Source organism: Vidua chalybeata, chromosome 5 (genome assembly GCF_026979565.1).
Source record: "Vidua chalybeata isolate OUT-0048 chromosome 5, bVidCha1 merged haplotype, whole genome shotgun sequence".
In the NCBI taxonomy this organism is placed as follows: domain Eukaryota; kingdom Metazoa; phylum Chordata; class Aves; order Passeriformes; family Viduidae; genus Vidua; species Vidua chalybeata.
The window spans coordinates 23709535-23997892 of NC_071534.1; the positions used below are offsets into that span (position 1 = coordinate 23709535).

The window sequence follows — 288358 nt, forward strand, 5'->3', positions numbered from 1 at the left end:
AGTTTGTGTGCAAGGGCTGTGTCACTCGAAATGCAGCTGCAGCTAGAACATTTGCAGCAGCACAGTTAGGAGCACTATATACCATTTCTACTCTCTGCACCCTGTGGGAAGACAGTCCAGCACAGGAGAGCCCATGTCTCAACACTGTCAGGAGCAGCATGACACAGATAAAGGATGCTGGGATGCACAGGTTTGTTTTTGCACTGTCCAACTCCTCCTTAGCCCCAGCCAGGAAATCCAAACCCACCAGACACCTGAGCTCCCTGTGCAGTGTAACATCCTGGGAAAAGCAACCTGGTGAACTGGCAGATGCCAGGAGCCAGCTGACAGGAAAATCTAAGCACTGAGGGAGAAGGGGAAGGATCTGAAATCTCACCTCCAGCCAGCTGGAGAGCATTTCTGCTACAAGGAAACAGGCTCCAGCACTGTGAGATGAGAACGTGGAGACTGCAGAGCCTGGGGAGGGCTGCAGCAGAGGACGAGTCTGCTCTCACTCTATCCAAAACCACAAGCAACAGCCACATTTTACAAGCCAAGCAGCTGAAACTCATCCAAAATGTTTCTGGAGTAGATACAGTGGGATGAAGTTCTGTACACGCAAGAAGAAGAAATATTGACAAAAACTGGCCATTTTGTGTTGTCTGACTTGACAGCTCTCATGTTGCTTCAGATGGCTGAAATATAAGTAGCTGAAACCTCAAGCTGTTAGATTGATTTCAGGTTTTCTTTTTCAAGACAGTAATTTCAAAGAGTTGCTCCCAGACTCTAAACACTTTCCTTCTGGAGCAGGCAGCATTTAAAGCGAACATATAAGGTCTCTTTCCTACTCAGGCAAAATACAGTGAGGAAATAATTAGGTAACTGCTGCTAAAAAGAAGAGTTTGGGATATTTGTAAATACTACTTAAAGATACAAGATAACTGCTTGTACCTAATAACTTTTTGTTAAAAGAGACTTACCAGCACTGCATGCAAGAGTGATGGTTACTTTAAAAGGCAGTTAAGAATCCCTGGCAATAAATGAGTGAATGGAAACAACAACAACAAAAGGATTCAAAGTAAACCAACATTTTGGACCTTCTAAAAGGTTTTGAACCTTCTAAAATGGCATATAGCCAGTTGCCTCTTTCAAGAATCGCTTTGAAATAACTATATTGATAACTTCCATGTGTGGATAACAGTATTTTATAATTTCAACAGATACAGAAATAACTCTCTGAACACTAGGACACACTGAAATGCTTAGTCTCTTTTTCTCTTCGAAGATACCACATCCAAGCCTAAGTTTTCATTTTAAGGAGCTGCTGTACCAACTTAGCAATTACATCAGATATTAAAAGCAGATGCTTGTTAGAGGCAAGAATCCCCTCAGAAAAGAAAAGCAAAAAGCAATGACAGCAAACCATGCCCAGTCCCAATCTGAGAGATATTTTTGTTGTTCCTGTCAGGACTGCAAACCCAACAAATACATTAAATACTTCAGGCTTTTGAAGGATGTAGGGAACTAATCCAGTTGAAATTGACCACATTTATGGATGCCAGATTTTCACCACCTAACATGAGGCACGTATAAGGAGGGAGTAAGACCAAGGGGTTGAGTAGCTCACACAGATCTCTTGGGCCTTCCTGCCATCCTAACTCCCCTTCCAGGGGCTGCAGGTGCTAGACATTGTCTGGCTGAGCCCCACCACCATTCATTCATGCTGGGATCCAGCTGGGTGCCTACCCTACCCACATCACGGTGATTTCCTCTCTCTGGGGGAAGTGCTGGAGGTGCAGTATCCTAAAGACTATATGGATCAAGAGGATTTATTTTAAGCTCATCTTCCTGACACTTTAAGCTGACTTGTTGAAATTCTAATAAAAGAGATCTCCACTTCCAGACCAATGGCAAACACCTCAAAATGAAGATTTCACTACTATTAACAAGGAGGAACACAGTGCCCAGAGAGTGCCAGCAGTCAGTGTTCCACCCCTGTCCTGGGAGTCTGGAAATGCTTCAGTGTCAGAACTGGAAGCCTCAAAATAAAAGCCCTGATGTTTAGCTCACTAGAAATATTATAAAAATGCCCTAGGGACCAGATAATGCTATAAGGAAAAAATAAATAAATCTGAGTTGTTTTTAAGATAAATTCGTACAGCAAATTCAAATTTGCCTTCAAGAGAAAATAACTCCTAGACTTAAAATCTTATTAACACAAAGAAAACAACACAAGAGGATTCTTCACTGATGTTTTAGGCTTTCCAATTTGTTTTCCACTAATGCAAGCATCACAACAAGACAACAACCATTATTACAATAGCTAGGAATACAAAGAAGGAATCAATCTGGAGCAGACAGCTTTTAGCAGTTTCTCATGTGAAGTCTCTTAAGGAGGTCTAGAAACAATCCAGTAGACCTTTCAGTTCGCTTGCTCCTCTCTGCTCCCCTGCTTCTTGCAACACATACTGCTTATTCCCACAAGAGTTCCCCATAGTCAGCTGCCACAAAAGACGGTGTCATTTTGAGCAGAGCTGGATGTGAACACAATTCAAATCCTTAGTAGGAGCCTTCTGAGCAGACTAAATGCTCAGAACATCTTTTTAACAAACTGCAACAAAGCAACACCAAACTCTTTGTCACTCATTATCAACAATAGCAATATGACCCCTGTATAGACAAGGGAAGTAATGTCAAAATTTCAGTTCAGAGGCTACAGCCTGCGAGGCACAAAGGCATGGAAGGGGCATGGTGAGTGCACAGCAACTGCAGAAGGTGGGGCAGGGATATTGGAGAACCTCAACTAGGGAAAAAGCTTATGAGGTAACTTAGGAGACAATATTTATGGAAGAGCAATTGTAGTATGACAGTGCTTATCATTAAACCCTCTTCCCCAATTTGAGAAATTTACTCACTCTCTGCATCAGAAATTCTGAGTTTGTACACGTACACCTCTGAAAAAACAGACACACTTCAGTATTTACAATGCGTTTGATAGGACAACCACTTTATTACAAAGAACAAACAATACTTCAAAATAAGACTAATCAACTTGTATTGTACAAAATGTCAGTTTCCTTGTAGAGGTCATTAAGTAACAGGCTGTAAGATTAAGTTCACGTCAAATTGGCTATCCTGAAATAATCAGATAACAACAGTAATACTTACTATATCTTCAGAGTTTATGGCATGATCATGTGCTCTACTCCAAACTACATTCAAAAGATATTGCTATAATTACTTTGAAAACACAAAGTGTAGGCTATTGTTCACTTCATTTCCACTTTCACAAGAACATTCTGAAGATGAAGCTGTAGCAGTGGCTGCCATAACGGGCACGACTGTCCTATGCTTACACAGTCACAACCTCCCTAAGGAGTTCAGTAAAACTAGACATTTCTACAATATGGATATGGTAATCTGCTAGATTTCAGCTTCTGTTACATGTCCTTTAGCAGTATCTGAAATAAATGAATAACATGGAGTCTCAAAGAGCTGGTGTCAACAGTCTTCTAAACTTTAAAATCGAACAATCAATATTTGTCTGATATCTAGTTGATAGGCAAACAGGTGGGATTTAGACATTATAAATACAGTTCTAAAAACAGACCACAAAGTGTATTTTACAGTGTGTACCACAATTTCAGTTTAAAGTAAAACTGTGAGCAACTGAAGAGTTGCATATGATCACTATTCAACGTTACCCAACTTGGACAAAAAAGAGAAAGTGACATCTTATGTCAAGTCAGCTGAAGAAAGCACACTCAGAAGAAAATTATACTTTCATTGAAAACGCCACAGTTTTACCCTTTGGTAGTCGTGACACACACACTGAAAAAAGAAATTGTGCAAAGCATGTGAAACCAAGTGCAAAAAAACTCCACCCAGACACACCCAACAGGTTTTATTCTTAAATAACAACTCTACAATCACAACTATCAACCAACAAAATCAAAGCCACAAGTGTTTTCTCTAAAGGCTTCTTTCACAGTACTAATAAGAAAAACCAAGTTCTATTCTTCTAATTGACAATTCATGTGTATGGACTTTAGTTATCAGACAGTATTGGTAGTGAGATCCTACCTGATGAAATGGACCATTAAAATACAAATATCTTAAAGCCAGTTAACTTCAGGAAAAGTCCTATACATTCATACTATAAACACTGTTTAAAGTGAAACTGGGATATCTGTCATTGTCATAAAAACATGATTCTTCTCTGGAGTCAAACCATGTGTTACTCCTGTGCCACAATTAACACTATTATAGCCATTTATGGTCCCCAGCACTTTCTAGATGCTATTGGAGCATGTGATGCATTGCAATAATTAAGGCTGTACCAGCACTTTGTTATAACCCTGACTCTCAGGGTAGCCAAGACTTGGCTGTTAAATCTGCTCTGGGAGACTTGAGCTGCTAAATCTCTACTATTTTAGTGATACTTCTCCCACCAAACCAGGCACATCATTGATTTTAGTTTATATATTTACAAACGCTCTTAAGACAAATTTTACTGGAAGAGGCAAGAAATTCTACCTTGATGTATAATCTTTTGGCATTTGGGGCAAAATTAAAGTGCAAAGTATAAACTTCATTGCACAGTAAATAATTTAGATTTTATTTTAAAATAAATCTTATTTAGGTGCCTCAATCTATTTACCTAGTGACCTTGTCCAACTCAGCCATTTTCCTCTACACTTTGGCAAACATAGTTTTATATATAGGTACATAAATAGCATTTAAAATGTTTACCTTTATTTCACTACTGTGAACAATTTTTTTCTTTTCGCATAGGAATGGATCAACCTATTCCTAGAAGTAATGCTTGTTGATTTTATCAGCTAGCTAGTTAATGTAAAATGATGCATAGTAAAAGGGAGATACTGAACTTGATTGGTAGAATATATTGGTAAAGCAAACAAGCACTTAAGAAGATTAACTGGAATAAATATGTTGAAAGTTGCCATATCATATGTGCAAAATTGCTTACCATGTATTCTAAACTTTGGTTAAAATTTTCAGATTGAAGTTTTACAGAAACATTATGGAAGCAACACAAGTGATTACTAACACAGGAATGAGGTAAGTTATTATTAGTGCAAAAAGCAAGCATATGCTAAAAGCAAAGCATATGGATTAAAAAAAAAATAGAATGAATCTCATGGAAGTTTTAATACAAGACCAGAAAGGTCTCTTGTAAACATTGGTATTTACAAGTTTAAGATTTGTACAACTACAAAAGGATAATTTTAAGTAATAGTAGTGCATTTACAATGAATTTACGTTTTCTGTAATAAGAGCAATGGATAAGTTTATATTTTTCCTTTTAAATTTTCAGGGGATATCTCTCAAGATTAAGATATTTGTTACAAATAGTAGAAAAAATCATTTCTTTACAAAAAAAGTATATATTAAAATATTTATACATTTTAAGTTACTATATAATAACTGGAATTTTTTGCCTTGTACTCAGGCACCACAATGAAGAATGTGGTATAGGGAACTGAAACCAAACAGAATTTGCTTATATCCCAAATCTTATGGATTATTTTTGCAAAATCTGTAGCAATCCCAGGGACTCTACCTCAAATACTACTACTTGTGCCAATTCCTTTATTCATTTTTGATTTGAAACTTTGTGTTCTTTACATTTTAACTTATCACTACCAAAAAGAGCTGCTGGATAGAGCGTGATTCTCTACTCCACCATCTCTGATATATTTTCTATATGATACTCACACCTGAGCAAGGCTCTACAATGTTGATGTGTCAAACGTAAAAAAGGTTATATATTTTTAAGATAAAAACAATGCAAAAATAAAATATTTGTAGCATTTACAAATAGTACAAGAGTTACATTAAACACTACATTCGAAACTTGAGATTAAAGTAATTTCTACTTTGAGCCTGATGTTTTCATATCTGCAAAACAAAGGAGACATTGTTAAATGTTTCATCATTTCATATTTGAGTGTACGCACTCAAACATTTTCAAACAAACACTGTTTCAGAGTTCTAGGTTATAGATCATGGTCAAAATCCCTGCCAATTAAAGGGTTAAAACGGCATTGAAATACTGAACATCACAGAAGACAACTTCTTTGTTGTTATTCCCCATCTTAGAAAAGCACATATTAGAAACCAAGCAGTGGAGCATTCAACAGGTGGATCCCAGCCGAGGAGTTGAGGTCAGCTACCCCCACACCACAGTTCCCTGCTGCCCAAAGGGGTGGGCACTCTGCCCTTCCCACCTTCCTCTGTGCCCACAGCACCTCTTGCTGAGCAAAGCCAGCTCCCAACAAAGCTAAGCCAGAAATGGGAAGGAGCAGCATGAGAAGCTGGCAAAACTTGAAACGCCAGACTGGCTTACTTATAAGGCAAGCCAGAACTGACCAGGCTAACACTAATTTTATTTTCAGTGGATCCATTCCCATCCCCAAATCATCATGAACCTGTACAAATTCAAGCCCAGGGACAAGATGACAAAACCTCTTCTGGCTGTAACACAGATTTTAAAGTGTATATGCATCACAAAAATGCACCTTATATCACCTGATGGAATTTTTTTTCCATTTAGGAGGGTGAAAAGACTGAAAAAAACCCCCGATTACACTGTGTGTCATCTACGTGATGCATATAACTGGATCACTTCTTATTAGACTGAAAAACTTCTGAGCTGAAGTGAATTCTAGAGAAGTGAGAAGCAACAAAACTAGAATTGCATAAAACTCCCATAAGGAACAAAACAACATTTCAAGAAGTTCCCATGCAGTGCTGTGTTGGTTCTGGGAGAAATGCACAGCGCCTGCTCTGCTCAAATGCTGTGTGTGACAGTGACTTTACCTTGGAGCCACCGAACCTGTGTGGCCGGGCCGTAGCCTCTCTCATTCTTGGCTGAAATCCTGAACACTATGGCAGGCCTGGAGGTGTAATCCACATGGGCATTGGAAAGCTGGGCAGCAGTCACTATGCAGGAGGTTTTAAGACCACAGTATATCCTCATAAATACAAGTTGACTTGGATTTTCCTGTAATTGCGTGGAACGGATGGCTAAGTAGGCAGAATATTCTAAAATATTTCCAGAGGGTGAAGCAGGAGGCTCCCAAGAAAGATGAATACAGTCTACACTCTGAAGAAAGAGAGAAAAATATGATAGTATGTAGCTAACCAGAAATATATAAACAATATTAAAAAACCCCAAATTATAAAGATTACCTGAAAATTCTAACCTATCATCACCACTCTGGAGATAAGGATGTTTTTTGACTTTTACTTAAGAAGTGTGGTAAACCCTTAGAGATGTAACGATGCAAGACTAGAAAATCATGGGGAAACTATCATTAACTCTTAAAGTAATTCTTTTTAGCAAATTTCTTAAACAATATTATATTGAGCAGAGTTAACCGAGTAAGCATTGGACACTATTTTATATGACAATTTTCACTTAAAAAAAAAGCCAACTAGAACCAAGAGTTCTGAGATTACACCGGTAGCCAGAATTACCTATATTTCTCACCTTGGTGATTTTGACTGTTGAAGGAGCTCCAGGAAAACCTGGAATGCACGTCTTGAATTCACTGATTTTACTGAAAGGCCCAACACCACAGCCATTAATTGCAGCAACTCTGAACCTGTATACTGTGCCGGGAAACAGATCCTGTTTCTTAAGTAATCTGTAGTCTGGTACATCTGCACCTTCCGTCTGAAAATAAAGCAACACTTGTGGTATTTTAAAAAATATTATAAACACAATTAGCCTAAAAATATTATAAATACAATTAGTCTAGTTAGGCTGAGATTAATTAAGTTTAAATGAAACTGAAATCTATTTAATACTGTTGTACTTACATCAGAATTTATGAAAAGGTTCTGACTGACACAGTATCTCACCTCAAAACAGCTGATCTAAGATGCAATGTGAGACTACATCTCTAGACCAAAAGATATCCCATTTTCTGTCATTTAAATTAAACTGCACCTTGTGGTTATTTTTACTTGGGAAAGTTCAAACAAAGTAGCATTTACAATTACATAAGTTATGGTTTATTTAACATAATCTTCTGTCCTAAAAAGTATTTTTATTTCAAAAGCAGTTATTCCTAACATTAGGAGTGACAGTTTGGAAATCAAAATGTTTTTAAGGAAAAGCACAATAAGTTAGTAACAAACAGCTTTCTGAAACATGATGTGCTACCATACTTCCATTATTAAAATATGCACTGCTGCATCACTCATCCTTACAGTGGAACTATTTTCCTACTGAATAATGTGAAAGAACCACAATCAATGTAAACACTGTACAATGTACTGTGCTCTTTAAAACTAAGACATAGACTATTTATAGTGAAGTGCTTTCAAAGAAAGGCTTCTGTTACTTTGTTTCTGTCTTCTTGAGACACAATTTTTGTTTCTAGTTAACGAGGATATCACTAATTTACACTTTTACGATCAAAACTGTTACACTTTTGCAAGTTTCACACTCATAATTTTCAGGTATCCTCTTACATGTACCAAATATTAAGTTAGAAAGATCTAATACAAAAGCCACTACAGCTTCAGATCTAGTCTTTTTAAACAGCTTAGCCTATGTCTTACTAGTATCTTTAACAGCTTTTATGCAAAGATTCTAGGAACAGAGAAGACACTGAAACATTTCAATGCTGGACTGAAATAAAATATTAAGAAATTGTGGGGGGTTCAGTTTTTAAGAATTTTACTGCCTTGAAGAATTATTAGTTTAAAATTGTTTTCTAAGGCAAAAAATAAGAAAAGAATTAGCAATAGCAAAATAAGATATTTTGTATTATCATACATAAAAAAAGAAAATTCATCTAGTTTAGGAAATAGTAAGAAGAGGTGAGAAAAATACATGAGGAACTACTGGTCATAAAATACAAAACTCCTACAAGCACCAGATTCTGCTGCAGTATCAGAAAATCCCACATTTTGTTGTGAACTATATAAGCAACAGACTCTGAAATAGGTACGTGCAAGTTTCATCAGAGAAGCAGCAGCTACCTTGCTATTGATGTTCAGTGTTTCCTCTGGCAGCAAGTAGAACTGGCTCACCACAGCACTGTTGTTCTTAAAAATTCCCACATCATACCACCGGCGGTCCCTGGTTTTCACCGGCGGCCTCTGGGGAGCTCTCTAGTGTTTGAAGAACACGTCATGTAGATTACCCACACTTCAATGCCATGGAAAAAAATGTCAAGGCTCTAGTATATGTAAGAGACAACCCCCTTTTACACCAGTGTTTCTTTCTTATGCTTCAAATGAATATGCATGTATTATTAAAATACTGTGCAAAACCAACTGGTTCTTATACATTTACTCAGACACAGTCTGTCATTTAAAAGCAACAGCTGGGATGTCACATCTGATATTCTGAACGGGGAGGGGAGGAAGAAGCTTAAAGCTATAGAACTAGATGTCTGTTAGCAGCATGTAGTTGTGAGTTAATTTCTCTCAGAGGTCAAGAAGTTTCCCAAGGTGGTCCAACATCAGCAGCTCCCCCTGGGGCTTAGCTGTACCTCAGACCCACACGTGCTCTTTGCCAGGCACTGCAGAACTTGCCTGCAGCTGAGAACAGCCCTCTGCTGTGGTGTGGGGCCATGGGGATGGAGGGTGTGCAAACTGCTCCTGACTGACCCAGAAACACACATAGGCTTTCTTGTTGGTCTCCAGGCACCAGGGAGGGCACTTGCACAGTCAGGTGCCCAGCACAGACAGGCCATGATCCTGCTGGCAGGGAAATGGGGCAGGAGCTGCAGCTGCTCTTGGCAAAAGCACCCAACACTTTGGCAGCAGCTGCTTCTCCCCATCTTTTGGTTCCTCACTTTTGGTGGCAACAGTGGCACCTTGGGTTTGTGTATTAAGTTGTAAGCAGGTGAAATAGGAAGCATTTACTTTTTCAGGCAGTATTTACAGCTTGCATAGTCAGTCCCCATCTCCTCTAGGGAAAAACATCAAGATGTCAGTTAAGTTACGTTTCAAATCTATAGAATCAGCAGCTAGCACTAATCTGATCTAGTACATACTTCATTTTAAATTCAGTTGTGCATACAGAAAAACTTTTTACATTTGCACATCATGCAGCAGAGACCATTCCACTGTGCCAGTTGATAAAAACGATTCAACAGCTGAAACATGTACTTGGATCTCCTCCCAACTACACAACTGCTACTTAGACTCACATCTAACCCACACAATGCAATTAGTTTTACAAAAGAAATGTTTACCCCTGTATTATTCACTCCAAGCTCAAAATAAACACTGCTTTGCTTTCAAAAATACAATTAAAGGAAAACAGAAGAGCCCTGACAACTAATCAACAGAACAATAGGTAAAGCAATTTGATAACACTTTTTTGGACTTACAGAAGAGTGTGAATCATTTGTCTGTCCAGTATTGACCCTTGTTGAAGGCATGACATAAGCAGTTTCAGCAGCTAAAAACAAAACATTAAATTTTAAAAATGTAAGCAATAGAAAAAATAATTTAATACAAAACCCACAGAGCATGAAGTTGACCTCAATAGCCATTTACAAGTATTTATTGCACAAGAACGTCTCAGACTTCTTTTGCATGCAGTTCTATTTATAACACAAACTAATTTTGGCTTCTATCAAATTCACAGAACAATTCTGAGAGTCTGGCATTGGAGGCTGCTACTGATAATACAAACAGAAGGCAGGACTCGGAAAATCCTAAGAAGTGACAGCATTATGAAATCGATATAAAATATTTGTGAACAAATAATCTAAATACCAGATTGAGGCACATACTGGGGACATTGAATAGTCTAAGTGTGAATTCTTATTTTGATTGCATTGTTTCTGACACCAATACAGTCTGAATTCTGAACATAAGCAGTTAAACTGTAAACAACCTTAGCAAATGGGAACAGAGCATTAATTAATTTTAAAATGGAATCTTAAAAGAAAAAAAAAAGTTTAAGCACATGAGTAACACACAGGACTATTAGTATTCTATGCTTATGTTCCTGGGTTTTGCTTTTAAAATACAATATTGATTGGTAAAAATCACACTATACACACAACATCAATATGAGAATACAGTTCTTTAGTTAACACTCAAAACAATAACAAGCACAGCCTGTTGATATTTGTCAAAAACAAAACTTGAAAAACTACCAGTTTATGTTCTGCATTTGCTGCTTATTTTGGATATTTCCAGCAGACCGTGAAGAGGCCAGCACATTAGACCAGCAGTGAGCTGGCCACATTAACTGGCCATATTTATTACAGAGGTCAGTTGCTTAAAATCAAAATCATCCAAGGTTACTATTTTAGTCTTTTGCTGACTAAATAGATGAGCACTGAATGAAAGCAAATGTGCAAAGAGCACCACTGATATTTACAAAATGGACCTCTGCATAAATGAAGATTTTTCACTTACAGGAAACATGGTGATTTACAAATGCATAGAAGGAATAACCTGATTTTAAAAGATGCATAAATCCTAGCAGAGATCATCCAGGCTGCACAAGGTCTTCAATGCCCAAAGCCCTATCTACATCCCAGGTACTACTCAAGAAGGGAATCCCACCACACTAGAGGAACTCTGATGGCCTTAGAAATATATGGCTCAAAATACAGTATGTGAAACACATTTCAAACCTTCAGATTTTGAATTGAATGTTGTTAGTGAAGTTTCATCTTTAACAACTGCCCCATTTGTACTTGATGATTCAGTTTTAACAGCCTGCTGGGTTACCATAGTTTGTGCGCTGGAGACAGTACTGGATACAGAAGCATCAGGATTTACACTTTTTTTGTCCAAGTCATGTAATTCACCTACATTTGCTGATGTCTGAGCACCTTAAAAAAGAAGAAAATATTAGCAAGAATTCAATATTGATAACACACCAAATCTCAACTTGGTCTAATGGATTTAGTTTCATAAAAAGCCTGAGTTTAGCTCAGAATTAGGTTAGAACAGATCTGATTATATTGATTGCTAATGCTTACTTCAGGTTTATAGCTGAACAGGAGTCTGTCTCCACATTCATAAATAGGTGTATTTAAACAGTTATTTTAAGCTTGCTGTTTTTTATGTATTTGGTCACAAAAAAATTAATTTGGGAAAAAAACCCTACTAAAATAAAGTATCCACACAAATCAGTATCACAGATTAGTAACAATCAACTTAAGATTAACCCCTGTAAAAGTCTGTTTGTCACTTAGCAATAAGAACCAAAATTTCCACAACAAATTAAATTACACAGTGAATAAAATAAAAATCCAACTACCTATAAAATACATTGAGATCAAATATAAACAAATCAGGTGATTAAGCCTGGATTCACTACACTGAACTTAAGGCACTTCAGTGAAATGCATAAATCAGAGCCTTGTCATCTTTTACCTCCTCTACAGTCAGAGAGAAACATGCTTGTCTCTACATTGCCTGAAATTTTACATCAGCCAATAGCTTTTCACTGCTAACAGACAGACACAGTGTCAGTTTGGAGTTACTATCACCATAATGTTGTAAAATGTCATCTGTTCCTTTTTACTTGATGCTAAAAATGGCTATTTATGTTTAAATAGACAGATTTTCCATCATAATAATGAATATATTGAGAATTTCATGTACCTTGCAACACTTCAAACAAGTTAAGATTTCAATTTTCTTTGTATCTTCTAAAAATACATTTGGTAATAACTAACACAAGTTGGGTTTCATAAACTACAAAGGACTTGTATAATTTTAAACTACAAGACAAAAACAATCTTATTTTGTGTTTTTGAGATGAATTTTAACTCTCACTTTTTTTTTTCCTCTATTTTTTTCTATAGTCATCTTACTTGAGGTACAAACAGGCAAAACAGAAGGGGCATTTGATTCTTTGAATCCTGTAGCATCTGTGTGGTTTTTCATAGTCTCCTGTGTAACCTTGTTTTCAGGTGCTGCAACCTTTTCTTTTCCTTCTACTTTTGAGCTGGATGGAAGGGCAACTTGGACCTAACCAAAACAACACATTTGTTAATGTTAAACTGCAAAGTTCAGAAATTTCAATTGCAAACATGGTGTGAAAATGCTTGCTCATAAACAACAATATAAACTCCTCCAACAAGTCCCCCTGGTACTTTAAATTAGACCAAGAAATCAATCTCTCAATCCTTACCTTAGTCATTATAAAACAAAGACTCAAACACTGAGTTGACTTGGAAGAGTCATACTAAATTTTATCATTACATGGCATTTCATTGCTGTGTATATTTAGTCTACTGGGGGGACTTTGGGTGATGGGGAAAATCACAATTACATAGGCTTTCAACCTTTGCTTTCCTGACATGTATTTGAGATATTTCTACTCTTAGTGAAATTTAAGATATTTCTACATGTGTTTCCTCCAGGAACACATGATGGATCCCATATAGATCTCAGACTTTACACAACTAAGAAATGGTCCAAAGTTCTAAAAATGGGATCCTTTAGCCAGAGTTTGTCCTCACTATTTCTGTTAAATTGGTGAAACAGAGGAACGTGTACAACTGCACGCCACAGACAATAACTGGATTTAACCTACTGTAGGAACTTAAAAATAAGCAGACTAGCATAAAACTAAATTAGACTAAGAAAGAAGGAATACATCTTATTCTTTTTGCTGCCCACATTAATGTCACCAACATTCTGAGGATGAATAGTATTCCTATTGGCGTCAGGCTCCCAGTTGGCATTGTGGAAGAAAATACACTTGCAATTCTCTTCTGCATTAACAAGAAGAGTACTTGAAAGATTGTGTCTCCAGCATAAAATGAAAACGTATGTAAGGAAACAGACAACTACTTCAGCAGGTGTCTGTCTTTTTGTTTTATTTGAGTTTTTTTTTTTTTTTCCTAAGACCTAAAAAGTATGCAAGGAGTTTTAAAAACTCCTGAGAAATGTTCTGGCAGTTCACTACCTTCCCACACTGTTTTGACACTGAAGCATTTTTCAGCTTACACTTACATTATTAGGAATGAGATTATTTGCTTGGCTGGGATGATCCACCTTCATTTCTGGATAAGGGATGCTAGGCAATGAATGTGGACTCTGATGGAGAGAACAGCCACCTTGCAAGTAAAAAAAAGCAAATTCCCATCAGTTATGTAAAACTTAATATTATGATGGTTTTAACCTATTTCAGTAAGAAAGAGGGAGGCCAAAGTTGCCTGAAGGAAAACTTCATTGTAAGTCTGAAATGAAACTGCATGGCCAAACAGTCAAATAAAATCCCTTCCTCACTGTTTCCTTTCTCAATTTGTGCCCAGCATTCTACAGATATCTTCATAATTCAGATAGCTGGCCAAAACCAACAGAAACAAGTGAAAGGGGAGTTTTCCATAATTATGATGCAGGTACTTGGAGAATAACCAAAGAAACAGGGTCTCTCTCTCACAGAATGGTTCTTTAAAAAACAAACTCTCATTTATTACTTATGCAACCCTCCAGTCTGCTTGTGCACAAACGTTAGTGTAATGTGATCTGACTGCTACCTTGTGAACTCAGCACTGCTGTCTCAGGAACGCCAGTACCAGGAATTCCAGCCACTGGTGGCACTGGTGAGTCAGCATGTAATTGAAGAAGATATCCTTCAACTGTAGGTACTTCATCCCACTTCAACTGAAAAGAGTTGGTTGTAGCTCTGATCAGCTGTACCTGTGATGGTGCTAGAGGTCTCTCTACAGGAAACCAGTAAAACACAGATGGCACGTTAGAAATTGCTCTCCCTTACCAGTTGATTAAATAGCTGCATATTGCAAGTAAAATCAGTCACTCCTTTTTTACTGAGGTACAATATACCAGATTCAACAAGAAACCACTGCCAAAGGGGGCAAGTCAAGTCAGAGAATTACAGAGTGTCTTTTCAAAGTGTTCAAAAATGCTCCAGTTTTAATGCTCTGTTTTTAATGGTTCTGCTGTTGCCAGTAGGCCTTTGGGTTGTAGCTACATCACTGTAGGGATTACAGAGACAGGAGATCCTTGCGCTTTCCTGAAATGCTGCAGGTAGCTCTTTGGCTCCTAAAGCTTTACATATTCCTCTAATTCACAATTATTCCTCTTCCTTTTTGCTTGCTCTGTGTAGCTCAAGTGAGCTTTTGCTCTAACTTCTTCTGCACAGTCTGAAGCCTGGACGTGACTAAGGCCAATGGCTTGCTCCTCTCATGTGCCTCTATGCCTGACCAGGCTGCAATCTTAAGCACACCCCTCCCCTGCTACTCTTTTTCAATTTCTGAGGGAAAACTGAAATAGGGAAAAAAAAAGTTCTATTCTAATTCCCTCTCTCCCAACACCATCTCAGTGTCCTGCTATCAATGCAGCTACTAATGAGTGATTAGTGTCCAGAATTCCCTCATCTCCAGGAACAATTTGGTCCTTTCTTAGATTGAAGAGTATCTTTTTGCAGTCCAAGAGATACGGAAGCAGAAGCAGCAGCAATGATCCCAACAGTAGAAGGGATATGGTGAAAAAAGTAAGTAGTAGCAGAAAAAAGCAGTAGTAGCACTAAAAAGAGAGGACAGGAACCCTGAGTTTAGGCAAAACAGCCTTTAGCATCTTGTATCAACTGACTATGGCATGCAGTGCAGAATTTAACACAAAATTTTTTCAGAGGCTTTAAACAAGCCTTCCTAATTTTCTTCATTTTAAGTAATAGCCTTTAAACAACCAGCAGTGAAGCACAATTTAAAAACAATTTTTAAAATGTAAATACTCTTCGAGTTTGCTACAGCTTTAATGTTCTGATCATCAATCATACAAGCTTTCCATATGTCAATAAAACACAGAACATAGTACAAGTCTCTTATTTATTTCTGACTCACCAGTATCAAGGTACCAAAGATCTTTGCAGCAAACTTGATTGTTCCAAGCTTTTCTGTAACCATCTCTACCACTCCAGATATACAGACGAGTGCCAACAGCTACAGCACAGTGTCCTGCTCTTGGCCCTGGTAACAAGTTACTTTTGTCCTCCTGGCAATCTGAGATCAGACCTATCCATTCTGTGGTATCTAGTAAATGAAACTCAAAGCATTTAGTTTCTAGATGTTTTCCAAAACAATAAATAAAGATGTTAACACACTTAACTGCTCAGAAAAAAAAAGAAAATAAATCACCTCTCTTTTTATAGACAACTGCATTTAAAATGGAAATATTATGAAGAGAAGGTCACTTTCCAATTAGCATGCAAGATAAAAAAGATAAAATCAATTCATACAGGCTGAATTTTCTGACCTCTGATTATCTCTCTCAGGAAAATAGATCAGAAGTTGAGAATTCAGGGATAGTACTACCATGCTTAGAAAAACCTCATTTCAGAATCTGTTTCCTGTGTTCTACAAATGAAGAAGGAGTATTTACATTACTTAACATTAAAGTTGTATTAACAAAGATTTGAAGAAGCAAACCTGCTGAATCTTCAAAGAAAAATAATAATTAAAAAAATTTTTTTCAAGTAACATGCAAAAAACTGGCAACTTCTTTAGTGAGCCAGGATTACAACTATGTATCCTAAACTTTATTCAAGGTCTTCAAAATAGTTACTCTACTCTGTTAAGAAAATACTAATTCAAAATATGCACTCCCAGAAAGGCAGAAACACTAACCCAAATTAAGGTAAGAAAAGGAACCGGTGCATTTCCATTCACCATCAGGAGCAGAAATTTCACCTCCTGCTGACTGTGGAACCCATCCACCAAAAACATACATTCTGAAATACAGGAAAAGAGGGAAGAGGGAAAAAGAAAAGAAAGGCCAATTAACATCTAGATGTGTTGCATGTGCTCTCTCAAACTAGGACAAAAAAGAAAATGTCCAGGGTGTTACAGTTTTGGTTCACAGCACATTTTATTTGTATCTACTGTCTTTATGATGTACTGTTGCAGACTTCTACCTTCTGAAATTTTTGAGTAAACTGACTGATTGAAAAGCCCAACCACACAAAAAAAGTCACAGAAATTCCTCAACTTCCTAGAAACAGCAGTTAATACTGTAACATTTAGCAAACCATCAAACTGCTAATGCTCTCCAAAAATCCCACATGTACAACAGAATTTCTACAATTCTTTACTGCAGAGCCCTCAGTAAGTCATGCTAAAATAATATGACTGGCATCTAACTCAGATATTAAAATTTAAAAATATAATGCGGGCTACAAACTACTAACATTTTAAGTAAATATCAAAAAGCTAAGCTGCTGGATCAGAAGATAGAAAGCTTTCATACTTCTTTACTCTCTTGCCTCTTTCTCCTCATGCCAACTTGTAAATTGATACAAAATGGACTGAAACCCATGTTTAAAAATCCATTTTATCAATGCTACCTGCCAAAACAAACCATATTGGCGAGAAGCAGTGTAATGAGGGTCAGACTACAGAAAAAGTGGGGAATAGTTTTGCCTGGAACTAGTTTTACTCTTTGATCAGTTTCTTTGGATAGCTACCTCATCTGTGTCACACACACAGAGGCACTGAAGCTCGCTCCTGACAGAGCTCAGGCCCAACTGAGGTTGTCCCAGAATGCACCAAGGTGCTCCAAGAAGCCCAGAAAGGTGCTGGTGGCTTGGGCAGACTGTCCTGCTGGATAGAAACACTGACAGCCAGCTACCCTTGAGTTAACAGTGGCACTGAAATAGCAGCAGAAAACTACTCTACAGGGCTGCTGTTTATACTGAGCAGTAGTGGATAAGCATCATCATTCTCCTACTTGGTGTACCTTTCTAGAGTTGAGCTTTTAACAACAGACATACTTGTTTCCTATTACATTGGCCGTATGGAGACTGCGAGGAAGTGGTACTGTCCCTTTGGTTTCTGGTCTTGACCAGGTCATGGTTTCTAAAATAAAGAAAATCAAATTCTCAAACAACAAAAAAAAATTATCTTGTTGCTACATATTTCATTATCTGGATTTTAGAAGGGAACATACCTCTAATTCAGCAAAATTCAGCAAAGCTAAATTTCACCTTTTTAAGATGGCGACTTTTAGAAAAAGGGTGCAATAACAAGCACTTGGAACTTGTTTTAGAAAAAAATCACAGGAAATACTGACGAACTAAGTGTTTATCAAAAACATAAATTATGGTTTCATTATGGTTAGTCAACTTTGTTTCTTTAGAGTGCTTTAAAGACTATGATATCTATCTCATGGAGTACCTATAATCAGTGAGGATAAAACATGCAAACAATACTGTATCTATTTAATTCCAAATATTACAAAAGGTTAACATTATGGTGTCAGTCTCAATAATATCTACACCACAGCATGCCATTAACTATTCTATATTATAATACTTCCCCTCAGCCAGTAAGCACTGACTTCTACTGACAAACCAACTCACCTATGTCAAGTTCCCAGAGATCATTAAGCCGACAGCCACACATGCCTCCAAAAATATACATCTTTGGGCTTCCCACATCTTTTCTGCAGTACACTATGGCTGTGTGAGATTCTCGGGGAGATGGCAAGATTCCTTTGGTCACAGGAATACTCCAGCCGACCACACCAGACCCATGTTGCAGCTCCAGTTCATAGAAATCATTTAAATATCTAGAGTGTTATTGTCAAAGTATGAAAAATTCACTTACAAGCATGATGACAAGTGTACTTTAAACCCTGACCACTTCCAGGTACTACATACGTCTGTCTTGGGAGGGTGCAGAGTTTTAAACTCTGTTTAAATGTTTAAAAAACATTTGATGCATTGTGGGCAGTACCAAATCTGGATTTAAAATGGATTTCAAACAACAAAAAAATAACAGTTATAACTTGTTGCCTCTGAGAAAACATGCTCTCTTATTTGCTACACTGTATTACATGAAAGAAACATGAAAACAACATTTCTTGCAAAAATTGCTACATACAGACACACAATAAACTGCAAAGCTGTGGGAAACATATGATGACAAGAGATATTAGAGAGAAATTTCTGCAACTCTTAAGGCAACCAAGGTGACAAGAAGTTGTTTGTTTCCTTGTGTCTTCAGGCTGGCCAATGCACAATTAACCATTTGTTGCTGAATCTATCAGCAAGTTATTTTTAGATAATGGTCTTTGAATCTTGGCATTCACACCAGATACCTTTTGTTTACCGAGCTTGAAATTGCCAGTTTATAGTTCAGTGGCTATAAGTGCTCTGAACTGCAGGTGAATGTGGATATAAAACTTCAGCATTATAGCACAGTTTGCTGACAATAATGGCAACTTCAGCTGTTATTGTAAAAAATTTCCAGATGAATTGATAACTGTTTTTCACAGCAATACAGAAAAACCATCCATCATGAATTCCCTGATGACTCATGAGACTCTGCTGATTGAGGTAATTCTAACAAACAAGCCATTCTTAAAAACATCACCCAAAATACCAGGAGAAATACAAAAGCCTACTCAGGTTTCCCTACAAAAGTGTCAGAGCTGTCACTCAGTGCTCCATATTGTGGGATTAGCAGAAGGAATACCTAATCTTCTTCACCATGTAACCCCTTCACTGCACAAATCATCCAACTTTGAGCACTTGGTGTGCAGGACAGCCTGCCTAGAATGTCCCTTTTCAAAGCTGTCAAATCATTTGTTTTTAAAGCCATTAAATTCAAAGACAAATCAGCATACCTGGGAACATTATTATTTGAATCTTCACTTTCATTTGCCAGGCCACCAAATAAATAGCACTTGTTACCATACAAAGAAAAACTGTGGCCAAGCCGAGGACAGGGGGGTGATCCATTTGAAGGAGCTTGAGGTTTTACTTTTTTCCAGAGCCATCGACTTGCCTTGAAGACAAGAAAAAATTATTTAGAAATAATTCCATTGATAGTCTGTCATAACAAATAGAATTCATATAATATTAACATTTGTATATTTTCTGAATTACTTTTAATTCAGAAAATATACAAATGCTGTGCTTTTCTTAGGACATTCAGTAAAAGGGATATGTAAGAGTTAACCTTAATAAAATATTAAATATATTATACTGTATTTAAACTAGGTGAAAGTCTCTATTTCAAAGCTATTTAGAATAAACTTCAGATTCTTAAGATGGAAAAATCTTCTGAAGAAGAGCAAAGATCATCTAACTTTTCTCTGCAGTTGGTAAAATAAAATGTGTTTCTTCATAAACAGATAAATAAAGTAGTCCTGAAAATCAAAACATATTCATATATTTCCTACCTGCAATTCATATAAATCATTGCTGTATCTTCCATATTCAACCATTCCTCCAAAAACTAATATTCTAGTACCATCACAAACAAATCCATGTGCTGCACAGCCTGGAGGAATATCTCCCCTTACAGCAGGAAGGAACCATTGATTCGTAACTATAGTAGGAAATAAAAAAACAAAAACCAGAAAAATAGATTAGAAAAATATTTCAAACACTGAAACATGTCTTTTTAAACACCTCTGCTTTCTGAAAAATTACCTTTGAACTGCAGATAACTATGGCTATTTGCTTCACAGTAAGTTTTCTTGAAGGAATTCTTATTTTCTTTAATAACAAGAAAAGCAAACACTTCTATCAAACCAAAATTACTCAGTATATGAATGAGCCCATGAGGTCACTGTAACTAAGTCAGTCATGAAGGATCATCCAGCAATTTAATAGACTTGCCAAGAATAGAGGCAACACAAGAATGAGGAACACAAGTGCAGTTCCACACAAAAGAGATAACCACCCTAACTCAGAGGGAGCTAGCCCTAGAAACAGAATTATTAGAGCTACAGCAGCATGGCACTGTGCCTGGACTTAATAGCCCTATTCAAAAACTAATTACACTGTTCTGGGACCCATTTTAATATCCACAGAGTGGGAGAGGAGAGGCACAGAGTCAAGAAAAAGCAACTAAGACTGTCTGATCCAGCAGCATAGTGGTGCCTAAACTGTTCTGGAATTTAAGAATTACAGGGGACAATGTCTTCTTTTTCCTACACTTTTTTTATAAGCACAAAGAGGAGAAGTAGGAAATTAGAAGCTTCCAGCGAGCGTTGCGGCAGGGGATTAAGATGCTCTTACTGTGTGCCAGCTCCTCGAAAATCATCACATGAATAGCAAGGGCCATGGATGGCATCCCACACTCGGGCAGCTCAGGTCATAACCCTGCATCTTAAACCCCAGAATAAAAAAGGTCAGTTTGGGCCAAGCACTCATCCAGAAACTGGAACAACTAAGTCATGATGCTTTTTGTCACTGCTGCAAATGGGAAACACCTTAAGCAGAAAGTCTGGGAAGAAAAAAACCAAGTCATGACAAGACTCACTCAAAAGGCACCCGTCCAGAACCTCTGTTCTGATAGCATAACTATGTTAAGAGTTTTCTTTGGATTACTTGTCAGAACAGAAAGATTAAGAGACTTTTTTTCCTTCTCCCGTCAGAAATGTGATTTAAGCATAGTAGATCTTTAAGCTATCCGAGAAAAATCTGCCTGGAAAAACCTCAAGCAGCCAACACTGACTGAGAAGCACAGATCAGTCACTGAACTCCCCCGTCTCGGCCCAAGCCCTGAAATTACACGCAAGTTTTCCAGCCTCATCCAGCATTCCGTACAGTAACTATTTAGTCGTCTGATCTTTCACAAATAAAATCCGTCTTGGGCAGCTTCCTGTTTGGAAAGGCTCCCGATACCAACATGTTAGCTTTTCCAAACAAAATTCCCATTCCAACGCGTTCGGCTTTCGTGAGCTGCCGCCACCAGAGGGAAGGAGGGGGATCCGGACACTCGTAGGGACTAATCCCGCCTGCCGCCATTCAGCCGCGACCCGCCCGGGGACAGAGGCTCCGCAGCCCTGCGCGACAGCGCGGACAGCAGAACAGCCGCGACACGCACCGGGCGATCCTCCCGGTCGCTGTTCCCCAGCAAGGAGCACCAAGCCCGCAGCACCAGCCAGGGCGCAGCACTACCCCAGGAAAGACCCCTGGCCCAGGCGTATTTCCCGCCCCGCCATTTCGGCTCCGGGCAGCTCCTCAGCCCGCCCGCCGCCCCCTCGGCCGAGCCCCCCGCGGGCAGTGCCGGGGGAGGGCGGGACACCCAGGGGGGGATCCCCGGCGCCGTGCGGAGCCCGGTGCCACCGGCGGTCGCAGACGGGACAGCCCCGCCGCTGTCCCCCCGCTCCGCCCGCCCCGCGGCGCGGCCCCGCCCCGCGCACCCGTGTTGTAGACGTGCAGCTCGTCGGCGATGCCCTCGTTGCCGCCGCCGAAGATGATGAGCAGCTCTCGGATGGCGACCGCACGGTGCCCGTGGCGGGAGCGCGGCACCGGCCCCGTGAAGGAGGACACCCGCCTCCAGCTCAGCCCGGCGGCGGCCGCCGCCATCTCAGCGCCGCTCCCACAACGCACCGCGCGGCCGGGGCAGCCCGCCGGGGAAGGGGGAGCGCTGACGTGAGGGCGGCGGGTCCGTGTCCCGCCCCGCGGCCGCCTCCGCCGCAGCCCCGGCTCGGCACGGCCCCCTCCGCTCCTGCGGCGCCCCCGGGCCCGGCCGTGCTCCGGCGGGAGCCCTGTGGAGGGGCTCTGTGCCTGCAGCGCACGCCGCCCGAGGGGTGCTCGGGCACCGCGGAGGCGGCGTGGGCTCCTCTGCTGGGGGCACCCGCTCTGCCGCCGAGCCCTTAGAAACGTGTAGCACGTTCCCTTTTTTTTTTTTTTTTTTTTTTTTTCTTTTTTTTTCTTTTTTGTTTTTTCTTTTTTTTAAACTGGCTATTGGTAGGCGAGGCAATGCTGCTGCATGCGAGGTGTGCGGCGAGAAAGAAATGAGTTGCTGTTTAAACACTGAAGGTTAAGATTAGCAACCGAGGTTTCGGTTCTACAGCTGGCAGCTGTAGAAACGGAGTGATCTGAGTGAATTCGAAGGTCTCGTCCTGCAGGAGAGAAGCGGCTCTTTCCTGTGTGAGGGGGGTGTTGTGTGAGAATATAAATGTGTGAGGCTGAGGGGAATCCAAAAAAGGGGTATCTGATGCTAAAAGTCTCTTCTCATTGTTGAGTTCTACACGGTAAATGATGTTGCTGAGATGTGTAATTGAGGTTGGACATTAAGAGGAATTTCTTCATAGAAAGGGTGATTAGACATTGGAATGGGCTGCCCAGGGATGTGGCGGAGGTGTATAAGGAAAGATTGGATGTTGCACTTACTGCCATGGTCTAGTGGACAAGGTGGTGCTTGGTCATAGGTTGGGCTCGATGGTTTCAGAGTGCTTTTCCAACCTGATTCTGTGAAGGTGTTACTGCATTGCCAATAATCCCGAAGGTTCTGCCAAGTGAAGGAGCCAGTCCCAGTTCTGCAGGCTCATATGACTGTGTGCTGCTTAGATCTGTTCAGATTCACATAGAAATGGAAAGGAAGGTGAAAAAAACATGGGTGGATTTTGATGAACATGAGCTTAATACAACTTAAATATCATAGCACAGCAAAATACTAATAGTTGTGGCCATCTGCACAAAGCATATAATTGTATGTATAACTCTTAATTTTTGTTCAAGCAGAAGATGTATTCCTGTGCAAAATCAGACACAGATAGTACAGTTTGGGCATGTTTGAGGCACATAGTTGAAATCCCACATTTTTGGCTCCTGCAAATGGAACGGCAATCTTCATTTTAAACATTTAAAATTTTTAAGACCTTTATTGACTACTACTCATAAATTTGGCACTGCTTCATGATAAAAATATGAAAAATAGTTTAGAGTTGAAGATGTTTATTGTTATTCCTTTCAGTACTCATGAAAGTACTGTTTTTGTGACAAAACAGTGGTTTGTCATTTAGAAAGTTCATTCCTAGAAGAGAGGGACAGAAGTCAAATAAAAGAAGTGCTGTAGAAAGAAAACTGCAAAAGCATTCCAGAAGAGCTTAGGAGGCAGGGTATCACCATGTGCTGGCTACCTTGATCCAAGCTCCTTTTGAATCTAAACCAAACCTGTGGATTAAATGCTCAAAGATTAGGAAATGAGATGATTCAAGTCAAAATGCATGTTCAGAGTTGACTTTTGCAAGTTTCCCTTAGTTTTTGACTCTCAAGAACTCTGCCAACAGACACTGGAAAAACTTTGGCTTTCTGTTAGACTTTGGCATGTTGTAGTTTGGCTCTTGCACACTAGTTACCTGTTCACATTTACCGTAAATAATGACTAAAAACATAACTTGTAGCTAGATTTTGGAAGTAACTTCTGGAAGGGTTGGTTTCCTTCCCTTTCCCCCACCCCTTTACGACTTTTTGTCTTATGGGATTTGTTTGCAATCTGCTAGCTGAAGCTCTGAGGCGAGTTTGCCAGATCTGGGGCTGCATCATCCCTCTGCACATCTGGAAGTGGTTTATGTGCTCTCATTCCTCCAGCGCAGCGTCTGGGCTCTGCACTATTTCTCAGCAGCAGAGAAAGGAAAGAAAACCAGCACAACTCCAAAGTAAACTTTGAAGAGTTCGAAAAAGGAATTGAATTGTAAAACTGTTACTGTGCCCTATAAGGCCCTTGTGTGGGTGACTTCAAAGGAGGATGGTGGTCAAGGACGCTTTGGCAAGAGCGCTTACAGCTGTGGGCTATCTAGGATCCGAGTAAATAGCTCCACAGCGCTTCAGGAGAGAGAAGTCCCGAATACTGTGCTGCTTTGAAGAGGTAAAAAGACTAATTAAGCAGGAAATATCTGAGCAGTAATGTCACTGGATTTGAGCTTTCCCTTCTGCAGCCCCTCGTTTTGTTACAGGATTTGGCAGCTGAGTTAGGGACTGCCAGGTTCCAGGAAATAAAGTCTACAGTAAATGAGTAAATATTTGCAGGGGAACAAATATACCTCTCTTTCCTTAAAAATCAGTAGGTAATCAGTTGGTGTTTCAGAGGTTTAGGAATGCTGTAGTTGTAGAACTCAGACTTGTGTGAGAGTCTGTCTTTGGATTTTAAAGTTTAAAACATGGTTCAGTTCATGTGGATTTAATAATTTCTGGAGATAACATGAAGCTGTGGCTGTGCAGCTTTCATCTTGCAGCGATCATCAGGATTGTTTGTGGCAATTGTTACAAATGCCAATTCAAAGATAGTGGGCAGCTCTGTGGAAATCAGGGGAAGATTGTGAACAGCTATCACAATCTGGTTACAAAATTAGTCCAAGAGTGTAGCAGGTTCTGTTGTCTCTCTGCCTACTTAAATGAGTAAAGTTTTTAAGTGTAAAATAAAGTAATAGTTCTGTGTAATATATGAGAGAAAGTCTTTCTCAGCTGTGGTATTTTCTGACATATAAGCTTGATTTCCTCTGTGTAAATTAATGCCACATGAAGAGAATGGTCTGCTGGAATGTAGCTAAGTAGTGCAGATGTGGAAGAACTTCCAGAGTACTCCTTTCTCACTGCAATTTAGTAATTACCTGGGACTTAAACACATTTGAATATAAGTGGTGTGTAAACAAGGCCACATCTTAGATTTTGTATATGTATATATTTTTGTTGTTGCCATTTAACTTGTTGGTCAAAGTAGAGACTAATTTAGTATTCTGCCTGAACTTGAGCACTAACCAATGAGAGGTGGTCAGTTCTGTGACTCAGATTTCAAGAATTTTTGCTGGTCTGTCTGATTTGTCAAGGAGCTGGAACAAACTTCATTTTTATGTGCGCACAGAACCCATCTTATATCTTTATCTATGTTGTAATGTGTCCATATCTGTAGGTGTGGAAGCAGGAAAAATAGTTTTCTACATAGTATAAAGGTTAGATCACACAGTTGGATTTTTCTCCCCCCTCCAACTTCTGGTGCTGTTTTTTGCTGTTGGTTGTTGTTGTTTTGGTTATGTGGTTTGTGTTTTCTTTCATAAACAGTAGTTTTGGGTCCAGAATTCAAATGAATGTTGTATTTCTCATAATCCTGTACTTTAGGGATTATGTTCTGTCTTCTCAGACATGGCTCCTCTCAGGCCTGGACTAGAAATACAGTTTTAGGGAAGGCTGCCTTCTTTTCTTCAGCATCACAAAAAATGTGCATGAATACAAGCCACACTACACCCACTGGAAGAATATGGGTGTAAGAAAGTATTTTCACTATTGCTCTGAAATTTTCTGAAGGTCTAGAAAACCCTGTCCTGGTATAAGATTCCCATACGTTTGGGAATGCATACTCCAGCAAGACATTAGTATTTGCTATAGTTACTATGTTTGAGATGAACTCAGAGATAATTATATTTATAAATTGCATTAATGGATATTTTAATACTTCTTTGCACAGTATCTTCAAATGTACTAAAAATCGCCTACTGGTGTAAATGATCAGATGGGATTTATGAAAATGTTTTTCATAACCTATTAATTGCTTAAATTATTTATAAAAATATTCCAAACCCATAATATTAGTATTTGTTCAAAAACAAAAAGGTATTTACAGAGATTAATTGCAGTTTTACTTTTACCAGTTCAGCAGTAAAATTTGATAATCCAAAACCTATACCTTTATATAACAAACTAGGATTCACTTCTGGCATTAACGATATTTCTCTTTTTTATTTTTTTTCCTTTTAATTATTTTTTATTTTAGTTTACCACAGATCACAGTTCTCATCCAACAGGACACATGGCTCTTTTAAAGAAAAGTAAGAGAGATTAAAAACATTTGAAAGATGTATTTTTTAAAAGAGGACAGAAATGTCAAATCCAATTTCTTATGCAACTGTTGTCACAGTTGCGTACAAATTTATAGTTCTAGTATTGCTAAATTATGCTAAACTTTAAGTATGCAAATAAGTATTTTCCTGTTAACTGTGTCAGATAAGTACCACATTAATTTAAAATTACTTACTGCTTTACTTCATGAGACTGGAGATTGTGAAATTTCCCACCAAAACTGCAAGTAGCTGCTGTTTCATGTGAATTGTGCCCAGGGCACTGAAGCTGAATTTTACAGATCTCTGCACATTAATGCTGTTCATGCTCAATATTGAGGTGTAGCCCCAAGAATTTTGAATCTTTCATCAGCTGTAAGGGTCAGTGACTGAAAATGAACTTTTGCATTTACTTATGTGCCCAAAATTTCTCAGAATTCAATGGGATTTTTCCTCAGCTAGTTTAAATTAGAGGTTTACCAATTTCAATCTAGTCTCATGCCCAGTTGTGGCCAGTTGGCCATTTTGATTAAAGTAGATCAAAACTCTGTTCACTTTGCTCTTTTGATCACCTTAAATACATTTTATGGTGGTGCAAAAGTAACAAATTAGTCTGAAATGAAGAATACCCATGTTGATGAGGGCAATGTATTCCTTCCCTATTGTGCTTGGTGAACTGTCCCAACACCTGCACATGCTTGGTTTGTGTTGAATGACTTAAATTTGTACAAGACAGTCTTCTAGGAACTATAAATCAGAATATACAGTCAGGTCTTTGCCTTGCTTTGACTTTACTGATTTAAATTACCCTGTTGAAATAAGTATTTCCAAGTATTTTGAAACATTCCTGGTTTCAGTAGCATGTGGGTTTAGTTTTTTAGAATTTTTAGGGTTTTGCTCAGATCCTTCAGGATCTGAACACTGAAATAGATATCAAATTCTCCTGTGTCTGAAGTTTCATCATGGAAGCATAACAGAATGGAAGAGCTACATAAAAATACTTAACTCATTAAGTGAGTGTAAACAGAAAACAGACTAGCCAGGAAAAAAAAAAAACAACTTTCTAAGCTCCTGGTAAAATTCAGAAACATGTGAATTTTCTAGTTTGGATAACCCATATATATTGGGAATATTATGATTTAGTGAGAAAATTAACAATGAAAAATCAGATAGTTGGGGATTACTTTAATAAGAGAGAGTTATTGTTGTGTTTCTAATGGAAAATTTTTAGCTTGATCAAATTACATGGGAAAAACACAACAGATACAGGTTATCAAATTTTTTATCACCTGTACTGGTTGCAAATTGGATTTTTTTCTTAATCAGATACTTGGGAATTAGCTGTTATATTGATTGTTAACACATTCTCCCTCTTGTTTCAGTTAACCAGATCTTACTGTTACTTCTTGTCTTAACCGTGTGTGCTATTCTGTATAACAAAGTTCATCAAGTGCCCTTGGCATTGAGAAATGAAACAGGTAAGTGACTCTCACTTCAGTTTCATTGATGTTCCTCTTTTGTATTCCTCATGTCTTAACTTGAGCAGCACTTTTCACCTTACTGAATGTCCTGCAGTAGATGAGCTACTCACACTGTTGTGTATAGTCTGGGATGAAAAGCATTTTGCTTCTCAATTACTTGAATAAAATTATAGGAGATTGATAGTGATGACTAAGAGTTGTAATTCTGATTAAGTTTTTATCCAGATGTCACTGATGTAGATGGGTGCTGGAGTATATCCTTACTTGAGCTGAACAGATTGGAGTTGTCAAGTGGTAATAAACCTTGATCACAATTGCCTCCTTGGGAATGTTCTTGGCTTGATTATTCATTTCAGATAGACCATCAAATCTTCATATTTACAGCAGATTTTTTCCTGGAATTTTTATAGTGACAGGAACCTGCTATGGTTAATAAGGTTGGACTAGTATTAAATATCTATATAAATAGCTTACTCACTGCTACCAAGGTAAACAAAATCTATCTTGATACAAGTAATTTATTTTCAGTATATTTTTATTGGGGTTGTTATGACTGTAGTTGTTATGTTTTAACCAGTATAGATATATCTGTTTAAGTTCTGTAAGTTAATCAGTGCTAATCAGGGATAAAAATCTTTAGCAGGAGTGTGACCTGATTTAGTGTAGTTTAGGATTTTTTTCCCTTCAATCATTAGCAACTTCCTGCTGGTATAAATTTTTGCACTCTTCCTTTCAAGCCAGCTTACCAAAGAAGTGCAGCTCATGCAATTGCCCTGTCTCTTTGACTTACCTCCTTCCTTTGATAATTTTGGAACCTATTGTTCAATTTGTACTAAATATAACTGAGAATTAGAAGTCTCAAAGGTATTCAAGCCTCTCCGATTTCATATGAATAAGCAGCTACATGAAGAGCAGGCTGCCCCTGCTGAGTAGAAGATGCTGAGAACTCTCTTATTTATGCTGTTTGGAGGCATCCAACAGTCCAGTCAACCTGCAAGTGGTTCTGGATTAGCAACAGCTCAAGCTGTGTGCCTTGCGAGATGGGGATGTGTGTAGGACGTGGTAAGGAAAAATGGAGTGCTGATAAAATGATTCCACTGCTTATGGTAGTTCTTACTCATTTTTGTGACCCAGATCTGATGTAAAATGGGTTTGTTCCTTGTAGTGGATCTGGAGAGCCCTGAGGAAGTGAAGGAAGAAATCCCAGTGGTGATCTGTGCTGCTGCGGGCAGGATGGGTGCGGCTGTAGCAGCGATCAGCAGCATCTACAGCAACACAGAGGCCAATGTTTTGTTCTACATCATCGGGCTGAAGACAACCATCCCACACATTCGGTACCCGCCAGCCTTGCTTTGTTCTGGGCTGTAGTTAGAGCCACGTTGTTGCCCTAGCACAGGCATAACCACTTCTGGACTTCAGAGGATTTTCAGGGAAATGTTGTGGTTTTGGGAGCAATCCCCAGGATTCTGTACATGATGGAAAAAGGACTTCTGTCCTCTACAAGGCACTGACACTGCAAAGGGGTGTCAAATAGCCAGGCTATGCCATATCCGTTCTTAGGTTTTTGTAGATAGGCTGCAGAAGAGTCTGTAGTAAGGTGAGGATACACCGCCTGCTTGTCACAGTGTGTCCTCCTCCACAGGGTATCCTGTATGTCACAGTGTATTTGTGGCACTGCACTTACCTCTCTTCTGGTGCTGGGTCTTCAGCTTCAGAGTAGAAAAATCTTGCTGTTTAAAGCTAATTTCAGTTGACAATGTATTAAAGTTATAAAAAGAGGCCCAAAAAGTATCATGATTACTTTCCTTTCTTTCCATTTCACTTAGTTCCTTAATTTCTCATTTCATTTCCTATTATGAAATGAGAATCCTTCATTTCATGACAGGAAATGAAATCTCAGGATTTCAATAAATATTCATCTCATTACATTTCAGTTCATTTCACAGTACTTCATTCCATTCAATTTAATTGTTTTCACTTCATTTCAGAAGTTTCTTCTTCTCAATTTCACTGCATTATATTTTCCTTTCCTTTCTATCCTTTTTGCTTCAATCCTTCATTTCTCATTTTATTTCCCTTCCTGAAATGAAAATTCCTCATTCATGAAAAGGAAATGAAATCTCAAGATTTCAATGAATATAATTTCTTAAGGTTTCATCTCATTTCAATGCACTTAATTTCATTCTATTCCCTTTTTCTAGTTTCAGTTCATTACATACTTTTATCTTTTTTTTTGTTTCATTTTATTTCATGTCTCTTCAATTCACTTCATTCCTTCATTTGTTATTTAATTTGCTTTCATGAAATTAGAATTCTTCATTTCATGAAAGGAAATAATATCCTGACATTTCAATGAATGTAATTTCATGAAGATTCAGTTCATTATATTTCAGTGTTCAAATTTGCAAACATTGTCTTGAAGAGGCTTTTGAGTTGTGAATGCAAACTAAAACATTTCTTAGCAGTTCTCACCTCTGGCTACTTCACTTCTGTAGCCTTTGTACCTGCAATTTGTGTCAGGACAGAAAATAAACAGCGATGATAAAAAAAATCTGACAAAAATATGAAAAGAAAATTAGCTTAGTCTAAAGAAAACATAATTAGGATGTGATGTAGAAGTCATCTGGAAGAACATAAAGCTGTGAAAGGGAGAAGACTAACCTCAGCTTTGAAAGCACTGTAGATAGAGTAAGAAATAATAATCTTTAATTATAAACTTATAATATAGTTTATTGGAAGTAATGGTGAAAGATTAGTTGTTTGGGCTACACATGCAGTCTCTGGTTTTGGGAGTGATGTGGTGTGTTTGTTTTATTAAGGTTTTGTGGGGGATTTTTGTATTTTAAGAATAAGTTTAACAAAGGTCTGTGTGCAATAGCTGTAGACATAAGTGGTTCTGTCTTGGGATAGAATAGATCAAGTGAGCTTTCAAGGTCTCTTATTATTCTCCTAAGTGTCTGTGAATTTCATGCTGGAAGTACTTGCCACGCATTTGATATTTCTTGTATCACTTCTTTTCTTTCCATCACAGAAAATGGATTGAAAATTCTAAACTGAAAGAAATAAAATTTAAGGTTGTGGAATTCAATCCTATGGTGCTAAAAGGAAAAATCAGACAAGATGCATCACGTCCTGAGCTACTGCAGCCTGTGAGTTAATGAAGGCCACATAATAAATTATTGAGATTTTTAATACTTATTATGGGCTTTAAAATGTCCTAGATCTGTTCCATTTCATGCAGCGGGTGTGTATATATGTCTCTTCCAATGCAAGAGCCAATGACCATGAGATGAAATTAGTCAGAGCGACAGCATAAACAAGAGATGTTGCACACTTTCATGCAATGAATACTGCATCTCTAGAATCCCTTGCTGAAAGGTCTTGTGAATGTAAAAATGTACAGGGGTTCAGTTAGGATTGAAGTTCATACTTAAATCACATCTAGATCAGAAAATCCCTTGAGCTGAAAATAGCTGGAAGCTAGGAGAATGCATGGAGCAACTGTTCTGGATGCTTGCTCTATTTTTATTTTTCACTGAGCATCTGGTTAGGACCAGTCTGAAGGCAGGGGCTGGATAAAATGGTCTGAATTCTTATGGTTGTTCTTACATTCTCAGTCCCCTTTCTTTCTGCTCTGTTCTTCATTGCTGTTGTAGAAATTATCCCATGTCTGTGCCACGAGTCAGATCATTCCTTTAGAGTGGATTGATGATACTATTACATATTGAAATGTTTGGTGTGATGTATGCTGTAAAAATGCACTAGGAAGAGCATTGGCAGCAGGTCCAGAAAGGTGCTCCTTCCTCTCTGATCTGCTTTGGTGAGGCTGCATCTGAAGTGCTGTGTCCAGTTCTCAGCCCACCAGTACAACAAGAAAGATATGGGCTTACTGGGGCATGTCCAACATGGGCTGCAAAAATGATGAAGAGGCTGAAGCATCTTTCATGTGAGCGGCTGTTGAGGCTGTTTCTGTCTGGAGAAGACAAAATTCGGGAAGGTCTTATCAATGTATGTAAATGCTTGAGGGGAGCAACAAGAGACAATGGGCACAAATAACATGAAATTCCCTCTGAGCTAAAGAAAAGGCTTTTTAAAGCATGAATTTAAAAGTCTCAGATTGCCCAGAGAGACTGTTGGGTCTCCATCTGTGGACATATTCAGAACCCAACTGGATATGGTCCCTGTCAGCCTGCTCAAGTGGACTCTGCTGCAGCTGGGGGATTGAACAAGAGGATCTCAAAAGGCCCCTTGCAGCCTAAAGGATTCTGTGAGGAAGCAACAGATTTGGGCTGCATGGTTAGGATCATAGTGGATAAATAATAATAGCAATATTAGTAATAATATTGGATTTGAGATAGTAGTAAAGCTGTGGGGGAGGAAGCAAATGGTCACTGATTAGCGCTCAATAAAGAGAGAAATTCCAACTGACTAAATAGAGACAGAAGCCTGAGACTGCTGCATTAAACAGCTTTACCATTTAGTCTTTACCTTTTCTTTCTCTTTAACAGCTGAACTTCGTTCGATTTTATCTTCCTTTGCTTATCCAGAAACATGAGAAAGTAATATATTTGGATGATGATGTCATTGTTCAAGGTAAGCTGTTGTCTAAAAAGCAGTTTCTAACAGAATTACAATCCAAGTTACTGAAGCTTTTACAGCCATTTGGAAATATGAGATAGAAACTGAGGCAACTGCTAGGAGTGTTGAACTTAGGGAAACTACAAATAATCTGTTTGTTTAAATGATAGTTGAGGAAGAACTTACCTGCATATATTTTGAATAATTGTGATCAAAATTTAAGTGGGTTTCAATTAAATTGGTTCTGGTCAATTGCTGAAAGATACCATGGTTTTCACTCAGATGCTGCAAGGTTTATTAAGTGTGTGACACACATTTCCTGCTAGTATTTGAATTCCCACAAATGCTACCAATTCCTTATCCAGAATTGCTGTTCTTGAGAGCAAGAGGAATTTACTCAAATAATAGGATGAAAGCTCCAAACACTCAAAATATGGTTTTGAGCATCTTCAGCTCAGAATGTAAAGCAATATGCAGAATCACGAAGATTTCGGAGTTCCTAGTCAAGTGGGATCTCTTAGAAGACATTCAAATCCTGAAAAAATATTTTATTTTTTTCTTATCCTCGAAGTGATCTCTTTTGAAGACCAATTGTTTTTTAAAGATTAATTTCTTGTGAGTTTTTTTCTGTTCTGTTTCCAAGTTGTTGGGTTTTTTTTCTCTGTAGAGCTGTTGTCTTCATATTTGTTTTATCATATTTTCTTGTTACTTTAAAGCACTTTTTAGCCAGAGTGTTGCGCTTTAACCCTGGTGGGCAACTAAACAAAATTTCCTTTGGAAGGACTGAGTATAACTACAAAAATTTTTTTAATTAGACCTAAATTAGTCTTTGCTGTAAGAACATTAAGACCAGTGAATATGCACGTGACAAAAGCATAATTCTCCACTGCTTTTCTGCACCTTTTTATAGTTTTGTCTCTACAAAGGCAGATTTCAGACCAGCTGCACTTAAAGGGGTCACTATTTGCTGCTTTGTAAAAGACAACGAATCTGTTCTGTCTCACTTTAATTTGTCATAGAATTTCTATCGCAGTTCTCCAACACGGGTGTTTCCAATGGCAATCTCTGCTTTTTGGTTTTATTGTTCTGTCTGTTATCAATGTGCAGCAGCAATGTTTAACTCTTTGGAAGGTTCCAGGTCTTTGTTTAGACTCCAGTTTCACGAGCAGCTTAAGCTGAGCCTGCCAGTCCCCCGTCACCCCTCCCTGCACCTGTGTTCACTAGCGCTGGGCTCCCTCTTCCCCCGGGGGTGTCAGCTGATGGTGATTGTGGAGCTGCAGGATAAAGGTGCAGTTTCACATCGCCCCTCACGGTGGGCTGCTGCTGACCAAGTGGCCTCTCCTGTCCCTAGGCAGCTCCTCTTAACGTGTGTAAGCTGCAGTTGTGCAGCTGCAGAAGCAGCTGGTTCAGCTATTTGACCTGGCAGAAGACCGGCAGTACAAAAAGTAAAAGAGATGAAAGCAAAAGAAAAACTGGAAGCTGTAAGGGGCTTGGGATGCAGGCTCGCTTGATTGCTGTGGCAGTGATCTGCTTCCCACCTGCCCTGAAACTGTTCTGGCACATCTTGGTCAGGTGATGAGTGAGGTGCCAGGCATTACACTGTTTCTCTCCAACAAGAAGGAGCTGGGTGGGCTGTGAAGCTAGCAGGGATGGTCAAGTGACAGGCAAATTTCAATCAGCCATTGCTGAGAATCCAAGTATCTTCCTAGGAGATAAATATGCCACAACAACAGGAAAAACCTCATCTGTGCAAGACATTGAAGTGGAACTTTTGTGGGACTTGAACAGGCTCAGAAAAATTGCCTGTGCCCTCCCTCTCCATAGAAGCTCTATGACTGCACAAGTTTGTAACCAGGCTTTTTAACAGTCCTGTTAAAACAGTCCTGTTTTATTGGCTTCTGCTGTAGCTGATTTTGGACAACCAGAATATGAATGTATTGAATACCAATGATAATATCTAAATATAGACCTTAGGCATCCAGGTACAAATTTGAAAATGGTCCTATATTACAAAATTCAATAGGGGCTATCCTTCAAAACTGGTGTGTTTATAAGTAAGACGTGAGAGCTGACATTATCCTATCAGCTCTGTAGCAGTGCAGTGGGTGTTGTCTGATGCTTGTGACCTTTCTGTAATCAGGTGACATCCAGGAACTCTACAATACTAAGTTAGCTCCTGGACATGCAGCAGCTTTTTCAGATGATTGTGATCTGCCTTCTACACATGAAATGGTTAGAAGTGTAGGGATGCAGGTAAGATGCCATTCTGGAATTCTAATAATGAATGTGTTTGCCCATAAATGTAAGATGATTTTATATGTTTTCCCCAAAGTGAAAGTTTTATGTGTGTATATATATATATATAGCTTTGTAATAGTTGTTCAGGTAATTAAAGACTTTTTGTAGTGGTACAATTGTGATGCTGCATGATTTAGTGTGGGCTACCAAAAGACAAGCATAGCAAGGGAAAAGCCTTATCAAACTTCCATGGTACAATGTTGTGGAAAAAGTAATATCTGGAGGTATCCTGCCTTACAGCCTTGTCATACAGAACTCATGATAAGTAACCACCATCTAGAAACTCATCTTTGGGAGAGCATATTTAGTCTCCTTCTCAGTGAGAGTGAGGTGCATTTACATGTATCTTTACAGAGATTCATAGGGGATGCACATACTTTTTTTTTATTTCTTAGAACACATACATGGGATTCCTGGACTACAGAAAGCAAGCCATTAGAGATCTTGGCATCAGCCCCAGCACCTGCTCCTTTAATCCTGGAGTAATTGTTGCTAACATGACTGAATGGAAACATCAGCGGATTACAAAGCAGTTGGAAAAGTGGATGCAAAGAAATGTAGAGTATGTGTAGAAATCTAGCTTTGCACTTTACTTTTAATACTTGTTTTACTTTCCATTTAAAAGCTCTTACAGGTTTTTTTAACTCCAAGCAGTCTTTCTTTTGAGATTTTGTCAGGTAAAGTAACTCATGTTTCCAGCATTTCCATCTGTTTAAATCTGACCAATTATGAACCAGGAAATGGCCACTTGGAATTTTAGTCTTGTGTTCAATCACAAACCACACTTAATCCTGAGGGACATTGTGAACATGTGGTTCTCATTTTGGGTGACCAACTTAGCCTGGGATGAAGCCACTGAATGATCTTCCCTTCCTGAGGCTAGCTTAAAGAAGCAGGAGTATTTCTTTCTTGTCAGATACTTATTTTGAATCTTCTGCCTTTTGTACTAAAGATTCCTTGGGGTTTTAAACATATTTATTTTTCCTTTTGCAGGGAAAACCTCTATAGCAGCACCCTTGGGGGAGGTGTGGCAACCTCCCCAATGCTGATTGTATTTCATGGAAAATATTCCTCTATTAACCCTATGTGGCACATAAGGCATCTTGGTAAGTTTAATTTCTCATTGTTTGCAAGTTGGAATTAAGGTGAGCTTGTGAGATTCCACTGCAAGACCTTAGGTGACTTTTCCTCATGTATACCACTTACATGGAAAGAATATATGAAATATTTTAATATAGTGAGAGACTGGAAAAACTCAGTCTCTTTCTACATGCAGTGGAAGAAAAGGGAAGGTCTGGCCATGTTTGTTGTCAACATTTTGGAGGATGTAGTTACCTTTCACCTGAGAGTGATGAATTATCCTATGAAAAACATAATGGCTTAGCTGGTATGGTAAAATGAATAGATTTTACTTTGTTTTTAATCCCAGCTATGCCAAGATGTTAAAAGTGTTGAGAGAGGAAACTTGCTGATATTTTTTGCTGATGCAGCCTAAGAGGGTATCAAGCTGCAAAAATCTGCTTATCATACAACTAGTTGTAAATTAGCATGAAAACATACAAATCAGACTTCTGAAAAAAGTCACCTGAATTTAACCCACTCTACAGTGTCTTCCATCATCAAAAACTGCACTTTTCAGATTTTTTTTTTTTTAAACTACCCATGCAGGTTGGAGTCCTGATGCCCGTTACTCAGAGCAATTTCTTCAAGAAGCTAAATTACTTCACTGGAATGGGAGATACAAACCTTGGGACTACCCCAGTGTCCACACTGATCTCTGGGAAAACTGGTTTATTCCTGACCCTTCAGGGAAGTTCAAATTAACTCGTCCTGATAGCTGATACTGAAATACTGCATAACGTAGTGTATGGGATGCATTTAATAGTTTGAAATGTAACATGTTGTATGATTAACTGATTTTAGAAAACAAAGTATTTGTTAAAAATATGAATAACTGACCATCAGTTTTCTGTGCTTATGGCAAGTGAGGGAGGCTGGAGTGACCAGTACACAGTTCAGATTATCTTTACTTTCATGTAAGGTGACAAAACAAGTTTACTTGACAATGAAGTATTTTCATTAAACACTTACAGAGGTGAAATTCAGTGCCAGACAGAGTGCTTTAATTTAAGGTCTCTCTAAGTAAGATTCCAATGTCTTCCAGCAGGAAAAAATCTACACAGGAGATAGCTGCAGTGTTATATACAAGAAGTGTTTAGTTATCTAACCCACATTAAACATCCTGAATTGAAAACCTGGGCATGTTACTGAGTTCTGTTGTGTAATGACTGTTTGTGGCATCTCTGTGTATAATACATCCTGTAGTGCACTTAGCAAGATGCAAAATACATTCCAATACACTGCAGTACAATTCCTGATTTTATTGTGAAACATTGATAGATTTAAGACAGATTAAGAACTTCTGTATCACTGTTAACAAAAAGAGCACCAGTTTTGAGGGAGGACACAGAATTGCAGTATCTAGTGGAATGGTCATTGTACAGTCCACTGTATTCTATAACCAAGTGAGTGATTCCATTAAGGAAGAGACCTTTCCCTTCCAAGCAAACAGGATAGCCTTTCAGGAGTTACATCCTACTGTGCTACATACTCAGCAGTACTAATTTCATGCTTCTAATTTGGTTGAAAATAAAACTGAATTGTAACAAATCCCTGATGCGAGATACTTTGAGCACCTGCAGGAAAACACCCATGTAAACAGCAATACATGATACAATACACTTTAAATAACAGACAAGTCCTATACCTTTCTGACAATATGTGGAACAGCTTTATGCTGCAGCTAATAAATACAATCAGAATCATAATGCACACTCACTCAATTGAAGATTCTCAGAATTAAGCCACCTAATTTGGGAAGAAACTGTAAACATCACGCCTGCCTCACAACAGGTTGACAGTGTGTGATCTCTGTAAGAGGTGTTACAGCAGAATTAGAACCTACACTAACCAGTTACACACAACTGACAACTGTCACTGGCTGTGAAGAGAGGAGAAATCACACTGGTACAGGAATCTCTGACCAGCATGGAGTGTGGAGATACTGTTTGTGTCCGTTTTCAAGTATGTGAAGCACCAAATGTCATAAGATCATCAAAACTTTAGTGTTTTGATCAGCTTATTGCTTTTACTTAATCTTTTCCTCACATGATAAAAGAGGAAAAGAAAGTGAGAGTTAGGCACCAGGATGAAATTCTTTGTTTTTCTCAGTCACTAATATTGGCCAAAAATGTGTATCATTTAGGCAAGTTCCTCAGAAGAGTTATAGTTTCTACAGACAACTTCGTATTCATAAAACAGCTGTCCCTGTATTCAACTCAGTGTTTTTAACTTTTAAGTGGAATAAAGGGAATACCCTCTAAGGTACTAAAGACTGAAGAGAGCTTACTGTTAAAAACTGCTAAACTGCAAATCTTTTTCACCCTGTGCTAATTGTAGGTGATGTAAATAACATAGCTGTACATGACTTTTAAAGAGAATGCAGTCTTTCAATTCTCTGTCTCTTTCAAAGGGGTTATCTCCTGCTAAAGGTCAGGTGAAGGGACTAACTTCATGGAAATACCACAGAATTCAAGAACTACCACTACTGTTTGGTTTTGCTTTTTTTAAAAGCCATTCCAGTTCCTTACATTGAAATTTTAGGGGGAAAGAGATGGAGTAGTAGAGAAACCTTATCCTAAGAGAGCTCAGCTAGAATATTGAAGCCCTGTTCTGTGTGACACAAGTTTTCCTCCCCAGTGTTGTGATGTGAGATGATGTCTTCACTCCCTTTATCCTCAGTTATGTTACACTCACTGAACAGACAGCTCTCCCGTCCCACCTGGAAGACAGCACTCACAGCTGCAAAACACAACTTTCTACACTTTTTAAGACAGTGAAAGGCAGGTTTAAAAAGCACCATATCCTTAACTGTGCATGATTAAAAACACCACTTCATACCAGGTAAGGGTACATTTTCCCCTCTGGATATAAAAGTATGAAGAGATATCCAAATATTGAGGCATCAGTAAAAAGTATACTGCTGCTGTTCCCACCATGTTGCCATTTATGGAATAAAATTAACACCCCAAAGAAATCTTCACAAATGAGAAAGCAATTTGTCAAAAACTGCAAGAAATGGTATACATTAAATATAAAACTCATATACAAAAAAGGGCTAACTTTTTTTAAAAAGTTTGAATAGTTCCTTAAAATTACCTAGTTCATTGATTTCAGCCTACCACACACTTACTTTGGACTATAATAAAATAACTAGGGGAGATAAAATACTATTCAGATGCTTCAGTTGGAGAACTGAGGTACCAATCTTGATCACTGCATTAAAACTGCAGCATGTGTGCATAGCTGAGAAGGAGCAGCTCCTACATGCTGCTTCCCTCCTCTTCCCGTGTCATGCCAGCATTGAACTCTGGAATCTGGTCTGCAAAGGACTGTGTCATCCACTGTCCGTTAGGAACCTCACCGAAGGACGACCCTTCGCAATACTGAGGATTGCTTCCTGCTGAACAAACAAAAAGCACACTGTTTTTAAAGGTTTTAAAGGCAGGTGACATCCCAGGCTCTTTGTTCCCCAGCCATGGCTGCAGACTGAACGCCCCAAGCACTTTACCAGTTTCATTTGAAGACAAACTGCACTGGTCAGTGTCATATGGTGCACGGTCACAGTAAGCTCCTCCATATGCTGCTTCATAGCCTGGGTCATACTTTTCTTCTTTGACAGCCATCTTTTTAGCATCCTCTGCAGAAACAGAACAGCTCAAGCATTAATATTTAGAATAAAAATTATCAAAGAGCACTTTTATCAGAAAACATTTGAAAAATGGCCACAAATTATAGATGATAATCCCTGCTCCCCTTAAAAAATTTAGGCTGTACTAAAGAGAATGGAATCTGTAATTCTGTACCACACAATTTAGAGCATCACATCTCCTCCTCTCCCATTAAAAAACTCTTTATTTCCTTCTGCTTGGGAAACTGCTAGTATTGTACATTTCATTACATTTTAATTAAGTGTTAACAAAATAACAACAATACCTTGTGCAAGTTGCAAGTCAAACGTGTACTGCACCTCCTGGACCTCTGTGTTGGGTGCAATGCCTTTCAGTTGATCCCTTAAGTCTTTCAGCTTAATGTAATAATGAACTTTATCTTGGGCCCGAGGAAACTGAGCACATCTTGCGCTGGACGATGGCATAACGTAGCAGAGCTTGAGACAAAGAACAAGAGAAATAGCATCACTGATCCCTGAGCTATGAGTTAATAGGCATTCAGAACAACAGTTCTTAACAGTTAACCTCACTGTTTTAACTGTTTGTACAAACTTCAACTAATGCCACAGGTGGTTGTGGAATGGGTTATAATGAGTTTTCATTTTTCTTGCCCTGAAGAGAGGGGCTGATTGCCAGCTGCTAAGTGAGCACAGTTTTCACCAGTTATTTATGTGCTGCAGGAAAAGCAGTACTCATGTGTGTTACAAGAGAGCAGAGCACACTCCAGAGCTCCCTGAACAAGCAGAGCTCTGAGCCAGGGCACAGAGGAGTATGTGACAGCATACAAATGGCCCAAACCAGTGAGGGAGGCAGCACAGGTTAATTAGCCTGGCTTACTGGCCAAGTGCATCTGCATGACGCATGCCAGGCTGTTGTTAGTGTGGCTGGAGCCAGCTTCAGTGTTTCTATCTTTGTCAACAGCCCTAACTAAAGCTACCAAGTTTGTTCAGGAAAAACAAACTGTATTCAATACTTCTATTACCATGGAGTCTTTATGAACAAGTAACAGTAAAGGGAATTATTTTTTTTATAAATACATTTACTGTAGAAGTCCTTAAGAGCTACATAAGGAGCAAATACTTCATCCAATGATTCTTCAGGCTCTAATGCAACACTTCCACCTTTAGAGAAAGGCAGCTGAAACTTGCAGCACTAGTAATTGAGGATAGAAATAAGAAGAAAAACAATCCAAACTTTTGAACTGACAAGGTAATGAAGCTTTAGAATAAGCTACCTTGGCAAGTAGCTTAATTGCCTTTGCTTTAACTTGTTTATAAGAACACATTAAACAAATCAATTTCTAATGATACATAGCTGGTCTCTTGAGATATTTTCCAGCACTAGAGTTCTATGACTAATGCACTCTTCATCACATTTATCTTAAGCATCCAATTTAACTTCAAACTGCAGATCAGCTTAAGGAGACAGCTCAGTCTGACAGAAGCGCTGGGGCATGCCCAGATCCAGCAATGCTGAAGGGTCGTATGCACTGGCACAAAGATGGACTTGCTGTTCTTTCTCCCCCACTGTGGCACTGCATGGTCATGGTCAGTATCAAAATCCAGTAATACAAATACCCAGGGAATTGGACACAGGGGATCAGGTGAAAATTATCATAAAAGCAGGCATGTGTTACTTGTATTTCACATAGTCCTTAGAGAATGCACCAACCTACTAACCGTAACATACCATTTCTCAAAAGAAGTCTGCAAGTCTGAAGAAGCTGCATTAAAGATGTGTCCAAAAACTGCACTCATCCCCTTTCTCTATCTAAGTGAAAACCTTTCACACCTCTTGTACTCCAGTCAAACTGGTGTTAACCTAAGTGTGTGCAAGGCCTGAGGTTTCATTAGTTTTTAAATAATCAAAATGGAGTGCCCTAGTTTTGCTTCTCAATCTCAATACTTACAGTTTCTGTATCTGGCACTTTGTGTGGCTGCAGCCCAAATTCCAAGTTCTTAACTTTAATTCCAAAAACTTCTTTACTAAAAATTTCATAAATACCTAAAATGAAAATACAGGGTAAGTGGAAAAAAAAAAAGCTACTGGCAGAAAAAAAATCATTTAAAAGTAAAACTTCTCACATTTTCCATTAAAAGCTGCTATACGAGGTTTATACTTTTGTAGCTTCTGCATCAGAATTCGCCCTCCTTCCCGAAACTCTTTGCTAAAAGACAAAGTACTCAAAATTATTATCACAACTATTAATTCATTAAAAAGCCTGATATTTCCCTTTATTGTCTTACCTGGAGAGGTCTTTGCTTCCAGGTGTTGTCCTTTCAACCATGTTTGTAAATCCAATCCCATATTTATGTGGCAAGGTGTGGTCATCCATGTGGTTCAGCTGTTCATTACTTAGACCAGACATGAACAGACACTTCCCTGTGAAGTAGGAAGACAGATATGCATTTGCCTTTTTCCAAGGAAAAGAAAACAGAACCAAAAAATTCCACTCAACTATTGGAGTACTGGAATGCTAAAGGAAGAATCTATTTTAACAAAGTATCAGTTAGTTTGGGAAGACTACTGCCCTATCCAGAAGGTTTTAAAATAGCCAATATTACTTTACCTCCTCCAAGAGGGCAGAAAGGCCCTAGTGAACAGGAATTCCTTATCACTATCCTGCAAACCAGTCTTTTATTCTAAAAGCTCAGTACAGAGCTTTAGATTTTGTGATTAATTTAAGCAGTGATCAATATGGATTTGGGAGGAAAGAATGTGGCAAATACAATGTGTCAGCTTTTTTTGACAATCTTGCCATTCTTCTTCTTGCTCTGGGCCTCTCTGACAGAACTCACTGTCTTGAACTCATATTTAGCATATAAAAATCCCTTTCTGAAAAAAAAAAATTCAAAAGCCAACCAACCAAAACCCAGGAGAAAAACAAAAACCAAACTAGTTTAATTAAACCGCCACAAGTTCTAACAAAGTTCTGCAAATGCTAGAAGAAGAAAGGAAAACAAAAACGTACAAAAATGGTTTCCAGGTCCCGGATAATGATGTCCTTTGTAAGCTGCCATCAGGCCAGGGTTTATGCCAATCTACAAAGATACCAGTCCATTTTAACAATGACAACATGGCTTGCTAGTCAAGAATTTAATCAAGTTACAATAAGGATGCTTATTCAATTCTCTCTAAGTTACTGTTAATAAACAAAAATGTATTAATGGCACCTTCCATCATTATTTTCAAAAAACTGACAATTTTGCAGAGGTGCCTCATTTAGATGTGCAAGGTCAAAAAAGCAGCTCAGAGGGTGCAGAGCTTCCAGGAAATAAAGCACTGAGTCATGGGCTCTCATGAATCTGTACTAAACATGAGCCTTACATTTCTCAGAAATTAGGACTAAGTTACTATGGCTTTAACAGAAAATGCAAAGCAGCTCTACACACAGGAAACAGTTTATGTACTTCATGTTGCAAGATCTTGCCGTATAAGCAATATAGATGAGTAAGCAGAAAGAATGTAAATCGTAACAAGTAAATACAAGATTTTTCTACCTAATCTTGTAACTGAATTACTCACTATCACAATGTCCAGATCAAAGGTCAAAATATCAGGCAAAGTCTTGGTCAGAAGTTCAGCTTCAGATACACCATTAAAACGGTCCACTTTTCTTTTGACTTTAAAAGTATCTGTGATCTTTTCTTGTTTGCCTTTTGACTTGGCTGGTTTTTCTTTTTTAGCAGCAGGCTTTTTGGGTTGCTTTGGCTCAGTTGCTTTGACTTTTCTTTTCCTTCCCCCTTTTTTAACTTCTGAAACACACAACAAATATTCTTTTCGTACATTTCCAATGTTGCAGTGTGGATATTCAAATAGACTCAGCTAAATGTATGGACACAGAGAGAAATCAAAGAGGTAAATTTACCTTCAAAATTCATTAATTTAAGCAACACACCTGAAGCTTCCTCATCTTCTGGCTCTCAAAAGTTTAGAGATTCAGGCAGCACAGGCACTGGCCATGACATAACCACCCAGAGATTGCTCTCTCTCTCTCTCTCTCTCTCTTAATGTTCATTAATAACGTTGAGCTGTAGAACAGTGTCACTTGCCAACAGTTAGTATTTGTTTAAATAAGCCACACTAAACGAAATAATTCTTAGTAACCAATTCCCTAATTGTGATTACTACAAAAACTAAGCAACCATTCAAACAAAAATATTTCAAATAAATTATATTGTACTTCTCTTGCAGAAAGTTTAAAAAATTAGGTATTTTGAAGCCAGAATCTTAAAAAAACTTTCTCTAACACAGTATTAAAACCCAGCTAAAATACTGCATTTACTTATTGAAAAAAAATCTGCTTTTCTTGGAACAAGATAATTATGTTAGACTGAACAAGGTGCATACATTCACATGAGGTTACTTCCTGTCTTTTTAATTGTCTGTTAGAACACGTTTCTTAAAGAATACAATTAATCAATACTTCTGCCGTGAGCATCAAGAAAAGGAAATCCAATCGGTCCAAGGAAGCAGTTTAAGACCAATATTTTTTTCCCAATTAATCACTCTCGCTTAGCTCACTAGCACAGCCCAGTCAAGCTACCTTTTGGAGGCTCCTGAGCAATGTTTGGCTCTGGAATGCCCTCTAGAGTCGGCTGCTCGGTCATCATTTCCATGCTGGGCACCGCAGTCATCATCTGATGGAATGGAAACGAGTAAAATGCTTGAGCTTGCTGAAGATATGCGTAGTATCTTAGAGAAGGAGAAAGAGAGAAATAATTTATCAACAATTTAGAAACTTACTGATGTACCAAACAGAATGTAAACATCAAACTTTATCAAGGCTGGCATGTACTGCACTTACATTCTCTGATGACTCTGTTAACAAGGCACTAAATTATCCACACCTTTAAAACAGTCTGGCTGCTTAGCTGGTGTCATTTAACCCCAACATTAACAGCACAGTTCTCTTGCGATTGCTGTGATGTGGAATTAACGCAGTATTTATAAGGGAACAGTAGAGCTTTTATTTTTTTTTTTTTTTGTAAAATAACTGTAGCACACTTTTCCAAAGCAAACTGTCTATCAAACAGACCAACAATTTACAACACATGTTGAGCTAAAGCTCTATGGACTTCCACAAGTTTCCTAAATTTTAGATCTTTTTTATGTGGTGTCAGCTGCTTAATCTGGTAAGATATAGAATGGATGAATCATTCAGGGCTATAAAGCATTAAGAATATACATAGCATTTGTTACTGTGCAGACTATTAAACAGCTTTAATAAATTGTGCAGCAGATGTTGTCCTGCTATCACACACTGGATCCCAACGCAAGTATTGCACTTATTCTACATGGAAGTGTTCCCACACACAGAGATCCTATGCATAAAGACATTTTTCCATAGACAGCTCTCTCCCTCCACACATTTATTAGTCATCTACAGCCCTCACACGCATTTCTGCTTTATTCTGTCACTCCCTTCTACCTACGCAGCCACCTTCTTGTCCATACCTTCTACTGCCTCACAAATACATAGCAAGGACTTGGTGAACAGTAGATTTTCAGGAAATAATTTTATCATCTCAGAGATATAATTAAAACACCAAATAAATGTTAGGTATAGAGATATTTGTCCAAGAAGGCTAATGGCATCCTGTATTGGCAATAGTGTAGCCAGCAGGACCAGGGCAGGGATTGTCCCCCTGGACTTGGCACTGCTGAGGCCACACCTTGAGCCCTGTGTTCAGTTTTGGGCCTTTCACTACAGGAAGGTGCTGGAGCATGTCCAGAGAAGGGCAACAGATCTGGGGAAAGCTCTGGAGCAGCTGAGGGAGCTGGGGGTGTTTACCCTGGAGAAAAGGAAGCTCAGGGGTGACCTTATCACTCTCTACAACCACCTGAAAAGTGGTTGAAGCTGATCTTGTTACTCAAGCAACAAGAAAATGGGAAATGACCTCATGTTGTGCCAGGGGAGGTTTAGATTGGATATTAGGACAAATTTCTACATGGAAAGGGTTTTTAACTATTGGAATAGCTTGCCCAGGGAATTGCCCGAGTTACCACCCTGGAGTGTAGATGTGTAAATTTATGGACAGGGTTAAGTGGTGGGCTGGGCAGTGCTGGGTTAATGGCTGGATTCGATGATCTTAGAGGTCTTATCCAACCTAAATGATTCTGATTTTAAATTTCTCAAAAGAAGGGACCATTCTCTACTACACACTGGGTTTTTAAGAAATCCGCTGTAAATCAGTCTTATGCAAGAAGAACCCACAGTCTTGTGATCAAGACACTAATTTTAACCCACATCTCCTGAAACAAGGACAATAAATATGAACATAGGTCTGTCAGATTCCCAGGGAAGTTGCCTAACAAAGCTATAGGAGATTTTCTGAGTACAGGGAACACCTTAAACCTTCTGCTGGAAGAGTTCTAGTTATATAAAATACTTGTGCAGTTAATGAACCAAACAAAACTGATTTTCAGATTTGTATTAAGAAACACATGAGAAACTGAGACACGCAGAATCCAGTTCATAATGTAATAAAAGCTTAATCATACAGACCAGAACAGAGTGAGTAAGAAAAAAGTGAAAGCATCTAACCTAAGACCAGCTATCTTTTTGTAATACAGACCTTCTTATTTTATGTGTACATAAAGTCTCCTTCTAGCAAAGAGAATAAAATTCCCTTTGAACAGAGAAAAAATTTACACCATACCACAAAAAAGTCCTCAAACCACTTGCTACTGAGATGAAAGTGAAGTTTTACCCCTACCTCTAAGTTTCCCATATATTTTAGGCCAGATTTCTTGCGTGGGTTCAGAAATATTTTTTTTTCTTTTTGTTATTGATGTTTATATATTACAGAACATTTAAATAAGTACTTTCAGTAGCACGAGGAAAAGGTAGTGATTTGTTCCTCTCCCTTTCATTATTTTTTCCTCTCCCGCCCCCCCATCCATTCATGCTAAAAACAAAGGGGAAAAAAAGGAAAAAGGTAAAGAAAAATACATGTTCACTGGAACAAAACCAGTAAAATTAAGTAATTTTCAAATGCCCTCGTGACAGAGACGCGATCGCGCCCCTTGCTGCCTAGGGTCGCCGAGCTCCCCCCGCCCCGGGCCCGGAAGCCTCAGAGCCCCAGGAGCACCTTCCCTCCCTCTTTGTGCCCACGGGAAGGGAAGGGAGGCGGCCGCCACAGCGCGGCCCCGGCTTCCCGTGGGACGCGGGGAAGGAGGAGAAGGACAACGGGCGATCCCCAGCGCGAGGCCCGAGCGCAGCTGCGGCCGGCCGCCGGTACCTGCCCAGCTCCGGGCCCTCCATGCCGGCGCGCCCGCCGGGGCCGTCGCTGTCGCCGCTCTTGTCGCCGCCGGGCGCCCCCGCGCCCCCACCGACCCGCCGGGCGCCCCGCTCACGTGACCGCGCCGGCCAATGGGGGCGCAGGGCGGGGCCGCGGCCGCCCCGGGCGGGGGGCGTGAGGGGGCGGCCGGGCCGAGGTGCGGGCGCTGTGTCGCGACTCACCCCGCCTGGCGCGATGCTCCCCGGTGAGGGCGGGCCTCCGTACCCTCTTCCCTCTTCCCTTTTCCCTTCCCCCTCCCGGCGGCGGCGGGGATGACGCACGTCCGGCGCGGTCCGTGCACAGGGCCCGCCCCCCCGCCATGCCCGCCGGCGTGCCCTGGCCCACCTACCTGCGGGCGCTGGCGGCCAGCATGCTGGCCATGTTCGCGGGGGCCGAGGTCGTGCACAGGTACTACAGGCCTGACCTTGTAAGTGCTCGGAGGGTCCCGGTCGCTGGTAGCGTGTGTGCGGGTTGGAGGGTCTGCTGGAGAGGCTGTGCCTCGGAAGGGTCTCTGGCCTGGCGGTGGAGAGAGATCAGCCTCTACAGAGGCATTGGCCAGGCCGCCGGGACTTCACTGTGTCCGGTTCTGGGCTCCTCAGTACAAGAAAGACAAGGAGCTACTGGAGGGGGTCCAGTGAAGGGTATGAAGACCCTGCGTCTCTTGGGAGAGACGACTGAGAGGGGGGTCTCATTAATGCTGATAAATACCTTAGAGGTGGGTGCAAAGAGGATGGTGCCAGACTGTTTTCAGTGGCGCCCAGCGACAGGATGAGATGCAAAGGCCATGAACTAAATCACAAGAAGTTTCACCTTAATATGAGGAAGAACTTCTTTCCACTGAGGATGGCAGAACACTGGAACAGTCTGCCCAGGGAGGTCATGGAGTTTCCATCTCTGGACACATTCCAACCCACCTGAACACGTTAGTGCGTGATCTGCTCTAGGTGACCCTGCTTGAAAGGGGGCTTGGACTGGAGGTCCCTTCCAACTCCAACAATTCTGTGATTCTGTGACTCCTCTGGGGAGTCACCTCCACTCTGGACATAGTACCATGTGTCGAGAAGGGGTCTCTGCTGTGGGAGGCTGGGATTTGAAAAGAGTGTGCAAAAGTGGCAAGAAGGGGCTGCATTGGTTTTAAATAGACTTTATTTCCTCCAGTAATGGAAATGAAGGTGACCAAAAGTTGACATTAGAAATTATGACAGACAAGGCTGTCAAAATTAACAGTCACAGAACTAAAGTCTAAATGAGACTATCCACTAGGGATAATGATGGTTTGGTTTAGCCTCTTGGAGGTCTGACTTGGAAGCTTTCTCTCATCCTCCTGCTCATGTATAGTTCATGGGTTTTTTAATTCTCTGGGCTACTTTCAAATGGGAAATAAGTTTTAAAAAATTAACATTGCTTTAGCTGTCAGCTCAAAATTTAAGCAATGATGCTTCAGTCATTGATAAATACATTAGAATTTATGTATTTTAGTAGTCTGGACTGTAGTCTTCATTACAGGCAAATTGACATATTTATTCAGAGTGATCAAATGATCTATATCTCCTAAGTAGCATGAATTTTGAGGAGGTGCAGTTCTTGAAATGTCATGTTATCTGGTGCCTTTTTAAATTTTTATCTCCAGTTTCAGTGCCTTATTTCTAAATCAGGGCAGTAGAAGCATCACCAAGAGTATGTGCAGAAACTTCAACTGTGCTAGAACATCTCTACCAAACTCACTGTAATGGCAAAAAGAAGCTTTGCTCCTTGAAAACATGCTGTCTGTTCTTCCTTTCATCTTGAGGGTTTTTTTTTTTTTTCAAATTGTATTTTGCTGCTTTAAAATAAGTCAAATTACAAAAAGGTAATAATTCTTAAGGTGTTTTGCATGTAGGAATTATATTCTGCTCAGAAAAGAGGGTGGTAAAATCACAGTTTAGCTGTCATGCTCTTCCAGAGTAAGCTCATTTACTGTTTTGGGAGTTTAGTTTTTCCTCTGTCACAACACTGATTTCTTTCTCTGTTTTTAATAGAGCATACCTGAAATACCTCCTAAGCCTGGAGAACTGAGAACAGAGCTGTTGGGTCTAAAAGAAAGATCAAGCGAAATTCAGACTTCACAAGAGTGACCAGAGTTTATTTTCATTGTGAAAACTAGAACTGATAAAATATCGATCCAACTGTTTCAGTTGCAGAAATACATATGTGAAATACTGTGCTCCTGTAATGTGTCTTTGCTTTCCTTTGAGCCGAGTTGCAGACAGCATTAAAAACGAACATAGGTAAAAGTCCCATCAGTGTGTGGCAAAATGCTTGTGCATTCTCAAATCTGGATTACATTTTAAGTATCCTTCAGAATAAGGCATCAAACCATGACACAGATGTATCAGTGACAGGAAATCTGCTTTGGTCAACTGTAAGGCTGGAATCTTACATCTTGGTCATCTCAGTTAAAATGGGACAAATATGTACAGATTACACTGAAATCAGATTTGTTTGTGTTCCATTTGAGCATCTGCATCTGTCTATGGCTGCTTTTGATAGCTGTAAATACACAGAACTCTGAAATAAAAAATGTGGGTTTACCTTTCAGTCTGCAAATAGAATCACCACAACACTCTTGCACCAGGAACTTGAAGATTCAGTCATCGTCCTGTGAAGGTGGCTCAACAACCCAGTTTTGAATGGTACAGTATAGAGCTTGGGAAGGTTGGGATTGTTTTACTTGAGAAAGATGCCAGGACAAAGCACAGGCTTCAGTTGTCAATCCTCAGTTGTCACTTAGGTTGAACTTGTGAAAACACAGTCTGACACATTACCCAGTATAGCAGTCAGAGGCCCTGCAAGGCCTCCATGGCGGTCACTAGCCTAAGATAAGAAATGCAGAGTCATGATGAGTGGAACAGAGCTGCCCCTCTTCTGCACATCAGACCCCTGTTATCTCTCTGTAAGGCTATAGGTCATATTCTCCTCGACCTCAGCCATAGGACAAATCCTGATCCCTCAATACCCTATATAAACCCATACCATTGCCCAGTTCGGACGGAAGAGCTGTCACTGGAACCCTTTGCAGAAGCTGCCAATAAAGACATCTCCGCAGAACTCCACACAGTCTTCACCTCTCTCCTTCCCTGCGTCTGCTGAGGCACTTTGTGAGCACAGAGCTGAAATCACTGAGAGCTGAAATCACTCCACAAGTGCTCGCAAGGTAGCCAGCGGATCGGAGCTAGCCGGAGGGCCCAGCCCAGACAGGCTGTGCCTCATCAGCAGAGTGCTATCCGGGACACCTACGGCGGCTGCTGCCCCCGGGGCCAGATGGACCCCCAGGGACCACCAAGCCATAATAACCCAGTAAGGAAACAAAAAGCTCCCCAATTCCTACTGCTGAAGTACTTGGAAGCCTTGTAAGAGCAGAGGGATCCATAAATGATCACAGTAAGTGCTACATTTACATCAGTTCTGGCTATGAAGCTATTATTTTATTTATGCCTCCATAAGCTGGAGTGCTTTTCCTAGGAAGCAGGGTTTATAGTTCTTATGCATGTGTATGTGTCTGCTCTCACCAAGTTTTACAGCTGTTGGTGGGATGAGCTCCTCTCCAGCTCTTGTGTGCTCATGTGTGCACATTTTATATAACTAGAACACATCCTCTCTCTCAGGCACCTTTGTTAATGACAGCAGGCAGAGGCTCTAGTAAAACACAGATGTTAAGCCCAAACAAAATCTATCAATGAAAAAGTCTTAATAGATTGACTTCTGGTGAAAAGACTTTTTCCTTTACTGCGCCTAAACAAAGCTGAGATTGGCAACCTTCTACTTCAGCAGAAGATAAAATTTATTGAAGAGAAAATGAGACAGTTCAGCAGTATTTTGTTTCTGTTCTAACTGGGGCATGAACAGCAGTGTTTTGATGATCCCTTTAACAAGCCAGCATTCACCAGCTCTTGCACTGTTACTCACACTTTGTCAGATTATCAGTTCTTATGTTGTTGATTTCTGACATGAAAGATGCATTTCTTTCTATTTTCTAAAGGTTTTTCAGATCTAAAGGCTGCAGAGGGACATTTCTACTACTTAGGCTTAGATTTCTAATGCGTCCTGCTGCTACTGGAAACTGAGCAACAGGGAGCTCTGCCTTTTCTAGCACTGAGGGAAATATCCTCATTAGTGCCCATCTAGGAATAGCAAAGCTGACAATGCACCTAGTTTTAACAGCAGAGGTGACAGCCCCAGAATCAGCATAACTGCAGCACTGAAAGAAACAGTGCTGACTGAGAGACACTTCCACTACTGACACCATTTTGCTTCAAAGCTGACAAAAAAAAAGAAAAAAAGGTAAACTTAAAAGTGCATTTTGTGCTTATTAATAGCAAACACTTGTCACAGCAGGGTGTAGAGAAAGCAGCTGGACCACAGCGGTGTTGCACATGATGCTCTCAGCTGAAGTGTATGAAGAAGCACAAAGCTTAACTCTCAAGTATGCTCTTTATTATTTCTGAAATGTAATCAGTTTTGTCACCCTCAAACCAACCAAAGCAATGAGAACTTCAGCTATACAACAGAACTAAGTTTGCTTAAATCCACAAATAATTTACAGATTAGGAGTACTGGGAGGCCACCCTTCCCCTTTAGTTTGTTAGGCAAACAAACTTAACTTCCGAACCATACAGGAGGTGGGAGCAACCTTTGCTACTCAGAGGTCAAAGAGAGAGGTGTGGATAGTAATGATACATTTCTGAGTGGATCACTGAAAGTAAGTGATACTTTAGGAGGTTGACGGCAACAGAGCACCAAGTCTCACTGCTAGAGTAAGGGGATATGCTCTTTCTGCCCTGTTCAGTAGCTGAGTGCCAAAGGCTGTTTCTAAAGCCTTCTAAAGCAGGGCCGGCTGCTGAAACTCATGTTAGACCACTCAGCCTGGGCCAGTAACAAAAGGCTCTTCTCTAGGATACCACTGCAGTGAGCAGAAACTAGAGCCCCCCCCCAGACTCCCTTGAGAACCCCCCAAACTAAGCTTCCTTTCCTTGAGATCTCAAACTTCAACTCTAAACCTCTACCACAACAATTGCACTCATACATGGCAAAATTTGGGCAATATAGAAGCCTAGTAAATGGAAAGCAAGTCCTTCTGGTCAGCGTTAAGTGCCCTCACCTAATAAAGAAAGCTTATTTTGCTTCAGACTGCAGAAACTTGTAACTTCACAGAAGTTCTGTTAATAAAACAGAAAAGTTTAGTTCTTAAGTAGAATCACTGTGCAGAAGCACTGCTCCTATGTCCTTCTTCCACAGGGGAAGGTAAAAAAAAAAAGCCCAAGTCTTCACTGTAAATATTTTCTACCAAGTCTGTGAAGATGTTTTCAAGTGGAGACACTAGTAAGAAAATGTAGTGCTTCATCCAATCACTACATAAAGCTAACAAAGAATGGAAGCTCAGCATGTCTAAAACTAACCAGGTTTAGCTTCAGTCACGTTAACTATCTACAGTGCTTTGCCATAAGAGACCTAGAACAAGAGTGAAAATGTTTAGGAGTAACAGCATTAAGGATATGTGAAAAGAACTTCCACCTTTAAAAACAGTGTAGAAAACAGAACTGCTATAGCTACACAAGTCAAAGGCAGGGTTTCCAAGTGCCATGGAGGATGGTACCAGTTCACAGGTAGTAAGATAGTTCTGGTGGTAGTTGCCCACACAGTGAAAAAGGAAATGCTTTTCCCCCTCATCTGTAAAGCTTCTGTTGCCTAGCCTATGGAGTCAAATCACAAGGTCTAGAGCACAAGCTGCTGGATTCACTTCCAATGCCATTTTTTAACACCCCATCTCCTCTTTCTCCAGCTTGCAGGAGATACTAACTCAGTCTTATTTCAATTAGCAAGTTCAGGCTCTCAGCTACCAGGTGTATCTGGCCAAGCTGGACAGCAGGTTTGTAAATGTAAATCCCAGCCACAGGCAGATGCTACAAGTAGGTGTGGCTGTGCCAGCATGGGAAGGCCCAAGGATTGCCAACAAAGAGCCTGTTTCCACAGTGGACCTGAACACCCAGGACCATCATTTCTTTCTGCCAGCCCACAAGATGAGCTTGCTATGTATAAATTTAGAGTTGGTGGTGTTTGGGAGCATTTTATTTTGTACATGACAAGATTTTACACCAAGTCAGTTAAATAATACAAATTTACATTCATGAGGAATGTTTTTAGAAAAGTGAACTTAAAAAAAAAGCCTCCTTTACCCTTAAGACCCCATACCATCCCTCAACATTTTACAGTGGAAAAAACCAAAACAATCTAATTCACATTCCCTCTTAACCCCCCAATGCAGGACAGTAGTTGAGTGCAGTTTACAGTTCATCTTTCACATCTGTGGATTCCTGTGAAGACAAAAATAGAATATTACTTTTGGAAAGTAGAAAAAGGTTACAAGAACTGTCCCAGAAGAACAGAAATTTATATTACTGTCATTGCACATTATATTATACTGCTGTGCAAACATAACAGCAATGGCATCAAAATTAAGTAGGTATAGCACAATAAATACCATTTCTCAAATTTATTCTTACCTAATCTGACATTTAACAGTAGAAAATTACATTGCTATAAGCTATGTATTTGCACTGGTCACAGGATATCATCTTGCAGGTCTCTTCTAAAAGCAAGCCAAGAAATCAGGACCAGCTGGGACCTCACAACAGCTTTACAAAATAGTATTATCAAGAAGCTATGGTATTAGAAGAGTTCAGCATATCCATCAAGACATAATTAAACTGCAGACGTGAGCTAAGTGAAGGCTGACTTCATATAACAGGTGAACTGTTCAGAAGCAATGGTGTTGTCTGGAGTGTTATTCCAAACATGTATTGTAAGCATTTAAAATGACACAATTACAAATAATTGTTCATGTTTTTGCCCACAAGCTATCGAAATACCATGGATAATTATCTTCACTAGAGGATTTGCTGCCATTTTCTTGCCACAGGGCACTGTTACAATCTCTAAAGCTTAGCTCAGCTCCAGCTTTCAACATACCTCAGTGTCATCTTTTCACAATACAGTTTAATAAATCTGTACTGCATTTTTTTTCCCCTCCAAGAAAATCCTGGAACACCTGATACTAAAATCTAATGTCATGAAAGGCAAAGTGAACTTTATTGCCAGGTAGCACCCACAGATGAAGTTGCACATAAATACCGACAAGAAAGCATCAAACTTGTGACTCTACCTTCTGTGTTTCACTGTCCTCAGCATCAGCATCCACTTCCTCTTCATCCTGCTCTGCCTCCTCAGCTGCATCTTCAGGCTCTTCAGGTTCCTCATCCACCTGTACACAAATGTCACAAGCAATTTGCTTTACTTGCTTAGGTTGTTTAACTAGCTGTGCACTAGCAAAATACATGCTATGGAAGTATTCACTATTATTTCCTAACATTTGCCACCAGCCACCTGTTTATCACTAACCCACTCCAGCAAAACAGCCAGCAGAAGTTCTTGCACAGCGTTATGAGAACCTGTATTACTTGTACCCACTTAGGAATTTCTCCATTAGAGAGACAGGGGCCAAAGGCCTGTGTGCCCAGTTTACTCCTGTAGAGCCAGCACTTAATTAAGGACAGGAATATACTTGAGAAGCATAATGAAATAGAATCTCAAGCAACTACAAAGAAGAGCAAGGAAAAGAGAACATGAGTTGGATAAATTTCATTTTATGCACGTGAATAAAGCAGCTGTGCTTTTTAAGATGGAGCAACAGTAGGTCAATTATCAGTCCAAGTGGAAGACAAACTAACCTTTGCATCCAGGTCAATGTTTAAACTCAAACGAAGCATCCTTTCTATTCTGTCTCCGTATTCCTTAGTGTCTGGCAACATATATCCTGATCTCAGAGTTGCAGTTTCAAACAATACCACTGCAAGATCTGAAACAGTTTTGTCATCTTCATTTTCCTAACATGGAAGAACACCAGAAAATCAAGAGACCTGTTGAAGCAGGTTGTATGCAGCCAAGTCAGTCAATGTTTCACTACTGTTATTTATTTACCTTGACTCTCCTCAGCATGTCCTTGATCAGTGGATGCCTGGGGTTTATTTCAAATGTCTTCTTTTGGCTGGCATAGTAACTGAGAAGAGAAATTACAACACTAAGTTTCAAAGTACAGGACCCAATGATATGTTTGAATCTATATACATTGGTTACAGTCACAGTAACAACTGTAATCCCCCCCTCCTTTAATACCGGTGTAACTAAGTTCATCTTCTCTTGCCAACAAATGGCAGATACCAAAAGCCACTGATGAGTCTTGCTCACCAGGCAGTTTTACATATTGGGCTTGAAAATAACAATTAAAGGCTATATTAGAGACTAACTTGGTTGTAAAACGACCTTAAAACGCCCAGGATCATCTAAACTAGGTGGAAGCTTGTTATGGGCACACCAAGCAAGGGAGGCTGTCAACTGCATTTCATGTCTGCTGCTACAGAACTGGAAGCTTACTTTGTAGATATATCCTTCCCAGTCTGGTAAGCTTGAGCCTTCATGATCCTTTCCATGTTACCAGACCATCCATACTGACTAGCCACAAGAGCACATGGAGATTGGGTTAAACGCTGAGATAGCACAGCTTTCTCAATCTGTAGGAAAAAAAACCCTAATGTTAGTTCACAGAGCTAACAGCTTAATAAAGTAAATAACTCTGCACTTCCCTGTCAATTCAAGAATCTCTGAAAAATGTCTAAGATGACATTCTAACTCATTATCTTCCCAAATAAAGATGTTATCCATATAAGTTCACCCATGAAGACAGAGAAGCTACTGTCAAGCCTGTGCTCAAATCATCTACAAGGTATGTTGCAGCAAGTTTGACAAATAAAAATAATCACTACATATAACAATATTTTACCTTGTCTTTGAGAGCTTTGTCTTTCATCCAGTTTAAGAGGGGCTCAAATTCCTTTTCCAAGGCTTCCCGACTCTCTTTAGACTTTTCACTTTCTTCAAACTTAACTCCTTCTTTTGCTACATTCTGAAACCTCTTGCCATCAAATTCTGGCAAAGCCTGAATACAGTATTCATCTACAGGTTCAGTCAGGTAGATCACTTCATAGCCCTTTTTCAGCAGACGCTCAACAAATGGCGAGGACTCAGCCTAGGATGAAAACATTTAAGATGTTAGTTTAATTGCATTTGTAGCAGCAGCTACCAAAACCTGTACAACTATCTGGCAAATACTGGTACCAGAAAAACTGAACTGCAGAAGTAACATAAGCATGGAGTCTCCACATTTACAGTAAATACACAATTCACAATATCTATGGTACTAAACCTACAAGCTATAACACTGTACTCCTTTCCTCTTTCTTGCACTCTTACACACACCTCCTTTCTGCTGGCACCAGCCATGAAATAGATTTTGTCTTGCTTCTCTTTCATTCTTTCCACATACTGATCAAGGCTTGTGAGGTTACTTTCATGATGAGAAGACTGGAAGCGCAGAAGTTTAGCGAGCCGGGTACGATTGGAGTGATCCTCAATAACACCAAGCTTCACGTTAGTACCAAACTCTTTCCAGAATGTGTCGTTGTATTTTTCCTCTGCAATTTTCTTGATCATATCAAGAGTTTTGCGAACAAGTTTCTTTCTGATCACCTAAGAAAAAGCAGCAATACTGAGTTACAGCAATAAAGATTTTGAATAGCCCTCAATGCAACCTCACTTAAAGACAAATTCCACTTTGTATTCCTGATTTGAAGTAGACAAGTCATCTGGAAACAGCAATTACTGAGTTTCCTTTACATTAATTTCAGAGTCATGTAACAAAATTCATCAAGCTAATTAGGTTTCCTAAACCTTGCTGCTGTTGTGTGCTTACAATTAAGGAATTTAAAACCAATTACCTTACCTTTAACAATTTATGCTGCTGAAGTGTTTCACGGGATACATTCAAAGGAAGATCATCAGAATCCACCTAATTGAGAAACAAAGTTTTAAGTCTATCTGGCAGTATTTGAAGCTAAAAAATAAAGTAATATTTATAATACTTACAACACCCTTAACGAAGTTAAGATACTTGGGCATCATGTCATGGAAGTCATCAGTGATGAACACTCTTCGAACATACAGCTGAATTTCAAGAGCAGAGAACACCCAAGTTACTTTAGGGCATTTTTTTCTTTTCCACAGAACCATACCCACACACTTTTCTGTCCTACCTTAATGAAATCGCTTTTCTTGGATCCATATTCATCAAACAGTCCACGTGGAGCAGAATTAGGAACAAACAAGATGGATTTGAAAGTTACTTCCCCTTCAGCAGTGAAGTGGATGTATGCCATTGGGTCATCGTGTTCCTGTGAAGAGAGAACACTTTCAGTTGACATGGGGAAAATACCAGTGAGTTAATACATTTCCAATAATAGCGAATTTGGCAAATAAGTGCAATTATTTTACAACTAATCCAGGTAGCCATGCTTTGCTAGAGTCTATCCTGGAGACAAAACTTTAAGTTGCAAGAGCAGAGTTACTCATGTAGAAATAACTTTCCTAAGTAACCTTCCTGGAGACCTCCCAAATTTTGCTGAATTTTTACAAGCCAGTCACTAAAAAGTTACCAACAGGACAATAACCAATAGAGTTATCATCACTCCACAATTAAGATACTTTCGAGTAAAACATATCAGTACACTGTACTGATACAAAGACAACACTTCTAGGAAACTGTCTCCCTCTTTCTTCCACCACATGCAACAAACACCACAACCCTCAGACTACATACAAATTTCCCTTTATTATTTAAACACATCAGTAAGCTCCACATGAGCTGCAACATAATACTTCCCAAATGTAGACTAATCAACACTTGGATGGCAAAGTGCTCTGGAAAAAAGATTAATTCCTGACTGAGATGTTCTACCTTCCAGGCTCTCTGCAGTTCCATCTACTGACAACAATTAATTAATTCTTCTGAAATAGCCCATCCTATAAGCACTCAGTTTTATTTACATAGCAAGAGATATTATAGCAAGCCTCTTGCTTTGGAATTATCTTGAGGCCCAGAGCTTACCTTGGAAAAGGTTTTGTAAAAAGCTTTGTATTCATCTTCCTCAACTTCTTTAGATGGTCTCTGCCAGATTGGTTTTATGTCATTCATGAGCTCCCAATCCCAGACAGTCTTTTCAACCTAAGTAAATAAACACAATAGTATAGAAAAGACTCATTCTTTACTTCAGGTTAGGTCCATTAAAGGCACTCCACTGAAGCCAAAACAAAATACCACGTCAAAATCCCAAACATGCTCTCATTTACAAAGTTATGCAATGACCTAGATGTTCTCATTTTAAGTATACACACTAGTGCAACACATGGGAACAAAACTTTAGTCTACAATATAGTGTGTTCCATGTACATTTAACACATTCACTAAGCACCAGTATTTCTGTTCTAATCCTACTCTGGAAAAATCTTCCCAGCAGAGTGTATTAAATTTAAACTTGTCAACAGTCTTAGATTACAGAATTCCACTACCATTTCTAGTTGTTCATGCAAGTACTTATAATTAGCTGTGACCACAGCTTCACAAGGCTACTGCCAATCATCTGCCTGACTTCTACCTAGTCTGTTTCATCAAACTCTTCTCTCCTACCATCTCACTTTAAAAGGATTTGCTTCTTGAAAGCACACACTACTGAAATGCACGTCTGCAGGACTACCTAGGAAAATTACTATCTGACATGAGTTACAGGACCCAAAGGCTAACAAAGCTTACCTTTTTAGTTTTTGGTTTCTTTTCTTCCTCCTCTTCTTCAACTGCTGCTTCATCATCCATTTCTTCTTCTTTCTCCTTTGCTTCCTCCTCTTCAATGGGTTCTTCAACAGTCTCTGTCTAAAGAGACAACCACAGGTTGGGGGGGATTTGAACACCTAGACTTCCTACCAGGTATGTTGTAGTATTCTCTCAAACAGTTAAATCTTTCACAGCACTAGGCTGACTTCTGCTATTTGTCTATTGCAACTTCTCTATGGGTAGTATTCTTCAGTTACTTTTTCATTAATAAATACTTTCCTTCAATACACTAGGATCACCCCACTCAAATTTAAGTTTTTCAATACTTTACACATAATGCTTATCAGAGACTTGGTGGATTTTAAGTTGGTGCTACACCAAGAAAACATCACAACAGGCCTAAAATCTAGGACACTGCCCTGTTTTTTAAGAAGGGTATCTAGCCACAGCTTTGCTTGAAAACTTAACAGAGCTTCCACCTACCAAAGCCAGTGGAACAAAGATCCTTATTAGGAATTAGCAGTGTTTTTCCTTTGGTAAAGTTCTTTGAATCAGAATGAAACCAAGTTCCTTTAAAGTTTGTGATTTTAGCAACAGACCAGCATTTGGAAAAAAAAAACCCAAACTAGTAAAACAGTAGCCGAAAGAATCAGGAACAGAAGAATTTTAGAAATTAGACAAGAAGCAGCTCGATGTCAGGCCTCAGCCTTCATGAAAGATCTGGCCAGACAGCTATCATAACCAAAGCTTATTCTGGACAACACTCAGTTAAATACAGTTACCTTGCTGCTCCACACATATATGGGGAAGTTTATGAACTGGGAGTATTTCTTCACTAGATTTTTAACAGTGTCCAGCTCAAGGTAATCAGATGCTTCCTCCTTCAAGACAAGGCTAAAGAAAAAAAAAAAAAAGCAAACCAAACCTTTTTAAGGGCTGGACAAGTATTTGACAGTTTTATAGCAGAATATACATTTCTTATGCCTCTGAGATCAATTGAGCCAGAGCATGGTGCTAATAACCAAGAGTGAGGGTTGATCCCCATATGGGATCATTCACTTAAGAGCTGGACTTGATCTTTGTGGGTCTCAACTCAGAACAACCTGTGATTTTTGCTGCAGCTGTAGCAATTCAGATTTATGCAAGTCAGCTTTGTAATTAGTTCAGCTCCAAGTATCTCCTAAAAAATACAATTCTTACTCAACCAGCAATTGTTCTTACTGGCTGAGGCAGAACACAATATTCAAAAGTTTAAATGAAAACATCAAGTCATATTGATACTTATGAGGATCTTGATGCACCCTCATGGGCTTCACTTCAAACTAGAGCACCAAGACCAACTTTTTTACATTGAGTGCCTCCTCCAGAAAGACCTCCTCTAAATCCAGACCAAATAAATTTACCTGCTCATAAAAGCAATGAGAATAGACTAGCAAATTACCTCCAGTCTGAAATTTGCATCAGACCACCCTCACTGATATATAAACAGCAGCCAGATTCCAAGCAAAGCTCTACAGCCCCTGTATAGGTTTTGCCAGGCCAGAATTGTGTTGAGTGACTGAATGCGCTTGAAGGCAGCTGAACTGTCTGGAATTACTTGCTGATAGTTGTCAAGCTTTGTTAGCTCATGTAACAGAACATGAACTACATTTATTTTTGGATGCAGTTTGTATTTTGCATGTTTCTATTAAACTGGATAAAGCTGTATTAAAAGAAGTAAATCAGTCACAAAGCTAAAGTCACTCACATATTCCAATAAACAAAATGTACCCACACAACCTTTTTTATTTTAAGACTAAAGAAACTTAATACTTACGTTATGGTTGTGCCACGTCCTAAGGTGTTCCCTCTTGGGTCACTAATCACAGAGAATTCATTTGAATCTGACTCCCAGATATGCTGAGTATCATTGTTGTGTTTTGATGTGACAATAACTCTGTCTGCTACCAAGAAAGCAGAATAAAAGCCAACACCAAACTGGCCAATTAACTCAGATGTTGACTGGCTATCATCCTGCATTTCAGTCATCTTGTTTAAGAATTCACTTGTACCAGACTTTGCAATGGTACCCAGGTTTTTAACTAACTCTTCCTTTGTCATGCCAATACCCGTGTCTGTAACATGAAGCATGTTCTTCTCTTTATCACACTGAAAAAAATAAAAGACAAAAATGCAGTCTGACTTCACTGTGAATCTTAATACACACCAAAGAGAAGTGGTACATATAGCTATTTGAATTCAAACATGCTTAGCAACAAGAAACTGAATCTGCAGTAACTACAGAAATGAGGAAGACCTTCCTTCAAAGTAGTCCAATACTTCAGTTGCTCTTTTTAAAACCAGAAACATGTTTTTACCATTAAAAGAGTAGTCTTTGATAGAGTTAATTACAAAGGTCCTCATGTAGTCCTAGTTTGTATTTACATCAGCATTAAGCCAAAAATAGAGATTTAATGATGTAGTGTATTTTTACATTCCTCCACCACTTCTTTGAAAGATACATTTGCATCTCATCCTTCTTACCTTGATTTTGACTGTAAGTTCCTCATTGCCAGCAAGAGCATTTTCATCAGTTAATGATATCAACCGTATCTTATCCAAAGCATCTGACGCATTTGAAATAAGTTCCCGCAGGAAAATCTGAAATAGAAACCAGTAGTCAGGAATGCCAGGAGAGAAATAGACACATACCTCCCAAAATTCAAACATGATATGCGGATGAAGGCACTAACCTCTTTATTTTTATATAAAGAATTGATAATTAGCTTCATCATTCTGTTCACTTCTGCTTGAAATGCAAACTTCTCAGATTTTTCTCTGATTTCTTTGATCTGGGATGCATTTAGGCCATCTAGTTGGATAGCTTCTTCCTCTCTGTTAGGACAGTGAAAAACCTATCAAGGAGTCTCATCCACAAACAGCAAGACTAATTTAATTTTATCACAAAGCAGCAGCAATAACACTAAATCAATGATGCAGCATAAAATTACATGATCACATGAGTCAAGTGCAAGAGCAGCAATCCACAACTACATTCCCATAATCAAAAAACTTGAGTGAAAAGTCATGCTTGCAAGTGAGACTTTTCTAATAAAAAATACAGGGAATAATACAGGTAGTCTTAAAGCTACTGCAATCCTCAGCGTGTGGTGCACCTCACGGGGGTGAGGCATTTCATGGGCATAGAGCTATTTCACCCACAGGCACTGACACCATTTCTGACGTGCATGAGTAAACCCAAATTAACAGTCATTGATATTCGATAAAAACAAGTTGAACTTTTCTGAATCCAAGGTCTCAAGCTCGTTTTTACTTAGAAGGAATCAGTCTTCTACAGGACCTCTCTTCTGAACAGTGCTCTGCCCTTACTTCTGAGGCACTACTGGTGCCCAAATTGACCCTTCCAAAAGCAGAGCGTCCCAGGTACCAACCTCTGAACAACTTCATCATCCGTTCGAGACCCTTCTCTGCTTTTGCCCAAGTCATCTTCCACGGTCCCATCAACATCCACCTCATCGGCTCTGACCGACACTGGGAAAACAAGGAAACCAGCACTCTGAGCTCGATCCCCGCACTGCCCAACTTTTTCACTTACCCCTCCCCACGCCTTGCTCAGCGCTGCCCCTCGAATCCCCCTCCCCAGGGGAGCTCAGCCCAACCGGAGACACGGGAGATGGGCAGGGGGAGGCCCCCTCCCACCCTCCGCCCCCGCCCGTGACGGCGCATGAGCCGCGCGGCCCCCTCCCCCCGCCGCCCCATCCCCGGAGAGAACCAGGCCCGGGCAGGGCAGGCGAGGGCCCGAGCACCGCTTCCCCTCCCCGCGGGGCAGGCTGAGGGGTCCCGCCGGAGACCCCACCTCCCGTCGGCGGCCTCCGTCCCCCTCACCCCAGCACACGGCCGGGGAAGGCGGGTGGGCGGAGGCCTGTTGGCCGGGACCCTGACACCCCTCCGCCAGAACCTTCTAGAAACCCGCAGGCGCTCACCGGCCAGAAGCAGCACACACGCCAGAGCGAGCCCCCAGACCGACTTCATGGCGGCCGCAGTGACAAGAGAAGAGCCCCCGGCGCCTCCGCCCCGCGCTCCCGAGCCCGTCCCGCGTCGCCGCCGATCCCGCTGGAGCGGCCGCGGCCCTCCCCCTCCGCCTTATCAACCCCAGGGTGGGGGGGGCCGCTCCACTCGGCCCAATAGCGGCGCACCACGCCAAACACTCAGCCAATGGAGAGCTTGGGAAGGCGGGGCCTGCAGCCGTCGCCGCCAATCGTGACTTTCCATGTGCGGTTTCCTGCGGTCGGAGCGTGGCCGGCGCCCATTGGCGGGCGGAGCGGCGCTCGGCCAATGGCGTGCGCGGGGGGGCGTGGCCAGCGCGGCCCCGGGCGGCGCTGCAATGAATGATGCGCGGGGTTTAACGGCGGCACCACGTGGGGCGCGGCCGCGGGAACGACAGGGACCATCTCCGCACGGAACACCGGCTCCGACCGCTTCCGGGGACACCCGGGATGCTCATCTCGGGGAGACGAGGTGCTATGGCAACGGGCACTTCCGGTCTCGGCGGCACTCCCGATTTCCGAGAAGACCGAAAAGTCATTATTAGAGCCATAACGAGCTGGGCCGAGCGGCGGAAGCAGCGCCAGGCCTGGACCGTCACAGCCGCCGGCAGGGGCAGGGCGACGCTGGCGGGTCCCGCTGTCCGCCCCAGCGACTGGGGGCCGGAACGCGGGGAGCCGCATGCGCCGTTCTGCGCGTTGCATGCCGGGAGCTGTAGTTCGCGCCGTCGGTGCCCCGTGGCGCCCCGCGCCATGGCTGGGTCCTCCCCGCCAGCTGCTCGGGGCCTCCCGGCCCCGCTGTTGTCCCTGTGCTCTTGGCCTTGGCGCTCGGCTCCTCTCTGTGCATCTAGTGCCTCACACCGCCATGAGAGAAACCGGCTGGCCTCTGCCGAGCCTCTCTGGGGACTCTCGGTGCTGGTGGAGGAAAAATCAAGCCGGATGGTTGGGAGGTCTCCGTCTTCTGGTTGCCAGCGCTTTTCAGGGCGACCATTCTCCCGGGAGCTCGTTAGCGCTCCTCAGCGTGCCCTGGGGCCTTTGTTTATCCACCCGCAGCCCGCCCTTCCCCCGGGGAGTGGCGGCTCCAGCAGCTGCCTCCGGTGTGAGGGGACACGGACCTGCCGCCCCAGTGCCACCCTGCCGGGCAGGGTCAGCGTGAGGGCAGCTGCGATCTGTGGCACACTGAAAGGGAGCTCTGCTGCTCCAGATATGAGCACACTAAACGGGAGCCCTGCCGCGCTAGAGATGAGACCTTTCCCGTGCATTTCCAGTGTCCCTGCAGGGGTTGAAGCTTGGGACATAAAATGCAGCCTGTGCAACTTCTGCAGTGCGCCGCTGTTAACAGCTTATGCTAATAAGCTACTTGAAATAACTTAGAACCCCCCTCCCATCCTGAAAAGGTCTGTCCAGGCTTGCATGTGCCAGTCACCTGTTTCATCTTACACGTTTAACTCTAGACTGGGGAAAAAAACCCCACCGAATACCAAAAACCAAACTTGAAAGCAATGATTTAATGGACTTTGTACTTGGAGAGGAATGTATTTGAAATAAATTGATTGGCGATGTTGAACACAAAAATAAAAGCCCTCACTGTGTTTACAATTTCACAAACATGGCTTAGTTTATCAGTAGCTGAAAGTCTTCACAAAAATACGTCTATCATCTTTAGTTATACAATGGGCCAGGTAGTTTTTTTTTTAACTTTAAAACTCAGTGTTGTACCTTTCTGCCCTCCTGATAACTAATATTTATGGAACTGAAGGAGCCTTTATATTGGAGTAAAGAATGGTTATATTTGGGTTCTTCTTAATGAAGTGTCATGCTTTAACCCTGACACCCCTCGGCCAGGGGTGTCACCTTTGTTGCCCCACCTGGCAACAAAGCTCTGTGCAGCCACTTCCTCACTCCTCCCCTTGGGCTGGGGGAGAGAATCAGAAGAGTAAAAGTGGGAAAACTCGTGGGCTGAGATAAAGACAGTTTAACAGGTAAAACAAAAGCCACACACACAGCAAAGCAGAAAAGGGAATTAATTCACCCTTTCCCATGGGCCTGCAGGTGTTCAGCCATCCCCAGGACAGCAGGGCCCCAGCACACACAGCAGTGCCTTGGGAAGACAAGGCACTCCCAACATCCTCCCTTTCTTCCTCCTTCCCCCAGCTCTACACACTGAGCATGGCACCCTGTGTCATGGAACGTTCTTGGGTCAGTTGGGCTCAGCTGTCCTGGCTGTGTCCCCTCCCAGCTTCTTGTGCACCTCCAACCTCTTGATGCTGGGCTGGTGTGAGGGGCAGAAAAGGCCTTGACTCTGTGCAAGCACTACTCAGCAATAATCAAAACATCCCTGAGTTATCAACACTGTTTCCATCCCAAATCCACAACAGAGCCCTGTGCCAGCTACTGTGAAGAAAATTAACTCTAGCCCAGCCAATACCAGCACAAGAAGGCAAAATTCAATTGTGATGTCTTTAAAGGACTCATGAAGCTTTTCTGTATGATTAGCAGTTTTAATAGGTGTTCCTCATGAATCACACATTATACAAGAAATAAAAAGGATAGTTACTCTTCCAACACATATATGAGAATGACTGTGAAAAATAAATATGAGAGGTCAGTGTCAGGGTTGTAAGTAAAAAAAAATCTGTCAGGTTTTTGTGAAGATTTGTGTGAAGTTGAATAATTATTTTCCGAAGAGTAGTCTTCCTTCTTTGAAAATACAATTTAATTATTCAGGAGTCTAAGCACAGAAAGTTTATCTTTTTCTAAGACTCACCTACAAGCAGTTCAGGATTTGATTTCCTAATTGTGCCTCTATGATTCCCAGAGTGAGATATGTTGCTTTATGACTGTGAATAGGCATTTGAAGGACATGTAGATAAACAGAGTAGTTATCTCTGTCTTGTAGAATTCTTACATTAGAAGATTTTTCTGGCATTTCTGTTTTAGTAGTCATTTTACTGGCAGCAGGAAAATTTAATGCTTTGTGACAATCATTTAGAACATTGGTAGCTGGAGTAGTAAGAATGCAAACCAATTCTGTTATTGACTGTGCTAAACCAACACAGATTTTAGATTGTTTTGTGGAATTCAAATTTTATTGGTTACTTTGCCCTTATGATTATACAGTGTAGACTGTTGCTTTTGAAGGAAATACAAAACCAGATAAATCTGTGTTTGTCTGTTGAATTGAAAGGCTAGACTAGTAAGAACTGTAATGAGTTTACCAGCATTGATTGCTTGATGTAGATTATACTGTTTGCTTTCATGAATGCCAATTTGGATTACCCAGGACAAAACTTATAGGCAAGAATGAGGCAGCTGAGTACTTATGCTCTCAGAAAGAAAGTTTATTCTCTTTACAAGGAGGCTGTAAATTGGAGAAAATTTCAGCTTAATTTCTGCTTAAAAAACTTAAGGGAGCTTTTAAGCTCTTAGTTGCAGTGACTACTGCTGCCATTCAAAAGAAGTGTGAGTAGCACCTTTCAGGAATTAATACCAAAGGGGAAATGTAACTATCAAGTGGTGATAGTCCTTCAGCAGCTTAGCTGCATTACAGAGGTCTATAAAGCAATTAGATATGTTTTGATAATTGTGTGCATAATGATTGAAATAGTCTACTTTAGCGCTGTGCTTTTCTGTTAAGTAAAAATTCAGGGTCATGTGGTGATAAGAGGAATGGAATACAGGCAGCATCTCCTCCCATGCAAACAGCAGAGCCAGCCCCTTTCCAGTCTGCTGAGTGCCGCTTTATCAGGTCATCCCCATGTCCATGTGGAAGTCACCTCTCTGAAGCAGGCCACAGGATTCCAACTCAATGTTGGAACTAGCAAGAAGCATAACCTTGACAGAAATAGCTGTGGAGATAAACTGAGAGGAGTTCATAAGACCTGACTGTGGGTATTGGACTTAACCAGCTAAATTAGCCAGCTAATATTCCTGGGCTCCAACTGTAACAGTGAGCCAGTCCTCCTTTCACTGCCTTGCTTTGGCTCTGTCAGATTTTTCCTGAGCTGATTTAACTCTCTAGCTCAGCAAAATACTTGGTAGTTAAATCATCTTATATATAAGAGAAGGTGATATTCTGGTTTTTGAGATGGTGAGCTGAACCTAGGATGTGAATTACATAGGACAAAGATATTGTACATAGGTGCAAACATAAGGAAGCCATAAAACTAAACGATGAGTTTGCAATGTCAGAATATCACCTCTTAGTACACAGTTTAATTGAAATCTGCAACTAATGCAAGTTACATTTTTGTTCATGGATAAGTAAATGCTTTAATTCATGTCGCTGCTAATCAGCCATTTATGACCCATATTGTATTTGAAAAATATATGTAGGTGATTTTATGTGAGAATAATTAATACAGTCTGAAGTTTGTACCACCAAATTGAGCCCTGTCTTTCTTACATGATAATGCATTGGAAATATGGAAAACTACTTATCTGCATTCTCTATGATTAAAACTTCAGTGGTATCTTTTAAAACAATACATTGAGAGTTTATATTCCCTTCCTCTGCAGTGTCTGCATCAGGGACTAAATACTGTGTGTACAGCATGAACTGAAGACATGGCCACTTACATAAGATGTTCTGCAACATCTGCGACTGAGTGTGAATATGAAACAACAACAAAAAAAATTGCTGCCAGTATCTGATTATCCAAATATTAGAAAATTTTAACAGTGACTACATATAAGCAGGATTAAAATACTAATGTTTGAAGTTTAGAGGAAAGTGTTTGTTCTTCAGGTATGATTTGGCTTTTTTTTGGCTCCATTTCTCTGGAGGCTGAAGATTGCACTGCAGCTGGCACTGTTGAAAAGTCTGTAATCTGTAGTGTGTCCCCCTCATCAAATATTTTTGAAATTTGCAAGGTGTTAATTGAAGTTTAATGCTCTGTATCTTTATAGTAGAAGAATTCACAGAAGAGAATGGATTTTAAGGAGCCTACCACTAAAGGGCAAAAAAAGTTAAAGTGAATATTTGTATGTAGAAGAATCTTTGAACAGATAAAACAACCATGTTTTGATCATTATAAAACTCTCATTGAGTCTTCAAATACTGAAACCTCTGTAAGTTTCAGTATCACTAGAACAGTGGTCACTAGAACTGCATCTGCAGCAACATATTTCTGTGGCTAATACAATTTCTGCCCACTGGCACTCGTTTTGCTCAAGAACAGAGGCATGAAGGCATAAAAGGTTTCGAAGAGAAGACATTAAGCTTCAAAAAGCGTGTTTTCTTTTTTGCCCTCCCCTGCCTGACAGCACGGGAGGAGGGAAGAACCAGAGTGGTGGAGCTGCAGGGCTGGGGCTGGATTTGCTGGGCGAGAGCTCGCCCTGGTGGTCTGTCGAGAGATCGGCCCTGCCAGGGCACACGGCTGCGTTGGATTTGTTGTTCCTCCTCCTTTTAGGAAATATTTCATCATCGTATTCTCCTTTTGGCACTGCCTTTATATGTTTATCCCCTTATAGAGACATTACGCCCGGAAAGAGGCATTTCTCAAATATTTCAGCTATTCTTTGCACATATGTATTTATGCATGTATTTAAAACATTTCTCTCTTTAATAGAATTTTTTTTGGTGGTTACACAAACTGCCATCTTCTTGAAAATGTATCATGATTTCTCTCTTCTCGTGTCCCAGAAAGGCTCTTTGCAGCACTGCTAGAGAAAGTTAATAGACAACCTTTCAGCAGCACCCATTTATGTCAGGAAAAAACAGCCTTTATTCCTCCATTCAGAGGAGTAAGCTGCAGTAGCCTGGGAACTCTAGACCTGTTAACTGTACAGAAAGGAACACCAGGATCTCTGTGAATAGCTGGAGGTGTACTTTAGTTATGTCTGGGTTTTGTTGCTTATATGTTAGGTCAAATGTAATGTACCTGGAAAAGAAATACTAGAAAAGTGTTGATTAGGAAAAAAAAATATTTTCTAAATAATTTTGTGAAATCCATTTTTATATCAATGAAAAAACTGAGTGCTCGTTTTATGTCCAAATTTACTTAAAAAGAAGGATGAATCTTATTTTGGGATTGTGAAATGAATATTAAGGATAACACCACCATTTTTTTTTCCTTACTAGACTAGTCTATATTGACCAGGTGCAGATGAGTCTAGTCAGGACGTCACCTTGACCAAGCCAGGTATGCCAGAGGGCATAGCCTAGAAGCAAACTAAGGCCCAATCCTGACTTTAACTGCAGCTTGGGAACCAAAGAGCAGGAGGTGTGTGGGTGAAGCACAGACAAGGCCTCTCCCAGCTGTTCTCACAGGATCCTGCTCCAGGTTACACAGCTGTGCTGCACCAGAGCATGGCTTGAAAGCTGACAGCTGAAGCCTCAGAGGAGGGAGGGTGGGTGATGATGATTACAAAGGTTTTGTAGGGAAGAAAGATTGCAGGCTCCTCAAAGTAGTTACAGCTTTTTTGTGGGCCTGGGATTTTGGTTCTGAAATATTTCCTTTTTTAAGTTAGGAGACTAGAAATGAAGGGCAGATTAGAAAGTAAGGTTCTTCATGTGGGATGAATTATCATTGATTTAAGAGTGATGCTGTTTCCTAAGAGGCTCATTTAAAAAATGTTTGTAGTGTGTAATTCATGCAAGATAGACACCAGGACCTTGCCAGGTGGCACAGTGCCACACTGGATGGCTATAATGTTACTTTTCTTCTGTGTACAATTCTTATCAGTAAGAAGTTTCCAGAATAAACAGGATGATTAGCTTTATGGTGCTCGTTCTTTAGAATATTGAGACTTCTTGGATGGGCATCTGCTGCTTAAAATATAAAAAAAAAAGGACAAAAGCAAACATGTATTTAATTTTATATCAAAATGTAAAGAACATGAAAACTGTTATAAATTAACTGTCTATTTACTCTATATGAAATGAAATAGTCTGTGCCTTTCTTCTGATAAAACTAATTACAGGATTCAGAAATTACTCAAGACTGCAGACTGAAGCTGTACCAATTTTATCTGAGACATCACTCTAATTGCAGCAGTGAAGTGCCTGCAAATTCGTGTTGCTTAGTAACATTATGGACAAAGTTATGGGGATGGAGCCATCCTTTTACAGGCTTCTCTGCTGGAATGTCATTCACAACTTGCCATCACTATTTTAGCATTATGCCCTAGCAAGACAGTTTGCAAGTCCTGTGTTCTTGGAGCTTGTGCCTATGAAGACCCACCTCAGGGAATGACTTTGTGCAGTGAGGAGCTAAAACTTCAAGGAGATTCCCAAGTCAAGTGTATTCATAAATCTTTGCAGGCTCCAGACATGATGTAATTATGCTAAACTTAGTTACAACCATGGTGCAATGGAATGGAATGGATTTTTAGTAATTTTCTAGTAATTAATTTCTTGCCATAGTTGTATTTTTTTAAAATTACTTTCTTTTATTTTCAGTTTTTTTGGGGTGAAGGATATTCCCCTTTTTGTTTCTATGCAAGCTACATTTTGCATAGCAGGATGAATCCTTTATTTGGAGGTCAAGTACAGCTGGCAGAGTTTTCAAGTCATCCCAAGAAAAGTCAGGGCTATATATAACGTATTGAGTAATAAGTGACATATTATACGATCACGTCACCTAAATTTGTTTGTAAAGAAAATTATGGGTTTTGATACCTTTGAAACCTTGATCTGTGACCTGGTGTAAATGCTGAATTCCATTTTTTTTTTTTTTTTTTTTTTTGCATTCTGCCAATTGGGGATGAATTGTTGGACACATACTGAACCTGGGGCTAGAAAACCCTCTGTTCTGGTGTAAGGCATGATGAAATCGTGTCCTGACTCCTATGAATGTGATACCTACATTTTGGGACTGCCTTGTCCAAGTCAGGGGAATACCTACATTTCTTTGTCCTGGTACTTGATGTGCTAAAAAAATTCAAAAATTTTGAATTACATGTAGTTAACAGTACCTGGTGGACTTGGTTTAGTCTAGGATATTTTTTATGAGGGTTGAACAAGCTTGTCCAAGAGCTAATGGGAGTGGTTGAGGATGCTGACAGGTGTTTAGGATGTGCTCCATCTTCCAGACAGTGTGATGGTCTCTGTAGTGTGTTTGCATTTCCTGTCCACTGTGAATTTAAGTAAAGACACATTTGACTGTGCCTGCTTTGCCAGCATTTTTGTTTTGAGATTTGGTGTAAAATAATTCAGGGTTGCTTATTTTTTACCTTACAGACTCAGACTCTCCTTTGGACCAGATGCTAGCTAAGTGTCACCTGTCACATAACAGGTAGCTTGTGCTGTACTGGATGGTATTAACATAGAATAATGATGGGCTTCTAACTCCTCTGCTAAGTTTGCTTCTAATAGTTTAAAGCATCTCTCATGTGAAAAGAATAAGTGATGTGTTTTGTTTGGTTTTTAATTGCCATTTAATCTTCTCAATACACTCTTAGGCTGCAAAGGTAGGAAGTTGGGCAAAAACAGTTACAAAACTTGCATCCCTATTTAGGACTCCTTGATATTGGTCCCTGCATGGGCCCTTCACTTAAGAGATGGATTTGATGATCCTTTTTGAGTACCTTTCAACTCAGATTTTTCTGTGTTATTACTGGATCTGTCTGTTGTTTGAGGTTTGTTTTTGGTTTTTTTTGTTTGTTTGTTTTTTTTAAAGTCTGTACAAACTGTGTGCTATTTGAAATTGTATTAAAACATTGAGAGTTTTGGCAAGTTTTTAGTATGTCTGATGTAGTGGATGGAATAATGTACAAGAATTCACACTCCAGGGTGCCTGGGTAGTAAAATTGTGCCACTTCAGTTACCAGGAAATCTCCTAACTTGTTTGGATTACACATTTTCTTCGGGGAGGAGGGACCGCACACAAATGTTCACCAGGCAGGACTAAACAGTCAGAATCTTCTCTACCCAGCTGTGTTGTGGAAGTGTAACACTGCAAGTATGCAGATCTGCTTTATATTGAAGTTTGTGAAGAACAACGCAGGCACCAATGTTTCTGATTTCAGTTGCTTTATTTCTCTGCTCTCATTTTAACCATGTATTAATATGCTTGGCTATTGTGCACTTACAGTCTCTCTTTTCTACATCAGATATGGCAAATTAATTTCAAATGGTGTCTTATTATTCTTGAAATAGAAGCAAAGGAAGGAAGTAAGTAGCTCAGGCAGAAAAGGCTTTTTCTCTAAAGATTTAGATGCTTTTACCAAATAGGTGCACATGAACACAATTGCACTTGTTGTTAAGTATCAATACCAAAATGAAAAGCATACCAGGATAAAAACACAGACAACATTTGTTAGTGGGAGAGGTACTTTGGCTAAAGGGACTATAAAAGGGTATGGTTTCCAAGAAGAATTGGGTCAATAGCATCTGATGGTTCTGTAAAAAAGCAAAATAATTTTTGCAAACACATTTAGGGAAACTTACATAAGCAGGAAATATAATAAAAATAAGGAAAATAACATTCCTCAGAATCTTTTAAGATGATAAGACACTGTTCTTTCTTTCTTTCTTCTTTCACAGGAGGTTGTTTCTGTGCTGCCTTTGCCCATTCTCTGTCAGTCCAAGGTCATTCACCTCTGTGATAAACAACTGTCTGACAGAATCTGTCAAATGGTTTTATTGCTTACGAAGCCGTTCTGTTTGGAATGCTGCACCACAGAAGCTGCAGTAAGACATTGTCAGCTTTCCTAGCACTGCATTTTAATTTCATTTAATGGTGCTTTAATGAATTGCAGTATCTCTTAGCCTAGTCAGAGGCTTTAGTTGGAAGCTGATTAGAAATACATCCGTCAGTGACTTAAGAACAGGAATATCTTTATTGGCCAAATGGTTTCTGAGGTGTTGAGTGCTCTCAGTGATCTCAGATGTGGGAAGGAGATGACAGGGCTGAGCAGGCTGCAGGGAGGTTTGTGTGTTTTCCCTGTGTCAACAAAGCTTTCAAACCCGAGAAATTAGATGTAGTGTCTGACCTGTCATCTGCAATACACACAAAACACTTGACAGGTTCTCAGGGTGTTTTATGTGTGCACATGCAGAGATCACATGGCATCTGTGCCCTGAGCCTCAGCAGTGCTAAAAGAGCTTGTGTTTGTGAATGAGGATACTGTGTAGCCTCTCTCTGAATTACTCCTGGTCACAAAATTCAATCAAAAGTGAAACAGTTCAAAAGTATTCTCTTTAGCTTGAAAGAAATCATGTTTATTACCCTCATGCAAGTCCTAGTTAATTCTACAGGCCATAAATAATAGTGCGATGCCAGATATAATTCAGCTTATGTGGTATGTACGTAACAAAACTCATGCCATTTTTGTTTTAGGCCTATGCTCTTTCTTGTTCTGTAAAAGCCCTCTGAGGTTCTTTGGAGGGTAATTCTTCTGTGAAACTCTTCATGCTGGGTATGGGGTTTTCTTTTTGTCTTTTTATTTTTTTAATTGTCAGAGATACCTAAACGCCTTTCAGTTTGCACCAAATATCATAGGTGTGGTCAATGCTGGCAATAAAATGAAAGTCTGGTTCTTTTGTGCATTGTGTCATCACAGTCATCTCTAGGATCACTTAAACTGATCTGATTAAGAGGTATTTAATGTTACATTAGCCTGCAGGATCATATTTCATGTTAAGTGTCATTTTAGAAAAAATTGAAGTTGACATCCTCTACTTCTGCAGGTTCTCTAGTGCTTAAATAAAAGCTTATTCAAGTATTGGAAGAAGAGATGTGGACTCCAAATAAAGACAAATTAATTTCCACATGTGCTCCTTCATACCAGTTTATATTATCACATATTTTCCAATATTTGAGTCATTACTTGGAGTCCAGCAGACACAGGAAAGAACAGAGTTGTCTGAAGTTGAGTTGTTTAACGACTTATTTTTAAACACCATTACCTCATGTTTTAGTTCTGTCTCTAGTCTCACTGCTAACACTCAGGGATTAGTTTGATTTGTGAGAATAACTTGCTGGCCAAACACCCCATGGAAGTTGTCTTAGCTAACAGAACTACACATAGAAAACAACTTTTTTCTATTTGTATTGCATACATCAAGCATTAGAAAAACATGCTGTCTGATATGTAGGGAGAATGATCTTTTTATTGGTTAGTCCTGGTTATCTGGGGACCTAAACTGTCTGCAGCAAAGATGGGATTTCTACCACCAATAATAGTTTGCACATCCAAGGTTCTGTCTTGCATGTCCTTGCAGAAGAAATAGAAGTATTAGCATTCTAGTCTGATAATATAAAAAAGAAATTAATGTGAAGATTTAAAGCCTTGAGATTTCAAGGGAAGACTGGGTGCTACAGAACACTGTACTATCTTTTTCCAGATTTCTATAAGACATTTCTAACTTTAATGCTGGTGTCACAGTGAGGGAACATAAATCCCTGTCTCTGCAGTATTCTCTTACTGCTTATGGCACAACAAACAACACCTGTGTCAACACATTGACTGCTGGAAATATCTTCTTCATTACTCCTCCTTCTTGTATTATTCAGAGGAGTTCTTGTAATTCTTCCTTGAGAATGCCTCACCTACCAAAGTGGTTATTGTTCACAATGTTTATAGTTTTAGGACTTGGAGCACAGGCTAAGCTGTGCTCAGGAGAAGAACAATGAGACTTCTCCTATTATTTTTAACTGAATTGCATGTAAGATTAATTAACACATAGGCTGGATTAAAAAAGCTGTCCAGTTATTATACATTTTTGTTTTGTTGAAGGCGATGAAGAGTTGGGCTGAGAAGTATACCTACAATATTCTAGAACTATGCCATCAATTAGAAATTACTTTTACCAAGTCTTATAATTTCATAGATGACTTAATTTTTTTTTTTGTAGTTTTACATGGAAAATCTGATGCTGAAAGTTACATGGGAGTTTTCATTTTGTCTATTGCAGGGTTCTGCAAAAATATTCTCAGACTAGGAACATCAAAGAAGGCAAGATTAGTAATTCTCTAGGATGTTGCTTTTCATCTCACCTTCTCCATTTTCTAAATATTGAGGAACTTGTTCTTTCCTTGTTCCCAGAATTTATTGTGATGGATTTGTAGTGATACTTAGCAGAATCACATATTGAAATGACAATGCAATTAACATAAAGGATAATGTAGGAACTTTGAAAGCTGTGTCTGGTCTCCACAATAACTAAGCCTGGGAAATCCTTAGCATATCAGACTTTTGGCAGTCTCAATTGTAATAATTGTACTGTCGGTCAAAAACTTAGCCTTGGTTGGAAGTACAGAACACATAGCTACTGACAGACACTTTGAAATCCAAAGTTCATTATTTTTCTTTCAGTTTGTTGTGGTTTTGCCTGTAAAAACAAGGTGAGAGTCATTCTTTGTTAAAAAAAAAAAAAAAGGTAGTATTTTGTCTGAAATCCTTCAGTTTTGTATAGGATTGGGTTTTTTTTTTTTGAGATGGATGGGGATAATGGCTGAGTAACTTCCAGACATAAGTGAGAATGGGTTATGTAGATCTCCTTGAAATAAGAACAAGTTGTATTCAATGTTTACTGTACTGTAAAAAGAATACGTTCCTTTTGTTGTAAAAAGTTTCTGAGCACATCAGGACTTCTGTGTGTGGAGTTGTAACCAGTTCTCTGTGGCAGCAGTCTGGTCTGGTTCTTCTTCATCCAAGCATCGTCTAACTTTTTCTCCAAGTACAATAGATATGGCTCAGATTCTTAGACTGCCAGGGTCTACAGCTATCAGTCGCTAGTGCTTCACAGGGAAATGAGGGCCTCAAAACAGTAGTAGAACGTCTGTCTATTTTACTTACCCCTTGTGTTTTGAGCTTATTTTGTTACAGATATAAGCAGGTGTATATAGTATTTCGGAAGTGCAAGCGGGCAGGAGAAGTAAATATTTGCTGTTGATGTGATGTTTATGGTGAAGGAATCCCAGGCAGCTCCGAGCACAGCAGAGACCTGAGGAGCAGCAGAGCCATGAGGTCAGGGTATGTTCCCCAGGCAGCTCCCCTTGACCTTGCTCAGCAGCGCAGATTAAACGCTGCCGGCGGTGACGGTGGATGGAGGGACGCTGCTTTCCCTCCTCGGGACGGCGGATGGGAGACGCGGGGCCGCACCGGCTGCGCTCCGCTCCTCACGCACCGCTTCTGGGCGCAGCCGAGCCCGCCCAGCCCAGGGGTCCGGTCAAGCCCTGCCTCCCGCCGCTACCTGCGGGGCCGGGCCCGCCTCCCGGCCCGGGGCGGGGCCCGAGGAAGTGACTTCAGCCGGCGGCGGCGGCGGAGCGGCTCGGCGGGGCTGAGAGCGGAGCATGGCAGCGGTGGCGGCGCGGGCGCTGCTGGCGGCGGGCAGAGCGGGCGCGGGCGGGCGGCGGGGCCGCGTCCTGCCCGCCGCGGGCGCCGCTCCTCTCTGCACCGTGGCCCCGCAGCAGCAGCAGCAGCCGTCGCCCGACATGAAGAGCTACCTGTGGTCGCGCTACAAGGAGGCCAAGAGGGTCACCAAGGGTGAGCGGCTCCCCCTCAGCGGGCCCGAGCGCCGCCGCTCAGGAGGGAGCGGACCCGTGGTGGCGGCTGGGAGCGGAGCAAGGGCGAAGCCTGTGAGGGAGCGGGAAGGGTCCGGGGGCCGAGGCGCGGCTCCGTCCCGCAGCGGCTCCCGCGTCCCTGTGCTCTGCGCTACCGTGGTGTGCCCAGGGCCGGAGCGGCAGCGCGGGGAGATCCTCACGCGCTGAGTCCCGGGGGCCGGACAGCGGAGACATGGGCTGTGGGGGCGGCTGCCCCTTCATCCTCCCCTCGGAGGGGTTCTGAGCCCCTCACACCATCGCCCGGCCGCGGCTGTTCGGAGCGCCTTTGGTGCAGAGCAGCTTGGGCCGGGCAAAGTGGCAGGTTTTGGGGGTGTGTTGTGTGTAGAAAAGCAAATGTAGAAAGAAAATCTAGAATCTGGTAATGTCATCTCATTGATGACTGTTGTATATATGCACAACTATTCTGAAATAGGCTGCTCTTCCCAAAAGTTAAAATGCTGTGAAGTTTTGGATGACTTTTCATTTTGTGTACGGTTCCATCATAGCACACTGTGTGAGGCATTATAAAATGCTCGTGGTACATACATGACCCTGGGCAGCTCTGTTCTTCAGCCCAGCCAGGCAGAAAGCTAGGGAAGAAACGCTTGTTTCTGCCCTTGCTCCAACGGGAAGAGAATTACCAAGATAATTGTTTGAAAATGTGGTCTTTTCTGAAAGCTGGAAGAAAAAGAGGCAGGGTGTCTTCTATAATGCTATGGGGAAGAGCATGTCCTGTAGTGGCAATGGATAATGCTTTAGCTTGCATTTTCTACCTATAAAGAAGGAAATTATTGTTTTCCTGCACTTAGGAGTCTTGAATGTGAACTGGGACTTCACAGCACTGGGTGCAAGCAAAGCATTTATGAATGTAAAATCGCATCAGCACTTAAGAAGTGAAATTAAAAGCCATGTTAGCGATCTCAAGAGAAGTCTGTGGGCTTTGGAGGGTGAGAGAAGGGATAGGGAGAAGGGACGTGCATTTTATTTTGAATCTATTTTTTCTTTTCCTGTTTTTGGAATTAACTTTCTCTTGTTCTAAACCACAGCCATGTAATACTTAAGAGGTAAGAGCTGAGGTAGGGTAATGTGATAAAGTAAGTTGGTCAGTGGGTGTGAGTTGGCGAAAGATGAGGCAACTGCTTCTAGAATATTTCAGGCTATTACATTACAACTAAGTCACCCAATGGCTTCAAGTATATGATATTTCAGTTAGTTATGATGTTGAGATGACAAAGTTACAAGGCTCTCCTGTTTTTTGACCCAAGGTTTATAGCACTTGTGATGCTGCCTGCTGGCCAGAATGTCTAATAGCTGCCAATTGTTTATACTGTCTCTTTTCAGACAGCCACCAGTCAAGCTAGTTTTCAGCTGAAGTGTCTTTTTATCTATATATAGATGCAAAAATATCTTTATTTTTAAAACAAGTGTTGACTCACCAAGCTGCACAATTGATATTTGGAAAAAAACTTTATAATGCAGAAACGGGTGTTGTAACATGATTTTGGAAGTTGATTAAAAACTGTGCTTATGACTTTAAGTTAATTGAATGCTCCATGGCCCTTTCTATAGAGTAGGAATATTTGCCTTAATTGTAGCATGTCAAATTACGTTTGATTTGGTTGCTGGGCTTTATTTGAAGTTTGGAATTAAACTCAATGAACTTGCTTTTCCCCCCTCTCTTAAAAATTAGAAGACTTGGATGTCTGCATATGAAGTCCCCACACCTACCTGCCGTGTTGAGATGTTTTCAATGGTGAAGCATGTAGGGATCTGTCCTCAGAGCTGAAGGTTTTGAGAGAAGCTTGGTTAATTCCTTTTAGACCTATACGGAAAGTAACCAAACAAAGCATATTCCCTTTAAACTCACCTTTCCAAGCACAGATTTAAGATGAATGTTCCCCGTTTTTTTCCACTGGTAGGGAAGTCTGGAGTATAAAGACAGTATATGAGGAACGAACGAAAACATGCTCATGTTTTATGCTGCCAGAAGAGTAGCTTAACCTCCTAATGTTGCTCTTTCAAGTTTTGTAAACAAGAAATATAAACACTCTCAATGTTTAGTACTGACATTGGTGTTGGTCCTAAAGTTATTTATTATATCATGGTTTTAATTTCTCAGTCAGTATACTTTTTCCATCAAATATCAACAGAAACATACCCTTAAAAATGGAAGTGATTTGCACACTCTGTGAGTGTGTAGAAAATAAGCAGAATATTTTTGGTTTTCTGATTATCTAGGAGGTAAATAAGCCTAACAATGTGTATGTAATAGTTGTTATGTACACAGTCACATATAGTTTATTCGTGTGAGCTGAAATTGATTAATGTGATAACCTTGAAATGGTGAAGCAAAAATTAAAGCAATTAGAACAATGTCAGTTCTGCTTCAGGGGCAGGAGCTGGACCAAGTAATGGGAGGAGAAGACAAGGCTCCTAGACTAGCAGTAATAATAATATAATAATATTCTTCAACTCCAAATCAGTTTTCAAAAACATTAATAAATGTGTTAATGGAGTTAGCAAAAAAATATGTCTGGTGTTCTCTGATAAGCAAGATGCCAAAATACATTTTTTTCTTCAAACTTGGACTGCAGAGAAAAATGTACTTGGAATAAAAACCACAGATCACCAAGACAAATTAGGGACAGCATATTCAATAGCATCATATTGTTAAGGATTAGCTGGTTAGTGCGAATTAGTTTGATCGTTTCTACCATCATTTCTCTATATTTAGCAGTTGCTAATAGAATTCTATGTCTTTACTTAAATAATGCTACAAGGCTGGTATAACTTTTTTTCCTCTCCTCTGTTCACAGAGTTGGTTCCTTCAATTATGAGTAACATGCTGAATCCAGATGCTATTTTTTCAAACAATGAAATGAGCCTGTCAGACATTGAAATTTATGGGTTTGATTATGACTACACCTTGGTCTTTTATTCTAAACATCTGCACACGCTTATATTCAATGCTGCTCGAGATCTTCTTATTAATGAGCATCGGGTAAGTAAAATTAATGGAATAACAATACACTTATGAATAAAGGGTATAATAAATAATTTTTGACTGAGAGGCATAAATCATCTTTTCATGTCTCAGTCCTAGCTTGGCTCCCTTATAGCACATTTTGTACAGCACCTACATATGCACAACAGAAGCCCTGTTTTATTCTCAGCTGCAGTTTTGAGCAGAGAACAGTCTGTTAAGGAATACAGTTATATTTGTCTTATCTTTTAATGTGGGCATGTGGTTTGTTGTTTGTTCCTGATTGTCATTTATTGGAATCACATTAATAAATAAGAAGCTTAAAAGTTACCATTACTATGTTTCATCCCTTGCTGTGAGTGCAGTGATTAATTTCCTTATGAAATATTTTTAGCTGGACTTCACAGCAGGGCTTTGATGGCAGTGAGTGCTTGCGAGGTGCTCTGTGTGTACCTGGCATTTCGGCTGACTTGACTGAAGGGGCAGCATGTGCAGTGATCAGAGCCTGGATACAGGGAAGCGTTCAGCTCAGAGCACTGCCCTCCTGCCTCTCCAAGCAGTGTTCTCTCATTGGTGACCACTTGACATCCAGGCAGTTTGGAGCTGCTTGTTGTCTAGTTTGGGGATGGGAAAAGTGTGTCAGGAAGTGGAGGGGGAGATGGGTGGCTTGGGAAACTGAAGGTACTAGTGGGATAAAGGCTGGAAAAAATCCGTGGACTAAAAGAAGCAAAATTAATTAAACTGTTGGACTTGCAGGAAAGGAAAAGACAAAAAGTCCATGGAGTATGTTAATAAAGCTGCTTGTGTATTTTTATACAACCTAAATCTGAATGCGTGGTGTTATTCTACTTTCGTATTTGAATCTAAAGGTTAGGAGCTATTTATAAACACCTATAAATATCCTTGGAAGAGCAAACACAACTTCATGGGTGCTACAAGCATACACAGCTTTATCCCCCTGCAATTTTGGCATGTCTTGATAGCAATTTCTGTGGGATGTGTAAATATACTTTAATAAAGCTACATGGTTCTTGGGAAAAATCCATGTTACTGTAGCAATCAAGATTAATTCTTGTAGACAAAAATTCTAATGGTGTTTGGCCTTTACTATTTGAATGGATTTGGGTAGCAATAGCTTTCCAGTTTGTCTTGCTTAAAATCTCCTGAGTTCTACTAAACAAAGCTGTAATTACTTTTTCAGACAGCTTATTAAAATTGTCTCCTTTTGGAATTTATCTGCTTATACTGTTAATATATGTTTTTACCTTTACCATTAGAAAAAGACCCTCTAGATGGTGTCCATTATGACTGTCACAGTCAACATAAAAGATGGCAAATTTTGCTCATGGCAGTGAGAGGTAATATATCAAAAATTGCAAAATGCAGTGTAGGAAGCAAGGAATTGTCCAAGAGAATAAACATCAATTCAATGCTGATCATAGAGGTGGCAGCAGGTGTTCTATGTAAGCTCTTGTTCCTGGGTTCATTTATTTCCTGATGCACAGGCCTTGTGCCTTTTTATCAGGACTGCTGTTTCAGTCCAGTTATATTTGTCCCTACCAAAAGTGGGGTAAGCAAACAGTACCATTTTTATGATTTCTTTGTTTGGTTTGCAAGGAAGCTTTGATTTATGTGCCAGGGTAAGCTCATACGTACTGGCATGTATCTGAAAAGACAACTTTCTAGTAGAATAAATTAAAGTAGCAAGTCAAGCATATAGAAATTTGATAAAGTCAGAAATAAATGATTGTACATTTATTGTACATTGTACGTGCTTGATGTGGTTGCTTTGGGGCACGTGCAGTGCGTGGTAGTTTTTAGTTGATCGCATTCTGTATTGTTCCCTGATGATTTCCCTTGTGCTTCTGCTTCGTGTTCCCTGACCAAACCTACACCTCTTCCAAGCTGTCTGTAGGCTTTTTATGCTGTTCTTCATACAGATCAGTAGCATGCCCCAAGTTTTCTAGATGTGTTAGTGTAGAGATGATAGGACTGTTTTCTTTAACTGCAGATGCCTGTATTCAGTACAAATGCAATCTACAGCAGTTGCAGAGCAAGTCCTCTTCAGCAAGATAAGAGCTTTAGGGGGGAAATGACAGTTTGTTTCTTATAAAGTAGCTAGAGGCTCTGTTGAAGCTGCATAATGCACTTTTCCCCCTGGAGGCTTGTAAATTAGCCATATATGTATGGAGACTGTTGTAGAGAAGGTGAAAAATAATGTCAGGTTCTAAGGCTGCTGTAACCTGTGGGAGGACAATGAAAGATTGCCTTTTAGTGTCTTAAAGAAATTACAGTTTTCTCATGCCTTGTGGAAACTACTGAAGTATTTCACCCTTTTAAAACAAGTGAACAAAAGCCTTAGTCCAACACATGCACCTAACATTTCTTTTCATGGCAACCTGTGTTTAAAGCAGGACAAAATTACAGTTGACTGATAATGGGCTTGTACTGAAAAATGTTAGATTACGCCTCACACCATATAGTGGTGTGAGCTCCCTACACTGTATATAAAGAACCTGAGGGAAGAGTACATGACAGACATTGAGTTCATGTGCATCTCTAAATGAACTTTTTAAAATGTATTAAGAATATATTAAATTAACTTTTTTGAACAAGAGGCTAATGTTCAAAGGTAATTACTACAGACTACCTGGATGTCCAATTTCAGGTACCAGGATGCCCTTAGATTTAAAGCAATGGCCTTGGATTTTGGAAAAATATTTGACTTATCTTGCAGATATGTTCCTGCAAATCTCACCAGCCTGTGAAAAATTCTCCTAAATGATTACAGCAAATGAGAAGCACAGAAAACGTAGACTTTTAAAATTCTGCAGAAAAAAAATTTATTGTTTTGCTTATGTTTTTAAAATAAAATCATTGCTCTCTTTTCTTAGTATCCTGCAGAAATAAGAAAATATGATTATGATCCCAATTTTGCCATCAGAGGTCTTCATTATGATGTGCACCGGGTATGTATAAATAACTTTGTGATGAATTATGTAGTGCTGAGAACATAGCCAAAGAAAATAAAGAGAGCTTTTAAGCCTTTCAACTTTTCACTCTGAATTGGTGTGTAAGGATTTTTTTTCATGTTTTTCTCTTTAATAGCAATCTTTATTATTACTATTACTGTTATTATTACTAACATCATCAATAAGAATAATATTTTTAAAAATGGCTCTTAAGTTGAACATGTTATGGGCATTTTGTCGTTATGGTGGGTGGGGCAAGCCAACTTAGGGTGCAACAGGACAAAACTAGGTAAAAGTCATTGATAAAAGTATTTTGGAAGCTGTGAAGTAAGTTTCAAGGAGAGTGCTCAGGTGTTCTTGAGGCAGAATGGTTGTAGATAAAATTGCTTTGACTTTTGTAATTTCATGTCAAATAGTTGGAAGTGATAAAAACTGTTCCTTTTTTTTTTGGCTTGCAAGGCATTATTAATGAAGATCGATGCTTTTCATTATATTCAGCTGGGAACAGTTTACAGGTGGGTAAAGTTATTTTTTTCTTTGTAATAGCAATACATGCTTTTACTTTTTTTGTCTTTTAACTGCATTTATTAGTATACAGCTTGGATTCTTACTAGGACCTGTGCCCTGGTGACCACAGACATGAATGAGCGTTGCAACCATGCTTTAAGGGGTTTTCTTTGCATCTATCTCTGTGTGTACACACAGATGTGTACACATCCACTGCCTGATCCAGCACAGCTGATTCCCCAGATCAGCCCTGGGAGAATTGGCAGGCTGGTTGATCACATAGTGCTGACTCACTTTGTTTCCGGCTGTTAAATTGTGCTGAAAGACATCTAAAAATACCCTGATGACTTCTCTGCTGTTGCTTTCTATGTAAATAATTGTCACAGGGTACCTGATAACGTGACTTTGGTGTGGTTGTGGAGACACTTGAGAGGTCCTGCTGTGTTTGCATAGAGCCTTTAAGTTTGGACCAAATCAACCAAATCAAACTTGCACCACACTAGGTACCAGACTTTGAATTACACAAGAAGCCAGGCCACCTTTCTTAAAGTCATTGGACAAAAAGACTTTTACCCAGGTTTATTCTGTTGCGCTCTTAGTTGTGTTCCACCACCCACCATGAGGACAAAACACCCAAAATTGGGTCCAAAAGAGGGTGTGACCTGGAAATGATGGTTTGCATCAGACCTTCATGCTGTTTCCTCAAACACCTGTACAGGGATGAGGGGAAGAAAAGAAAGGCTGGAAGGCTGTGAGAGCTGATGTCAAGATGATGTGTGGTTATAGAGCTGCACTGTGAACTGTCAGGACTGTGAGGCTTATAGTAGAAGTAATCTACAGCTTTACCTGGGCAGTCATCTCTCCACTGTGGTTTTCACATTGTCCTCTGTTGATCTATGCTTAAGTAGCTGCTGATGCACAAGTGTTTTCTCTAGCAGTATTCAAATAGCACCTGGCACAGCTCTCTGCAGACCAGAAGGTACCTCCTCAATTCTGATGGTGTTACTTGGTATCTGGTTTATATTTTGGTTGCATTTCTTTGTGCTTGCTGCTGTGGAGGGAGTGATGCTGAACTCTGTATGTTACAAACCCCAAGTATTATCTGCCCTGTTGGTGCACAAGACTGACTTGAATGCTGGAGTTCTGCCAGCAACAGCTCAGAGCTGTGTCCCAATTGGGGTGTGGACAGAAGTGCAGTAAAGGAGCTGGTTAATGTGGGATTCTGCCACCAGAGAATCCCTGAGGAAGTTCATGTATCATGCCTTTCCACTGCAAAGCTGGTGTGGACTCTAAGCACTGAAAGCACTAGGCATGTGAATTAATTTATTTTTATTTTAGTGCCTGGCAACTCTTCTTGGTCAGACCAAGGAAGGGAGGCACTGAAATAATTGTCTGTTTTAAAAGGCTGCAAAACACCATAAGTAGGTTTGGAAAAAAGGAGACCAGGTGATCTATTTTGCATTAGTGTTTTTTTTTAATCCTGAGTACAATATCAATACTTCTGTGGCCTCTGGTGAGGATGTTTGCATGCCTGCAGTCATTTAGATGCTTTAGTGCAAGATGCTTGATGCTGCAAACATTCAAAACCAAACTAAAGCCTGTACTCTCTTAATAGTTGATAAACTCTGGGGAAATGTTATCTCCTTGTTGTTTTATTTGAATGTTTTAATTATCAACCATCCTTCAAGTAGTTTTAAATTTTGGGAAACTGAGCTGTTCATACAGTTAAAAATAAATTCTTATTTAGTTAAAGGTTGTGTATATTTTTCACTCTCTTAAATCTTCAAGGTCATGCTGCAAAATAATCTGATTTAAACACTATCATATAATCAGTGCTGTATAAAAGAAAAGGCAGCATGAGGAATTACTTTGTGTTAAGAAACTGGAAGTTCTAACCACTTCTTAAAAAAAACCCTTGAGGCATAGCTTTAATGGACACTAATAAATTCTTTTCCCATAAGAAAGTAGAAAGGACTTAAAATTGAAATGTGTTTTGTGTGCATGAGCCTGTTAAAATGTTACTTGTTTGGTAAGGAAATATGATGTTTTAACTTAAAACCAAAAATGTTCCTCTGACATTATTAGGGTTTTAATAAGATCCAGATCTAAGTGTTAATCTGTCAGGGTTTGGTGATTACTTGAAAATTTTAATCTGACTTTTGAACTAAAGCTAGTGTTTTTTTCCAGAGGCCTCAGTGTTGTCCCAGATGAAGAAGTCATTGCAATGTATGATGGTTCCCATGTCCCTTTAGAGCAGATGAGTGACTTTTATGGAAAGGTAAAACCACAAATCGGTCTTTAAAACTGAGTGAGGGTTTTTTGGCATGAGGGTAGTGGTGTTTAAATTTTGTTCTCATTATATAACTAGCAGTTATATTTTCTCACTATATTATTGACTTTAGTGCTATATGTGAAGTTTGCCATCTAAAGTGACAAATTACTTTTCTCTCTCCTGCTCGGTGTAGTTTATTCTCTGACTGTTCCCTTACCAAGTCATACAGACAGAGTGGTGGAACACAGAAAATCAAGTGACATGCTCAGTGTTGCACACAGAATCTGATAAAGGCTGGCAAATGAACCATATCTGGTTCATGTACTTTACTTTTTCCTGGTGGTCTGATGGCTTAGCTAGGTCTGATGGTATAGCAGCAAGTAAATATATGGTGGCAACTCCTGCATGCAAACTGGCAGAGTCAAAGTAAGAGGATTTGACAAAAGATGAGTGATAAAAGATGAAACTTCTTGCTTGAGCAGGGGGCTTGGACAAGATGATTTCCAGCAGTCCCTTGCAACCTCTGCTCTTTGTTACTCTGGTCCTGAGCTTCTTGCTTTACTTCCCTTCTTACTGAGAGGTATTTGGGCTGTATTTGCTGTTATATAATGAGATTCTCTACTTCTGTGAAACATGACTATTGTTACAGCTTTTGCAGACTAGAAATCTCTTCCTCTGTTTCTGTGCTAGTTATTGTAGATCCTTACATCTTTTTATGATCTCATTTCAAGGAGGTAAATTGTTTTGCAATCCTAATTAGTATTCCAGTTACTAAAGAACCCACCAAGCTAAGAAAACCTCCATCCCTCATCAATGCCTCTTGTTTGCAGATGTGCAGACTTATAGTGAAGGCCTTCTCTTGACTTTTAACTGAGCACTGTCCTGTTTTTATGAATTAAAATACCACTCTTAAGAGTAATGATTTGGATTCATTTGAAGAACTAATCACAACACTTTTGTTGGAGATAACTTTATTGAAGGTGTTAGTTGAAAAACAATCTTTAGCCATGTGAAGAGGGATGGCAAAAGCTGAATATCTGCAACTAAGCTGAAGTGTCTAATCTGGGAAATGCCTGACTTTGTTTTTTCTTTTCTTTTCTTTTCTTCCCATCTCTGTAGAGCTCACAAGGAAATACAATGAAGCAATTCATGGATATATTCTCCTTGCCAGAAATGACACTCCTTTCTTGTGTGAATGAATATTTTCTGAAAAACAACATAGACTATGAACCTGTTCATCTGTACAAAGATGTCAAGGTAGATGTCAATCTTTGAAGATTTAGATAAACTTGTATATTTTTGTGTGTCTTCTCTGTGAGCACTTCAGGAAGCTTTCATCTGTTGTGCTAGCCTCAGTGAAATACCTCACTTTAGTTTTTTATGGAGTAATTATGGGTATACAACTGTAAAACGTAAGTAAAATTAAGGTAGAGCTTGGAAAATAATAAACTGAAATTGAAATTTGGAAGCTGACATTCTAAGCCTTTTGCTCTTTCTAGGTTTGAGGGGTGAGTAGGGGGAAAGTCAAGATCATCTTGTAAGGTGATAAAAGTTCTTTTGATTGTTGTTGAACGTATCTTTTTTTCTCACTATCAGGGGTTAGCTAGGTTATAGGGAATGTAAGAGGCTATAGGGAATTCCAGTTTAGAGCTTTCATTTTGGCTAGTGTACAATCATTTGCTATCTCATACTTTTGAGCTATCTATTTTCCCTGTTTCCTCCTTCAGATAAGCTCTAGTACCAGTCTATAGTAATTTGACCCTCTCGATTCCTCAGCATGTGCCCTGCAGAGGAGATAATTATATGTCATGGTTATGTAACATAGAGAAGGCCAATTCTTGTGGTTTCTCTGAAGCATGTAGAGAAATTTCTGTACTATTCAACATGACAAGCATTTTGGAAACCCTGTAGTAGTAATTCTTGAGAATTTTGAAGACATACCCTGTGTAAGCACCAAAATGGCACTATCACTGTTCTAAACACAGCTGTCTCGTGCAGAGCTGGCTCAGGAGAGCAGTCAAATGCCTCCAGAGCGCCTTATAAGTACTTTGTTCGAACACTTAACTTCTTTCATCTATTCATAAATTTCTTATGTAAATAATCAGGGCATTTGTCAGTGATTGTAATCTATAATCTGTCAGATGTACAACTTCTTTTTTTGTAAGGGGAAAGGAATGTGCTCTGCTCCAAAGGTCACTGGAAATCTGTGATGACTCTGTTCTGCAGAGGGCTTTCACCCCACTTCACCCTCCTGAGCAACCTTTCACAGTTATGTAAAAGAGCCTCTCTGCTATATAGTTTTGTACTTGCCAAAATTATGAAGTTAATTTCTCAGAATACAAGCTTAGTCTTTATCTAGTGGTGACACCATATATATACACATATATACATACACATACATACACACATACGTATATATACACATACATACATATATATAATTATATTGAACATTACATGGCATTTCTGTAAAATTGGAAGTGTTAAGAAAGGAGCTGTTTTAAAAACAAATTACTACTGTTATTTGGTGAACACTTGAAAAGATGAAGTTCTTTACTACTCACTGCTTTCCTCACAGGATTCAATCAGGGATGTTCACATCAAAGGAATAATGTACAGAGCAATTGAAGCAGATATTGGTAAGTACTAATGGCGTAATCTATCAAAGCTTTTCTTACTGATAGTATATGATTTTTCTGGCTTCCATATTTAAAGATTACAAATTCTGAATTTTTAAAGTTTGAAAGACATTCCCACTTGTCAAAGTAGTATTTAAGTATAACTTTGTGTTCTGACCTCTTGGTTGAATGCATACAAACTTTTTCATGAGAATTTTCTCAATTAATGCTGTGTTTTCCTAATCCTCACAGAGAAATACATCTGCTATGCTGAACAAACTCGTGCAGTGTTAGCAAAGCTGGCTGATCATGGCAAGAAGATGTTTCTCATCACAAACAGTCCCAGCAGCTTTGTGTAAGTGAGCAGCTGTTTGCTGTTTAACTGTGCATTCTTAGAGGATGGGGAAAATGAGGTTCTCTAGTACAATTCATTTTATTGCACAGGCAACTGCACTTTGCTACACTTCATTGTTAATATCCCTCTGTCCTTTTTAGGGACAAAGGCATGAAATTTATCGTTGGCAAGGACTGGAGGGATCTCTTTGATGTGGTCATTGTCCAGGCTGAAAAACCAAACTTTTTCAACGATAAGCGAAGGTGGGTGTTTAGTCAGTAAAGAATGATTCAAGCAGCTCTTCCATATAAGGCTACAGAGTGTGTTAGGAAATATTTTCGTTTGGCTGCAATGTTAAATGAAATCATATTTGATGAAATCCTGGGTAAGGTCATTACAAAATGCAGCAACACCCAATGCTGAAGTCTAAATATTTACCCTTTCTTGCCTAAGAAAGTTCTAGGAGCTGTCACAGGTGTACTGGAGTGACTTAGGGCCACAGAAGCAGTTTTTAACTGCTTATTTGCATGTTGGTGAAGTGTGCTTCTTTCCTAACAAACCTGAGAAATCTCGATGCCTTTCAAATCAGACCCTTATCTGGAAATGTCTTCCATTGCTTCTGTTTTTTTTTTTTTTTTTTTTTTTTTTTTCATTGCACATGATATTTAAAAGACATCTGGCTGGCTGACAGACTGGAATATTTGGACTAGTTGTGATTAAGTAAACACATCTCTAATGTGTATGCCCTACTTTTACCCTTGAAAAAGACCTGTTCCTTTATGTGTGCTTGTGATTTGAAAGTGAGATAGAGAGAGGTGGGATTATTTTCCCTTTACTTTTTGCATTTAATTTTAAAAAGATCATTAGGTATATGTCTTGGCCCCAGTCTTGTGCTCTCTCATCTTCAGTTGTCCGGGTGTGCAAACTGAGGGATTGGGCAAGATTCTTACACCTCTGTTTTTTTGTGTTCTCTCCTCCTTAGTGGCAGACAGCTCATGCTGTTTCTTCCCTTCTGCCTGGGGTCCCTGCCTTACTTCTCAGCAGTTGTTCTCAAACTGTGTTTATAAATGTCATAGATATTCTGGAAAGTTACATTGCTTTTCACTGGTTAAAGTGGAAGTTTTGGAGTTTTGCTTTTTCTCTTACAAAATTCAGATGCTAGAGGTATTTTTTTTCTTTTTGAGAGATGAATATTTTTAATGCTAATACTTTAATTTCCTAAGAAGTGTCAAGATTCCTACAGCAACACAACAATTGCATATCTATTCTAGACCATTTCGGAAGGTGAATGAAAGGGGAGTCTTGCTCTGGGACAAGATTCACAAGCTGCAGAAAGGCCAGATTTACAAACAGGTATGCTTTCAATAGACTCTTTCTGTTGAAATTTTGTACCTATTTCCTAGAATTCCAAGCTTCTTTGGATATAAAGGTTTCTAAAATGGAGATGCATTCTTTAAGAGAGTTATTTTAATGTCTGAAGTTGCACAAATTCTTTGTTGATACTGTATGTCCTTGTCTCTTGAAGTGCTACTGTCACTGAAATCACCTGTAAAATTTGGGATTCATAGTGTATAAACTGAGGACAAGATTCATGATATGAAATATCTTTAGTGGTGTACTAAGTTCCTTTTTTGTGCCTGTGAAGGTGTAAGTCACATGCTGCTATGATGTCCATGTCATTATTTCTGCAGGGTAACTTGTATGAATTTTTGAAGCTTACTGGCTGGAGGGGCTCTAAGGTTCTCTACTTTGGTGACCACATATACAGTGACTTGGCAGTAAGTTGTTTGCTTTCCTAAAATCAGAGAAAAGATGAGGCTTTCTGTTAGTTTTCCTCTCTTCCTCCCCAGTTTTTCAATGTAGCATACTTTCATTTGAGATTTTAAAATACAACAAAATTTGGTAGTTAAGCCATGTTGCTTTTTTTTTTTTTTTTTCAGCAAAGAGCCTTGGTGCTGTAAAATGCCAACCATATTTTCCACCTGACTTGTAGCATTTAAGTTGTTTACTAACTGTGGTCAGGAATGTGTGAGGTTGTATTCCTGATCCAGATACTGATTGTGTCAGATGTACTAGAGAGTAAACACAGATATCCAAATGTACAGGATATGCCTGACTTGGATGACAGCTGAATGAACTTCTGTTTTGAATGCAGGAGGCAATCTTCCTGTCACTAATTGTGAATGTTCTTCCCAAGATCTTGCTCTGATTTGTATCCCCACTCTCCAGGATTTATTTTTTTTCTGCCACTGTATGAGCAAATGCTCTGTTAATTGTTACTTTAGGGTAGGTGACCACCACTTGGCTCTTTTGTAATTGATTCCTTACGAATGCCTGGATGTGACTTTTCCACTCCAAGCTTTTGTAACATGTTTCAGCAGCAGCAGATGTTAACATTGTTCCCTCCGTCTGCTTTTAAAAAGAACAATAACATTGGGTGCTTCAGAAGACTGAGGGCCAAGAGGAGGATGCAGCTCTGTTCCACTGTGGCACAATGGAAACAAGAGCACAGGTGGCAGCTGCCTTGTGTTGTACCTGTCAGGAGCAGCTTGAATAGCTGGGGCTCCTGGTTGTAGCCTTCTGTCAGCTGGGTGTGTGGGTAAACAGCACAAATCTCAAATACCTCTACAGAGGCATTTCCTGCTGTTTGTTTTAAACCTAATGAATTAGTGTTTATTTGCAAGTGCTTATGTGTTCTTCATGTCTCTTAAAAAATGTAGGATTTGATGCTTAATCTAAATTCTATTTTCCATTGGCACAGTATGTCCCACTGTTTAATACTTCTGTTTGTACATAAAAACCAATTAAATTAGTGCTGCTTTGGGATAAACAATAGTCAGATTCTTTTAAGTAGTTCTTTTTAAAACTAATATCTGTATTTTGTAATTCTTGGTAAACAGGACTTGACCCTGAAGCATGGCTGGCGCACTGGTGCGATTATTCCAGAGTTACGATCGGAGATTAAAATCATGAACACAGAGAAGTACATTCAAACCATGACCTGGCTGCAAACCTTGACAGGATTATTGGAACACATGCAGGTTTGTGCTCTGTGTGTGTGTGCAGTCAGCACTGGAGAGCCAGAGGGATCCAGCCAAGTTTCTAAAGGCTGGACATTGATGTTTGCAAGTGCTTTCAGGCTCGCTGAGGTGTTGGGCTGCAGATAAATGCAATTATTTGTGTGGTTAGTTAATAGGAGTTTTCTCAACATCTTGTCCCCTTTCTCCATTGGTCAGCCTTGATCAATTCCTGCTTTTGGTTGTTTAAAATGGATAACGTGGATAAGTTCTGTATACTGATCTCTGAATTATTGCTCATGTCCTGTTAGCTGATAAGGGTTTATTAATATAAATGTTTATTTACAGAGTTATCCTTAGTTACAAGTTATCCATACTTTGTTTTAGGTTCACCGTGATCCTGATTCCCAAATGATTTTAGAAGAATGGAAGAAGGAAAGAAAGGAAATGAGGTAAGACACAGGGCATGAAGACTTTGCAGTATGCTTTGCTAGCCCTAGCCAAGGGTTCTAAGCAGTATCTTCCATAGGTTTCTTTGCAATTTCTTTGCATCTCTGGTTTATATCCCCTGGTAGTTACAGATATTATAAAATATTTTTGGAGCTATATTCTACTTGTCTATTATGCAGCTCTTCTTCCCTCTGACACTTTGTACATATGGACCCTTTTGCCTGTTCCCTGTCTTTAGAACGGATGTGACTTTTCTGTGTGAAAAGGTAACATTACATCAAATCTATTTCCCTCTCATTTTGATTCTTCTGTCCCTCTGTGTTCAGCTGTCACTGTTGATTACACAGCTTCTGCATGAATAAAAACTGTATTTCTTTGGCAAGGCTTAGGTCACTTTTCCAGGTTTTTTACATGATTTCTGCAGATTGTGTGTAACACATCTTAGAATACACAGAAACTGAGCTCTGTGCTAGGTTGGATTTAGCATGGATTTATCATGAAGTTAGGTAATAGGGCTAGAAGTCTTAATAATCTGTTATCATGAAGGAGAAATCCCTGAATGCAGGGGGTGTGAAGTGCACAGTTTTCAAGGTCAGTACTACCAGCAGCCTTCTCCAGAAATGTGGGAATAAATGAAATGGGAATGATACTTGGCAGTGACTTATTTCCCAGAACTTAATTCCAAAACGTGTTTAAGCTTTTTGTTTATATTAAGCCAAATCTTTGCCTTTTCTTAAGAAGTCTTTTATCTTTGGAACATTGGATGTCATTAATATTTAGATAAAGGCAAAAATATTCTTTCACAATTCCTAGAAAAGAAGGAATTGAGATGTCATGTTTCTGATGTCAGAAGCAACATATCTCTAGTGGGAGATGTGCGAAGCTCTTCACAGCTGTGATTTCTAGACCTGGCTTTTATATGTGCAAGAGGTGAAAAACTTCTGTGGCGTATTTTAATGTTTTGAAGAACAATGGCAAGAGAATAATGCATAGAACAGGTTTTAGGATCTGCTTGCTTCAGGTTATGGATGCCAGCTGGTGAAGAGATGTGTGCAGGTCTGTTCACTTCGTTGTCTTTGTTTTCTCTTTTTGGGGGACAGGGAGATGAACAGGAACTTCTTCAATGCCCAGTTTGGAAGCATATTCAGAACTGATGAGAATCCAACTTACTTCCTGAGACGGCTCTCTAGATTTGCAGATATCTACATGGCATCCCTGAGCTGTCTCTTGAACTACGAACCTGACTATACATTTTATCCAAGAAGGACTCCTTTGCAGCATGAACTTCCTGGCTGGTCAGACCAGCTGTGCACTGGTACATTCAGAATACCTTTCCTACAAGAGACAGTTCAGATCAAATGAACTCTTGGTGGCTTCTCTCCAAAATGGACAAATATCTGTTGGTTTTCTTGAATGTACCTGTATTTTAAGTCACTTAAATCTGTTACCTTGGTTTATATGTATTTCATACTTTATTCTCATAAGCTTTGTACCTGTTTTTCTCTTCTCCTGCTCAGTCATATGAAAACTCCTCTTACACACAGAAGAGATGATGGACTGCCAAACTAGTAGTGGGCCAGGAGGGAGGGCACATCTGAGAGTGAGGACTGCTGCTCTTCTGGGGTGGTTGTTTTAGCTTGTTCATTGAAAACTTTGATCTGCAGCCTTGTGGTTTACAAAGAAAAATACCAGGACTCACTCTTCTGGCCCTTCTCTGCACTCCAGCTGGAGCCTGTAATGGATCTTGTCACGGAAGAGCTTAAATCCAGTATTAGTAATTCAGTGATACAAGTTAGTAACCAGCTCAGGGTGCGGCTGAGAGGGATGATCACACTTTTTACCCTTCCTTGCTGCTACAGACGGAGCCTTACCTGTGAGATGCCAAGGGCTGGAGTGTCCTGGCTCTGCTGCACTGGATCTTTCTCCTGTCTGTGCAGTTTCTGTTCTTGCCATGTCTCTGCTTGGCTGCAGGTGGACTGAGCCTAAAACTGAAAGTAGCTTGGGCTGCTTCAGCTTCCTTCTCTTACCTTTTAGGTACCTTTTTTTGTTGAGTTTCAGAACACTTCAAGTATCCACTCTCCAATAATAGTAGTTTCAAGAGGTTTTGCATTTTGAAGTGCAGACAGATCTCTATCAAGCTTTAGTTTGATCCTAAATGCTGCTTTTAAAGATTTTAACAGTGTCTTATTCCAGTGGTATGCATTGTGGCTTTGCTGTTCCCTAGGAGAGAATATATTTCATATAGCCTTCGGTAATGGACTTCTGGAGTCAAAAGTAAACACGCACAATGGGAAAAGGACTTAGAGGAAGAATTAAGAAATGAGAAGCCCAGAGTTTTCTGATGACATGTTTGTAGCTCAAGCCCTGAAAGCTAAATTAGGAGTGGTACACATTTTGAATAAAGAAAAATAGTTTTTGTATAGATTAGTTTTATTGAATTACTGATATTGAAAGTAATGCATGAACACAAACTCTGGGTAGCATATGTGTTTCAAAGATTTGAGCTGAAAAATGTCTATTTTGCACAAGGAAAACATCTGTTGATGTATTTCCTCAAAGAGGCACTTTATAGAACTGCTATATAGTTGTTTTTAAATAAGAATTGTTTCCTTTCTCTGAATCCAAAGGAAATGTTTGTTTTTTAAAGTGGTGCTTCCCACCCCAGCCACTTTAGAAGGCATAATATAATTAATAATTTCAAATTTTAGTTATTAAAGGCTTGGTTTTTAAAAGCATGTGATTAACAAAACATATAGCATTTGGTATTCATTTTGGGATATCACTTGCTTTCTATTATGATTGCAGGCAAACAAACTTTTGTTGACCAAAAGTTTTCTGGTTTGGTTTGTTTGTTTTTTAACCTGTCTGTATGTGCAAGTACCTGGATTGAATTTCATATACGGTATATTTCATGTTTTTAAAAGCATGTTTGCAAAGTAAAGAATGTACTGTAATTTAGCTTGCACAGTTTTGTAAGTAGTTTTCCTGTATGCTTGAAATCAGTATGAAGTTCTCAGAGGTGGTTTAGATTTTATGATTTTCCTATAGTCCTATTTCAAACTTGACTGAAGTGTGTGATTTAAACACCCCTGTGTTTAAACAGATGAATATACTTGAAATGAGTAAGTTCATCTAACTGTCCTGATGGTTTTGCTGGAATAAAAAGATAACATGTTGCAGGAAGTTAGTTTGACTGCATCAGGAGTTGACTTGGTGGGGCTGTGCAAGAAATATTTAGCATAAATTGATAATTAAATACAAAGATGGAAATATCCTAATTTGCCTTCAGTTCTTTATCCTGATGCTCAGCTTCAACTGAACTTGGTGATATGTGTGTGTAGCACCTCTCATGCTCCAGAGATTTCAATGCACTCTATCAAAAAAGACCCACCCAAACCACTGTACTTTCATCCTGTGTTAAGCAGGAACAGTTTAATTGGCTTGGATGGTTATATTATGCACAAAATGCATGTTTTGTTTCAAAATTTTCTTCTCTCACCCTTCCTTTGTCTTAAGTTAGAAATCAAACTTCTCTACCAAGCTGTGTTGCAACAGCCAGCTGAAGTAAAATATTGTTTATATTGCATGACTTGTTGAAATAGACAGTGTTGCATGAAAAAAGTTAGTTATTGAAGGATTGTATTTCTTTAAAATAACTATATATAATATAAATTTAAGTGAGAATATTCAAATGTATTATTTATTTTTCAGTGCTAAAGTGCTGCTTTGTAACTTTTAAAAATGTCTTGCATTTTTTTAATGATTTCACCTTGACACTCTCTGCATTGCTCATTTTAACCTTATGCTACTGATTTCAAAGAGATTTTTAGGCATGTTTAATGGGCAGTGTCTCTGTACTAATTTTGGGAGTATGGTTCATTTGAACACCAAAGCAAGAAAAAGTTTTTGTTCTGGTCTATCAAAAACACAGAGCTCAATAGCCTATCAGTAAAAAAAAGAGATTAATGAATTGTGGAGCTTTTTTTTTTTTTTTTGGTGATAAAAATATTTAATGATTATTACAAAAAATAAATGCTTGGACTTTATCTTCTTGTCTCTATGAGCCTTAATATTTTGATTGACTGGGGAGAAGGAAAGAACATGAGTTCTATGGATTGCAAAATTCTGTGGGGAAAACTCTTGAATGTGTGTGTTTCAGTGTGTTTGTGTTCTAAATTTTCTGAAGTCTGTGAAAACTAGCAGGCTTGTGTAGGGGGACAGGGGAAGGAAATTGACTGTCTGTTTGTTTCATTCAGATGAATGTGTATTTACATGTTATATTCCCTTCATTGTTCTTGATAGCTTCATCAACAACACTGGATTTGCCCCCTGCCTTCTTTTGAGAGAATGCCTCCTGGAGTAGTTCCCAGAGGTAACTAAAGTTTTCCTGCACTTCCCTCCTGCCCCTATAGACTGGGGGGATGTTACTGCTGCCAGAAAAAAAACCTTTCTTTCTTGCTGTTTTGTGGTTTCTTTCATATTCTCATGTTGCCATTATGATATTTAATATTTTGATGGAAGGAGGTGACACTGAATCAAACTCAAGTTTGAGCCATCTCTAATGGTGTGTGGTGACAGTGGCAGCTGTTGCTGCTGTGCTTGGTAAAAACACAGTGTGTGAAGGAGCAGCTGCTGCTGCTCCTCTCAGACCTGAAAAACTGAATGTAGACATTGCATGGCAGGGGGATGTTCATAGTCCACTTTTCCCAAAAATAGTTCATTTGGATGCTTTCATATCAGCTGCATTTCTTACTAAAGCTGCTTCAGTTACTGCTTCCCTTTGGACAGTGAGGTGAGATGTAAAGCAAACACCAAGCCAAGGTCGAGGAAAGACAGAGAAGCTAGAGCAGGCAAGGGGGACAGTCAGGATGGCTGTGTTTCCTGCTGCTTACTATCTAACAGGAAAGTATACCAGCCAAAAAATCCCCTCAGTTTAAAAATAGAAGTTTATCACATGTTCCATTTCACACTTGCCTGTTCTAATTGTAACTGAGCCAAAATGAAAGCACAGGCCTGGAGTACTAGAAAATTTAGGATATTTGCCAAGTTAGCAGCCCTGTGTGTTTGTAGCCATTTTAGTCTGTGAAGAAAAATAAAAGCAGTTAAATAGCAGGTGGGTGAAAATCAACTGCTTTTCCCAGAGAGGTGTCTGCTTCTGGGTAGGTTAGTTGAGACTCAGTTTTGATTTTAGCACTCATAGTTGGTACTGCTCAGATTCAGCCAACACTTCTGAAGCTGGTATCTCTGTGAGCTATATAGAAGGCATCTTAAACAAAGCTGTGCTCTTTTGGGTTTTAATTTGTAACAAGATTTTATTCCCTGTAATGTAGGTGGTCTTTATTTCACAGTAAATGTAAATAAAAAATGTTTATTAGATGACTAATACCAAATTCAGTTTTTAATTCTGATCATAAGGACCACTCATCACAAGCTGCTGGTCATCTGAATCCTATAAAATAGAATAAAAAGAAAATCAGACTTGAACACTGCATTAAGAAACAAAAGTAACATTTTGGCAAATTTGTCCATACAGATGTCAGAGTTGGCACCTGACATTTTTGCACCAAACAAGTCCTTTTACTGGATGCAAAATGGTGCATTTTGATTTTAGACTCTGCATGTACATGAGGGTGCAATCTTTCCTTCCCTGGATTCCCAGCCCCCTCCCTGCTGGGTTTCAGATTCTTTAGAGTGCTAGCATGGCTCTCAGCTGCATTTGTACCAAGGAGACATGAAGACAAAATTAGAAGTTTTTATGGATGTGTCACTGTCATCCAGCGTAATTTGAAGTCCAGTTTAATTCAGCTGTCTTTGAAGATGGCCTTGAGACCACAGCTTCAATTTTACTACAGGTGAGGCAAACCAGTTTAGAGCAGAGGGGAGACAGGGAAGCCAGGAACTCAAATGCTGGTTTCTTGAATTAATTTTTCTTTTCCAACTTGAAATTTTTCTTTTATAAAGCAATTCCCTTTTACCATTATATTAGTAGTGTCTCAATCTCAAATCAAAAAAGGTGAACTTACTGAGAAAAGATCATAAGCAGGTTCTGGTGAAGTCAGTGTTGAAGAACTTTCATATGAGGGGTTGGTGATATTTGAAGGCTGTGACTTGTCCAGTGATGTTATGTCAGTGTCATCCTTTGACTGCACAAAAGCACACAAACTTGCTTAAATTTCTTCCTCTTCCCCCAGTGCATTAAGTGGGACACTTGAGCCTCTCTACCAGCTGGTGCAGTGTTGTGATTCAACTGGCTTTATTGTCTAAATCTGTCTCTGGGCATGAACTGTGGTTTTGGTTGTTTTTTTATCTCAGGTCACTTAACACTGGTATCTCTTTTCCCCTCCCTTCTTATTTTTAAGCCTCAGCAAAGAATGGGAGAGTAAGGGTGGCCCTGAAATAGTGCTTGGGGTAAAAAGTACTTGGTTAGTCCTGAGGGCTCTCTTTTAAACTGTTTAAAAATATAAGTGTTTCCTCTGGCTCTTGGCTACTGTGTTTTGTTTCTACAAGATTATTCACATTACATGCAGGGACTAGAACAGGAAGGGTTTTCTGTTCACTTCTAGGTAGACTTTCTTTTGGGTATGTTTTTGTGTATCTTGTAACATTTTTTTCCTCATCCCTCATCTCTGTAGCTTAGTTGTTGCTGACTGGTCTTGCATCTTTGTGTTGCTAGCAAAATTAGTTAAGAGAAATCAAGCATGAAAGTGCATCAGTATGAAAGCCTGCACTTTTCAATCCTACAGGCATTTCAGTTTGTTTGTCTGTTGGATCTGGCCTTTTTCCTATGAAATGTTTCAACCTCCAGAACAACAAAATTGATAGTAATGCAGGAGGAGAACAGGTGCCTTTTCAGTGGTTGTAATTCCTCGCTTCCCTAAGGGTGAGCTTTCTGGGGAGGCAAGGACTTCTGCACTGCTGTGGTGCAGTTAAATCAGCTTTGGGCCAGTCCTCAGTGTTGCAAGTGTCTGTGTGAGCAGACACTTGGGTGGAGAGGTCTGGGGCAAATGTAAACTCATGTCCAAGGCAAGCATGTGAGCCTTCCCCACTTTGTCTGTGTCTCAGTCTGAACAGCTCAAGTGAAGTGATCAGGAATGTTTCTAGCTTAACCAAATGTATGGAGAAACTGCAAGTCATGAATTTGGGAAGTGCAGTTGTCCCCCCCTGCTTTGTGTTCCAACCAGCAACCTACCTTGAAGTGCTGGAAGCCAATGTCTTTCTTCCTGAACCTGAGGTAAGAATATCCAATAAGAGCCACAATTCCAGTAACTAGACAGATGCCAAAGAATATTCCTGTCCCAGTGCTGGCATGGAGAGGAGCCTGGAAGCAAGGGAGAGGGTGAGTGAGCTATGGGTGGGCACTGGTCAGCTTACAGCACCCAAGCACGTGCAGTGTCCCTTTGAGATGTGCTCTGGTCCTGAGCTGTTCTTGTGCTTGTGTTTCCTGGTGAGTGTTCCCTAGAGACATTTGAATGTGGCCTTTTGATATGATCACAGAACAGTTTATGCTGCAATAAATGATTGAGTCCAGTTGTTCACCCAGCACTGCCAAGCCCATTACTAAACCTTGTGGACCAAGGAGGCAACTGGATAACTGGGAAATTTGCAGGAATTCATGCAGGCAAAAGATACCTCTTTTCAAAATATAGTTTTGGATAGGAATGAATGCCAAGGCAAGAGTAAACAAGGTGCCTTAAAAGCTTGAAAGTGGAAGAACTAAAATGGAGCTTTTAAAAATCTCTGTTACGGACATGAGCTCCATTATTTCATATAAAGAAAACATATTTATAACTGTGGGAAGAAATTGCTCAGACAAATTTTTGGTATCTTGTATCTTGTAATTTTGGTACCTTGTTTTCAACTTCTAATTCTCTTTGAAAGTAACCTTTTAAGCTGAAAGCTGCATATATGTTAGGGAAACTGGGAATATATGAATGTCAGCAATGAGTTAGAGTAAGATAAGTCAGTTACCTCTCACCACCCCAGAAACCTAAATCACTATGCACTTACAGGTTCTGATGGAGCCTTTAAAGGCTCTGAAATGATGTGGATTATGCCATTGGAAGCAATTATATCCCACTCAACAATAGCACTTCTGTCCACATATCGGATCTCGCTCTGCCAGGAAAAGAAGCAATGAGAGCTGATCTTTGACCCTTCTCCCTTTGGTACAGAAACTGACAATAAGATGGTTTCCCCACCTCACTTGCTGACACCCAGAGAGAAAAAACACGTGTCAAAAAAGTTACACTGCTGCCTCCCTGGACATCAGCCTGGTCACAGTTCTCCTGTGCATGGAGTAGCCATCATCATTACCTGAATGTTGTCTTTATGTTGCTGTGTCCTTTTTTTTTTTTTTTTTTTTCTTTCTTTCTAACTGAAGGGTTTTGTGATCTTTGTGAAGCTGCAAAGCTCTGCCTACAAGTGCAGTCATTCCTGAGTGCCAGGCAGCCACTTTCACTGTGGAGGATGCCACTTGCCACTCGAGTAGCTGGCTGGAGTTTGCTTGCTGTGAGCAAGGCTCTGTTGGTGTCTCCTGCCTCTCCCAGAAAGTTACCCTTACAAATGCCAACATCCTTTTTTAATGATAAGCTGCTGCTTTCATCTCTTCACCTATCATATAGCCATCTCCCATCATCCTACCATATTTCCATTCCTGAAAACCACTTCAACAGCTTCCTTTGAGTTTTGCAGGTAAGAGATGTCCATTTGCAAGCTGGTAAATTTTCAGCTTGCCATCTGCTATCTTGCAGTCTTTGGACAGGAAAGAACCTTCTGAATTCAATCTCTCATTGCTGCCCACTCTAACCTTATCAAAATGCCCTCCAGAACGGTGTGGCACTTGATTACAGGGTATAGCATAAGAGGAGGAAAAGCACAAAGATGGGAAATTTATTACAGAGGTACCTGGTCAGCAGTGGGGACTCGATGTTCCTGGCCCCCAGTGTTTGTAATGAGGAGTTTTTTCCCTAGACGAGTGAGAAGGGTGGTTCCATTGGTCAAGTCCTCATAAAACATTATATTGGCATTAGATAAATGATACTCGATGTCTCTTCCAGAAAGTGTCTGCAAATGAGGGCAAAATACAAGGAGTGTTAATGGATCTCATTAATCTTTTGGATTTACTAGTAAGCTATGTGCCTGTGACCTTTTTTCCCCCTCTGCTATTAATGCTGCAGCAAGCGCAGCAGCATTAGAGGTTTTTGGGAAATCTGCATGGGAATAGTGGGACATTCTGTCCCTGCTGGCCACTGATGGCAGGACTTTAATTCCAGTGGGACAAAGGATTGTACTCCTCTGTAGGATGACCTGAAATTATGAGACTCACCACGGATATTCCAAACAGCTTGAAGATGTGAACCAATGTATAAACCCTTGTGAATTGTTTGAAAGTGTTTGATTGAAGGAAGGAAAGAAATAATAAAAAGGGGAAAGCATAGAAATGAAGCTAGAAATTGATGCTTTTAATGTATTTGTGGGAAATACCAAAGCTGTATGCTGCTTTCTTCAAATAACTGTGCTCCATGCTAATGAGCCAGAACAGACTTCATCTCAGGCAGACTCCTTCATACCAGGGTAACTAAAATCCCTGATGGAAAAGTCTCTGTAGTGACTTGAACCCTCAATAACCTTGCACCCCCTAACCATGGAAGGGAAATGGAAACAATGAATTCATGTCTTTTGTGAGCACAGTATAAATTCTATAGGGTTAAGCAGAAGTCACATCATACTGAGATTATTTTTCTAAGCTTAAATTTCAATGGGATGCAGAAACCCATAATAGCTGCTTAAGAACTGTTATTAGAACAAGGAAGGGAAAAAAAGAGAAAAACCCCGACCTCATTTTCCTTTAACCCACTATCGTTGGGAGCAAAGAGGGTGGCGTGCACTGACAGGTCTGTGAGGTACTGCAGGAACTCTCTCCCTTTTCTGGAGGTGTTGGAGTAAGCCATGATGTCCTAGGCAGAAACAAAATCCAGCTTTACTAGACAGCAATTGTTCACTCCTGTGTGGAGAGCAGAAAAGATGACACTATACAAATGACAACAAGGCAACTCTGGTTTTAGCCATGAAGCAGCTCTGGAGTGTCTTTCGAAAGAAAGTTTGTATTCGAAACCCAGCTCCAGCTGCTAATTTGATTAGTACATATTAAACTGATTTGCAGACATTGGGCCTCTGTTATGTTTGAGGCTGCTGATACATATAGTGCCTTTCCGAGTAGTGACAAGAAAAGAACTCTTAACATTTTGTCTTTTCCCAGTAGCAGTTCAATGAAATTCCAAAGCATAGTGTCTCTTGTGATGCTTAAAAAGTTGTGCAGAGAGTCTCCTTTAAGCCAAAGCTGCACCAAGCTTTTAATTCCAACTGAATTTTAGAACCCAGAAATCTCTTTGGAGCAAGTAATGAAATAAGTAGTTACTAAGTTCTGGTTTGGATTTAGACCATATAGGTGCAGATTTAGACCACTCTGCCTTGCTTCACTAGTGTGTTTGCTGGGCTACTAAAACAAACCCTGGACACAACACTCAGGTCCTGCTTTGCTCCACTCCTGCCCCAGCCTTTGTTCCTACCGAGAGGAAGTTTGTCAGTGTTGGGAAGGACATCAGCACTTGCAGCAAGTTCCCACTACAGGAGATGCCATCTCCCACATAGCCTGGCTTGCAGGTGCAGTTCACCTCTGAAAGGTACAAACAGAGAGAGCTGTATGGGCAAACACCCTTTCCAAGAAAGCTTTAGGCTGCCCTGTGCCTGAAAAACTACTTGTAAGCAATAGGTTAGTGTTTTTTTTAAGTTAAAAAATAGGCAAAATCTCTTGCAGTGTTATCTACCAGACTGTGGCTGATGGAAGGAACCAAAATCTGGGCTGCTGCTCTCATTTTCACAGAGGGACGAGGCAAAGGCCCCTCTTACCTTTCTCTCTGTAGCAGAAAACATCCCAGGTTTCGCTCAGGTTGACTCTTCTCCCGTAGTCCACGATGCCGACGTATCCGGAGCCGCAGTTAGGGGAGGAGAAGGCGGTGGGGTAGCCCACCCTCTCACCAGCCAGCCAGCCAGCAGAGCACAGGTGGTACCTTGCCTGTGGTCAGCACAGCCATAAGGGAAAAATTCAGGGGAAAAGCTGGGTGGTGGGGCTGGGGAACTGCACGTGGAATGAACAGAGCTCCCGGGGCACTCAGGCAGCACCTGCCCTGCCAGCACAGGTCCAGCCTCACATTTTGCTAAAGGTGCCTCTCTAAGCAGTGAGTGTCTTTCTTCCTTCCAGAGTTGGAAGGAGCCAGAAAGAGACAGTCAGTCTGACCCACTCTCCTAAAACAAGTTTTGCAAACCCAAGTTGAGATGCTCATCACACTGACATCAGCTATGTGTTGTCTACAACGTGCTCAAGGGAGGCAATATGGAAATGGGTCTGTTAACAGCATTTGAGAAAAAGATTCCTGGAGACTTACTTTAAAGAAATAAATTAAGCATAACTCTGAAGTGCACATTTCTTTAAGAAGTGTTAATAATTAAAATCCCCTTGAAAACACTCTGAAAGTCTGACTACCTCTCACCCCAGCATCACTAGAAACAAGAAATTGGCAAATGATTTCAGTGCTGTGAGAACATGGGTGAAACCAATAAAAAGTCTGAAAACTGCTCCCAGCCAAACATACCCTGGGACATGGGCGAAGGAAAGGAGGGAAAATGATGCTTATTATCACAGATCAGCCCCTTTGCTCCTCCCTCTCCATTTACTCTGTGTCTTGGTCCTATTTGAATCTCCTCCCTCCGAGAGGCCTCCTCAGTAGGAGCCTGAACGGTGTTACAGCAGTCCAAGGTTGTGGGTGACAGAGCCTGTGCTTACAGCTGTCAGCTCCAGCTACAGACAAGTCTGAAGACCCTTTAATTTTGGTTACAATGCATTATATACTTTTCTTTGCTGAGCATCTTAATACAGAAGAACCAATCTATACCTTGACTTTTACCTATAGCCTATCATAACTACTATAATTACCATCTTCATGTTACTGTTCTCCAATCACAAAAAGTTAGTATGTTACAGTTTAAGCTAGAAGTTGTTTTTCAGTTTTCTTGCAGTGGAAAATTCTGAGACCTTTTTTCTACTTGTAACATTGGCAATCTTGTTTGCCAGTGGTATCTTTCTGCTTGGTAAAAGCATCTTCTTGTTTGAGGTGGGTTTATCCTTTGCTCTAAGCCATAGAAACCCCTTCTAACCAACATACCCTTTTTGCCTTCTTAGTTATCCAGTAAGACTGGCTCAGCAATTCTTTTCTTCTATATCAAAGCTTGCTTTCATTTCTATTCCTTCTTCAGATTCTACATTCAAAAATCTTTCTGTCAAGCATGCATATCTGTGAGATTTTCTTGTCAAACTTTCATCCTTTCCAACACTCCTCACCTTCTGTGCATACAGCAGCTGGTTGTAGGTAGCGATGGTGGCCGACTCATTGGCACAGGCCTCCTTGGCCTGCTCGTAAGTCATTCTGTACTGCCCCACAGGGGACTGCAGGTGGAACACCCCGACCGTGGTGTCTGCAAAGAGAGACAAGGACCAGCTCCTCCTGAAGGGGCTTCCACGGTGCAGAGTCAGCTGTGCTGTATGAATACCCGTGGACTTTGTGAATTGTAATTAGAGCAGATTGATTCCTCAGGGATAGCATTCCTACCTGGATTGCCCTCACACATTGCTTCATGATAAGTTCACATTCCAACTGTAATCTCACTGTTTCATGGGGACATTAAGTAGAGGCCTGAGTGAGTTTACAGCTCCTGATCACTGGCCCCAGGGCACAGGGCTGGTGGTGCGCAGGGTGTGTCCTCCTCACCTTGGAAATGCAGGTCGGCGCAGTCGGCATCGGGGTGGCACTGCCCGTTGTCCTGCAGGCAGCGGTCAAGGGGCAGCTGCATCACCGAGCAGTTCAGCCCATCACCAATGAAGTTGTTTTTGCATTCACACTTACGTCTGCCCTGCTCAGGGAGAGAAGGAAAAAGGCATTTAGCTGACATGACACTGGTGTTTCAGGCAACATTCTGAACTGTTGGGGAAATTTCACTTGATATAAGCAGGAATGGACAAACAGAAAAGTTGCTACTAACAAGTAAGCCAAATATTTACACATGTACTTGGGTACTTTGCTGAATTAACACCAAAGCATAATTTCATCCACGAAGTTAATAACATATAACTGGAGGGTTATATGACACATAATTCACAAAAACGGATGGCAAACACATCAAAATGATATTTAAATGACTGGGCATGGGAGCAAGCATGGAATTTAACAGCCCACTGCTAGTAATAAATGAGAACTATAAACCGAGCAGGAATTGGTGATATCCAGGGATTGCGATGGTTGACAGCTGGAATGGATTTTCAGCAAGATTTTTCTAGATCAGTCCTGGAAGGCAGCTCAGGCAAGACACCAAAATGGAATGGAGAAGTGATCCTGCAAGCACCAGGATCAAGTCACCTGCACAAGTTTTCCCTAACCACATTGACTGTGTGGGTCATGGAATTTGTATCATGTGGCTGCAGAGCTTTTTAAGCTGAGTTTAAGCAATCAATAAGTGACACTATTCTTCCAGCTGTCCCTTTGTTTATCTTCCAAAATATAATTAATTTTAGTCCAAGAAATTTGTCTTGCAGATAAGGATAGGCAGGGAGAGCTAAGATTGGGACAGAAAGACTACATACGCAAAACATCCCAGCTTCTGTGTTACCCCATTCCCCAGAGCAAAGATGTCAAAATATTTCTCAGCCTTAAGCTGAGGCATACCAGACTGATGTGGAAAGTTGGTTGGAACTAAGTAAAGGCTGTTTTGGAAAATGGAGATTTGGAGAGGTACAGGGCATGATCCAGCCAGAGGAGACTTCTACTGGCACCAGGAAGAAACTCCTCAGACTTCCCTGCTGGGGACTGAAATCATTCGACTTACAGGTCCTGTGACAATGCAGATGGCATGCTCGTGGCAGCCTCCGTTGAACCCATCAGCACAAGGGTTTATTGGAAGGCAGGTGAACCCATCTCCCTTGTAGCCCTTCTGGCAGCTACAGAAGACTTTCACCCCGTGCTGTGTGCATTCGGCTGCCTTATGGCACCCACCATTGTTCTGTTTGCAAAGTTCTGCAGCTGCAGGGGAAAAAAACTAAATGAGTAAAGTCTGCTTTTAAAGAGGATGTTCTTCATAAAAACAAACCATCACCAGTCCTTTCACACTAAAAATACTAGAATACTTATTGGGGAACAAAAAGCTGTTTCCGTTTCCTGAGGCATTACTGAATTTCTGTAAGTCTATCCCTTAGGGCTCTGACAGCCTTGTCACAATGTTCTTGATTCAGGAGACATGGTATCAACCCTCAGATTTCTGGCCAGGTTGACTTTGGAAGATGTAAGACACCTGTCTGAGAAAGAGCAACTCCTTCTGTAGCAGTGTTACCGGGGAACTGCCTTGCCTATGGGCATTAAAAAAAAAAAAATCATCATATCCTTTTTGTTGGAAAAGCCTTTTGATATCTTTACCTCTGAGAGAAACCTTGCTGTCTTCAAAACTTGACTGAAGTGCACTTCCTGCCCATGCTCCTGCTTGGTAAAGTCTGGAGAAGTCTTATTTAGAAAAACCTGAACTCTGTATATCCTAAATTTGTCTCACCCACTGAACAGTGAAAGTTTTTAGGTTGGGCAGGCAACATTTCATGGTGGGCAGTAGCTGCATTGCTGTGTGTGTGCAAGAGGGAAGAACCTGCCTTCTGACCCTGAGTGGGGGTGGGAGCTCACCTGTGCACGTGATCCCGTCCCCGTCGTACAAGGGCTTGCACTGGCACGTGTTGTTCTCCGTGCAGATGGCGTTGGCTGAGCAGCTGGGGGAGCACACTGGTGGCAGAGCTGCAGGAAAGGCAGGACAGCTGGAATCAAACAGCTCTGGCACCACAATGCCCTCATTTCATGCAGAAGGAGAACCCTTAGTACCAGTCTGGCTAGCTGGAAAATTTGTAATAATTTTATTTTTTGACTGCCAAGGCCCAAAGCCTCTCCACATGGGAGGTAGGAACTCATATTGCCAAATCACAAAAGAGGAGACAGTGGGGTCCTCAGTCCAGCGCAGAGTCCCTAAGTGCTCTTAGATGGCTTCTGACATTTATTAACCATTTCTGTCTTATCTGTAGAAACCTTCTGTTAAACTGCAAGTAGTTTGAGCCCACAGCTCCATGGACAGACTGCTGGGAGCAAGCAGAGACCTAGCTTGGTTTCACACAGCTGGCCAGTCCATCCTGTTTCACAGAAACATCGTCCTGTCCCTGAGTAGCCTTCATCACACTGCCCGTTGTTCTTGCATTCACAAGCTGGAAAAGAAACACAGAGGTCACTTGCAGAGTGGGAAAGTCTTTCTCTAGAGAAATGTCAGCATGTCAGTTTAGATACAGTATTATCCAGAAATAATTCAGATAAGTCTAACTTCATGGTATTTCACCATGAGGCCAGTCAAGCAGAGGACCAGACTTTCCAGAGTGGTCGAGCAATTGTCATCCTTGGAGGCTTTCAAGTGCTGACAGGATAAGTCCTGAACAACATGAGCTCAGAACTGACCCTGTTTTGAGAAGGAGTTGGGCTAGAGACCTTCTGAAACCCCTACCAATCTGAGTTAACCTGTGGTCCTGTGATTTTATAATTGGCATTAGTTCAGTGTGCCTCTGAAAATGACCATTGATCTGCACATTGCAGTGGAGCAGGAAACTGCATGGAGAACTCTGGCAGGAAAGAGTTAAGGGCTGAACTGAAGACCCAGACAAATCAGTCCTAATGAGCAGCAGCTGTTAATTGTGGGGAGGCCAGAGAAAAACAAGGTGTGTAGAGGGACAGTTCTTGGCTGCTGTGTGGGAGAAGGTCCAGCTGAGTAAGGAAGCCAGATATGCGGTTGGTGAGCTTTGCTGTAAAATGTAGACAAGTTACCTGTAATTTCTTTTTTTAGGTTTCAGAAATTTTCATGACTAAAAGCTTTTGGATTCTTTCAGTTCCTTTTATTGATGAGGTTTTGCTGCTTCTGCCTTCCAACCTGAGTCTGTTTAATCTATAGGTGATGTTTTTTCATCTCCTTTTTAGGTCCTGCAATAGCTTATGTGCTAAATACTTCCTAAATAATGATTCATGGCTCTCTGTTTTATAATGTCATGCTGCAGCATTTTTTTATGGCCTTATCCTTCTTCTTGAAGTATTGTTGTTTAGAGAAGAAAGTTATGTGGGATTTGTGGAACTGATTTTTTGAATACCTGTCCTGCTGAAAAGGAGCTTCACTTACTGGCTTTTTTAATTTCGTCTGTTAATTTTTGTCTGACTTAAATCAAAAGGAAGGGGTTATAAACCTTTTTTTCTCTTAAATTTCATGGTCTGGTTTCAAGGTAATAGCTCATACATTTTATGTTCTGGTGTGCTGTTAAAGTGGATGAATTGTAGGTAGGCATAATCCTGAGGATCTGTGTTCAAGCCTGTTCTCTTGCCTATACCTCCTGTCCTACATGCCTCAGGAGCAGTACAGGTGCACTGGTTTAGGATGGAAGCATTAATGTTGTAACTTCTTATCTGAAAGGCTTTATGTCAGGAAAATATTTAAGTTTAAAGGGAGATATTGATCCTGCTCCCACCTAGTTTACATTTAAAGCCACAGAGAGGTGGATTTTGTGAGCAGTTGCTTCACTGTCCCTCTTCACAAACAGCTGTCACCCCTGGTGTCCTTTTTCTTCTCTGCAGAAGTAGTGCATGGCCTCAGCCTCCTGCATTCCTTGGGGAGCCATGTTGTTAAAATCCTATCTTAAGCTTTATGGGGATGGAGGAGAAAGCTGTGCTGTAGCTAAAACCACTTGTTGCTGGAGGCCCTGCTTCTGTTTAATCTGTTGCTGATGTGCTGTGTAAGAGTAGGAGGTTCTGTGCAGGCGCAGCCATGCAGCCTCTGCACGCCCTCTTCTCCTCCTCCTCCCTTCTGAGACCTTGTGCCATCCCCTGGTGTGAGGAGGCACTCAGGAAAAATGTTGATGTTAAGAGGGAAGCTTTCCTTGGCTTACTCAGAAACGCCTTACTGACAGAACAGTTTAGGCTTGACACGGGCATGGATATGGAAAGGGCACTCAAACGTACGCCTGCAGGTGAAGCCGTATCTGCCCGGCAAGCACAGCTCACACGAGGTCCCGTTGAAGCCGCCGCTGCAGCGGCACTCTCCTGTCCCCGTGTACCCGTCGTCGCAGGAGCCGTGGCCATTGCATGGGGTCTCTGGGCCCCCTGGGCAAGCTGAAAGGTTGGAGAAGAAAAGCGGCTCTTTAGCTCAGATGCGTGTTTATTCATTGTCACTGTTCTCTAGTGTTCTGTAAAAACCACTGAGTGGGGAATGCCTGTAAATGCATCTCCCCTGAGGTGTGTAAAAGTGGCTGTGACACTTATGACTACTTTGAGCCTTGGGCTCTAAATTCCTTGACATGCTTCCACAGCTCTTACCAGTAAGGTGTTGGGGATCCTTCCAGCCCTGACTTGTGGATGCTGTTGTCTGGCCACTTGCTCATTCAGAGCCATCTGTGAATGGCACTGCCCAAATGGAGCCTTTCTTTTGTGTCTTAATGGGTCTATGTACTGTCAGAGTGACCCCAAAGGGTAGCTCAGGCTGAGCTAGCCAAAATTGCATGGGATCTGCATGTGTCTATCTGTGAAACTGGGACAGAGCAAGCTGGCAGGCTATGTGTGGTTGGGCCTATCTGCCAGCAGAGATCCTGACCTACATCATGAGCCCGTGTGCCCTGGGGGGGCCCCAGTACTGTTCCCCTGCAGGGCTGGCAGGTGAAGGAGAACAGTTTGGAAGCATCTGCTAACAAACTGCTGAGATGGAGCCTCCCAAATTGTCTCCACCTGTTCAGAACTACAACTTCTGAGCTTGCTCTGGTGATAAGTGCACTTGCCTGTGGCTGAGTGATTATGCACTGGTTCTCAGGTGTGTGCTGGTGGTGTTGTGTGAACCTGAGCCTGTGTTTAAAGGACTTTCAGCTGGTGACCCGCTCAGCAGTACAGCCTTTGCTCTCCATAGCACTCACCTGCTACTACTATGGAGTTTAAAACTTGCTCTAAATGTGAGGATATAATCTGAAGAAGCAGTTAACACCTCGTGCTCTTCAGCTCTTCCAACCAAGTTCCCTCATCGTGCAGCTGGTCTCTCTTCATACCCCTTATTCCAGCTCTCCCAGTTTTGCCTGCTGGGCACTACACAGCTGTACTGGGGAAGGGGAGGGCACAGGATGGCCATGTGGGTGGGACTCCTACCTTGGCAGTCTGGCCCAAAGTAGCCCTTGCAACACTTAGCTATGTGGATGACCATGGAGCAGTTCCTGCGGCACCCATCCCTCCGCAGCCCATAGGACTCATAGGTGCACCAGTGGATTCCTTCCTGTGTGTCAGCACAGAGAGAGGACAGGAGAACACAGGAAAATTAGTTTTGTTCCTCTTTAAATCGTAATTTCTGATGTACATTGAAATCAAAATGTGATGTGTGAAGAGTGTGGGTGTGAGACCCCTGACCCTCTCTGATTCCTGGTATGCTAAGCACCATTCCCGAGAGTGCAGGGGCTGCTCTGGAGTCAGCTGAAGCACTTTTACGGTGGATGCTCTGTGAGACCAACAAGCATCCCCCACCACCACCAGGTGTTTGCCCAGGGAGAGCTTTGTCACTTAATAGTGTGGTGGCACTGACAAAGGTTCTCTTTTTATTTATTGTAAGAAACTTTTTCTGGTTTGTTGTTGTGAAGTACAGAGAAGAGCATGTTAGTCTGCTTACATGTGAGAGTTGAATACTTTACCTTTGGTTTTGTCCCAGGAGGGCATTTATAATTACTAAAACAGCTAGCACAATGCCCCTGGAAAAGGGAAAAGAAAAGTATATTAAAATAGTGGCTACAAAAGGCCATTTGACTTGGACAAAAAGTGTTTTATGAGATCAGAAAAGGCAAAGCTTATTGCACTTAAAAAAAATAATAGAAAACTGTGGAGGAGCAAGAGAGGAGAGTAACAACAAAATAGTTGCAATAATTTAGTGCCACAAAAATACAAGAAAATAGTTTTGATACCAGAATATAAGTTCTGGAAGAGGAAACTGGTTTGGGTTTAAAGAAGGAGGGAAGAAATGATGAATGTTCTTCAAACAAGTATTAATGTGATCTGTATTAGACCTGGATGTCTAATTTAGAGTACAGAAAAATGTTTGCTTCTCAGGAACTGCTTATGAAATTTGAGGAAATGATATCTGTTTAATTTCATTTAATGACATCATAAACAAAAGGCAACTTAAGCAGATGGGATATACACAATTGTTCGTTTTGTAATTGAAATACATGTTTTGAGAAGCTTTTTTAAAGACTACCTGAAAGTTCTTTTACTTCTAGGAATTTTTTCATACTTTCAAATTAAACTGAAGTAAACTTGGTCTTGAAACTCTTTGAAGATGACTTTCAAAATATCCCATTTGTTGACCCATCAAAGTTCACGGAGGAAACTTCCTCCACACTAACAGTGCCTGTTCAAGTGTGTTAGAAACAAGAAATGTCAGAGCCTGAGACAGAGTAGGCAGTTCTCTGTCTTGTGTCCTTCATACCCTGTGCTGCTGGAGTAGCAATGCTGTTCTTTTTTAATAGGGAACTTTGTAAACGTGATCTCTACAGACAAATCTGTAGTGTGAACTTCCACTAATTTAAAAGCACGACAGAAAGAATTGTCCTTGCTCAAGTTTTTGCTTGCATGTATAAGGTGCTTTTTTTTTTTTTAATGGTCTTCAGTGGAGCCGCTTGTCCTGTGTGCTGCTTAGTGTGGATACAGGATTTGTGTTGTGCACCTGCGAGGCATTGTGCTGCACTTCTGCATCTCTCTCTAGCATTGCTGCCTGGGCTGTGTCGCTGTCAGGGTGGGGGGACGCTTACCATGAACTCCATGGTGAGGAAGCTGTCGCAGCGCCCCCCCAGGCTGGGCTCTGCCAGCAGGCAGTTGATCCCATAGGCGATGCCCCCGTCAAACTCCAGCTGCCGCTGCACCACCTTGCACTGTCCGTCGTTCAGGAAAAGGGCGCCCTGGGAGATGGGATGGGGAGAGGGCGACATGGCAAGTCATGAGCTGCTCCTCCTTGGGTTCCTGCGCTCTGTAGGAATGCTCTTGGAGCAAGGTGGTATGTCAAACTATCCTGTAAGTAAAACTGGGGCTATAGGGGCTCAAACCCAGTTTTGGGGCCTCTCTTCCTATGGGCCTGGAGCATCGTGTCTGGAGCACTGTGTCCAGCTCTGGGGTTCCCAACACAGGAAGGATGTGGACCTGTTGGAGCAAGTCCAGAGGAGGGTCATGAAGATACTCAGAGGGCTGGAACACTTCTCCTGTGAACGCAGGCTGAGAGGGTTGGGTCTGTTCAGCTGGGAGAAGAGAAGGCTTCAGGGAGACCCTAGAGCACCTTCCAGTCCCTAAGTGGGGATATGTGAGAGTTGGAGAAGGATTTTTAGCAACGGCATGTAATGATAAGACAAGGGATAATAATGGCTTTAAACTGAAAGAAGGTGGGTTTAGACTGGATTTTGGGAAGAAATTCTTTACTGTGAGGTTGGTGAGACACTGGAAGAAGTTGCCCAGAGAGCTGTGGATGCTCCAAGCCCTGGAAGTTTTTTTTCATGGTTGGGTTGAATGGGACTTTAAGCAACCTGGTCTAGTGTAAGGTGTCACTGTTCATAACAGGGGAGTTGGAACAAGATGATCTTCAAGAATCGTTCCAACCCAAACCATTCTATGATTCCATAATATCTTTCTTTTCTGAAGAGGAGAGAATATGCCATTCCTATGTTCACAGGTTTATCTTATGTGTATTTAGATTTAGATGCTTGCCAGTTATGATCTGATACATTTGCAAAGAAAAATGTGACATTGTTCTGGTTTGTCAGGCTATGTATGTGCCTGCAACCTTAGCTCGGAAATGCTTACGCACCAGAGTTTGCATGCAGATGCTGCATTCGTGGGGTTCAAAATCAGGCTGATCTTGGTGGTTTTGCACTACATGTTTTTCTACAATATTGTAGAAGTGTGCTGGTATTTCAGTTTTAAGGTGACTGAGAGCTGTTTTGAACAAATAGCATCTTAAAACAGAGCAAATGACAGCTCCAAAAAGTCCTGCAAACCATACAGTTTGCTGAATCTGTTGGTGTGGTTCTTGGCATGTAGTGGTGATGGCCAACAAAATTTTGGTGCCACTGACCCTCCCTGGGGGCTGTGCAGAGGTTGAGTTTGGGCTGCAGGAGCAGATCCTGCAGCAGGAGTGAGGATTAAATGTGCCAGCAGAGCAAACACTTACGATCTCCCCATTATCCCCACAGCTCACGCTGAGGTTGGAGCCCTGCAGGGTCTTCAGTGGAGTGGAGCTGGGGAGCTGGTAGGCCAACACCTGGGAAAGAAAAGGGGAGATGCACGTGCCTGGGCTTGCGTGTTTTGCCTGTGGCAGCACTCCCAAAGCGCAAGGGCTTACCGCAGCATCACGGACAACGTGGAATTTGAGGTACTGCACCAGTTTGTTGGTGTTGGACTTCTTGAAGAGGAAGTCCTGCTGCTCTTGTGGCAGCCCACGGATGGCTGTGTCTGTGGGCCAGAAGAGCGTGACGGGTTTGTGAATGGGATCGTTGATCAGCCCGAGCAGGTTGTTTTTCTGCAACACAGCAACAATTGGGGCAGAAGGTAAGATTAATGCTCTGTCCTAAAGTAACACTGACCTGTGGGGTGAATGTCAGGTATAACTGGGGTGTGGTGCTCTGTGGGTTGCCTGGTCACCAGCTTGCAAATACTTTGACTTTCAAAAGCAGATGTGTGAGTTGAACTTGATGTACAGTAGGACAGAGATGAGTGGTGAAGGGAAAGGTGGGTGTGGGTCTGCTTAACATCTCCAGCCTCTGAGGGAGTACGGCTGGTGGTGAGCCCTTTGGTTCTCCACAACAAAATCCTGCCAGTGATGCCATGTGCTCTGTGTGTGTGTGTTTTTGTCTTTAAAAAAATAATTTGCAACCTTTTCCCAATGGCTTCTGTCTCTTGTGTCCTTACCTCTAGCAAGGTGTTGAACAGAATGTATCCGTGCTTGGCTGCAACCATTTTTAGACTTTCCTACAAATAAAGAAAAGTGAGTAATTTACCTAAGGAATACATTATCTGGGTATTAAAAAAGCAGGTAACAGCTTGCTTTTCCCTGTAAGTTGCTTTTTGTTATAAAATCAAAGCTGCTGTAAAAACCCTCTGCAGAAATCCTTTTATACTCTCCTTACTTTATCTGTAATCCTGGTGAATTTGAAATACAATATTTAATTTATTTGTTTGTTTGTATAAGGTCTTTTTAGTGTCACCTTTTTTGTTGACTGATATGATTTATGTCTCTGACAGTAACTGTGGAAAAGCCCCTGGGTTGGCAATAGTGATAAGCCGCACATACCTTCTTGAGGGGGAAATCCTGCATATGTGAAGGGACCAGGATTTGGTTTATGACATGGATCACACCATTTGTGCCAACAGCATCACTGAGTATAATTTCAGCTTTGTTGTTCAAAACCAGTGAGTTCTGGAAAGGCAACAAAAACATTTTTTTCTGTGAAACCTTATGGGAAAGTGAGGCTGATGCTGAATTGCTTTGATCTAATGAGTCCAGACCACCTTTTCTTTGCAGCAAAAAGTACTTTCAGCTTTAATAAATTGCCTTTGCTTTTTCAAACTCTCCTCATGCTTATAAAGCCAGAGTCTGAGGATAAAATACCTTGTGTCAAAGCAAGAGTTGTAGAACTCCACTCTTAGAATACCAAATAAGTGCTGAACTCTTCAGCTGAAATCTTATTTGAAAGTAATTTATTTATTTCTGTGCATGAGAGGATGAAAGGGAGCCATTGAAATTTCTAAAAGGGTGAATGAGAGTGGACTGTTTTGTGTTCTGTTCCCTGTCTCTCCATGTTTGGTTACCTGGGAGTAGCTGATGTGTATGAGGTCACCGTGGAGAGAGGTGATGTTGGTGATCTCTGTCAGGTCCTTGTACAACAGATTGGCACAACCCACCATGTGGTACCGGAGCACTTGAGCCATCACTCCTTTGGCGATCCAGTCCTTGACCTGCAGTGGGGAATGGAGGGGTGGAGAAGCAGCTGAGCAAGGCATCTGAAGCAGAAAGCTCATTTGTACTGAGCCCTTTTACTTACTCGTGGGTCACTGTTCAGTATGTCTGTGCGAGGGACAAACAGGGTGAAAGGGCCAGGCCCTGAGATATCTCTGATGGACAAGGCCTGCCAAATTGAAGAGGAAAAAGCAGCAGTGAGTTAGTGCATGTGGTGCCACACAGTGACAGGGACTGCCCTGTGGAGGTGAAGGCAGTGCCTGCAGCTCTGTTGCTGCCACACATTGCGTTCCCTTCCCTGCAACACAAGGGTGAGAGAAATTCCTCATGTGGACTTTGACTTCTAACCTCGTCTGTCACCTTTGCTCACAGGTATTAAATAGAAGATTTTATCTTATAGCCATGTCTTTATCTCCTCTGCAAAAACAAACAGGAGATGAGGGAATTAAATTAGTTACTCTTAGAAGTACAAATGGACCTGGGCTATTGCAGGAACTTTGCAGTGACCACTGATAAGCTAAATTGAGAGCTCTCTTAAAGCAAGAGGAAGCCACTTGTCTACCATGGTAGCCAAATTGAAACTGGATTATAGGTCTTTAGGTTAGCAGGCCAGCATACAGGTCTGTGCTGTCCTGAAGCTTCTGGTAAGCAGAGAATTGATGTTGCCAGTCTCCAAAAATCAGTGAGAACTGGCTGCACGCTGGCTGTCTTGTAAGACACAGAGCACTCTGTGATGTTTCAGGGAGGCAACTGAAATTGTTGCCATTTGGAGATGCAGAAGGGGTAGTAAACAAGTGGTATATTCTTGCTTCAGAATTCACAAGAGATGTGCTGGCAGATCTCAGACTCTGAATGGGTGAAAGCTTCAGTTTTATGCCCAGTCTGGAGGCCTTATCTTTCTCTGTGACTTTGGTCTTGATCATTAATACTCTGGGTCATTATTACTGTTTTAGTGACAGCTTACATTAGAGCACCTCAAGTATTAGTGACTGATAATCCAAATCCAGTTCCAATTACATTGAAGGAAGTTGATGCACACCAGATTCTTACATGCTTCTCTCTGCTCTACACTCTTGGAGGAAAAAAAGGGACAAGAACCACCCCCACCCAAGAAACCTCCCAAAACCCCAACCACTTTTCTTACCTCTAAGTGAAAATAAAACCTAGATGTGTTTGAGTTCCTGAGAAGTTCCTGCAATTAAGAACAAGACTCTGTAATAGTGCTGCAAATGTGAGGCAATATCTATGGAGTGCAAACAAATGCAGCACTTGGACAATAAAGAGAACTTCAGGTTTGGAGTAAGTTCTGCATATCTGTATTGCTTCTGTTCTGTTCTTGCCTTACTCTGTCAAACAGTAGGCTTCTTTGAAACCTAAAACTCCCTAATACTGCAGTCATAATGATTATCCATTAGGGTTTTTGTTTGTTTTGGTAGTTAAGGTTATCTTGCAGCATCCTGTTCCTATTCCTGGTTTCTTGGATTGGGATAACTTCAAATTCCGGGGTACAACTTGTCCAAGAAAAAAGTGGTGTGTTTCAACCATTGTATTAAGTAACTATGGGAAGAAAAATAGGGGACAGCAAACATGTGAAGCACTTTACCTGGAAGATGTTGCCTCGGCATGTAAATCCATCCCCAATGTAGTTAGGTTTGCAGGTGCAGGTCCTTTCTGTCAGCTCGGTGTCATTACAGATGGCAAATTCACTGCAGCCTCCATTATTCTTGTAAGGGCAAAGTTTAAAATATATTATTCCTTCATTGCCAGGTGTATAAAACAATTCCAATTCACTCTTCCCCTGCATTTATATAATTTAGAAACTTTTAATCACAAGACCTTTTTGCAACCACATCTTGCTGGAACATCTGATGGCATATATTTTCTTCCAAACACTAAAGAGAATTTAGGGTTTATAAGAAATAAGTCTCCTTTTATGCAGAGGATTGAGTTTTGATTCCCTCCTTAATGTATTTAGTTCATGATGCTGTAAGGATGCAAAATATTTGCACGCAAGTCTCACTCTGTACCTGAGGGATGAGTCTTAGCTTCTCTGCCAATGCAGGGCTGATTTACCCTAACAGGAGCAATTTACATGCTGTAAGTCACTGGGATGGTGCCAGGAGCCTGAATTTATGGAGGAGCATTGAACAGGACTGTCTGATGGCCCAGGCCAGCTATAACAGGGACTTGCCTTGTCCTTGTCTCTAAAACATCTCCTGTCTGCACCTGAGTCCAACACTGGGCTTGGAGCAGTGGGTGCATCTCACCCAGCTGCCTGCCTCCTGAGAGCTCCCTGTACTAAACCAAGATGTTCCTCTCACTCAGGAGCAGCATGCTGGGGCTCAGAGCTCTGCTCAGTCACAACTAGGTGCTCCTCTGTTACCACCTCAGCTTGCAAATAAGTTTTTATCCTGGGCTTGAGATCAAATTGGAGAAAATTGAGAAGCTTTCTTGTTTTTTCTTCTTGTCTTTGTCTTCTTGTACTTGTTTCATGGTGTCCTTTCTGTTGCTGATCATCTCAGGGATCCTTTCCCATGGGCCATGAGAGGGAGCAGAAACTCCTTTGGGAGCTACCAGTGGGGCCTGACTTGACAGGTCAGAGAGACACCTGGCTGTAAGGTGTGGGCTTGGGTGGATTTGCTATGGATTTGGCTTGGCTTAGGCAGGCTGTTGGCAGCCTTGGCTACCTGTGAAGCTTTGCTGCACAGAGGCTTGGTCATCGTGCAGCCAGGTTAGCGTCTGGTATGACATTGATGCTCCTCAAGATGATCTTTATTTTTAACACATAGTTAGCCTGGCATAATTAGTCAAGTGGAAGCAAAGCTGCTGGAACACAGCATAGGAAAAAGCATGAGAATTCAAAATCATAGGGAGCAATGGCTCATAACTTTAAACTCCCCTTCCTCCAGGTTGTGTTTTTGCCCTTGCTCTTTCATCTCTGCAACCTTTCAAGGTCAGAGAAAGCCAGTTGAGAGGCCAGGCTGGGAGAGTGAGAATTGTTCTTGCTGTGCTCAGAGCACAGAGGATTAATGTACACGAGAGAGTGGATATGTCCCTGCTGCAGCTTGCCAAGAGGCAGAGTAGTACAGTGCAGAGAACCATACTGATTGCCAGTATGTGACTTGCAGTGTGTGAGACAGCTTGTGCTAAACAAATGTGGCTAATTCTCAGCCTGCAGTGACAAGTAAGGGACAGAATGGGAAGTGCCATGGCATGTCCAGGGCTGGGTGTTATGGAAGGAAATGGTTTTGTTGGCTTTTTGTAGGAACTCTATATGACAAATAATTTGCTGACTTAGGTTTTGGCACTACAGACCATGGTCTGTTTCTCTGCATTGGATTTGAAGTGCGTTATTTAAGACTCAATGAGTCTAGGCCTTCACTTGTGTTATGTCCAGGCTGTGGTTGAGAAAAAGCCCTTCCTGCATGTTTAGTTTCTCTCATAGCGACAGCACTAAAGCATGTACTGAACCAAGAATACTTAAAGATTAGCCAAGTTAATGTACATAGATTCTTAGATTCATACCTAACTTAGTTTAGAATGCATACAACCCCCAGAAGTGTAATGATTATAATGCCACCTAAAATGGTCTCCTGAAGTGGATACTCACTTGTGAACACAGACTGATATATGTGCAGGTTTTGCCATCTCCAGAATATCCCTTCAGGCAATTACATACTGCCTACAAAGCAAAATCAGAAAACAAGAATACGTTGACCAATGCTTGAATTTTTTTTTTTCAGCACACAAATATACAGTTTACCTTTTCCCCAGATAATTTCATTATGATATGATGTGCAATTTATTAAGCTAAAAGTACATTGTCTCTCAGAGCAGTTTTTTGGCTAGTATGGGTAAGCATAGATTTACCCATGGACTGAGACTGGGAAATAATAATTTTCATTAGACTCTATCTGCCTTTTCTTTGCCTATTCATCTCTGGTCTCCTCTCTGCTCTCTTGTTCATTTGAAATGACCCCTCTGACATTTGCACATTATTGTCTTGCTGACAAAACAGTCTAAACACTTAATTTGTTTCCCTCATGTTTTTTGCATAGCTGGTATTCCCCTCTCATCCCTTTTCTTCCCCTGTTTTTGTTTTTTTTTTTAATGATGAAAAGTATCTTCAAAACACACCTGGAATTGTGTGTTACTGGCAGCTTCCCATGCAGTGGAAATGTAGCTGACACTTTGTCCTGGTTACTGATATTTTACATTTGCAGTTATCACAAAGATGAAAAATAGTTGTAAAGAAATTAATTATATTCTCCAATTCACTGCTTAATGGTTCTCAAATTAGAATTTACATTTAATATGTGGGAATTTGAAAATTCAGTGAGATTTCTGCAGCAGAAATAAAACTGGGAGGTAGTCTAATAGCAGTGTTATGTACCTCATGGATGAGTGAGAACCCTAGAGAAAGAAGATGCATTCCTGTCCTATAAATTTGCCTTTGCAGTGCTGGAGTCTTGTAGTGGAAGTTGTTATTACTCTGATGTTAATTACATTCTCACAGGTAAGGAAGAATAAATAAACAAGTTGTAGCTACTACTTCTAGAGATCATCAGAGGAGTAAGTGGATTTTGTAACCCTTTGCAAGTGCTATGGTTTAAGCCATTTTGTTTCCTTGTGGATACATTTGAACTGTGCAGGGAGAAGGGCTAGTCTAAAATGGAATTTTTTCCATGGACAGTTTCTATAACAATAAGAGAAACATCATCTAGCAATACTTTCAAACTTACAGCTTTTCACATCAAAACCTCCCAAAGGAGAAAAACAACCACTTAAAATAGCAAAACACTGATTTCCTCTTCAGTTTTGGATTTCTTTCACTGAAATAGATGTTTTTTCATGTTTATCTGCACTCCCCCTCAAATGCCTTTTTGAGGGAAGCACATACTTTTCAGAATTGTTATGAAATTCAGTTTTCTACTTAAAAACAAAATTGACATGAGGAAATCTTTCTTTACCCAGCAATAAACACTTGACTAGGCCTATTTTTCTTCACTAACAAAGTACTCACTTGATTGGGTCCAGTCTGTGTGCATTCTGCATTTCTAGCACATCCACCATTGTTCACCAGACAAGGGTTGATTTCTTTATAAAACAGAAACAGTGTAATAAAGAGAGAGTAATTCTGAAAACCCAAGGAGAATAAACTTTAAGTAAAGCATACTAGGAATGCAGATTTATGATAAAATTCATTCCCTCAGTTACTTAGTACCTCAGTCTACGTCTTCAGTTATCTTGGTGGAGGCTAAAGCCCTGCTAGCAGCATTTCTGAAATAAGACCTGGGGAGCTGTGGCACAGTATCTAAAAGCCTGTTTGTGATGGTCAGAGGAGTGTGTGTGTGTGTATCAAGCTGCTACTTGCTAGGGGTAGATGTTGTTTGATAAGATTTGGTGTCACACCACACTGCTGTAGGTGCATGGTTTGCCAAGTAGTACCAGCCATGTGGCAGGAAAAGATGCCTTTGGCATCAGGGGATATAGTATCAGCAAGCTGCACTTCTGGGTCAGGGGTGGAAGGAGGATCATCCGCCTAGAGGAAACCTCTCTGCTGTGATTTTCCTCTGAGTGATGCATGAGACAGGGCACATGCTTACCGATGCAGACGATCCCATCTCCGGTGTAGCCGGCGCTGCAGACACAGGCTCTGTTTCCTGGTGTTGTTCTCCTGCACTCTGCCTTGGAGGAACAGCCCCCATTGCTGCTCTCACAAGCATCAATAGCTGAACATAGACAACAGCAGAGATTAAACCAATGGGCTGGATTGGCTTCTTGCTTCTCATGATTATCTGCCTCCATTTTTAAAGGGATTTACTAGCATTTTTGGAATGAGTCTTCCTGAATTAGGAGGCCACAGACTTCATTGGTGCCAGTTATTTAATACCTATTATTGTTTCCAGAGGGAAAGCTGAAATGGTGTTTCTAGTCTGGAATGTTAGAATTCATCCAGGACTGATTTTGAGTAACTTTCCGTCTTCCAATTCTGCCCATTCCAACAAAACACCAAAGAAAGGGGTGTGCTTGTGTTCATCTCTAGTTTAAATAGCTGTTTAAGTGTTCCCTGAGCTTGACATTTTCTGCACACAGACCATATAACTTCTTTTGCAGGAGGTCTAATACCACCTAGCCCTCCTGTGACAGAAAGTCCTGGTTCTTATTCAGATGGATACTCATGCTGTTTCTCCAACTCTGGATGAGGTGGAGGCTCACAACTTGAGAGCAGGAAGGGAACCTTGTCTGATCTTCAGTGTGACTCAAATCAGCTTGAAAATGGCTTTAATTTTTGCTTCAAATGACCCTAAATTACTCTTTCATCAATTTCTAACCAGGGAGTTGATTTTTTTCTGCAACTAGTTTTGCTCAGGAATCCTTTATATTGGGAGCAAGGAGAGTACAGAGTCACTATAGGTGACCTGTGTCACCTGCCTCTTCCTGCACATGGGGAATTGCCCCCAGCAGATTCAAATGGATTTGTCTGTCTTGTGCCAGAAGAGAAAATGAAAACTGGCAGAGTAAGAGTGGCAAAATCTGGGATTAGGATGCTGCTAGCCATTGTGAGTTAAGTAGAAAAATGGGCTTCTGTCTGAAAAACATTAGCATTTTAATCAGTTAAGAATTAAGAAAAATTATAAGTAATTATTATTATTGTGGCTGGAAGAAGTCTGTTTTGGATAACACAGATTTTTGGGAGAACATCTAGCATAAGGTGCTATTATCCCTTTCTTAGGGTCTCTTAAATCTCTGTAGTCTAAAGAAATGGATTTTGCCACACCAGAAATCAGAGCAAGTTCAGAAAGCTGAGGAAATGGTAGAGCTACACAGCTTCCAATAGCTGGAAGTGTTATTGTGCCCTGAATTGGCCTCTCTTTGCTGGGCTTTGTTGGGAAAGGGAGTAAAAGTCACAAACCAGGTTTCATTACTCTGCAAACAATGGGGCTGAGGCTGTGCACAGCATGTTCCCTTTTCTCTGCTCTCCCTCAGCACAATGCCTCACAACTTGGAGATTTGGAGCCCTTTGTTTGCTATGAATCTGCACCTGTTGGGCTGCTGTTTGTTTTGAGGGAACTGGCAGCAATTCCTGCTTTTTAACTGCTGCATAGGGAACTGCTCATCTCTCACCAGCTCTACTGTGACCAGAGAGTGCTTCAAGCGTTCTTCTTTTGGCTGTTTTTTTTTTTTTTGAAAGGGAAGAAACAAAGTTCACTTGCCTGTGCAGAATGTCCCGTTCCCCTCAAAGCCAGCTGCACACTTGCAATAGGCAGTGCCATTTGATAGGAGAAGGCAGCTAATGAAATAAAAGGAGGGAGGCATCATTCAACAGAGAGGAAAAAAAAATTGGTCAGGTCTTTTGTACAGCCCTTGCTTTTATGAGTGTTTCTGAAGGTAATGTTGCATAGAAATAACAAGGTATTTAACCATACAGTAAGAGGTAGCTAAAACCATAAAAATGGACGTAGCTGGACCAAGCTTTTCAAATGTGTTTTGGATGTATTATTTTAGGTATTAGAATTCCTTTCTTTGGTGTATGAATAACCTAATTTTTTTGGTGCAGAACTCCAGCATTTGCATGTCTACTCACCCAAAAAGCTGTGCACTTTTTTTGTCTGTGTGCACCCAATTTATGGAGGGATGCAGCCGGCACAATTCATCATTGCCCCCTACTCCTGCCATGCCTGCGCCTACCCTCAGACCCACAGGTGTATGTCAGTGGATGAAAGATACACAAGAGAAGAACAATATGCTTCTGTCAGAAACACAGTCTTGATTCCAGAATGTGTGGGGTCCCCATGAGCAAATCTGAGTGTGTAGTTTTGCTAAAAAAGCCTGGGAAAATATTGCTCCTGTGAACAGAAGGTCATAAACATACAGGGGAGAGAATGATCTACATCTGGGAAAAAGGGGGGTTTGCCCCTCTGGTTCCTCAGCTCCTACAGAAGAGCTATAGCTGAAAATGAGGAGTCTTTCCAGCCAGCTTTCCTTGGTTTTTTTTGAGCTGTCTTGACTAGTGTAAATTTTGTTGCCTGGTCAGTGGTGACAGAACAGATGCCTTTCAGTAAATGGCTCAGTGGGGCTCACTTGCTCCTCTGAAAACTAGTTAGTGTCCCAATATTGGTGCTGGACTGGTGAGAACATTTTTTTTTTGTTGTTATTTCTATATTTTGAGATGAAGAGGAGAGGTTTGAACTTTCTGGCCTCATCACTTTATGCATTAGATTTACATTGCTCCTTATCTCTGAGATGTCCTCCTGAGAAGTCATGAGCAAGGTGGACTTGATTTTTGCTTTGCAAGAGGTCCCCTTTTTCTCCCCTCTCCTCTAAATAAGTACATTTCATACATACTTGGCGCTGGTGTGGCACGAGGCATTACATGCATCATCTTTGATTTCTGCAAGTGGAAAAAAAATGAAGTAGGGATCAGAACCTTTTGGGTCAACATCCTTCTAGATTCAGTCTTTTGTTCCCACCATGTGGAGCTGGAGCCTGCGTTCTCTGCCAGACAACTGTGCTCTCAGTTTCGATAGAGGCTCCACCTGTAGAGTCTGTATAGATCAGTGGATACCATTTAAACTAATTTGCAAGGAAGAGCTGGGTCATATTGCCAGGAAAACATTTCACCTGTTGTCATTTATCTGTATTTAGTCTGGTGAATCTTGTATAATATTAGAATTCTATAAGGGTTGGTTTTCTAAAGGAGCAGAAATTTTTCTCAGAGCATATATAGCCACCCTCTTACAAAACTGTACTTATTACTAATTTTTTCCCTGGGAAAATTTAAAACTGATCTTGAATGCTATTATAAATGTGCTTGTAACATTTTTAGATTTCATACCATTATAGCTAGAGTTTTGAAATAGTTACTGAGTATACTTTAGTTATGTCTAAATAGAATATAATTTGATTTGATATAGAAGTTGTATTAAGCCAGCACAAAATGATTTATTTGCTAATTATTTTTTATCACATTAACAAGAACATAATATCTGGTGTTGTATAGCTAAATCAACTTTTTGAAGCATTTGAGAGGCTTTTGATCTGAGGGTCAAAATGTGCTGGGTAATCCTGCTCTGGAAAACATATAGCTTTACTAAATGGGATATTCTTTTGGGACAGATAGATGTACCTGTGACACAGGTAGAGAATTAGCTAAGTCAGCATTTCAGTATCATGAGCAGAGTCTCAAGCAGCTCTCTAATAATGCAGTAACTAATTGCCATGGCACAGGAATGTGACCCATATCTCACTGCAGGTGGGAAGCTGCACTGGGATCTGATTGTGGCTGTAATTGTTATTTTCTGAAATCCTCACTTTTTACCTCAGAAGAAGAGAGGCAGGGCACTCACCAGTCTCACATGTCACTCCTCTCCAGCCAATGTCACATTCACAGGAGCCATCCCCATCGATCCCGCTGCTGCATTTCCCATGGACACAAGTGCACACTGTGGAAGAGATGGGGGCAAGCCACTTCCTAGCAGTGTGGGCAGCAAGGGGCAGGAAGGACAGCAGGGGTGGCCCAGACATCACCTGCTGATGGTGCCTTCTGCTCTAGGCTAATTGAAGAAAGGCGTTGCCTTGTGCCTTTTGGTTTCTAATTACACAACAGCTAACTTCAAACTATGCTCATATTTCCTCTATTCCCAAATGCAGGGTCTGAAACTGTATTTTCATGGGAAAGAATTGGTGAAAAATAGCAGTGCTACAGAGGATGGTTCTTGTTGGATTCTTTTCTAAGTCTGTGGTGTGCCAGAGTAGAAGGCACTGTCTCCAGCCTAGGGATTAGAAAGAAAACACCATAGTGGGAAAGAAAAGGGATTAATGATGCTTTTAAGACTGGCCTATTAGGAAGTGCTGTACCTTTCTAGGATGTAGACTGAACACAGTTAGAAGATAAAAGGGAAGGTTTGGACACCTGAGGGGCTGGTGAAGCTCCTGTGCAGTTTGGGATGCTCAGTACCTTGGTCACAGCTGCGGCCGTATCTGCCCTGGCTGCAGCTCTCGCAGGCCGTGCCCACGAAGCCCTGGTCGCACTGGCAGCTGCCAGTGCCGTTGATGCCATCCAGGCACACGCCGTTCCCGAAGCAGGCGCTCCCGGCTCTTCCCGGGCACGGCTGGCACTGCGGGCCGAAGAAACCCGCGCAGCACTCCCTGCTCTGCAAACCCAGAAATACTGTGCTGAGGGTCGGGGGGGCAAGCAGGGTGAATGAGAGATGTGGGTTTTTACAAGGGCTTTTAGTGATAGGAAAAGGGGGAATGGCTTCCAAGTGAAAGAGGGTGGGTTTATATTGGATATTAGGAAGAAATACTGTGGTGAGGCACTGGAACAGGTTTCCCACAGAAGTTATGGGTAGACCCATGCCTGGAAGTGGGGGGCTGTGAGAAACCTGATCAAGGGGAGGATGTTTCTGCCCATGGCAGGGTGGTTGGAACTAGGTGAACTTTAAGGTTCAGCCATCCAACCCAAACTAGTCTTTGATTCTGTGATTTTTAGCAGCACATCAGCTCTGCTGGTTTGTGACCACACTCGTCAATGTGCCGGGACACAGGCTGCCAGTGCAAGTCCTTGGTGGGACCCAGGTGCCCTTCACCACTTCAGGGAGAGGTGGAGAATTGCTAGGGACAAGCATAGGTTTACCCTTCCCAAACCTGTGCTCCCTCTGCACCGTGTGGATGTGTAGCGCTTCTTTGTGTATTGCAGCTATCATCAATCTTTAACCTTCCAATCTCTGTTGTGTCCAGAATAAGCGTCAATAAATATACTGTCAGGAGCTGCCTTGATGTGCTGTGTGTGCGTAGTGGGAATGATGAGGAGGATGAAGCTTGGGGAAGGGGGTTCCTGGTTTTTACCACAATAGAAGCAGTGAACTCACAATGATGGTTTTAGCACACTTGGGCTTGCACCCGATCTGGATGGTGTACTGTCTCATGTGGTTTTCTGTGAGGACACAGTATTTCTTCACCCCTGCCTGAGCAAATATTGGAGAAACAGATTCACTTCTGAATAATATTGATCAGCTACTTTTATATGTGTTAAAAATGGGACATTAACTTTATGCATGCTCTGCACTGACTCACACATTCACAATTAAAATGAAGGAAATAATTTTAGAAATAAAAATGAACATATGATCAGTTTAACTCAGGGTCTTGTGGTGTTTTAAAGATGTCTAAAATTGCCTTTGCTCAGAACTGAACAGATCCTATTCAGAGGTTTTACAAACAGGTTTTTTTTTTCATTTTTCATTTTCTAATCTTTCTAATTCTTCTTGGAAAACAGAGTTATGAAGTTGTGCAAAAACAGCTGTTGAAAAATTGTCTTCTAGGTCTAAACACAACTGGGGAAAGAGTGTTTGCTGAAGAAAGCTTTTGATCTCAGTATAAATTTGTGAGGAGACTGAGACAAGAATCCATCCAGCTGTTCATTGTAAAGGAAATGTTAATGAGTTTGATTTTTACCCATGAGGAGTTAAATTTGGTTTTGCCAGTCAAGTACTTTGATGAGGTGGTTGGGACTTGAGCTGCTTTGGAATACCATTACTGGCATAATTCATTAAAAAATAATAAAGGAAAATATGCTTATGTAATACCAATGGAGAGGCTTTCACAGCTAAGTTAGATACTAAGAAACTCTAAATATCTACAGTTCTCATGTGCTGGACCTGGGCATCCAAAGTCTCTCTAATCCCCAAGTCCTCTTGTGACCATAGTTTACAGCGTATTGCTGGGGATAGATTGACTTTGCTCCTCTGTACATCTCTGACTTGAAGGGCTCAAAGCTGGTGCTGTAACTCCTTCTGGAGCAGGCATACTCCAGACCACATTTAACTCCCCTAATTTTGCATGGTAGAGGTAAACTTTGCAGTTTGAGGGGTCTTAGTTGTGAGTGTATATGAGAAAATGGCCTTGAAAGATAAAATTGTCTTTAAGCTGCCCTTCTGCTACCTTGATCCCAGGGAGATTTTCCAAAAATATCTCTGAGGTCAGGGTGGACTAAATTTCTCGAGTGTAAGCAATGTATGTAGCAGGCTGAGGTAACTACTACATATTTTGGTGAAACTGTGGCAATTATATTAAAAATAGGATTGAATGCCTATATAGTCAGTTTTGATATGAAGAAATAAACGACCCTAGCATTAATGAAAAAAATACTTACGATTTCTTTTGTTCCTGGGGGGCAACTTGATGGTTGTGAACAAATTCTGCACTTCTCCTTATGCAACACGAATGAGAGGTAGTTAACAGACTGAACAGAGCTGCAGGCAGGTTGTTTCACAGAAAAAGAATGATTTCCAGCCAACTTTCTAAATCTAGTGCTTGAGGTACATTATCAAGATAACCCCTTTGGTAAAGAAGGTGAGGGAAGCTGTCCTGCTCAGCAAAGAAGAATATCCCTATGAGGGGCTCTGTGGGGACACTCTTCCCTCAGGAGGAAGAAGGAAAGATCATTTGGTTATTTTTTATTTGCTCTTCTGAAGTGATGCTTCCCACTTTATAAACAAGTGGTCTGGTTATGAAGATGTATTAAAATAATGCATTACTAATATTATCTGAATATTAAGCTCAGGAATTTCTTATTATTGAGCTACTCTGATTATATTTTATCCAGCCAGAACACTGATTTCAGGACCCAAGTTGTCTTAAGAGATGCTAAAACTCTGGTAGGAATATCCTTTGTGGAAAATGTGTGCATTCCTTGCTGAGAAGTACTATCACATATCCTATACATTTGAGCTTTGTTTAGCTATAGGTCTCTCTTAGGGCTTTAAGGTTCTGTATCAACTTCGATCACTTACAATGATCACGGTATTATTGATATCACATCTGTTCTTCTGGATTTCCAGGACCTTTCCCAGTCCATGAATAATTCCTTTATCTGTGGCAACGTTTGCATAGCTTACAGGAGCATCATTTATGTACAGCTGCAAGAGACATGCAATGAGTTAAAGAGCAGCAGAGGTGTTCCATGGCTCTGTGGTAACCTGAGCAGTAGGAGGTGGAAGGAAGAGAGAAATGCACAGGGGTCATGTAGGGAAAACCAACAAAGGTAGTTAGCATCAGGCACTTGCTCATATTCCAGCTGCTGCATTTAACTGCTTCAGTGCCCTGGAGGGCATGGGATGACTTGCAGCCTGTTAAAACTTCTGAGCAACAAGATTTGGCAGAGCAGCTTTTTCCAAGAGGTGTAAAGGCTATGAAGAAGGAGCCTAAGGTGTGCCAAAAGGTGGGTTTTCTATGTCTGGGGGATGTGGGGCTTCAAGGAAACCCTCTCAGCAGCTGCTCTTTCAAGGAGGACTTCCATCATCTCAGTGCTACCATGCAATGCCCTTCCCATTGTGCCCTCACCAGCAAGTCCCACTGCAGGTGCTTTTTCAAGGCTCATCTGTGGGCAGAGCAAAGAGCAGGGCTGAAAATCTGTGAGTGAGAAGCTTTCTGTCTTACTTTGCCTATGCCCACAGGGAGTTCTGGGACAGAGAAGGAGGACCAAGCTCCTTTCCTGGCCCTGTCTCTTAATCTTGCTGTACCTGATTTTTCCATGTGTGGTATTGAAAAGCAATTCATATTTGTTGCCCAGTGCTTTGAGTTCTTAGGATTGAAAGTGGAGTGAATCCACAGAAAATAAAATTAATGTTTTATAATTGAGGGCAGGTTTCTAATAGCCCTTGGAAGTCAGATTAATGACTGCTCTGTAATTCAGGCTTGAAGTTGCTAGACACAGATACTTAAAATTCAATTCTAAGTGTGAACAGCACAAGTGAAATCAAATTCAATCAAAGATACTTTCAAGGGTGACTTTGAATTAAGCAGGTCTGAGACAGGCCTTGCATTTGAGTGACAACTTTTGTTCTGTTGAGTCACAGAACCTAATGAGGGATTCACAGCTCCTTCTGACTCCTTGTCAGTTTAAAGCTGAAGCTGCATTTGTAAAAAGCAGGAAACCTGTTTCTCCCAGCAAGTGCAGACAGCAGTACCTGGCTGTTGTGGAGAAAGAACCCAACCTGGTAGGAGAACCCTAGCATGGTCTCCCTGTGCATGCCATTGTGCAGGTTGTTTTTCAGGAGCTTCTCATCCAGCACGACATGATAGCGGATTTGGCCTTCATCCTGCCAACACACAATTACATTAGAGTTATGTAAGAAAGAATGAAAATTTCCTAGGGATAGCATTTTCCAAAGGGTTTAAGCCAAACATAGATTGCTTGAGTATAAAGAGAAACTTCTCCAGTAGGTAGCTTATTTCCTATTTCCTCCAGTAGAGAGCCTGCATTCTTGCCACAATGAAAAGGTTATTGACCATGGAGGGTGAAAGGCTATTGAACTGGGAGGACCAAGGTTTGCTTGAGTCTGTAGTGTGTTCCTGTGCATAGGGCTGGCTGCTGAATTCAGGGAGAAGTCAGATGGCTTTTTAGGACTCTGAACTTCATGGGTTCATTTGATATGAAGGCTTGCATATTCATGAGTGTTTTTATGATCTTTCCATACCTATTCCTTATTCCTTTGGGAATCCCTGAATAACCTATAGGGGAATAAACAGTGTTTAGAGTATCTATCTATATTTTTATATCTATCTATATGCAATCTTTAAGGTCATCTTCAGTTGATAAAAGACTGCTTTAAATTGCCTTTAATTGAAAAGTTTTCTATGCCTGGTTGATAGAGTATATTCATATTTCACTGTAAAGTGATGAAGTTACTCTCTGTACATTAAAATTTTGTGTGGGTTTCCCAAGGCTTCTACATCTTGTTCTGAAGCAGGAGACTCCCAGAGCTCTCCCTGACTAGGAGGAGAAAGCAGAAGCAGGATGTGTTGGTAAGAGATGGACCAATGTGAGAGAAGCTGGGGTGTTTGGGGAGTTTAGGAGCTGCCTCACCAACAGACAGTGCTGCTGCAACTTTGTCTTTGCAATAAAATGTGCTTGTGGGAAATTCTGTTGCTCACTGTCCCCTTATTCTGAATGTCCGTGCTGCTTCTGCTCTTCTGCTCCTTCAAAAGTATGTGAAAGCATGAAGCACCTCCAGGATGTGAGATTTGTGATGTTGCCTGGCTGTGCCCATAGAGTAAAAGAGTGACCTTGACATCTCTGAGGGCTGGCCTTGTTCCATAGAATCTGCAAAAAATATTTGCAGACGAGAAAGTGGGAATTAAGATAGAGCTAATCTCCATTAGCGTCCAGCCCTGTTTAATCTCCTGACTTGGATGAATTGGAGGAAAAGCTAACACTGATCCATCTTGATTTCTGTCTTTAATCACCAGCAGAGTTAGGACATCTCACCTTATCAGGGCCAAGAAATGGGATCTTCTCCCTGTGCCAAACTCTTCCCTCTGCAGCAGAGTTCTCCCAAGTGTTTCACAAAGAAATTAAACCTCAGGCAGACTTAACCTTATGGTTTTTTGATTTTTTTCTTTTCTCAGATTGCCCCATCAGGCAAGGTTGGGAGGATGGAAGAAAGACCGAAGAAACATTGGTGAGGGTGAGTAGTGGAAATGAAAATGATTTCTCTGTGTGCATGTGTAATCCAGATCTACGGGGATTGTTGTCCTATGTGTCTCTCAAAGTTTATTATAAATTATTCTTGTAGTGATGTGGAAATGATGATGTTGTGTCAAGAAACAACTAAAATAGTGTTCAAAAGCCATTTGAGCAGATGGAGCTTGATCACTTGTGAATGTGGGATTTTGACTTGCGTCTGCTGTTGTTGGTAAATGGTTTGGGACGAGTCATTTGGACTCTGTGCTCCTCAGCTTCTGGGCTGTAGATGGAGACCATGCAAGTAGGGATAGAGTGTGGATAAATACTTCTGAAAGAGATAGGGAAGAATTAAAGCCACTGGGCAAATCATGGGTGAAGCTTCCTCTGCAAGGTGTGTGGCCCTTGATATGTGCAATCTATAAAGCTGTTTTCAAGTTGGAGAAAATACAAAGAAAGCTGCTGGGATTATGCAGAAAAAGGATAGCTTATCTTGGGAGGAAACCAACAAGGCTAAGAAGGGCACTTGAACTTGTAAATATGTCAGCATACAAATGCCAGAAGGAGTGTGTTGCTGCAGCATTCCTGCAGGAGTGACAAGGCCAGCATGTGGATAGTTTAAAGGAAGAGTGAGAATATTTCAGGGCATTATTAATGATAGGGTATTAGTGGTGTCAGGGGACTGGAGATTGTTCACCTAAAAAACTCATTTCAGTGTTTTTTCTTGTCACTCCTATACTGATTTTCTTTACATAAAAAAAACCTCTCTCAAAATCCTAAACCAAGAAGTTTTACTGACAAGATGCCTTGGAAATTATCACTATATTTTTAATCTAGAGAAGGCCAAAACACAGAACAAATAGCTAGGCTCTCCCAGCAAGTCAGAAAAATGTAGGTAGGTCCATCCAATTTCAGCTTCTTTGGTGTTACAGACAAAACCTAACTTACTGGATTTCTGGGGAAACAAATCTCTTCCTATATCAGTGTCCTCATAACCCATCAACTTGAAACAAAGATGAAATACTGAGCTGTTAGGACAAGCCTTGTGAGTAATACGTACCAGAGTAGCAGATTTCTTATCCTTTAGGTAATTTTCTATGGCATCATTACTTGGGGCAAAGACTGTGTATGTGTTTGCTGCTTCTATTTCGTTAGCCAGGCTGTATTGCTGTTGTGAAACACATAAAAAAAATCAGAACGACCACTGATAGTCTGAAATGAAAACAAAGCAGAGACCTTCCTCTGTTCTGAAACACTGTGAACATGGTGTGAAAGCTTACAATAATGTAGCCCCTGAAAATGGAGTAGTCGGGCATTTGCTCCAGGCGGGCCAGCAGCCTCGGCATGACGGCACTGCGGAGCGGGGTCAGCACCTGCAAAGGAACAGATAGGCCACATCACCTGCAGGTGAAGGATCACATGCAGGACAAAATGCTGTTCTGTGCAGCGTTTTCCACAGGAGGTTAATAGTTTTGCACTGCTTGTGGTGCAGAAGAGCAAATCCTTATCAGTATGTTGTATACCTTGTCGATGACATGAATGACCCCGTTTGTGGATGCGATGTCACTGGCCACAAAGTGAGCACCCTCGAGGGTCAGGTTCTGGAAAAGGGAGAGGAGAGAGGGTTTGTGTTTGCCTTGTTGGGGCGGTGCTTCCCAGCAGCTCATTCTGTGCATTTCCACACCCTCCCAAATGCTTGCCTAGGGCTGCACCATGGCACCACGAATTCACACCAGAGGCTGGGTTACATCAGGGAATCAAGCACAGGAGAGTGGACTCGGACTCCGCTGTTCCCTGCGTGCAGACTGGCAAAGCCCTGGGCTGGCTTGCACTGGAGTGGTTTGCTGGGCTTGGTGCACTTGCCTCCAGCGCAGGGTAGGCTGAGCTCTGAGCTGATTCACACCCTCCCAGCCCTGTGCAGCTTTGAAGGACCCTGTTCATAACTTTTCCTTTGGAGCATAGAGGTGGGGGGAACTTCCCTCTCCCTTAATGGGGATGAAGTGCTTAAATGTGGCTTGTGTATTTCCAGGAAATCCTCCTCAGAACATGGAATTTTCCTGATAAAAAGGCCAAGGGGGAAGGGCTGTAACTTGTTATTTACCATTAAAAATACCCTCAGGTGCTTTAGGACTATCAAGTTGCATATGTGGAGACATGTGTTATCACTGCTTCCTCCTACCTCCCCTGTTCCCTAAATTAAGTTATTTGGTCTCCTTGATGCTCTTTGTCTTAATGTAGCTCACACAGGCTGCTCCAGGCAAGGACTGCCCTTCTGCTTGTTACAACTGTCCAGTGTTTGCAGCACCTACTGGGGCATTAGAAATAAATAATATTGTGGACAAATTTCAGTGATGTAAAGTAGTGGAGAAAAACAAGCTAATGTTTCTCCCAGAGGGCCCAATATAATTGAACTATGCCTTTAATTTTGTGCCATGTATTTTAAAAAAATACATAATGTCTGTGTAGTTTTGTTATACAAGAAAGACGGAGGCAGTGATGGTGAGGGTTTGGTGTATGATACCGCAGTGGTTTGCAGGTCATCTCACCCCATTTTCTTTAGACAAGTGTAGGAATTTGCTCTGTAGCGATGTTGGCAGCATGTCAGAGGACGTTAAATTCTGGAAATCAGCAAAGCTGTAAGCTCCTGTCAGTACATGATACCTAAAGGAAATTAACTGGATTTGAAGGTTTTGTATTTTCTCTCTTTGTCTTATTTCAGATAAACATGCTTAGTGTGTCTCAAACTGTAGTTTTAAGCAGGAATTGGTTCTACAAGACCTTGTTCAGGTGTTATTTATGTTTTCATCTTAGTTCAACCTTTAAACATTTCTGACATGACACAAAGAATGCCTTTTTTCCAGTGGCCTTGCTACAGAGATTTATACCACTGGAACTAGAAGGGGAATCCTATGCCCTTCCTTTAAAATCAAAATATCTGTCTTGCTCTAGTGGCTTCAAACCACAAAGGCTTGTTTAGCATAAAAACAGTGAATTTAAAAAGCCAAACCCCAAACCATTGACGTACTTAAGTAGAGTTGGAATGTTACTTTTTGACATCCAAAAGGCTTTCTCATCTTCATCCATGTTCTCAATTGCTTGCAGAGAAGGCACAAGGACAGTTAGGTTTGAGGTGGTGGACAATACCGAGTTTATCTTGGCCTCCTGCATGGGAGTAAAGACGGTAAAATAATTCATTCTAAGGATGGTCTATAAATAGTAGCTGGTGACATTTTAAGCAAGGTGGAATATGTGACGTGCTTTGTGACCAGCCTGGAAAGGGAAAAACTATTATACTGAGCAATGACTTGAACAATAGCACTTAGAGCTGTACAAAAATGGCAAATGAGTGTCTATTTTTTTACAGAATAGATTGCCAGCATTTAAAGGGCAGAAATAATGTCCAGGTCAGAATTGTTTCTTATTATGACATACATAACTTGACCCCCCTCAAAAGTTAGCCTGTCTCATAGGTATTAGGCACTTGAGTGTTAAAGAAAAAAAAAATAGTGGTGATAAATGGAGGTGATAAATGCTAGTGGTTATTGATAAATTCAAGTAACTTGCTCTTACAGAGCAGTCCGTGCTGTTTAATAGATAGAAGGACTATGAACCATGATATAAGAAACTCCCATGACACAGTGTTCCCATTTGGAAGAAGACTATTTAACATGGCTGGGATTTTTTTCAAGAGGTCCAGGAGTTATCTGTGCCCACTAGCACTGCAGCAGAGCTTGCTGCTGACAGCTCTAATTTTAGATGGGGATTGTGAGATCTGTAGCATGCATGAATTAATTAATCTTCCATTTAATCTGCCTTAAGGATGGAAAGAGTTTCCACTGGAGAGGATTTTTCCAGTTGTGTGGATTATTTTTTTTTTTTTTGAGTGAAAAATGGAAAGGTAAATATTTACATGTGATCTTACTGAAGATGGGGTTCTCCAAGCTTTTCACAGGCTCCACAAGTTGCCATTTTTGATACTGCAAAACCTGAGGGAGCAATATGAGCTTGGGTTCTACCTTTTTGCAGCTGGTATGCTGCCTGGAAGCTGGCTTGTTTTGGATAGTCCTTCATTACCCATATTGGGTTTTGAATCAAGAAGGGAATCAGCTCCCTTAAATAGCTGGGAATTTTGTCTCTGTTAAGATCGTCTTTCTGCCTAGCCACCATCTCTATCACCTTCCAAATATTTAAATATAGAAAGAGCAACAAACTTCCCCTTCTCATCCTTCCTGAGCAGCAAGAAAAATATTTGGTTATGAAAAGTGGCAAACATCACATTCCTGCCCAAGTACAAAGTCAAAAACCCACGGATGAGTATGCCTCCCTATTTTGCTCATGTTTGTAGTTGTGTTTATTTTAAGTGATAGCATTTCTTTGAAGTGTAGCAGAAATTTCCATGTCTGTTTAAATAGATTATACAGAATCCTCCCTCTGATTTGTTCCCTCATTATCTAAAGAGCACATTAGCAGGAGAACAGCATTTCTTATTGTGCCCATTTCTTTAAATTCTTTACTTTCTCTATACAGTGTCCAGTGCCACAATGTGAGCTCAGGGCCAGGCAGACAATTGACCTGAATTAGCCACATGGAGCTCTCTTAAGAAGCTCCCTGAGGTGTTCCTTGCAATTATGTACTTTAATGATCCCCAAGCCATCTAACTTTGAAAAGCCTTAAAGCAACTAATGTGCTGTGACTTCTGCTTCTGATGCTATTCATTAACACATCACTGTCCTTGTTCACCATGTATTTGCTGAACACTTCTTACATTTAGGTTTTAAGTTCTTGTGGGAGCAACCAGTTTTGATCTTTATTCATACAGTTCCAATCACAGTGGGGTAGGACCTTAATGTTACTGCTGTTCCATTAATAAATGATAGCATGTGAAAATAGAAAGTAGATTTTGACAACCAGTGTATCCAGAACTATGGGGTTTGAAACCTACTTTGGTGTTTCTTCCATAATCTGGAGCCAAACAAGTTAATCTTTCTTCACTGAGGTTGTTCAGCCTGGAGAAAAGAAGACTCCAGGGAGACCTTTTTTGGCCTTTCAGTACTTACAGGTAGCTTGTAAGAAAGGTGGGGCAGACTTTTTAGCAAGACCTTTTGCAAAAGAATAAGGGATAATGGTTCTAAACTGAAAAAGGGTGGATTTAGGTTTGATATCAGAGAGTGGTGTTTTTTTTTTTTTTTTTTTTTTTTTTTTTTTTTTTTTTTTTTAACAAAGAGGGTGATGAAACACTGGAAGAGGTTGCTTAGGGGTGTGGTGGATGACCCATCCCTGGAGACATCAGGGTCAGGCTGGGCAGGACTCTGAGCAACCTGACCTAGTTGAAGATGTCCCTACTTATGGTAGGGAGATTAGACCAGATGGACTTTAAAGGTCCTTTTCTACTCAAACCATTCTATGATTCTATTTGTTGCACAGACTGAGTTTTTTCCTGCTCTCTTGCTGTGGCAGCAGCACACTGTCTTGCCATACACTTGCATTTTCCTGCCATGGGGCACGTGAAAATGGAGGTGTAGGGCATTGCCTTCCCTTCCCACTTGTCATTTTATTGAATGAGAGAAGTTGAAAGGAGACACCTGGGGTCATGTTCAGTCTCTGCTCACACCCTGCTGCTGCTCATCTGGGCTGCAGTGTGTTTTCATGCAAAATTAGTCATGGCTTAGAGACCAGGCTTGGAACTAGCTCTCCTGCTTGTGGAGCTTCCTTACTTACTGAATTTGGGTTCAGAATTTGGCTTTCAGGTGGAAATAGGGAACCAGATGATCAACCCCCCCCAGGACAGGTGGGAAAGGCACCCTGATGTCTTTCCCGATTATCAGCTTCCTCTCTCTGATGAAAATATTGCTGTGAGGGTCCCATTTCTAGACTCTACAAGGCTCATGTATTTCTGCAAACTTGAACATAATACAGAAATTAACCACAAAATGTACTTACATTAACCCATTGGTTAAAAGCAGCTGCTTCTGACAGAGTGGATAGCTCCTGATGAGAAAGAAGGGAGATCAATGAATTTGTAAGGTATAATTAGCTGTACCAAAGTGCTCTTGACTGTGGTGCAACCCACCATGTCTGGCCTGGCTGATGTGACATGGAGGAGGAGGAGGAGGTTTTTGGTATGTGTGAAAAGGGATGGCATTCATGGTTTTTTTTTTTTTTTTTTTTTTTTTTTTTTAATACTTATACTTTCTGGTAATGGGAAAGGTGAATTACCAGTTCTTGAAAATCAGGCCATAGATTGCTTAGGTGTGTACCCGACCTTAGTATGTATTGTGTACTGACCCCAGGCTAAGACTAATTTTCTGTGATTTTAAACTTAATTCTTCTCTTAACTCCATGTAAAATTGATTGAAATATATGTTGTTTTAGCTGATATTTGTACAGCATCTTACACATCACCCATCCCTTATTCTGCCACAGTACTTAGAATAGAGATAGATGATAGAATAAGCAGGGTGGCAGATGGTGCTGAGAGCCATGTAATATTATTGCCAGGAGCTGAGACTGAGGACATTCTCATATTTCCTATGCTGTTAAATGCATATTTATTTCACCAATTGACTTGCTTTGGTCTTATCTGCCTGTAGGTCAGCACAGTTTAAATTGATCATTTCCACTGAGATAGACTGCAGGGCAGAACTTCAGAAGAGTTGACTGCTTGGTGCTCCCAGCTGGGAGGTGAGTGCTTAGCACTTCTGTAGGTCTGGACTCTGGGATTGGTGTTTTTCAATTTGTCTTCAATTTCAAATTTTCAATTTGTTTGAAGCCAGAAATATGCTTTGCTCCCTTAGGCCCCTTTCCAAGCCATGCTTTTAAATACAACATATAATTTATGAATCAGGCAAATGTTCCCACCGGACCATTCTTTGCAGAGATCACTGGTGGGCATCATATTTTTCTGGCTGTTTGTAAAGGCTTTGCTATTCTCTCTGGTTAAGATCCAGGGTGAGACCTGTGCAGCAGGTCCTGTACAGAGGAAGTGACCCCAGTACTTACATCTGCAGCATTTCCGTAGCACGTCCTACCGTCCCCCTCATAGCCCTTTGGGCACACACACTCCCAGCCACGAGAAGACTCAAACTGACAAGTCGCCTTTGAACCAGAAAGAGAGAATTTGTCAAATACTCAGGAGACCACTCCAGCACGGATGGCCTGTGAAACCTCTTACTAGGACTGTTTATATATAAGCATAAGCTTACAAAGGAGCATTTTACCATCTTCCATGGGTGTTCTCACCTTCCTGTAGGACACACTCCATCAGCCCAGGGTACTAACTCCCTCCATTACCCACCATACACGAAGTCTATAGGAATCTAAACCCTTGCTCCACTTTTTCTTGTTTCCTTCCTACTCATTTGAGGCCCAATTCTTTCACCTGACTATGGCAGATCCATCCTTTGCTCCCCAGTGCTCCTCACCTCAGCTCTTTGCCCCACCTGAGGATGGAACTACAGGGCACAGCAGAGCTGTGATGAAGCCGATAGATGCCTGGGTAGAGATGCTTGACTTGGGTAAATATCCCAACAGGATAGTGGATCCAAGTTGTAATTGCTGGTAGAAAAACAGTGTTTGTTTATTCCAGGCTTGAGATAATCCTTCTGTACTGGCAGATTTGGGAGCAGCCCTTGCAGTCTATCCTCAGCTCGTGTACCATACTGATGTGGTTCACACAGTTTTTGGTGCTAGTAGAACTGCTTGGAAAGTGCTTTCTCAAAAGGAAATTGCAAGCTTGAAATGGCAAATAATTTCTATGGTGTACGCAGGAGGTGAGGTGTGATATGTATCTGAACACTTTGTTCAGGGAATGATTAATTACTCACCAGATGATGGCATTTTTCATTTTGTTCCAGGCACGAGTTTATGGGTGTGCATTCAATTCCATTCCCCTGAAATCCATCCTTACACTTGCAGTCATTCTGTTGTTTCAATAAAACACGACAATTCATTAAAATGATTAAAATAGTGTACATATTCTAGACATGGTGAATTAGTTTCTGTGTGTTTCTGTAGCTTGGCATTGACTTCAGTGGAATGACACTGACTAATATCTGCAGAAGACCTTCATACCTGACATCTACTAATGTACTGTCTAAAAATGTGTAGAGCAGCCATCACAGAGCACCACCACATAGAAAGGAGGGAACACTGGGAGTGGAATTTGAGGAAACTGTTTTGGATAGAAAGCACCATGTGGCAATAACATCATGGCTGTGAGACAGAGGAGGATTTGGGTAGGAAGCCCAAGCTCTGGCAGAGCAAAATGAAGGTGCCATTGAATGTGAGGACCTACCTGAGCTGGCCCGATGTATATGCAGGTGGCATTCTCGTGGCACCGTGCCATGGTGGGCAGCAGGCAGTTGTTGATGGCTGAGCAGTCCCTTCCATCGCCTGTCCATCCTGCCTGGCAAACACACCTGTGCTCCCCTGGGCCTGTCTGAACACACTCAGCCTAGGGGAGGATGCAGAGGCAGCTGTTCAGGACTCTTAGGGGACATCTGCCTTTAGCCATAAGGCTAGTCTAAGCTCTGTAGTGGTATCTGGGAAAGAGACTGTAACTCAAATGAAAACTGTGTCTCTCGTGCAGAAGTTTCTGGCCAAACCTTCCTCTTTTCTTGCCTTTCTGTGGAAAAAGCATGTACTTACATTGATATTGCAGCCACCAGGGTTTAAAACAGCACAAGGATCAACTTTGCTGCAGCTCAAGCCATCTCCCTCATAGCCAGGTTTGCAAACACAGCTACAGAGACAAGAGGAGGAAGGAGGTGTTACACGTGACAGGACAGCTCTAAAGTAAATTGATTATTTTCCACTGCAACATGCTATTTATAGGCAGCTTAAAATTGGTAACCTTGGATTTGTGATGCAAATAACTCAAGTGTGTACATTAAGGGTTTTTTCCTGAAACGTTGACTGGGTTAATTGAGTCAAATCAGGGATCCATTCTCCGCATATGAGACAGGGAGTGAAATTAATTCTGAGCTGATGTTATCATTGTGAAGTTGAGCTAACAGCTCTAAAATATTTATGGGCTGGCTATGCTCTCTGTTACACAGAAGATGTCTCTCTCTCTGAAATGTGTGCAAGACAATGAGCCCTCCTATTTCCCTGGGTCCCTCCCCTAGATTAACCTATATTGGAAGGAATTACTTAAGCCCTCAGGTTCTGCAGGATCCCCCACTGTGCTTGTCGTGATTTATTATGGATACACTGCGGCAAGAGGCAAACTTGCTGCATGTGAAGGTGAGCTTGAGGCAAGTTGCAGGGCAGCTGAAGCAGTAACAGAGTTTCGTGGCCAGTCCTGGCAGGACTGGGGAACCTGTGCTGAAGTCTGTGGTGCTGTGGTGTGCAAAACTTACCTGAGCTGACCAGAGTGCGATATCCATCCTAAAGTTGTTGAGAATTTCATTCTTTTTCAGCAAGGCTTAAACTCCTAAATCACTAAGGGGTGGTTAGAAACAAGAGCTTCCTAAAAGCCACTGTAGACATTGGTAGGAAGGGAGGCTTTTAATCAAGGATCAGATCTGTATGCTCTGTATGCAACTGTTAGTGTTAAATACATAAGCTACAGGGTATTGAGAACTCGTAATTATTATCTTCCATCCTAAGTGGGTGATGTGGTGCGTGGTTATGCTTGTTTGCTGTATTGCAGGGTTGCAGTGGCTGCTGCCTGTGCACTGCTGCCAGGGACTGTTTTGGTCAGGCAAGCAGGAAAGAGCTGCAGCACAGTGAATGTTAATTGGATGCAGGCTACTGACTTACCTCACTGTGCCATCGCTGAGCTGACAGTCTGCATGTGCATGGCAGAGCTGTAGGGAGGCCTCACAGGGAACAATCTGCTTCTCACAGAGGTTCCCTGTGTATCCAGCTCTGCAGGATCCAGGAAGACAGGTCCCATCGCTGTCTATTCGGTTATCACACTTCCCATAAATGCAGAGGCACTCTACCAGAGATAAACTACAATGTGCAATTCCACAGTGGAAAAAGGCATTTATACTTACATAGCATTTCTTATGAATCTCTTCCTATTTTTTTTTTCAAGAATCTAAACTTCTGTAGTTTTTAATGTCACTTTGATGGGGGACTTGTTTGTTAATCATAGCCATATCTTTTCAGGTGTTTTTTTACGGGTAACTATTTAAAACCTGTTGTATTTTTACACTGCTCTTATCAATGAATTTCAAAGTGCTTCAGAGAAGTAGGAGCAAAATACTATGTCCTAGACTATTAAAGTTATTCATTGCATGACTTTTGCTGTGCTTTCAGTGACAGGGTAAGCCTTTAAACATGTAGCCCACAGATCCTCCAGGTTGCACAGTGCTGGGTACACAGAGCATCAGCACAGACCCACCAGCACATTGCTAGGACTGGGTGGAACAGTGCTGCTGGAGGCACAGCAATATGCCCAAGGGGCACAGCAGGAAAGCTTTGTGCATTCCAAAGAAGTGTTAGTGACTAGTCAAGCAAACACTTATTACTTTGGTGGGACTGGAGTTTAGGCACTACCACAGTTCCTGATGGAATTTGTGTCTCAGCTTTTGTCCATGTACCTCTGAACCTTCAAGGGAGCTTTGCTTCATGAATGGCAGGCTGTTTCATAACATAAAAGACTAGAAATGGTTTTGTAGATGAGGAATGTGTGTATGTTTGATGGTATATATGCTGTAGACTCTCAAATGTATTATGGTTTGGCTCAGTAGGATTAAATCTGTCAATGCAGAACTGCAAGCTATAAAATAGATTAGAAATTATTCAGTAAGGGTAGTTAAGTGGCCTAAACACAACCTGTTTATAGATCTAGCTGTTCTTAGGTTACATGTGTTTGTCATTGCAGGCAGAATCTGTTCTGTTATGAGCAAAAGCAGATGGGAACAGAATGGCAAAGATTTTCTTTTCAATTACTTGTGTGAGGGAGACAGAAATCAAAAGAACGATGAATTAGTATAAAACGAGCTCTGCCCCCTACAAAGAGTAATTTAGAGTATTTACACTGACCCTGGCCTTATGATGTGTCCCTTTGAAATAGGAAATGAGAATTCCTCAGGAACATCTTGCTCATCTTCCACAGGGACTGTTTAGCAAGCAGTTAACTCCTGCCTGAACACCACTAGGGTCCACTCTTGTGCTGAGGCTGTAGAGCTGCACTTACCTTTGTCACACTGAGGTCCATATTTGCCAGGGTCTGAGCAGAACTGGCAGCTCAAGCCTTGAAATGCCTCAGAGCAAACACAAGTGCCATTTCCATCCAGGCCATCCATACACTGTGATATGGAAGGGAGGTGATTGTTATGTATGAATTCAAACAAGTTTTTACCCTAGAAAAGTGACTACATGCCTGCCCACATTTTGTGATTCTGATAGACTCTCAGGAAGAACTCCAGCTTTGCTGAGACAGGTGTTTCAAAGAAAAACTTTCTTTATGCTTTTTCTTTGCTGCTATATATTCTACCTTTCTTTGCAGTTATGTGAGAATAGTGAGGTGGGTCATTACACTGTGCTGTGCAAATTAAAAGCATGAGAATGGGCCACTCAGCCTTGCCTGTGTGCTGTGTGTTGGAACCCTAGAAATCCGCAATTTGGACGTCTGAGAGATGACAGATTCCCTCCTACCTATAGCTGAACCTGAAATTCACAGCCATCACCGGACGCAGATGAAGGGGGCAGCCCTTGTGGAGCCCAACGTTCCTGTTGTGCAGAAATGCTCCAGGGGCTTTTGGGACACAGATCATCCTTCTGCCCCTGGAGTGCAGGGTGATGCTGGATGTTCTGCTTACCTGCCCATTCCCTGAGCAGGGTTTGGAGAAACCTCCTGGACATGGCCTGCAGTTAGGGCCAAAGAAGCCTTTGCAACACTTTGGTTCCTGCAAAATAAAGAAAATATCCTCTTTCAGTGCTTTAGGGCAGAGGTAGTGCATAAAGATCAAATCTTTGTTGTGTTTTGGCCCTCTGGGAAATGCCTGCATGGATAACTGTTTCTGAAAAGCCTTGTGTTGAACCAGAACCAGCTCTGCCATGGCCTTGTTAAAAACCAGGAAGGGTGTTGACAGTTCAGTAAGGGGATGCACAGATCACCAGATATATTGCCCTTGTTCTCATAAGACTCAATGTTAGAAATCCAGATCCTGTCCCCACTTATGAGCATTCCAGGGGTAACTGCTTATATTGTGTGCAGTCTCATATTTGCCGGTGGGAGTGCAGTGAAATTAGGATGTGGGCAGTTTCCTTGGAATCCGAGATCAGGAACGTCAGGATGTTTCACCCCAGAGAGATGCTGTGACAGCCAGACATGCCGCTTTGATCTTCTTCCTTCCCCTCCCCAGGGTGGGATTTAGCCACCATGCAGCTCTGGATGGCTTTTTCAGTTGTATGTTGTTTTATTTGTGCAATGGCTTCTTGATCTGTTTATTTATAAAGAGAAAGTGTTTTAGAAAAGACTGATTTGCATGTGTGATTTAAGAGAACTAGGAATTAGCAAAATGCTTACAAAGCTTACAGTTTTTAGACCTATCTGCCTGTCACTAAGTGGTACTCATGAAGTGCAGAAGCCTGTTTAGGACCCCTAGAAGAGTGTAAGGATCTATTAGGGCTAATGACTTCTGCAAGAGCTGGACTTCCCAAGCAGGGAAGTGTGTAAAGATCTCTCAGGGGCTAATGACTTCTGCAAGAGCTGGCCTTCCCAAGCAGTAGTTGGGGTGTGATTCTCATGAGTGTTCCCCATTATTGTTATCCAATATCATGGGAAGTCCTGGGACAGGAGTGGCTGGGATCAGGAGAGGATGAGTTATCCTGTTCTTCATGGGTGAAGCTGTATAGGAAAATATAATGAATACACCTGGGTGTGGAGCCTTATGTGAAAACTCTTGCTTGGCAAAGTATGAGCGTGCTGTTGTCACTAACATATGACAGCTAATCTGGACTTTCCCTGATATTCAGTTCTGAGATGTACACTAGCTCCTCTCAGCCTGGTGTTGAAGTGCATGGAAACTACATGGACGTGTCCAAACATCTCTCAAATCCAAAAGGAAAGTTCACCATGTATAAGACAATATTTTGGAAAACTTTTACATACATTTCACCTTAAGGAGCTGCAATTCTGTAGCTTTGCTGTTATATTGCAGGCTCTGTCAGAGCCAATTTTTTGAAAGGTTGAGCATTCAGTAATGTACCTCTGTTTTGAAAAAGACTGGAACATGCACGAGAGGGAAGCATTAGTATTTCTAAGCTACGTAGAATTCTGTGAAAGAGTCTTAATATCACAGCATAATTTACCTGGACAACAGAAAGCACCTTGCTGGTATTGCATTTAAAAATTTTATTAAATTATGTATTTTTCATGATACCAACTTTCTTTTCATTGTTTCTGACTACTGATTTACAGGACTACTATGTGGATTTTTATAAAATGGGGAATAACATTCCTGTGTAGCTAGACTTGAATTTTGTATGTGGAGAAATATGCAGCTAAATTTGCATCTCTTAGATACAAAGCAGATGGGAGATCTTCAATCCTTCCTGAACCTGTGTCTGCAGACTGTTACTTCAGGGAGGATGCTTAATCAAAAGGAAACTTTTAACAGATGTGAGGTCTATTTTATATGTATTCAGTTTATTAACTCTCTAAGCATTGTCATAGTGATTCTCATTCCTCACATCTCTCCTCTGCTGAAATAGGACTTGCTTCACCTGAGAACCAAGTAAGAGCTTCTATGAACTATACAGGGAATTTTGCAAGAGCAAACAAAATAACGCTGAAATTATCAAATGATTCACTCATTGCCAAAAAGAGATGAAAGTATCATCTATATTTGTACTTTTATGCAGTCTCCTGTGTTCATATGTGCTTCTTTTGCTTTCTATATTGGCAGAGCAATAACCAAACTATGGGCATGCCTTCCCCCATGCCTTTTGGACAACAGGTTGGGCAATGTCACTTAGGATGAGCTGTGCCTCCTGGGGACAGGGAGCCAGTACGTGCTGTAAACAACCTGCACACACACCCTAGATGGAAGCAATAAAGATAGGGATTTGAAAAGGTGGTGTACCATCTGCTGAGAGGCACACTTATGGATGGTGTACCCTGTACATTTAAGTATCTCCGTTTTATGACTTCTAAGTGTTACAGCATGAATCTGGAACTAAAGGGCAGCACCAGGGCTATATCTGCTGGCTCTGATTTTTGAAGAATTGTTATTCGTTTCCACCTTCTCCTTTCTTTCCCCATTTTTCCTTCCCTCATTCCCTTCTTTTAATGAACATGAAGCTTCCTCAACAGAAGAAAACAAGGACATGAATGCACTGGTGTCCTTGACTCAACTCAGTATAATGAGTTAACTAATGTTGTCTGAGAGTCTACCGAAGTCTACGCATTTAACTTCTATGAGAATATTTTATTTTTTTCCTGGAAAAAGACAGATTAGTTGAGTCTAGAATGCAGGCACTGTGAACAGAAATTTGTCTTGTGTAAAGAGAAAAATATTCTTTGCTTCCACATGGTAGATCCTGTACTCCATTGTGATCCAGTGGTACATAGATATTTTTTGTCTTCACCTTTGGTTACTTTTCCTGACTGGCTAATTTATCACCATGTGGTGGTGACAGAGGCTGGCAATTACATTACTGAGGAGATATAAACTCCACTGGCAGTTTTAAAGATGAATTCTCTACAAGATCTGCATGCAATAACTTCAGAGAGGCTGAACCTTTAGAGTGTGGATATGGAGTTTGTCAAAGCTATTGTCCTTGTGACTATCAATGTCTTGTTTTTCAATCAAGTTAGCATATTTCCTAGAGCCAGCATCCATTGTGTTATGTGACTCTGTTTTGTAGCCATTGAACAGGAGACCATAAACCTGAATTATGGCACTTCACCCACAGATTTATCACTGGACCTGTGGAGAAAGAATCAGGTACTGGTTTGGATTTAGTAGTGCCTCATATTGTGCAGGACTTAAAGGAATAAAGGATCAGAATTACAAAAGCATTTGTGCAGCAAATAGCTGAGGTACCAATACCACTACTGTGCTTTAAAGGTCTGTGGGTCAGATATGTATATTTTAGCAAATACATTTCAATATTATAAAAGCTCTTTTACACACTGCATAGCTATGTCTGAAGCTGACATAGGGTCTTGCCTTTGTGTTTCTGAAAATGCCTGTAAGTGTGTCTTTACCCCTTTAGAACCTAAAAATCTGGCTGATTGTTGTGGGCAATGTTTCCTTCTGTTGATGTTGCTCTCCTTGACGCTCAGTGCCACTTGGTGTCACCTACTCAGTCCCTTTCTCCCCCTGAAATGGTCCCAGCCATGTATACCCTCCTCTTCCTGAGGGTGGGAGTCTGGATTCTCTCTTCTGCCATGCCCCAGCAGAGGGCAGAGGAAAGTGCCCACACCTCCAGGCAAGGTCAGCTCTGCCTGTTCTCAGTGGTAGATTGATACATTGCCTTCACACTGAAGTCATTGGGGCACAGAGATCTATTCCCATCAAATCTGCCACTGGGGTGATGATCTCGGGGAAGGTGGAGCAGGGAGCTGGGGTCAGCTGCTCCCTCAGTGCTCCGAGCACCACTTGTCAGAGATCATCAAAACCGTGTGGCTGTGGTCCACACATCAGGCAGTACAGGGGACCTGTTGTCCCTGCTGTGCTCTTTGTGACATTAAGAATAAGCCCTGCTGTCCTTCAGTTAGGCTCAGGTGCAGCTTTCAGCATTTGGGTATGGTTACATGGATAAGTATGCATTAGCCCAAAGGTTTCATCTTTAGGGATGCAAAGTTCTTGTAAGTGTGTAGATCTACCAGTTCCTACAAGGTTTGTGTCTTCTAACTCTTTAAATACAAATAGTGTTTATTAGGTGCTGTTACTCCTGTTTTCTGAGAGTGATGGGAATGCTTGGTGCGAGTAAAAACTGCAAAAGCCATTGCTCCTTTGTGTTTTCCTGGCTAGCAGTGCTCTGCTTAAATCTTGGAAAATATAACTATATTTTTTAACTATGCATGCAGCTTTCAAGGCTAACAGAAGTTCCTAACTTAAATTTGGGGGAAAATTTCTAGGACCAACGGCATTTGTTCTGTCTTTAAATAATTTTTGTCTGTTGCTTTAGGATAGCTTGATGTTGGACATAATTTTTAGGTAGGTTTTTGATAAGGAATTCAGATTACTGGAGTGTTCTGGGTGTGGATTGCTTTTTGCATCAGAGGTTGATGCTTGGAGCTCTGCCTGGTTTGTGATTATTTTATACATACAGCACTTTGTAGTTACTGCCAGTGGTAATAGATCTGTACTGCCAGTGTTTTCTTCATTACATTTTGATGCTGTCCAGCTCTGCTGGGAACCTCTTTGCAGGCTGTGGTTCTGGACTGTTGTAAGCTTAGACATTAAATGTTTTCCTTTTGTACCGGAACTGTTACTGGCCCAGAAATGGGCTTGAACATGGTCCAGAGGCAGCTCACTGGACCTTACTCCAAAGGAAAAGTCTGGTCTGACATTCAGCCCTCTTACCAGAAATAGCATCTGAATGTTACCAAGTAAAGGCCTGTACTGTGTTACCTAAGTGAGCAAGGTTTGTCAGAATCCACCCTTTTAAATGGGAGCAGTTTTATTTCTGGAGAAAAGCAGGGCTAGGGGAAATTGTGGCTGCTGAAAATAACATAAAATATAATTAAATATGTAATTTATATATATATATATATTTATATAAAATTATGATAATATTTTAACCTGCTTTTTCTTTTCCCTGCATATTTAGTAGAAATGAAAAATGAAAATATTGTCCTGGAGTAGTTTCCCTGAGAACATGACACCTGTAAATTCCCATGTACTTGTATGCACAGATGGGATTCAGGAACTGGAGGAAAGAGTTGGACTGGAGAGACAAAGGGTATTTCAAAGGGTTAATGCACCAACTAGATTTTTTAATAGAATAGAATGTATAGAATGTGTTCATATGAGTTCCCTGTTTGCAGTACTGCTAGGCTGGTAGCCATTGATTTATTTATTTCCAAAAATACCTCTTCCAAATGGATGATATCAGAGAAAGTTAGTAAAGTGAAGAGGAAGCTGGAATGCCTTGTATGGAAGAGTTGGAGATACAGATTCATTGTGATTCTCTTACCTTTGTGACCTGGCTTGTCTCATCACACCAATGTGGTAGGATTGGAACAATTGTGGGTGGGATGAGAACGCCCTCAAGGATATAAATGCGACCATTTTTTGCAACAATATCTGTTTCTTCCATTTTTTCTCCACTCACCAAGACTTGTCCCTATGAAACAATAAATTATTATTAATAATGAAGTGGTTTTAGCTCATCAATTTGATTTAATTTTAAATGTTTAAAATTACTTTCTACTCATACTTCTTTTGAATTTGCTATCAAACTTTTATTATGCTTGTTTATGCAAGAAGCACACATATATTGTGTATTTTCTTGAATACTGGTCTTCAACAGAGGTGTCTAAAGTTTTTCTGTGAATTTGCCCTATCAGCCTGTGGAACAGGTGAATAACAGACTGGCCAAAACAAGAAGACTACTGATGACTTCAGGCACTGATTTCAGTGGGTTTAAGTATGCCTTGGTGTTCTCTCTGACAGAGGAGGGGGAAAGTGACAGAAAATCTGGGATCTCTTCAAATTCACAGGAGAGAAAAAAAAAGTATTTTTTATGCATTTACTCCTACATCTGCTCTGCCCTTACAACAATTTTTATAGGTGCATCTCTACTCCAGAAGAGAAAGAAGCTAACAGATCAGTTTATTTTTGCACAAATACTGACAAATTAACACTTTAAAAATATGTTCACTAGGTACATCAGGATCAGAGACTGTAATATTACAGAGAGAAAAAGAATATTATTGTGTGCACTGATAGGTGTTTAAAATTACTAAAATATGAAACAGAATGATTTTAAATATTTTAAATAGATTTTTTTAAAATAAGGCAGAGAATGAATGAGGATCATTCCTGGACTGTGGGTAATCATAAGGACAAAACCCCTGATCTTTAGCTCTGAGGTGTACATGGCTGTCCTTGTATACCAATATCTGCATCCTTTATAATATTAGTGCTAACAGTAGGTGGAAATGAGAAGCTGAAATTTCTGCCTCATCGTAGCAAGAAATTCCTCTGCTTATGCTTCCCCTTGTCCCTTTTTTATTCCCCCTGCATGCAAAGTTGCCTCGATCAGAGTGAGCTGCTCACAGGTGAGGGCAGTGACTTACAGTGCTGGTCCTGTTAAAGTGAATGAACTGCTTTGCCATGGTCCTGATGTGCTCTATTGAGACAAGGCTGGCAACCTCTAGCTGAAATGAATGTAAGTTGGTTGAGACAAGTGTAATATCATTAATCTTTTCAAATCCAGACATATTTCACAAGAAAGACTCTCTTTGGGGTGAGAAAATGATTATCAATGTGGTCAGCCTTGCATTGACGAACCAGCTTGTGTAACAAAGCGAGTGCCATTAAATCATGACTGAGCTTGCTGGTTCCTGCAGGTGAGGACCTTATTGCTCAAAAGAATATTAATTTTTCTTCCAATTATAATAGTCAGTCTAAATAAAGTTAATACTCTTCTCTAAAAATAGCCCTGTTTGCATCCATAGACCATTGTGGTGGTGCTGGTTCCATGAAGGTACACATGGTTCTCATGTTCCTTCCTGTTCCTGCTCTCTGTGCTGAAGTGATCACATCAGATTATATAAACTGAGCCTTTCATTCAAGATACAGCCACTTCTTTCCTTCCTTCGTTCCCCACAACAGAGCCAGGGGTAGGGATGAACTTCCCCCCAAGAAAAACAGGGGGCTTGCTTAGAGGATGAAAAAAGCACCTCTTTCTGAAAAACAGAAGACTGATTTTAACAGAATAGGCTCAGAAATAGCTTGATTTCAGTAAGTCCTTTTCCTGCTACCTGTGCCTGCATTCCTGACAATACCCCATGACAGTGGTTCTTGCTCCTGCACTCTGGGCTGGCAAAGCAGCTGTGCTCACCTCAGTGTTGGAGACAATGTGATATCGGACCAGCTCCAGCAGCTTCCAGGAACCCTGCCAGTGCAGAAAAAAGCTGTTTTAGCCCAAAGTCAGCCTCAGAAAGCCATTCTGGTTCATTGAGTGGACATGGGGATGAGAACAGCATCACTGGCTGGGGCACCAGAAACCTCTGGGTCAGTGGTGGTGCTCAGCTTGTGGCAGGCACCCTGGCATTCCATGCCCTCACCCCTACACCACATTTTATTTTGATGTGGGCCTTCTATGACATGTATTGGTTTTGGGACAGGCAGGATGTGTCCAGGGGACAGGATACCAATATCCACCTCCTGGGACCCCCCAGCAGTGACTCCTATCCAGTGGGGTCCTTGTAGCAACTGCTTCCCCTGACTGTTCCCACCAAGGGTGATGCATTCCAGGAGAGGTTTTGGGGCTGTGTCTGTCCAGGCTGTGATGTCTGGGCAAAAGCAGAGGACTGGGGGGGGCCTGGTGTGGAGGAACATCGTCCCTATATGTGATGGGAGACTCCAGATCCTCTTCCTCTCTAGGTGTTGTCTTGATCTTTAATTGTTAGAGATGGCTTTCAACCTTGATGATAGGAGCTAATTTAGATGATCACTGGACAATGTATGTATGAATCTCCTGTCTATCTGCTGTCTGAGAACAATTTGCCTTATAGAAAGACTGTACCTCTGCAGAAAGCAGGTAATCCAGAACCTCAGCTTTCATATTACTCAGAGCCTTGTTACTTGGAACAAAAACTGTGTAAGGCTGGTTGTCCTGCTGTAAATCCATTCCTAGGCCAGTTTTCTGTTTTGGTTTAAAAATAAAAGTGAATTTACATATTAATGTTGAAGAACATCTGAAAGTAGCCTTATGTAATTGCTTTTCTGGATCCTTACCTCTATCAAAGATGTAAATTGGCTGTATCTTCCATTAGCCTGAAGCACTGACATTATAGTTTTCTGAAATAGGATAAAAGTAAGATTTGTTTTAGTTGGGAATATGAAATAAGTGCCAGTTGTTATGAGATATTTCTTGACTTACTGTGTGACTTTTAGTTGTTACAGATTGAATACATTTCATCTGGGGGGGCTGGTGGTGCTTGGAAATGGCTGAGATGGCAGCACTTTTTTCCTGGTGCTATGCTGGTCTATAGTTAGATTTTGTTATTGTGCTGAAATACTGGGTGGTCACAGGAAACACAGCTCTGTGTGTGTGGGGAAAGGTTTATCTCTTCATCCCCAGTAAAAAAAAGGTAGAGAAATAAAATATTCAAAAAATGCAACAAAAGGAAGAGAACTTTTAAGCAAGCATGATAAGCTGGGCACCAAAAAGCCAAAGCATTTAAAATCACATTTTTTTTTTTTAATATTAGCCTTTTGGGGGGAGGAATTGAAACTTTGAATACAAGTCTTGTCTGGTATCTGTACAGATGGCCCTCCTTTTAGTGTGCGATTCTGACATTCAGTGAAATTCACTGATCATGACTGCCAATTTTCCAAGAGACCCCTCAGGTGCAGTGAGAACATCCAAACCCTCCATGGTCCAGCTTGGCAGCAGGGTGAATGCCTGTTTTCTGTGGAAACTGTGTCATTACCTTTCACTTTGAATATTGCTTCTGTGAGCTGATGTGCAATGGCTCAGTAGAGTTTGTTTAATTTCTGTCATCCCCCTGTCATCCTCCTTCACATTCACCTTATGTGAAACTATTTTAAAAGAAAGTTTGACATTGCATGTCTACAACTTATGGCTCACCTCTCTGCTGCTCTCAAATGTTGGCTCCACGTTGTCCATGGCTTTGTCAATAATGTGCAAAATTCCATTGGAAGCAGCAATATCTCCCTGCAAAATTTTTCCTTTCCCCCTTCCTCCTTGGATTCTAATCCTTAATTGATTATCCTGAAAGAAGCCAGGCAAAGGATAGTGAATTCTTTATTATGAAATGACAGCAGAGTGTGTACACAGGTTGAATGTACTCTAAGACCCCTTCCTGTTGCCAACACCTAAACAATTTAAATCTGGGGAGGCTAAAGATTGCTTCCACTGCATATCAAGGAAATGGAAAAAAATTCCTTTGGATCAGGACCATGTTCTTTTGCTTCAGAACAGCAAAATTCAGAAGAGAAAGAGAGACAGGCCCAGAGGGGAATTCAGTGTACCTGATAGTGTTGTGGTGACTGCTAGCAATAAAAATCTGCCAGGAAACGATTTAAAATATTGTTGTACTGGAAAGGTCAGCTCCTATAATTTTATGGGACTCTAACCCATTTCCTTATATTCGGTGTATATTTAAAACAACAAACTGTTGCTGATTCTGCACTGTACTGAAGCCTTCAGGAAACAAACAGGGCTCAGACAGCAAGGATATTTTCCTGTTACAAATGGAGTGTGTACTCACTGAACATACAAAATAGATATCTCTGCTCAGATGCCACTGTTCTACTGCAAAACATGAGAAGTACTTGATTTCAGCCTTCACATAGACCCAATCCATCAAGAGACACATAATGGACCAAGAACAATAATTCCAGACTATAAAATCTAGTGTATCATCCACAGAGAACAAGTTTTTTAAACTGTGGGACCAGACTGCTCTGATGTTTACTGACATTGGATAATCTGGGCTAATGCTGAACTTTGCTTTGTATTTCCCATGCTTAATTGCCCTGTGTTCTCTCTCTGCTGAGACTTCCATCTGCTGCCTTGTTCCAAGGCTGCTGATGCTCAGGTGGGATCTGCAGCTCAGCCAGTGCTTGCTCCATGTGAGCAGTGTTCACAGATTTCCAGCATAAACTCTGTGTTTCTTTCTCCCCCTGCCACCTCTTACTTTACCTGGGCTCTCTTAACACCCCTCCCTGCCCCCCCAGCTCTGTTGGTCATACTTGCAGATTTAGGATAACTTCATTTTAGCAAACATTTTAGACCAGTCTGCATTAGTCTGCCAAGTCACTCAGTGCTGATACATGACTAAAGGTAATATTTTTTGCTGGCTTTAGTGGGAACTTTGATGCCAGTGAGGTTTCAAGTTTGACTTGAACTCCTTGTAGTACGTGGCCATGGCTGTGGTTTTTCCTAATCCAACAGTTATCTTCACCCTGATGTCTCCCTGCAGAAAGAGTTTTCCTGCTTCTCGTGGAGGGAACAGAGAGCACCATCCTTGCTGTGGGAGGCTGAAAGGCCACTTACCTTTTCTCCCTTTGACATCTCTCCTGACTTGCCAGTCAAAGTATATATTACATTAGCATTATTCAAGCTACTGGTGTTTAGTTGACCTGCAATAATATGGAGTTTAACAAAGTACTGGGCTTTCTGTTTATTTTTCAGAAGCTCCTTTACCTAGAAAAGCAGAGGAACAGAGATTTATTTTAATGCAGACTTTATCTAGAAAAAAAAAAAAAAATCATGGTGAATGCTTTTTTGCTCTCTTCAGTTGTTATACTATGAAATTACATATTTTACCCTGAAGTGAGGTAGTGGAGTCTGAAAAAAGTGAAGCCCTCTCTTGGTTTTGGTTCAGCTCACACTGTACTCTTATGTCCCTGCATGAGCATCAGGTGCCTCAATAATTGTCCTGATGTCAGTAGAAAGTGCTACTTACGTCTCAGTATCTCTTTTTTTTTTTGTTGTTTTTTTTTTTTTTTTCCACTAAAGCCATTATTTTTTTAACCCCCTTATGTAAAAGGTGACCTGCAGGCCTCATTGCTGACAATTCACATCTTAGTTCAACCGCTGGCTCAACTAAGTGAAAAGACTTTGAGCATAGTCATGTAAGGCAATCCAAAACTTTGTTTGAGGTGTGACAGTGTTCTACCCTAACTCACCAAATTATTTTTTCTTTCAAGTGGGAAAAATGCAGTCTGTGGCCCTAGATGTATGTGACTGGAAGTGTACTAGAGCAAATTATTTATATCTGCTGAGTCATAACACTTACAGCACAGATGAGATTTCTGCAGAAGCTGAATCTCCCTGATGTGAAACCTTTTCTCTTGTTTACTTACATTTGTAGCTTTGAGTCCCTTGTTTGTTGGTACAAGCACAGTAAATGGTCCCAGAGTGCTCAGCTGCCATTCATAGGTATTTTCTTATGAGAAGAGGGAACAAAAAAAGTTTAAATGCCTATTGAAAACCTCATTTGTGAAAGGGACTGTGCAAAGCTGTGAAGGGAGAATAAGTAATAGTAGTATCTGATTATTAAATATTAATTTAAGATTCTAAAGTACAAGCCATTAAAAGATGAGAGACAGATGGGATGTGAAATCCAGGTGCTGCTGCATATTTGACACAACATGAGGCAAAACATTCAGGATGCTTCTGGCAGCCTGGATTCTGTGGCATGCAGGCAGGAGCAAGGACGTAAAACCAGCAGTTTCTTTGGAGATGTGTCCTTACAGGAAGACAGCCTTCTGATTTAAATCAATTCAGTCTCTATGGGGTGAGAAATATGCTGCTGATAACCTGCTGATATTGCAAATATCAGCAAAAACATGACAGGTAATCAAAACTAGATGCACTGAAAGTTAATTAGAATTAATTTACTACCCAGAGGCTACTTCTGTATCCAAGACAGCAGCATGAGAGACCACTGGTTCTGCAGCTGAAGGCATTAAATATTTCTGATATTTAGCTCTTTTTCTAGAGGTATAAAATCAGAATTGAAAAAAATCTTTACAGTTGTTACAGGTATATTGTAAAGAGGATGTATCTCAAAATTAATATGCTGTCCTATAAAACATCTATAAATTCTTAGTTTTTGAAGGACATTAATGTGGAGTGAAGATATTGTAAGTTAACCTGTGTGGTTAATGTGTCTTTGTAGCTTCTGGCAAGTAGATCATATTTATGTCCAAAACTTAACCAAAGAACATGAAATCTGGGTTGTTGTTAACTCAGCATGCTGGGCACTTTTCAGACACGTGAGGAGAAATTCATAGAGAAACTGCAGCTGAAGTCTCAGTGCTGAGGCAATGGATATTGATCTTCAGCACTGAGTATGAAAGTCACTGCCAGGTTTTGACCTTGGCAGCTATGGGGGATTCTTATTCCTTCTGTTGAGGAATTAATGGTCTTTATTTTAATTGCTGGGCTCAGTGGGACTGAGCAAATTATATTAAACAGAAGGATCTTTTTTTCCACATTTACAAGTTTAGGTCAAAGATCCAGCTCAATTCTAGCAGTGTTTGTTCATAGCTCAAATTTTTGACCATAGAGAAGATGATGAAGGCTGTTAGGTTGTTCAGTTTACTAGGTAACTGGGAATGCCAGTGTTTTTGATAGACTAGTATGTGTCATTCCAGACCAAATCTCATTTTTCCAAAACAGTGGGGCAGGGGGAAGAAGTGGAGTAATCCCACTTGTTACAATATAGGGTGAAACCCACAGGTGATGTTAAATGATGTGTGAGGGGTTGTGGAATGTGTTTAGCACTTCTGCCTGGAAGTTCTTGCAGTCTGCATTCATGGTGTGAGGAGCAGAGCGGCTTTAGACAGTCTGAGGGCCTGTGCAGTGGGTAGCATGTGTGCTGTGTCATGCTGTGGGTGGCACTTTCCTGTAGCAGGGCATGTGGGGGGAAGACAAGGCAGGATCAGCCCCCTGGGCTCTGCTTGTGTGCAGTTACTCACCCATGAGCAAGAGGCTGGATGTCAGCTTGCCCTGCCACTGTCCTCCCACTTCTGCATTCAGCTCTTGGAGGCGCTCCATGATGTTCCCATAGCACACAAACCCATTCCCCACAGAGCCCCCCTGGCACGTGCACCTGTGAAAGGGATTGGGATTTTAGCTGTGGCTCTCAATAAACTGGCACCAGGTGTTACCCATTGCTCCTCTGAAGGCATTTTCAGGAAGCACCAGTACACTGTAGTTAATTCTCTGCTTCTGCATGCTGTGAAGTGTGTCAGTGTGTGGGGCAGCCTGATGGCTGCTTGCCTTGTGGGCTCTTGTTAGCCGGGCCAGGAGACAGCACTGTCTGTCTTGTAGGACCTTTGAATAGAGGCTATGTGCAGCCTCTGGTCCCAAGATGTTGTGGCTGCTGGAGCCCAGAAATCCACTGAACCTACCCTGTCTGTGGGTGAGGAGAGAGCAGAGCATAAATGTGTCAGGTGGGACTCTTGCAGCAGGGAGCCTGTTTTGTGAAGAGCTCACTCAGGACATGGGATTTGGCAGGATTAATGGTAGATAAGAGAGGTGATAGCAGCTCATCAGTCCTTGGAATAGCTGCATTGGTTTTGTAGAAAAACTTTTTCCTTTCAACAAAGCAAAGTGGTGGTTTGTTACCCTGCCCTTTAAGAAATGCCACCATTTTGGGCATAAATACTTGTACTTTTAACATTATCTTTATTTTCTGCTGCGTCACAAAATCTCGTGCTTTTTTAGATGTCTGTGTTGCTGCTGTCCCTCTTCTGGAAATAGCATCTCATATGTAACACCCTGTCTGTCTCCTGGGCTCTCCAGCCTGTGGGAGGTGCCAGTGATGCATGCCTGACCCTGTACTCTGGATGTCTAAAGCAGACTCAGGTCACAGTGCCCATGAGATGGACAGACAGACACTGGACTTAATAGTACCCTTCCCAATTAAGTCTGCAGCATGTTCAATATTCATATAAACTCTATCCACAATGGTTCATCTCTCTGGATATTTTTTCCTAATGGCATCACTAGAAAAGGAACATTACTTCCCATCAGCAAAAGATGCCCTTTCTGTAATTACTCATTTGCATGTGCTGGTTGTTAAAAACACACACCTGCCACTAACACCCCACAGTAGTATCAGCCAGATGCCAGATCCTCTCCTTTTTCCCATGTCTGGTCTCTGCTGCAGCTGTTTCTCTAGTGAGAGCAATATTATTGGGAAGTCTCCCCAGGTCCCTGCAATCTGGGGAGCTGCATACAGGCTCAGAGGATTGTAGAGATTTTGGCCAAGAGTCTCATGCTTTGACTCTGATCCTGGGTAAAAAGGGCAGTCTAAAAGCAACCTAAATTTTTAGGATGCTATTCTGAGGGTGAATCCACTTCTTTCTAAGGGGATACCTTGAGCAGAGAGAGCATGATTGTAGAGCCTGGGTGAAGGGTTTACAGCTGGGAGAGAGGAACAGCTGCTCCTTGGGAGCTGATCAATTTTTTCTGGTGGGGCAAATATTGCTGAATTGCTGTAGGTAAAATATTTTTCTGGTGGAGCAAATATTGCTGAATTGCTGTAGGCAGCTCCCTTCCACTTCTGAACAGAGAAGAAAACAACTGAGGCTTCAAAGGAGCTGAGAAATAGCAAAGTAGAAAAAAGGAACTACCTTTGAAATATGGCACAAATCAGATCCAGGTTTCAAAATAAAGCTCTCCTCTATTTTTCACCCAATGTTCATAAAGAAGCAGGTGTTTACTTTGGCTATAATTTTTGGGGGCACAGTGAACTGCAGAAATGCCTGCATAGTTTGAAACTTCTGTCCTGAGGACAATATTGCTCATAACTGAGTGAGCTTCCAAGTAACATACTTTCGATTTATGTGCCAAAGGAAAGCATTGAGCAATTACAGATTAGCACCTATTGCATGGAATTGAACCCTTCAATCTGTGTGCTTCCTCACTCCTTCTGCTGAAGGAATTGACTTTCTGTGCCTGGGCATGGGGAGGACCAGCAGGACTGGAAAAGATGGGAACTGTCACCACTTCAGCTTACTCAGGGAAGAAAAACTCACTCTCTCTGGAAGAGGGAAGCTCAGTTTTCTGTCTCTGTTTTACCAAAACCCTCTATAAAAGAGTTTTGGTTTATGAAGCTATTAATTTCTACATTGAAGACCTAGAGGAAAAATAAGAGTGGCATTAAGAGAAAATAATAGAGTTTAACTGACAGTAGCTCTCCTTGGAAACCAGAGAGGTTATGATCTATATGCAGTGTAATTCTGGACTGGTTGGAGCTTCATAGCTCCTGGGCAAGGCTGAACAGGATTACTGTGCTGAAGCAGCACCAGAGAAAGTGTCAGCACTCATTCAGGAAAAATCTATGTGGGAACATAAGACAAAGGCAATTGTGATTTTTGAGGAGGTTGCTGTGTTATATTCACAAATCAAATGTTTGAGTTTTTTACATCTCTGCCTGTATGAGAGATTTATTCCTGTACAAATAATTTGGTTCTGGAGAAAGTAGAACTGACTGTGTGAGGAAAGCTAATAGCACAACTGTATCCTTAAAAAAACCAGACCAAAACAAAAATAGAAAGGAAACAATGCAGTTTTGTGGCCTCTGTTATAGCTCTGTGTTTTAGAAAACAAACAAAACCAAAAAAGCCCTCCCAAAATACATTTAAAATCTGAGATGCAGCCAAAATACCGTCTGTCACTTACCAGAACCTATTTTTTGTGCCCACATTTACAAATTAATGCTTTTCTTTTTAAAGTATCTCTTTCATAAATGGATTTTCCTTAGCTCAAGTTTTATTTCAATCCCACTCCATTCTTCTGTACTTTTTTTGCCATTAAATATCATTAAATGAATGATGTGCAGTGAATTTTTATTGTTCTTTTCCATCCCTAGTAATACATTTTTAATTTTCTCATTCTAAGATTCTCAAAACTTTCTCAGCTTTCAAAAAATTGTTTTACAGTGGTGAAACAGTGACTAATTAGGGAAAAAAAGCTCCTGATTTGGAATTTCATTTCAAAATTCCAGCTGCTGCTCTGCAGTATGGTAGTACTCTATCCTAAGTGTTGTGTGAGTCTGTAGTAAGCAGTTTGAGTAGCACACTATGCTGTAGAAGAGACCCAGGGGATATTTTATATAAATTTGTTTGGAATGCACAATAGCTGATGCAGAAGTGATGCTGGTATTACCCTGCCAGGGGAAGCTGCACGATGACACAAGGACTGGCCATGAGAATACTCTCCTGAGCAAATGCTTTCTATCTGTGGATCTAGGTGATAATTTGTTCCCATCTTACAATGAATGGTCTATATTGTCCTTCATGTTCTAGCTCTCAGCTCCCAAAAATTGATATTTCAGGCACAGCTCTTTAACCCAGTACCTGCCATCACTGGGCTATAGAAACACATTAGCCAAAATCTGTGCTTTAAGAGAGCTTTGTAGAGTTTAGGGCCATCTGTGCCTTTTTACTGACATCCATGTAGCATATTTCTGTACAGGAAAAGCCAAATCTGCCAGAGGTTTTGCAGTTTCCCACCTGCTTGACTTGAGGTTTTAAGGAATCTTCTGGGGTTGGTGTTGCTTTCACAGTCTGGGGGGCAGATTCCCTGGTTGAATCTGTATTAGTATACTCAGAAGAAGCACTGCTCCAGTGCTATCCCATAATTAAAGCTGATTAATTTTCAGCATGCTGCCTGGCGTGTTTCTGGCCCACACCAAGGAGCATTTTCCCTTGCAGTGCCCAGGCACAGTTGAAGGGAGAGAATGTGCCAGGGATTGCTGCCAAGAGGCAGTTACTCTGTTTTGGAAGAGACTTTAGCTGTGAGACAGACAATGCTGCTTGCCCTGAGGAAGAGAAAAGAGGTTTTGGTCCCTTTTATTTACTAGTGTAGAAATGACCTCTGAGTGCTTTAAAAATAAAACTTAATAGGTATTAGCAAATGGCCCGATGAAATCTATCACTGTGTTAATTGGCTGACCCGAACCCCATTAAATCTTGTGATTTGTCCTTGATAAAGAAGCCATTAAAGATAACTTCAGGAGGTGTCCCTCCACAGGATTTGTTTTAGTAACCAATTTACTAGGAAAGGAGGGAGAAACTGTGGGAAAGTTCTGTAAGCAAAAAGACTCACGCAATCTGTCCTGGTGCAACTGTTAAGCATTTGGCCTTTTTGTGGCAGGTGTTGTTTGTTTCACAGTTGTCCATCAGGCTGCAGCCTTTCCCAGGTACAAAGTTGGTATAATGCTCCTTGCATTCACAGTGGGACTAAATCAGAAGGATGTGAGAGGGGAGAGAAAATTAGTTGTGCACAAATTGTGGATTTCAGCATAATTTCTGGAACTAGGGCTTGAACACAGTGTCTTAGTTAATCACCTGGTGAGTTCAGACACAAATATAAAGCTTCTATTTGTACACACCAGCCTGTGTTTCAGCTGTGTGTGTGAAGGAAGGACACCTTCACTGAGACATGACCATGAACTGCAAAAGAACCTTGAATGATCAAGTGTTGGAACCCTGGATACTGAGAATTTTAAACCAAGAATTTTAGGCCAAGAACTGGCAATCAAGTCCCTTTTTGGCCCTTCAGGGTGTCCAATCAAACCAGACCTTTTGAAGTATTGCTTTTTTTGATTGTGCAAGTTTTACACACAGAAATTGGAGACAGTTCCCAACATTATGAATAATATACAGTCTCGATAAAGTGCTGTTCATTGATTGTTTTCAAAGACTTAGATTGCTTCTTTCCTAAATAAACTAAATTTAGACATGTATATGTGGTACCAGTATAAGGACCCTGCTGGTCCTACAAGTCCCCTGTGTAAGAGACACAAAATTAAACTGGGAGAAATTTATTTCAATGCCTCCATTTTGGGGATTGCCTCCCCAAAATGGAGAGCCAAAATAGTGCCAGAAAAAACAACAGTATTGCCATTCCTATTTTCAGAGGGGAGCTAAAAGGACTCCCTCCTGGTCAACAGCAGGGCTTATGGTAAAGCTAGGCATAGCATTTGATTTCCCTGGGAGTTGTTTCCATACCCTCATGGGTTCTTTTTGGAGATAAAGCATTATTTCTTCTTGGGCAGTTACACTGACCTTTCCTGGACCATCATAGATGCAAATGCTGGACTGTGCAGGGCAGCTCCCATGTGCTACCTGACAAGGGTCTATGGGCAGGCAGATTTGACCATCCCCTGTGTAACCTTCTCCACAGGTGCATTTGTGCTGGTTTGGCCCGAGGTAAACGCAGTCAGCATTAGGATCACAGACCTTTTTGGAACACGGGTTGATAGCTTGTGAAAAAAGAAGTGAAGTAAATAAATCATTGCCCACAGATCTAAAATTGAAGATGAGGGTTCACCAGAGTACCTCCATGCCAAACAAAGCCTGGGCAGACTAAACTTTTCATAACAGCCAAGTCTGAAGTGTTGTGGCCATGTGGAGATGGAAGGGAGGAATGTGTTTATGCTAACATAGCAACCAACTGTTTGCTTTTGAGCAGAAATGATCTCTTAACTTGGCAAATAGAGTTATAAACAGATTAAAGCATGTAACGTGCTCATTAAAATATCACAACTATTTCCTTGTTCTCTGGTGGATTTTAACTAGGGAAGGTCAGGTGGGAGGTATGAGGTCTGTGCAAGTTTCAAGCACATGTTAGATCAGTTGGAAAATATTTCTCAGTACAATAGGCCTTTGCTGTTTTTTTCCTGTAGTTAAACAATATAATGTCATCGGTTCAGCTGTATGGAAAACTGTCCAGCAAGTGCTTTAGTATCCCACACTCTTCTGCTTTCAGGATGGCACTAGAAGCTCACTAATTATTTCCATGAACCATTTTTTTTTGAGGTATTAGCATTTCTTGTTCTTTTTCAAAATCAAGCAGTGCCTGGAGAGCATCTTCTCACACCTTTGTGTCCAGGTTAGGTTATGGTTAAGCACACATACTACCTAGAAGAAGGCATGCCCTTGACACGCCTAAAAAACAGTGCTTCTCACTGTTTTCTCCTCTTTTCCTCCCTTGATTTCCCCCCAGCTGGGACTGATCTGAGACAGCCTCTTTAAATTGTGCTTCCAGCATCAGATTAAACAATATTCTTTGTTTTGTTGCAATTGGTCTAGAAAGAAGGACTGGTACCATAAGACATAAAGCGAGTAGGGAAAAGAAAATCTGGACTCTTAGACGGTTGATTTGGGTATTCAATGGCAAGTTGAGTCTATAAAGACACCTCTAAGGTAGAGTTTACCTCTAGCTGAGATGCTATTAGCTTTGTTTCATGAAAAACAGTAAAACTAAAATGAACCTTACTTGCCTGTAGAGTTTGTGCTTGCTGATGGAACTGAGCTGCCACATCATGGATGCTGAATAAATATAAGCCCTTGGTTGCTGTTGTTATGGAAGCAAGCTATGATGCTGAGCTGTACCAAGCAGAGGGATATGACAGCGGTGGATTTGTAAGCACTGACGACCCAGTACCCACCTTATGTGTTTCAAGGGAGTTGACTAGCTTTAGTCTGATTGCATGAACTGTAATTTGTTAGCAATTGGATGGATGGGCTTCTGAAGCACATTTTAGGATTTTGTTTCATCCTGAAGGAATCTAGTTTGTGCTTTGGGATATGAACCCAAGGAAAAATCAGATGGTGAGATGTGGCTCAAAAGCATGTTCCATATCTGAGCTATAACACTAATGGTGGTGCATTTAAAGAACTGGGGCAGACATAGAAATTACTCACGTTCACATCGTGTACTGTCCCCCTGGAAGCTGGGCAGACACGTGCATTGCAGCTGTGTTCCATCCTCACCTGAGGCAGCACACCTGGAGTTTGCAGGGCACCGCAGCGCCTCGCACTCAGCTATGGCTGAGGGACAGAAGGGGACAGATTAAGCTGTGCCTGCACGCTCTCAGGCTTTGAGGTTCAGCTTGTGTTTGGTTGCTCTTGCATGACTAACCTGAGACCAATTCATCCTCACCAATTCCACCTGAATCACAGCTGTGGAATACATTTCTTATGGAAGATGCTACTTACGCTGATCACAGTGGAGCCCTTTGTATCCAGACAAACAAGTGCAGCTTCCATCCCCTGCGATTCCACTGTTGCACACTCCATGAACGCAGTCGCAAGCTACAGGGAGAAATGGATTTGCTTTTCTGAACAAGGATGGTGTTTGGAAAGCCAGTGGTTACTCATAGCAAGGTGTGTCCTAGCCAGCAGCTTTGGCCTAAGCAAGCTCTGACCCGAGTGCCTGAATTTATAGGTGAGGCGATCAGTGCTTGCAGTTGCACATGTCAGTAAATAACACCTGAATTTTTGAAGGCTGTTAAGAGCCTGGGGTCTGAAAATCTGCAGAACACACACTGTAAGCACCAAACTGACTTGTTGCTAATGCTATAAAACTTGAAATATTTGACAAACAATATGGAGCCAAAATTGGATATAAAGTGAAACATAGACCTCTTTAGTAATGGTTAACCTATTGCTTGGTTTTTTTCAACTCTCTATTTTTCAAGAACCTTAAGAACCTTAAGAAGAGACGAGTTTTATGACTTTTTTTTTCCCTCTCTAAACAGAATTTGTTTAGTTAAAAAGATAATTAATCACTGTAAGGGTCTCAGACTTCTCTCTTCCTATAGTCTCTCATTTTTGGTTATATTCTGGTTATAAACCCAATGACAATATGCACACTGGATGCTGCATTCACAGTCCAGGCAACTAAGAGATCCTTTAAAAATAATTTTTGAAGCCTTAAGTATTGTGCAAAAGCTTTATAGTTATAACTGTTTGAATTATGGCAATGATGCTTTTTTAAAAGGCCATTTAGAGTTACACTTGGAAAAGTCCAAAAGAGGTACAGAATTGTATTGCTGACTTCATGTTTAAGCTGCAGTGATGTAGCATATCCTCTTCCCCTTAAAAACATAGCTTGTGTTCATGCAAATTACCTGCACTAATTAATTAACTAATAACTTCCTACCTATGTTAATAGTCATAATATAAAAACCAGGAATATCTAAGGTATTGCTGAAAAGCAGTTAGCCACAAATGAACATTGCTTATATTTTATTTATTTTAGAACAGTTGGAGGAGCTCAAATATCTGATAGCTGAAGTGTAAAATATTGCCTAAATTAATATGTAATTGAATCCTCCAGTAACTTCTTGGAAAATAATTACATTTATGATATTAAATTCATTCAAGTACCCTATTTTCATGAAAATGCTAGCTCAGTTACATTTCTATGTATCAACACTGGCATCCAGTGGACAGCTGGTAGAAAAAAAGTCTTTGAGCCAGCAGTGATATAGGACTAGTGTAGAAGGGTTGACAGAAATTGTTTAAACTGAGACCATTTGAGACTCCTAAAAAGTAATATTATGTAGATCTTGAGGGAAGAACAGGCATTTTACTTTGAGATAAGCAACTATTGCTACTTAAGAACAAGACTGTTATAAAAATTTTTTTCAGGCAGTTTTCTGGTTTTTCAGTGTAATTTTCAGCAAGGGTCAGGAAGGTAAAATAGTAGAGACCATGAAGAAGCTGGCAAAAGTGGAAAATGTTCTGTGCATATATACACTTGTGATACATAAACATTTTAAAAGGTTTACACAGCTTTAATTGCTCCTTCAGACTTCTACTTCTGATAGATGTATGGCTAATCAGTCAATTCATCAATCACACAAGCCCCAAAACTAAAGTAAACACACTATTTTTCACACTTTTGACGGAACTGTATATCTCCCTAGCACAGAACAGAGCAAAGAGCTCTCTTTCCTTTCCCTGCTGTGTTCTCTGAGACAGACAGCAGCTCTTACTGGGAACTCTTTGGGCCCTCTCCCCATTTCACTGTGATTTCTTGGAGTCTAAATACAGCTTTCACTCTCTTCCCTAATCAAATAAAGCAAGTTCAAATTTACCTGATGTGCAGTCAGGACCAAATAAATTGTCTTCAGCACATTTTTCACAGGCTGTCCCACCAAATCCTTTCTGTGAATGACACAATGGAAATCAAAACTTAAGTTTCTTATCTATCTCCATACAGATAGACATATGCTTAGAAGGCTGGAAACAGCATCTTTTGCTGCCAAAAGAAAATAACACAACAGTTTCAATCAATAGGTACCACAATCTAGAAAACATTGTCTTTTGAGCAATCTTGCCCCCACATCTTTTTAAAAAATAATTTGTAGATCTTCAAATCAGATGTTCTGAGGTGTTCAAGGTAACAATGAAGTACAATAATCAAGCCTAATGTCCAAATTAGGCTTACAATTGTTGGGTTGTATTTTCTGGCTGCTTCTATCTCTGTCTCTTTTTCATATATCCCCAGAAGAGTATTTTTGATGTAAAGTAAGGATGAATCAGTAAAGGGGAAGGTAAAAAAGGTAAAAAATTAATTGTTTATTAAAAATCTATTTGCCTGAGGTGAAGCACTACAAGTTGCACTCTCTGTGAAGGAACAATGTATGGAGAGTATAGCCCCATGTAAAAATACTTATTTATTTAGGGCAAAAAAGTCACAAGTAATAGCACAATTTAAAAAACAGAGGAACTCAAAACACTTGTCTCAGGAAGGCAAGGTGAAAGAACTTCTTAATAATTCCACCCGAACACGCTTAAGTCTGGAGAAATAGTAGTGTAAAGATTAATGCAATCCAAGCAAAAAATGAACTCCAAGCTGATCAACACTGCTGTTTCTGGAATACTTTCCTTTAAATGTATTTATAGAGTAGAACATACATGACTCCTTAGGACAGCTTACATGCTATTGTTGTATTTGTTTTTCATTTAAAAGAAAAGACGTACCTGACAAGTGCATGTTCCATTCCCAGCTATGCCCTGTGAGCAGCGTCCTCTCCCGTTGCATGGTGATGCAGCTCCTCCTGGACATGCTGGAAATGACAATGTTTGAGCCATCAGTCACCTTGCTGTGACCCTTGTGCTCCCCCTGTGCTGCAGGTGACCACCTTGGCAGCTGCAGGGTTTTGGGCCAAACAGGGTCTTTGGGGGACAGCTGCTGTTTTGCAGCTGCCTGAATCCCTTCGCTGGAATCTCAGCATCAGCAGAGACCATCACCCTCTCTTGTCTGGGAACTTAGGCTAGTGACTGTAGTCAAATGATTGAACAAAAATGAATTCTCTTATTCTAAAGTACCATATGGTTTTGTTCCTGCTGATCCACCTCTGTCTGCCACACCCTAAGCTGTTGGCTTTTCTGGTACAAGGGGAGCTTGCCTGAGCACTCATGTGTGGTGATATAACTCTCAGTGTGTTGATAATTTGCTCTCAGGATTTTATTTGATGCTAAGTTAAGCCTTGCCCCCCACCCCCCCCCCCCCAAAATGGCATTTTCTTTACGTGGGAAATTTTCCCTTTTCCCTGTTACCTTCACAAGTCTGTAATAATTGATTCAAATGATCTTGGAAATTGAAGTATCTAAATATTTCACAGCCAAATGCTGTCCAAAGGGCTGTGGTCACTAATCAAACTTGTGTACCAAAGGTGTGTTATGCTCTTCAGTGTCTCTGCTGCTAAAACCATGGTTACAGGCAGTAGTAAAGAAGGTGAGACTGTCTGAAGAAAAACCCCAGCCAGCAAGAGATAAGAAAAAATCACCATATTTCTAATAAAAATAGTCTAACTCTTTTGTCTGAATGTTTTCAAGATTCAAATCTTTACTGAAAGATTGCCTACAGGAAAAGAAATGTATATTACAGTGGTTTTTAGTCAGATCATCATGTCAGGTTTTCTCTCCTATAGGGATACCCTTATTTTTCACAGTTGTCCTGCCCCTCCTTGGAAATGATGTATTAGCTCTATTCCATAAGCCTTTCCTTCCTGTAATTAGAACTCCCATTAGGTACCATAATTTTGATGCAGGTGGTACCTAAATGTATCAAACTCCTACTGGCATCACAGGTACTCTGCTGTACCTTACTAGTGGATTTATTACTTATAAAGGGTCTCAGAGTTTGTGTGTGGGTGGAGGTGGGCAGCACTGGACTTATGCTCTCCCTGCCTAAGTTAATATTGACTTAGAGTATTTAGGTCATGTGGAAGTTTTAGTAAAAATGAATTTGATTTGGACAGAGTGATGAGGAAATAAGTGGATGTGCATATGTGTACACTTAATTCCACTGAAAGCGATGGCTTTATATCAGTTGTTAACATTTCTTAATTTATTCATTAATGCAGTCTCAGGTCTATTGCATCTGTGTAAGCTTCTTTTGGAAAACCAATAAATTTAAAGATGAAAATTTAAGTGCTGTTTATCTCATACTTGCTGAAATAATACTATGTTTTAAGAATTTTGGTTAAATAACTACAAATGAGGGAAAGTAATAAATACATATCCTTTAATACTTAAAGTGGCTTTTAGTGAATCTTGTTTTCTGGCTACCGTATGACACCTAAATCTTAAAGATTCATGGCAAGTGTTTAATATTTGCACAGAATGGGAAAAAAATTTATTTGCACCGATATTTTTATTGAATGTGTAAGGATAGAGAAAACTCAGAGTTTATGGTGTAATTCCTATGAAAAGTTACTTTAAAATTGTTGACAAAGCAGGTTTTATTTTTTGCCATTGGTATTCATTGCACTCCTTGTCTTCACTACATCTTGTCTCTTGTTTTGATACCAGCACCAAGGGACAGCTTTATCAGAAGTGGGGTAAATTACCATATTGTTGAACAATTTGGCCAGGCAGATAAAGGACTTCCTGCAACCAGCAGGGCCACAGGAGACAGTGCTGGGACACTGGAGCAGTGCTGGCACAGTCACCTGCTGCCACCCTGGGGAGATGCCGGACCTTTGCTTTTATTGAGGATGCTTTTTGAAAATCAGTAAGAAAGAGATGCTCTTGCTTATCTCTTAACAGCTGTCAGAGTGTGAAGGCCAAATCTTTGAATCTAGGCCAAAAGAATCTAAATCTATCAGCATTTTTTCCCTTCATGGACTTAAATTCAGCACTTTCTAAGTGTTATCAAATAGACCCTCTTAAAATACTTGTCTTCACCTGACTCCCTGTGAGGCTGAATCAGTGCGTAGTACTCGAAAAGAAGTATTTTGAACCATATAATTTGATAGCATTAAATTTAGTATCTGTCCTCTTAGTCTTTATTTTTTCTTTTAACATTCCCCCTCCTTTATTCTTACAGGCCTTTCTATTCAGTTGGTCATGCCATACACCTTTCAGTTGGTACCCAGGATTTTCTTAGGAGCCATGGAAATATTTGCCCAGAATGGGAACCTGTGCAGGGGTAGGAAGCAGCTCCTGCTGCACCTGAGCTCCCCCAGCTGTAGTGCCTGTGGCTGGATGATATTGGCAGTGTTGAAATGTTCTGCTCTTTCCCCCTGGACCTTTTCTGATCCTGTGCTTTTCTCTTTTGACTTTGTGGCTTTTTACAGAGGGATTGGTGTGCAGCTGGATGGCTTGGTGTGCTTCGTGGGGAGGGAAGGGGACAAAAGATCTTGCATTCACACTGTGTGTTTCAGCATGTGCTATCATTTAAGGAAGTCAGAGTGCTATTTAAGACCTAATTTTGTCCTTGCCATCAGATGATGAATGTAAAGCAAACCCCTAGTCAGGGATTTTTGTCCAGCCTCAGGAAGGACAGTCTTTCCTCCAAATATTTCAACTTGTGCCGTATTCTATTACAGAGGTTGTGATAATGTAGAGATATTTTTTTTTTCCCTCCAAATGAAAGCAGAAACAATGCTGAGACCTTGATTCTTTGCTTTTTGGGGTCAGGAAGTTTGTCCAAAGGAAGAGAGGGCTTCCTTGCCTTGGCAGCCTCCTTCACACAGTGGTGCAGGCAGGGCTCTGACTCAGGCAGGGGACCCTGCCCCTCTCCAGAAATACTGATGCCCGTTGTGTGGCTGCCCAGAGCACCCTGATAATGGGAGGATGAGCTCTTGGGCTGCATTTGGAGGTGGGGAGGTTGAAGCACCACACAAATCACTCTCTTTAGAAGACATGACCACATGCTGTACACTCAGCTCTTTGCCCGGCTTTTCTCTTGAAGTTGTCATGAGCTGCAGTTTGACTGCTTTCCTCTAGTAGATAAATGACTCGTGTTTAAATAATAGCTTGGGCTAAAATTATAATTTTTTAAAAATCTGTTTTGTGGACAAAGGACTTCACAGACATTGAAACAGACCTTGAGGCCATTAACTAAAGGGGGAAACGCTCTGGCTGGGCAGGGAAACTTCCTCTGTGGGTCTGGATGCCCATCATGGTAGTCTGATATTTGATGCATTTGTGGAGATGCTGAAAAGCTTTTCCTGAGAGAAGGGGCAGCAGGAGGGGAGGCACTCCTGATTCCCTTGCTTCAGTAATGGCCTGCAGCATTCACAGGCAGTTAAAGAAACAGTTTCAAGTTGAGCTAAAAGAAAAGATCCTCCCTGCATCACAAAATCAAGAATTAAAATATTTGGAAATATTTCAGATGCAGATAAAGGTGGTTTTGACCTAAAATAAAACATTTAATTTTTGGTTTGAAAATCTTAATTTTTAAAATCCATTTTGGTGGTCCTCCTGAACAAAATAATTTTGCAGGCGTTGACTGCAATGATTTGTTTTGAAAATCTCAAAATCTAGGAGATTTTCTGAGGCTCTTTACATTTTTCTATGAATTTTTCTTTGTAAATGAAAATTTGAATACCTGTTTTTCTTCAAATCCCTTAAATTTTAGCTGAAAACTGCTATTTATTTCTACTTTTATAACAAGCTCTGAGGAGCAAACTACTCACAGCAATAGTTTCTGAAAAGAAGAAAAGTTGCTGCTTTATTTCTGTTCAAATTCTATATGAAAATAAATCCCAAAGCAACTTACCCATGCAGTCTGGGCCCCAGTGTCCCTGGCAGCACTCAGGTTGTTCAAATTCCTTTATACAACGGTGCCGACAGCCCGGAAAAGAAAGTGTGTGTGTTTTAATTTCTAGGTAATACCTGTGGAGAAAAAGTTAGAGCTGCTTTAAAGTACTTAAAAGCCTCCTGTAGGGGAAAATGAAATTTTAAAGTTGTTCTTCTTTCAGTGTCAGGCAAGAGAACTTTGAGCATGGTTGTATTGATCTACTTTTTTTCTTGTTTGTTAACCATACATTGAACGTCAAGGTCTAAAAAGGTCCTTGGAGCTGTTTCTTTTGAGCAGTGTATTTATCTTCCCAGCCTAAATACAGCACATTTCTCTAAGTTTTGATTTGAAACAGTATTTTAAAAACTGCTTAACTTCAAGGTTCTTTAAATGCTAAGTAAGCTCAAAATACTAACATTACTAAATGTAATACTCAAAATACTAACATTACTAAATGTAATACTCAAAATACTAACATTACTAAATGTAACATTACTAAATGTAACATTACTAAATGTAACTACTTAAAGTAGTTACATTTTCTCTAAAACACTGGGATTTTTTTCCAATCAGAATGGCAAGATGTCAAATTGGTTTTGAGATATCTCTTCCTGCCCTTCACTTCCACAACACCCTGATCTAGAAGTGTGAAAAATACTTTATTTATATGATATATAAGATTAACACCTAAATATAGCATATACATTTATAATATATTTTTGTATCATTCATATCAAGAATGCAGAATAAATGTAGAAGAGACTCTATGATTCTATTAAAGAGAAAATGTTAGACCATCAATAGCAATGTTTATTTTCCTCTTATATCACTTGCTCTTAACTTCAAGCATCAAATACTCTGAATGCAGCTTGAGTTCTGGAGTTGGTCAAGCCAATGGTAAATGTTCCATAAGAAAATTGCATAGACTAGAGATTTTTTGTTGTGTATTTTGATGTGGAGAACAATATTCATGAGAAAAGGCAGAGGAGATACCTGCAGTCTGGTGTCCCAGTCCCGTTGGTAATTTTGGTGTAACCAGCAGGGCACTGGGTGTCAAGGTTTAAAGAGCAAGGTACACATTTGGTTTTCATTCTAATGAGCAGCTTTTGATCACATTGCTTCTTCACCTGCAATAGGAGCAGAAAAATTAACAAGAAGGAAAAACACTACTCCAAATGACATTGCTGAAAAATGACAAGTTTAACTCAGCTTTGTTCTCACCGCTCTTTTCTGCTCAGCAGGAGCTCCTTGTTTTGGGGCTAAACTAGGTAATAGACCATATATACTAGTGCTGTGCAGGAGCTTTGTCTGCACAAAATATGTCCAACCACTGCAGGATAAATCCTTCTAAGTGTACTATTTTTTCCTAAGAGCACTTTATCAACAAAAGCTAAGTTTGTCAAACTTAAAAGCCAAGTTACAGAGACAGCATCAGCCTACAGAGTGTTCATTCCAAAGCTGCTGACAAGTGCCTTCCCCACTCTAAGGCAAAATTAAACAAGGTGTGGAGGAGGCAAAATTAAATCAGTGCCACCATAATGATTTAAAGGGCTATGGCTGGAGTTTTCAACTTGGTGGCAAAGAATGGCATCTTGCTTTGCATTCAGAGCTGGTGGAGGTTTTGGGCCTGACCCCACCAGAGAACTCTAAGAAGAGCAGCCCTGTTTGTTTTTTTTTTTTTTTTTTAAACCTGTTTTTGTGTCTATTTTTAAGCAGTAAGTCTTTGCTGAACTGCATCTAATGTTGGCTTTATCTTCTTTCTTATTGGTATTTGTAGAAGTAAGTTCCTCATTCACAAATGGTGAGAAATTACCTAATTCAGAGTATGGTTTTTAAAAACCAGCAGCATAACCCTGTGCAGTCCAGAGAGTCCTGGACCTTCTGGGCACTCATGGGATGCTGCAGCCTCTGTAGAATCTCACAGCTGGTCTGGGTGAGTACCCTGGCACCTCGGGCAGGATTTCTACGTGTCCCATGGTGGTCCTGGATTAAGCCCTCACTCAGCAGTTTCTCCCCTTGACAGCTGGACATTTCAGCAGCTAAGTTGGTGAGGATGTATCACAGACACTGATAAGGAGATTTAGCTTCATAACCTCTGAGCCATTTTATGTGATTGCCACCACCCACATGCAAGCACATTTCAACATCTATTTAGTTGTCAAATTTTAGCCTTCATAAGTGCACTGTTGAAATCTGGTCCAGGTAACATTGAAATAGTTGGGTAGTGAAAACTTTTTGTTGTGTAGATGCTTTTCAGGTGTCTTTGAAATAAAAATGTGACCTTTTCCCAGATGTGGGTATAATGTGGATACAGCTTGAAAATAAATTTGGTTGTCATCAAAAAGACACTCCACAAAATTTCATTTTTGGAGCAATAAAATTCACAGAGTGTTTTTGAAAAGGAAAAATTTAAAAATAACCTATGCCCTTTCTCTACAACCAGCTGTAAAACACTATTTGTTTTGGAATGGTAACATTATTTCCACTTTCTCCTAGTTCCTCATTTTCCCTTTTTGTTTTTAGAGAAAATGGAAGAAAGTTGACTTTTCAGTCTCTTCTTTTAGTGTCTCTTCTTTTAGTCTTTTTTTTTAAAGAAAAACATATTTCCCAGTACTTGTTGTACATTTCAATGTATGTTTCCATTTAAAAACTGCAACCAACCAACAACAGTAGCAACCTGAGTGTCTTTCTTTTCCCCCTTTTAATTCCTCTCTGCCTTTTTGTTTCCTCTTCTAAATCTGTTCTGCCTCTCTACAAGGGTAGTGAAAACAGATGTTGTGAAATTCCAGATTCACGGTATTTGTACATGACAAATGCACCACTTCCCCAAAGGTCTACAAATTCTTTAATTATGTTTATAACTTTGTGTTATTACTTTACATAGCTCAATTCCTTTGATTTTTATCCCTTACCTGTCTAAAATAGCTTTTCCTCCTTTTATTTAATAGGAACAGATAATTTTCACTATAGAAAAATTTCTGCTTTCATCTTCTGACTTACCAGAAATCCCAATCAGTTTCTTTTGATAAATGCATCATTTACAGTCTTTTGCCACATATGCCAATTTTAGAGACTTTTTCAGTGTACTCATGCTATATCATTTGAGCCAAATTCTTAAACAGAATAAACAGATGCATTTCTGTTATTTCAGAGGACTGAATTACGGAACTCTCAGGTTATAATTCATGGTCATCTGCACCCAGTGACTGTTAAAGTGGGTTTTTCTGCCACAAGATACAGTAAATGGTAACTGGTCTCTCTATAACACAGAGTAATACAGACAGTAATCCATTATGTAAAAAGCTGTTTCTTACCTCATCTTGGACTTGTGATGTCAAACATAGTTTCATTGCAACCAAAAAAGCAGAAAAGAATAAAAACCCTGGACTTTTTTCCATTGTGAATTGGACTTTTTTCTTTCAGAGCCGTCCACTCCTGAAAATTCAAATTTTTACATGAAATGATTGTTAGAGGTGCTGTTTCTTCTGCATTCTCGGGCAAATACTTTTAACAGGACTCTTGTCTTCCCCAAGGTAAATGAGTGAAGCATAAGGCATGCAGAGCTTGCCCAGGCAGGACAGGTTCCAAAATGCAGGGTATTTGCTGAAAGCTTGCACTGGAAAGCTGAATAAAGCCTCCCTCACTGAATGACAGGATATCCTGACAGGGCTCCCATCATTTATTCCTCTCTCTGGAGCTGTTGACAGTACAAAACCAAGGACACTAAACTGTTAGGACAGAAGATGATTTCTTCTTTTAGGTGAGCATGGATAGGGGGCTGGAATAGCTACTGGACTTCTTAATATTAGTTATTTAACAGATCTAAGGGAGAATAAAGGATCTCTTGGAGTTGGCTTATCAGCCCTTGTAACATAAGGATAGGTCACCCCAATATGGTTCTGGGAGAAATACTATGGATTTTATCTCAGGTGGCCAAAAGAACCTCTTCCAGATTTGGTTAGCTAGATAAAAAGGGGCATAATTTTCTCCCTTTTTGCTATTTTTGTTAAATCATTTTGACTGATTTTCTGGAGCGAAGCAGAGGAAAATTGACTCATCTGTATTGTTTGGGAGAGATGAATATTCAGATTTGCCAAAAGCATTTTGATTTTGCCATTTGGATATATCAAAAGCAAGACTATTTCTTTGTTCTCAGAGTTTTTCAGCTAATTTCTAGTGCTGATCTTTGCCACTGCTCTGGTCAGTCTTGTGCAGGTTCTCTTATGTCTCAAATAATGTGGCTCCTTCCGGTTTGTCACATTTGCCTGGTTCCCCAACCTTAGAATTTTTTTCTGTCATTAGAAGGTGCTCCTTAAGGGTGCCTTAATACAAAGCTGTGCTTCATAACACCCTATCTTTAAATCTGTGTGGTTTTCCTAAAGAACTGAGTGGTGATAAACATACAACATAATGTACAAATCCATCTACTTTTGTGATATGCTCTAAAAGAACTCTGCAAAATCACTGGGATGGCAGGGCAAGGTGTTTCCTGTGCACTCATCAGATCCTGTTCCTTTCTCTATATGATGAGGGAAGTAAATCATTGCTTGCTTATGCAGACATGGTAGCAGCCAGGGCTGTGATGGACATGCTTGACAGTAGGTACGTTCCTAAGAAGGGCTGTTTCTTCTTTCTGAGGTCAAGGTTTCACATTACTTTGGCTTTTCATACAGTGTACAGTCTGGCCTGGTGGAAGGGATGGCTCAAAAAGCAGAATTCTGGAGGATCTCCTCTTCTGAGTGGTGATGTCCCATGCCCAAATTCCATTCTTTGTGGGATATTTGGGAGTAAAATTCACCCTCCCACTTCTGCAGGAGCGCCTTGTGGGAGTGTGGGCAGAGTGGCTGTCTGGGCAGCGTCTGTGCCACCTGGTCTGCCTGGTCCCTGTGTGGGTGCTGGCAGGAGCTGACAGCTCCTTCAGCAGTTTGAGGTCGGCTGGGTCTCTTGCCTGTTACCACTTCGGGCAGCGCAGTGGTGAAAGGAGCTGTAAATCAAGCACGTCCCTTTCCTGTCCTGTAGGCTGAGATAAAAAGTAACAGCATCAGCTCTCTTGTTATCTGCTCTTGCCTCTTGTATAGGCATTCGTGTGAAGTAAACTCTTTTCCCCTTTCCTTCCTCTCCCTTCTCATCAGAGCATGGCCTCCTCACCAGCTGCTGCGGTGACTGCTTTCCTTGCTCCAGAGGGACCAGCCACCCTTTCCTCCTGTTGCTGATGGGCATTTCCTTCTTCATGGAGCTTGCAGACTGTGCCAGGCTCTGACTACAATGCTACCTGGCTGGCTCCTGCCCCACTTTGGGCAGAAATTCAGGCTAAAAGGTCATCTGGCACACAGGGTGGGGCCCTGGGGGTGGGAAGGTGTCACCTCAGTGCTTGAAGTGTGGTGCAGTGTGGCAGGGTGTCTGCCAGCCAGCCTGGGAGTGGCTTCCTGAAAGCTGGGATCAGTTAGGCACGGGGAGTCCAGCCAAGCCTCCCTCCCCAGATTGCTCTGTGTCTCAGCTGCTAGTCACCCTTGTACCTCTGAAAACTTTCAGGTTGCAAGCAGCCTGGTGAAAAAGATAATTAAGAGTCACTGTGTGTGCTTTAATACTGCAAATACCACGGGCTGGAGCATTCCCTTCTGCATGTCACAGTTTTGCTCTGCTTTGCTAGTGCATTCCTGGACTGGATGCTCCTACTTTAGGTATTAATGAACTAGCTGTCCTTTTACTTTCTTCTTCTACCTACTGCCCCTCCCCAAGCTACTGCTTCTATTTCTATGCTGTAAATATCAACCAACCAGAGAAAACGTGATGCCTCATTTATGTAGGTGTCTTTGAAAACAATGTTTGTGCTTATTTCAGCATCACCATGAGGTAGTTGCTCTTTCTCAGAGCCAGGTTTGTGAGGTCAGTTCAAAAGTAAATCAAAACAAGCAGAGATACAGACATGATGGTTGCAGCACTCACTTTGCTCTACACAGTTTTGATGACCACAAAATTTCCTGCATGTAAAAAAAATTTAATATTGACCACATAGCTTGCATTGTATTTTGTTCTCCTTAACTTTCAGAATGTGAAGCTCACTCAACCAGTGGTGACTGAACTTCACGTGATGAGGACTCAGAGACTCATACAAAGCTCAGCCATTTCACAATCATATTGCCAAAGCACAATTTCAGAGGAAGAAATGAGAAAGAAATAAGATTACTTTGGATGAAAGCACTCATTACAGCCAGAGCATTTGTGAACTCTGCATGATACAAACTAGTACTGCTTTCCTGGTATGTTCTACCCTAGTTGCAGCTCACCTCCTCTCCCAGGGGTGCAGCCTATTTAGTGAGATCTTAGAGAGTGTCAAGGGTGAGGGCAGTATTGAGCTAAATTTGATATTCTTACTTGGTAATTTGGAAGCAAGCAGAAGAAAATCAGTGAATTATTGTTTTTTTTACTGTATGTAGATTCTGTTTTAGAGCCAGTCACAGCAGGAAAACTGTCACAGGGGTGTTTGAATACACTTGGAGGCTCCACATGTCTGAGGGAAGTCACTTTGCTCTTTGTTTGGAAACTGGCTAAGCACCTTGCAGAGGGGTAGGGAAATATAAAATGTGTTCATAAGAAGAAAGCTTCCTAGGGGGAGGGAGGCTTTGGCTCTGCTGAGAGAAATGTCTGAATGCTAAGTGTAGGTGGGAGGAAGGGGGGTACAAACCATCAAGTTGCCTAGGAGGAGGCTTGGGGAGAGGAGGGGGGAATATTTGGGAAATACTGCCTTTGATTAACAGAGACTTAATTGAAACATAACAAAGAGATATCAAAAAAAAGGGCTTGGCAAGTTAAATCTTTCCAGTGCCATACATCTGAGGAAGCCAACGGTGGCCTACGGAGAGCCTGAATGGGCAATGTGGAAAATGCCAGGGGTGTGTAATTTTATCTGTGGGGTTATGACAGCCATCATTCTGAAGCACAGTGACTATCAGAACTAATTAATTCTCCGAGCCCAGAGGATGCATTAGGATGGGGCTGCAGCTGGTATGCTGAGGAATGCCGCGCAGCCGGCGAGGCCAGCGCTTCTATCCATGTTAATGAGGGAGAAGGCACCGACAGCTGATCTAAACCCCAATGTGCTCACGATGCATACAGCTGATGGCACTGCAGACTGCCAGGCAAGGGGTGGTCTTAGCCATAGATTAGATCCTCATAGTGGCCTCTTCAGCTTTCTTTCTTTCCCTTCTGTATTTTTTTTTTTTTTTTTGTGTTCTCAAAAGAGTCTTTCAGCTGGTGAAATTGTAAACAAAAGGCATTCTAGCTGAAGCCATGGCGAGAGGGCTTTGCTAGGGAGCCATGAGGAGAGCGGTGTGTGCGATGCTAACTTGGACCTTGATATTTACCACAAATTTTCAGGGCTGGTTTGGGTTGGGGAGCTGTAATACTGAGCTTAGAATCAGTATCGTGCTCTAAAATTGAACTACCACAGAATCAGGGGCTGCTCACAGGTACCTCTGCTGCCTGTTCATGTTATTTGTAATTGCATGTTGCTTAAAACAGTGGAAGTCATTCTCAAGGGATGGCTAAAGTCCCAGGTCGTGTGGGTTCTGTAGGATACAGGAGTTATTGATAAGTCCCCAATTTCTTGGAAGTGTTCTCCATGTACAGCTGTGAGACAGATGTACCAGGGGATGAATCTACAGGGTTCCTGGGCAGCAATCCCAATGGGCAGGGGAAAGGACTTAGCTGGATCTGGAAGTGCAGGTGACTTACAGGAATATTAAAGTCATCTTTGTGTCCCTGTCTCTACTTTCCATCTACTGCCTTGTCATTCTTGATAGACCATACACAGACTCTGATCCCATGTTGCTGCCAGCCAGTGGTGTGATAAATGGAGGAAGTACAAAAATCTCGAGATTTTCTTTGAACACTGTGGCTTTTCCTGGAGGTGTTACACACTTGAGAATCATTAAATTTCATGTTTAATGGAGTTTACATACATGGAGTTTAGCATGTATTCCTTGAAGAGATTTGAAATAAAATTAATTGCAATTCTGAACTGCTGGGTAAATACAGTAAAATAAATTTGTAGTTTGAGCTAACACCTGGCTGTGTAATGCCAGCATATAAGGGGGTTCAGCTTGAAGATGTGATCAATGAATATTGGAAGCTAGGAACCAATAATGGGCTTTCAAAGTTATCTCAAATGGATCTTTATGGGGTTTCTCAAGTAAACCTATTTTGCAGTTTATAAATATGCAGGAAGGATGATGGTGTTTTTCTGTATGTGTCTTCTACTGCAGTTCTGCTAAGGTTGCAGTACGTAAAGGAAACATATTAGGAATACCCTGAGATGCAGAGGGATGTACAGCATGGATTTCTGGTGCTGTAAATGTTACATTGATTTTTCTAACTCTGTGGTAGAGAAGCAGGACAGAGAGTGGCATATGCACTTCAGATCTTAGCTGGTAGCTATGGTAGGACTGGGGATATTTGGGAAATCCAGGCACCACAAGTTAAGGTATTTTGTGGAGCTGAGGGAGGAGTAGAAGCTGTGTTGTTACTGCAATGTTATTACCTGATGACTTCCTTCCTTACACTAGATAATGCAGAGAGCTTGCTGTAATTTTGGCCTCTGTAGAACTTGTATGCTCTCACAGTAGTATTTCTGTTTTGTCTAGTCAGACAAAGCTAGATTAATATAGTTAATAATTCACTACAAATGAAACTGAATTGCAGATAGTGATGTGGAGCAATCAACCTTTGCTCAGATTTTTTTTCTTCTTTCTTCCTTTTAAATGCAGCCTTTATAGCATCATCCAAATTTGTGTGTTTGTGGCTATAGTGGATTGATTTCGGCCAATTATCTTGTCTAGGAAAAAACATCCCCGAATCTGATTGAGAAAGAAAATTGTGCAGAAAACAATGCAGCATGATTCCCACAAATAGAATAATAACACAATGTTATTTTTCGTTGTTTTCCTCCTCATGATGTGTAAACTTGCTGTGGCTTACATCAAGTTACAGGGCTGTGTGATATCTGTGCTAGTTGGGTAACTCGGTGTGGGAATGCAGAATGGGAATCCCTAAGCCAAGCTGGCCACAGAGACATCTGGCATTGCTGGGAAAAGCCAAGCGTGGTGTTCCTGGGGGCTGCAGGCAGCAGAGATTATGAACTGCTGCCATAGGAAACAGAGCTGGACTGGGGAGAAGGAAGCTTAGGCTCTGTTTTGGCTCTATTACTTAAAGATGTGGACAAGCCACTCTCCCTTCTGCCTTGGCTGTGTCTCCTCTCCTTTCTGCCTCTCCAGAGTTTGTCTGTATCAGTGCCTCCAAAGGTGACTCCTGAGGCGAGGATGGCTCCTGGCGAGCAAAACTCTAAAGTCTGTCCACCAGCATCCTCCGTCCCTCTTCAGATCAGTGCTCAGGACCGTGGAATGCTCTGGCTTGGAAGGGGCCACGAGCATGACCCCGTCCCGCCCCCGGTGCGGAGCCTCCCGCGGGGCCACCGGAGGGCAGCAGAGCCCAAGCCACGGCTCCGAGCCCCCGGAGCCGCGGGAGCAGCGCCTGGAAGCGGCTCCGGGGGTCCCCTCGGTGTCCCTGGGGAAGGGAAGGGAGGGAGGGAGGCAGCTTCCCTGCCCGGGTGATCACACCGCAACCCAGCCGCGGGATGAAAGTGAGGACGCCCTTGCAAGACTGGGATGCTTTTCCAAAACTGGCCTCGAGAGCACACAAGGATAAAGAAATATAAAAAAGAAATAGGGATTTAAATATATGATGCGTCGTAAGCATATAGAAAATAAATCTGTAAAAGAAAAATATAAAATATAAAAAGAAATATGTAAAACATAGATATTATTATTAAAAACATGAGGCAAACAAATACATAAAATATATGAAATAAATATTTAAAGGTATAAAATTAATAGATGTATATAATGCATCTATAAAATAAATTGAAATAATATAGAATAAAGATATAGAAATACAATTATGTCAATATCAAAATGATGCATGTTTTATATCTATATATTTGGAAACAGTCATTTGTTGCAAAGAGTACAAAGTACATGAGGTAGAAGAGAGAGGATATAGTCAGATACCTGCACAAACATATGCTGCATCTCAGAAAATGAGTGGCCAGGGAACTGTTCGCATTCCCCTGACTCGCACAAAGTTGTATATACACTATGAGTAAAAATTTGAATAATTTCAAATACATGGGAGCATCTGCTGAAGATTCATCCAAAATACTCTGCTTTGTTGAAGACTAAACTTTTTTACAAGGTTTACTGTTTGGTGTGGTGGTGTTTTTTGGTGTGGTTTTTTTTTTTTTTTTTTAATGGTGACAAAGTAAACATACAAGGATTCTTCCCAGTTGTGCAAAAGCTATGGTAAAAAAAACTATACTTTATGTTAAACACACCGGAAAGTCTAAATAAACAGAGAAATGTAAAGGCAGTGTTACTGGCAATGAAATTATGCTGAGAACATGCAGAAAAATATCTTCAAAGGCTCACCTATGTGTAGCAAGGCTTTTTACAGGAGGCACTTTTAAAGGACTGTGCAAAGTCCTCACCTACAAACAGATAAATTTTGGGTATGTCTAATGTAAAACAAAAGACTTATGGTTTTGAAAATTTTGATGGAGAAGTCAAGAATTTAGAGCTATGAACTAGAATCCAGAATTAAATGTCTTTCCCAAGGCTATTATTCCCTTTGGCAGTTAGACAATATCATGAAGTAGTCCTCTGAAGAGAAGAATAAAGAAAAGGTTATAAAGGTTATAAAGGGATTATAAAATAGAAACTTTCTACTTTGTTTTTGAGTGCTTGTCTCATTTTCAAAATTAAAAAATAGTTGGTTTTTTTTTAATTGCTGTGGCTTTTATGTGGTTCTTACTTGTTTGGTTGGGGTTTTTAAAAAAGTTTTTGGAAATGTTATCAACTAAAATATTAAAAAAAAGGAGAAAAAACCAAACCCACCTGTAAATAAAGTTTCAATGCAGTTATTTCAAATCCATCTAGGTTATTAGCTACAGACATAGGACTGAGGATGTGAAGCTCTAAGGAGGGATAATTTATATCTTTGGGCCCAGTACTAACACTGGTATTTTCAAATACATCTCTTCCTGGTCCTGCCAGATACTCTTCCAAGACTCTCATTCAGCAGTAGCTCTCTCTTTCTGTGATTGCTGTGTGTATTTTAATATCATTTAACATGAGCAATGTTAAAGCAGTGCAAAGGCATATTATTTCACATTCACAACTTTTTAGCACCCTCTTTTTGCCCATCATCATCAATGAAACTGAACCAACCAGAACCCCAAAGTCCCTGTAAGTGTCCATACATGACAAATGCTGCCTGGCTGGCTGCCCACAGGTTTTTAGGGATAAGGAATGGCACTGCAGGACAATGCAATTTAAATTTCAAGTTATTGTTTGTTTGGGTTTTTTTTCAATTTTGACCCACAGCTGTGAAATTATATAAAAACTTCAGGAATCATTTGGGAAAATTATATTATTGATCTGTTGGGGGGAACAACCTCTACTTCCTATAAGAAAACCAAACAAATAATTTAAAATATGGCCTGAATATTTTAATGACAGAAATTCTCTTCATTCTTGTTCTGATTCTAGTTTCCATGAAAAATATAGAAAGATTTGGAAGGATCTGGAGAATGAAAATGGCAGATATTAGACCATTAGGATGTAATAAATGTCTGTGTGGAGTAGGTAGAAAACTAAAAAGGGATAAAATGAATAGAGGTATTATGGTGTGTGTAGAAATCATAAATAGGATTTTCTTGTTTTTTTCTTATTGTAACTCTACAGTAAGAGATTTTTTTGAAAGAATTGCCTTTAAAAATGACAAAAGAAAGATGTTTCTTTGTAAATAAGAGGTGAAAGACCTTGCAACCATTTCTGCTAATGCAACTTCTCTCTTTCTTATTGTGTAATTGTAGGTAGGTAACTCTTCACGTTTTAGAAGTTTGTGGTTGAGAAGTACAAGTCAGAAAATTGTTTCACAGACTTCCTATGCAGTGTTTAGCTAGCATGGGTAAGAAGTAAACTCTTCTTTCTTGTAGAAAGTATTTGGAATAACTTTTTGGTTGAAAAAATTTTACTGAAGGAAAGACATGAATGTTCACTTTTTTGCCTCAGTTGCTGGATAGAGCATCTGCCTGGCACACTGGACTCCTCAAAGATGTAGTAGCTTGTCTCAAACTTCATTGAGGAGCAATTCAAGTGCCTAAACACTGGCATCTAGCGCTCCTTTAGATGTCTTTGTTACTAGTGAGTGCTGTGACTTCATGGAGTAGCATGGGACACCAGGAGGCCTCTAAAACAGTCTAAACCAACTCAAAACCAACTAAAACACACCCGTGGGTATAAGGACTTCTAAGGAACTAGAAACCTGAAAGCATCAAGAGCTGCAGAGTTAGTGTGGCTACTGAGGGCTGTGTGTAGGGTGACCACAGATATGTCCTTTCCAAGTCCCATCAGGCAAATATCTATAGAATCATTATTTTTAAGATGCAGGTTTCCCTCTTTCTTACTTGTCAATCCACAAGTCAGGAAGCAGTGGCTGCCTTGAAGTCCTGAGAGCTGCAGTGCATGGAACCAGTGTTCTGAGGGGAAATCAAACTCATTCCTTGAACCAATACCTTCCTTCATAAAAGGTTTTTTGGAGTCCAGTTTTTTTTGTTGGGAAATCAATATAATGGAAAAGTCACAACTTGTTTATCTGATGTAGGCTGTAATTAGAGGGTAGACACTCACCTGTTCCCATCAACTACCGCTGAGTTTTTCAAGAGATGCTATGAAGCAAGTTTTCTGTCTGAGATCCAGCTCTCACTGCCTTGGCACTCTCAGCTGCTGACTAGTTTTCCAAAAGAACCCAATTCTCTTTGTGACTATTAAGACCAGGTTTTCAAAGGATTTCAACAGACTGAGTGCTGAGCTCCTTTGAAAATATCCTAATAATTATTTAGGTGAGTAAATAGCATCTGAGTCTCATTCTAAAAGCTGATTATTTCTGGAAAGTCTAACCACTCAGTGGCTTATGTTATCAATTTTTTCATGTTCCCTGTATATGATTTGCCTTTGTATGTTTTCAGCATTTGAGCTGTTGTAGATGCAGAATTTCTGTAAAATTAGAATAGTAGAGCAGCCATAGATTGCACTAGGGTGCAATAATTCAGGATCAATGAAATGCAGCCTTCCTATTGATGGGCTGATCACATTAAAATTTGAATGCTATTATTGTGCAAAGTCTCCTGAGTTGCTAGAAAGTAGCAAGAGAAGATATGGTAGAAGAATGATGGTGAATTCTTCACTTGGTGTTAATAGCTCAAGACCAAAGTCTAGGGCGAAAAGAGACAGTGCTGATGACAGCACTAGGGACAGCAGTGAAATTTTTAAACACTGTGTCCATTGGATTTAACTATTTCTTGTCACAGTGCTTAAGAGGCAAAATGCCCAAATTTTCGTTCTTGGCAAAACTCCTGAGTGAACACGTTATTCTGAATTTAACCCTTGAGATATGTCATAGTGCAAGAACACAGCAACACGCCATGCAAAATCAAAGGCTCTTTTGATGTTCTCTTCTTGAGAGTGCTCAGTACTGGAGGTCGAGCAGAAGAGTATAAGAAACAGGCCAAATTCAGAATAATGTTTTTAAAGTACTTTTTCAGGAGTCTCCATCTAACAAGTTATTTTTATCTGGTTTATATATTTTCTTTTACCTCCATGGCATCTTGTGGCAGTGACTTCCACAGTGTAGTTGCACTCTTTGTGAAAAAGCTCATCTCTTTTATTTCAAACCTTTTGTCAGATGCTGGGGTGTGACAAATAGCTGATACTCTATGACTTTCTGAAATAGTATCATATCCCTCCAAACTCTGCTCCTATTAGTTTTTTCCCAGATACAAGTGCTATAGTTGATGTAGTTTCCTCCATACGTGAGTCTCCCTGGATCTCTGACCTGAGTTTTGTCCTTCTCCGAGCTAAAACCTCTTCTGGTTCATTTCTGTAGCTTTGGAAATGGGAAGATCTAAGCTGCCTACAGCAGTCAAGATGTTTGTGCCTCATATATTTCTCTTGCTATATAACAGTATTTTTTCTTCTTCATTCTCAATTCACCTTAAAAATCTTAGCATTGTGTATGCTTTTCTGTCTACTCTTAAAAATGGAGCTGCTGGTCCAGAGAGGGAGGCACAAGGGTGCCATATTTTATTTATGGAGTGTGAATACTGGTTTAAGGACAGTTCTTGGGTCATGGTTATTTTTTCCATGCATGTGTGGATTAATGCAGGATTTAATTTGCTGCTCATCCCGCTGGTTTCTTGTGAAACGCTCTTGCATCTCCCCAATCAGTTAGCCTTACAATCAACCTCTCCGCGCATTTTCATAGCTCAGTGTTATGTTTTTTTGCCTCATTAACAACTCCATTTTAACTATGATTTGAGCATAGTAATGCATCTCACTTCCTGGCCAGTATTTTCCCTCTAGTGTGAAAATCACCTTACCCTCATTTCCTATATTTCAGTTAGCTGCTAAACCACTTGAGGAGCTTCTCTCCATAACCACTTGGTTCTTTTCACACGTTTATGTAAAGGGCTGTTCTGCTGGGGAGTCTGAATGGCTGGGTCATAGACAAGGCTATAGCTCTGATGGAGTTGGGGATCTACACTCCTTGGAAGAGCAGGCTATCTGTGAAAGAATCCACAAACATTTAGCCATATACTTTTATTCTTGCAAGTACTGCATAAGAAAATCTATTACCTCAGTCTCTTGAGCAAGGTGCTCAGCTGTTGTATCAAAATGCCATAAAAAAACTTGTATTTCATCTATCGTTTCTTTATCCAAAAGCAAGGTGTTGGTACAGACATATACTCCCATTTTATTTACTCTTTAAGGCAGAGAAATGAGAATAGTTTGGTCATTTGGGACTCATGAAGAAGTATGGCAGCGATATTGTAAAGTGAAATATTTATTATTTTTGTTTCTGATTGGGTAAGAATATCTAAACTCTATAATGTTGGTTTCATGAAAACTGGCCAGTGAACAGTGTATTGCTCTATCCTTTGAAAGCAAAGGTGGTACAATAGATAGAATTACAGGATTATTTTGAACAGTCTTTGAATAACTTGTTTTCTGACTGGCTTGTTGCTATAACCTCATGCTTCCCCCAGTGTATTGTCTTTGGTTGGAAATTAGATACCTGCACAGAGCTGCAAACATCATCTGCAGAACATGAAATAGAAAATCTCAAATGTATTTGGAGTGAGGCTGCCCTATATATTAGATACAAAGAAGTGTACTTTGAGATATGATGTTGTGGAAGTTGTATTTTCTTCTTTCAATTATTTAAACCACTTGAGCTTGTCTCTCAAACTTAATAACACAGTGAAAATCCCCTGGTGAAACTACAGTTTTATGATACCAGGTAGGGTATATTTTATTTTCTATTTCCTAAATTATTATTTGTCAGCAAGCAGTCTAGATTGCTTTTCTGTAGTTGCCTTCCATGTGATAGGTGCTCCAAGATGTTTTGTGTCTTAGACTCTTGGTCATGGAGAGCCCTTCACAAAAGAAATCTCTCTCATTCTGGTTATTGCTGACTTTGGAAGGGGTTTGGGTTTTTTCTCTTTGCTGTATCAATGTTTAGGAAGTGCCTGGATGTATGTAAAGCACTTAATTACCTAGATTCCATGTAAAATTTATGAGAATCAGAATAATTTTAATAAAATACTTTTTCCTTTTAGGAATATAAAGCATAATTAAGTTTTTTTTCATGAAAAAATTTCATATTGAAGTTTTTGGTCTAAAATGATCAGTCCAAATATTTTGCCTCCTTCTAATATGAGTATTGGCAATTATGAATTCTGGAACTAACACATAGAAAATAACATAGGTTTAACTTCTATTGGTGCTAGAAAATAATTGCCACAACCAACTAATGAAAATGTCCTAATGTCTAAATGTAGCTCTTGGAAAAATTGTCTTTATGCAAGAGATTAAAAAGGTTGAGTCTGTTTAATTAAACAAAGCCAAGAAGTAACTGGTGTCAAAAGCATTAGGTAGTACCTCTACAATAAAGGCAGTAATAAAGGAGGAAAACAAAGCTTAATAATTTCACAAGAGAAAAATATTTTTTATAGTCAAGGCAATTAATCCAGATAACACTCTGCTGGAGTGAGCCGCATTCTCCAAGCACTGAAGGAAGATTTTTAGGTATCTTTCAAAAGCAGATGCTACCGTTGTATGAGTAGTTATGAGTAGGACTTGGTGCTATGCCAGAGGGTTTAGTCTAGCCTAAACTGGTGTGGACTGATCTGTAACTTCTGCCCTAGTTGTGCTTTGGAGTTTAAGCCTTTTTGTAAATTTTGGCTGAGGTGTGTGTTTGAATTCTGACTGGACAGGATGGCACCTTTCACTTAAACCACCTGATTTTGGGCTGTTATGAGAGAGATGCTAATGCTGCCAAAGCTGAATTTATGAGGTAGGTTGGATACTGTATTCATCGCAGCCGCAAAACGTGGCAGCAGAGTAGAGAAATCATCTCTGCTTGCCACTGAAATGTTTTCAGAACAAGGAGAGAAAAACTGATTTGTAACTTAAGGAAGTATTTCCAAAATACATTCAAGAACGGCTAGAAGAGAGACAGCTAGTTGTAAAAAAAGGAGCAATTTAAGAAGGGGGAGTAGATTGTCCACTCTAGTCAGTTGGCTAAATATGTCATAGGTAAGACTCCAACAATAATTAATATTGTGTCCCTTGCTCTGAAAATCAACAGCAAAATACAGAAAATGCACACAAGCTGCACAGTGGTGTGATGCAGCTTGGGATGGATCTGGGAAGAAATTCCGTTGCAAACTTATATGCTTTTATCCCTATATGGTCCATCTTGCAGCAAGACTTCTGTGAAACGTGGAAATTCCTCAGCCAGACCAAAGCTACAGGAAAACTGGGATGTGCTGCTGTCTAATTTCAGTCTTGGCTAAACCTTCCTTATTGAAGTCATGGTTTACCTGTGTGGAGGTAACAAAACATGTTAATAATACAATTCATGAGAATGTGGAAGCACTCAGAATTACTGGTTTGGAAGTCAGACTTGGCAGGAAGAATGCATAAAACATGGTTTAGACCCTGCTGAATGGGAGGTCCAGCAGCACTCTTGCTTCCTCTCAAGTGATGGAGGTATGTGTTTTGGTTTCAAGGACATGAAATTCATCCTCTGGCATCCTGTGTGGTACGGACCACTGTAAATCCCTCTCTAAACTTTCATTTAGAAAGGAGTGCTGAAGTCTGTCCACAAAAGCTAACATTCTGTTTTCCCCAGTGATAAATTACCGTAACATTTGATAAACACAGTATGCCATAAGAGGGTATATCAGCCACTGTTATCAAAAGTTAATTTTCTAGACTAAATATTCATTTGGATCATTAGAGCTATTAAATCCAGTGTCAGGTTTTAAGGAGCTGGCTGTGCCTGAGTGCTAGAAGGAGCCTGAAAAGAATCATATCCTGTCAAGATAAATGATTGAACTGTTCAATGAACTCTTTGACTGGCATTGGTTCCAGTCATGCCAGCTGAAGCTCAATTCCTCTTTGTCTGTGTGGTCTTGTTTTCACCTTGCCTGTGGGGTGAAAGCAGTTTGATGTGACCTCCTTGCAGACAGAGGCATGAGCCTAACCTCTATTTACACCCTGTCATAATGGGGAGCTGGCAAACACTGCTGCTTGCTGCTGCTCTACTCCTTTTCCCTGCTTTTTTTTTTTTTTTTTTTTTTCAAATAGTTAGAATTTGTGCATTCTAATAATAACCTAATTAGCATAGTAGGCTTATAACATCTTGTTTATTTTGTCTACTTTATTTTGAACAGAAAGAAGCAAAGAAAATATGCTCTTTTGTATAGCTCAAGTACTGCCTTAGGGACTGCATATGATGTGGAGCAATAAGGTAACTGGATAATGTATGTAGAATTTTGTCCTTTTGAAATTAAAATTTGAGATGTGAGCTAATTCGGTGGCGTACAAAGCCTGAGGCTCACATTCTGATTTGAAAGTTGGTATATGACACTTGATAGCTGATTTATTTTTTGGCCTTCAGCAAACCTCCTAACAAGTTGAGTTTGTTGATAGTGCTGTACGTTTGCACTGACTCTAAACTCATTTATTTTCTATAGCCGTAAAACTATTGTTGAGCCCTTTTTCTTTATGGCCAGACTTTCTGTGTCACCTACTGCCTCTTGCTTCTTCCTTCCCTTTCCCTCTGGTTCACTGATTGTTTCTTGGGCCAGACTTGGAATGTCATCACAGCCAAGTACCCCAAGATCTTCCTGCCCCATCCTCTCATAACGACTGACCTGGAGCACTGGGGATGCCACAGAACTCAAAGGAAATGTACATGTGCCCTGGGAAATAAAAAGGAGGAAAAACTTGCTGGGGAATCTGCTGGAAAATAACTGTGTGTATTTCAGGATTTTCAGGTGAAGTGAGACACTCCTGGTCCACTTGAAAGTATTGCTGCATTATTGTGGGGCAGGGCCCTGGTTTACTCTACAGTGGCTACCTCCTAACAGTGATTTATCACCATAATATGTAAAAAGTTTGTGACCTACAACAGTGACTGATAGCTCCCCTAGAATTCACAAAAGGGAAGAAAAGAAGCCTTATTTAAAACTACAAAGGAAAGAGATGATTCTAAAAAGAAAGGGAGGAAAGAAAGAAAAATGTGCTGATGAATATCCTTTGCATTTTGAGGGATCATTTCTATCTCTACAAGGAGATGAAATTATGAATAGAACAACAAATATATACCACTCTTTTATGACTACATTAAAGGGAAACAGGATGCAAATGAGATGGAAGAACTTGTGGAGACAGCTAGAAACCTATTGCATAATGTATGCAAATAGAATGTTAGGAAATAAAGAGTCCCTTAGTAAATAATGGAAAAATAAAATAGAAGATATTTTTAATCTGTTCAATCTATAATTCAGATTGCTAAATTGTTTTGAATGTAAATCCTGATCTGAGGAAAGAGAACAGGGACAAGATATGTTCGTCCTCTTGAGCAATTATACATGTGTCCCTACCATGATACATGAGGGAGGGGAGATCTAATGACAATTGAGTCACAGCAGTGCAGCTACAATGCAACAGGTTGAAGAAAGCCCCTAAATCTGACGCCATGGAGAAGAGACTAAATGAAATTGTCTGAAAGGATAAAAATCATTGTCCTCTCAGGGTGCTGATGGAAATGGAGGAGATGTGTGGGAGGAATCTTTGGTAATGCTCAGAGGGAGCCTTAGCAACTCCTTCCCCACATGCCCAATCTGGGCCCTCCAGGTCCAGGAGATGGGGAGTGATTTAGATGATCATGTGTCTGACCACTGAGACCAGCAGAAGGTCTCTCTTCGTATCTCTTCTTACACTGTAACACCTCAGAGAGGAATACTTCTCTCCCTTTTCTTCCTTCATCCTGTTTGTATTAATCCTGGAAGGTAAAAATATGCAAAACAGGCTATTAATCCTGTTTCAGATCTGTTGTCATGTAGGGTAGTAAGGTGTTGCATCCTCTGTAACACTTCACTTTTTGGGTCCAAAGATTGCTTCTCTACCATGAGTCATTAGTGAGAGAGAGTTGTGGGAAAGTGGTGCTTCTGCTGTGCCAAAGCTGTCCTGTACCACTAGTCCTGAGCAACTCAAACATGCAATGAGGGACACCTGGAGTCAGCTGGGGATGTGTGTATGTGTAACAGAGCTAGTTAGAGACCTCCAAAACCTGTTCTTTTTTCCTGTGAGGTGATACCTAGTTACAGAAAAGACTGTTTTCCGGAAAGAACAAATTCTTGAAACTGTGTATTTCAGTGTTTTCTAGATGAAGTTTTTCTTTTTCTGCTTTGACACCCTTGAAATTATCAAAAGAAAACATTTCAGATGGACTTCCCTTTCTTTCTCCCTGTATGGCTATTGATTTGCAAACCTTTTCAGGATTTTGACTTTTTGTTCCATTGAGTAAAGGAAGGGTTTGGGTCCTCAGATTGGCAGCAGGGGAGGAAGACTGCCCAGTGTGGCTCTCACACCCCATGGCGTGGCTATAAGGATTCATGCACATCAGCAAGGCAAAGCCTTGCAGTGTGATACCCTGGCTGCCTTCTGGTCCCCGAGTGGGGCTCCAGCACAGAGCAGCAGCTCATGGCAGGGAAGTTCCATGCTAAAGCCCTTTCTCAGAGCAGCTTTGCATGCACAGCAAAGCCTTTTTACTTGTGCTTTCCTCAGCGGCTCGGGGCTTGTCCCCTACATTGCGATGAGCTTCGTGCTTCCAGGGGCTGCTTGGTTTTGGAGTAAGCCATGAACTTAGAGCACCAATTGCATTAATTGCTTTCACGCCAGCATATTTCCATTGTGGCTGCCATTATAGTTGTGTAATGTTTCTTCTCTCTCTTCTTTCATGGCTTTCTTTGCCTTGACAGGCTCAGTCAGATTCCCTCATTCACATCTGCTAATGTGAGAGCTGAATAGAATAAATCTGTGCAACGATGGCTTCAGAAAAGATGGGAGGAGGATGGTGGAAAGAGAGCTGTAATAATCTCAAAAAATAATTTCTACTTAATAAGTGCAATTTCAGAAAACGATTTCAGTTAGTTTCTCCCAAGCAAGATTCTTGTGGTATGAGTAGTAACAGGGCCCCCAATCCAAAAGTCTTATCGCCCCCCTGTTCCTTTTTTCCTCAGTTTAAAAGTCACCCAAGCGAAGGAATAGACAATGCACAGATTACTTTATTTGGCTTCATCAGGTTTGCCAGGAGAGGAGAATGCTGCCAAGCTCCCCAAGACAAGCTATGCTGGGTGCTTGCCCTTGTGCCAGTGTGAAGACAAAAAAAAATCAGGAGCCTTGAAAAGAAGCTGGTGCAGCACATGGCTCTTTCCCACTCCTCACAAATGATGGCTGTTGTGCTCGTTAACCTCTTCTGGGGCTCAGTCAGTTCATGCTGTGCAGCAGCGGAGAGCTGAATGAAATGAAAGGCTCACAGGACCCATAGAAACGCCATAACTCCTTCATTCCCAACACGCAGGCGAAGGCCACCTTCCCTGTGGAATACCAAGTGCCTCTTGTCAAACTCTTAATAAGTCAGTCCTGGCTCCATGTGGCGGTGACAGCTCAGATTCCTGCACAGGCGCGTGGGGCCAAGCCCGGCTCCTGATTTACCCCACTGGCTTTGGCAAGACACCTCAGGCTCGTGCTTGGCTTCACTCTACCCACACGCTCAAACGAGTCTGAGTCTTCTGCAGACACAGGTTCAGCTTAGTTAAACCAGACCTGTCTCTGTGCAAAGCCTAGATCCTTAGCATGGATCTAAAAGGAGACACGTAATGAGCTTTTAGCTTATAAGATCATTAAATAACTCCATAACATCCCTCATAAAAAAATGTCTTTTTTATCCGAGTGGCTACAGTTCTGATAAATAAAAGAGAATCTCTTCTTTGTGCTTATAAATGAACAAAGGAGACTGTACAGGCTGATCCAAGGCCCATAGAAATGAAAGGAAAACCAAAGACTTCAAGGCACTTCAAATGTAGGCTCTTCTAACTAGTAGCCTTTGATTTTAAGGATTTTTATCTCAAACTGAAGAGGACAAAGCTACTGTTTAAAAGGAGCTATGAGCAGTTGAAGGGCATGATAAACTCCCATCCGAGTCTGTGTGCTCCAAACAGACTAAGATATGAGCTCTGATATTTAAAACAAAAGGAAAGAAGATTTGAAACAAATCCTAGACCTAATTAGGAAAACCTCAGAAAACATACCAAGAAAAAATAAAAAGCTGTGGCAATTTGAATGATACAGGGAAAGCACATTGAATTCAGCACAACTGATTTTTTTCCTTTAGCATTTTTCACCTGAGTTTATATATCAAAGGGCAAAGTATGCAGAAAAATAAAAAAGGAAGAAAATGCCATTGCATCAAAACCTATGTTAAAACGTGAAATACGTTTAATGGTGTAATATTAATGTATTGCCTTGGACCTCAAATTACAATATTATCCAGTGCTTCTTAGATGTCAGTAAGTGCTGGATGAAGAGCTGCTTTCCATGTCTTGTGATTCTGTTGCTTTCTGGATGAGGGACTATAGCTGGAATCACCCTTTTCTTTTTTTACCCACCCCAGGTCCAAATCACCATTGATTCACTGAATTTTTGGATGGTGAGTTTTTGGATGGTGCCCATTCTGTTGAGTCAGTGGATACCTTGTTTTGCTGTCAGACACTGAAGGATCTGTTCCCCTGATTCCTTACTCAAGCTAAGAAAGCTTTCTAGGCTCACCATGCAGTGAAAAATAACCAGATCAGGAGCCTATAAAATAGCAATTTTCAATTTGAAAACTACATAAAGAGTGTTTTTTTTAATAATCCCGTATATCTTTAAAGGAAATAGCATCAGAAAGTTTATAGCTTGTCCAACTTAACCTTGGGGAGAAGCGTGTAATCGAATTTGCTTTTGTTTAATTTCAATTTAAATCCATGAATGTCTGTGTGCTGGTCTTATGCTTGGTATGTAAAAACCATATAGCAAAGCTTAGTTAAGAGAAGCAACAGCAAAATGGTATAAGTGTTTCCAAGGGATGAAAAGTGTGTGGTCTTCATTCAGATTTCAAACTGGTTTGACCCCATGTCATCCTATTGGCTTTAGTTATTGTCCTGATTTATGTTAGCACAGACAAGAGCAGGATTAGATATAAATGTGGTAGTCCATTGTTTAGATGAAACATGTTTGTTTTTCACAGCAGCATTCAGAGAAGTTGACTAGAACTAAATAATTTAAAATATATATATATATTTTAGGAAAAAACATGTCTAAACCCATCTGTATGCTCATTTTATGCAAAATTAGAATTAGATATAGAAACATTAAAAAATTCCATAGTCCTAGATCATTAACAAAGCACTCTTAGACATATTTCTATCCTATTTTTCAGTAATTAATACATATGAAACTATGAAGTTTTTAAATGAACTACAAATTTTATCATCTGCTGATGCTGAGATTATATGTTCAGTGAGATGTACCAAATTAATATTAAAATTATTTTAAAAGTGCTGTTTGCCTTTTCATGTGTACCTCACTTACCAGAACATTGCACTGTTGCTAAGGGTCACCTGAGTGTGCATATTCTTATAATGAGCAGCTCTTCAGAAAAGAGAGTAATTGCTTGTGAGCTGAGGATAGGATAAGGTTGGCTTAACTTGGCTGACTTTTTGAGTTTTAATATAGTTAGGGTAAAGATGCCTTCACTTGTGTACCATCCCACAGCCACTGGGACTAGAGCCTGCTGAGTGCAGAATACGGCCCTTATTTAAAAGTCTAATATGGCTTAAAGTTAGAAAGCAATAAGAATAATACATATGATGTATTCTTAACCTGGGCAGGTGAAACTTGGTGGGCCAGCAGCAGGGAATGGAGAGCACTCAGGTATGTCGGGCACTGGATAACAAGAAGAGCCCAATGGAGCATGGCAGCATGTCAGGAATATGCTGGAGCATGAAAACAGGCATGAAATCCATGGAAAAGAGATCTCTTCCAAAGACAGGTGGGGGTAGATAAGTATCAGGTTTAGATTGGATACCAGAAAAAAATTCTTCATTGAAAGACTTGTCTTCTTTGGAACAGGCTGCCCAGGGAAGTGGAGGAGTCACCATCCCTGGAGGTATATTAAATATGTGTAGATGGTGGAGTTTAGGGACATGGTTTAGTGGTGAACTTGGCAGTGCTTGGCATTTTTGGACTTGGCATACTTGGTAGTTTATAGTTTGAATTGATGATCCTGAAGGTCTTTTCCAACCTCAATGATTCTATGACTATATATTGGCTTGAGGCTGTATGTTGTGACCTTCAACTTGTGATGTGATCCCAATAAACAAAGCTTTGTGGAATCTTCCTCTCAGAATGATGTGAGACAGTGATGAAAGGAAGTTATCTGCTTTGTGCTATCTCTTTTCCCATAAAATATAATTGGAAAAATTGAACACGATACTGTGTTGAAGATACAGCTTGTCAGATAATTGTGCCTCTGGGATTTATACTTCTGTTCCTAATTTTGTGTAAGCTGTTTTAAAATGCCGCATCAAATTATGCTGAGAACATAAACATTGTGAAAAAGATGTTTAAGAGTTAAGAAACACTGCAATTGAATCACCTTCAGCAATCTCTTGCAGGATATATGCTATCATATAGCTTTTAATTGAAGAATGACACTTGGGTTTGCAAAAGAGTCCCACTGAAAGGTGAACAGACCATTTTAGAAAAGCTTTTTAAGAACACTTGTAATTTTGTTTGGTTTTGCTTTTTTTTAAAAAAAATAAATGAACTAGAAACCCTGCTCCTGTGATACTTAGTGTGGCTAAACTGTGATGCAGCAGTGTGAGTGCTCCTCTGGACACACAGTGGAGCTGCCTTTCAACCTGCTGCAGTGTTACTATTGCCATGTAGCTGTAGCAGTGTGCTCTCAGCATGACAGAAGATATGATCATTTATCCAGTTTCTTTGTGAACTTTGGAGCTTGTATTGTGCTTTGTGCTGCTGAAGCCTGGGTGGTTTTAGTGCCTGAAGTAGCACGTTAGCATCAAACTCTGTGGTGACCTGCAAGCACTGCCTGCAGGGTAAAGGCAGCCTCACTGTCAATCACTGAACTTGAACTTCATGTTCATAATGAAGTTTCCAAGAGATGATTCCCTCTCTGGCTTAAGAATTACATGTACAGAAGGATAGCCTTTAGCTCAGAGTGCCCATTACTGTAGGAAGAAAATAGATGGGTGTTCTGGTATTTTGGAATCCCTTGAGGATGCAGTTTCTTGGGAAAAAAAAAAAAAAAGGTAGGTGTTACAAAGATTGTGTGCCTTAGTGTTAGGAATCAGACTGATTAATAGAGAGCTTCTTCAGGTAGAGTGACATCCCCAAACACCACAATGTGCCAGAAGGAAAAGCAATCAGACTGGCCAATAAATGCTCTGCCAGTGGTGAAATTCTCCAAAGTATGTGAAGCCTTAAATGGGGCACGTTTTGTGCTTGTGAGCAGTGTGGGCTTGTAAAAGAGGGCTGCACAAAAAGTCTCATTATTTCTGTAGGTGATAGCTCCATATTCTGGCATGTTTCAGTTAAATCTGGCAGGGCAGACTTGGTGTGAAACTGTGCTGAGGAATGTCACACTAAATCTGTATCAGAAACCAAAATGAAAGATGAAGCATTTTTGAGTGAGCTGAGGTTATACCTTTCATCATTGTGAGAGGCAACTAAGTTTTTAAGGGTTAGTTCATGACTGCATCTCAGAGCTGAACACCTCACAAAGTTGAGCAATTCAAAAATAATGCCAAACAGTATAGCTCGACTTTGCCAATTCAAGAATTACCCTTTTCAGGATTAAATTTTTATTAAAGGATCAACAATTCCTTGAAACGTGGTTGTGTTGGATTTGCAGTCAGAACATCAAGATTAGAATATAAACATCAACATCAGAACATAAAGCCATTAGGAAAGGTAGAGGTTTAATCAGAGCTCCCTCTGATTGAAAGAAGACTGAAAATACCCATTGTCTCCTTCCTTGCTGCATGATTCCCAAAACAATGTGGTGAGCTGTGTCTCTTATAAAGAGAGAATTACTGGGTAATGTGTGCTAATTAGGGTTCTGATAGACATTGTCTACTGATTTGTCTATCAGCCTCCTGATTAACATTCATATTTCTCCGTGAAGAAAAGCACTGAAAGATAGCTTTAGTCTTTTTTTCCTGCTGTCAGCTGGCTGAGCAAAGAGAGGAAACCATTGCCATGGGTGCTTGCCTGGCTCCTGGGTGTTTCCATGTTTGAATTTCCTGCTTGTGACAACATAATGTGATTTGTCTTTTCTTTGCCATGTTTACAAACTTTTCCATTATCTGAGGAATCAAGCACAATACTCATCTTGTGATGAGTTATTAATCTCAGGGCACTCTGACAGAAAGTTGTTCAAGGCATTGTCATTGACAGTAAAAAAAGCAAATCCAGCCTGCAGATTTTAGAAAATGATGAATTGAAATACAAAGCATACAATTTATGAAGACAAATATTAGTGTAGGGTTGCCCATCACCAGCTTTGTATTGATCATTGATGCCAAAGTGTTAAGATGCACTCCTTGCCCTCTGGTAACAGAGATTGAGAGTTTATTTTTAGTAGTAAGAAGAAAAGAAGAGGCATAGAAAAATATGGCCATTCCTTTTTTTTTTTTTTTTTTTTTTTTTTTTTTTTTTTTTGGCAGTGCCACTTAAGAACTTTTCCCCTTTAAATAAAAATTTCCCTTGCTGTCAGCTTATTTCTCTATATGATTTTAAATCTATCTTGTAGTAAAGAAAAAGTAATTGGGGTTTTGTTAATTCTATGGTATTTGTAGCAATGCAGGGAAGAAAAATAACCCATTCAATGAGCAAATGCAGGATAGGTGGAGGATACTTTAGAGCAGAATGATACACAAATGAAGAGTAAAGTAATAAAAAAAAAGTTAATGGAAGAGACAAAGACTCTGAAATTAAACCCTAGATAAACTATGCTAAAAATACTCCTGCAAGTTCAAATATCTCAATTATCTTATATTTGTGAAAGATGCTGTGAGCAGTCAGTCATGTTTTCCATTTTCATTTTGTCTTTCTCGAAAAGGCTACCATTACTTTTCCCACTAGCATTGATCAATGCAATGGCAATCCTGTTTTCAAATCAGACAATTTATCAGAGGATAAAAAAATGGAGGGTAGTTAAGGCAGCATGGGCACTGTTATTGAATCTGTGACCATGGGACTTAGGAGAACACTATAGAAAGTGGCCGTGTTAATAGACTGCAGTAACAAAATAACTCTTCTGTATTTAGCTGTCTCTGAGATGCTTTTAACAAGACATACCATAAAGAGGGAAAAGCTGTTTATTGGTAAGGGTCAGTGTATATTTGCTATCCTGGTTTTGCTCTGCACCCAGGATGAAATGACTGTACACACAAGTCACTACAACCCATGCCAGGCTGTGGAACTGAAGTGCTGCAAGAGACTTAGAAAAAGAGCTTCTAGCTTCCTTTACCATGCCCATGCAGCCCTTCAGAACTGGTGTGTCAACGTCAGACCTCTGGTTGCAACTTCTCTGATGTTCTCACCTGCATTTATATTCCTTCTCTGCAAATGGAGGGCAGGTGGGACTTGATCTTAGCTTAAAAGGAGGCAGACGTCATCTCCTTCTCACTGGGTATCCAGAACCTCTCTTTAGTTCCTGCTCCTCTACCCCGAGCAGTGCCTGTGATTCTTAAAGCCACTGAGAAATCTGGAAGTCCTAAATCTCAGAGAAATATCTGAAATTTGCATTTGCTAAAAATGCTTTTGTGGGTTTTGAAATGGTACATAGGCCATACGAGACATGTCTGTACCAGCTCTATCCTTACATCTCCAGAGATTATTTTCACAGGCATTGTAGACCAGCTGGGCTCCATTTACACTTCTTCTCCTAGAGAAAGAGAGGAGATGATGTCAAGTGAATCTGCAGAGTTCTGGGGCACACCGAGTGTTATGATTGGATACATTAAAACATTGATATTGCATTCTCATCCATTCTCTCTCACACACACATACAAGAAATACAGAATTGGGATTGCATGTTCTCACCCAAAACAATGAGTTAAGACACGTGTATTGAAAAAATCGAGGGGTTGGCTGACAGTATGAAACATCAGACCCACACAGCAAATACAGTGTATTTGTCAGTTCACAAGAAATCATCTCATTGTCATGTAACAGACAGCATGGAGCATGTTAGTCTACATGAACATCCAATTTGCCTACTTGTAATGAAAATGCTGTTTTCTGGGAATGCTGCTGCAGTGTTTTACATGCTGTCTTGCTCACATGCACATGTTATATGAAAGGATGCTCTTTTCATAACTGAAAAATATCACTGGAGAATAGGCAGTTTTATTAAAAGTGTGTCTCCTGCTGACAGTTTACATATTTTGACAACCTCTTGGAGAGCAGCAATAATCAGCTTGAGGCCATGCTGTGTATGGCCTCAGTGATGCATGGCAGGAGCGTGGAGAGCCAGCTCCGCATCCCGCCCGTACTCACCCCCGGTGTGCTGGAGTGGAATTCCATGGGCAGCTCTGCATTCATTATCACCTAATTATCTGCCTCAACGTCTTTCAAAGTCATTTTTCCTCATGACTAAACTCGGGCAGAATATTTTTATTTACCTGTGCTGGCAGATTTTCATATGTGAAGGAGTTTCATATTGTCTCAGTTTGCATTGCCTCAGTTGGAGCTCATGGCTCGGATCAGAGCAGAGGTGGCACTGCTGTATCAGACTAAAGTCACTTGGGGACACAAGGTTGCTCTGCTTTCTGCTTGTCAGCCATAGGTAATTTTGCAAAAAGGGGAATACGTTCCAGGCTCCCCTCTCCATATCCTAGTACAATTTGAACCATCACTTGCATAAAATTAATTCACTTTTTTTCTCCCCACCACCAAAATTTAATTATAGCAAATCCTTGACCATGGAGTAAAGGTAGTAAAAGAGTGACAGCACAGATCTATCACAAGGAACTGTAGGTTGGCTTCTACATGGACAAATTGTTATCTTTCCAGTGCTTACTTTTAAAAATTAAAATGTTAAAAGAAGGCCTTTGTTATTACATCTGTTACTTACAGGTGGATCCTTTGAGTGTAAATGAGACTAAACACCACAGTGTTTTTGTGTTGTGGTGGTGGGGGGAAAAAATTGTTGCATTTTATGGGTTTATTAGTGATTTTATAGATAATTGTACAGAACTTTTAAGCAACAAACTTCCAAGACATGGTAGCAGAGGGGATGGAATCAGATTTGAGAAGAAGGATAGCCAATCCCACACAGAGTTGCACAGACTGTAGCTGTGATCAATGGGATTAAAAAAAAAAAAAAACCAAAAAAACCCAAGAAAATTACTGTGATCTTTAGTTTCAGAACTGCTGCCTGTACCATAGTGGCATATTTTGGCTTTTAGTTGTTGCTCAGTTTTCATCTATGTGTGAACACAGTGGACCCATTCTGGTAAATTCCACAGCAGAGCAAACAAGTGTCTAACCTACATATTGATATCTGCTGGAAATCAGCTAAAGATGTAAAATGGCCAAATATATCCCTGAAACATGTTGTTCAGAGGGTTTGCTTAGAAACTCTAAATAACTATAATGGGTGGCAGAAGCCAATACTGGAGAGTATTGAATATGAATAGGAGAAAAATTTCTCCTCTCTAGATACTGACCAATACAACATGGTATATAGTATCCATGATCTTCATGTATTTTAAGAAGGACTTTTTGAAATTTATGCTCTTTCAGGCTCCAGTCAATAGAGGAATGAAGGATACACTGTTACTAGTCCCTGATTATCTCTAGAGATCTCACTAAAATTTGTTACCTGGCATTGCATGCATAGAATATGGCTTTTGGATGATGGGAGTCAGAAAAATATTATTACATAAAATGGTGATATCTATAGGCAATCCCAACTGAAAGAACTTCCTGTAAATCTGTGTGACTACGTGACCTCCATAAGAAAGGCTTTATTTTCCTCTGATAAAAAGGAACACCAGTGGAGGGATAAACTTTCTGCCCATGGCTTTAGCACAGTCAGGTTGCTTCTGGTCAGATCCAGTGCTCAGTACTTTTTCTTAAATGGAAGAGACTTACTCTCCAGGGCTAGAGAGGTTTGACAAAATACCCTGCCAAAATCTCCCTTCAGGTTTTACTCTTTTTTTTTTTTTTTCATTTGTCCTTCTCCTTAGTGCTATATCTAAATCTGTCTGGGGTGGCTTTCTGCTGTGTCTCAGGGAGACAGGCCACTCCTTCCAGTCTACACTGCTGAAACTTTCACCCAGGCCTTCACTTGCAGATCAACTTCTGTAACTTCCTGAATGCCTGCCCCATCCAGTGTACCTGCTTAGGTGTCCCTTTTGCATCACATAGATAACAGCACCATCATGCTGGAGTAATTTCTCCAAATTTCTCCATATTTAATATCCTGATTTTGTTTCTTATTTTTACTTTGTTTTCTGCAACATCCCTATTTCATGTATTTTTGCTACTTTTTAAAAACACCTTATGTCCCCTTCATTTTATTCAATGAAGACAAATGGTTTATCCATACCCAGCTACACTTTATCTACTACTGCTGCTGCTGATTGTTCTAGGTCAGGACACAACCTTTTCTTTGTTGAAAATACTAGCTGGGAGCAAATGGTCATTAATTCATAACGGTGACAACCTGCACACATCTGGCTGGAGAAACTAAGAAATCTTACTGATGTTACCTGCATCTGTTTCTGTTGACCATGTCAGTATTTGTTCCTTTTCTTTAAGGTATACTGCTTTAGGTAATATAAACTTTTTTGGATCAGTTGTCCTTATTTTCAGAAATTGTCTGATAGTAGTACCCAAAGCATCACATGGGCCCTTGAATTCTAATTTAGTAGAAACAATGAGACTCCTGATAAAGGTAAATAAGTCTCTACATTTTCAGAAGGAAATATGGGATAATTCCTGTTTTGTAGTTGGTGCTATCAGCAGGATGTCCTGCTGAGCCTGGTGACAGGACAAGAGACAATGTGTACAAACTGAAGCACACAAAATTCCATCTGAACACAAACAGATACTTGTTGTTGAGGAGAGATTGTGGAGTTTCTGTCTGTGAAGATACTCAGCACCATCTGGACACATTGCTGAGCTACTTGCTTAAGCAGGCGGTTGAATCAGGTGATCTTAGAAGGTCCCTTCCGGCTTTGATTTGGGAATTTTGTGATGATTTATGGTTTAAACAGTGAATCTTTGTTTATGTTATCTAATGCATGTCACTTTCATTCCATACAATGCTGATTTTCCTAAGGGTGCCAGGGTCTGCTAATTTATTCACAGAAACATCCACAGAAATGTTCACTTTGTTCCTCTTGTATAGGCTAGGTCTTGATGTTCTGAATTCCAAGGTTCAGGCTGGAAAAGATGTTCAGGATATCACGTCCTACTAGACGGAGTTGTCTAAATGCCTTACTGAATCTGTGCATAAGGCAGCAAAGGAATAAAAGAAACCCTTTATTCATATAAACCACAACGTTTCTTTAGTTGTCTTGTTCTGATGCTTTGCATCATGAATTGTAAGAAATTAATTAATTGAAATACTCTTTCTGGGAAAAAAAATGGGAAAATAAGCTAGTACTGGAGATACAAACAACTTCCTCAATAGTTTGGCTAAGGAGACAGCAAAAGTTTTACTTTAGACAACATCATGAGATGTGTGCTTGACCTTTGTTTCTCAGTATTAGTCATCCATATATTGATTTTAATTTTCCTGGAAGTGATTCTTTCAGTTTCTTCCACATTTATTTATAATTGATGCAGCAACCTTTTGTTGGCTTAGAAATATACACTTTGAAATGCAAGCTAAATCCAGAATTCAAATACTCCATACTCCTCCCGTGAGGATTGCTCTGAACTATATGGTAGTTAAAAGAATAATAATATTCTGAGAAAAAGATATCCCATCTTTAGGAGTCTGGTTTCTTCTTATTGATTCATGCAAGCAGTGAGGTCTAATTCTTGCTTTTATCTGCTTGGTTATAGCTTTGGAAAGCATGACATCATCCAAATTCAGCTTTTTTGTGATGAATGTTGCTTCTAGGTTTTCATCTGAGAAATCTGCTCCCTGAGGAGTGATTTGTGGAGAGGAAAGCTCTGCAGGGCTGAGAGTTTAACTTGGCTTCTCTTGCACTCCTGTTTATAAACCCCTCATCACTGCCTGGACCTTCTATCTGGGGCTAGAAAAGTTAAAAAAATGCCTAATGAGAAACTCAGCAGACTGCCAAGATTTGCCAAGTGTTTTGTCCATTTTTTTATGAGGCAGTAGAGTGTGACATTGTCCTAAAATGCTGCTGTTGACTTAGAAGTGTAACTCCACGTGGATCTTCAGTGATTCCAATGGGGGAGGAACCTCAGCCTACTCTTGGGAGAAGCTGCTTCACAGGTGAGGTTTGAAACCAAGTGCCTGAACACAGTGAGCACTGGGGCTGGCTGTGATGCAGCTGTAAAACATGGAGAGCAGGCAGTGCTTTGGCAGTGGTGCCAAAGAAAAAGCAGATGCAAGGTCTTGTGAGAGGATGATGGGCGTGTAGGTGCAAACATGCACATATATGCGTACATGAATCTCTGTGTGTGGATATAGAACCTCCCCCAGTCAGTGCAGTTGTACACAGCACAGAACAGTGTGCTCATGCAGCTGGAGCAGAGGTGCCCATGTGGCCAGTGCAGGGAGGAGCAGGAGGTAGCCCCAGCCTCACACACCTGCCAAAGCCAAGGGTACCACACCTGCAACATTTTATCTCTGACAGTTTCTGAGGAGTTGGTTAAGTGCTTTGATACTGCCCAGTCTGGGGTCCAGGGAGCTGTAATTTATCTCCTTATTAAGTGGCCGGGGTTTAACATCAAACGTGTCCAAAATGATCAAAAAATCAAATAATTTTGAGGCTGATGCACAGATTCAACACGTTATTTGCATTCGTTACTGAGGGTTTTTCATTCTTTTTTTTCCCATACATTAAACCTATGTAAATGCACTGAATTTGTGGGGCTATTAAAATTACAAAATATTAGCACTATTTCAATATCTTCTTCCAGAAAATTTTCTTCTGGGGTTGAGGGAATTTGAGAGCGCTGTGCATTGTTTTCCTTCTGTGACTGTGGCCGTGAAGTGCCTGGCTTTGTGGGGACCCCTCGGCTGCCCTTTCTTCCCTTGGTGTCCATTGTGGCGGGCTCATTCATGCATCCCTAAATCCAGCGTGTGCAGCAAAATGCTGACTTCCAGGGCCAGGGGCCTTCCTGAAACCGCCCCACTGGCTCGAAATGCTGCATTTGTTTTATGTCCTCCTGTAGAAATAGCGGAGCCTGCTTGGCTTCCCACCTACCCTGGGCCAGCCTCCCCCGGTGCCTGCTCCAACACAGGGAGCAGCCCCTGGCTGGGCCCCCGGCCCCCCTGTCCCCTTAATCCCCCCGCCCACGTTGCCCGGCCAACAGGCCAGACAAGCAGGTGATGCATTGACAGGGAGCAGATGGTCTCCCGCCGAGGTAAGCGGGGCTCAACAATGAAACCATATTGATCATATTGCTCCTTTTATCTTCTTCGGCTTCAACTTCGGTCTCGAGGTTTCTCCACTAATAACACGCACCCTCCCCCCAGCCCCCCAGCTCGGCCCCTGCCCCAGCAGCATCTCTGCCTTCCACAGCTTCTGGGGAGAGAGTGAGCCTTCATCCTGCCCACCCAGCTCCAGCTCTGTTTCCTCTCCTGCTGAAATCCTGCTGGATTTCAGGGAGAGAGGGCCAAAGGGTGCCCACCACTTCCCTACTCCCCATGACTCTTCAACCTTGTCTCCTTTGTACCCCTCTCCCTCCTGCCCTCTTTCCCATTTAGCAGAGGGGTGAGGAGACTGTGAGACCCCTCTGCCCCAGCCTGACCACTGAAGCACAACATCCCTCACTTCCTCATTGGGTACCTCTCTCTTCCTCTTCCTTTGCCCCCCTTAACCTTGTTTATGTTTGTGTGTGTATAAAATAGGCTGGGGAGATGACTAATTTGCTCCCACCTTCCCCGTATGGGAGAGCACCAGGGACCGACCCCCTTTCCATTTGCTGTCCTCTCCTGTACTGTGCCTGTGGTCACAGCTCCTTCAGTCTGCTCAAGCGTGTTTAGATGGAAGCAAAAAGTGATGCCTTTCAATCCTTGTCACTTCCTCTCCTTCCTTGACTGCACACCGTTCTTCAACAGACAAGCAGCCAGAAACATCCCCAGTCTCTCTTGGTGCTCAGGTCTTGCCCAGGGCCATCAGCACGAGAAGGAGCCCTGGAGCTCACATCCTGCTCCTTCCATCATGTGTCCCCCCCTCAGATGCTGGTGTACAGATAAACAAGTGAGAGAACCCAGGCCCTCCACCTGCCTCCCCCCTTGCTCCCCTCCCTTTCAGCAGCCCCAGCCTGCATTCACTGCTGTGTGAAGATGCTAAACACCGAGGGCTCGAGCACTGTTAGCCACTATTCACAATTTTAATACTTGCTTCATAGCTGTCACATAAATTCATTGCCGACTGCAGGCTTAGAATAGCAAGGGGGAACTTTAAAATAAAGAAGAAGAAGGAGCATGTAAGGAAAAAGAAGAAAGAAATCCTAAGGGCACTTTGCTATGGTATCTGCACTTGTTTGCAGGTGGTTTTGGAAACTATAACTACTGTAACTCCACAGTGTTCTCTAAAGTAGCTGTCACATTGTGTTTTTTTTTTTTTTAATCTATTACGCCAACGCACATGCACTTTTTTTTACAGTAGATAAAAATGCCTATAAAGGCTTCACCCCTCTCTTTTTTTATAAGGAAAAAGAAAAGAAAAAAAAAGCAAAGAAAGAAGCTTGTGAATGAATGAAAAACAATGCAGGGTCACAAAGCTGTCGCAACCAATGTCATAGTGGTGCTGCTGGGCAGGCTTACAGAGGCCTTCTTGTTCCTTGATTTTTATGGTGGTCGGTAGAATGCATGTAGCACTTTGCGAACAGGTTCAGGACAAGTGGCAAAGAAAAGGCTCCTCACAATAAACTCTTTTCTACAGCACTGGGAGCTTTATGCCTTGCAAACACCTGTAGTTTTCAAAGAAGGAGCTGTAAAAGACACAAGCAAAAAAAATATAAATAGTGCAAGACAAAAAAATATAAACAGTGCAAGACAATTTGCACTGCTGTCACAATTGGCACAATTGTGTTTTTTTTTTTAACTCATTTGAGACCGTGGAGTTTAAAAAAAGCCACAGAAATATTATTGGATACCAGTGCCAGAATTCAGAGGTGCTGAGCTTGGGAAACAGAGAAATGAGATGAAAAGAGAAATGGAAGGTTCGGCCTGGTGATCTGGCAGGTTATCAGTACTGCTCTGCGATGGTCCTGCAGGAACCGAGAGCCTGCTGTTCCTTCTGAGGCATGTCCCTGAAATGGCCACCAAGTCCCTGTGACCTGTGAAACCAGGGTCTGCCCTGAAGTCCAAGGGGCATCCTTACATATGCTACTCAGCCCAAAGGCTCAGTAGTACAGTCCAGACTTTTTTGTCTAGGTATAGACACTAGACACTAGTTAAATGTGGCTGCTTTAGACTGTAAAAAGACATTTATCTTCCTCTTCAGGGTTGGGATAAACTAACAAAATATCATTAAGAGGACGTATAAAAAGGGTCCCTGGCTTAACTGACTCTCAGGTTGATGAAGAGAACATCTCCTGACCCCAAGATTCCTCATTCCAGTAGAGGAGGAGCCAGGTCCCCAGTACTTCTTGGGTGAACACCCCAGTTCATGTCAGAGTAGGCAACTATGTTTTTTAAAAACCTGTAACAGAGGTCCTTATTAGCATCCAAGAGAGCTCTGCCCAGAGAGAAACCTATTCTCACTTCTGAACAGCCAAAGTGGTTCAATGTTTTACAAAATTAAAATTTTATATGAAGCAGAATTTTCTTCATTTGAAAAAAATAATATAACTAATTATGATTCTCTATGTCCTTCACTGTGCCCCTTTTCTGTCCCCAGTTTTTCCTTTGGGATTCAATTAGTTAGGACTCCTGAAGTCTTAAATTTACCAAAACCATTTATTTTGATAAAGTTATAAAAACCCAACATTAGTCACCTTGATTGTTTCTGTTGCTAACAACTTTATTTTAAAAAGGAAAGAAAAAAACTCAATTTCCCCCAGATTTTGTCCTACCTCTTCCTACCCTTTTTCAATTATAAATGTAACTGCATGCAACTTAGTAGATTGAAATATGGTAGGTTTTGAAGCAGACAAGATTGCTGCATATTTTATTTGGAAATTGATCTGATGTTTTGTTGAGGGTATTAATCAAAGGTGGGGAAATGAGAGCATGGTCACCAATCTGCCACATGACACTCCTCAGTGCCTTGAACTATCACCTCTTGTTTCATAAGGGAGTCTCTGGACTGAAGCATAACTTATTGAACTGGTACACATATACCAGACTTTGGTATTATTTGATAGAGGGTTGCATTTCTGAGTGACCCAGAGAAGTAAACTAATGCTTGGCATCTTTAGATGACTAGCCTGATATCTGCAACTCCTCTGTACAACTTTCCTGCAAATTGGAATAAGATGGAAGCCACTGTGGTAAGGTCTGAACTGAAAAATATTATCTACTTTATCTTAATAAATGAAATCATCTTTTCTGTTCCCTAAACAATTTACATATGCTTTAGTAAAAAAGGAGAACTTTTAAATTTTTTCCCTCTTTTTTTTTTTAAGACAGTTTGAAGATTTTTTACTATATCTAAGAACCCTGAAGATACTTGCACAAGAAGAATGTAGTGTGAAAATTTTAGAGCTGCAATGTAATCTTGTAGGGGTCTGGCTTATAGTATTAAGCTTACAGTTTAAAGTAGCTCAAAATATTGTTTCCTAGTGCAAAACTCCTTATTTTCTTGTAGTTATCTATTGTATTAAGATGATAGGCATAAATGGTTTTTTGCTCCTTAGATAGACCTTAACTGTAGAGTTGAATCAAAGGGCGATGAATTTTTCTGTTGACCTCAGGCAGCTCTGGCTCATTTAAAACTTCATTGAAATGGCTGTGCAGGGCCATATTACACTGATTCTGTGAGCTTTTACCCCTTTCAATGTGTCTAAGCAGAGCAGTAAGTGTATTGCATCTGGGAATTTCAAATCAAATGTACATCCATGTGTTCCTGTCCTGGTGAGAGTTGTGTGCTTATCTTAGAATTAATTATCCTGAGTTAAACAGCAATCTTTGTTTAATTATCCTGAGTTAAACAGTTATCTTTGGCTAAAGCATAACCAATTCTTTTCTTTAGGAGAAGGTTTGGAATATTTTATGAAAACTTGATTCTGTCTTGGTGTGCTGGTGATAACATCATCAATGCTAGACCTTAGCACACAGCAGCAGATGGGATAGAGGAGCTATTGCTGTTCCCAGTTTGTGTGGGCTTTGCCACAACAGCGTTGTGAATAATTGGCATTTTCCTTGCAAGTTGAAGGATATTCCAGTGCTGTGTGCAGTCAAGGATTTTAGCACCTTAATTGTGTTAATAGCAGAACTATGGTTCCCTAATTCCTCTTGAAATGCTGATGTGCTTACCTGTCCCTTGCTATAATGGGGTTAAATAAGTTCAGTGTGGCTAGCAGTGATTTACTAGGAGGGTCATATTTTGCCTGTAAGAACTTGAAACTGAGAGCTTGATTGTGTGAGGTAGATCTGCTTTCTGTATGCTTTGTTAGTTGTTGCTTGAGCATGGACTGAGATTAAGATATTTTCTTTGCCTTTGGATCTGTTCCAGACACTTTTTTGGACATCTCTGGATTCTTCATCTTTCAGAAGTCCAAAGAGATGTATACTATGGCCTATTTTGGTCAACTTGAAGCTGATCAGACAATGAACTTCATATTCAAATGGGTATTGGCTAGGACAATTACAGCATAATTAATTATTGCAATTTATCACTTTGTAAATCACTAGCCTGCAGCCTTATCCAGGAATTCTTTACAGCTTTGTATAGTTCTGTTATTACCAATGAAGAGTAAAACCATGAGGCCAAGACCTTTTGGGATTATCCATGAATACCTTCATATATAAATAACTACTGAAGTTGATGGGACTAACTAGAAGTATAAAACTATGGAAATGGTTGCAGCAGTAAATCTGAAATGTGCCTTTGTTCATTATAAATTGCTTGGTTTAATTTGTTATCTCTACAAATACCTTCAGACGTGTATATTTATATATGTGATTATGCTTGTAAGCAAAGTTTATCTTCTCTTCCAGCAGTGCCAAAGTAGAACTTTCATGACCATAAAGCAGAGAATGAGTCAAGGTTTTTGAAAATAGCTCAGTACTATTATTTGTACTGTCATTTAGTTTTGCAGTGTCTGTAGACATGCTTTTTTGCTGGTCTGTTTGGCTCTCGGGAGTTTGCTGACTGTGGAAAGACTATTCTCTTTGAGATAAAGTCTTCCTGACACTCAGAATATACTCTTTGACCTAGATCCTCTATTTCTGCTTTCTCATATGCACACTCTTCCTTTTGTTCATGGCTAGGAAACAGATTAAAGAGATAGCAGACAGTGTGAATTTTCAGCTCTAACAGGGCCTTGAAGCATCATCAAATAAGATTATTATTTGAGAAGGGCAAGGAGGGTGCTTGGCTCAGCAGCCTGACAGCTTTTATTGACTTGTTCTTAAAGGTGCTCTCCCGAGCAAGCATTGGTACTGGTGAGCTGAATATATCTGAGTGAGGGGTGGATGCCACAGTGTTTTCTAGTACACAGCTTTTCAATTCAATAGGGTTTCTCTAATAGTATTAACTTAACAGTATTTTAACTTTCAAATGCTTCAAAATCTAGCCCTGCCATGTCCCTCGTAACTGCAGTTGTTGGTTTCTGCACTGTGGCAGCAGTCTGATTGTGTGAAGTAAACTGAGGGACAGGATCCCAAGTTTCCTAATTGTTTCCCAAGCGCACAGAGCAGGGAGCCTATGAAAGAGTTGGGATTAAATCTGCATCTGAGCAAAACAAACAGGTCCCATTTATTGTAAGCTGAAAGAGGCAGACTGGCTATAGTTTCTGGGTTGTGCATTATTGTCACCATGCTACGAACACCATGGCTGCTTCCTTCGCGCTGACAATTGAAAACTCCAATATTCCATACCTTAAAAATCTAGTGTTATAGTTTGTTGCATGGTTTTCCACTCATTCATGTTGCTCCTCAGTAACTTAGCAATGACCAGTCAAGATATGCACACACCATATTGTTTTACGTGTTTGACTAGAACACTGACAGATTAATAGGAAGGGTAAATAGCTCTGCACTCTGTGGTGGCTCAGTGTGGGCTGGCAGGATTGACTGCTGCCAGACTTTGTTGTATTTGCACAGAGGAAGCCGCAGCAAAAGCCTGCTGGGGCAAGGTGATGTGGGTCATGGGTATTTGTTTCTCATCTCTATAGAAAACAATTGTCCTCTCTATGGAAGACAGCTTTGGAAACTATGTGGTTCCACTAGTGGACAAGCATTTGTACTTCCAGAGTCCTAAATAAAATGCAGCTATAGAGTGGCAGATGTGTTAAGTGTCTGCAATACCCTGCATACCAGGCACGAGAGTTTGGGTTCATACACTGATAAATTATTTGCCTCTATTTCTTTGACTTGCTCAGTTTAAAAGAGAGTATTGCTCAGATTTTCATGGGTATTTTCCTGGAAATTTCTTCTATGCTGAATATTTTTCTAAGACGTCTTCTTATGAAGAGCACAAGGTCTCTGTTTGTCCGCGATATAGCTACTTTGGTTATTGCAAAACATCATTATTTTAACAATTGCTAGAGCATCACCTTGGAAGGCCATCTGAGACCTTGTCTTTACAGAAGAAGATACCATAAAAATTTGCAATGACACTGAGCTTTTAAAGTGATTGTACACTTATCAAGCATCTAAAGTAGTATTTTTTTTCTTTAGTTTCCACTGTGAAGTGCATCACAAAGCCAGTTTTTGGCAGGTTGACATACAGGTCTGAGGTCCCGAGTCAGGATCATGGCTTCTTAAGCTGTGGAGGTTCTGGGATGGCAAACTGAGGCACTCAGGTTCCCTGGGTAGATGGTCTTGGCTTCCTTTTGAAGAGCTGAAAGTCCTTGTGAAGGACATGTGAACATGGATCACCTGGATGTACGTTAGGTAGTTTTGGTACTGCTCGTGGTGATGTTGTGGAAGTACAGACTGCTGGAATAAACCCACCCAAGGGGTTCCCATGTGCTGATTCCCAGTCTACCTCACCAAGTACGTGAGCTCAGTGATTGGCCCTACACTGGGGTGCATCTGCACTCAGTACACCTGGGTTATCAGGCAAACCAGATGCCGTCTCCAAAGGTCACACAGAAATTGTGCCCACAGGAATTTTAAGGCATAATTTCTGAAATTCAGTCTTGTCCCATGACCTTCCTCTTTTCCTGAGTTACCCTTGAGGATGCACTCTGTTTTGCCACATACTGCAAAGGTGCAGAGACTTCCCACTGTCTGACCCCCACGGAGTGTTGATTAAACAATGTTAGGAACTTTTCAGTGTATAAAGGTTTGTGTGATGTTCACCCATGAGATGTCCTGCTGTCCATTTTCTAGATATGGTTTTATTCTAGGTAGGGTAGTGGCTGCATGCAGTGTGTGAAGAGTGTAAGCCTCATGCAGTGCAGGCATATGCCCATTGGAATATTGCTTTGTCTTACATTCATGAAGTTAATTTCCTTGAGAAAAAACTCAGTCAAAACCAAAAACCAAACCAATAAAATAACTGAATGGCTTTAATTTAAATAATTTTTGATTTCATAAGACTCATTTAAAATAAATAGTGGTGGATAGAGAAACTATTCACTGCTTATGTATAACTCTCAACAATGTTGACAGCCCACAAGAAAATCAGTGTGGGAATCAACCCCCTATTGTCAAGATAATGTAAACACATTACAAAGGTCCTTAACTCCAAAAAGGGAGGAAACTGAGCAATTCCTCTCCTTCCTTCCTGCAGTGTGTTTTAGCCTTTCTCTGCTCTGGGGCAATTATTTGCACTGTAGGGAGGTGGCCATAAAATACTATCACTCTGAAAGTGGTGGCATAAGCAGATTGCTGTGGGGTGGGGTGTGAGCTTGCACAGCCTTAGACACTGTGTAGTGACTTTCCCTGTTTCAGACAAGCTGCAAAAGCTATTTTATATTGCTCACAGGATAAAAAAAAATCCTGTGTGTAGGCTGTATACAGTAATATACGACATATTCAAGCTCTAATTTTCCTTACTGTATTTGTTTTGTATTGAGGTAATCTGATGTGGTGATGTTTTACAGTAGTTTTGTTGAAATTACTGCAGAAGATGTAAGGATCCAGACTCGGCCCCAGACTTTTTTCTTCTCCTCAAGTAAAATATTTGAATAGGTTAATGGCCACAATAAACCTGTGGACAGTCTTGAACCACATCATGATGTGACAGTGATTAGTTGCTGCTGTTTGGTAATGGAGACAAGACTCTCTTTTTCCCTCATTTACAATGACCTTGCCAGCTGTCACTGCATCTTTTCAGCATATGCAGAGACACTGTGAGGCCTCCATGCAGTGGAAGAGGGTTCTGGGTTTTGGCCATAGGGAGTTTCAGTAAAACTTCAAATGTTCTTGGACTATATATATGCATAGTTTACATATAAACTATAGGTATCTAAAATTTTAGGCTATACAGTCACAGAGAAATTAAATATATCACTGCCCTGAAATTTATCTTTCAAGGTTTCTGTGCTTACCACAGATATTTTCAATTTGTGTGATGTTAACGGCATGATACAACTACAACATAAAGAATCTTTACTTTTATCCCTGTGTGCTAGACTGTGTAGTCTGTAGAATCAAAAGGAGAAGAAACATATAAAAGAAACATTAGTGTCAAATATGGAGATGGAATAATTTCCTAACATAATTCTGCTACATGGTTTTATGCATGAATATTCAGAGGAGTCTTTACAGAAGCTTCCCATGAATTTAGGATGCAGTTTAATGTTCCCTCTGAAGACTTTTGCTACTAGGGTTTGGTGCTGGTCCATCACAAAAGGGGTGGTATTCTCATCCCAAATATTCTAGTGTTTACAAATGGATCTGTTCCAGCATGAATATGCCAGGCAGAAACTGCTCTGGCCAAAGCACTGGCTTAAATTTGAGCAAAGAGGTTATTCCTGTGGTCTTAGAGCCCTAATAATTTCCTCTTGCAAAGTAGTTGTCTGTGAGGGTAGAAGGTGTAAATAGGTACATGTGTTAACTGGGATGTGAACAAATATACTGGAGATCTGAGAGTGTAGGGAAATTGGGATGCTTAGAGAGATCATATCCTCCCTTCCTGCTGTGACTTTTAGCTTTTAGCATCTGTAGAGCACGATGGAACAGATGCTTTCCATTGGTATCCATCAAAGTATTGATGGTTCCTCACCTGAATTATACATGGTAGCATCCATCAACAGCTGTACATTCAACATTGGTAAAAAAGGTAAACAAAAGTTGTACCAAATTTTACTGCTACAATTGGGTGTTCTTTACAGGCCTGCTGAAAAGCTAACTGTTTTTAATGGATTTTAGTATTACCATTTGTTATTTTAAATTTTTGAGGCATTGCTTCACTGGAGATATTGAAGAACAGATTGGATGCAGTTCTGTGCCATGTTCTTTAGGCTGACCCTGCTTGAGTAGGAAGATTGGACCAGATGACCCACTGTGGTCCTTTCAGACCTTATCCACTCTGTGATTCTGTGTTTGTGTTTGTGTTTGCTGAAACAGGTGACATAAACTGATATTGACAGAAATGTCACTGAGAGTTAGGCAGCCAGACCCCAAGGACCTCAAATGAAATGGTGCAGGAGGGTTGTCTCCTGGTTCATAGAAGTATATTGCTATGTAGTGCAATAAAAAAGGGAATAAACAGTCACCCATTTACCTTCTTTAATGAACTCACAGCCGGCAACAATGCAGGCAGCATGAAGGGTACAAAATACTGCAGCATGCACGCACAATGGCTGCTTTCTGTTGTATATTTAACTATTTAAAGTCAGTAAAATACCTTGATAAAAACTGACTAGCTCTGGAAGTAACCAGGCAGACATTGATTAAGGACTAAAATCACAATGTTAGTTCAATTAATTTATTATTAATTTGCTGCTTTTGCCTGCTCCTTGCCAGAAAGAAGAGGAATGTAAAGTTGCTAATTTACTTTCCTTTCAAAGCATTTGCAGGAACAGGGCATTCCACAGCATATTTCAGTACCACCCTCCAGGCTTGCCTGAGCCCATATCAGAGGAGTGGCACAGGGGCTGAATTCTGACCCAGTCAGCGAGAAAGAGAGCACAGGACAGGGTATGAGCCCAATTTTTGCAGGAATTAGCCCTGATCACCAGCATGGCCTGGAAGTTTCAGAACTGGGAAAGGTTTATCACATTTGAAAACAATTCTGTGTCTTCCAAATGCTATTAACAAGGTGGTGGTTAAACTGCACCCAGGTTATGTTCTGTGCCTTTGCTAATTCTGGTGTCAGAGGTCCTTATTTCGTGGCAGTGAATGTAACAGAAAGGGGGCCTAGAACCTGGAGTTCCCTTCAAATGTATGACAGAAAAGACCTCTATAATATAGATTACCCCTACATGGTTCAACAATTAAAACTACAATTAAGACACAGGTGTAATGTAGATTCCAGCAGCAGCAGAGTGGCTGTAGAAGTACAAAAGGAACTTGAGTAAACCTGTCAGATAAGAAAGCCTTGCAGAGAGGAGGACTGGTCTCTCTGCAACATGAACTATTTGGCAGTGCTGTCACCCTTCCGAGCTGTGGGGAAATTTATGAGCTCAGGTGGAATCCTGTAGTTCTGGATCTCCAGCCCAGTCCCTGAGCCTGCTAACAGAAGGTGCGTCCCTTCTCATTCAGGCTCTGTGAGCTTTCCCTCTCTCCTTGACTTACAGTGCTGCTGGCTCTGGGTTTCACATAAATAATCCTTGAGTCATTACCCTGCCCTTTCTGTCGATACGATGGCAAATGCTGACAGCAAAACCAGTTGTTCCTGGGGTGCTGGCTCTTAAAAGGCTGTGACTAACCCCACTCTTCTCCTGCAGAGCAAACATTATTGATAGTTTTCTGCCACAGCAGTTTGTGTAAGTCCTGGAAGAAAGTCAAGATTTGTTGAAGAGGATTAGTTACTTCTCCTGCCAGTTCAGGAGATATTTTTTAGGAATTTATTTTTTTGCAATATGTCATAAACTGAGAGGCAGGGCAAACTTTCTTTGGAGGACCTGCTTGCTAATCTACTGCCGCTCACTGCTGCAAAGTTCTCCTGATCTGTAACGAGTGGAGTGAAGTCCCTGTGGTTAGAGGGAAACTGCAGCCAAGGGCATTGAGAACTGAATTTGTGTTTCTGCATAGAACTCACCCTACTGTTATTAGCAGAAAATTTCTAATCATGATATTGAAGTTCATTCAGGCTGAAATTTAATGGAAGCAAAGTTGCAATTGGGAAGTCAATTGGTTTTGTGGTTTGGGATTTTTTTTCCTTTTCATAAAAATATCTTGAGCATTCATGTTGATTTTGATCTGGTTGGATTCTTTTTTTTTCTGGTGGATGGTAGTTTCTTTTTCTTGACAATACATATAGATAAACCACACAGCACCATTCAGAGTGCTTATAAATGCCGAGATGTAGGATTTCTGTATTTGCTGTGCCATTTATCCCACTAGTCTTGCAATGAGCAGGAGTAAAGCATCAGTTTTATGTGGCCATATTGTGGATCAGTGGCATTGTCTGGTGGCTGTGGAGACAGCAGTCTCCATATAAGTTTAAACCATATAAGTTTATATGCTACCTAATTAGTTCCTACAGAATTTAATTAAAGAGGTCAGTCAGCAGCAAAACTTTTTCTGGGTAGTGTTTTGGAAAACCCTTCCTTCACATAAAAATAACTTGCCTCTAATGTGTCTTTATTCCATTTTGGGTGTTCTTTTAATCAAAGCTTCTGCTGCATTGGAAACCTGCCTCATGTACAAAACTCTCTATGAAGTTTGTAACTGATGGGAGCTCATTTCAGAGACAGAAATGCTGCTGAAAACATCCATGTTTTTTTGTGAAACAAGCACCTCTTGAGAACTAGCAGCTTCTTTCAAAATCCAAACATTTTGCTCTTCTGCCACTAATTTGTTTGCTTATTGGTTTTTCAGAATATCAATTTATTCCTTCAAGTACAGCTAAGTTTTCAAAAGACAGATGAATTGGGGGTTTCCCCTGGGCTTAGAATCCATTTTCTTTTTGAAGCAAGCAAGCAGAACTGCAGACTCCATTTGCTTATCGTGCTCCAGCTCTTCACTGGGAAGCAGGACCAAGGGTTCTGTGTGAGTGAGAGCTGTGATACTGAGCTAGCTATACATTTTCCCTCTGCTAAATTTCCACGTGGAGGGTGTTTGTGGCCCTCCAAGATCAGATGCCTGAATACTGGGCATGATGGCAGCCTCACACGTCCAAGTCCTCCAGCTCCCCGCCACTGGAAGCGCGGCATGTACGAAGGAGAAGTAAAACACAAAGAACAATTATAGATCTCTGACGGGTTTCTGACGCTGGAAGGACCCAATCAAAATTTCTCATCTGACTGTCCCAAAGAGAGGAAAAACACTTATGTTAAAGATTCACGATCTGAGAGCCCGATAGGATCTGCCGTTTCCATAGAGCTGGGCCCTAGATTTCCCTTTAATGTAATTAAGCCCGAAGATTTATGAATACAACAGGCCAGAACTTGATCCATGTTCATTTTCAATTACTGGAGTGAAAGGCCTCCATCCAGATGTCTCTATTTACAGCATTCACACAGGCAGGACCGGGGGCTGGGGGAGGAGGAACTGCAAATTGTCACACTTGTTAATTCTTCACTGAGGACACTCAGCAGAGGTCTTGGCTTTGACCCTGTGACAAAAGGCAGGGGTCTGCTGGAGCAAGTGCATCAATGATGAGGGGGCTGACCCGCCGACCTGCCAGGGTCACTCCCTCTGCTTTGTAGGTATTTGGGTAATAATGGGGGTTCATTCCTTATTTTTATTTCTGTTACAGTGCCAGGGCAGGGAAAGAAAGAGAGGAGCTCTGATGTGAAAGACAAACATACATAATGAGAGGATCAAGCTTCCCCTGGCAACAGTAACGACTATGAAATGCTACAGGGGAAATACACAGTACTTAGTGACCCACATAATCAGGCCTATTTTAGCAGCATTGTTTTGTTTTTCTTTTGAACGTTTCTTTTTTTTTTTTTTTTTTCCTCATGTTGCCAGATCCATATCTTAGTGCAATGAGCAATACTTGGGCATAGCATCTTTTCTCCATCATCAGCACTAACCTGGTGCTAGACAGGCTTTTCATCAGGCGAGTGGTGGCTGGTACAATACCAAGTGTTGTACTGTCTGTCTGTATTTTCATTCCAGTTCCTCAAAGCTCTTGACAGAGACATGCTAGATGCTGTTTTCCCCATTTTAAAAATGCTTAAAGCAAAATAACTGAAGTGTCACTATAAAAGCAAACTGTACCTTTTAGCCATCTACACAAAGCTCAGGGCTTTGTTCATCTTTGACAAAGCTGGTGAAACATTGTGAAATCCTAAAAGCAGCAGTTTCTCTCTCATAATGGTGTTTCTATTTTCACAACACAAGGAACAAGGCTGTGACAAGGTAATATTGTTTTCACTGAGCTATAATTGCATGTCATAAATTAAAATATCTTCATTAGAGCAAGTTCCTTTACAAAATTTCCAAAAGGATAGATTATTTCTTGAAATGGCAGAAAGTGTTCCACTCCATTAGCATTTCAAAGAGATTTATTTCTATTGCCTTCTGAAGCTGTACCTTTTTGACTTGCAGATAGGCTTTGAGGTTTTAAAGGGATTTGAACAAACTTTCCCAAATGTGAAATTATGAGCAAAAACCAGAAGCCCAAAGCATCTTTTCCACCTTCAGGCAGTGAACAAAAGCTGCATAAATATTGCCCAGGAATGGCTATTGTATGAAGCTATTTGAAAAAAAAAAAAAGCAAAAAGGAGGAATGAACACCTGATGCTATCAAAACCAACAATTTTTTTCTCATTCATTGAGATGAAATTCATAAGCTCCTGAAAGAAATAACTAAAAACAACCCAGGAAGAGTGGGTGCCAGTAATCAGAATAGCCATAGAAACACTGATTCATGTAGGTTTGAAAGGACCTTTTAGATCATGGAATCCAGCCATTGTAAACTGTGTCTCTGTTGTAATCAGTTGGCTACAGGGTTAAGAATCTGAATGTGATTCATACTCAGCTACTGCTCACACCATGAGGTATATTGTAGCTTTAAGCTTAAAACCTGTTTGAGCTTTAGGCTCTCTTGTTTTGTAGCAGAGATTTCACCTGGGACTTGCTAAGCCTTGTGGCTCTAGGTTTCAGTGTGAGGTGTTTCTTGGATGAAGTCATTGTTGCCATAGGGGGTCTGCAGACCTACCTGGGAGAGCAATCATTTCAGAGTCTCTACACAGGGTGCACTGTTCTTGCCCATCTCTTTTGGGGTAGAGTCCTCTTGTCATGCTCCTGGTGTCCCTTCCCCTCTAGTAACTCTTGAGAGAAGCTGAGGAAAGGGGCCACAGATTATCAGGAAGGATCTGCTGTTCAGAAGACTGATCAACAAAAGAGAAAGGCAGCTAAAAATATTTTGATTAAAAAGAAAAAAAATTGCTGTTCTTTATGTCTAGGGTGAGAAGGTAAGAACTCTCAAAATTTGTGTTAAATAAAAGGGATGGGAAGGGAATGGTAAGAAGGAGTAAGGGAAGCATATTTCTTCTCATTAACCATGGACTGATCACAACTATTTTTTTTTCAGCTGCAATTTATAACTTTTTTCCCATAAGAAACAACCATTTTACTTCCACATAGAAAGACAAGGATTTATTTTTGAAATTAATAAGTGAAGTTGAGGCTATGTGGTCTCATCTTATTGCACTCACCTGTAAAATTCTTACTTCTGTTATTGTCAGGAGAAAGGATCAGACAGTGATGGCAACGTTTTCCATCATCTTAAATAGCCTCTGACTGTGTCTTACAGAGCAGTCTGTGCTGGCCTACTGAAAATTGGACCAACACAGAGCATTTTGGAAAACCCCACCTGCAATGGCCCGTGATCAACATTACAGGTGTAGAAAAGTTGGTTTAGATATACACTTACAGTTTCCATGTTATATTGCTCAGTTGGTGCTTGTATTCTGTTTTATTCTGGATGTCATCCTGAACAAACGTTGTAAAGTTTTGTTTTGTGTAATGGTAGAAATTCGTAATTTTGGTTGTTTCTGATTAAAGAACATTAAGAAACGTAACAGAAGAAACTCCCAGTTTGAATGACAATTGTGATATGAATATGTTGGAAAAGAATGTATGTTATTTATGAGATTTGTCCTAGTAGAGAATACTTTAACTTTGTATTATTTAATATCATAGTTGAGCATGATTACATCTTGACTACAGGAAGTAAAAAGGACATAAAATTTACCTTCATTCCCTTAGGGAGAAGAGATTTTTCTCAAGCAGTGAGCTGAGGCAGTGCAGTTCAAGCTCCACTTTGATGGAAGAGGGATTTGAAGCCCACAGTGTAGACCCCAGACATCATATTGCATGGCATTGCAAAGCAGCCCAGGGGCTGCTCTCTGCCCAGGATTTACTTGTGTCAATATTCAAACTGAAGTTTTATAGCAGGTTCACACAGAAACATGGCTCTGCTAGGGCTGATAGAAATGTGCTGATTTAAATCAGTCATTATTTCTTCTTCTGCAGTTAACAATGGTCTCATGTCCTAGGAGTTCAAAATATATGTTCCAAAGCTTGACATTCAGAAAGCTGCATATTTGTTTATTAGGAGCTGAATGTGAACTATTACTAGAATGTAATTACAGGGAATAAGTACTTTGTGGACTCATAGCTTTCTTTTCATGACATATTGAGACACTTTTTCCTTCTTTTTGTATTATTTATCTACCTTTTCAAAGGATTTATTCTGAAATATATTGCTCCTGTGTATTTGAATTTTAAATACTGTAGTAGGGAACATGTTTGGTGTTCTCTATTCTGCCCTTGGTGGAGGGATAGGAGTTCTGCTGAGGCAGGGTTGTCAGGGTTAAACATGCTAAAACAAGAAAATTTGAAAGAGCAGCTTGTCATTTGGGTAAAATTTGGCAGAAAAAAAGTGGTGGGTGCTAGTTTGTGAATGCAGTTGTCATGGGTGACAGACAATGTAGCTGACAGGTGTGACACTGCTTCTAGACTTACATAGTTTTGGTAACTAATGGAGCCCAGGATTTTGGATTTTTGAGCCTCTGGTATCTCACTCACACAGAGTTTAGCTGGAAGAGCAATACAAACCTGCCAGCTCTTCAAAAGGGGAGCTGGTTCCACTGCCTCCTCCTTCCACAGGTGGCACTGGCATTTGGGACCTCTATGGTACCGGTCCGTCTCACCCATGCCATTAGGGAGGGTTCTGAATTTGACTTTGATTCTTTAGAGAAGGCTTTGGGGTAAAAACAGGAAAGGGGCAGTGTGCCTGAGGTGTGAAAGGAAGCCTGGTCTCTGAGGATATACCAATATAATTCTGGTACCCTCACCAATATCCTTTTCTGCAGTAGAGATAGCTGTGATTGCCAGGGTTCCCAGATTGTTCCCATTGCATATGCCCAGATTTTATGCTTGTGTTTAAACCTGGATTTATTTCGTTGGAGATTGGGACCATTCTTGATACAGGTGTGGTTGCACAGATTCTTTGCAGATTCAGACTCAAAGCTAATAGGTACATAATCACATCTCTTCCTTACACAGTTAAATTTTCCACTTTGCGAAGTGATCTGAGGTGATGTAAGCTGCTTTATTAATGAGGCATAACCCTCCCTTTCTCCCATACTCTCTTGAATGCTGCTCCAGGGATGACTGAGTTTATCCTAGATAATCTCAGCAATGAGATTTGCTTCTTTTACTCTCCTTGGAAAGATAGCATAAAGGCCTGAGAGGTCTAAGAAATCAAGATTTGCTGCCAGCATCTCTGACTAATGATAGTACACAGTCTGTTTTTCAAGTGTTTCTATATCTTTATGAGCGACACCCAGTAATGGTATCTTGAACTTTCATACACTGGCCAAGTTTGATCTATTCTTCTACAAAATGTTAGCTCAAGTCTTATTGTTATTTGTCCTTTGAACAGCCAGTCTTTGTGCCTGTAATGGCATTTATGGGCTTACATCTGATCTCAGGAGTGTACATTCCTCCTTTAGTTTATAATTTACATGATGAGCTCATACCTGAAAATACCTGTAAAAAACCACTTGGCTTAGACTAGCATTAAGGTGATAATAACCAGGTAAGCTTCCCCTATCAGTGTACTGACTCTTTCTGAAGATTTTGGGCACCATGTCTTGAGCCACAGCACAGAAGTTTAAGATACACTTATGCAATCATTTGAAGCACCAGCAAACTCACGTTTTGCTTTCTCACAGAAATTAGGCCAAATAATTCGCTTTATATCTGAGGTATAAATGAATTCCTACTACAAGGAAGAGGAAAGCTATGTTATTTTCAGAGGGACAAGGAAAATCCTAAAATGACCAGTGGCTCAATATGGCAGCTTGGTCACTTGTTTCAGAAAAATATTTTGAGCAAGTAGTACTAAAGAACTCTAAAACAGAGTGTGAGCTGGAAGATGGTACTCACTGTCTCTAAGTCTTCTCAAGGCCAAGATATTTGTAAATCTCTTTAAAATAGCCTCAAATTCAGTATCTTAAAAACATGAAAAGTGTTTTCTTAACCTTTACTGAACTATACAGAGATATGAAGGACTGATCAGGCTTTCTTAGGGTTTTTTCCCTGATTGATGAGCTGTAATTGTTAGCTTTTTTTTTTTTTTTCAAAATGTGCTTTTTATTAAAAATACCTGATACAGTAGGTGGAATCAGAATTTCTGCTGTTACTCTAAACTAATTGCTGTTGTGAGGATGGTTTTACCTTGTTATCTGAATAGAGCCAGGAGTCTGTGGTCACACTGGTGTGTTACAGTGCTCCCTTCAGTATTCCATTGTTTTATGAAAGTAAGAGCTAGAAAATTAAAGTATTGAAGTTGAAAATCCCTAGTGCAACTTCATTTTAAGTGAGATGCTGTTGTTCACTTGTATTTTGTTTTTCTCCTTGGGAGTTTGATAAATGAGGCACTAGCCACACCAGTCGAAATTTCCAACTGCGTATTTTGCTGTGAGGTTTCAGATGAAGTTTATTTGCTGCCTAGGTAACAAATCCAGATGTGGCATTTGTCTGTGTATTTTACTGAATTATGTGAAACAAGCCGAGGACAATCACAGGAGACTGTACTCAGTTATAAGTATATCCCAGTTTGTGTTACTAGGGAAAACAAATATTGTATCCTTGTCATTTGGATTTGTCTGGAAATGAAACCAGGAGCTTGGCATTTAGACACGAATAACTGCCTGTATGATTTCCATTATCTTTAGCTGAGCTAAGATTGTTTTACTTTAGAAAGTAATTGCTTGCTTATTGATTAAGCCTCATGACTACAGTGTTTCAACAGAGAAGAAAATTCAAGCAGAGGGAAGAACAGGATTGATTCCTGCTACAGAAAACTAACAGTAGCTTGTGTCTTTTATTCTCTCATAACTTTAATCTTGGAGTTGGTTCTCTAGTTTTGATTGAATTTAAAATGTATGTTTCTGAACAGCAAAACTCATCTTGCAACTGGAATTAATGCAGCTATCCATAATAATTTTGTACATCAGTGCAGTACAGAGATAATCCTTCTTGGAAGACCAACTGCATTTTCTAGAGACCAATTCACCTGGCAAACAAAACCACTAATACTTTGCTGCTAAAGGGATTTACTGAGAAAAAGCCCAGGGTCCTGCTGTAACATATCTAACACTCTGCTCTGTGCTGCTTAGCATGGTAATGACCTGAGATTCAATAATATATACATTTATAATGTATAAAAGTTATTTTCTGTATTTCTTGGGCTTACAAATTAAGGCAACGTTGACAGCAAAAATGCATTGTGTTCCTAACGTACCTTGAACTGTACTGATTTCAGTGGGAGATTTTGCAGTTTTATAGCCAATCATCCTCTTGTTACTTGACCTCTCTTCAACCCAAAATGAATGTGACCCAACAAGGGGGTAGAATCATTCCCCTTTATTTTGGTGAATGGCTCAATTGCTAAGAACAAACAGGGGTTAGCAGCCTGAGTGTTTGTGGTGACCGTGGTCTCAGGCTCCCTCTCTGGACTGAGACTCCCCCTGCTTCAAGCCTTTACAGCTCTGCCTTGGGTTTAGGAGCAGGGTTGAGTTGATCATATGTCAGAAAGCAGTCTAGGCTTCTCTCCTAGAGAAGGAGCGAGGCAGAGCTTGATTTTGAGCAAAGATCTGTGATCCGTTCTGTCTCCACTGAAGTCTGGGTAGGTTTTGACATGGACTTGGATAAGGTCAGGCTTTGGTGTGACATGATGATGGCATTTATCAGCAAGGCTACAGATGCCATCCCATGCTGCACCTGAAGGAAGCTCTGGAAAGATTCCTATGATGGAAATATTCAAAGAATGGAGTTTGCTGGGCAGCAGCGAAACAGAGAAATAGTCATGAGGGATGGCAACTGAAGAGACTGGAAATAGTTAAAAAATATATAAATCTACCCACTGCTCAACTTTCATCTTCTCGGTTAGTAACAGAAATGGATTCTAATATCTAAAGTTCTTGCACTTTAAAATTATACAAAAAAATTTGAAGGCTGAAAGACTCCATTTTACCTTGTCCTCATAACTGAATTTCAGAGGAACCTTACTTATATTGATGGAACACTGTAAAGTTATGATCAGGGTAGCAGTGTAATAATTGATATTCTGAAGTCTTTGGAGTTATACTGACTTTTCGCTTGGAACCTTCAGGAGAAATCCTGAAGGGATCACGTCTCTTCTGCACACTTTGATAATCACAGAGACTGTAGGAACATTTGCTGTGACCAAAGTCACCTGGAGGAGGTTGCTGAGAGTGTTGTGTCAGCCTCCTCAGTAGTTTCACTTACTCTTTGAGTGGTTTAAATGTGGATTTGTACATCTATGTTGATATCTCTTCTATAGATAGTGGCTCAGAGAAGTATTGCAAATACATTATATATTCAACATGGATCTGAATTATCTCCCGTTTAAAAAATCAGTTGTTTGACTTAACAGTGGTGTCTTTGAGAGGCTCCATAAGATAATACTAAATTTCAAAAAAGTGCACATCTGTCAGCTTTTGACAGTAATGAATCTTAAGTAGGTTTGCAAATTATTTATGGGTATCAGAGTGATGTTCCTATTGTAGATCAAGAGCCATAGTGTGCTTCCCCTCTCCTGCTTTCCCCCTTGCAGTGCTGTAAATCTAACTTCTGCCCATCCCATTGTTGGAAGAAAAGCAGCCATATTGTGCTGATTGCTATTAAATTAAAGCAGAAAGGGAGGGAAACAAATGCAGAAGCCAATCTTACCAGCAGGGATACCACTATCTTTTATTTTGCCTTTTGGGGGTCACAAAGTCATGGCAGGCAGCTGACCTCTGATAACCTTTTCAGTGCCACAGCATGCAGTTTCTTTCGGAAGAACTTAATTAAACACAACTGAAGTTCCTGGCTAACATTTGTTGTGAAAAGAGTTGCCTTTGATTGGTATTTTCTGCTGCAGGGACAACAGAGATGAAGCTTTTGTTTGGGGGAGAAAAGTTAGCATATGTTAGTTAAGGATTTGTGGTTTCCTATAGTGGTGCTGGGTCTTTCTGAAAATTCACTGGCGTTCCCAGCTAGCACTGAAGCACCACAGCAATGTTTCTGTTGTTTAAAACTCATTTGAATGAGTTTTTATCTTTAAAGAAATAAGTCTAAAACTCATTTTCAATGAGGCTACTCCTACTAATTGATGTGAAATGTGGTTGAAAGTAAAATAAAATTCTATTCTCCCTACAGAGTTGGTGATGTATCTGTGGTAGACCATATATTTGATATGAACGATGCAGTATCAAGCATGTATCCACCAAGGCTTGGCTGTGAACCCGAGCAAGATTAGTTGGAGCAAGGTAAGATTTATTGAGTTCTTCTGTTGTGAGAATGTGCTTGCAACACAGGAGAGAATAAGCAGTTTTTATGGTATAGGTTATAAATCCAGAGCACTGACTGAATTTAGATAGCAGCTACAAGGTAAAGTGTGTAAAGCTCTTTTAGTTGGAGAAATGCACAGATATAAGTAATCTTCTGTATGCTCTTGTAAGTGTGATCAAATTGACACTTTGTAAGTGCAACCAATGGGAGAACATTTGACTAGAAAGACTGTTAATAACTTTTGGAAATGTAACTGTGTTATGTACTTAATGTTTGCAGAATCCTTTTGAAATGGGAAACTCTACTGGTGGGTCTCTTGGTCTAATTCAGGATGTGTGAGTGTCTGCATGAGCCTTTGATGGAGACAAGTTTAAAATTTTAGCTTTTCCCTAGCAGCAACAGGCAGGGAAAAGACCTTTCCTTTTCTTGGTGGCAAGGTTTGGGAGTTGGCAGCACTTGGGTCCCTGGTTTGGGCAGGGAAGAAGGCCCAGCTCTCTGATAGAATTGATGTCCTGACAAAGGAGTAGCTCTCATCAGCTTCTATCTGCTGCCATAGCACAAGGGGGCCTCAGTTAGCAGTGTCTGACTTTGTTGCCTGGGTCAAACTATATAGACCCTCTGTCAGCTGAGGTCCTGCTCTGCTGGCAGTCCATCCTCAGTGGGACAGGAGCTTCCTGTGAGCTCTCAGGGCAGCCAGGAGCAGGCAGCAGCTCCTGCACTTGGGAATTGTCCTGGGTGTTGCCATGGGAGGCAAAATTGAGAGCTGTGGAAGAAACTGTGGAAAGGAACACAATGTACCATGAGAGATCCCTTGGCCTTTGCTACAGGAGATTCACTTTAACAAATCCCAGCTAAGCAAAAATTTCCCCATTTTTTACTCTGCAGCCTTCTCTTTCCTTTTGCCCCTGATCTTTGATACTGCAAAAGAGATGTGTGGGAAGTGTTTGCTGAGGTTGTGTCACCTTCCTTGTAGTTAATAGGTCTCTGTGCAGGCAAAGGCCCAGGCAAGCATCTGTTTTCGGGGTTGGGGCCACACTGCAGAAATGATACTGTCAAAACTGCCTGGGAAGATCAGGTTACCAGCTCATTAGAGGGAATGTGTCCTGGTAACTGTAAAATGAGCTTCCATATTCCCTCATTTCTAGCATCTAATTTGCTAGGTGGTTTCATTTATTAGCATACATTCAAGTGTGTGGGCACTTGTATGGCTCTTTCTTTAAGAAACAAAAACATTAACCCTCTAGTACACCACCTGTTTGCACTTCATTGTCAACTGTGAGAGGTTTTTTTTATTGGCTTCATTGTTTTGCTTCTCATGATTTTTTTGTTATTAACATGCAGGCTGCAATCTGATTTCTTTTGCTAGAAATGGACTTTGTTTGTCATTAATACCACACTTCTGGCTGTATTTCTTTATTTAAAAGAAATAAAGCTTTTCTTTTATATCTAATCTTTATATCTATCCTTGGTCTGTGCCTCTGTCCTAGTGTCTTTCCAAATGTACTTGATTTAGCTTTTCAATATGTAATTAATGCCAAACAAGTTAATTACTTTACAAGTGTCCAAAATTCCCTCGTTTCATTTCTATTCATTTATAAACCTTCATTATACAGCCACTGTTCCACATAAACACAAATGATTGTTAATGAATGCCTAATGTCATATTCATTAGAAAATCAGGTTAATGGCTAGTAATGAATATCTGAGCTACTTGTTACTTTCAAGTATTTTTTTTTCCCCTGTTGATTACAATACTTTTTAATCTCCAAAGACATCATACCTGTGTGTTAGGCCAACTGAAACATGATGAGTTCAAAACTTTGCAGAAGTCCCCAGACATTGCCATATTACAGATGCTTTCTCTTTCGGTGGAGTGCTAAATATATTTGACAAAGATAGTCAGGCTGTAACTGCTAGTTTATCCTGTTTGTGATTAGTAGACTTGGGAGGACTGCTAATGTTGTTAAAACCATTTTATGCTAATCCAGGTGACAAAGATCAATCCTAGATACCTTTTTATTGTCATGAGAAAGTTAATGGTTGGACTTGATGGTCCTAGAGGTATTTTCCAGCCTTAATGGTTATGATTATGTAGGATTAGTACCTGTGGCTTGCACATACTGAGACATATAGTCATTCTAAGAAAGAATATTTCTCATTGTGAGAATATGAGTGCAAACTCTAATGCTTCCACATAGTTTTGCAAGCAATTAAGGTTCAAGACAGGTAAGCACTCAAATTGAAAGCAGTGATGTTTTATACTAGATAGTACTATTTAGTACTGACTAGATAGTACTATTTCACAGGCATCTATATATTCATGTGCTGTTAAAGATCAGTGGGAATGAGCTGGTCTTAAATGGTTTAAACCACAGATCCTTAGCTGCTGTGTGTTGTCTCACCCCATGAGGATGATCTGTCCCCATGAACTTCTAAAGCAGCATTGGAAGAATACATCTGTACAGCTGTAAACCCTGCTATGATAGCTGGTGTTGTGTGGAATTCTTCTGGGAGGTGTTCTGCTTTATTGTAGTTCTGGGCATGGAAATACAGTTCTGCTCTGAGTGTAGGAGAGGACCTGGGAGCTTCAGAAAATATGGTTTGGGAAAGACCTTCTTCAAATCAAAGACAAAATTGAGTCCTGACTTTTTCTGTGGTACAAATTCCACTTGAACCTATCCCAGAACTGACATGAGATCCTGCCCTGATCAAATTGCTTTCTTGCTAACAGCATTCTTTAGTCCCTCCCACAGCAGTGCATTTTCACTTGAGGTCTTTATAACTGTTGCATGCTATGTTAATTCATTAGCATGGTTGCCATCTCCTACCCCTGTTCTGGTTGCGTTTTGATGGATGTAGAAATTCTTAGTTTGGCTATAGTGAAATGATGTGTTTTGACCTAGAAGGTTTCAGTAACCCTTCTTATGCTAGATTATCCAAATGTAAATGTGTGAACATACATGCACATGCAGTGTCTTTTCCTAGATATTTAGAGAAAAATAAGACTGAATAATATGTCTTGCCTTGCTTTATAAGGACTGCCTGCCAAAAAAAAAAATAGATTTGGTTATTTGAAGTTATATATCCATAATAACTGGGCTATATTTCATATTTTGTTTTATAAAGTGTTGTCTCATTTTTGTTTGCTATTGCTTCTGCCATGGTAACCTGAAGGCCTGGAGATCCTACAAGCACTAAAGCTGGAGATATAGCTCTTCTGAGAACTCATTTTTGCATTGATGTCCACCAACAGCCCTCCTGTTTTGCCTTATTAGACCTTTAAGCAACTTCACAAACAGATTGAGCATTACTGATTATGAACATGGCCCCACTGGACACCTCAACCACAACGGCTCTTTACGCTTATAAAGAAATTACTTCTTATTAGTAACTAAACCTTAAAAGAATACATTTGTCCTGATTATAAATAGCGTGAAAAAGAATCCCCAGAGTAACTCTGCAGACTGCTGTTTGTCAGACATCATAGATAATTTAAAAGAGAAAATGAAACACGACTGTAATTGATCTTTATAATGTTCCTGTCAAACAAATTACAACATGAAATAAGACGAGAGAATTTCTGCAATGAAAGACAGTAAACTGTATTTATTACTTAGTGAAAGAATGTAAGTGACAGTGCTTATCGGAGGGAATTATCTGCTTCCAGTTAACGTTGGTAGTTTGATAGTAACCCCAGTCAGGATTAGAGTCCTACATCAGCACCACAGCTGAGGGTGTTACATGTGTTGTTTGATCTCTAGCAGGAGTAATTAGCAGTGCTTATTGTCAGAATGATTCACAAGGGTGTATGTCATATGCTGAAAGTCAAACATGTGCTGTGGGATTTTTCTGAATAATTTCTACTGGCATCTCAGATTTGATCATCCCTCTCTCTGTCTGTTAGCACTTTACATGACTGAGCTTTAAGGAAAGTGCCAAAATGTAGGCATGTGCTGGCATTGCTCTTTAGGCAAAGACAGCTTGGAATGGCTCCAAGATGCAACATGGAAGAGCATGGTGGTACCTGAAGGCAGGTGTGCTACACATGGCTTTAGAACACATATGATGGATTCCTGGCTTTGGCCTGGAAAAAGAAAGGTGAGCAATTATTAATGACACAGGGCTTCAATCTACTATGAGAATAACAGTGAGTTGAGTCACAAGTATCTGATTTTATTCTTATTTATTTATGGTTATTTTGAGTATATCAGCCAATATAAAATGGAGCAATCTCATGCTTTGTCTCTCAGAACACCCTGCCATACTACAAACTCACATGAGGTAAGACTAAAATATCAGCTAAAATTTCTGTTGTGACACCTGAGAGCCTCCTTAGATCTGTTGCATCTTTGTAATCTGCTTTATAAAATCTCTTCTAGAAGCAGCATGCTGAGCCTGCAAAATCAGAATAAAAGTAAACCACACTACTTATTAAATACATTGCAGGCTGTGCCTTGTTGCACAGCCCATGTGAATGGAGTGTCATGGGCTGGAGACATTTGCTGCTGTGCTTTACCTATAGTCTCCCACAGAGTCTCCCTTTTCTACCCACAAAGTTAACTGCTTTTTATCTCATTATTTAATAAGCACTCTTTCTACATCAGTAGCATACAGCATATCCAAAATTCCCATCATATCTGTGGGAGATGGCTTTGCTTATTTTTTGTGTGTACTTCATTTCTCATGTGGTTTTTAGGAATTTGTGTTCTGATCATGCTTGGAACAAATGTTCTTATGCTGTAGGATAGCTCTTGATCTTCTGACTGATTAAATAACCCCTTTTCCACACACAAGGATTATAAAGCAACACAAAACAACAACAAATAAAACCTCGTTTGGTGTAATCTCTAGTAGTATTGTAGTACTATCACCTTCGGCATTTAATGTGCTGTTCAGATGCCCTGTGAAGAATATTTTAGGAATACATAGATGTTGAAGCATTGATTTTTTTATTCATCTGCTGTATAAGAATCAAAATCAGCTTTATAGGTGCAATTTTCTCTTCACTAGAGGTACAAAGACCAAAAATTACAGGAATAATTTCATCTTTCTCTTTCAAATAAAAATAAATAGATGAGTTCATCAAGGAAATTGCTGACCTGTTATATTTTTTCTTTCATTTGCTAATGATCTCCTTTTTCAGTGAATGAAGCTTGAGCCTGGTGATTTTTCCTGCAACATGTACATGTGTATCTGGTAAATTAATGGCAGTGTGCTGGGGAAGATGGTAGCCATAGGCCAAGGCTTTCTGTTGCCATGGATCCATTGCAGGCCCCTCTGATTGTAGCTTGTTAGGGCTTTGTTTAAACAAGTGGGAACTGGGGAAAAAAAAAAAAAAAAACGGTTTTCAGCTATTTCTGTCATTTACATTTTAACTGTTCTAATTGTCCTAATTTCCTTCCTACTTACAATGAATGGTGAAAGGAGTAAGCCTTCAGTGGTGACCACCACACTCTTCAAAGTCAGGCCACACAGTCTGTCCATGTTTTTCTCCCCTGTGCTTTTGTGGCATGGAAAGGATTTAGCCTGCCTGGGTGTGCCAGTGGGACACAAGATGCTGTACCTTAGATATGTACATACTCATATTGTGTGAGAACTGACAGTGCTTTGGGCCTTAGTTTTATGAAACAGTGCTTAAATGCACCTTGGGGGAGTGATCCACCATGGCACTTAAATTCACCAGTGTTTTAAAGAGAGAGAAACACCCTTTAATATTGTACACTGCTGTTTGTATTGAGCCCAGGCTCGTGTGGCACACAAGCTGCCTTGTGCAGGCACCCAGCTGTGCTGCAGCCACACTGCTGCGCCAGTCTGGGGCACTGCCTTGGTGACGAAATGTCAGTGGGCAGCTGGCCTTTCACAGGCAGGAATAAAACATCTGTGTGCAAACATGTCCCCTAGTGTAGCCTTCCTTTTAGTGCTGCAGTAAAAGATGTGTGAAATTCTACCAGGATCTGAAGAATCAGAATTTTGGTATTTAGTCTGCTCTGATCTGAACTTCACTTCCACTGCAGGACTTGTTACCTCCACATATTCCCTCTCAGGGGCCATGGCAGCTATGCCTGTGCAGAAGTGCTTCCCCTCTCTTTCTACAGACCTTCTCCTGTATCAACAGAGAATTACTGTGAATCAGAAGAGCTACTAGACTTGTTTTCATTGCAACTAAAGTCCTTTTTACTCCAGTAAATTAGGAAAATGTAAAGTGACTTCAAGTGATATAAATCCAGTTTACTGTTATGTTAAAAATCATTTTTACTCATCAAAAGGGAGCATTTGCTTTAATGTAGATGAATCCAGCTTGTTTCTAGGCTTAAAAGTGGTATTTTACCCTGAGGATGAATGTTGCAACTGTGCTGTGGCTGGAGATGCTTAAGGCTGTTCCACTTAGAAGCAATATTTAGTAATGGTACCAAAATAATATAGGTAATTATTATCATTTACTTTGCATAATTATATGATTATTAATGGTGCTAATAATAAAAGCCAACTTGTTGTCTGGCTTTCATTTATTCAAGTCTGTGTGAACTGGAAAGTGGGACCCAATCTCTCTCATTTCTTTTGTTCTGCTGTAACATGCATCTCACTCAATGACAGCACCCAAGCTTTTAAAGATTGCATGTAACCCAAAAGACTCAGTCTGGCCTCAGATAATGATCCAGTGAAGTGTCCCAGCAGTGTAGAAGAAGGAGGCAGGATTAGGGCTGCAGTTACTCCATTTTCTTTCTCTTTCCTCATGACACTCCCAAGCTATAGTCCTTTTCTGCATTTCTTCAGCCTTGAGGTTTTTAGGGCAGAGGCAGTTGGGAAGTAGAGCTGGTGGAGCAACTGATCAAAAATCACAAAAGCTGCCATTTTACCTTTGTAAACTCTTTTTACCTTTGTAAACTCTGCTGTTCACATTTCTTGTGACAGTGCTGGAACAGTAGTTGTTCCTGGCCTCTTGGCTTTGTGTTCCTTCACCTCAGGCACAGGCCTTCCTCCCTGCCTCTGCTGTCCAATTACACTGTGAGGTTTTTGGAGCAGGACCTGACACTTGTGTTCTGTGCAATGTTTTACGTGGTAGATCTTGGCTGCTCTTGTTTGCCAAGCTGTGTAGTTATAAAAATCATGCCAGTCTGTCTGGAAGGGGGAGGAAAGGAGATGGTCTGATAAAATTCAGCTTAAGGAATTGCCTAGTCAACATCTGCCTATATGAATACAAATCACTATTCCAGTGGGCTCATGCTTTTATTTGCCCAACATATGGAAGATTCCCTTCTTGCCTTTCTGTCACCACAATCTTTTTCCTCTGCAGTACAAATAATCCAAGCATTTGTGTCAGCTTCTTCACATTGTGTTTTCCTCTGTTATGAATGGCTCTTAAAGAAAGACATATAAGTTTCATTTTCTCTCCTAGAGCACACACAAAAGTAAATTCCACAGTCTTACAGCCTTGAGGTGTGCAATGTGCTGCTGGAGTCAGCAGCCTGTGTGTGTAGAGATGTGCAGGGCTGCCCTGGTAGTTGAAGTCCTGGCTCTCTAAAGCAGGTAGAACTAAATAGTTTCTTGCTGGCCAAGGTATGCAGGGGCTTGCAAGCTCTTGGTGCATGTCTCTGTACTGCAGAAGCTCAGGAATGTCCCTCTGACCGGCTGCAGAGCTGTGGGAGGCAGCTGGTCCATGATGGGCAAAACGAGCTGGGTTTGGTGCAAATTGTGAGCCTGGAAAGGGAAGTGTGGAGGCAGTGCTGGTGCGCCTGTGGCAGCATAGATATACTGGTAATACCCTCTAGTGGAGACAAGAGGTCTGCCAGCGAGAGCAGGGGCTTTGCCAGCAAATTTACACACCAACTTGAAGAGCTTCGGGACAGCTTTATCACACACTGTACAGCTGCTGTAGAATTGTGTAGAAAACAATTTGCTTGTACATCGTGATGGTCATAGAATATGATTTATTTCCACGTCTCCTAGCCACTGTTACTAGGCAGGCAGAGTTCTGTAGCATGGACCAATGTTTTGCTGCATCAGTCTTAGTACACATAGGAGTAAAGTAAGTAATTTACTTTCAATTTGTAATGCATAGCTACACAGAATGGAGGTATTATCATCTTTTTTTAAATAACTTTTTAAAAAATTTGTTCTTTTCTGATGACTGCAAGTAACTGACATTTGTTGTCAGTTATGTCAGTTGTGTGGTCTTTCATGCTGCTATTATTCTTCCACACCTCTGAAAACTCCATGGGAATGCTGGAATTTCTGCTGCTGAAATAGATAGGGAAATATGGGGATTCGGTTGAATAAAGAAGTAAACAATAGAACACCAAAACATATTCCCCTCTCCCCTCCCCCCCCCAAGTCATTTGCAAGTGTAAAGTTGCATGATATTTTATCAAGATTTATAGTAATGTTGTACTGGGGTGATTTGATATTTTTCAGTAATTAATACTCTGGCATATCTACTACTTCTTTTATAACCCACATTAATTTCAGTAGGAACAGAACTAAGATATGTTGCTCTTCTGTGATGCCTCTCTTTTGTTATGAGATAATATCAGTGTCATGGAAAAGGCTCAAGAAAGGGCTAATATACATGAAGCAGAAGATCTCTAGTCTTCACCTTGAATAATTTATCAGTTAAGTAAAGGATATTACTTTAAACTGGAATATGTTATCTGGGAGGAAGAAAATATATTGGAAGTCTATAATATTTGACTTCTTGAGAAATTTTGCAAGTTAGCTTTCACTCACAAAAAACTATATGAGAAATCGTTTCTTTAATAACAGAATAGACATAATTTGATATTCTTTTATAAGATTTTTATCAGTATTGCAAGTAGGGAAACATTTCCACATAAAATATACCAGCGATTATATTATTTTTAAAAAAAAAACAAACTGCTATCGGTGTGGCAGAAGCAGAAGCAAAAATAAGAGGAAGAAGTCAATGCTGATCCTCTTGTATCCATACTTAACATATCAATGTTTATCCTGTATTTATGCTTTTCTTTTGATTATCTAGTAAAGTAAGAAAATTTTCCATGACTTCTGATTTTGTTTGTGTGCAAAAACCAACATTTATTCTGCTTCTTTTTTTTTTTTTTTTTTTTTTTTTTTTTTTTTTTTTGCAAACTGCTGGAAAGGTTATTAAGAATAACCTTGGTGTTCACACCTGAGACAGTTCAGTGATCTACAAGTTTATTGACCATGGTGAAGGTACCCAGGATTTAGGTGGAACCTGGTGTAATTTTGCTGACTTCTGAGGAGTAGTCCCACATTTACACCTCTAAAAGCAACAAAATTAATTAGGCTTTTTGAGTAACCTGCTGAAATTCCTATGGACCCAGATTTTAAAATTGCTTTGTAGGCTTTCAGTCAGACTCAGATAGGGTGGCATTTAAAGCAAATGCTTAGTGTAAGTTTTCAATCAAGTGAAGTTTTGAAAATCCCATCAGCAGAGGCTGATTGCTAGAGCCAACATGACTATGCATAACTGCACCGACACACCAGATTCAGCATCGGAAATTTGTGTGAATGCAACATAAAATGAGCAGTCAAGTTAACTTCTGAACAGTGTGAAGGAGTTATGTTGGTTTAAGGTGCATGGATTAAGATATGCTGCTGAATGAGATAATGGCACATTGCTGGAGCCACTCTGGGGTGATGAACTCCATGATGATTTATTTATTTTCTGTGGAAAACATCAATGGAAAATCACACCTCTAAAGATAAAATGAGATGAAATTACAGTTTAGAATTGTGTGAGGCTATTACATATTATAAGGTGTGAGTGGGATAGATGGTGGGAAAAAAGAGATGCAGTGGTAAAACTGTGTAATCTTCCCTCGACATATAAGCAACTTAAATTCATCTGCCAGGTGAATTTAAGGCACTGAGACACTCCCATTTATGGCTGGCTCTGAAGGGAATTATTTCAAATATGACCTGAAAGGCAGCCAGCCTGCAAGGTTTCAGCATGCTAGTTTACATGTTTGCATCACAGATGTCTAGAGAGTTTTTTTTCATTATTGTTAATAAGAACTGCAGAACAAATCCTACAACCATGAAATCAGAAGATATTGACAAATAGGAGTAAAATATTTGCCTATTTCTTATTTATAATTTTGAAAGGGACTCCTTTTTCCTCTAGAACTATACAACTTGTCAAGTTCAGATAAAATATGAAGAAATTAATCTCTTGTGACTTCTTTTTAAAGCTGTTAGAAAATCAAATTATGAGTAGAAGATGAAAGTTATGTCAGTTTTGACTGGAGCAACTGTGTTGTTTGCCCTGAATACCTGGACTGAGCAGTCAAGGCTATGAGCTGAATCAAAGGGTGGAAAGGTGGGACCATTGCTCTCCTCTGGGCAGGACATCACCCTCGTATCCCCAGCCCAGTAAACACAGATACTGCAACAAAAATTGTGAAACAAATTGCAATATATGATTCCAGCTGAGACACAAGAATAGCCCCAAATCCCGCTTTCTGTATTTAAAATACTGGAAGAGTGGCAACCCATGTTTTGCATGATGCGAGATGTAGAGAGAAAAGTGCAGTAGGTTCTCCTGTTTTTCTTTCTCTGCATAGAAAGATATGTTTTCTCTAACAAGAACAGTCTAAATATTCCATTAATGCCTATGTGTATTATTAGCAAAACCCCTTTCAGGACAGATTACAGTATTTTGATTCATTACTCATCAGTATGTATAATTATCATTTAACAATGTTATGAAGGACTGATGAAGGGAAGCAGGTGTTTAAACATGCTGTACCAGGAGTTTGACAGAGCATTTAATTCTCTTTATTTGTGCTTTTTAAAGACATTTATTCAAAGAGGGAAAACAGTGAGGCACCATATAGCCATGAGTGTTTGCAAGAGAAAGAAAAAAGATGTTTAATCAATTTTTGGAGCAAGTATTTTTTAATTAATAACAGTGAGCTTTTCAACAGCACTATAACATTATATGAAGATAGTGAAAGTAATGAGATGTGTTACAATTTCAGATAGGAAAAAAATTATGTCTCGTGATGGGCTTTAGAACCATAAAGTGTTCCTGGGTATCATGGTAATGGAAACTAAAACTGAAAAGCCTGGTGTGATTTTTGAAGTTCACACACTGGAGGGTGCTGATTCCAGGATTTGGTTCCCATGAGGAAGGCCAGTGCAGCCACATGGGTGACATGCACCCTGCCTGGCCCACGCTGGGCTTAGCTTTGTCCATTATCTCTGAGACATCAGTATCCTTGCTGGAGAACATTGCAGGTGAGGGCTGTTTCTTCAGAACTTTAGGAAGTTAGGATATCCAGGGCCAAAGAGTCCTGTGAACTGTTTGCCTGAATGAGAAGACTCCTATTTACCTCCAGGTAATGCTCTCTGGGAGGAAGAGCTTGAAAACCTCCATGCTTAAGAGGTAATCTCTGCCAGTAGCAATAGTCTCCCTGATCACTGCAGTTTGCCATATCATACTAATTATTATTTAGCTACCAAGTGTAAATTAATAGAAGCTAATAGAACCTTTTAAAAGAATCCTTATTTGGATTACAAAGATGTGCCCTACCTTATGGTGAAAGTTATTGTAAGTCATCCTAATGATTCCTGTTAACCATAAAATGTACACATAAAAAATAAAAACAGGTTGGTGTTTCATGATTACATCTGTTTCTCATTGCCTGATAATTTTGTTTTCTCTGCATGATACTCTAATATTAATGAAAGTGGCATCTTTTTTAAGTGACTTTATAGGCAAACTAGTTTTTCTTTTCCTCTATTTACTTCATCTTCTAATTGCTGTTCCATGTCATTAACAAGGAGGGTGGTGGGCCAAATAAGCTGCCATTTTTTCTCTCATTTCTGATTGATCACCTTGTTCAAATGAGTACTCAGCATGCTTTACAGGTATAGAAATCTTCCAGCTTGCTTGTGCTTTGCTTTCATTAGGAAAATTTATTTATAATTTCAAGGGTAATGATTAGAGTGATCAGAATTGTAACTTTGAGCAGGTGTGGCTTTATGTACTGAATCAGACTCTGGGCAGAGGAGGTTTGAAGAACCTTCTTGTTTGCCTTGCAGACTCATCTTTCCTACCCTTTAGCAGGCAAATGAGCAAGGTGTTCTGCTCAGCAATCAGTCCCTTCAGCTTTCCATGAGTTCGGTGCAAATCCCCAACAGATGAGGGTGTAAGGCTGCAGTTTTCTTTGCAATAGGGTCTCCACCCTGCTCTGACCCTGCCAGAAGTCAAAAGAAGTAAATCTAACAGTGTAGGTCATCCATGTTTTATACACATACCTTCATTTTTAAGGACTTTCCTGTTTTAATCTGTGTGTCAAATGCTTTCATCAGGGGATTTTTTTCCCTGCACATGCTGTTGCTTCACTTCTCACCTCTAGTGTATATCAGGCTTAATCAAGTCTTTTAGCTACCGTAAAGCACTACACAGAATTTGCAATCCCCGTTGGCTGTGTAAATGCCAACTCCTTTAAAGGCTGTATTTCAGCTAAGGAAGGGGTTTGGGGTAAAATACAGGGGGTCGGTAATGACTTTGTCCAAGGCACCTACCCCCTGGCTCTTCAGGTGGCTGCTGCTTGGGGTTTGGCCATTTGTGCTTTTCAGTGGCAATTTGAAGTCTCAAAGAGCATATTCCTACAGACCTCAGCACTGGTAGCTGGCCTGTTATATTCCTGGTGGGATAGGTGGGTCCTTGCTGCTGCTTCCTCACAAGGTCACCCCTGAGGCTCCTGGGGCTCATGCCCAAAAGGTGCTCAGCAGAGGGTGGTTTTAAGGAAACAGCTGCTGCAATTTCAAGTGTCTAAATCAGGTCCCTGCTCTGGATTGTTTGCCAGAGACAATTTGCCTTGTATCGTAGGGTTCAGGCAGCTGAGCCTCCTTATTTAGCCGTCTAAATGTGTACTTGCTGCTTTACTTCCTGAGGTCTGTGCCAGAGACAGACCCCTGTTGTGGGACCCCAGCAGGGATGGTGTGGCTTCCAGCTCCCTCCCTGGGTGCCCTGCTGCCTGCAGTGCCTGTGCCCACCGTGCTGCCAGCTCCTCCTGGCCAAGGGGCTTCTCCTTCACCCCCAGCCCCTTCCAGCCTGCTGAGAGACAGTGTCAGTTCAGCTCCTTCCTTCAGGTGAGATCTGCTGCCTGGTACCATGAGAAGTTATCAGGACACAGAGCTCGTTTGGCACACCGTGTCAGTGATGTGGTACCCAGGAAAGCACAAGCTTTTATGATTGAATATCAGCATTTTGTTAGAGGGCTCCAACACTTAAAAGTTAGCCAGGCTGACTTCAGTATGAGCAAAGAGTTTTGGGCACCCTGCAGACAGTCAGCCCAAAGAGCAGATCCTGCAGCAATGGGCCTGAGGTAATTTTAATGTGGCTTTTGTGACTTCATAAAAAAATGTAACTTCTGGTGTTACTTGCATGAGAGTTGATGTTTAATGTTTTGGCCTTTAAGAAATTATAGTTTGACATGAATTTTAACTTTCCTGGCTAATAAAATTATCATGATGGAACAGCCCAACTAAATAATAGATACAATAACTCTTCTTTGCCGATTGTGTGCTTTTACTATTCATAATTTTTAGGACCATAGATATTAGATACACTTACGTAAGACTTAACGAACAGTAATTATCTTTTGGCTAAAGCAAAAGCCCAAACGAATGCTAAGCTGCATTATCGCTTGGCTTCTGACATGAGCTGATAATCAGATTTTCTTGCTTAAATCCATGGTGCTTGAACAATGCTACCCACTGTCTGTCCTTCCCGATATTACCCTTAATTAGAAAGAACAGAAACACAAATCTGAATTATTTCAAAATCTGGTTTCCATGGTCAGTGGTTGGAAGGGCTTAACTTTATTACAAATAAACCTGGCTTTATTTACTAATGAAATCTGAAATGCTGGGCCTGTAATAGTAGATAGTCTAATAGTATGGTGTTTACATGCTGAAAAATCTTGTGTGGGCAAAGTATTTTGTAATAAATCGTTAAGTAATTGAATTATGATTCTTTTATCCAATTAATAAAGCAGAAAAGGAGACCCATAGGAAGCCCTATACCATAGCTTAGGCCAAGTAATGACACATTGTTCTCTAGCCTTGTTCTTTGTGTGTAGGACTTCCTTCTAAGATGCATTTGGCAAATGCCTGTTTCTGTCTTTCCAAACACTAGAGACTTTAATTTGTCTTTTTTTCCTAATCCTCTGTATTTTCTGGCTCCATGTTTCTGAACTTTTAAAGCACTAAAAGCTTTTTTTTTTTTTTTTTTTTTAAATGTATAACAGGGGAAATCATTGTATTTAGCTCTTTTTATTTGTTTAGAGGTCTGGAAGCCCCTTTTCCACCACTAAATGCAATCTTTTAATTTGCAGTGATAAGTTTTATTCTTTGTAGAAAACCAGAAATATTATCTTATGCTACCTGATCTCTCTAGTTTCATTCTGATGTAATTGCAAATATACATTTATTGTAACTGTTGTAGTAAAGTGTAACTGTGGCAAAATATAACTTTAAAAAGAAAAGCTTAAGAGTACATAAATTATTTGTTTTGTGAATGCTTTTTTTGTCGTAGCATATATATGTGTAGTGCTTGTAATGTACCAGAACACATATGACCTTATATGAATAGTTGCAGTTTTCTGCAGCATGTTCAAGTTGCTGTCTTTTTCTAGTAAAATATTGTTCATCTTTAATGGATATTTTGTGCTTAATAAATAGCTATTTAAGGGAAAAGCCAGGAAGAAAACCGCAGTGCTCTTGGCAAGTTAACAATTGAAAAGTACAGGTGCTAGGAGTAGGTATAGACCTAAAGTAAATAGTTGATTTTTTTTTTTTTAAATCAAAAGAAGGTACTTTTCATTCTGAGAAATTTATTTCTTTTAAATATTTGCAGTCCACAGCTGATAGCACATAATGCCACTTTTCTTTCTTCCTTTACAAAGAGAATAGCTTTTGGTAACAAGCAGATGCTTGAGTGGGCTATGTGGCATGAGGTGTACCATCAGCCAAGAAAATCAATATTTACTGTTCTAGTATCTTTGCAGTGTGTGAGCTTGCCTTGTTTAAAAAGTGGATTGTGTATAATATATAAGGCCTTGCTTCTAGTTGACCAGAAGAGGGGTGTTATTGAAAAGGGCATGTTCTCTGCAATGAGTCACACTTAACCCTCCATGTCTTATAGCTCTGCTCTGTTCATTTGTACACAAACCAAAATCAGCTGTATGGTTAGATCTGAGAGGTGCTTGCAGTCCTTCTCGTTCTTAAAGTATTTGTTTGGACATCATCAATATGATTAATAACATCAGTAAAAGCAGTAATTTGTTCAGCAGCAGAGTGAGTCCCCAGCCCCCAGCAGAGACCCTCAGACCACTGCCTCCTCGTGGTTTGCAAGAGTGGAGTTCTCCTGGCAGTGATTGCAGCCAGGACTGGTGGGGGAGGCATCAAATCTGCATTTCACTGTGTGGAGAAATACAGGTCTATGCACTACTTGGCTACTTGGGGAAATGAACTTTTCCTCTCAAGGAAATACTCATATTGAATAAGACAACTAAGAAATCTCAGGAACAGTTTCTCTGTAATAATGGTTTACTTTCTGAGATTGCATTTTGCTGGAAAGTATTGGATTTTTGGTTTGCATTGATTTCCCCCTCTCTCACCTACATTATAAAAAGAGACTATCATCCATTGCAATAAATTCTCATGCTACCTTTTCCTGCACTGAGCCTTTCATCTGTAATTTTTTAATCCACAGTGGTGGAGCACGAATGAGAAAAGGAGATGCTGCAAACAGGCGTAAGTTTGTGGGCCAATTTGGTGAAATGGGAAGGCACTCATGGAATGGAAATGATTGCTCATTTCACTGTTCAGCTTTGCTCTTCTCTCTTTTCTTCCATGGTTTATTAGGCAGATACTATTTACAGTGCCACACTTCAAATGGTTGTGAGTTTCAGTGATGCAGAAGCATAAACCTCTACTCTGTAAAACTCTTGGTCCTGTGCAAGGCTCTTGACCGTATCAGAAGCTATGAGTGCTTCTTTAATGGAGAACTGGAGTGTTGAAGAGTTTAAGCATTCCAAAGTTCCCTTGCTGCTTTTCAGTGCACTTGCTTTTGTTATCTTTGCCAGGATTTGGGAATCCAGAGGGGAAGAGGGAATCTGCATGCAAATAAATGATGGAAATGTTTTTGAACATGTTATGCGCTGACAGCCTGCAGAGAAGGGTGCTAAAGGTGCATGTTCAGTCTCCTGGGAAGCTGCAGGAAATGCAAGTCCTGAGCTTGGCTCAAAGACCAAGGCTTGCCTTTGGAGGCTGGTGGAGGGATGTCCCCTACTGAGATACTTCTTCTCACTAGCTTCCCATGAGCCAAAATCATCTCCTTGCTTTTTCCTGGGTCTCTGGCTTGTCCAAGACATTGGGATTAAATGCCCAGGGTATAAACTGTAGGACCAGCATACATAATATAGAAAAAAAATTATTTCAGTCATTGATGTCTGCCTTGAGACCCAGAGGGTTGAGAAACATGGGGGGATGCAGAGGGGAGCTGGAATGTCTGGCATGCTCAGGGGACTGGTCAAGGTCATGGATGCTCACTTAGGCCCTAAAGCTGTGGGGGAAGGAGTCAGCGGGAGCTGCTGCAAACACAAGAGGGCTGACATGCCAAGTTTAATGCACAGGTTACTGTGCATTTGATAAACATTAGCTCTGCATAAACCAAAAGAGATTCTCCAGTAGTCAACATGCTGTGATGTTTAATTGGTCTCTCTATAGCTCCTGGAAATCTGTGGGTCTTATCTTGCCCAGCTTCTGATGCTTAGACCTAAAAAGCTCATCTTAAAATAAGAAATTGAAGTTATTTGTTTGAAAATGAATGTGAGATAACAAGAAGTGAAGATGACCGTAAAAATCTGTCTAATTTTCAAACAGTATCAAAACTATATGTATCTTCTTTCTCTTTATAAATTCTTCTTATGCTTGGAATTTTGAAAAGGCAGAATTTGCTGGAAAATACTTCTCACATCTCCACTTCAGTGTTGTTTGTCCAAGGTAGAAATACAGTGTCTCATGCAACTTGCAGAGAAATGTGTGTAATCTCACTGGTGTTTTGCTTTATAGAGCACTCAGAAGTCTTCCATGCCTGCCCCTGGATTTGTGGCTCTTCTGAGGCTGTTGTGTGGTCCTGGGCTCAGCACCAAGTTCTAGGGCAACCTAGCTAAACAGGGGAGTCAAACCTGGAAGAGCTTCCCCTTCACAGAAAAATATGTGTGGGCACATAAGCATCTTGTATAAAAAGCCCTTCAGGGATTAGTGTCCAATAAGACTCAAAGTGAAGAAGAATTATTTACTATAACTGTACTGTGTGATAAAATTATTCTTGCATTGTGTGTGGCAGCATCATCTTGTGACATAGACATACAGTAGAATCAGACCACATGCCATCTTGAGGGTAATTTTAAAATTTTCAGCAATTGCAAATGGCTAAATAATTTATGGCAATTAATTTCTATTTCTTGCTTGTTATTAGCGGTATAAAAGGCACCATGTGCTGTTTATTGCATTGTTTTCTTACAGCCCTTGTCGTTTTAAAAATGAGTTATAATTTACCTGAAGATACCAGTAGTTTTTTTTCATGCTAACAAGAACTATTTCAATTATCTGGCTTAATCTGCTTCATACTCTAGAGCAGATCACCTGGTGGATGGCAGTAGCATTGAAATAGAGCAGTTCAGTCTGCATTTTAAGGAGGGAAGAGGCTGCTGTATTTCTCACAAACCAACTCTTCCAACAGCTACATCATTGTCAGCACCTTTTGCTTTTCTGTCCACCTTCCCACTTTCCGATAACACTGCGTATTTATTGATCTCTCAAAGATAGTCACCTTCTAGATAATTTTTGTAAGTAAAAATGTTGGCCTTTTCCTCCTACCATGATGCAGTCCATAAGTGAAGAAAGCTTTCATTGTGGTTTCTCTTTTCCATCTTTCTGTATGACTCTGACACAAAATTCCATTTTTATCCAAGATGGGCTGGAAGTACACCAGAAACATGTCATACTGATTTCCAGGACTACCATATTCTGTGTCTTGGAAAGAGCCATGACGACACCTCGGCATGCAGAACCTACTTAGGAATATTGCCTTGAGCTGTTAGGACTCAGCAGGAGGGACTGTGTAACCTTTTAGCTTACCCTGAAAAGCAGAAGGTCCAGTTTGTTTCTTCCCAGTAGTCTAGGGTTAAATGTTTGCTCTGCAGGGAGCAGGAGGTTTTCTGTATAGTCTCCAGCATCAAAACAGAATTGGTGTGAGGCCAAATGCCAAGTGCTTTAGAAATTTCTCTTGGTAGACTAAGGGCTACAGTTTATCTCAACTTATTGCCAAGAGAGGACAGATATTCATAAAGGAAGTTGTGATAAGAAGCTCAAATTTAGGGACTGAGTCAAATCCTTAGCAGTAAAGTGTTTGGAAACATATGCTGAGAACAGGAGAGGACTTTCTTGATTTAGCAAGTCTGCTGTTTCCTTAAGATAAATTTGAATTTTTATATCTTCTAGATTGACAGCTGTGCGAATCTTGAAAAGCGACATTTTGAAAGTGACAGAGCAATGTGACCTATGCCTATGATTTCCAGTAATATATAGGGCAAAATAAAAATGTGGGTTTTGTGTTAGGTTGCAAGATTGTTTAGCATTAATTCACAGTGCATAAAAATGTACTCAGACTGCCTCTATGTATAGATTGCAAGTTGAATGTCAGACATAAGGAGAAAACTGACAGATGTGAAAAATAGTTGATGCATGGTCATCAAGAATAATTGAAAAGATGAACAAGTTGGAGCATTCTGAGTGGTTTTCAGTATTTTATATGGACTAACTTTAACCTATGTGAATGTGTAAATAAGCTGTAATACCTAGAAAAAGGGGGAAAAGGTTTTGTTGATATATTGATTATTGGACATTGCTGCTGCAATTTGTAATCTTTATTTGTTATTATAAGGTATGGACATCCTGGTCTTTAAGTTTTGTGTTATCAGTGGTGGAAAGCAACAAGGACACATTACCAAATTTTAACTTCTCAGGTTTATTTATGTTTTTTTGTTTGTTTGTTTGTTTTTTCTTTTTTTTTCTTTTTTTTTTTTTTTTTTTTTGTGTTTACTGTCAAGCTTAGACAGAGTCTGGTCTTTTTAACAATTTCAGTTGAAGACACTTGTGCTGCCTCTGAGAAGTGTCAGGGAAAACTTTGCTTATCTTTACGGGGGGAAGAGTGAGAGTATTTGTTTGAGAAACACGGGAGTCCCTGGGAGCAGGGACTAGATTCAAGCAGGATTTATGCCTCTGTTCAGGTTTTGCCTTTTGCCAGAGACCTGAACATTGCAAAGAGCATAATTATTTATATGTTATTATTTAGAGCTGCATTAACAGAACTGCTCTTCTTGGTGTCGTCTGGTCAAGTTAGCTTTTGTATTAATACCATGTGGAGATTTTTCCTTTGTTCTGAGCATAAGAAGGACCACAGTGGGACAATTTCCCCCCAAAAAGTTCACCTTGATTAAACCCAGTGAGATTAGGGTGTTGCAGGGAGAAGCTAGATCCAAGAGGTAGGAGAGAAGCCATTCACAAGCGAAAGAAGAGTGTACAAAGCATCCTGAAGGTAAAACTCAGAAATAGATGTAGAGATTCTGATGGTTTTAGAGCATGGCAATGAAGAATTTAGATGCTACCATAGAAAATGAGCTGCTACAATGCTGGAGGAGTTTATAAACTCTTTTATGCTTTTGCCTAGGTGATTAGCAAATAGGTGGTCCTCTAAACATAATTGGGATGGCTCACTGGAAATCAGATGCTGAATTTTTTGTCAGGCTGAAGGGTTGTCCCTTACACCTGATTTAGTTATAAGCAAATTTGCTGTTGCAGGTCACTCAGTTCAAACAAGTGGAAATTCAGGCTCTCTACAGGAAAACATTTGATCACAAAAAAACTTAAATGCAAAGCAGTCTGGCTTTAAACCTAAGCACAGTCTTAAGTATTTTGTCAGGTCCCATGTATGATGCCTGAATCCTTTGCTTTGCCAAAAAGAAGTCAGCTGAATTGTGTTGTGGCTTTTTTCCTCCCTTCCAACATAAATTTTGAGTGTAGCCAGTGTTTCTAATTATTGTCTGGTTACTTTACACAGGTATGTCCTGATTTATAGAAAGCTCGCTTAGCAGCACGACTGTCATTCAGGATTTGCAGAAACAGCCTTCTATTATTTGGTAGTGGTTTGGTGTCTGAAGGGCAGGCTGTAGACACAAACAAGAGACGTAGCCCTCAGAAACATTCATGCAACATCCTTCAGGAAGGGAGGGGAGGTTATCCAAGTCTCCATGCTGCTGTACTCATATAAATGCTACCTCTTTTGTTGCTGCTGGACTCCAAAGAATAAAACCAAAACACAAAGCGAAGGCAGCACCACTGAGCAAATGCCACAGTGTTCCTTTAATCCATGTGGATCAAAAAACATGAACGTTTTGATTCTGTAAAGAATCTTCCTCAGCATGCTGGATTAATCACATGGATTAATAAAACACTGTTGCACTCACTCAGTGGTGCCTCTTCTGCTTTGTGTTTTCTTTTATTATTCTTAGGAGCCCTGCAGGAACAAAAGACAGCGTGTTTATAAGAGTACCATAGGCACTGGGAATTCTATAAACCTCTCTCTCTATAAGATATGCTTCTTGAATTTTTCCCCATGGATCATACACTGCAGATTTGTCTGCATACTAAACCCTGCGCTACTGTCCCTATCTGCCTGAAATATACTCCGTTTAAACCCAGTGGTTTTTCCTTCATTGTGTTTCTGTTTAGTTCTGCAGAGTGTGGCAGGGAGCACATGTGGAATGCTCTCATCTAGCTACTTTTGTGGAGCAAATACTTTTGTGTATCATTTCAGTCACTGGCTGGTGAGTAGAGATTGTGGGCGGGGGCAGCTTCAGAGAAACACACAATTCTAGCAGCTTTCATGCACAGAAGTGACTCGGGAAGTACAGACTCACACTTTTCATTAATATACACTCTCACATGAAAATGCATGCTAATGTCAGCCTTTGGGAAGCTGTGTCATAAGATGCCAGCATCTGGCACCTGACTTAAACTCTCTCTGTGTACACTGGTTCCAGTTCTTTGTATTTTTAAAATGACTTTTGCTTTCCAGAAAGCACTTTTTTCTGCCTCATAAATGAAGGCTGACCCCTTCCTCTGCTGTAGGCCCCCACTCCTTTTCATCAGTGCAGAACGTAGGATGAGTAGTAATCAATCTTGTGGTATAGATAGGTTAAAGGTCTGAAATTTCAGGGTTTAGCAGAGCTAAAATTGAAGCATTAACCCCTAAAAAAAGGACATACTGTGGTCCCTAGATGCACCTAATGGAGTTATTTTCAAAGGTGCGTAATAACTTATTCTTTGTGAGTAGAATATTCTTGAAGATTTTTCATGTGTTTATCAATCATTGGGTTGGGTATACAGCAATGAAAAAAAAAAGAGTCCTAATAAAAAATACCTTGAAGTCATTCAAAAATATTCTGCTCATGACTTGCATATCCATGTTTTATGCCTGTGTTTTTTGTTATCCACTGTAATTAGAGATTCTGGCCTTTGTCTGTTAGTTCAGTCTCGCAGCCATTCTGCCTTTCAGGACACCTGGGTTACATTGAAACTAACAAATTACAGTGTCATGGTCTCTTACAGAAACTTAACATGCATATGAAGTGATATCCTCTATCCTAGACCTTCTGGGAGATCTGTTCTAAAGGATGTAGGTGCCATAGCAAATCAGTCCAGCAGAGCACTTTTGTCAAACAGTGAGTTTCTGTATCCTCTTGGAGATGGGCATTTTTACACATGGGCAGGGAAACTTTTTTCTTTCTCTATTTCTCATTGTTTCTCAGGCTTCCTAAATCCTTTCCTACCCATGCCTTTGTCCCAACATGTACTGCAGCCTCCCATTTATGAACCTACTGCTGCAGTGCTGGGTGTCTGTCATATCTCACTCACCACGTACAGAATGCTCCACGGTCCAGCCTCACTAGTTTCAGTCCTACAGCATCCCCTGAATGTCACAGAACACAGACCTTCAGACTCCTTTTCTCTCTGTGCCACTGTTTACTTCGGCTAAAACCAGCTCTCCTTCCCTCTGCCAGAGATGGGAACTTGATTGACTGTAGCCTTAAACCAGCAGTGGCCTGACTTTTTCTTTTGAAATGCTGCTCTGAAAATGAATCTCTTTCAGGCTGATAAGGCCAATTTCAAGCAGCAGGACATCCTGCAGTGAGCTCCTCCTTCACTTTCATAGTATATCTGATTTGCCCAGGATTCCCTTCTTTATAACCCATTTTATTCTCTGAGTTTTAGAAATTCTCCTACGAATCATGTTGTACAATTGATTCATTCTACATAATCATTTTTCTACCATGGATTGAAGAAATTGTGGCACTTTATTCTGCAATTTTAATTGTGCTGAGTATCTCCTTCTGCTATCATGTTTTGTAGCCAAAAATGATAAAATATTGTTTGAGACTCTTATCTATTGATGATGAGTGATTCCAGGGTTGTGCAGCATAATTTTCTATAGAAATTCTAAAAGCAAAAAGGGTAACGACTTGAGTAGAGTTGCTTAATAAACAGAATTTTAAACAGATAGGGCATAAGATCTTCCACTTTGTGGTAAGTGCCATTCATTAATGACGAATGTAGAAACACTGTCGCCTACAGACTGGTGTCACATAAGTGTCCACTATGAATCCTTTTATATCTTCCCCTTCATCTTTTACGTGCTGACCAAAATCCTGCGATGAAAGGAGAAGCAATGTCCCTGATAAAATGTTAAGGCTACTGACATATGTGATGTGTTGCAGGGAAAACACATATGATATCTAAATATAGATTGCTACTGCTGCCAACATGAGCAACAACTGTACAGTTGCATTACTTAAAGTGGGACCCATCACTGCTGGGTACTGCAGTAATGTTTCTTTATTCAAAGGCATTTCTTATCCACAAAATTGAAAATATCCAATTCCCTCCCCCAAGTGTTTGTGTCATAAACAAAAGGTGTTTATTCCTCTCTGTTGCAAGATGGGAAGTGTTGAGCTTTTGAGAGCAGCTGATGTGGCAGCACTCTCCATAGCAACCAGAGAATTGTAGCCTAGGTTATTCTAGAAGGGACTTGGTGCCAAACTGACTACTCAGTTATTCAACCTGATGAACGGCTACAATTTGCAGTGGTGGTGATGAGAAGTGTGGGATGTCCTGTAAAACACTGTACAAAGACTGTCTGCACTCCTCAGGCCTGGTTGCTGGAGTGTTTTGTTCACTTGGGTTGCAGATTGCAGGAGAGATGTAGCGCCTATTTGGGGGCAGAAAAGATGAGAAGACTCTTGGCAAATCAGGAAAGAGTCTTTAAGAACATGAAAGAAGAAGGGAATAATGTTTTTCTTCCTGTCCATGGCTGATAGGGCAAGACATAGTACTTTTAAACTACAGCCTCAGAATTTAGTTTGGATTTTTTTTTAATGGCAAGGATATATACTTTGAGTGCTCATAATTTCTCAGAATAACTTTGGTGGAAATCAGGGCTAGGACACATAATGCTCATCCTGCCTTGGAACAGGGGATGGAATAGATGAAGTCTGACCTCCTGTGGTCCTGTACAGATCCATGTAGAAGTGTTTCTCTTGTTGCTATCACCACATTTCCCACCAGGAATGAAGTAGGCATTATGCCCCTCATAAGCCCAAGATTTCATGTTTTGTTGAAATAGGGCTTCTTTAAAGACATGCAGTCTAAATAAAGTTATTTTCTTAGTGGATCACCTTGGGATAGGTTCTAAATCTGTATTTCATCATCTGACAAAGACATCTTTCACACTTGTTGAGTGTTTACCAGTTTATAAAAGACATAAAGGTTTTATTCTAACATATCCAATACATTTCTGGGTGAGCTGGCAGGGGAGTGGTGATATAATTTTTGTTTGATTATTTTAAATACTTATTTGATGCATCACTGTAGCTGAAAGGGCCAATAGCAAAATCATTACCCCTGTCTGTTCTTGCAGTGTTTTTCTTTGTTCTTGTTGTCTGAAATGAAAAGTTAATGTACTTAAGCACAGAAGCAACAATGTAAGTCAGCTTTAGGTCTGTCTCATCTCCTAAAACTGAAAGGGCAGTTAGTTGAAGCTGGCTTCACAGGTTCCCAAATTATTTCCTCACTCCCAGATGCATTATTTTCTAAATTTTAGACTTGAGTGTTTTGTGTGCTACAAGGCATTTGTCTGCTGCTCCAGGACAGTAAATATGTGGTAATTTGTGCATTTTTAGTCCCTGTATGATGAAGAGTCAGTGGATTTTGTGCAGAGTTACTACAATCAAGGTTTGCTCTGGCTATCCTGGTTACTTGTAAATGAAAGGGTAACATAATGTGCTTTTTACTCTGGCTGTGGAGGATTTGTGCAGTGTTTTGACACAGAGAGGGAGGTGCTAGGGCACTTGGTGGGCCAGCAGAGGGAGAGCCCTCAAGTACCCTGCAGCAGCCCTGGCCCAAGCCATATGCTGCAGAAAACAGGGCAGAAACACCAGTTCAGCAAGGGGAGGTAAAAAAAGTAGCTGCCTGTCTGTAGAGAGATATGGACCAAGTGCAGGACACCAGCATGGTTTGTGCCTATTCCTTGAGGAGGCCCATAAGAAAACAGAATAGTAGAAATCAGGAGTTGCTCTGTCTTGTTCCATTATTTTCTCTAGGATTTTAGCTATCTAGAAGTCAGGCAACTCATCTGAATTAATCGGCTTGTCCAAACTCTTTTTATATACAGGAGAGAATGACAAGCACCTTCTCAGGTGATCCCAGCTCTCTGCTCTTTAGATATCTACTTTAGAAACAGGAGTACAGGGCTCTACCGAGTGACCCTGTGTGGCTGCCTTGTCCTTCATCTTCAGGTGGGTTCAGAAATTACAGAGAAGAAGCAATGACTTATTGCAAGGTCAAACTAGATTTAGGTGTCTGGTTGGGATGTACCAAAGCTATTGCAGGCTGGGATATGGAAAAAAGATAAGACAGAGGGGAGTGAAAAGCCTCATTCTAAGTCACAGGTAAGAGGAGTGTTCTTTTAATAAAGAAGCCTCACAGCCTCTGTAACACATGGCAAAAGTGTACAATTGACCACACTGCAAATGATCCTTCTTGCTGGAGCAGTGATTGCTTTCAGTGCAACAGCCAGCACTAGAAAAGCTAATTGCTACAGCCAGGAAAGGAAGGGAAGAGTGTGATTTTGCTGGCACTTTGTACTGAGACAATGAGTGTTACAGAAGTAATGAACCAACCCACCTTCCTGAAGGGATGTAGGAAGTTCAAATTGAGAATAAATAGAACTGGCTGATAATACCAGGTTTGGTTACTGAGAATACAGATTGTCTGTGTACATCTTGTGATGTACTTTCACAGGTTTTTATATTTTTGAGAGTCAGCCCACCATTGTGTAGGATGAGGAGTATGATGAAAACCTAATGCAATGTGTCTTTCTTCCCTTGCAAGTCATAACAGTAGTACTTATTAAATTGAGATATTACACAAACACATCAGTTAGACATCTTGTAGAAATCTTGATAATAACATCAAGATGTTATTTTATATGAGGAGCATGAAATCCTGTCAATATTGCCAAACTAATAATAAACTGAAGCAATTTTTCAAGAGTTGTTCAGAGCAGATGTGCAAGCATCCTGTATCCAGCTCCAGTGATTCATGTGGTCCTGAGCCATACAACCATGTTTTGATGATGACAACAAGTAATGACTAGGAGGAGCTTTTTCAGGCCCTGATTAAAGAATTTTTAAGTGCTTTTAAGGACGCGTTGAGTTGTATTCATTTCCAGGAGGGTATTTGAATGGGATTTAATCCTATGCTCAAGCAGTTTTTCTGAAAGTGGTTGTCTTCTGGAATCAACTTTCCTTTCCATTTGTGGTTTAGCGACAGCCCCCACCTGGGTTTGAAATGAGGTCATGTGGCCTGAAAGGTGGGGGTAAAGGTATCTAAGTAGCTTTCATGGAGACTTACTCTGTTGCCTATAGCTACTTTCATCTTAAATAAGGAAGTGTGGCATGTTTGTATTCACAAATCCCATTGTGCAATGTTCTGTCTCAATTGGGGCTGTCTGTGTCTCCATATTAATTCTCAGGGCAGCTGCAATTTCCTCCATTTCATGCAAATTAGCTTCAGCCTTAAAGCTCCTGGCAGGTTGCCAGCATAACCCTCTTTGGCAAAATTTGGATTCATCAGTAGAAGGGTATTAGCCTTTTTGCTTTAAAAGCCTTTGTTTAGGCAAGTATTTCACTATTTTAAAGGCAAATACTTAAGAAAATCTGTATCTTTGAGCCAGATGCATATTTTACTCAGTAAAACAGTCCTAAAGATAGTTATTTCATAACTGAAATAATGGTAGACATTCTTACTGCTTATCTTAAACATTGCTATAAATGCCACTGCAACAGTGCCGTTAAAATGCGTGTCAGGAATTTCCCTTGACTGCCTCTATGCAGCCTTTTAAGATCATTTAACTACATAATGACTTTTAAAGATATTCTTTTTGAAATGGAAGGGCTTTTTTTTTTCAAAGCCTAGCTGAAAAAGGGCATTCCACAGATTTTCAATGCAATATCTTAATTCCTTCTCTCTGTTTTGAAAAGTTAAAATTTTTAGTTTGCAAAATGATTTTGTGATTTTGTATGTCCTGCAATTATTCTGAGAATATTTTTACCTTTTGCAACATTATGAATACTCTCACAGTTTTTTGTTTTTTGTGTTCTCCTGATTATATGCTATTCTTGTTAAAAGTCAGATTTTTTTTTCTATAAGATAAGTATATTTAATTCTTCCTCCTTCTATTCTTTTCACAAGAACCACATTTTATAGATTTCCAGGAACCTATTATTAAAATTATAGTTCTACCTGAACAGTGACAATAAAACAACATGAAAGGTTTTTGGTTCATGGTGTGACACTGGCTTTGAATTGAATTAGGTAGCAAATAATAGTTATCTTTTCCAGATATCACTGCCATATTGTTTCTTGGCTGTTGAGATTCAAGATATGTTTGTCCTGTATCAATAGAAGTAGAAATCCTGCAGGAGAAAAACGGATCTGTGGTTCCACTCGTACAAAAGTGTTATTTTTACCTGGTACTCTCATGTCCACAACCATCTAAGGCACGGTAGGGTTCCACAGATATTACCAAAACCACCATCTCAATACTTTGTTTATCATTGGAATGAGTGAGGTTTTTTTTTCTTATTACTGTTGGCATGCAAGATGATGTGATCCCAGGCTGTTTGTAATAACTGATGTGTTTCCATGGCTAGTATTTAGAAAAAATATCACCATATTTGTACTCTAGTAACTGGAGGAACTTTGCAACTGACTGTCTCCTTGTTCCTTCAGATGTTGAACAAACCCCCATAAAAACTCTCATTTTTCAGGCCATCTATTGTTTTATGGACTTTAATCATATCTGTTGTTACCTCCTTTCAAAGATAAACTGTGACAAACATTTCAATTTTTTTATTCTATGGCCTTCTCTGAGTCTCTGTAGTTTCTTACTGTCCCTGGTCAGCCATGGAGAGCCCTCTCTGCACACAGGAGTGAAGGCATCTGGTCTGCCTTGAGATTGTCTTGGGTGATAGAAGAATTATATAGATACTCATTCTTTGGGGATAGATTGAAATTTTGAGATTAACACATGAAAGCATGGCTTTTTGTTCAGGAAAATAGGGTTAGCTTTTGTAGCTGCTGTAGCTGGTCTCCTGGCTGGATGCTTTAGGTGGTTCGATTTTTAGAAACATTTCAATGACAGTGGGCAGGGAGTAGTTTTACTTGTGCTGGAAAATTGGTTGTTTATCTGTTCATAAAGTGAAGAGATAAACATACCAACTTTTTAGAGACACTGAAATATCCATTGTGACCAGTCACACATTGTGACCTGCAAATGTTACATTCACAAGATGATGGATGTCTCTCTTTGAACAATTTAAAAGAGGCTGAAAACTTTTGTTGTGTTATTTGAAATCTTGTAACTCTGAGAAGCATACTGTTGCCTGCACAAGAGAGGAATTTGATTTGAAGTACTATCTCAACCAAAATCAAAGCTGGCAGATCATAAATTCTTTGAAGGTTCACCTTCTTTAAATCAAAATTTGTTTTAGAATGGGTATTTGCTTACCAGGCAAATGATTTACAGGGAATTAGGTAGTGGCTTAGGTAGAAATGGTATAACTTTGATTGCAAAAGATCAGAATTTGATTTTAATAAAATCCACAATTTCTCAGACCTGAAACACAATTGTTGTGGTTTCTCAATGTATTTTGTGTATGTAAAAATCTTACTGATGTAAATCCTATTAATGTAAAGAACTGAATAATTCCCTAATGCTTTGGCCTAAACCTGTTATTATGCATGTCTATTGGTACAACTAACCTTTATTTTGAATGCTGGGAATTTGCACAGTACAAATAGTCCCCCAGCTAATTACTGATTGGAGTGAAGTTCCAAGGCATTTTGGTTTTTTTTTTTACAGTTACTTTTTTTTTTTTTTTAACACATTTCTATGATCAGGCATAGGGGAGGAAGTGGTAGAAGAAGTCTGAAGGCAGTAATACAGATAAACACAGAGGACAGTAATGTCTTAAACCAGCTTTGCCTGCAACTTTGAGAGTCATGAAACTGTATCCTAGAGTTTGACCTAACCTGATCTCAGGCTGGGCCTGGCTACTGGACCAGAGCTCCACACCAGAGTCCTGGCACTCCAGCTCTTGTTGTGCAGACATAATTCTGCTCTGTGTTCTTTGTATGTCATTGCTACTCATTAATCAAAATTAAAATACTGTCCCCTGAATGTCCAAACCACTCAGATCCACTGAAAGAACCTGGTCATATCTAAAAAAGGTGAGTGTTTGCCATAGGGAGGTGCTACCGAGGAGCTCAAGGCATCAGCTAGATTTAACATTATAATTCTGTGGTCCTTTTCTCCTGTAAATTTTAAACTCCTGCAGGTAGTAAATTTTACTTTTCAGTAGGCAATACCAGTATTTGTACTAAACTAGGAGGTAATCTTGCCTGTGCTGACTGTTATCAGCAAGATTTAGTGGAACATTTGTCTGTCAGATGATAATTTCTTGTTTTGTACTCTCACACAAATTAAATGGGACACTTGGAGCTTGAGACTGCACCAAATAGAGTTAAATCTGCAACCGCCTTCTATTAATAAGAAAAACTCAAATCCATCAGCACAGCCTGTGCATGCTAGCTGTGTCCAAAAGTTGGGATAGTCTGGGAAAAAAAATGCCGGACTAACGGACAGGTGTAACACATGATAAAATAACAAGTGCAGGTACAAATTTCAAGACCTGCCTGCTAGTCAGATCTGGAAAGTGAGGCCACACGTATGTACAGCTGCCTTTTGTGGACCAGTTGACTTCTTCTTGCTTCTGAATGATTTGTATAGCCAAAAAGGTGCTTTGGGAAGAGAGTTAGGCACCACAGGTACAGTGGTCTACCTGAACCATGTGGTGCGGAAACACAGATGACTTGCTCAAAATTTTGCCAGTGTCACCAACAAGATCTGATCAGTGATCATGCTCTACACCTGGCTCTGTGCATTTCACCATTGAATCTACATGAAGGAAACTGAGCTGTCTTGGCAACTTGTACTATTCCCTGTCTTCTGAAGAATGGCTTTCATCTAAAGTGTTACAACTGTGATGCATGTTTAAATGTCTCTACACACAAAATGTATATGCCAGAGTTGTAGTCGTCCCCAGGACAAGTAGTTTTTTCCCAACAAGTCTCTTTGTAAATAGTTGCTTTTATTTTAAAATGTCTCTGGGCTCCATTTGGAACTCTCCTAATGACAGGCAAAAGTCAGAACCATCAGCTTTCCTGAATGTGATCATTAGTTTATGATGCCTGCACCATATGGGGATATTTCATCCTACACAAGAATGTAGGGAAGATCTCTTTTTAATTAGAGGGCTAGGAAAAAAATCACTTCATCGAGCGAAGTGTACTTAGAGGTCTTAGCTGAGCTTTTAAGTCCATTTGATGGAACCATCAGACGTATTTACCAGCCTTGGTCCTTGGAGGTGAGTGTTTGCTCAGAGGTCTGGGACTGACTCCTCAAGGGGCTTACACACTGCAGGTACTCAGTATAAATTCATATGCATCAAGCCCTCAGACAAAAAGATGTGTGGAGGAACCTGCGTCCTGGGTATTTACACAATGCACCTCAATTGCCCGAGAACAGAGGAGGTCTGTTTGAGAGCTTTGCATTTCCAATCCTTTACGTGGCTGGAATTGATCATTTTAAGAAAGGGAGCGGCAAGATGAGAGGAGTAGGATGGTTTACTGCAAAGTTCCTTTAGTGTTTGAGAAATGGAGAAATTTGGATGAATTGCTCTTTTCAGCCAGGACTTGCTGCCATCCATCTCTCAGTTCCTTAAGAATAACTAGGATTTGTGCAGTGAGTGCAGCTTGCTGCCAGAAAATCTCAACTTTTGTTAATGTATAGGCATTCATCATCTGCTGTTCATTAACACACATATTGCTAATGCCTGGCAATGGAGTGAACATTTTTCTAGAGTGGGGTCGAAAAACTAATTATTCACCATATGGTGGCCAGCTCAGCAACAATTGCTGAAGCCATGGAAGCAAAAGGAAGTTGGCTGGTTGATTTCTTTGGACAGTTTGCACAGTGATGACTCTCTTGACACATGCCATTCATGTGGCCGCTGCATAACAGATGGGCTGAGGCTGGGAACTGTGGAAAAATCATGGCAGAGATCTGGTGGCAGCCTCTGTCTTTTTATCCTTCAGAATGACTTTGGGTCACATGGGCTGTGAAAATAACAAGTAGGGGATTGTGCTCTAAGGATTTCCCTGCTTCTTTCATAAAGCCAGAGCGTAATTTTGACTGCCTTTTCGTATTTTGTTTATTAAAGGGATCAGGGTTTTAGATGAAAGAGATTACTTGGTTTGTGGTAGGGGGCTGTGCTGTGCTCATGACACTCAGCTCATTGTTAGCAGGAAAAATGCTGGCAGTTTGATAAGGGATAAGAAAATGGAGGGGTTTTAAATTAAAATTTAAATTACTCCTTATTTGTTCTTTTCTCATTTGTAAATCTCACATAGGCAAGTTTAGATAAGAGCTGTTTTAGATTCTGAATACTCAAACCTGAAATGAGTTAGTGTTTTTTTCCAGAGGAGCTTAGTATGGGAGAGTAAGATTAATTTGAGCATGGTGCCTTTACAACTTGTGTGCTTTCTGGATTTCATATCATCCAGACAGTGCCTGAATGGGGAGCAGCACTGAAAGTTTCCATGCAGAGATTTTTTTGAGCTTTAGTGTCATTCAAAATTAAATTGGATGGGTTTGAACTATCTGCAAATTAAATTTTAATTGATTACAGCAAATTGTGTCAGTTGAGAATTTTCTCATGGGTTCTTTCACGGGAGTCAGGAAGAAGAGTTGACAAGCAATGAAAGTATTGCCAGATCCCTTCTGAAGCTGCACAGCCTTCCCAGAGGGATGCTGGAAATACTGCTTGCAGAACATGGAGGATGGGAAAGGAAAAGTGAAGTGAGAGACTGTGCATGAAACTGCCCAGCATGAGGGAGAGCTTGCAGGTGAACCATTCACAGTCATTTGGGATTTGTAAGGAACAGCGCACAAAGTTTCTAAGGTGAAATGTGGTATGGGAGGTCTTGATTCAGGATTATTGTAATGTAAGCATTCATCGCTATCATATTTTGCATAAACATACACAGGACCTCCTCTCCCCCTGCTGCCCCATCCTCTTCCCCTTCTCTACAAAAATAAAAGCAGAAAGAAATGAAGGTATCTTACAAAGCTACTTCAAGCAATATTTTACAATTCACTGGGTTTGAAATTTCTCTTTATAAGCACAAAGATGCATGTGCCTTGTTGTGGCATTACACTCTTGTCTGCTCACAAGCAGCACCCTCTTTTCTGTGTCTGTGTGCCACAGAGACGACACGATGACACAGAAACACAGAATATTCTGAGTTGGAAGAGACTCATAAGGATCATCAAGTCCATCTCTGAAGTGAACATGAGCAAACTCATGACCTCAGCATTGCTAGGCAGGCTGTCAAGTGAGCACCAACCATGTGGCTTCCAGGGTCCTTCCATCAACTCCCATTTTTCATTCTTATGTATCAAAACCAGGCCTGTTGATTCCAGAGGTGGGATCTGCTGCTCTTGCAGTGCTGATCACAGGGAGCCCCTGCACAGGCTGACACTTGATTCACTTGGGCAAGTGCACACAGAGGAGACTGAGCAAAAAGAAAATAATGTGTTTTTTTCTTGAATTATCCTGTTGCTATTTTCTGGAATTGAGGCAGTAAACAGCACTATTTTTAATTAGGGCATGATACTTTTCCATAGGTGAGCAGGGGAACACATTTTATATCTCTCTGTCCTTTGTGAGAAGGAAGCTCCCTAGCCCATAATGCTGCCAGCAGTGATTATCTGGAGAAAGCAGTAAGCCAGTGTGTTTTATGTGATGAACCTCCTAATCAGTTTTTTTGCCCTGCAGTGGTCTGAGCAAGCGCATTGTGAGGATGTGCTGCATTTCCCTTGGTTGCTGCATTTCTGGACTCTTGTGATCTCCTTGGTTCACGACAGCTGCTCTTTTGCTCAGTCAGTGCATATCCCACTTCTCCTCAGTGGTTTCCCAATCTGTGTCAAAGACAAGGAATATTTCTGTTTTTAGCAAGAAGTCAGTCCAGCAGATGAGGATCACTATCCAGCAGATGCTGCAGAACATCTACATCTCAGTACACTGCCAGTGTTAGACTGCTAGACAGAGCAGAGGGCTGGATTTTCAGATCACTGCTTCTCTTTAGCCTTTGGAGGTAATGCCAAACTCCCAGGGCCTCTCCAGGTGTTCCTCCATGTGTGCTCCACCTGCTACCCATCTGAGGTTGCAGAGTTCTCTGCTCACCTGTAAAATGTCCCTTGCATCTTGGGTAGAGATTTGAAAAGAATTCTAATAATTGCAATGTATAACCTTGAATGCCTGCAAAACATAATGGCCAATAGTCTCTTTTTCCATGAGAAAAATCCTTAAGGGGATAAATGGTTATTAGGAAACTTTAACAGAATTCCTAAAGCCTCGTGTGAGGTGTTAAAGGCATTTTGCAAAATTGGAGAGGAGAAGGTGGCATGAAATGCGTCTGTACACACATTTGCAGTTAAAGATTCAATATACATGCATACACACTGTCATGCCATTTTCCAGACATGAAGATACACAAGAATAGCAAAATAATTTATTTTAAAAATAAAAGGTACATATTAACAATATTGTGTCACAAAGAGCAAAGATAATGAACCTAAGTGTAAGAGCAGTCCTTTTTTAGAGCACCAGATGTTGTCGTAAGACAATGATGGAGAAACATTACAAACCAATTTCTTCATAAAGTGCTTCTAATCCAAAAGATGATTTTGAAGTGATTTCCCCATGCACAACTACTCATCTCCTTGTCTGTTCTTAGACTCTTCTATGAGTATTTATTAAAAGTATGTTTTATTCTTTTTTTACAGTGCATTTAGTGAATTGTAATGTGTTCCTCATCTGCTTTTGAAATACACTAAGCATGTAAGGCAATCTTTAGACTTTAAAAATGGTTTGGACTGAAAAAGGTAAACAGCCCAAGTATCGGTGTCCTAGGTTATGTTCCAGTTGCAAAAGACATAAATTAGTTCATCTCTGTGTTAATAACTAATGAGATTTCAACTGATACATTTTTTCTTTTGTAATCAGCTGGAATACGATACACAAAGGAAAGACAGTATTTAATATTTTGACTGGTTTGCTTGAAGTGCTCAGAAGATTGGAATTTGGCAAAAATATTCCTCAAATAAAAATTTCCTGTTACTTTTTCAGGTAAAGAATGAGCTAGAGAATGGGGATGGGTTGTACCTCATTTCCTTGTTCAAAAGTTAATTTGTTTCTGTGCTTTGATACTTCTGCTGTCCACAGTACAATTTTAGGTTTAAAGTTTGTTTCACAAGAATGTTATCAAAGTGTTCAGATGATGATCATTATGTTTTGGTTTATGAATGAAGATGAGTTGTTGGGAAAAATTTTGAGGGTTCTTTTTGTTGAACTAAATTACAAACACACAGACATTGAAATGTAGGGTTTAAGTTTAGCTTTTGATTAGCTCCCTCTTATGTAACCAGCAAAAGAAGACCTTTGAAACCCCAAATATAATAAAAAAGCTTTCTTTTCTTGTCAAGGCACAAGGTCTGGCTTGACCTTCATACTGGGAACTGGTGAATACTTGCCTGGCAAGAAAAAAAGTTTCTATAAAATGTCAAAAATCATGGTTACAAAGCAATGCAGACATTTCTGGCTTTGCCCTGGAGCCCAGATATTTCTACTTCATCCAGTTCTCCTAAATCATGGCACAGTCCTTTGCTGAGTTGATGGACTCACATTTGAATCCATAAATACTGTTTATTCTGTTGCTAGGGTAAGATGCAACTCACTTTAAGAACAGCTGAATTGTGTTGCTCTCATCCTTGTTTAATACACGTCTTATGTAGATTATATGAACTAAATTGGCTTAAATGGGAGATTAATGAGGGATGTGTGGTGATTATATGTGCCAATAAATGTTAGGTTGTGTATTTAAAATCTTGCTGCATATATTTTTTCTAACTCCATTCACATAGAGAGTAATAAATCCTTACTCAGAATACAGGGATTTTTTTTCTGAGAAAAATATATTAAATGCTTTTTTAATTAGGCTTGTTTCAGCTTTGTCAGCCTTGTTTGCTAATCATCACAAATGTTTATTGGATGGTTTGGCTTTGCTGCCATCTCCAACATCCTGAAGTGGGCCAGGAACTCAGTAAAGTTTGGGAGATACCCTACTGCCATTCTCATGTCACATATTAGCAGTTTCAGGGTCAAAAAATTAAAAGGGGAAAAATTATTTCTTTATTTCCCACTTTTTTTTACTCTGTAATTTTTTTTATCTAGCAGTTATGTTCAAGCAGATGGTTTAAATGGGAGATTAAGCAAGGACTTTACAGCCCCTTACTTTGGGAATCTCAGGCAAAACTCCTGTCCATCTCCCAGGAAGTGAATCAATCTGAATTTTATTTTAATTAGATTAGTGCTGGAGAGAAAACTCCCTTCTATTAGTTATCATTTTTCTCAGAATAAAATGTATCACAAAATCAACTGCTGAATTTCAGATGGTCAGAAGAGACCTCAAATGTGTATATTATATTGTATTATGTATAAAATATAACACATATGTGTATGTACCTATTCTATACATATAATATACAGTTATATACATAATATATAATGTTTTATATCATTTATGTAGTTGTAAATTAATCCTGACTAATCTGTCTCATGGGCTGGTGGAGGCCTGCAGAGGTAGGGTCTCTGCAACCCCCTCAGGCAGTATAACCCTGTTGCACGTATCTTTCTTGCATGGGGCTGTTTCTTGGGTTTGCTGCTGCACTTGAAGGTGGTTTAGCTTGGAGCCCTGCAGGAATTTTGGGCTGCAGGCAGCAGAGTCTGGCAGTCAGAGCTCAGAGTGTGCTGCTTCAGATTAGCTGAAGCACAAGGAGGAGAAGAGTTCCTTCTACTCAAATAAAGTTAATCCCATTACTGTGCCGTCAGCACCTCTGTGGTCTCAGAGGTGCTGACATTTGCTCCCCCCAAATGCCACAAAATCACTTGCTTGTCATTTGAACTGGTCACCCCTACACATATTTCATTTGATGTCTGTGTCAGCTTTTTGTATCATTTTGTCAAGTGTACCTAAGGAAGATCGATGATAAAGAGGTCTTGTGGTTTTCCTCTATTTGCCAGGGAGTGTGCAATACCATTCCATTTACAGTAACATTCTCTGCATTTTTTCAAAGACTGGATGATGAATTAGCCATGGATATAACCAGCTTATAACCATAACCAACTTATGCTCTATGACTCCTTGTGATCATGTGCTTCAGTGTTGCTGAAAGTTGATAAAAACGCAAGTAGAAAGACTGGAAAGCAGATTTAGTATGATAAGAGGAAAGGACATCAGAAAAAAATGTCAGAGGTTTTATAGATAACTTGAGTGTAGATCTATATATATCCACCAATTAAACAGAAGTGCTTGTGGTAGGTTGATTTTATTTATTGTGTAGACAAACTTGCCAAACATACGTTGGACACTGAGATTGACAAAAAATGACAGAAGTGATAGCAGTGACAATGTGGATATTTTCAGCTCAGTCAGAGAGAAAGAGAAAAGGGTTGCCTAATCAGGCAAGAGCTTGGGAAGCAGTTGGGAAAGAATGTAAATAATTCTCTAATCTATCTTGTTGTTCATATTGTTTATAGATATGTTCTGCCACTGTGTGTCATTCACTGCACACCAATGGTGTGACATGTTTTTACTCTAAGACCAATGAAATTAGTCTTCTCAATGTTCTCTATATATAGAGCAGTACATTTGAAATAAATGAGTTCATTTTCTTTGCCTTCTAATCTGGAGTTCTCTGTTCCTGTTCTGCTCAACGACGTCATGACAAAAGCAGGGGTGTATTGAATTTTCTAATGGTCTAAATGACAGTGGTACCCATATAGCACAGCAGAATGAGAATCTAAGTATTTGTGCTCTGCATATTTTGCATATAAAAAGACTCAGTTTTGGCCCATCACTGTTCAGCCAACATACATCTTATTTTTTCTTTTTTTCCATGTAGCTTAGTTCTCATGCACACTTACAACACTCAGTCCTACAAACTTTACATATATGGACAGATACAAGCATGTAGATTTCATAAGTATCAATAAATTCTGAGCTTATTGGTAAGACTGTGTGATATGGCTGAAGTTGCAAGACAGGAACCTAATTTTCTCTGGTCACTTGGTGTAAATGACAATTTTCCATAATCCAAATGTTGTTTCTGGCACTTACCATCTCCTTAGAAATCCTCATGAACTAAACTGTAGGGGAAAAAAGTTTCTTCAAGTTTCAAACCAGAAACTTGAAGAAAACTGTGACTTTGAAGGGAACAAATGCTTCTTCCCTATCCTACTAATGAAAACATCACATGCTTTTTTTTTTTTTTTTTCAAAATATATTACTTTTTTGGAGGAAGAATTGATCTTTCTCAAAAAATTAGGAGATATATGTTGACAGCTAGGATATGTGGATATAGTGGCTCTTCTGTGTATTTATCTAATTTTTGTTCTGAGAATGTTGCTCAAAGGCAGGTATTCACTAATCCAGCAAAGGACCCAGTGCCAAAGCAAATTCCAGCTTTTAACATGAAATCAGTTCTGTGGCTCAAACAGGGAAGTAACTTATGCCTAGATTTATTTTCACAGAATTCACAGAATGACTAGGTTGGAAGAGACCTTCAAAATCATCAAGTCCAAAACATACCCCAAAACCTCAACTACACCATGGCACTGAGTGCCACATCCAATCTTTTTCTGAACACGTCCAGGGATGGTGACTCCATCACCTCCCAGCGCAGACAATTCCAGTGTTTTATCACTCTTTCTGTAAAAAACTTTTTCCTAACATCCAACCTATATTTCCCTTGACGCAGCTTGAGATGCACATTTGTCTATTTGGCTGCTCCTTCAGTGTTTGAACAAGAGCTGCTTTTAAGATAATGGAGAATCTGACCGCATCATTCTAGTAATATTGGAAATATTTGTTGCATGGGATGTTTGGGTTTGTATCTGGGTTTTTATTAATGTGACCTGAGTGAAGGCCTCTTGTATGGTTGTGTTGTATGGCAGGTGGGTGTCCACCTGAAATGTAGGTGGGAGCCTTGTTTGTGGTGGCAGGGACCAGTGACCTCTGCTTGCAGCCATGGAGTGTGGGATGAGCTGTCCCCAGGGGTGGATTGAGAAGGCAGTGACCAAACTTGTCCTTTGTTCCTGTCAGGTACCCAGGGAGGTAAGAACAGTAAGGAGCAACATATCAGCTATTGGGTTTTAGGAGAGAGCTTTTGGAAACAGGAAGCTATTAGAAAAGTCTCTGAGAAGCATGTCTGGACTCAGGGAGCTCAGCTATGCATCCAGGGACTTTGTCACAAAGTGGTAGGCACTTTATTTGCTGCTAAATCAGCACTGCTGGGAAAGCCTACAGGAGCTCCACTGCTGCTGACACCTTGCTGGAGGGGCTTGGGGCATCAGCCAGGTTCAGCCTTGCTCACACAAAATGCTTGTGAGTATTCCAGTGTTGCTCCTATTCATTGTTCCACTGTTAAATAAATTGTCTTCCCAAATTAAAAAAAAGGACATTTTATAGAAATTTAATATTCAGATTTTCCTTTTGAACATGTATCTGTACAATTCTGTTGCACATTGAGCAGTTATGAAACCAGAGTGACCAATAAATAATGTTTCTGGCTTCTGACTGTTTAGTGAAGCAGAAAATGATTGGGAAGCCAGTATTTGTTCAGTGAACAAAGGAGTTAAACTATTTAATTTACCTAAATGAATGAACACCGATAATGGAATTTTCCTGTCATCTATTAATTTTCCTAAAGAGACCTCTAAAAATGATTGTAACAGTTTTGTCCCTTCCATGCCATCTAAGGGTCAGACTGTGAATGTCATATACTGAGAAAGAGTTGCTGATATAGTAATATGACTGACATTTAATTAATGTAACCTCACTGGCATTATTTTCATGACTGCTGAAGGATCAGTCAAAGATTTTAGTTGGCTGCATTATATCCTTTTTATTTCAATTTTTAGATGCTTTCACGAGTGAACCTCAAAGCTGGAGCATTGCTGACTACTCATTAGTAGTTAGTCAATATTTGTGGAGCTCTAACTTAAAGGAATAACTGCCGTTCAACCTAATTATTACAGATTATTAGATTAATTTTTTTAATTGAGTAGCCTAATTAAAGTATCCCCCCTACTTGCAGTTAGAAGACTATATCTATTATCTTCTATTCTTTCTCCACTGCCCCAGTGCAGAATTGCTGAGGAGGAGGAGGAGGAGAAGTGTTCCAAGTGGTCGCTGCGCTTGTATCAGTTGCCAGCTTTGAGGCGTGTTCTGAAAATACCATGTTTTGACAGATTTTTTAAAGCATTTTGCCCCCAGTTTTGGGAGATGATGGATGCGCCGTACGGATGACCTTAACACATGGCCGCACGCTAATACTCAGAACCGTGCTTTTGTTTCTCTGCAACAATGGCTGTCATTAAGAAAGCTGAGTTTGCCAATATGCCCCCCTGTCCCAGCACCGGACCCTTCCTGATTGGGCACTGGGAAGTATCATGTGCCTTTGACTGAAATGACATGGAAGATGTATGGTCTGAGTGCTGTCCTCAGCACCACTGCTGTGATGCGAAGAAAACCACGCTGACCCAAACAGACCTGTGCTCAAACAATGTCACACCAAACCAAGACAACATATTGGGAAGAAAAATGCTTGTAAACTGTGTGTGCTGGAAGATGTATTGGCCAGGCGGCCATAGGGCAATCTTTGAACTATTGAAATCTTTAGAAATATTGTTTGGTTCTTGAAGAATACTTACAAACCTAATTAATCAAGCATAGATGGTTATTTTCACTCTTTACATACTGCTTCATTTTGGGACAAGAATAGGGCTGTCACATTTGTTTTGCTGACCACTTCCCAGGTGCTTGCTGGCAAATACAGAGTTTGAACATACATTTCCACAGCAATCCTCAAATAACAGACTTTAAGAGAGCTCCTGGCCTTCTCCTAACCCTTAATATGCTTCAAAACCTCCTGAGTGTTTCCATTTTTCTGTTTGTGCACATCTTGGGCTACAACATTTCATTTTTTCTTTTGGTTTGACATCATCAGAACAGTATTTAAACTTGACTGAAATCAACGAGTGATGGAGCAGCTAATGGCATCATTTTAATGTCAAATCAATGGTATATGTTCCTCTCAAGAGATGTGGGGATAAGAAGTTCTGTATAAAACCTGTTATTACTGTTTTGTTTTATTTATTTTTTTTTCTTAAAACTTCTACTACAATCTTGTGGAAGATGTTGGGAAATGCTCTTACCACAAATTCCTCTTGAATTGCACATAAGCTGAGGACTTCAGTCTCTGATCAAAACTCTGATTCTTTGGGTCCACCATCCTACTGGTTTCTAAGTTCTGGTGTCTCTACATTTTGATTATTGTTTTTATAATAAATTTTTACTGGTTTCAATTTTTTTTTCTACATATACCATGTGGCTAAAGTCACCTAGAGTACTTAAAATAAATAACTTCTCTTTTAAAATTATTATAAAAAGTTGTTATTATCTTCAGTAAGGCTTGAAAATAATTTGTACAGGCAGTAAACAATTTATGAAAATGTTAGAAACTTTAAAATTTGCCTCAAGCTAAAATATACAGCAGGAACCATAAAATATTGCCTCTTGTTATGATTAAAATCACTGAAACAATATTTTAGTAGTTTAATTCCAATTATTTAAATACATTTAATTCAAATTATTACTTTATACACATTTAATGGAATATATAGTAGTATATCTTATTGTATTGTAATAAAATGTAATAGCATATTATATCACACCCAACATGGAGTGATTCCTGAGGTTGTCCTGTGCCAGGAGGTGAACTTAAGTAAACCTTGTGAGTTCATTCCAAGTCATCATAATATATGATTCAATAGCTAGAATATTGTAATTTAATGCAAATTACTATTCTTCTATGCTTTGTAACATAATAATCACACTAATATGCTCAGATGGTCTGCTAAAATAAGCTATCATTCAAAAGAAAAGTTATTTTAAATCTAATCTTGGACTTGACTTTAAATGAAGGTAAAAGCATGTGTTTGAACTGCCTTCAGAGGCAATATTGTCCTGATTAAGAGATTACTACAGAAATGAGAATCCTTAAGAACATTCTTCGATGTATTTAAAGGCAATGTAGTGAGAAAATACAGAACTGTTGAATGCGCTCAGGAACTTTTGTGCAGTTCTAAGTGCATATAGTAATTAATATAAATTGCAAGTTTACTATGACATTTTTTTTAAATGTCATAGTTTGTAATGTAATATAATGTATGTATGTTGAACATAGTAGACTGTCCATATAAAAGCTTGTCCCTCCCAGTCAGGCTAGAGGAGGTGAAATAAAATATTCAGCCTTTGCTTGTCAAGGTCTAATGCACAGGAAACAGGAGCCTTCACTGCTAGGAATCTTCCCATTTTCAGAAATCAGATGAAGTAAGCCATACAAACCCCCTGTTTTGATCAGGCTTGAAACACTGAACTCACCCAAAATTAAAAGCAAATAGAAAAAGAGACAGACTAGGGGGGAGTTAAACTGTTGGCAGCAAAAGGTCTAAATGAGGAGAAGGCAAATTAAGTAAAGAATATATGCAATCTATGATTCTGTCTGGATCTTCAGGTTTCTACATTCAACCTGATTTTTAAGTAAGGGTAGCTGTGTGGATATATGGGCTAATCCTAAGCATTCTGAGCTGCTGGATTGAAGCAGGCATCATTTCTGTCTCCCAGCATTCAGAAATCCTCTCTTGGCATTTAGAAATTCATGTTCTTTCATCTATAAATACTGGAAAAGGCAGTGTTTTCATGTAAAAGGAAAGGTAGTTACGAACTTTAGATTGGTGCTTGTTGCTCTGTTGTATAATGTTTGGGTTTTTTCCTCCATCTTTTCCAGTCTGTTTTAGAGGAGATGACAAATGGGTTGTGCGATAGTGCCCATGGCATTTCCAAGTCACTCCGACCCAGGGGGTCTTTCTTACCAGGCTGAGGACCCAAATCTCCTTATACCCTTTGGGCCAACACTGGCACTGGATAAAAATGCTGCTGCATTTGGTGCAAAAGCAAAGCTTCAGGAGGCTGTGGCTTGGTGAGAGCAGAGGTGAGCTGCTCCCTGGATTGTGGTGGGGCATTGCCCAGGTTAATCAACTGTGAGAGAGCATCTGCTGGGTCAGAGACAAATTGGTTCTGTGTTAGCTCTCTCCTCCTTCCTTGAATGGACTCATTTGCTCTTTCAATCTCATATTCAACAGCACCAAACTAAGCCTGTTTGAGATTTCTTTATATCAGCTAATACTCTGTAGCATATTTCAGAAACCAGTAACCCCATTCATCACATTTTAAATGCAAATGAAAAACCTATCTTAAAGTGCATTATCCAAAGCTTGGAGCTCCTCTCCTTTTCCTCCAACATCAATTTAAATACTGATTACACTGGAAAATGAGAATTTCTATCATAAGGAAGCTTATATTGAAGTTAATGCAAAAGAAGAGGAACTGAGCTGTAACCTTCAGCAGTTTAATTGTGAGACGTTACTCCAGCTGTTCAGTGGCATAAGACGTTGAGGTCCCAATGACCTTATGAGTCAAATGAAGTTTTGGTCACTGGCTCAGTATATCCACCTTCAGGTGTGGATGGAGGTGACTTTCTGGCCTCACTATGATAGGAAGATGGTCTTCCTTTGTGTCAGGTGGTCTACAGGCACCATTTCATTGGCCTCTACCGCTCGCAAACCTCCTGCCCATAACAGCTGCACAGGTCTTATGTATTTCTGTATCCCTGCATTGAGAATAAGAAGTCTTTATGTTTCTTTTTGTGTGTGTGTGTGTCTGTATGTCATAGCTGCTGAGCTAAATCCTCAGTTCTGTTTATTTTCCCATAAATTTGCTTAGCTTTTTCCACATTTGCCAGTGTCCTCTCAGCCATTGGTGGGGAAGGGGGCAGGAGCAGCATCCATACCTGACAACCTGAGCATCATGCAGTCTGTGTGTCTGGGTGGCCAAAGGTGGTGGCACTGCTGGCAGCCCCAGAAGCCCCAGTTTCCATGGCACTGAAGACATTCTCCAGCCTTTTTCATATTCCACAAAAAAAAAAAAAGCTCAGGGCAAACACCTTCTTTCGCAGAAATTTGGCATGACCGTCTCCTTCGCTGCTTGCCTGTTCTTCCACCCATCTTCCCACAAAGAGATTAATAAATGTTTACTTTTTTTCTTGTTTCCATATGGTTTGTTCACAGGCTTTTGCTTGTGTGTGTATGAATGCTCACTTGCATTGACTGCTGTGAGGGAATTGTTCTACTAATGCTGGCCATCTTCAAATCAATGCCTGCACATAACAACAGAAAGTGCCTCAGATGTAGTGGTTTCCACAGGACTATTGTTAGGCCTTTGTTAGGCATTTTTGAACCTAATAAATAATGTCAAAAGTCTCTATCCTAGCCAAAAATGTTCCCTTTGAAACAGTTCTAATAGTATTTTTGTTCTGCAATGTCTCCCAGTGTTGTGAAGAATTTGTGCCTCACAATAGGAATCTGGTATATCGCGTGCCGCCTTTTTTTTTTTTTTTAAATTTATTTTAAGATGTGAACCCTTCTTTCCTGAGCAGGCATTCCTAATTCTTTACATAAATGTTGTTTTTTCTTGAATAACCATACCACTTGGAACTTCAGTGCTGTAAATGTTACTAAATTTGATGAATTACAGGAAGAACAAATCTTAATAATGATGGAATGAAGGGGAGAAAGCAAATCATTGAACTTAATTATAGGCTATTTCAGTGAACCTCCTTTGTGTTTTGTTGCATAATTCATAATTAAATTATATCTAAAGTAAAATTTTAACAATTGATTTATGCACTGAAAAGCAATGATAACAATGGTCAAAGATGATCACAGTAGTTCCCTCTGGCTGTAATATGTATTAATCTAGACCATAATGACTATTTATTCTGGAAAAAACTCTAATTGGAGACTGTTCTTGACTCATTATGCCTTATATAGCACATATTAGCAATACATTTCATTTGTCCTTAATATGAAGTATAATTTGTGGATAATATTCCCATTTCAGTGGTGCAGTAGTGTGTAGCAAATCAAGCTAGGAGAAACATATTCGCTAGACATATTTTATTTCGGTGCATTTTACTTTGCTTATTTTAATTGGGCTCTGGGGAAAAAAGTCAAACCCCACATTTCTCTGTATTAATTTTCTCTGTTGCACCAAAGCTGTTGGGTGGTATCTGTATTAAAATAACTATTTATACTGTGGGATTTTATTTAGTTATCTCATTTCACCTCAGAGATAAAAGAGACACTTTAACTTGTTTTTTTCACTATGGTAGAAATAAATGTTAGATCTACAGTTGGAACCACTTATTTGTGGTGTTGCATGTGTCTTAAACAAATGTTACTTCTATAATTGTAATAGAGAATGAAACTCACTTGAGGCTTGATAAATCAAACTTCTAATACTCCCAGTGGCTGTTCAGTGGATTTTTATCTGTGTTCATCACAGCTGATGTTAGCAAAAGAGCTACCTTGGACTTCCAGAGGGCAGACTGTGGTCTTCTTAGGAGCATCTTTGGCAGAGTCCATTGGGAGGCAGTCCTGAAGAGCAAAGGAGTCCAGGAGGGATGGACATTCTCCAAGGAGATCTTTAAGGTATGGAAGCAGTTTGTCCCCACATGCTGGAAGACAAGTAGGTGAGGAAGAAGATAGAGTGACAAAGGAGAGGGAAACTGGAGTGACTTAGTGCTTTTTTTGCCTCAATCTTCAATAGTAAGATGAGTTGTTCTCTAGATAGCAAGCCCCTGAACTGAAAGGGACAGGGAGCAGAATGAAACCCCTATAATTGATCACCAGTCAGGCAAAGGAGGTGATTTTCCTGCTCTTCTCACACTGGTGTGGTCCCACCTTGAGCGTTGTGTGCAGTTTTGGGCACCACAACATAAACCAGGCATTAAGCTCTTAGAGAGTGTCCAAAGGAGGGCCATGAGGATGGTGAAGGGTCTGGAGGGGAGGCTGTATGAGAAGTGGCTGAGGACACTTGGTCTGTTCAGCCTGGAGAAGATGAGACTGAGGGGAGGCCTCACCATGCCCTACAACTTCCTTGTGAGGGGAAGAAGAGGGGCAGGTACCAATTTCCTCACTCTTGACCAGCAACAGGACTCAAGGAAACGACCTGAAGTTGTCTCAGGGGAGATTTAGGTTAGATATCAGGAAAAGGCTCTACACCCCGAGGGTGGTTGAGCACTGGAACAGGCTCTCCAGGTCACAGCACCAAGCCTGATGGAGTGACAGAAGCATTTGGACAACACTCTCAGGCACATGGTGTGACATTTGGGGTGTTGTGTGCAGGGCCAGGAGTTGGACTCAATGATTCTTGTGGGACCCTTCCAATTCAGCATAGTCTGTGATTCTAGGAAGGGGAAAAGGGTCAGTGACTTTCTAAACCACTTAGACACACACAAGCCTATAGGGCCAGATGGAATCCACTCCAGGGTACTAAGAGAGCTTGCAGAAGAGACCACCTAGCCACTTTCCATCATTTACCAGCAGTCCTGAATAACTGGGGAGGTCCCAGGTGACTGGAGGTTAGCTGATGTGAGGTCAATCTACAGGAAAACCTGGAAGGAAGATCTGGGGACCTACAGGCCTGTCAACCTGAGCTTGGTGCCAGGAAATGTCCTGGAGCAGATCATCCTGAGTGCCATCAAACAGCATGTACAGGACTACCAGATGGTCAGGGTTGGTATCTAGAGAACAACAGCCAGCATGGGTTTGTGAAAGGCAGGTCCTGCTTGGCCAACCTCATCTCCTTCTATGACAGGTGACCCACTTAAGCAGATAGGGAAAGGCTGTGGATGTTGTCTGCCTGGACTTTAGTCCATCTTGACACTGTTTCTCATTGCATTATCCTGAAGAAACTGGGTGCTCATGGATTGGATGGATGCACTGTTCGATGTGTAGAAAACTGTCTGGATGGCCAGGCCCAGAGAGAGGTGGTGACCAGAGTTACACCCAGCTGATGGCTGGTGAGTAGAGGTGCTCCTGAGGGCTCAGGACTAGGGCCAGTCCTGTTGAATGTCTTTATCAATGATCTGGATAAGGGCATCCAATGTACCCTTAGTCAGTTTGCAAGTGACACTGTTTTGGGTGGGAGAATTGATCTGCTGGAGGCACATGATCCAGTGTCTGCCTTTCCCACACAGGGGCAGGAGCTGTGTCCTGCTCATGTCTCTGCTGTCAAGAGCAAGGAGAGATTTAACCACAATTCACCTGGATGCACAGAGGATGGGTGAGTATGAGCTTGCTTTAATACAGTCAGCTTCAGGAATGTGCTGTAAAATGGGTTCCAGTAAGTGTTTGGGCAGGTAGATCATGCTGGAGCTGTGTTTCATTGATACTTCAGGTGGCTATCCTGACTTGAACATGTGGGTCTCTGTGTACAGTCATTAATCCCCAAGGTACTTTAAGCCTCTGCTGCTTTCTTGCTCAGTTACATGGCTAACAGTTGTTGTTTTCTGAATTCACATTTAGTTATTGTCAATGTGAATGCATCGCTAGCCAGCAGAGCCCCGAGGAGGTGCTGCAGGAGCTCCAGTGGTGTGGAGTTGGCTTGTCCTCATCTGTCCAGGCAGGTGGCCAGAGTTCTCCTCTGGCAGCAGAACAGGAGCTACATGAAACTCAGCCAGGAGCTTGGCTGGTGTTCCGCATCTGCTCTTGGCTGTGTGCTTTTCATGCCCCTGCTGCTGGGGCTCGGCTGGCAGGACTTCGACGTGTGCACCTGGCCCTGCTGCCTTTTGGACCTAGCTTTGGGAGGAATTATTTGGAAAGACAAGGAGACTGTGTGTGATTCCTTGTTCTGTTTGGTAGACAGAAAAAAAAAATCCTAAAAAATCCTGAAATATTACTTTATCTAGTCAAATTAATGGTGACACATGAAACGAGAACAAAGTTGTATTTGTTCTTCTAGTGACAGAATCAAATTGCATTGTGACAGTCAGGTATACACTCCTGAGATCAGATGAAACAGGCTTTTTTAGTGAGGAAAACCCCTCATATCTTATGAAAACACTGAAAAACTATCCAAAGGGGACATTTGTTTTTATATTTCTCATCTTCAGAAGTATACCTGAAGTGCACTAGTTGACTAAATGATTCATTGCAATCACATTATTGGGTGGACTTAACACTTTTACTCTTTAGTCATTAATTAAGACTTTGAATTTTTGAATATATTTACTGCATGGAAAAATTTTAATTTGTTTCAGAAAATGAACCCCTGTATTTTTGGTGAACTGTTCCTTCTGATCCACAGCTAGTTATTTTTCATGGACTATAATTGCTTTTCTAAAGTTACACATTATTTTCTCCTTCCCCTGATGTAAGGATTGGTCTTTCTATAAAGAGGGGTAATGATCTGTGATTAAAGTTTGTTCTTGGTCACATGTTCATACATGAGTACAGGAGAATGGTCAGTATTGGAGAATATGTCTTCCTTAACACTGTACAGACACAGATGATAAACACATGATTGTAGCCAAGTAGGAAAAAAAAGGACAAATTTGCTGCTTGTCAGCTGCCTCTCACAGAAACACACCAGCAGAAAAATTGACCCAGCATTTTTGTTATCTACAGAGTGCTATCAATCACGAGGAAATATAAATCCTAATTATATTCTAATTAGGAAAAAAACGTAAACTCAAACCCACATTTGTCATGAAAAGCCTTTGTACTTGATACTGAATTTTCAGTTTATTTAATTTATGGTGCTATTAGTGATGTCTATCCACATTCATCATCACAATTTTTTTTCATTTGCACCACTTAGCCAAGCTAATATTAAAGCTGATTTTTTTTTTGCCAGGTGTCAATGTTAGGATAAAGCATTTTGGAAAATTTCAGTAGGCATTATTTGCCAATGTCCTCCAGTAGAAATAGATATGGGCAGGATATTGGGTTGGTTTTTTTTTTTTTTTTTTTCAGTGAGAAAAATGTATGTGATCATGATAATAAGTAAAAAAAGGGAAACAAGGTTGTCTGTATTTATAGTTGGAACTTCATACAGAACATGAGTTTAGTTTTAGTCTTAGATTATGCAAGTAGAATTTTCCCATGTGTACTGTAGCTCTGTTAAGAGTTCAGCAGTTCATTCTCTTGAGCTGTCACTGACCCTGAGCACACATCCTGAGAAGACAATTGTGAGTGTGGCATCCCCATTTCATGATCTCAAATCTTGCTTTCCTTCTCTTTGGCCTCTGGTGCAGCAGTCTGCTCTCATCCCCAACATCAAAACCCATCAAGGGGACAATGATTCCCTTATTCTCTGGGTCATGGTCTTCTGTGACTCACGAGCTGTGTAGGCAGGGATGTCACCTGAAGGAAATGCAGTGAGTAGGGAGCAAGGTGTTGCAGAGGATAGTGGAAGAATACTAGAGAGGAAGTGCATGATGGAGGAGGAAAACAAGAATAATGACATAACCTGAGTTGCCCCACACTGCTGGTAGGGGGAGTTTTTTACTTTGACCCCTGTCAGGCATTTCTCGTGAAGCTGGTTTAGCCATATTTGTCTAAATTGCACGGCGTGTGCTATTGGTTGTGTAATGATCATTTTCATCACTGTTTTGAGTGGTCTGGTTCGAGACAGCTTTTGCAGCAAGCCTAAAAATCTTGAAAATATTCAATTTTGAAAGAGGCACTGATAACACTATTGTGACCCCCGTGACATTTTAGTACTGGGTAATAATTTCCACAAGGCTATAAAAGGCTTATGAAAAAACAAGTTTGAAATTCAGAGGAAAAGGGCATGAAATATCAGGGATAACTCTATGGGGCTTTCAACTCATCTTATGTTAATAGACAGGTTTGGTGCTGGTTGAACACTGAGACATCAGTATCTTTGAGTATTTAATTTTTTCTCTTGGAAGCCAGTATATGGACATGAAGTATAGAAAACAAGCAGATAAAAAAAAAAGGATTTCATCATAGCTCTAAAAACTGACCAGGGCTTGTTACAAGACAAGTTTCCAATGTTACTTGAGATGAAATTTCTTGTCAATAAGACAGCTCAAAGAGATTTTATACTGAAAAAATGACTTTGCAAACTCTTGAAAATGTTGATATTCAATTAGCATTTTAGGAATATCTAGCTTTACAAGGGAAAAAACATTTTAGAAGTTACAGGTGATTGAAGTTGCTTTTTTAATGGGAGAGACAATAATGGTAAATAGTGTTATGTCCATTATTCCACAGTCTTGAAGAAATGGCCCTGGAGTGCATCAGATACAGCATCACCAGCCAAGAGAGGGAGGGGATTGTCCTGCTCTGCTCTGCACTGGGGTGGCCTCACCTCGAGTGCCGGGGGCAGTTTTGGATGCCACAATATAATGGAGATCTAAAGTTCTTAATGTCCAAAGTGGGGCCATGGAGATGGTGGGTGTCTAGAGGGGAAGCCATATGAAGAGTGGCTGAGGTCACTTGGTCTGTTCAGCCTGGAGGAGACTGATAGGGGACCTCAGTGCAGTCTGCAGCTTCCTCATGAGGGGAAGAGGAGGGGCAGGCACTTATCTCTCTGTGGTGACCAGTGACAGGACCTGAGGGAACTCCATGAAGTTATGTCAGGGGAGGTTTGGATATTAGGAAAAGGTTTTACACCCAGTGGGCGATTGGGCACTGGAACAGGTTCTCCAGAGAAGTGGGCACAGCACCAAGTCTGACAGAGTTCAAGGAACACTCGGACAATACTTTCAGGCAGATGGTGGGAATTCTGGTTCTGTACAGGGCTGGAATCAATGATCCTTGGGTCCCTTGGGACTCCTGCTCTTCTGTGATTCTGTAGTCATTGACCAAGTTCAGAGGTGCAAGTTTTTGAAAACAGAACTGACTCCTTGCCTGCTGTGGAATTGTTGGAAGTTTTACTACGTTCAACAGAACTGAATTTTCAGGCATTTTTCCTGTCTGAAGCTGGTCATAATGGAGTGGCCCTTTGCTACAAATGCAGATGCAAATTAATATGCTTCATGGCTAGCTCTGCTGAGCTGAGGCTTTTTCAGTCTTGGTGACTATATTCCTATGCAATGCTGCATTTAAAAATCAAAAACAAGTCAAAATTTGATTAACAGAGAAATTAGACTTCTAATAATAAAAATGAGAATTGGATTTGGATAAATAAATGGCTTTAGATGAATCCTTTATTTCATGGAAGATTTACCTTAAGAATTAGATTTGGGTAAATTAAGTCTAGAAGCTTTTATAAAATAGCAACTTCTGTGATTCATGTAAGCATGAAGAGAACATGGACACTCAAAGAGGCTCAGTAGGCTGTATAAATATTGATTTAGATAATCTGCAGGAGAGCAAAAACATTTTCCACCTTTTTTCCTTTAAGGCAGCTGTTATATACAAATGAGTAATACAAACGAGTAATTCCATTTCCATACCTAAGATGTACCCATTGCATCTAGCTGTGCAACATACAGTGATTCCCAAAGGCATGTTGTGAGAATTGGAAGCAGACAAATGAAAAGTTATGGAAAAATGACCTCTAATTCTGTCAGAGTTGCTGTTGGTTTTCCCTTTGTTAGTCAATTTGTATATCTCTTGCCTTTACTGTGCTTTGGATGTATGTTGCTAAGAACTGACTTATCTGCTGAAATTCAGTTTTACCATTTGTACTGATAGGGGTTTTTTATCTCCATGTCACTATGACATTACATCAGCATTTTGTGTGTGCTCCCCCATACTTCTCCAGCTTAAAGATGTGCTCTTTTAGAATTTTTTTTTTGTGTGCGTGTGACTTTAACAATGTTCTGTTCACATTTCCTTGGATAGACCCAACAATTGCTTGTTGACCCATTTTAACCCCTTTTGAGCATCATCTTCAAAGTGTAACTGTCCTTGACAATGAAAGAGACCTTCCTATTGTCTGGTCCTTCCAGGCAATCTTTAGCATTGAGTTAAATGGCTTTCAGATGGAGGAGTTGGCTGGAAGGAAGGAGACAAAGTGGCCTGTTGTTTCTGAGTGACTTTGCTAGAGTTTCCCTTTTTTCTTTTAGAATGATGCATTTCTATAGAAGATGACAGACGTTTTGACAGGTGCAATATGCTTTGAACTGTTGTGTCAGATAATTCTTTTGTCTTGGTTTTTCCCAGCAGAGTGGTACATCTCCTTAGGATGCTGATATGCATATTGTTTGCTTTTCATTTAGTGTGGTGAAGCCTTCCATCCTCCTTTTCTCTCTCCCTCCCTAACTTTTTTAATGGCTCTTTGCATATATGTAGCTGACCCAGATGGGAAGGCGGAGTGACCATGACTTAAACCTCTCTCCCCAAACTTTTCATGATAACTGACACTAAAATCTCAGGAAATTATAATGATGATAGAGAAAGAGCTGGCAAAAACACATAAAAGCACAACCTCAAACAAAATCATGTTAAAATCTCATCTCTGACTGAAATGAACTATGTTTGGGTGAAAAAGGTGGTTTCAGGGCTCTTACTTCAGAGCAGGAAATACTTAGCTTTGTTCATCTGAGCACTGGCCTAGGTGTAAACAAACTATAGTTCTATCACATAATCAAAACAGGTTTGAGAGGAAAAGAACCCCAAGCTGAAGTTTTAGTACCTACATTTGTCTTGCTTCTAGTATGGATGTTTTATTTCTTTTTTAATGCTCTTACTGCAGAAAATATTTCTCAAGCAGGTAGATTAATTTATTTGGAGTATGCAGAGTACATTCTATGTTTGTAGCCAATGTTTTTGAAGTGTCAGCTCTGGGGGTTTTCAGTCCTGCTACGAATTATTGTGTTGTAGATAGCAGCACTGGTCAATGGGTCATGCAGAGAACATACTGGGATTTGTGCCTGATGCTATCTTTCTGCATCAGTCCCTGCTTCTGCCTTCCTGCCTGTTTTTGACTTAAACAGAGTTTTTTACTATTACCTTTGATGTTTTCTTTTTATTTTCAGAGTTAACATTGCTTTTTTTAGTGGCCTGGGTATGACTCATTCATTGTGTCATGAATGACATCCGTGTTACTGAAAGACAATCTGACCCTGAAAAATTGAAAACAAGATCTTCTTTTGCAGTTGATTCACATGGCACAAACTCAGTGGGGCAGAGAGATTTAAAGGCTGCCAATCAAACAGAGGAATGGACAACATAATTTACTGTAACAGGGAGAGGTGACTTGGAAAATGCTGCTTTATGAATCCTTGAAGAATATCTGAGAACTCAGTTTAATAGCTCATGGAATACATGTTTAAGCTATTTATACCAATTATTTTTTTTAAATCAGGGACTAGTGGGTAAATCTCTGTAAAGCATAGTAGAAATCAGACCTGGTGGCCTGATTTCTGAAAATGGCAGGAACCCATCAAACTGTATTTTTCACAGTCAGAGCGAAAGTATCTCACTGCAGCATTTTAGCCTTTAAACTTTTGTGTGTTTTTATGGTATCTAGTGGGTAATCTTGAATTAAAAAATATATATAATTACTTCTTTTAAATGATATCTTTTCTGGGAAAATTTTGAATGGTGCTTATGATAGGCCAAACAGTGCATAGCTGTATTTTTCTCTTTACTAGTAGATACCTCTACTAGTGCTGAAAAGAGTTCTACAGCAGTACTTAAGCATTTGAGATCATGGTTCTGAAATAGATGGCTGAAACATTGTTTGAAATTCAGTCTGCTGCTTAGAAAGGTGCTAGCAATTGTTATACTTGACTGTAAAAGTGTTTCTTTGGGACGATTGTAATTTTCAGCCTCTACAGTTACCTTCTCTTCAAGTAATTCCTGTTTACATTGCGACTCTTACTTTTGTAAGCCACTCATACAAACAAGATACAAAACCTGTTTTATTAACTATTCTTAGCTGAAAACACAGTATTTTTGCCATCTGTTCTATGCTTACATTTATGTTACCATAATCTCTGGTTGTAGATTTATTTAGTTATCATATGGGTTGAAACTCCTTATCTCTAAACAGTAGAAAATATATTCACAACACCAGAAATTTCTAAACTGATTTTTGTATTTATCTATTGTAGTTTTCTATAAGCAGCTAAGAACAGGTTCTCATGAAGATTGTTGGATGGTATTAACAAGAGGCCTATTTACTGACACCAATTCTAATTGGAGTGTGTCATGGGAAGCTCTCACCTCAGGAGATCTGACATTGTTCCAGGAAGAACCAAGCAGATCCGATGTTAAATTGCATCAGGCTCTTTTGCAAAGTAGAGCATTTCTGAAGCTGGGAGAATTTTGCCAAGGGGCTCACAGGGCATGAATTTCTTGGGATGATGTGCATCACATTCAGTTTTATGGTTTCCCTTTCACTGTTTGAGGATATTGCATAGCTGAATAGATTGAAGGGGAACCCACGCCTTTTTCACAGGACTCTAGTGTAAGCATGGCAGAGTCCTTGTTATGCTCATCAGTGAGATGGGTATTTATTACTTGATCAGTATCTGAAATTTCTATAGGGTTCTCATAAACAAAATGAAGGTGGTTGCTCTTTTGATCAGGTCTAGTAGGAAAATATGCAGAGTTCTCACAGGCTGCTGACGTCTCAAAATATGTCCACTGTAACAATTCACAGGCTATACAAACTTCATGGTTGTCAAGTGTTCTGCTTGCCCATGCCATATAGACGTCATGGTTGTCACTGGAGATAGAACGCTGTACCTTCTGCTCCAAGCACATAGGCTCCTACTGTCAGGGTTGGTATCGTGTTGCAAGCATGGGGAGACTATGCAAATTGGATAACATAATGCTGCTCATATGGGAGCTGACTGTGCTAATTCCCACGTTAATCCTGTGAGCGAGCCTCAACATGAACAAGATGCTCACCCCAAGGCTGGCTAAGGCCAAGCCATGTGTCCCCACCACTGAGAAAAGCTGTGGCTGCTCTCCAAGTAATCAACTGGACTCCCATGTCCTCACTAAAAGGTGCAGCTGCCACCTGATAGCATTTTATGTTATCCTAGAATTGTTGAGCGTGGAATAATCTGTGAGAAATTCACTGATGAAAAAACATGTAACATCAACTCTGAATCTTTCCACCAATTTGCTAAAATTTGGATCACGTGGTCAGCAAGAAAGCCATGTTGGGCTTGCCTTTGTCACAGGAATAGTTTCACCTGTCTGGCAAAATAACAATAGATTGATGCAGCTTCCTTAGAGCAACAGAATGTGAGATATAGCACTTTTTCCCTATTTGATCTTCAGGAACCATTCCAAGCTCATGGGATGGGAAAGAATCCACTACTGAGTCAAGCAGTTGATGATAGTTCTAAGTCCCTTTCAGCTGAAAATTATTCTATTCCTACTCTACTCTACTCTACTCTACTCTACTCTACTCTACTCTACTCTACTCTACTCTATTCTACTCTACTCTACTCTACTTCACTCCACTCCACTCCACTCCACTCCACTCCACTCCATTCAATTTCCTATTCCATTTCTATTTCCTATTCCATTTCTATTTCTATTCTACTCCACCCTATCATAATGATGATGTTTAACCATTGAGGTTTTTCATTTATGGGGGATTTCTCTCACATAGGAATTTAAAGATTAATTGAAAGATATGCTGCACAGAGGCTACTCAAAGTTGCTTTGATCCCTACTGAAATATTTTATATAGGATTTTGAGGGTTTCTAAAATGTTTCTTAATGACTTTGCTCTTTCTATTTGAGCTGTTTCCTGCTTTGATGTATTTTCCTTTTACAAAATATCGATTTTAGAAAAACAGTATGTTTCCCAAAATCATACTGATTTTATCACAATGTTTAATGAAAATTCGGAAGTGATTTTTTTCTTTTCAAGTTCAAATTACTTTGTTCCATGTTTTCTTACTTATCTGCATTTTGTAATTTATGACACAAGAAAAAAAATATGAATTATAACCATGAAATATTTGATGATGTCAAAACAAGGTCCATCATTGTATGGATCTCTGCAATAAAATTTTTTGATTCTACTTCCTTGGGAAATATCAACATAACATATTTTAAGTTAGATGCATAATAGATGCAGCCCATCACTTTTCCTTTATGTTTTTCTTTTCAAGTTTCCCAGACTTGAATATGAAAGCCAATACACAAGCAGATGCTGCTTTCTCTTTCCACTGAGTTTAGTTTATGTACAGTTTGCTGTTTCAGGATTTTTTGGTCTTATTCCTTGACTGAGAATTGAAACCAATCACTTGGCTTGGGTTTAATCTTCCTGTTTGAAGTCTTGAGGTCTTGAGGGTGACCACTAGTATTAGTAGGGCAACTGATAGTAAATGGAAGGAATCAAGTTTTTTATTATTTAACTGAGACTTATATTAATAATGTCATTCATTTCAATGAATGCTGGTCTGCATCACCTGATCTTGGAACATGACTGTTATGCCCTGGCTGAGGGGTTGAGGTTCTTATTAATAGATACTCTTGGGGAAGATTAGAGTGAAATAACACTAAATTACTGGTGTTTATATATATATATCTGTAGGGTTTATTTGATTGCGATGGAAATGAGGTGTTTATTGGGTTGTTATTATTATCTATAGTACTACAGCAGTATAAAAGCATTTCAGACCAACTGAAATTCATTTGGTGATGTTGGCTTTAGAGAAAAGGATCACAGAAGGCATTTTAGAGGAGTATTGCAATTACTACAAAAAAGAGGAATACACATACCAAAAGGCACTGGAAAATCTGGATGTTTTATTTTATGTTTATAAATATTTTATATTTATGCTTTAACCCCTGGTTTACTGTAATTTAATATTGTGGCATTTTTTATTTCTTTTTCTCTTAAGAAGTCAGAACAGAAGAGATACTTCTTAGGAATTCTCTTAACTATTCACCAAAAAAAAAAAAAACCCAGCAAATAACTTTAGCTCTTCAGAAAATGTCAGCATAATTAATAGCATTGTTTACCCTTTATGAACTGAGTTTTGAGTATTGGTTATGTTTGCAACAGTGAATACATGAATGGATAGCACCAACTTTCTCTACTGGAGTACCAGAAACAGGAAAAAGTATACCACAAAAGATAATTAAAATGATTTAGGAAGAAAGAAAAATTTCCAAATATCTTGGAGGATATAAAAGGCAAAATATTATTGAACCTACTGCCTGCAATCTACTGTTGAACATAAATGGCAGGAAGACACATCAATGGGATATTACTTTGAAGTAAATCTAATCTTCAATTGGACAGCAATTAAAACATTTGCCTGTAAATATGCTAAATCCAACTATCTGGCAGGATTCACAAACTACCTGTGTGGACTGTACCAATCTACAGAGGCCAAGAATGTTTTCACTGATCTCACATGTATCTTCCTTTTAGTAAAGCTCTTATAGAGCCAGTCCTGAAGGGCACTCTGTTGCTCCCTTATATAGTCCCTCTGGTCAAGGATAACACCTCAGTGGCTGAGGATGCAAAATCATTTGGAATATACGTTTGTGTTCATTCTAAATACCATGATATCAAGACACGTAAATTGGAAATTCTGAGCCAGGGAACTCCTTCCTCCAGAAGCACTGAAACGCCAGCCTGCAGGTTGTGTTCTCAAGAACCAGTGCTTTCATTGGTTGTGTGTACAGTCATGGCATCGTGAAGGTGTTAGAGTGTAAATGAGAAAGGAATTTGGTTATTAACTCAGCACTTGTGCTGCACTTGTGGTGATGAGTGAGCTCTTTCATGGTACCATCACAGCTCCCAGGATCAGCTAGTTACATTAATTTTGGGCACAGACAAAATTTTCCTCAGATTTGCTACAGCTTTACTCTCTCCCTTCTTTAATTGTATCATATTGTCTTGAGATGAAATTTGAGAGTTTTTGCTGTCTTTGATTTCCTGCTATGTACACTGTAGGATAAACGGAACTGATAATGACACAGTCACATCTGCAGAGAGGAAATTTACTTTGATAAAATTAACTGAGACACAGACACACCACATGTGTAACAAGTAAAACTGGCACATAATCTACACTTGCTAATGAATTGTTTCATAGGAATGTGCAACTTGAAAAATGAACATCTAAGTGGTGAGCTATCTTTTTGTGTCTCAGCACAGCTTTGCTGGAATGATGCATATTCCTGGAGGAAATGCAGATGAGATTAAATAGCACACGGATTTTCAGCATCCATTCTGAATGTCATGTACTTTTCTGGACATAATACAGATGAGAATATAGATCTTGTGCAAGCTTAAAAAAAAATGTTTCTTAAATGGTTTTCATCTTGATAGCTTTAAGGTAGGTTTCCTATATTAAGATGAAGATTCCTGATGATGAAATATTTGACTTATGGCCCAATTGCAAAATGTAGAGATTACTGTAAGTTATTGTGGTGCAGGAAGAGGAATAACATTGATCATCTGTTGTTCAATTTAGTTTTAATTTTTCTGATGGATGAATGTTGAAAAAAACCCGTAGTTAATTTTTGTGTCAGCATTTCAGTAAAGTGCTGATATGGGTTTCTCTAGTACCTATGACTTGGATAAGATTGGGGTTGAATGTCCCAAAGTGACATCTATATTTATTTTTTGATTATATGCAAAGGAGTCAGAGAATCCAAGACCTGTATTTTCCATAGTTGGCAAAGCACAGATTATTTTTAAAACACCTGGTTTGAACAGGGTTTGTTCTTGAACTGGCTTTATATGAGCAGGACTAGTTTTGTTCCCAAATCACAGGGGACAATGCAGCATAGCATGTTTACAGTGTGTTTAATCCTATTTTACTATCTGAAAAGGGTCTCTGGTTATATGTGTTTGCCTGATCCTGCATCACTGCCCAGACCAACTAAACCAGGCATCTTTCCAAGGCCAAGTCTTCCAGTTATCTTTCAAAATATCTATGACCTGGCTACGCAGGAAAGAACACACCAAGAGAGAAGAGTTACTTCAACCTGCAAGGAACACCCTTGTTCCTACCTGAGTTTTGTTCCTGGGAAGCCAAATGCTAACAGAACATCACTGCCTCTCTTTTACTGTAACTTGCCCTTAGCTGCCTCAGAAGTCAAAGTTTTCAGGACATAGGCTGTTTATAAACTTACATTTTCCCCACATATTCTATTGTACATAGAAAGAAAAAATAAAACATATATTTCTTTTACTTTTATTTGCTGGCTTAGGAAAGTGCAAAGTCTAATGGGTCTAAGAACCTATTTTTCATGAAACACTTCATTTTTTGTCAGCATTAATGACAAGCTTCTCACTCAATCAGCATTTTTGTGGAACATTTTACTCACCTGTAGGTACCCAATTTCAATTTTGCTACAAGGCTTCTCTTTGTTTCTCACACAACTAATCGCATTAAATTCTTTAAAATTTTTTCTCATAGTAGGCCAAATTCAGTGCAATAAGGGATAAACAGTAGGCAAGGAAACTTGGGAAATTCTGGACCCTCTGTCACTTCTGACTATGCCATGATCCACTAACTGAGTGACAGTTCAGCCAGGGAGTAACACTTGCTAAAGAGGGTAGGGGTTTCAAAATCTAGGCCATACTTCTTTGCAATTCTTTTTCTTTATAATTGTATTTGAACTTTTTAGCTTCAGGATTACTCCCCCAGAAGAAAAGCAACTGGTAGCATTATTATATAGTTCAATGGCTTGTCAATCATAGGATGTTTTCCAATTATATTATGTTTTGTTTGTAATGAGGCAATGGCAATGTTTTGTTTTAGATGTACTAGAAATTATAATCAAGAAAGAAAATGGAGCTGAGCTGTTTAATGGGGATGAGAAGTTATTTTCTTCCTAGTTTCTTATTACTCTACTGTTTAATTCCTGGCAGCATTGCATTAATGTTAAGCACTGGTCCCCAGCACCAAGTGGCAATTTATCATCTATCTTGGCAGGCTTCCCTGCTTCATCCTGCACCTGCCTCCTTGAAAGAAAACAAGACATCAGATACTTATTCAAATAATGCAGTAGCTGATCAGCAGAGTATCTACACAATGGTAAGTTATCCATGATAAAAGGACAACTTTTTCATGCATTATATGTGACATATGTGTCCTTTCTCTTAAGATTTATGACATTCATGACGGTGACTATTGTTACTATAATCAAATCTTTTACAGCCTAGCTGCAAAGGTTCAACTTATTGTCAATAGATTTCTATATGAGTCAATCATGCAAGTTCATAAATGCTTTGAAACACCTGCACTCTCCTTGGAAGTACAGAAATAGCAGTATCATGATCTCATCTTTCAAGTCATGAAACTGCTATGTCTCAGTAATTCCCCATTGGCAAACAAAGTGGGAGACGAATCAAAACTCTATGTTCATTTGCATCTGCTCCATATGATACATACATCTGTCACATATATACATGTGTGTGTATATTTATATATGGATTTGCACCCACATATATCAATGTGGGTGTGTGTATGTACATTAACTTTCTGAAGAATAGATTATGGCCTTAAAGCACAAGTAAGATATTAAGGGAAAGCTGTATCTGTGAGTCAGAATGTGAAGAAAATAGCAGGAACTATTCATAGAAAGGATAAATAAAATCTTATTCACAAATATGAAAGGAAATGTCATGTGTTTTACCAGAAATCTGCATTTTCCTGGAAACTGGAAACAAAATGCATGACTGCTAGAATGCAGGGTGTCATATTCCTGCTGGCATGGAAAGTGGGTTCTTTGCTTAAAGCATTAATTAGCCTAAGGTGTGGAAACCAGTTCTCTGTGGTGCCACTGATCCCCTGGGACTGTCTTCTGGCTTCTCTGAGCCTCACTTCCCATCTGTAAAATAGTTAAATGTACCCCTTCCTTCTGCATTGTCTGTATGAGCAGTTATCAAAGACACACAGAGGCATTAGATAGCTCCTTGTATTTGACCCAGAGTATTTAAAATATTAGAACAATGCAGCTGCATATGGCAGCATCGTGATTGACAAAGCCAGCTTATGTTCCATTAAGGAATACTTTATTATCTATGATCGTTAAGAATCCATATCAACAACCCACTCTGTTAAGATCTGTTGCTAAAGGTAATTCTTGCTTGAGAGCTCTCAATTTAATGAGAAAAACAAATAGGGGGTAGAAACACTCAGTGAAAATGAAGCAATGAAAGAAAAGTGGCAAGACAATGAGGATATGTATATATCCAAGTGGTACAGGTGAAGGGGGACCCTATAGAAGTACATTGTACAGAGATGTACTATGTAGAGCTGCTCAAATCATTAAAAGACAAAATGCTTTTTCCATCTCAGAGCAGACACTTGAATTTAGGAACCTCTGTGCCAGACAAAAGTCTTGGGGTTGGGAAATGGCCCATCTCCCTCTTTCTTCTGAGAGCTGTTGCAGCCAGACAAAATTTTTGGTTTTTTTTGAATGTGGCAACAGAGAAGAACTACAGTGGTGACAACAAAGTACTTTAAGCAAAGCTGTTAATTTAAAGTGCGTGTTGGGAAGGATTTTAGCACAGAATGTCACATTTGCGTACTGAAATGCCATCCGCAAGAGGTGTTTGGTCTGGAGGCTAAGTCTCATCTCTGTCTCTGAAAGAATTCTTCATATTGACGTTCTGATTAGGAATTTCTTTTTTTTTTTTTTTTTTTTTCATAGCCAGGTCTGCAGCTGAGGTCCTGTTTTATCTTCTGTCCAAAATGAAGGTTTTCTAGTTGTCTGCAGAATGAATTCTATAGCTGTCACATAAATGCGTTTTTAATTTGTCATGGAGTGCTGAGCATTAGAAACATTTGCTACCTCCTGGAGATCTGCCGATCTGGTTCTGCCTTCATCCCTGGGATTCTGAGAGGGTGCCTGTATATTTGGAAGGCTTCTTGGAAGATGTTTTCCTGTTGTAGTGCTTGCAGTGGTGCAATCAGCACTGCCAAAAAGCTGGTGGAGGGCTGTCTTGCTGTTGCAACGTAAGAGATCTGCTGGTATGTTGAATACAAGCCTTTTTATTGCTACTCTGTCCTGTCTAGAAAATTGGTTTTCATTCTTTCAGGCTAGACTTTTGCTACATTTATGTGACCTTGATGTTTGACAGAGGCCACTCTTCCTCCCAAGAGAGCAGAAAAGGAGGAGAAAACCAAAGCATACTGATCACAGTAACAGTGCTCTTAACTTCTGAAACCATGCTTTAAAAGGAGCCAGGGCCAAGTACTGTGGGCTCTTGGAGGCTGACAAACGACACCACTTTAATCCTTAGACAGAACCACCAAATTTCAAATGTCTCCTGGGCTGTAGTGGTTGGGATTTTTTAATGTTCTCCTGTTCTTGCCATAGCACTGGTGCAGCTCAGTAACTATGGGCAGGTTTGTAGCAGAGGCTTTCTGTAGCACATCATCCCCCCACAAATCAGAGTACTCCACTCCTCACAGCGTGACCTAGGACTGTGCTGCTCTTGCTCAGCATTCCACAACTGGGGCTGGTCTGGGGAGTTGATTCAGGCTGTTGGACCTCAGAATCAAGGAGAAAAAAAATACTGGGAATGCACATGGACTTTTTTTGTGTGTCATACTGTATATATGGCTATTTGATTTCTCAAGTTTCCTTATGTGTTTGGATACCCTAATATTCCTAATGAGTCCTCGTGTCCAACTGCTTTGTAAATACCAACCTTAATGCTTGTGACTTAGAAGCTTTGTTCAGTAGCCACAAAGGCAGAATAAATGCATAAGGCTTTGTGTATCTGGTTGCTTGGGCAAGTTGCCTTACTTAGCAAATGCAAAGATATTAAATTTCTATTCAGATGATTAAAAAAGAGCTTCTTCATGTTTTACCGCATGACTTGCTCTGTTTACGGTGCATTAGGTGTTTACTATAGTGATAGAAAAACGGCACCTTCTCCATCTCCCTCTCTTCTCCTTTGTAACAGAGGTTTCCTCAGAAGGACTTGCTGATCACCTGCATCTCCAGCAGCATCTAACAATATTTCATTAAAAAAAAAAGTTGATACATATGCTCGCCTTTATTTTGTTAAGTTTAGATTTCTAAAGGTAACAGCTAGTGTCAGGTTTCTCAAACTGCTCCTTCTATTTCTTGTTTTCAGTTGAAACAGTGTGCTGTGTCAGCAAAACCCACAGCTCACTGCCACATTCTCTTTTGTGTGGCAGTTTTTTGACACATGAAACGGGCAGCTGCTCTTAAAGGACCCTTCAAATTAACCATATTAAAGATACAAAACATGGAGGGGTTCTTTTTCACAATGGTGGGAAGCTTTCTTAACTACATTTAATTCAGGAGTAAACCTTTACTGCCATAATTAAAAAGTGGAACGAAATAAGAGAGTGTGTTACATGCAACGGGATTGCTAACTTCAAAAAGATGGGATGAGATGGGATCAGAGCAGCCCATGGAGGTGTTATAGGCTCAGGTCTTCCAACAATTATCCTGACACCTGAGTTGTAGTTGTGTGAACCTTTTGACGGCAAGCAACAGCATTCTCTGCCTCCTGTCACTACAGATATTTGTGTTGTGTTTGGCTCCTACACCTAATTGTCACCAAGGGCAGAGCCTCTGGGAAGAGTGTGATGATGATGGAAACAGTCTTGCACCCCTCGGAGCACTCCTGTTTTTTAGAGAAGTTGCACATGATGTGTGGGCCTGCATAGACTATAAGTAGATGCAATCTGTGCAATCTGTGCAATCAGCACTTGAAAAGATATTTTGTTGGGGTTTTTCCCTCCCAAATTTATCCAAACCTGGAAAAAGGAACATTCAATTATTTGGGCAATTTTTGGGTGAGAAGTTTTTATTTATCTGAGGATAAAGAAAAGATCCCATAAGATGAGTCAGGCAGGGTCTTTCTTTTGGAATGGAGTATTTTAAGCATAAAATGCAGCTTTTTACACTTGAGTTTCTGTGAGGAAAGTTCACCCTGGTTTAAGCCAGTGCTAGCCCAGTCTGTGCTTCAACAATCTGTGGGAAGTAAGGTGGCCAGAGGAGAGGAAGCAAGCTGAACATCATTTTCCAGAGGAGAATAGGCAAACCCAGAGAATGAGAACCAGGCAGTCAAACTACCATTAGGAAATTATGGCTGCCCATTCCCTCTGCAAAAACTTCCCATTGTAATAGCATCCAGTCTTTTCCTTGGTGCTTTGAGCTGGACCACAGTAACACAGATGGGGAGAAGAACTTCCTCTAGCCTAAAAGGGAAAGAGCTGCAAGGTCTTCAAAACTTTTTAAGAACTTGACTCCGCCAATCTGTTTTACCCTGCAGATTTGCAGTTTTCATTGCATTGGTGAGCAGTTGCCAGAGTTTCAGAGCAGCAGCTGTGTCCTCTCACAGTGGTAAATGCACTTAAGTGTCCTTCCTTAAGTCATTACAGATCAAAGTAAAAGTTTGGATAAATATTGCAGATTTTGAGTGAAAGTGGGAGGATGCATAGAATTCATTACTGTATTTTGCATTGCTTTTAGAAAGTGTTCCACCCCTCGGAATTAAAGCCTAAGAAGCATAAAAGCCTTGTGCTGTGTTTCTTCAGAACCTTTAAAAATGTTAAAGATCCATAATAAATTTTTTAAAATGTGTATGAGAATTACTTTATCCCTGTCCTGCTGGTCTTCTCCAGAAAGATTCTGTTGCTTTAATTACTTTATGGGCTGGACCTATAATTTTGATAAATATTTACTGAACCAGTATTTTATCAGAAATCAGAGAACTTAAGGGTCCTCAGGCTCCCAGCAACCTCTCATTTTAGCATGTATGGAACATTCATCTTTCATAGGGATTGCATAAAGTAGTTTGTTAATTTGTAGTAGGAGATTTTTGTCATACTTACATGTTTAACTTGGCTCTGTCTTATGAATAATGCCAACCATAGAGCATTCAGTTGCCTAAGGTCAGTTTCATGAGTGTCCTGATCAAGGCCAGGAGCTGGGCTCAATCATCCTTGTGGGTCCCTTCAACTCAGGATGTTCTAGGATTCTAACTATTGGGGAAAGCCAAGATATTCTTATAAAGGACTTTATGCTTGCAAGGGAAAGAGGAAAAATGGTGTGCTCCCCTCCTAAGATCCCAGCAAAGCTTCTCTCCCAGTAGTATGAGCAGTACCAACCCAAGGGCAGGAGAAATATGTGTGTCTGGGTGGATGTCAAAGGACTGACAACCTTTACCCACTGGAGCAGGAAAATACTCAGATTTAGGGTTATGCTATCTTCCACACAAAGGTCCAAATGTAGTCCAAGAGAAAACCCTGTGAGACATTCCAGGTAGTATCAACTGGCCCCATCAGCCTGGAAGGCACTGGGTGTCTGGAACAAGAAGAAACTGGTCCTATTTAAACCATAAATAGGACCAGCACATCTAAATTAGCAGAGCAACATGGAGCATACCAAGTGGCCTGTTATCATTATCATTAATCTGGAAGATTTGTGAGTTAGTCAGTCACGTCCATATCAGGTGAGGGTCAGTGACGTGAGAGCAACATGTTTCATCGGGACTCTGAAAATAGCTATTTGCTCCTTTTCCAGAAATATCTGAGCAGGCTTAGAAATCAGTTTTTAAGGCTTAAGCAGTCCCTTAAAAGAGTGATTCCACTGTGTGTCGAGATATAAAAGTTGCAAATTTTGGCTGTTTTATTTGGTTAAGGACAATTTTCTAAGTTTCTCGCTGATGGAATTTCAGGAGGAATGTGCAATATGCAGGTTTGGTGTCATCCAGAAGTGATGCACATCAGCAGTTTTTCCTTTGTCTTCAGTGTTATTTTGTCTGGCCATTTGTGCTTTTTGGCAAATGATATACAAATTAAATGAATCATAAAAATGAGCATACAATTAAAGTTTAGATTGGCTTTGTTTCACTAATATCTGAAGTAACCATGTAAATCAAAAACCAGATGTTCAACTGTAATATCAACATATGAACAATTTTGAAATATGAAAATATGTGGTGAAAGCATTTGTGATTATATTAGAATAATTTATAGGTTATATAGGTTATACCATTCTGCCCACAGTAATCCAGGTAAAAATACAGGTGAAAATAATCAAATATATTGCTAACTGCAGGTTATTCTTTCTTTCGTGCTCTGCAGGATTTGTGGGGTGCTCAGTTAGACCTCCTGTGAGGATGACCTTCTCCTCAGCCCTCATCAAACCTTTTCACTCAAGTCAAACTTTTTCACTAAAAGTCTTAGGGTTTCTTTTAATGTGGTGAAGCAGCTCCTACCCCTCAACTGTAGTGAAAGACACTGGAAATTGTGTGGAGCCCCCCCGTCAAATAATTTTGCATCTCTTCAGATGCCCTGAAATATTTATGCCTTAGTCAAGTGAATATCTTGTGTGTGCATTTCCTATCCCTGGTATTTCCTACTACTCTGAAACACACAGAGCTGTGCTGTTGTCCACCTGCCTGCAGCAGGGCTGAGGTCACCCAGTAGCACCCAGCGTTGCTTCAGCCCACAGCCAGCCCCAGGATCTGGAGTGAACTAGATCAGTGCTGCTTTGACAGGAAACACAGGAAAGGAAGCAAAGGAAAGTGGCAACCCTGTGCCTGTAGCTTACATCTCTAGAATGTCACTAAAAAGAAAATTTAGCCAAGTATCAGTGCTATTGTCAGAAGCAGTCTTCAGTCTTCATCCTCTCTCACAAAGTTGCCCAGCATTGAACGTTTTTTCATGTCATTACACTGAACTACATTATAAAGTCCTTAGTTTAAAAGTCTTCAAATTATCTTTGTTAACTGCCTAACATTTTCCTTTTGTTTCTTGAGGTTTTACAGTGAATTAGACCACAAAAGGAACATTTAGCTATGTAGCAGAATAATATATTGTTGTGGGGATGGGGGCAGAAATAACAGATGACAGTTTCCTCTGCGTGGTATCAGATATTTCTGTATGCGACCCTGTTCAAATTACTCTTTTTAAAACTGACTGCTTAGCAGGGGCTGTCTAGGTAGGAAATGTGATGCTGTTTGTCACAGAGTCTGTCAATGTGTGAATGGAACTGCTAAACTGATTTACAGTGTTTTAGCACAGCTACTGCTGGACATGTGAGGCTAGAGTTACACAACAATTAGAGTGAAGACATGAGTGGTATTTTATTTATGAAAGGTCTGTACGCATTCTATAATTAGGCCAATCTAATCACAATAATTTATGAGCTATAGTTGGCAGAAAATAGTTTCAAAAAGTTAATTACCATAGACAGTGACTCAGGAAAGTCTGATCTGTAAATGTTTGGCAGCTAAACCAGTGTTACTTATGTAGATACTTGCTTTAAGAACTTTTAAAATCCTCCCTATGCATAGGCCATAGAGCTCATATAGAGGAGATGATGCTCTTCTGACATCTTAAAGGTCTTAGCCTCAAAACAGGCTTAAAGCCTCAGCTAAGATT

At 40.3% G+C, this 288358-nt stretch overlaps 7 protein-coding genes across 17 annotated transcripts; 3 read left to right on the top strand and 4 right to left on the bottom strand.

Moving 5' to 3' along the window:
• Positions 1–2958: 2958 nt before the first annotated feature.
• On the bottom strand, positions 2959–22291 carry HCFC2 (host cell factor C2). Of its 2 annotated transcripts, XM_053943855.1 has the most exons (16): positions 22126–22291; positions 20152–20300; positions 19594–19754; positions 18326–18534; positions 17738–17822; positions 16596–16699; positions 15813–16001; positions 14487–14672; positions 13960–14063; positions 12813–12969; positions 11622–11822; positions 10359–10429; positions 8998–9129; positions 7496–7681; positions 6823–7108; positions 2959–5901 (listed from the first exon to the last, which is right to left on the bottom strand). In XM_053943855.1, exons 1-16 carry the CDS (start codon positions 22289–22291, stop codon positions 5876–5878), a joined length of 2412 nt encoding a protein of 803 aa, XP_053799830.1. In that variant the 3' UTR covers positions 2959–5875. The 2 variants fall into 2 exon arrangements, with proteins under 2 accessions (XP_053799830.1, XP_053799829.1); XM_053943854.1 differs by lacking the exon at positions 2959–5901 and having other exon boundaries at positions 6794–7108.
• A 107-nt stretch (positions 22292–22398) lies between these two features.
• On the top strand, positions 22399–38470 carry GLT8D2 (glycosyltransferase 8 domain containing 2). 7 transcript variants are annotated; one of them, XM_053944145.1, is made up of 11 exons: positions 22399–22858; positions 24214–24578; positions 26478–26532; positions 27924–28019; positions 29188–29356; positions 31054–31171; positions 32531–32615; positions 34741–34853; positions 35294–35460; positions 35892–36004; positions 36567–38470. In XM_053944145.1, exons 3-11 carry the CDS (start codon positions 26514–26516, stop codon positions 36737–36739), a joined length of 1053 nt encoding a protein of 350 aa, XP_053800120.1. In that variant the 5' UTR covers positions 22399–22858; positions 24214–24578; positions 26478–26513; the 3' UTR covers positions 36740–38470. The 7 variants fall into 7 exon arrangements, with proteins under 7 accessions (XP_053800120.1, XP_053800124.1, XP_053800121.1 ...); XM_053944149.1 differs by having other exon boundaries at positions 24302–24578; XM_053944146.1 differs by having other exon boundaries at positions 22399–22822.
• TDG (thymine DNA glycosylase) lies at positions 37265–46999 on the bottom strand. 4 transcript variants are annotated; one of them, XM_053944141.1, is made up of 10 exons: positions 46933–46999; positions 44235–44383; positions 43214–43443; positions 42660–42729; positions 41935–42070; positions 41773–41855; positions 41598–41692; positions 39954–40125; positions 39529–39657; positions 37265–39417 (listed from the first exon to the last, which is right to left on the bottom strand). In XM_053944141.1, the coding sequence occupies exons 1-10, from the start codon at positions 46953–46955 to the stop codon at positions 39281–39283; spliced, it is 1224 nt and encodes a 407-aa protein (XP_053800116.1). In that variant the 5' UTR covers positions 46956–46999; the 3' UTR covers positions 37265–39280. The 4 variants fall into 4 exon arrangements, with proteins under 4 accessions (XP_053800116.1, XP_053800115.1, XP_053800117.1 ...); XM_053944140.1 differs by having other exon boundaries at positions 37265–39420; XM_053944142.1 differs by lacking the exon at positions 46933–46999 and adding an exon at positions 46408–46572 and having other exon boundaries at positions 37265–39420.
• Positions 47000–47076: 77 nt separating this feature from the next.
• Positions 47077–49250, top strand: LOC128788845 (protein brawnin). Its single transcript, XM_053944152.1, has 2 exons — positions 47077–47398; positions 48990–49250. The coding sequence occupies exons 1-2, from the start codon at positions 47291–47293 to the stop codon at positions 49083–49085; spliced, it is 204 nt and encodes a 67-aa protein (XP_053800127.1). The 5' UTR covers positions 47077–47290; the 3' UTR covers positions 49086–49250.
• A 3808-nt stretch (positions 49251–53058) lies between these two features.
• HSP90B1 (heat shock protein 90 beta family member 1) lies at positions 53059–62837 on the bottom strand. The gene is made up of 18 exons (XM_053944139.1): positions 62707–62837; positions 62155–62254; positions 61456–61597; positions 61247–61363; positions 60540–60871; positions 59506–59617; positions 58706–58822; positions 58004–58120; positions 57153–57290; positions 56986–57063; positions 56843–56908; positions 56320–56589; positions 55844–56089; positions 55438–55574; positions 54985–55063; positions 54735–54890; positions 54170–54268; positions 53059–53321 (listed from the first exon to the last, which is right to left on the bottom strand). The coding sequence occupies exons 1-18, from the start codon at positions 62753–62755 to the stop codon at positions 53292–53294; spliced, it is 2385 nt and encodes a 794-aa protein (XP_053800114.1). The 5' UTR covers positions 62756–62837; the 3' UTR covers positions 53059–53291.
• A 13273-nt stretch (positions 62838–76110) lies between these two features.
• On the top strand, positions 76111–95455 carry NT5DC3 (5'-nucleotidase domain containing 3). Its single transcript, XM_053943904.1, has 14 exons — positions 76111–76200; positions 79073–79257; positions 82134–82208; positions 82671–82726; positions 84906–84996; positions 86110–86247; positions 87569–87629; positions 87861–87963; positions 88104–88205; positions 89214–89295; positions 89634–89720; positions 90843–90983; positions 91347–91411; positions 92510–95455. Exons 1-14 carry the CDS (start codon positions 76149–76151, stop codon positions 92769–92771), a joined length of 1500 nt encoding a protein of 499 aa, XP_053799879.1. The 5' UTR covers positions 76111–76148; the 3' UTR covers positions 92772–95455.
• Positions 95456–96687: 1232 nt separating this feature from the next.
• Positions 96688–171866, bottom strand: STAB2 (stabilin 2). The gene is made up of 67 exons (XM_053942565.1): positions 171783–171866; positions 169462–169595; positions 168448–168563; positions 164418–164503; positions 163529–163598; positions 161643–161738; positions 161349–161474; positions 159708–159904; positions 158746–158879; positions 154605–154738; positions 152985–153067; positions 152173–152322; positions 150742–150885; positions 149886–149948; positions 149674–149793; positions 148987–149040; positions 148220–148300; positions 147115–147264; positions 141783–141869; positions 141158–141269; positions 139771–139951; positions 138655–138748; positions 138302–138460; positions 137832–137927; positions 137008–137103; positions 135949–135996; positions 133034–133170; positions 132555–132669; positions 131532–131609; positions 131289–131381; positions 131069–131176; positions 128513–128644; positions 127337–127462; positions 126697–126753; positions 125414–125509; positions 124501–124696; positions 123890–123985; positions 122889–122934; positions 121757–121833; positions 120146–120271; positions 119563–119636; positions 118150–118221; positions 116143–116262; positions 115684–115731; positions 114625–114708; positions 114392–114538; positions 113874–113999; positions 113492–113551; positions 112926–113102; positions 112755–112844; positions 111349–111495; positions 110236–110292; positions 109703–109826; positions 108536–108685; positions 106645–106749; positions 106184–106291; positions 105345–105538; positions 104234–104375; positions 103807–103940; positions 102318–102483; positions 101978–102084; positions 101246–101365; positions 100332–100472; positions 99417–99524; positions 98599–98727; positions 97433–97552; positions 96688–96858 (listed from the first exon to the last, which is right to left on the bottom strand). The coding sequence occupies exons 1-67, from the start codon at positions 171864–171866 to the stop codon at positions 96808–96810; spliced, it is 7479 nt and encodes a 2492-aa protein (XP_053798540.1). The 3' UTR covers positions 96688–96807.
• Positions 171867–288358: the final 116492 nt, after the last annotated feature.

Excerpts from the sequence above, each read along its gene's own strand:
- GLT8D2 (XM_053944144.1), top strand. Across the intron at positions 32,616-34,740 it reads TGATGATGTCATTGTTCAAG|GTGACATCCAGGAACTCTAC; the intron begins GTAAGCTGTTGT and ends TTCTGTAATCAG. Across the intron at positions 36,005-36,566 it reads GTGGCACATAAGGCATCTTG|GTTGGAGTCCTGATGCCCGT; the intron begins GTAAGTTTAATT and ends CTACCCATGCAG.
- TDG (XM_053944140.1), bottom strand. The coding sequence starts at position 46,955 with ATGGAGGGCCCGGAGCTGGGCAG. Across the intron at positions 41,856-41,934 it reads GGAAGCAAAGACCTCTCCAG|CAAAGAGTTTCGGGAAGGAG; the intron begins GTAAGACAATAA and ends TTTGTCTTTTAG. Across the intron at positions 39,658-39,953 it reads TGACTTGCAACTTGCACAAG|AGGATGCTAAAAAGATGGCT; the intron begins GTATTGTTGTTA and ends CTGTTTCTGCAG.
- HSP90B1 (XM_053944139.1), bottom strand. The coding sequence starts at position 62,755 with ATGAAGTCGGTCTGGGGGCTCGCTCTGGCGTGTGTGCTGCTTCTGGCC. Across the intron at positions 54,891-54,984 it reads ACATGCTGAGGAGAGTCAAG|GAAAATGAAGATGACAAAAC; the intron begins GTAAATAAATAA and ends CTTCCATGTTAG. Across the intron at positions 54,269-54,734 it reads ACATTGACCTGGATGCAAAG|GTGGATGAGGAACCTGAAGA; the intron begins GTTAGTTTGTCT and ends ATTTGTGTACAG.
- NT5DC3 (XM_053943904.1), top strand. The coding sequence starts at position 76,149 with ATGAAGAGCTACCTGTGGTCGCGCTACAAGGAGGCCAAGAGGGTCACC. Across the intron at positions 79,258-82,133 it reads TTCTTATTAATGAGCATCGG|TATCCTGCAGAAATAAGAAA; the intron begins GTAAGTAAAATT and ends CTCTTTTCTTAG. Across the intron at positions 84,997-86,109 it reads TGAGTGACTTTTATGGAAAG|AGCTCACAAGGAAATACAAT; the intron begins GTAAAACCACAA and ends CCATCTCTGTAG.
- HCFC2 (XM_053943854.1), bottom strand. The coding sequence starts at position 22,291 with ATGGCGGCGGCCGCCGCCGGGCTGAGCTGGAGGCGGGTGTCCTCCTTC. Across the intron at positions 20,301-22,125 it reads GCTGCACGTCTACAACACGG|TTACGAATCAATGGTTCCTT; the intron begins GTGCGCGGGGCG and ends TTCCTACTATAG. Across the intron at positions 7,682-8,997 it reads CACTGAACATCAATAGCAAG|ACGGAAGGTGCAGATGTACC; the intron begins GTAGCTGCTGCT and ends CTTTATTTTCAG.
- STAB2 (XM_053942565.1), bottom strand. The coding sequence starts at position 171,866 with ATGGAAAAAAGTCCAGGGTTTTTATTCTTTTCTGCTTTTTTGGTTGCA. Across the intron at positions 169,596-171,782 it reads CATCACAAGTCCAAGATGAG|GTGAAGAAGCAATGTGATCA; the intron begins GTAAGAAACAGC and ends CTCCTATTGCAG. Across the intron at positions 121,834-122,888 it reads TCGTGCCACACCAGCGCCAA|CTGCCTTCTCCTATCAAATG; the intron begins GTATGTATGAAA and ends TTATTTCATTAG.
- LOC128788845 (XM_053944152.1), top strand. The coding sequence starts at position 47,291 with ATGCCCGCCGGCGTGCCCTGGCCCACCTACCTGCGGGCGCTGGCGGCC. Across the intron at positions 47,399-48,989 it reads GGTACTACAGGCCTGACCTT|AGCATACCTGAAATACCTCC; the intron begins GTAAGTGCTCGG and ends TGTTTTTAATAG.